At 48.1% G+C, this 288,358-nt stretch overlaps 2 protein-coding genes, 1 long non-coding RNA gene and 1 other non-coding gene across 4 annotated transcripts; 1 reads left to right on the top strand and 3 right to left on the bottom strand.

Annotated features, from left to right (window-relative positions):
- Window positions 1-46,195: 46,195 nt before the first annotated feature.
- On the bottom strand, window positions 46,196-205,710 carry LOC144165211 (uncharacterized). The gene is made up of 6 exons (XM_077695330.1): window positions 205,463-205,710; window positions 187,072-187,354; window positions 141,829-141,972; window positions 112,306-112,586; window positions 95,436-96,423; window positions 46,196-46,423 (listed from the first exon to the last, which is right to left on the bottom strand). The coding sequence occupies exons 1-6, from the start codon at window positions 205,484-205,486 to the stop codon at window positions 46,227-46,229; spliced, it is 1,917 nt and encodes a 638-aa protein (XP_077551456.1). The 5' UTR covers window positions 205,487-205,710; the 3' UTR covers window positions 46,196-46,226.
- On the top strand, window positions 65,119-71,830 carry LOC144165212 (uncharacterized). The gene is made up of 3 exons (XR_013321410.1): window positions 65,119-65,362; window positions 65,982-66,068; window positions 70,813-71,830. It is a non-coding gene; the product is annotated as an uncharacterized LOC144165212 (long non-coding RNA).
- On the bottom strand, window positions 197,042-197,113 carry Trnat-agu (transfer RNA threonine (anticodon AGU)). The gene has a single exon. It is a non-coding gene; the product is annotated as a tRNA-Thr (tRNA).
- A 35,481-nt stretch (window positions 205,711-241,191) lies between the features above and the next one.
- LOC144165209 (monocarboxylate transporter 9-like) lies at window positions 241,192-287,363 on the bottom strand. Its single transcript, XM_077695328.1, has 3 exons — window positions 287,225-287,363; window positions 260,081-261,370; window positions 241,192-241,609 (listed from the first exon to the last, which is right to left on the bottom strand). The coding sequence occupies exons 1-3, from the start codon at window positions 287,349-287,351 to the stop codon at window positions 241,368-241,370; spliced, it is 1,659 nt and encodes a 552-aa protein (XP_077551454.1). The 5' UTR covers window positions 287,352-287,363; the 3' UTR covers window positions 241,192-241,367.
- Window positions 287,364-288,358: the final 995 nt, after the last annotated feature.

Genomic DNA, 288,358 nt, shown 5'->3' with positions numbered 1-288,358 from the left:
GGAGTCCTCGCTGGTCCCTGTTGACGACGTCGATCCATGTTGGATCCGTCTGGGAGGCCGATGTAAGCTCCCCATGATCTCCCTTACTTGAGTCGTCGGCCATAATATCATCTTCAGGTTCACTTGCGTTCAGGCTCGCTGAGTCCGCACTGCTGTCCCCAGCGGCCACGGTCGAGTCTCACATTGGGTGCGCTCCAGCTGGTCATAGTGCCTGAAGTAGGCTTAGCACACCCGGTAGAGGAAAGTATCCGATTTTCGGCGAAACGAGCACTCACACAGGCCAAACTGGTGTCATCTGGTGCTCATGATGAGTTTCAACAGGGCCTAGTATTAAAATCACTCCCTGAGTCGAAGTTCAGTAGAGGTAGGTGAAAATCTGCAGAACCCATGCAAAGTGTGTTCGCTGGCTCCGTCTTCTTCTTCTGGTCTTCTGCGGTACAGCCTCCCAGCCATGATTGGTTTGCTTAAGACAAACTTTAGAGTACTAGAGCGTGCACCTTCTCGAGTTCTACGCATCTGCCTAGGCCTTCCAAGGTGCACTCTAGGAATGGAAGTCTCTGCAAAGGAAGGTACATGACAGCTCAGACACTCCAAGCTCAAGAATGACTTCGCTCCAGCCTCCGCCACGTAACCCGGCATGCTGACCATCCTCTAGCACAGGTGTCTTCCTTTCATGTGAGGAGCCTGCACCGGTCAACTTTGAATGACCAAGCAAGCCTGCCTTCCCGCCATTGAATTTTGCCCCGTGGGATATATTCGTCACCATACCAGGGCCCGCTTGCAAGAACAAACGTGCTTATTGGCAGTCTTATTCGCAGTGCCGTCTGTTTCACGGACTTCAGCGGGTCCGCGAATAAGATTCGGACTAGTGCGCTTGCTGGGAAACACTCAGGTCAGGCTACAGAGTGGTCTTATTGAAGACTATAAGGAGAGCCGGTACCTAGACGAGCACGAGAGAGGCCCCATGGGAAAGCGGGGAATACATCTCAAAGCAGCTTGTTGCCTGCGCCCAGTGTTGTACGGAACGGCGTTACAAGGAACGGCGTTCCTGGAACTAGTTCCTTTTTGGAGGAACGGAGGAACGCCACCGTTCCATTAAGGGCCGGTGGAACTGTAACGGTAACTCGTTACGTTTTTGAAGGAACCGCAGGAACGGCGTTCCTGCCGTTACATCACTAGGATTTGGCTGTTTTTGATGCCAAGGCTCGAGTACAAAAATCCACAAAGCGCTACTGCGTTTCTCTTCCTAGAAGATGGTCAGTTTGCCCGCCCTTCAGACGTACGTGCTTCCGCGAAGGTCAAAGGCAGAAGAATAACCACGCAGCAGGACGCAGCTTGTGCTTGCTTTCATGCTGGTTGCTTACGCGGCGTTCGACGGGTGAATAGCGTAGCCGCGTGAATGCTTTTCACCCTTCATCGTTTGTCTGGGGAGGCCAGAATGGGCGTCTGGCCGATAGAATTGTTCCCTGGCTGGGAAAGAATGGAGAGTTTCAGCAGTCCATCTGTTCTGTCGTATGCGTTGTTACTGGGTTGACCGGGGCCCGGCTGGGCACTTGGGAATTCATCGCGGTAGGGGGATCAGTTCCGCGGGCCTGCCTTCGCCATGTCCGTGCCTCCACACCTTCCTACACTCTTAGCCAAAATGGGAGAAAATAAGACTAACTGCAGAAATTACGCCTCTCGAGGAACATTTAGTCCCCAAAAGACCAAACGCGCCAAGATTAGGGCCGTGTGCAAAATGAAGGGACCAAACGTTGGTCCCTCGACGCGAATGGGACCAACGGAAAGACTAACAGCGCCCTTTCCTCCCGCAACGTTGCTGTTGCTCCCCCTGCCGCATAACTAACCGTCCCAGCAGGAGCAGCGTACAAAAAGGAAGCTAACCGCTAACTTCTTTTCTTTTGAAATTGCACTTTTAATACATTTATAGCCAGAAATGTCAAAGCGTGGTTAACACGTGGCCGAGAATCTTGAGGGGCTCTAACTTTTTAGGCAAACATATGAACACTAAAATAACAACATGGTGCTGTTAGGACACAAGAATTACTCGCAGACATGTTAAATTTTAAATGAAGACGTGATATTTTAAGCAGGAAAATTACAAGAAGTCTGCCAGAACGCCGGAACTGCAACGGACGCGTACACTCTGAGGCTGAGTAGGGCAAAAATAGTTGCACCCTCGTAATCGCAACTACGTCCAGAATAAAACTAGACAAAAACGGTTAAAATCTGATGTAAATTGGCTGAGTAAGGCATTTTTCTCCATATTTTGCGGAACTCGAACTTGTAATCTGCCGCACCACAGCAGAACGGCAAAATAAAGTGAAGGCGTGGTCTGACCGCCGTAATAAAAATCCTCTAAAAAAATCGTAGTATCTTTATGTAGCTCACGGCAAGTTTTTTTTTTTTTTGAGAATAGAGTGTCATCTAATGGCCCCTTTTCCAGTACCGGCCCTCCTTGTGGCCGCCACGGGGAACCTAACTGGCCTTAACGCCCCCCCCCCCCCCCCCCCCCAAATTGTTTGGCTTTCGGGGAACTCGTTCACGAAACATTCTCGTCCTGCAGTCCTTCCCGCACCCACCCGTCACCCGTGCCTTTCACATGAATTTCACAGTAGCAGGCGCACGCTTGCGTGACTCATCTAACGTGGCCGAAAGCTTCCTTCACTTTTTTTCATTTTCGTTGCTCCCTCACTGGTAGCCAAGCGCTCGCAGCGTGGTCAGCCTCAAACATTTTTGCCCCTTTCCTTTGAAAGCCTTTTTTGTGTGCACTGTCCGCAAAGAGGAAATAAAAACGTGCAGCCATAGCCACTCCCCATGCAGAAAGCTGAGAGGACGCCGTTTTGTTTGTTTCGCCCGAGGCTATTTCTTAAACATTGTTAAATTTATTAAACATTGAGAAACATTGGCTCTTAACACATTTTTGAAATAAAAACGCATTCTTCGACACCGCCATCACAGCCAGAAATCAATAATGACCTTGTTCTATACAAAACCGCACCATCAGCTCAAGAAAGCAGGTTTTCTTCCACTAATTAAATATTTCTTCTTGTTTTCTATTTATTTTTGATTGCAGTCAAACCATTTTGATTTAGAGCTGGTGCTGACAGGAAGCGTCTCTGTCCCTACATGTCTTGTGAAAGAGAGGGAAGAGGCCCTTGTTTCATGCTACGTAAGCCTCTGAGAATGATAGCGAACCTGCATGCGAGAAATGAGCAATCTTTCCATTTTCTGTTGCCCTTATACAGTGGTTCAATGCGTTGAGTGAGGGAGCATGAGTCCCCAGGTGGCGTCTTTTCTGCTGGAGTCGGAACAACAACAATGTCTGAGTTTCGCTTGTTAACTACCGTGGCCATGGTCTTAATTAATCCGTAGTCTTATACTCAGTGCAATTCACAGGCCACATTTGGCTGCACTACATAAAGCGTTGATTTTGCTTCTTTTTGCTTTTTGAGGTATTTTTTAAGGATGCTTGTTAGGGCTGCTGGAAAGTGCGTTTTTCTCAATTTTGCGTCCTACCACGAAACACACTTGTTTTGTTGCCCTATTTATTTCCTGCAGGAGCGTGACGACATACGCCCATTGCCGACAGCGTCACGGAGGATGGCTGTCTCCTCTCAATGGACAAGTACCTCAAGACAAGTGGAGCACGCTTGCGCCAAGGATAGCAGCCATGTATACCCGGAATAGCCCAATACTGGGCGCATCGCCTCAACAAGGTGTGCCGTACAGGCCTTCGAAATAGAGACTCCAACGTCAAGAGTAGAGAACGGTTTACTTTTGTTGTGTATGTTGCTTACACAGTGTTGCAATAAAAAGCTTGAAAGTAACATTTTCTTTTTCGTGAGTACTTTGTCGTGAACAAGTGGCCAAGAAATACTGCTTCTGGTCTCTTGTGTTTACTCCTGTCTTCTGAATTGTCGGTCTAATGGAACGACAGTCACTCATGGAGTACTTGCACGAGTCAGCCCATCGTCTTTTAGTATGCACGGTTAATCCAGAGGGGAGCATTTGCAGGGATGAATATTTAGTCTTGAAAGCATCAATTGGTCTAGGGGGAGTAATGGGAAAGATTAACGATTGATACTCAGAGGACCAACGGTTGGTCTCCAGTCGACTAACAGGGGTGACTAACAGTTGATCTGCAAGGGACCAACAGTTAGTCTTTATGGCGGACCAACAGTTGAACCATCAAGGGACTAAGTGTAGAGGGACTAACAGTTGCTACCCTTGCCGTTAGTCCCAAAAAGGACTAATTCTAGTGGCAGCGCAGTTAGTCCCCAAAAGGACTAACGCCGATGCTCCGTTAGTCCTTTTTGGCTAAGAGTGTACTCGCCGTTCCGCGCGCTCAGGAGCAGACCAGTCCCGGTCAACCCAGTAACAACGTAGCCAACGAAACGGACGGACTGCTAAACGGGATCCCGACATTTGGGTATCGGACATTTCGGTCCAAGACGTTTTGGTGTGGACATTTCCGTGCACGGGCATTTTGGTGCACGACGTCTTGGCCCACACGTTTTGAGTGAGGGGGTGTCCCAGGCATTCTTTGAACATTTTACCTTTACTATTGTAATTTCGTGACTTGATATGATTTTACGTTCGAGACTTGTGCTTGCGCCGCCGTTCGTGGAAACGAACGCTAAACCCTGGCGGAGCATTGCCACGTGAAACCCAATTTCTGTACCAGATGGTGAAAATTAACGTTGTTAATTTTGATCCGTTCAACCATTTTTTTGTTATTTTAACATTCATGTGAACAACCCTAATACCAGAGTACGGACTCTGCTAATACTTTAGGTGTTACCAAAGCGCTTTCCTTTCACTTCACCCAACGGTGCAAGACGCTGCTGTTTTAGTCTATTCTCCCCCCTCCCAACCAGCAAAACTTCCGCGAAAAAATAACAACAGAAAAACGAGGTCGATTAGGCACGTGTGCATTTAGTTTTAATTATTCTCTCAATCAATCTCGCCTTCGTCGTATTCGGTGTCAGTTCTACTTAAAACTAACAAACCAACGATCTCACTTACGGTGGCGTTACTTAGGGGAGGGGAAAGCTGAGCCCCGCCGGCAATCATCCCCTAAGTAGAGAGAGAGAGGTGTCAATTGTGCTTCACCATTGCGTCGACTGGACTTCGAAAACTTGAAGACGACTGTTGCCGCTCTCGTCACACTTGCCTATTCATTTTTTTTGCTCCTTATAACGGGAGGAAGCGATGTACACCTGGTGCGTCCATGATATGCACATCTTGATTAGTTAATTCCCAAGGGGGCTACTGAAGGCACAGAAAGAGCGATTCCTGGAGTAGGGGCGCCGTTGATATGAACGCGACGCGCGGAAGGGCATAGCCAGCAAACGATAGTGGCCATTGTGTTCTCAGCGGCTTTTTGGGTGGCTTTTTGTGTCACATTATAGAGGTTTCGTGCGCCCATGGTGAATGTAAAGCTTTTTCTCTCTTTTAAACGCGAAGTGTGCAATGTCATTGTTCTGAATGTATTACCCAATTCCTGCGAAAGCCTCCACTAAGAGGCTAGCAGTATGTTCTAAATAAAAAAATAAAAAAAGTCACTGGGGTGACGCTTCGGAGACCGTGAACTCTACCACGCCAGTAGGATTTTCAGGGGAAACCGAAAATAATATGGCTGAAAAAGAAATCTGGTCGAGATTTGAGCGTACAGGCGGGAGGTGGGAGGGGGGGGGGGCGCTAGAACAAATAAATAAAATGTGGTAAATGTAGGCTTGAAAACATTAAACGAAGGTTGGTTGTCCTGAACACAATAGGTGGAATTTGTATGAGCAAACGGTACGCGCTTAATCAGCATTTAGGACATTAGAACCTGCGGTTGTTTTCCAAAAGGCCCGTTTTTCCTCCCCGACAATGTCCTTGACCAGTGTTCGCGAATTCATTTTAGCAAGGCAGCCCAGCCTACGTAATACTCGTCATAAGGTTTTCTTCATTCTGGGGGGCTAGCTAATGTTTGTTACTTTTTGGATATTGAGAGTGTGCATGTAATTTATGTAATTTGAGGGTGTGTAATTAAGAAAAATACAAAAGAGACGGTAGACCATCGTAAACACGGGTAATTGTCCTAGCTAAAAAAGAGTGAATATAAATTAACAACCTGTCATAAATGATAAAAAAAGTGCTAAAGAATTCAATCGGCTGCATAAGAGGTGTCCCCAGGAAGAGGTAATAAACAAAAATATATAACTGTAGAATTTCTAAAAATACCTTGCAAAGATCGAACATGGCATCAATCAAAAAAATAAATTCACTGCTCCAGATTGTTGTCCATAACCCACGTTAAGCGGAAATAAATATATAATGGCTGTCGCAAACAGGCAAGCACCGGATAATTTGGTCGCCGAAATGTCCGTACACCGAAATGTCCTTACACGGAAATTTCCTCACCGAAATATCCTGCACCGAAATGTCCTTGAGCCGTCTGGAGTTTGTCCGGTGCTCCCTAAAAAAATTCGCCTAGGAGCGTTTCTTTTGATTATCTTTATATCCAGATAATCTCCTGCCGGTGGTGGTAATATTCGTATGATATACGTTGTTCGATGTGAGTTTTAAATGTCTCACCTAATTCCGACCCAGGATTATCCGACACTATATTTTAATTTAAAAACCTAATTGTAACGTTAATGTAGTTCCAATTTTCGAAGTGGAGCTGGAACGCGTTCCTTTCGCAATAAAGGAACTTGTAACGGGAACTCGTTTCAAAATTGGCAAGGAATGAGGAACGAGCTTTCGCTCCTATTTTGGAGGAACGTGTACAACGCTGCCTGCGCCGGCGTTGGCCAAGTGTTTATTTCGAACCATAACTGGGCAAATTTAAAACGTGCTGACCATCAGGCCTTGTCACAGATACGTTACAATGATCCGCCATCGTTTGCAGGCCAACTCACGCGGCTGGGCCTCGGTCCTCCGGCCGGGTAAACGAAGTCGTAAACAAAGATCGTCTGCTACGAAGCGCGGGCCCGAGAAACCCACTGGGCTTACGCGAAAAGCATCCAAGTTGTCTCAAGTTGTCGCAACACGACTCATACTTTTCATCTCACTCTGGATTAAACAGTTGCGAATTGGCTGCCGGTTCATCGCCATACACTCGGATGCAACGAGCACTCCAGTGGCTCACGGCGCCGGAAATGGCGACACGATCGCAATAGCCCTCTTCTAGCCGGCAGCTCGCTTACCGAGGGCTGCAGCTGTAAACAATCGCGCGGTACAATATAGCCGCTTGCTGATATCATGCATGCTTTTACGCGCAAAAGATCCCAATTACCCAAGCAGAATGCGCGATCAGAGTACAAACCCAAATAATGGAGCTTCCTGACCTCCACTTTCGAAGGGACTGGTAGGAAAGACGCGATGTCTGCGCAGGCTTTTTCGAAAACGGGATTTTATTTAACGCTCACGGGCAGAGGGATTACAGGCTGTTAACATTTTGCTGTTGTGGATAGTTTAGTTGTCACATTGCAGTTTTATTGGATGGCTATTTGTTGTTTCTGAGTCAATGGGCATGATTTTATAAAAAATACATTTGTTCGGCCATTTCCATGACACCTTATCGTAGCCACTGCGGAGGAAGCCAACATAGCAGATCACACATTCACACCGCGCGTTCGGCCGCCGATGTCTGCAGAGTAACTTGATATAGCTTACATCGAAGGGCTGTGGATGTCTTTTCGGGACACATATCGGGCCGCTGACGATTATTCCTGTGCATCTTTGAAGTGAGGGTGAAAAAAAGCCGCCCAACCCGGGGTAAACAAGTACAAGCCCATAGCGCACAGCGAAAGTGGAGAACGGTGGTTGACTGCAGCAGTCGCGCCACATCAAAGTAACGGCTTCCAGCACCGGTGTTGTCTGGCTCTTTCCACCCTGTCTCCCGATGGCATTTCCGACGGTGTCGATCTCGGTAGAACAGGCATTTATTTGTTCGAAGCATATGGTCAAGCGGCCGCCGCTCGGCATTCTTCGGCACTTCTACGGCCTCTGGGATCGTTTTTCACGGTATGGATGACTATCTTTATGATGAAATGACCGACCACGTCAGCATAAGAGTGTGAATAAGACTGCTCAGAGCAGGTTTATTTACGATCTTATCCCAACCTCATTGTGAGTCTCATTCGCTCTTTTACGTTCCCGGAAAGCGTCTTATAGTCTAGGAAACATAAGGCCCAGAGTAAGACTGCCAGTAAGATATCATAGCGAATGAGACTGTCCTATTGGGCTTCGAGCAAGCGCGCCCTGGCAAGTATAGACAAAAAATCATCTCTGCCTGAGCCAACTTTACAGTACTTCACGCTGGGGCACACAAGCTCACGTTATCTTGGACACGTTATACAGACGGCTCCGTGAAGTGTCGCTCTTCAGCTATTGGAGTGTGGATTCCTTCGGCGGGGCGAACTGTAAAAGTGAAAGTCAGCTACAAGACGTCGCCTACCGCCACTGAGGTAGCTGTTATTAGGGCGGCAGTCCTTTATATCACAAATATTGCCACGCGGCAAAGGGTGAGTTTTGTCGACTCACAGGCTGCCTTACGAGCACTGATGAAGCCATCCCACGCTAGAGCAAACTTGTGCGCAAGTTAAACGCATTGCACACACTTGGTTTACAAGATGGGCACCGAATCTCGCTTCAGTGGCGGCCAGGTCATTCCGGCATCCAGGGAAACGTCTTCTCCAACGCAGCAGCGAAAGAGGCCCGCACTCTCCTTGTGTCTGTTGGAATCCCGTACTCCAGACAAGGCGGAACAACGGCCGTCTCTGCACTGCGATGGAAACTGCCGGTATCAGCTTGGAGCTACCCGCTTCAGATACCCTTGCGTCTGCATGCGATTAACCCTCAGTGCAATTTTCAGTTTACGCGAGGCCTGAAGGTGTCCTGCACCGACTACGCCTGAACGCTGCCTTAACTCGCAGTTTTCTGTTTAAGGTAGGTTGAGCGGACTCGCCACTGTGTTCTGTGTGCTCTGTGAAAGAAGACATACGGCATGCCTTGTGCTACTCGACGCAGCATGAAACTCGACAAGAAACATCTAAAAGAACTCTTGTGCGACTGCTATTCGGAAACTCTTTAGAAGTTGAAGAAGAAAGAGATTCTTCATCGCATTCTGGTTCAGATGGAGCACCCCTAGCAAAGAACCGACTAGACCTAGCTCTGAAACCCACCTCAAGTCCTCATATTCACCTGTGTGCACACCCAACTACAGAAATAACCTACGTACGTTGCAGTACTTGAAAATGTTCGTTTTGTTACAAAGTAATCCTTCTAAACTTGGTTTCCTAGGATATTTCAACTGTTTTACAGGTATAACTATCGCCGAACTCTGCCCTATGTTAATACTGGTGCCTTTATACGTTTTGTTCTTGAGTCCAAAATCAATTCCATGCAACAAGTAAGCAAGGGCGTGCGAATTTCTAGCTAAGCATCTGATTCCACAAACTGGTATGACAAGCTGAAAAGAAACCGGTAATTATTATGACACTAGGAGTTTCAATGCAGAATTTTCAAACCATAACTCGTTTTCTTGTATGCACATCAATATGAGAAGTCTTAGAAATAAGATAGATGAACTGGATGTGTTACTACACTCAATTACTTGTGAATTAGACATCTTATTTATTACTGAAACTTAGTTGAATGGGAGTGACCCGATACCACTGCTAGACGGGTACAGTTCAATGCACCTGAGAAGGGAAAAGAAAAGAGGCGGAGGCGTCAGTGTATACATAAGAAACATCATTAGTTTAATGGGTATTGAAGAATGTACGAAAATTACCGACTATTTTGATTGCTTAGCTTTTCACGTACGGGAAATGACTATGTGTGCAATCTATAGATCTCCTACGGGTAACAAATGAACATTTTACACCTTCTTGGAGCGATAATTGACATATGCTTGTTCACGCAATGAATCGTGCACTATAATGGGTGATTTGAACATCGATATTACTTTGGAAGAAAGAGCGTCTCTTGAACTGAAAACCTTGTTATCTTGTCATGGTTGTGTCAATCCCATAATGCTACCAACTAGAATTGACATTAACAGTGCCACACTTTTGGATGTTGCATATCAAATTTTCGTGATTTTGATATATTGACAGGAGTTCTGGCTGTGGCTATCAGTGATCATTTTCTAGTTTTCTTCTTTATCGAGACTCTTTCTGTTAGAGATGATCTATCCCCTCAACCGCGCTTTTTGCGTAAGGTCAACAACCGCACAATCGAACATTTTCGAGGACTAGTGGAATCGTTAAATGGCGAAATCGCCTATCGGGTGAGCGATGCGACTTTCGCTTGTAATGTTTTCCGGCAATCCATAGGAGAATGCTACGATGCAGCGTTTACTCTACAACCTGCTGGTAAAAGAACCAAGAAGGCGCGAAAACCCTGGGTGGATTCAGATCTGTATAAAGATATAAAAAGAAAAATGCTGTTGAACAATTTTATAAAAACGAAGGATCCCGAAATACGCAAGGCATACAAAAAGTTTAGAAACAAGCTACAGAGCGATTTAAGAGAGCGAAGAGAAAATATTACGAACGGCTATTTTTCCACATGCGAGACCAGCCTAAAAACAATATGGGACAGTGTTAAGAAAATAACAAGTAAAAAACAATAACACAGCCACAATTCACGCATTTAAATGGAGAGCCGGTAGAGAGACTTCAGCTAGCTAACTGTAAGAATACTCATTTTATTGATGCTGGTGCGCACCCAACACACACTGATAACGGCGGCCGCGGCGCGGCTGGCGTTCCACTATTGTCCAGCTCTATCTTTTTCGAACCTTCGAACGATACCGGAGTACGAGGCCTCACCGGAAAAATAAATAATTATGCTGCGGCAGGAGTGGACGGATTTTTATCGAGTGTGATTAAGCGCGTGGCACTAGAAGTAAGTGACGTGTTAGCGTACATTATTAATCTTTGTCTGTCTCTTTTTCCTGGTGTTTTTCCGGTGTTTTTCCTGGGCATCTTAAAATTGCTAGAGTGTCGCCGATTCATAAAGGGGAGCACACGACAATGTATCAAATTACAGGCCAATGCCTGTCGTTACAGTTTTTTCCAAGTTATTTGAGGGAGTAATCTATAATAGACTATCGACTTTCTTTCTTAAACACAATCTAATTTCGAAGTATCAATATGGTTTCAAAAAATCTAAATCAACAGAGGAAGCATTACTGTACATAAAGATGAAACAATTGCAAACAATGAAAACAGGTAGTTCACAATTGGGCTGTTTTTAGACCTTAAAAAAACATTTGGTTCGATAGATCATAATGTTTTGCTAAATAAATTGGAGAGATATGGAATACGTGGCATGGCAGGTAACCTTTTAAAAAGCTATTTGACTCAAAGAAGGCAGTTTGTTCAACTAAACTCCATTGCATCAGACATATTAGAGCTAAAATAAAGTGGCCCGCAAGGCTCCAAGTTAGCCCGTTACTGTTTATAGATTGTGTAAATGATATCATAAATATAGAAGGTCCGCAAGAACTTGCAATGTATGCGGGTGACACTAACGTTTTCTTCACATCTGATAATATAATTAAGCTTCACTTAATGTTAAATATTGACTTGGAACAAATATCAAATTGGTTATTAGATAATAAATTGCAACTTAACGCTACAAAGACAACTTACATGATATTTAGGCCGTACGATAAAAATGTTCAGAAAGAAATCCCTATTGTATTCAACGAAACCAAGGTAAACCGAGTGACAGAATTTCTTAGGTGTTTGGCTTCAAGAACAACTTTCGTGGAATACGCGTATTGCTCACCTGTCCACCAAACTCTCTAAAAGTATAGGTCTCATACATAAAATCGGGCATTTGGTTCCACTATGGTTGATACAAAACTTATACAATGCTCTCATTTATTCGAAACTATGCTACGGAATTTTCGTGTGGGGGACCACAACTAAAACTAATTATAACAGGCTCATTGTATTGCAAAAAAAGAATTTTGCGCATATATTTCGATTATCATAGCTGTTACGCAGATTTGAGGACAAGTCCTGAATATTCAATGCATCGAGCTGACCAAGTCTATTACATGAAGGTTATGCACACCATTTATAAGCAAAAGACCAAAAATCAAGTTAACAATAAATCTTCTGGCTACCATCTCAGGCATACAATACGGCACACTCCAAAGTAAGAATGAACTATGGTGAGCAATCTTTCCTGTACCAGTCAACTGAACTATTAACTAAATTGGGAGAAAAATAAACTTCGACGCCAATGAACTTACGTTTAAAAAACAGGTCAAAGAAATGTTACTCAAGCAAAACGCTTGCAATACTGATATAAAATTAAGGGTTTGAAATACATATCTACCTGTTCCCCAAAGGTATAAGCTAAAAACAATTACAAACAAAAAATTATTAATACGTAATTGTGACATAGTAGTGCAACTGATGAATGTTCATGCGCACGAATTACTGCGTTTATGTGTACACTGTGATTATTCCGTGAATTTTAGGCCTACGCTTTGCATATTACATAAGAAATGTAGTAATGACTTTACTTTGTACTATTTCTCTATTACAATTGTGCTATCATGCTTAAATTTATGAACAGACGTGTTATTATGTACGCTGTAAATCGGGTGGCGGAAGCCTCTGTCAGGTCACGTTCGCCTTTAGTGTCTGCCTCGCCTTTGTTTTTGCCAAGAAATAAAAATCAAATATTCTAAGTGCATCACTTTCTTGGTTAGTGGCAGATTTACGCTGATGCGGCGCAAGGGACAAAGGCCCTTCTGACTATTTTTGTCTGACTCGGTATTAGCCGATGTTCTTTAAGCTTTAGATCCTCAGATTTTTTTCTACTAATGCTGTAGATTTTTTCTCCGTTCCGAACTGATTTCATTTTCTTCTCGCTCTTATTCATTGTTACGACGTATTCATTTCCCTTTTCTTTTCTTTTCTTTTCTCGCCATCTGAACTAGCAAGCCCCGCCGTTTGTGGCGCCAACCTCCTCAGTATTCATTAAATCTCTGTCTCTTTCCCTCTCTGTCTCCCTCTCTCTCGTTCTCTCTGGGTTCGACCGGAAGCACCGAAATGTCTTTTTCCGTGGCTCGTGTTCTTTTATTGTTAAATTTTCTTAACTCTCTGCGCATTCTTTTCGAAAATAAATGTTGTTTGGTATCGTTTTAGGCCATTTAGATATAAGGCACGGCATATTGACACGTTTGATTGTGTTTTCGCGTTTGACCGGAAGTGACGGGCTTTTAGCTAGTATTTTTAAACAGTACATCGCACCGAAGAAATACAAATAGGGAGAGTGCATACAAACATATTCGGAAGTTTCTATCCGACGCAACAACAACAATTGGCATAGGCGACACTCGATCCAACCCTTTAAGGCACCAAAGAAAGGCTCGCCCCTGGGATCAATTATTTCGCCTCTTTTGTACAACATAACAGTCATCAAAATTGACAGGAGACTAGAAAAATATGAAGGACAATATATACCATCTGCACCAAAAGCGGAACATTACATTCGAAATTATATCTGCTACAGGATATTATCAGCAACCTTCAAGAACCGATTATAACAAGTAGCTTCAAATGTGCTCTTCAGAAGGCCGAACTCAGCGGATTAAGACCTACACAAAACAACATCACCCTAGGTAGCACAGTACTGGATGGACAGGACATCCCTTCCCTCCCGCAATAAGAATACTAGGCATAATGAGACAATAAATAAAGCCACATATACCCTGAGCAAGCGCGGCAAGACAGCTGAACAGCTGGCCAGAGAATAGATTACAATGGCTAAGGAGCGCTTAAGAGAGGAAAAGACCCTCCGCGTCGCTCAAGCCGTCATAATGACGCACATTACATATAACCCCTTTGTGACCCGGCCCTTTCAACGGCTGCGTCAGAAACACGAGGATACTCATAAGACCGCTCTAGGCTTACCAATCAACACATGTAGCGAAAAATTCCCGAAATTCGGCTAACAAACATTCAGCAAAATAAAGAGCACACTATCAGAGACGCACAATGAACGCCTCTTCGAAGCCGGTACAGGCGGTGAAATTCTTACATCTGGAAAGCAGGTTCACACAGCCTTCATTAACAGAATGATTCAGTTAAAGGAGCCATAAAGAGAAAATACAACATGGTGTAATTTGAAAGAACTAGGATTCAGGATCTCACTCAGCTCCATTACAGCCCCAAAACATGTTTTTTAACGAAAAGAAAACAAGAAGTATTTAAAACTTTCAAATTTCGCGCCACAGTGACGTATTATGAGCAAGAATGACGTCATACGGGCCAATAATAAAACATAATTTTCAGTGCGTTAACTGCACGTTAGCATTCGAGTGATGCGGTAAAATGGAACTAGAGGCCCCATTACAGATGTCCAGTCGTGTGTGGTTTCGACAGGTCAATTTGGCGGCCGGCAATAGCACAAACAAGGTTCCGTGACGCCATAGAAAAGTTGCGGGAAATTAGCCAGGGGGTCGCGACTGCTTCACACGTTTTCTTCAATATCTCCGTTATTTGTTCGATGATTGCGATGATATTGATATCATTGTTATCGGGACTAAACAGTCGTTTTAATAAACCCAACTTGTATTTTGTCTTCATGGCTCATTTAAAACCCTATCAGAGAAGTTGTACCAACACGTTTCCCATTCCCAAGAAAATTGACTTCACTCACAATGAGGGCAGAAGATTGGCAAGAACTCGATACGTTAGAAGAACATACCAGGATAACCCAGACGCTCTCTACAAGATCAGCAACACAGCGGCCGCAGGTACAAACCGACAACGTGAGAAAAAAAGCAGGCTATTCAAGAAGCAGTACCTACTGCCTTAATTCTAGCAATCAGATGGACTAAAAAAAATAACAAAACAAGAACACACACTTCTCTAGACTCCCACCCATCAGGGGCTAGAGGGAAACGAGTACGCCGGCTGTCTTGCGAGGCCTACATACCATACACCGCAGACAGCCGGAACGGTCGTACGCCCTCCCGTCTTATTGTGAGAAAACAAACAAACATATAAACTCAAAAGAAGACAGATGCCTACTCTGGGTCCTGCAGGCTAAGCGCCGAAGAAGCAAGAAATGTTAGAAAAAAAAGGTGAACACCTACATACTAAAACTCCGGACTCTCACTTACGTTTTCTAACAAGTATAGTGAAGACTGCAAACAACTTCACCAGCAGGCCGATTTATTCCATAAAGTTTGGAAGTGCTTAATTACTTTGTATGGAAATACCACAAATTCATTACGTAGCCTTCTAAATTGCACTAAATTATAATTATTATGTTTATGCTCTTTCCATTTCTTGCACCAGAATTGTTTTTTCAAGGCAGGAGAGGCAACAGAAGAAACGCAGTGGAGGAAACACCTCCAACAAACACCAGGGGCGCCCAAGTACTCAAGGCCATGGAGGAATCCTCAAGAACTGCAGGGATCGTTCCGAGTCCTTTTCTCGTCTCCCGTCGCAAAATGACGTAGAGAACCAGCGCCAGGGCGGCCACGAGCCTCGGAGTGCGTCCCGTTCGAGCCACCGACGTTCCGAGAGTTCCACATCGTCTCGCACCGGCAACTCTAGCAGAAAATCCAAATCCAGGTCTGCCAGCAGACGCAGAGGAGGGCGACGGGCCTCCAGATCGCCGTCGAGACCGAGACGACAACAAAGCGCCTCCACCTCGAGAGGAGGACTGGGAAGAAAAGGCAGCAGCGAGGGGAAACCGGCGCTGCAAGACAAGGGACAGAACTCGAACAAGACCAGGGAAGCGCTGACAGTGGCGGCATCCTCGGTCGAAACCAGGGTAAGCTGGGCGAGCGCGGTCTCCCAACCTAAGGGGCAGGGTAGAACCAACTCGCAGGAAAACAAAGATAAATATGCACGAGCCGCAACAGAGCAGTCCGAGCTAACCAAGGTTAGACAGATGCTAGAGATTCTCATTGCAGAAAATCGCTTCTTAAAGGAGAAAATAGCGAAGTTAGAATCCGCTGGAGAAAAGACCGCCGCGCCGAGCGCAGGGGGGATCAGGCTTCCGCTAATGAAAGCGAGGAGATGCTCGTGATGGCAGCCGATGACAAAGGTGAAGGGGTGGGGACGAAGCCGAGTGTCCACCTGCAGCCGACATCGGGGCCATCGGTTTCTCCCGTGACGACGGAGATAGAGGAAAAGCCGCCAGCGGTAGAGGCACCCGATTTCGAGGGAGACTTAGACCTGGAGATTGAGTCCCCTCCGCAAAAGCGAAGGGTAGGCCGCAACACCGGCAGATCAGGAGTCAAGCGCAAGGCCAAGAAACAAACGAGGATACAGGAAAACACAGAAATGAAATTTGAGGAATTCAATAACGCTTTGGAGGCGAAAATGAACGCGAAACTCGAAGAGATAAGGGCTATGTTCAACTCGTTTGCGGAAAACGTAACCAAGCAGCTTGACCCTTTCAACATGAGAGTGTCCGCACTAGAAAGTGCACAGACCGCAGCCAGACAGCAGCAGCAGGGTAGGGGAGTAGGTCCAATCAAATCCACAAAGCCGTACTCGAGACCGGCAGCAGACGGTTTGAGATCTGCCTTGGTTGATACAACGGTAGCAAATCGAAACTCAACCGAATAATCATGGCTAGGGACGATCGCAAAAACAGCAACAGGTACACCATTTGGCAGTGGAATTGTCGTGGGTATCGACGCAAGCGTGGTAACCTCCAACAATTCATAGACTCTAAAAGCGCTGGGGGAGTGCCTGACGTCATTGCCCTACAGGAAACGGGAGGGCAGGCAAAATAATCGGGATACACGTCTTATTTTGACGAGGAGCACTCGGACGACAAGCGGACCCCGGTCACGACCCTGGTTAGGCGCAACGTTCCGGCGATGCGACGCGAAACGGGCATAGGGACCGTAGACCACGTACTCGTGGACATTATCTCCGCTCAAAAACGAGGGCAGGGAAGTGTCTTCGTACTGAACGTCTACAGTAGTCCTCAGAAGAGGCATAGATTCAAGAAACGTTTCCGCAAAGTCCTAGATATTGCGGGTAAGCAGCCGCTTGTAATAGTGGGAGACTTTAATGCACCGAACCCGCGTGGGGGTACAAGAAGGATTTGATCAAAGGGAGAAATCTTCGGCTGGACTGTCAACAAGAGGCCCTCACTCTCGTGACGGATCCCGGGTGCCCCACGTGCACGGGAAACAGCGTGAGCGTAGACACCACTCCGGACCTTACATTTGTAAAAAATGTCGGGGAAAGCACCGTACGGTGGACGAACCTTAAGGAAAATTTGGGCAGCGACCACTTTATCGTGGCCACCGATTTTGTGGCTGGCCCAACGAAGGCTGGGTGTGGTACTCAACTGAGGCTAGTGGACTGGGATTCCTTTAGGCTCCGGAGGCGTTGCGAAACTGCTGATGGCAACGAAGAGTCGGTAGGAGCTACCCGCGACATAACAGACTTGCGAGCGTGGGTCACGCAGCTGCACGGTGACGTTAAAGCGTCGACTAAGACAATCCCGGAGGAAGCGGGACTCGAGCAGACCGACGCCAGGCTCCTGCATATGTGGGAAGCAAAAGAGGGTCTGCAAAGACGACTGGCCAAGCAAAAATACAATCGCAGCCTCCGCAGGCGGCTAGCCAGACTCAACAAAGAAATTCAAGACTACGCTAATCACTTGGCACAACAGACGTGGCACAACAGATGTGACGAGATGGACAGGCAAATGGGGCTACCAAAGACCTGGAATACACTCAGATATCTGCTAGACCCCCAAATGAGCAAAACAACTCAGAAGCAGAATCTAAGCAAAATCATTCACAAATTCGAAGGCTCAGACGAGGAGCTCGTAAGAGAGATCCGAAACAGATACGTGGGCAATGACCCCCGCGTGAAACTGAAAGATTACGAGGGACCTTCGAACCCTAAGTTAGACGAACCCATAACGCTCACCGAGGTGGCGGAGCCATTCAGGCGCTGCGTACAAAGTCGGCTCCGGGTCCCGACGGAGTGACAAACAAGATGCTCCGGAACCTGGACGACGACTCGATAGAAGCGCTGACTCGGTACTTGAACTGGTGTTGGGAACGCGGCGAGATACCCGCACAGTGGAAAGACGCAAAGATTGTAATGATTCCGAAGCCTGGAAAAAAACTTCACCTAGAGAATCTAAGACCCATTTCACTAACGTCGTGTATGGGCAAATTGTTAGAATACGTAGTCCTAAACAGACTTCACGCGCTCATGGACCAAAGAGATCTATTCCCCCATACCATGATCGGCTTTAGACCGGGCTTGTCCACTCAAGACGTGATGTTGAGACTCAAGCATAAAATCCTTGACGGAGAAGGGTGCTCGCCGTTAGACACCAGAGCCATTCTTGGCCTGGACCTGACGAAGGCATTTGATAGTGTCAAGCACGAGGCAATTTTGGAGAGTCTCGAGGGCCTGGGGGTCGGCACCAGGACTTACAAATACGTTAGGGACCTTCTGTCCAACAGAACGGCACGCCTGGTCGTGGGCGGAGTAGAATCGGATGTCATAGAGATAGGGAGCAGGGGCACGCCTCAGGGCTCCGTCCTGTCCCCGTTTCTCTTCAATGCAGTTATGATCGGGCTCCCGAGAATTTTAGATTCCATAGAGGGGCTGGAACACAGCCTGTATGCAGACGACATTACCATCTGGTCGTCCGGAGGCGGTAGCGATGGAGAGATCCAGGAGCGACTGCAGAGAGCCGTGGTCGCGGTGGTAGAATACGCTGCCCCCAAGGATCTGCGCTGCTCGCCGCACAAGTCCGAGCTTCTATTATATAATCCTAGGAGGCAAACAAAGAGCGCGATGGAAGCAGCTAAGCGAAGTCCTCCGATTGAGCTCTGGGCCGAGGGACTAAGGATTCCCGTGGTCCACACCATCAGGGTTCTGGGGCTCAGGATCCAAGCGAACGGGCACAACATGGAGGCTATCAAAGCGCTGGAGGGTAGCGTGCACCAGACGACCCGACTCATCTCTCGCATAGCCAATCGGCATCGGGGAATGAAGGAGGAGAATCTCCTTAGGCTCGTACAAGCCTTCGTCGTGAGTCGCGTGGTGTACGTGGTGCCATTCCTCAATATGCTCACAAGTGAGAAAGAGAAAGTAGATAGGGTGATGAGAAGAGCCTACAAACAGGCCTTGGGCATACCAATCACGACATCGACCGAAAGTTTCGCGGCCATGGGGCTGCACAACTCGGTTGACGAATTGATAGAAGCGCAACGCTTAGCGCAAGCGGAGAGGCTCTCGAGGAGCCGGACGGGCAGACACATTTTGGCTTCTCTCGGTATCTGCTACGAGTCGCAGCTTGGAGAGAAACACTCTCTCCCCATTGCTACGAGAGGCGTGCTGAAGATTCCCCCTCTCCCTGCAAACATGCACCCGCAGAGGGACGTGGCGGGGAGAGCGGCCAGAGCGGCAGCTGTTAAGAGGCAGCTCGAGCCCAACGCGGGCACGACAAATGTAAACAGAATTTACTACGTGGATGCTGCGGACTATCAAATCACGCGAAGATCGCCGATCAGATACGGCGCAATGGCTGCTGCGGTGGCGGATCATGAGGGAAACCTGGTCGCTTCCGGCTCGGTCTGGACGACGAGCCCCGAGGTGGGGGAGGAGGTGGCAATCGCCCTGGCAATCGGAGCTGCAGTCGCCGACGGGCATCTCGAGGACGACACACCAGTGCAACTCACCCTCGAGACGGCCACCACCAGTGCTCCAGCATTGTCAATAGCTCGCATAGACAGGGTCGTGATTGTCAGTGACTCGAAAGCGGCGATTAGAAACTTCGCCAAAAGCCGCGTGTCGCTTGAGGCTACAAAGGTACTCGTCTCTTTATCGGAGAGCACAATCAGTAGACTGAACAAGAATCCCATTACTTTGCTATGGGCGCCGGCACACTCTGGCCTCCCGGGCAACGAACGCGCTCACGAAGCAGCTCGAGCATTAACAATCCGAGCTCGCGTCTGTGAGTCCGCGTGTATCGGTGCACACGGAGACGGCAGAACAAAGGCGCCTTCGTCGCCGACTGGGTCGGAGGGAACCGGACAGGCTGACGGCGGAGTCAATCTGCCCTCGAACCCCTGGCCTTCCGCGAGCGGTCGATTGGTAACGTATAGGGAAATCTTGGACCATTACAGAAGCTCCCGGCTCAAATACCCGCCGGCGGACAAAATACTAGAAAGGGGGCAGGCGGTGGCATGGCGACTCCTTCAGGCGAACAGGTATCCAAATCCGGCTTTGTACAACCGGTGCTACCCCGGAATGTATGATGCACATTGTAAATGGTGTAAAGAAGCCAAGGCGGATCTCGCACATATGCTCTGGGCCTGCTCGGGCCCAACCGAGAATAACAGGGTGTCAAATGACATAGCACAAGCTGATCCCCCACACTCAGGGAAAGACGACGCGAATACAATGGTAGAACAATATAAGGAGCGACAAAAGATCCTATCATCGCTAGGCATAACGGGACCGCTGAGTTGGGAGACCGCGCTGCTCAGTACGGACCCCCAGATCCAGAAGAAAATGATCCAGCTGGCCGAGGGTGCCGCTGGGGCCCACGGGCACTCGGCCGCCACCTGAGGAAGAGGAGAAGTTGTACATCCTCCTTTCGAAGTGGATTCAAATTAAAGTTATTCTCTCTCTCTCTCTTCAAAATAGCAAGAATGTCGTTGGCCGTCCAAGGGCACATTGGAACTTTAGAGGAACGAGAAGATATGGTACTGCTATCATTACAGATCAGTTTACTGATCAGATTACTGATCCTTACTGATCAGATCTATAGAGTTTCAATCAGATTGGAGTCCTCAGTATTTACATCATCATGGTACAGGCTGCTTGGTATGTGAGATAAAAGTTCATTCCTTGGTAGCGTATAAATGATGTTTCTTATGGCAGAGTTATTTTTAGGTACAGTCTTGGAAAGATTCATAATTGAAACAAAAATAGGTAGGTGATCAGAGGTCGGTTCGTCATACACACGGCGTTGATTGCTGTGGATATGTTTATCAACACGTGATCTATGATCGTCGCTGAGGTGCTAGTTAAACGTGTGGGCATGAATTCAAGTTCCGAAGATGGACAGAAACAAGTAAAAACTTGTAATCGGAAGACGTCAGACTGCGCGTACCAATATTGTTCCCTCGTAATGATATTGAGGCTCGACACCGCCACAAGCAGGGTGTCGAACCGGAACTTTTTCGGGTTCGGTTCGGGTTCGGGTTCAAGCCTTTCGGGTTCGGTTCGGGTTCAGTTCCGGCGCACCATTCCGTTCCGGTTCGAACCGGTTCGAACGGGTTCAAACGGGTTCGAACGGGTTCGGAGAAAAAAAAAGCAAGCGTGTTTTTTTCTGGTAATTTTTTTGTGCTCGGTTTTCGTTTCCTTGTCAGGTTTCCTTGTCAAAAACGAAGCCATAATGTAGGCTTTTTTGTGCAAATGTTTTGTTTTGGCCAAAAATAAACTTTCCTTCACAATAAGCAACCCTGCAACACTTTTTTCAACTTCGTTCGAAATCTTGAATGCTTGCAAAAAGTAGTCAACGAACACATCCAGTACATAGATCAGGGAGTCGGGAAGTCCCTCAGACAAAAAGTACTGCTTTGTCCCCATCAGATGACTTACAAACTTGCTTGATATATTTTTCTCTCTTCCCCAGTCTTGGCGTTCTTCTACCGCTGGAATGACGTCATTACAGCGATGTAGCGGCTATTTGCCAGCTTTCCTTAAGTTGCGACATTAAAATGAAACCACAACAGCGAAGCAGAAACGGAAGGCGTATCTGCTGGGACGAGCAAATCCCTCACTGCTCCTCTGTGCTGGCAATAGCTATAACTTTTGCAGTGCTTCCAGATGCGAAGATAAGAGTGAGAGCGTTGATCTAAAGTGTTGAAGAGTTCTTTTAACTGTAAAATGTACTGCAAAATGTTTTCTATAGTAGGTCCACGATTACAACATCAACTGAAGCGAATTGAAAAATTCGCTCGGACACATAAGACTGCGTATTTGTATGAATTTGAAAGCCCTGCTTTTTATGGCCGCAAGTTTATTTTTATCGATTTATTTTCTTTCATTTTTATAATTTAATTTAATTTATTCTTGGATCATAACACTGCAGTTTTATACCCCGCAGTTGTTTTCTTCAGGAAGAAAATGACAGACGATCACGACACTCGCTAATGCGAAATTTGAGTGCAGCGCGAACTGTAGTCTTCTCGGCGACGGCGCATAGATGCTGTGCCTCAGGAAGTGATCGCGTCATCAGCTAATGCACGATGGCGCGCGGCATACTCTGTCGTTATCTCGTAAGGGGTCTCCACTGTGAAGCACGTCTCGCACGGTCACGGAATTACGCCCTCCCCCTTACACTTTCGTCATACTTGCAACCTCCGTTTTCCTGCCAGCTCTATCTTCGGTGGCGTCTTCGTTCTCTCGGTTACAACGAGTCCAACGCTGAGGGACTACGCGAAACCACAGGAGCGGTTGCTTAAGGGCTGCGCTCTAACGCATGGTTCTACGTAGCCGATGTGCAGCCATGTGATCCACTCCCTTCGCCGACAAGTGACGGGCCGCACATCGTCTCCAAATAATGTGCTCTCGCCACAGTCTTCTGGAAGGCAAACAGGTAGCCTCCTGACTAGTGGGCAGCACACGGGTTCCTCTGACGCCTTCCCCTCGGTGCATCTTCTCCAGAATCTTCTGGTAATGGGCAGCCTCCCTGCAGACTGCCTATTGCCCCGTCCTACTAAGCAGACGACCCGTCCGTCCACAATCGTTTTAATGCGTACCATTCTTTGCCCACAGCAAGGACCGTGTAACCCCTTTCATTTCAACAAAAATACCTATTTCGCGGGAGTTCCACCTGTAATCGCTATAATAGCGTAAATAGAGATAACTGGTCGCACAAAATTTCTGAAAAACTAAAAACTAAAAATGTAATCACCGAAACTGGCAAACCCTGTGACACCCTGCATTTCCGCAATAATGAGGATTTCGGGAAATTTCCATCTGTAATCATTATATAGGGTAAATGGAGATAATTAGTCGAACAAAATTTATAAATGTAAAAAATAAAAATATGTAAAATAATTGCGGAAACTGGCGAACCGTGTAACACCCTGCATTTCCACAATAAGGCAGATTTCGCGAGTTACAAATGTAATCGTTATAATAGCGCAAATGGAAATAATTGGTCGAACGAAATTTTGAAAAACTATAAAATAAGAAAAATAATAAGCAATTAAGGAAAATGGGAACCCGTATAACTGCCTGCATTTCCACAATAATGGAGATTTCGCGAATATTCCATTTGTAATTATAGCAGCGTCAATTGAGATAATTGGTCGGACAGGATTTATGAAAACCAAAAAATTGGCTGTAGAAACTCACACTGAGGACAAGCGGCATAGAAATGCTACGCATTAGTGATAATTGTTTGAATTTCTGCAAAAATGTTTTAGTACCCTGGAGTGCCGCCATGGCACAGTATTTTGCGTCTCCGCCGCCTCTCCCCTCCGCCCGGGCTTCTCGTGGCGGGCCGCCCCTCGTCCCGAAATCACGCATCCTCGCAGGAATCGCCTGCCTGGCAGGCAGCCAGGCAGGCAGGTAGTTTACAGGCGAGCGGGAAGTCTTTTTGGCGCGCAAGAGAGCCTGAGCGCCCAACATCTTTTTTGGTTCCACCAAATGTCTAGGCACGCACGCGCGCGCATGCACCCCTGTTTTCGCACAATGAGGCAAATAATTTTGCATTGAAATGAATTGATTGGTCTGCTACGCTTTTTATGTACCCCTTGTTTCAACGGCGCTTTAGCTTTAACACGAAATCATTAGCACTGCTAGAAGTCGAAAACAGTCCCGCGTCGGCGTCAACCTCCGATTGTCAAGCGTGGCTGGTGGCGTTTAAAGCGATTTCCTTCTGCTCATCTTTCACATGCTAACGTACCAGTTAGAAAGAAAGAACGGCTTTAATGACTCATTGGACGCCGTGTACAGGACGGCATTGGATAGGGAACAACCGGAGATAGGAACTTGCTAAATGGCACTTCAGCGACAGGTGAGAGCAGTTGGGCTCTACGAAAGATAATAGCTGAGTGAAGTCACAAGCAGCAGTAATTATCCCTCGCAGAGAGAGGGAAAATGAACGTTAAATAAATCGAGGGAAAGTTTCAGAGAGGCGTCCTCATTCAAGGGGTGGAGTCGACAGTCGTTTCCTTCAAGAGAAACTGGTCTTCCAGGCCGGAGCTGGCCAAGGCTTTCTCCCAAATCTCTATGGAAACGTGTAGGCTGGGTGGATCTAGGGTGGACTTGTCGCAGCCGCCTACTGTGTGTATGAGGTTCCCAGGCTCCCCACAGAAGCGACGAAATGGAGAGAATTGTGTCCCGTCAAAGAGGTGAAGACTGGTGATGTGTGGGAAGGTGTTGATCCGCATTGCACGGAATAATCTTTCCTGGTTATTCGCTAGCGATTAGTGCGGGAAGGAATACGTTCTACGGGAGAGCCTATAGTGCTAATTAATTTCCTGGTCAGTGTACAGGATGCATACGCTCGGGCTCGGCTTCATCAGCGCTGGCTAAGCAGGTCAAATATCCAGCCACGAGGTTGGTGATCTTGTCTGCCGGCGATGCCAGTATGAGCTGGTGCCCATACAATCCTGGCTGGTCTCGTTGGTGGTCTCTGCTTGTTCATTAGAAGTGTTGTAACATGCTATAGACTGTTGGCAAAGTGGCGCCACGCCTGATAAGAGTCTGTTATTAGACTTTTGGCGGCCCTTTGGCTAAGCGCACGTGCTATCGCCTCTTCCTCAGCTTGGAAGGGGCTGTGTTCGGGGGTTGACATGCTACACCTGTGGAAGGCTGCAGAATGGTAGCACGAAGAAAGAGAAGGTATCGGAGAATGCTGTCGGGTGTCTTTCGCATCAAACCAGTTGATGGTTCCTTTTTTTCTTTCAGTTTAGTTGCTTCCTAGTCTTACCTGATATATATACACATTTTGAGAACCTTTTGGTGAATATAAGACATGCATTAGGCAATTAATTTTTAACTTCATTGCGAGATCTAAATAATACGCGAGAAATAACATAAGAGCGCAACACGTGCATAAAAAAAGGCATCTTATAGCATTCAGGTGGTTGACACAACTTTCCGCCATTTTTGTGCGCAACTAAATTTCCTTATTGGTCGAGTAAGAGAACGCTGCAAAATTTACAAATGCCAAGGACCCCAAATCTATCATGTTTGGTCCAACCCTCTAATCTGACTTAACTGACCCGCTAATTCCTTTAATCCATATTAATCAACACCACAGTCCCACTAATTCACATTAGTTCATTCACTCATCTCACTAAACCACCCTAGTCTACCCGCTAATCCGCGTTAATCGACTTAAATCCATGCATCGAAATGCTATCGCATTAACTTTAAAAGTGAAAATGAGAAGGCCCCAATTTTTGCTTCAATTCTCATGTTCTCCTAGGGCAGTAACCAAAGGAAACAACGGCACTGTACAAGAAAAAGTGATGGTGACGTAGAGAACTGTGAGTGTTTGTGTCTCAGTGCTGTTTTTATATAAGTGCCCACTCAAACTAAAATAAGTGGAAGATACGGATTTATTGTTGATGGTGTCCCTGAAGGCCTTCACAAGCGGACATGGATGCATTCGAATTAACAATATGAAAACTTCACACGATTTTAAACACACTGCAGATAGAAACCATAAAGAATACCCCATGATATGTTGCCACGGAATATGCGTTCTAACTTACGTTATTGTAAATGCAAAAAGATAATTTGGGGAGATGGGCAATACCTAAAGCAAAGTAATAGTGTATGCGGACTTTACATTAAATTTAGGGTAATAATAAGATGAGAACCTTATGGGCCTTGGGAACTGCAGAACTGCAGACTATACAAAATATTGCGTGGTGCCGTCTGGCGAATGGTAAAAATATGTTCGGATGCAAGGTAGGGTACCGGGATGGAAAACTAGAAATCACAGTTTTGAGGCCCCGGAACCGGTTCGGAACGGTTCCTTCAATTCGTTCCGGTTCGGGTTCAGTTCCAAAATGGCGGAAAAAATACGGTTCCGGTTCAGTTCCGGTTCCGGGCAAAAATTCGGGTTCGGTTCCGGTTTTCGGTTCGGTTCCGGTTCCGGTTCGACACCCTGGCCACAAGCACAATGTACAAGCTTCTGCTTTGCTTCCAGGAAATCGTGTCATGGCTACCTGCCACCACCCTTCCCTCCTTGGATACACCGCCTGTGGTCGGACCCCTCTCTCCGTCCACAACAATGCTCTGCATCCCCTGCGCGCCACCGTGCTGTCACAGCTGCCCCGGAAATCCGTTCTTGGTCGACCCAAGCGCCTTCGCCTGGACACAACCCACATCATCAATGTCACCAATCACGGAATCCCAGCAAATCGCATTTAACCCACCCGACAACACCGCCTGCGTGGGGCTGGACACCACCACAAGCCCAATGTACAAGCCTCTGCTTTGCTTCCAGGTTAGTTATCTCGACTGTGCCGAAGAGTATCGTAGCAGTAACCGTTTCCTTTTCGCTGTGTCTGGCCCCAGTGCTCTGCATTGTATTGCTGTTGTGCGATTGATTTCTGATGCCGGCGCTTGTCTTGTACTGTCAGACTTGCTCTTATTGCTACCGGACGATGTAGAACTTAACCCAGGCCCACCCAAATCTACCCCTAACCCTATTCTGACCGGTATTCAAAAGCTAGCAGCTGGGCAAGCCATCCTACGCACTGAAAGAGAGAAGCTCAAGCTAACCAACGAAACTCATTCCAACCAGTTGTCCACTCTAACCAATAGACTGCTAGCGCTCGAAGCCCAACTAAGCAACCGTAACACGAATGCCGAAATGACCACTGATGACAAGTTAATGCAGGAAAAGCAACGCTAAAAACCGAAAGCACCGAGTTAAGCAACCGCCTCCGAAAAAATAACCTGCTGTTCCTGCGACTAGACGACACAGGCAAAGAGTCATGGAAGGAACTGGAAGAAAACGTTGTGGCCTTCTGCCAAACAAAGCTATACTTCCAACCTAACGCATGTAACATTGAAAGGGCTCATCATACCGGAACTCCTTCTCTCAACAAAACACGGCTTATCATTGTCAAGTTTACTAATTTCCAAACGAAAGAGAGCATATTATCATGTGGGCCAAACCTAAAAAATACTGACTACGTGATTAGGGACTTCGCGTCGGCCACATGCCTAGCCCGGTCCAAGTCAATAAAATTTATAAAAGCTAAGAAACGTGCATTCAAACTAAGATTAGACAAGCTGCTCGCGGGCAATAAATGCTACATCTACAACCCTGCCACCGATAGCATTAGCGAATGCACAAAGTTTTCGATTAGCTCTGCGGGGCATGACGAAGCACCTCTTGGCACTAACAATGGCACCTAATGACGTAGAGCAGATCGTTCCACAAGCTTCCCATCTAAACGGCGACCATTATCATTCCTACAGCTTAACGTCATGCTCACCAACATGCGAAGGTAATTCCAAAACGCATCTAACTTAACAGCTTCATTGAAGACGCTGAAGCCGATCTCGTAGTAGTAACCGAAGCTTGGCTGCACAGCAACATCAGTGGTAACTGGGTCCTCCCTTGTAAGCAAAACTTTAGTGTGTTTCGCCGGGGTCGTATCGATCGCAGAGTAGGTGGCGTCCTCATCGCTACCAAAAACACACTGTCATCACAGCCCGCCCCCTTTCGTGGGGACACGATGCACCACGTCGATATCATGATCCGAAAGCTCAACACGGTACTCCTTTGGGTTCAAGATTATTCCGCCCGGAGTTTTGTTTCAGGTCGACAATTTCTTTCTTTGCATCTCTGAGTTCCTTGATAGGTTGCTGACCTTCCTTTTCTGCTTCAAGACTGCGCTTTTCAACTTCACTAAACTGCTGCCGGACAGCCTTTAGCTCAGCTCTAAACTCATAAAAGCCCTGGCTATGGAACTTGAGAAACTCTTTGAAACCACTAACGGTGGTTTTAAGCTCTGCCATTGGCACCCTGATGGGGCTGAACATTTCGATTAACACCATTGGGAGTGCCTTAATAGAAGTGGGCGTTTTGTCTTCCACCGCTTTGGTGACGAAAGCAAGGGCATCCATCGAGGCAAGCCAATGATAACACAGAATCGTATCTACATCCCCAGGAGCAAGAGAATAATGCCAGCTTAGGGCGAATATGCACAAACGTGTACGCACTCAGAGCATACAGACAGCCATTTCCAAAGCAAGCAGAAAACGGAACAAGCTTCCATAACACACCTGCATTGCGTAAATGCATGAATTAGCAGTCGTGCCGCGACGGCTTCCAGTCTGCTCTGAATGCTGACAGTGCAGTTAGGGCTGTATTTCTTTTATGAAGCTATCTCTCACTTGAAACAAGAACAGATTTTTCACTTCAGGCCTTCAAAAACACAATTCAAGACGTTATAAACCACTAAGCACAAACTGCCCGAAAACCTGTATGAATTACTTCTGTGACGCTTTTTTTGTAAAGACGATAGCCTTTCTTGGTATACACAAACATTTTGGTCCGTCTGTATGACTACCTGTCTGCCGGTCTGTTCCCCGATTCAGCCACCCGGCCAAGAGTTATGAATATTGAAAAAAGTTTATACAGGCAAAATATTTCCAAGACGCTAAACCTGAAAACATTCCTCAAGCTTGACAACCTTTTTGAACAAAAATAAAACATTAGGCACATTTCAGACGATACATGAATACAAGAGTGGTACTTGCCGTGTTTATGTTATTTAAAGTAGATGGACGTTTTTCATTGGACATCGTACATAAAGAAATACCGGTTGAAAACACAATGTCCTGACCCAAAATTACAAAAAGAGCTAATGGTCGAGCCTGGAACTCGTGGCTGCATTCTAAATCTAATGTAACACAAAAGGGCAGTGTACTTCGGCAGAATTGAATTGAATTGAGGGAATCTCTACCATGTTTATGGTGGAGGAAAGAGACAGGGCAGGAACTTTGTGAGTGGAGGGCGGAAAAGAGAAGAGCGCTATTTACGCGGCAGAGCCGGTAGACGACTTCCGTCTTTAGACGACATTTGCCACGAAGGGAGCAGATACGGGGCCCTTTTTCTCTTGTCCTTTCTGTCATTGAAATATTGTTGCCTTATACCACGCTGTAGCTTTTTATTTGTGATATGTATTTGGAAATGATTTTAAAAGTAGATAGTATTGCAATAACTGCGATAATTGCAATTATATTGCGATAATTTTGTAGATAACATCGTCTGTATAATTAGGTTTTATTGGGGGGACTTTTTGTTTTTTCTAACACAACCTATATTAACTTTAAATGTCATCATCGTTGATGCCCCGACAACACCACCATCGTTGCAGATCATCACGCGAGCGGCCATCTCGAGCTGCTTCACCCTTCTTCAAAAAGTCGCCATTAAAAGTCGCTCCAATCCGCAAGGTCGATGTTCGTTTCGTGAGTTCTTCGTTCCTTGGGCTCATTTTCCCACAACTTGGTGCCGTAACCCGGCAATCGACATCGGAGAGGACGAGCAGCGGGACCGCTACATGATTACTATGACTCCTGCTCCTGCGGACCAGAGCCTTGGGACCCCCGATGACCTCCATTGAAAGGAAGCTATGGCAACGAAACACGCTGCGGGAGAGTCTGGATGGAATCGTTCGGAACGTCGAAGAAGGCCTCCGCAATGGACGCGTTACTACACAAATAGACATGGCTATTTCTCTGGAGCGAATCGAATTCCTCTTTCGACAGATCGAAAAGCTCGACGAGAATATTTATCTCGACACTATCGGCGACCTCGTTCCAGCGGAGACATCCGAAGAAGCAGCCTTCAACGACAGAATCGTACACATTAAGGCGGAGCTTCGCTTTCGGTCCCAAGACGATCCGAGCGGTGAGTCTGGTATTACACGTTCTCAGACAAGCTCACTGCCCTACGGGACCGTAGCCACGCGAGCGAAGCTGCCAACCCTGGAATTGACCAAATTCGATGGCGATCGACGAAAATGGCTCCAATTCTAGAACCAGTTTGAGAGTATGGTTCATACGAACCCCGAACTTAAACCTAAGGAGAAATTACAATACTTAATCAACCTTTTAACGGGGAAAGCTGCTTCCGCAACATCAGGAATGCCTCCGACAGAGGAATGCTACAAGAACGCGATAGCGCTGTTGAAGCAACAGTTCGGAGATGAGGCAATCCTTGTACGAAATCATATGCAAGCCGTCACCGAATAAAAACCGGCCGCTTCATCCTCAGACGTGGAGAGATTGCGCAAACTCTTTGACGAGGTTCAAATTCATTTCCGAAGCCTAAAAGCCCTCTGAACGAGGCCTACAACGTGCTGCTCCTTGGTACGAGAAATTCTACTCCGGACGCTACCAAGAGATATGGTACTTCAATTTCATCAGTGGTCGAGGATTCCTACGACAAACAATCCGAATGATGGTTCTCCGATAATTACCGTCCACGAGACAAACTTCGAAAAACTTATTCCATTTTTTTGGGCAAGAATTTGAATGTAGGGAAGCGGTGGTGCCAAATACGTCAAGCTACGGGCTCAACGATGTGAATTCGAAGCAGAAGCATGCAATGCCCAGTGCCTTCCGTAGCATCCCTCCATGGCGCTACAAGTGGGACTAAGAAGTGCATCTTCTGTTCTTCCTTGTATGATGCAGAGTCTTGGTCCTCACAATCTATAACCTTGGAGGAGAAGAAGGCCCTTCTTTCTCGAGTGGGACGCTGCTTCGGATGCTTTACCTAGGGACATCATGCTAGACAATACAAGAGGAACATTGTATGCCAGAACTGCTCCCGGCGACATGCTTCTTCCATGTGTGGCAAAGACAAGAGGAATGAAGTCCACGAGCAAGTAACTACGGCTCCAGTCCAACTGATGTCCAGACAAGAGCGTTTTATTATACTGCTTCAAACGCTGAATGCCAAAGTGGTCGGATCAACAAGAGCATTGAACTGCAGGGTTCTTTTAGACGGAGGCAGTCAACGCAGTTTCATTACGACGGAAGTGTCCAGGAGACAAGGCTGCGAGTTGGCTTAAGAGGAAACCCTTACAGTGGGAGTACTCGGAGGAAAAGAAACAGCACAGACCCTGAATAGAGTGCGCGTACAGCTGAATAGCCAGACAACCAACTCAGCGGTCTTCGTAGAAGCGCTTGAAGTCGAGCCGATTTGCAAGCAGGCGATTCCATTCCCAGATGAAACTGTGACTGCTGCTCTGCGAGATAAGCTTATCGACACAAGGGGCGTGATGTGCCAACATGCAGATCACGATGGCATCGCTACCCTGATTGGATCGGACTTTTACTGGAACGTCGTGACTGGAACTATTCAAACTTTCTCAAACTATTCATAACTATTATTCACTAACTATTCACCTAATCTCAAAGCCATCGAGACCCGGCTGGGATAGACAGTACAAGGTCCAACAAAGGAACCTGCACGCATAGTTCACTGCACAAACGTCGTTTCACTTCATGCCTACATAGAGCCTTGAGACGTAGCATCCACCCTAAAGCAAGTTTGGGAACTGGAAAGTATCGCCATCAAAGACCAACGTACAGACGACTTCGTAATGCTGGAGTTTGAGAAGCACATCGCCATCAAAAATGGTCGCTACGAAATAGCTCTTCCCTGGAGAGAGGAAGTGGATCCTCTGGACAACCTTCAAATTGCTGAGAAACGTCTGGACCACCTCATGAAAAAACTGAAGCTTAGCAATTCGGTGTTGAACGCGTACGACAAGGCCATCCGTCAGTACATTCATGATGGTACAGCAGAACGAGTGCCTTGGACGACGCCAAGTGAGGGGTGGTATATTTACTATCTTCCTCACAGAGCCGTCATTCACGAAGAAAGAATAACCACGAAGATGAGGATTGTGTTTGACGCGTCATCGCATGCCAAAGGCGCGAAGTGGTTATATGACAACTTGGAGGCCGGTCCGAATCTTAATTCAGACATCGTAGCCTTGCTTCTGTGATTTCGTCAATACAAGATTGGTAAGTCTTCTGATGTTGGGAAGGCCTTTTTACAGATACGTCTACGGGAGCCAGACCAAGACTCCGTACGTTTTTTTTTGGTTTGAGAGTTGCCCTCAACGTGGTCAGCCATTTCTGCCCAAAGAGGTGCGGAGAAGGTCTCGAGTCCCTGTCGAAGTAACTTCAAGCCCCTTTCAGCTAATGGCAACACTTCAGCATCACTTCAGGAGCCATATGGATTCTTATCCGCGCACCGCGGGACTTCTTCTCAACTCCATGTACATGGATCACCTGGTAATCGGTGCACATACAGAATAAGAAGCGATTGCGTTATACAATGACACCATCAATATTGTCACGGGACACCTAGGCGGCCAATGCCCCATCGTGGCTCATCACAGAAGACGACGAGGACGACGAAGAAGTGGTTGGCTCGCAGCGCGCGCTGTTTTGGCCGCATTGGAGGAGGAGGAATAAAGATTTAATTGAGCAGTCAATGTTGTTGGGTTGACCGCCAGGTGGGGGACCTCCTTAGTCCAGGAAGCCCTGGGTCTTGGCGGCCTGTCTCGCCCGGTCTACCAGATGTTGGTGATCCGGGTTGGAGCTGGTCAACCGACCCTCCCACTGCTGAAGTGAGGGATTTGAGTTTGGGGCAAGGGATGGTGTGTGGCGGCACTCCCATACCATGTGGTAGAGAGTGCATGGCTCCACGCAGAATGTACAAGTGTAAGTGTGCAGTGTCGGATGCATTGAGTGTAGTAATGTACCATGTGGAAATGTGTTAGTCTGTAGCTGTCTGTAGATGACCGTGTCTTCGCGAGACATGATGAGATGTGGAGGCGGAAAGGTTCTTCGTCCCAAGCGGTAGTGGACCAGGATGTCACTGTACCTTCTGGGGATTATTTCTCTCGTTGGGCTAATGGAAGGACTGGCTGACATCCCAGAAGGAGGCGCCCGGTGAGTGTGGGCTCGGGCTGCGGCATGAGCCGCCTCATTCCCTACCAGTGATGAATGAGCCGGTGTCCATATGATGAAAATTTCGGGTAAATCAGGGTGGGCCGATAAACTTTTTGCTGCTGTTGATGAAATGCATCCAATTTCAAAGTTTCGACACGCCGTCTGGGAGTCTGATAGGATGATGACATGTTCTTTGCCAGTGGTAGCTGCAAGGGCAATGGCTGCTTCTTCGGCGGTGTCGATGTCCTTGGTAGGTATAGAAGCTGAAGCTAGCTCCAGTCCCTGGTTATTGACTATGCTGATGGCGTGGGCTGATCTACTGGGGTATAGTGATGCGTCCGCGTACCTAACGTCAGGCCGTTTCCCGTATGCAGTTCGAAGAGCTTGAACTCTTGCCTTGCGTCGTGCTTTGTTGTGGATCGGATGCATATTTCTTGGTATTGGGGCGACAGTGATTTTCACTCTAACATGTAGAGGAATGCATTGTTTAGCGTTATTTTTTTTCGGGACTTTGTAACCCAGTTTTCGTAGGGTGTGCCTTCCCGTCTTGGTGAGTTTTAGGCGTTCCAATTGGCTAGTTTTGTGGGCTTCAGCCAATTCCTCCCAAGTGTTGTGCAGGCCTAATTGCAATAATTTGTCTGTAGAAGCAGTGAGGGGTAAACCGAGAGAAAATTTGTAGGCTTTTCGGATCAAGATATTGAGTTTTTCTTTTTCGTTATTTTTCAGGACTAGATACGGCGTTCCATACGTAATTCTGCTCGTTATTAATGCTTGCACAATTTTAATTGTGTCCTATTCTTTGAGGCCATGTCGGGGATTTGTGATACGGCGTATGAGATGTAGAACTTGATGAATTGTAGTTTGCAGTTTATGGAGCGTTGCCATGCCGGCTCCGTCTTGCTGTAGCGTAAGTCCTAGCAGGCGGAGAGTTTTGACCAGGGGGATTGGAGCGTTGTTGACTCGAAGTTCGATATCAGGAATTGGCGCCGGGGGTCGACCTCTGTTTCGCTTTTTAAGGAGCAGTAATTCGGATTTATCTGGAGAGCAGTACAGGCCACGTCGGCGAAGGTACTGTTCGGTGGTTTGGATTGCTTCTTGCAAGGCGTCTTGCTGTGTGCCGGCAGAGCCCGTGCATGTCCATATTGTAATATCATCGGCGTAGATACCGTGACTGATGCCTGGGATATTATCCAATTGTGCTGGAAGGTCTTTCATTGCCAAATTGAAAAGTCGAGGGGATATGACAGAGCCCTGGGGTTTCCCTTTCGGTGGTGCCGGTAGTTTGTCTGTTCTAAGGTTCCCGATGCCAATTGTGGCTGTGCGGTCTGTCAAGAAATTTTGTACAAAGTTGTATGCCCGCTCGCCGCAGTGGGTTGACTGTAGGCCTTCTAATATAGCATGGTGTGTGACATTGTCGAAGGCCCCTTTGACGTCAAGGGCCAAGATGGCGCTTTTGTGTTGGCTGCTTAGATTGTCCAGGATGTCTTCTTTGATTTGCAGGAGTATATCTTGTGTAGAAAGGTGCGAGTGGAAGCCGTACATGCTGTGCGGCCAGTGATCCTTGTCTTCGAGGTAAGGGGCAAGCCTATTATGCACCATATGTTCATATAACTTGCCTATGCACGATGTCAGGGAAATTGGACGTAGGTTTGCGAAGTGTATGGGTTTTCCAGGTTTGGGAATTAAGCTGATGTCAGCATGTTTCCAAAAAAGCAGGTACTTCACCCTTTTCCCATTGCTTGTTGATGTAGTGTAGTGCAGCAACCATTCTATGGCATGATAGTCCAGGTTCCTAAGTGTCTTGTTGTTGACTTTGTCGTGACCTGGCGTTGTGTTTCTTGTCAGGGTCTGAAGAGCTGCGGTTATTTCCGCCTCCGTAAAGGGTCTGTCAAGGTCTGGGTTGGGGTTACCGGCGTAAGCGGGCAGCCGACGATGGGTGGCGGGGATGGGACCTATGTAACGGTCAGCCAGGTCTCTGAGTAATTGTTGGTCGTCCCCTTGGTATTGGTGAATGAGAAGGCGTATATGGTGTGTTGTGGCTGCCCTCGTTTCAGTATTGCCGATAAGCTTTTTCAGAATGTGCCATGTTCGGTTGCTCAGCGTGCCTTGTAGTTGGTCGCAAAACTGGTCCCAGTTCTGTCTACTGAGATGATGTGCATATTCCGTGGCCTCTGCAGTAATTTGAGCTATGCGTAGTTTGAGGGCACGGTTGGTTTTCCTTTTTTTCCACCGCTTGATCATGCTTCTGCGAGCCTCCCATGGGTGTAGGAGGTGCGGATCAGTGTCAGGGGTATCGGTGGTAAGCTGAATTGTTTTGGTGTATATTCTGTAAATAGATCGTTCCTCATCCTTCAACCATCGTTCGAGTCACTGGCTCTGCCGCCACGTTACATTTGGTGGAGAGTGCGGGTCGTCATCCCCGTCCTGAGCCCAGCTTGGCTCCTCATCGGCATCACTGGAATCATCGAGGGTGCGTGAACCGCGTCGGGCAGCCCCAGCCCCACCGCTATAAGAACTCGACAACGTCCCCCCGCCCCGTGTCCCCAGCCCGTGACGAGCCGATCCGACGACGTCGTTTGACCTGACGACGACGACGACGTGTCCCCAGCCCTGTGGTCCGACGTGGTAGCAAGCCATTATTTTATTTTTATTTATGTATCACATACTGCGGACCAAGTATGGTCTATGCAGGAGAGGCCGATACAGTTCAAAATTCTTCTGCATACATACACTTCTGCGAAGTATACATACACTGCAGAACAAAATTCATGTTATACTGGAAATTCGTGAAAAACAAGGGACAAATACAGTATTTTCACCGGTTCGTCATTCCTTTGTTGGTGCGTCGCTGCTGTGGGCCGGAGCTCGCCAAACCCATCCCTTACATGCGTGGTGGCAAGAGCTTCACTGAATATTCTCGTCACATCGTTCCCCTTCACCGAGCTCATCATGCTACTGCGGCCGCGACCGGGACGGTCGCCTTCGAGGAAAGGGGCATTTTACGCCATCAAAGACGATGAAGACAGCAGCCGCATGTGGCGTCACGAACAAGCATCTGCGACGACAACGAAGCTTTGTGGGGCATGCTGCCTGGCATGCGTGTTCCCTCATTGCTCACCTGCGTCGTCACCGCGGTGCACCTTCGACCAGGACGGTCGCCCTCGACCGGGGGGGTAATGTCACGGGACACCTAGGCGGCCAATGCACCATCGTGGCTCATCAAAGAAGACGACGAGGACGACGAAGAAGTGGCTGGCTCGCAGCGCGCGCTGTTTTGGCCGCATTGTAAATTATGTAAATAGATCGTTCCTCATCCTTCAACCATCGTTCGAGTCACTGGCTCTGCCGCCACGTTACAATATTAAGTGCGAATGCACTTCATAAGCGACCCCGAACCTTCCGCCGTCCGCATAGCAACAGCTGCGGGTGCGCGCGCTTTTCGTCTTCCTTAGCAACGGGGGGAGATGGGCGCGCGCTGCCTGGCCGCTGACATGGCACATACCCACGTGGGAGATTGGCCAGGAATAAGTGCGAATGCACTTCTTAAGCGAGCCTGAATCGTCCGCCGGGGAGGTGGGGGCAAGTGCGAATGCACTTTATAAGCGACCCCGAACCTACCGCCGTCCGCATTGCTCCTCCTCCTCTCCCCTAGCAACGGCGCGAGGAGCGGAGAGGAGCGTCCGTAGCAACGGCGCAGCGACGTCACACCCCACGTGACTGCGCGCGCTCCGCCACCTCACCGCGGTTTGCGCGGGCGCGCGCCACTCCCCGCACCGCTCTCCGAATGCAACCGAATGCGCGCAACCGAATGGAAGCAACAACGCAACCGAATGCGAGCACTGCACGCGTCGTTGAAGATACCGCAGCGGTTGAGGACAAGGCAGTGCGGCGAAGGGCCCGTGAAGCCGAGCGCAAGCGGGCGAAGCGGGCTGCGGATCCCGAACTCCGCGCTCGGGAGGCCGAAGGGAGACGTAAGCGGCGCATCGCCTGCGGTGATGAAGGCCGGCAGCGAGACGCCGAACGAAAGCGTGCGAAGCGAGCCGAGGACCCCGAAGGCGTTCTGGCCCGGGAGCGCGCGGCGCGTGAGCGTGTGCGGGCCCTCGAATTCTCGGCGCAAGAAATGCATTCGCACTTCCTCACGATTCCCTTCGGGGAGGTGGGGGCAATTTTTTTCAAATCTGCTTCTATGAATATAAGAAAATGGGTTACCAACAACAGGACCGTGGCCTCTGTTTTTCTCGACAACCAAACAGACTCACCCTCCACCGTATGCTTGCAGCATTCAGAGACTTCGAAAGTTCTTGGACTGAAATGGGAGGCATTGCAAGACGTGTTTGTTTTTCGGCCGCTCGTCCCGACGAATGAACGACCGGCTACAAACAGATTGACACTAAAAGCTATTCGCAACGTATTCGACCCTCTCGGATTCACTAGCCCTGTTATTATGACAGCTGATACTCCGTCAAGATTTGTGGAAGAGACATCTTGATTGGGACGAGGAACTACCAGAAGAATTGGTGTATATCTGGCAGTGCTGGTGTGAAGAAGTGGACGCCCTTGAAGGGATTCCTATTCCACGGTTTTTTGGTTAAGGGCACAATCAAGATATCCCGAAGGCTACGTTGCACGTATTCAGTGACGCCAGTATTAGAGCTCATGGTGTCGCTGCATATCTCTCTTTGGAAGATACGACACAAACTCATAAGACACGTCTGCTTATGGCAAAAAGTGGAGTGGCCCCTGTGAAGACAATCATTATAACCAAGCTGGAATTAAGGTCTGCTTCTTTAGCTGCACGTATGAGTCAATACATTCGCGAAAACCTGAACCTTGACATCATAGAGACGCATCTATGGTCGGATTCTTTGATTACTCTATGTTAGATTGGGAATGAGACCACTATTTGGAAGCCCTTTGTGCAGAATAGAGTAAACGAAATACGAAGAATTACCTTAATCAGGCAGTGGCACTACTGCCCAGGAAAGGATAATCCATCGGACCTCCTCACTAGAGGAATTTCACCCTGCGAATTGCAACAGTCCACATCGTGGTGGCAAGGCCCTGTCTGGATCGCTACACCTGGGTTTTGGCCTACAGAACCAACGTCTTCAGATGCACAAGGTAAACAAGTTACGTAGAAGACCCGAAACCCGATCCTGACGTAAAATGTCTCGACTTGTGCAGTCGTCGAATTTACCCGATTTCCCTCTTACGCCTGCATTGAGCGGTAGCTTGGATACACTGGTTCATACATAACGTTCGGAACAAGAACAAGATTACGGGACACGTGACGGCTCAGGAAGTTGGAAAGGCCAAGCTTTACTGCATTCAGAGCACGCAATCAGCTGGTTTTCCTGAAGAACTATATTGTTGTGAAGAAGGGGCTTCCTCCACCATCAACCTCATCTCGAAAAGCAGTGAACCTATTTCTTGATGATCAACGACTCTTGCGGGTACAACAAAGACTGCATGCCAGCCCTGAAGACTACTGCCAGAAACACCCTATTAATATTCCTCACAAGTGTTTTTACGCTGAACTGCTCATACGATCAAACCACACGAAGTTAGGTCACGCTGGTCTCCGTGACACTCTGGTTCAGCTGCGAGAAAGATACTGGATCATGAAAGGACAACTCGTCAAGAAATTGCTTCCTTCCTCCGACGAAACGATTTCATTAAAGAGCATGTATTCAAGATGAAGCACCCTTACCCAAGGATCGAGTCCATTCGAAACCTGTGGAGTAGAGTTTGGTGGTCCACTCTACGTAAAGACAACATCGTCAGACAACCGGACGTACGTCGTTCTGTTTTCGTGCGCAGTTACTACAGTGATTCATCTCGAGCTGATACCAGACATGACATCAGAGAGTTTCATTTGCGCACTGCGCCATTTCGTTTCATGACGCGGACAAGGTCATGAATGCGCGTACATTTAAATGCGCGTACATTTAAACACAGCGCTTGAGAACTCTCTGCTATGTGGAAAACACTCAAGCACCCCGATGTGCAAGAATATTTCACGTCCTCGTCAATTGCTTGGAAGTTTATCGTGGAAGCAGCACCCTGGTGGGGTGGCTTTATGAACGACTTGTGCGCTCGGTAAAAACATCTTTGCGAATGGTGTTAACACGACGGCTGGTCAGACGTAGCCGAAATGGCAAACATCATCACGGAAGTGGAAGCCATAATTAATTCCCGGCCACTCACGTTTGTTTACAACGATGTTACAGAACCTTCTCCCCTATCCCCGGCATGCTTTCTTGTTTGAAGAAGGCTGACCTCGTTACCACCTTGGCTGATGCATCTTAAGGATCCCTCTAAAAGGGAGTCAACGTCAACGGTGCTGGAAACGATGTGGCGACAGCGAGAAAAAACATTACACGAAATTTGGTCACGGTGGAAGAGGGAATACCTCTACGAACGTCGACCTCAAAGCAAGACACGTTCAAAGGCATCCAATAAACTACAAAAAGGATCGGTCATGCTCGCCAAGGATGGCTCTAAACCACGCGCATCACATTATTGAGTCTGGCTTGTATAGAGAGGCTACATCTAGGTCGTGACAACAAAGTTCGCTACGGCACCTTGCGGTTTCGAAGTGGACTAATCCCAAAGTGACCAGTGCAACGTTTGTACGTGCTAGAAGCGGACTGAACAGAGCTTCTTCATGGTTGGGGAAGATATAAAAACTTTACGTGTCACCATCTCTGATGTCCCGACATCAACATCATCGCTGCAGATCATCACGCGAGCGGCCATCTCGAGCTGTTTCATGCTTCCCCGGGACCCGATGGCATCTCGACTACAGCGATAAAGCTTCTCTCTGAGGAATCTCCTCACGACCTATTAAACATTATCAACACGTCATTGGAGAAAGCATGGGTGCCCGAAGATTGGAAAATTGCAAAAATTGTACCCCTACTAAAAAATCCCAGTCTTGGCCTTCTCCCGGGCAACATTCGCCCAATTGCTTTGACCAGTAACTTAGTCAAATTGATCGAAAGAATTGTATACGGCCGTTTACTTCGATTCCTATCTAGGGAAAATTTACTGAGTGCACATCAGATTGGCTTCCGTCCAGGCTGCTCCATTTGGTCCGCCCATGTGGACCTGGAGAGTCGTATCCAGTTTGCCCGTAGAAACAAACTAATCTGCACGCTTGTCACACTGGACATTGCGAAAGCATACGACAGTGTAGAATACAGCGTCCTTATAGCTAAACTTAAAGAATGCGGGATACCCAATTACATTATTTCATGGATTTAGCAGTTTCTATCTGGCCGCAAGTTCTTTTGCTCGAAAAATGGTTTTAAGACTTCCACACTACATCAGACAAGGGGCGTTCCACAAGGGTCAGTGCTTTCTCCGGTTCTGTTTAACATACTGATGAGATCCATTCCTACCAGCAATGAAGTCTGCGGTTACGTTTATGCGGACGATATAGCCTTTTTCGCAGCAGCACGGGACATACATGAGCTTTATCAGGCGTCACAAAATTATTTGGATTCTCTCGAAAGGTGGCTGTCAAATCTAAATTTGTCGATGAACGTTGCCAAGTGCGCGGTCCTGGTATTCCCCGTATCAGTGCCTGTTACCCTCTGCCTTAGATACCGGTAGGATTTTATTCCGCAAGTGACAACTCTAAAATACTTGGGTGTTATTTATGAGAGTAAGCTTGATTGGCGGCATCATATAAAGCACATTACGACGAAGGGGGAACGGGCACTTGGCCTGTTGCGAAGAATTAGCAACCGGAATTTTGGGATGAGAAGAGACACCTTAATATTCATTTACCGCGGGTACGTGCGCCCTATCTTAGAATTTGGCTGTGCTCTCTTTTCAGGATCTCCAATGTACAAACTCAATCCGCTTATACTGCTAGAGCGACGTGCCCTGAGATTGTGTCTCGGCCTTCCGAAATACCCAGCTAATAACATCCTGTACTTAGAGTCCCGGCTGCCTGCACTAGAATCTCGGTTTAAGCTTTTAACTGCTCTGACGATGCTTAGGATTTTTGAATCGCCCCTCATCAGAGATTTGTCGCTGATGGTGGCTCGACCGGCTTTATTTTTTAACTCGTGGTGGCCCAACCAATACCGCCCTCAATGTGTGTATGCCCAGACTTTACTTTCACCTCTTAATATTAACATTCCGTCCGTTATGCAGATGTCCTGGGAAGCTCTCCCTGTTCCCCTAACCTTTAATAACATTTTTCCTAACAATGCGAAAAGGCTACCTACACGTCTACTAACCGGTTTGTTGAACGACTATCTGTCTAGCTTGGATACATACGTGGTTGTAGCGACTGATGCGTCTCAACTTGAGGAGAGAGCGGGTGTGGGGATTTTCAGTCCACAACTCAACTGGTCGTTTTCGATTCGCCTACCGGACTTCACCCCAATATTCTATGCTGAGTTTATGGCAATAGTCATAGCATTAAAAAAATTACCTCCCCAGATATTAAATGTCGTAATTCTGTCTGATTCATTAGCTGTTTGCTCCTCTTTGATATCCCCCAAAAATTCTGCTCTTCTTCGCACATTTGGTTATTTAGTTCCTTCCCACTTAAGAGAAATCCGCGTGATATGGGTGCCTGGGCATAAGGGTTTATATCTGAATGAAGAAGCAGACTCTTTAGCGAGGTCAGCACTAGACGGCCCTCCGTTCGACGTCTGTCCATTTCCCTCCATACTGGCCGGAGCACGGATCCGACGGCATCAACATCTGGCGAGGAGGCAGGAGGATGCCATCACCTCCCTCGATGATTACGCCCATTTGGCATATGCGTGGGACTCCCGATGTTGCGAATCTCGCCAATGCGAGGTTACTTTAACTAGCTTACGGTGTAGAGTTCCGCAGCTCAACTTCTACATGCACCGCGCTGGGCTCACCTCCTCTCGTCATTGTGCTCGTGACGTTAACCTTGTGACGTTAAATTCCGAAATATCTGATTATAAGGCAGTTAAATTAGCAGTCCTCCAGCTGGGCTACAGTGAACTAGAATAGCTTGATCCAGTGGCGCGAACGGGAGCCGCTCTGCAGCGCTCGGCTGAAGCAAAACGCGTCTACCGCCGCCAGGGGCGCCACTGCGCCTTCTTCGAACGGTGCCGCCGTTGAACGGGCGCTCGCCAGGTATTGCCGCTGCCGTTTTTTTTAGTGTGTCACAGTAATTAACCTTTATGGAAGAAATACACTCGCTTTTGCACTGTCTGTACCTTTCTAGGGACGCTTTGTCGCTTATCAGACCCGTTGGAGCCATCGGGTAACGGCTACAAACAAAATTGTGGTCAACCGTCTGCTAGCGGCGCAGACGATCAGCGGATGTGCGATGCGTTGGCGGCGCGCGGTCAGACAGACTGTCCGTCTGTTTATGGTCGAGGCCTTGCATTTTCTGCGTGTTTTGCGTTTCCGTGATGCTCCTCTACAGCAGCAAGGGATATGCAATCGTCAGAAAAATAGTTATGGCGAGTGCTGTCTAGCTCCTATACCCCTCTGCGCAGCTATGCCATTTGTGGCTGATTTAGAAAATGCCTTCACTACGTGTCTAAGCCTTGATATTGTGGAGGTGGTAAAGGCAAAAAGGGAGCTCCAGCTTGGTGGCCCTGAAACTGCAAAAATGTGGCAGCCGAGCTCACTGCTTTTAAAATAACGACATGCTTTTTTTAGTAAGAGCATTATCAGCAGCAACACTCGAAGGCGCCAGGCTTCGAAATACTTGAAACTGAGATGCAGAACTTAAACTCGCAGGTGTGTTGCTTTGTTTTAAACACTTTTATGCGATATAACTTCCGCCTCGCTAAACCATTGTCGTGACTCCCGCCTAGGGAAAATGCGTTTTCATTTTTATTTTCCAAACTTTCTTGAACTTCAAAAAAAAAATCAACAAAAAGCTCGCCTTTCTTGTATTACTTATCGGCCTGGCAATGGCATGCACATTCTGCAAGTGAGGCTCAAAAACATTTGGGGTGCAAAATATAGGAAACAGAATAGGCCTCCTAAATTAAAAATTCCTTCACTCACGGATGCTACTGGACGCGTGAATGCTCGGTATAATTTGCTTCCGTAGAGGCAAAGCCACCAGTAGGCTCACGCCGGGACTTTATTACAGTAAATAAAAAAAGTAAATCCATTCGTAAAGAATTAAACACTGCAGTTGTCCGCCTGCAGCACATCGAACGCGTACACTCGTATCGATCGTCTGCGCAGGCAGCAGACGACACCAAAAAACTCGATTTATAGCGGTTTCCCTACACTTCAAACGGGCGGTTTTGCAACAAAAGTTCCTATGGTACGGGGATGCCAGATGAGAGCAGCCTTTTTTTTTTGTAAAGGTTAATTACTGCCAAACATTGAAACAACGACAGCCATAACCACTGCCGATCGCCTGAAGTACAGCGACTGCCGCGGCGGCGCCTCTCGAAGAGGGCGTGGCAGCGCCACCTGGTGCTTTCTACACAGAAGAGCACGCCCCTTCCTCGCCGTTCGCGCCACTAGATCATTCTAGTTCACTATAAGGTGGGCATTCCCGAGCCATTGTTATTCTTACTTTATATATTACTTGGTTAATATTGACGACTCTTACAGATTTGTTATTTATGCAGACGACGCACCTTGTTTTTTCTGGCAAAAATAGTACGAAATTACTGCATGATGCAAACAATGTGCTAAAGAAACTGGATAATTGAAGCACAGCTTATTCATTAGGATAAAGAATTCTAAAAGAAAAGCAGTGCTCTTAGATCCAATACATCTTAAAGCAAGTATTTGCAACAGCCTATGCAACGGTTCTTCCAGGCTTGAAATTATTACTTATGGGAAAAGCCTTACCGTTTTTTAGAGGGATACCTACCATGAAAGAAACACGTCGAGAATATGTCGAGCAAACTTGCTGGCGTCGTTGGTGTCCCAAAAGGTTACGGTTCTTTCAACCGCACAAAACATTCATTTATCATTCTCTATTTTGTTTCACCATAATTACTACTCCTTAGTTTTGATGACGTACCCCCACAATCAATAATACTAAAGTACATCTACTACAAAAGAAATCATTGCAAACTGTCGCTCATTCTGCGTACGATGCTCGCACAGCCTATTTTCTAAAGGCTCGTCCCGTTTTAGTACTCAAAGATGACCAACTTATTCAGAGCTGTAACACAGAAACAAAAAGAAATTGAAATTTTATTAGAAAACTGCGGAACCTGATTCCCCGTCATAAAATTTATAAAAGATGTCATAGAGATGCATGGTTTGTGCCTTAGCCACGTACCAAGTAGGGAAAACAATTGTGCTACATGTTTTCATGTCTAATAAATTCACTTATTCTGTGAGCAATGTTGGGTTTGTATTATATTGTTGATTTTCGCATTTATGATCAATGTTGTGTTTGTATGTTATTACTGATTTTCGCATTTTTGGGGTTGACCTTCCTGGTTCTGTGCAAGCCTCTTGTTGCATTGTGTTATTAAGTTTGGTTTTTACATCAATTGGTTATGTTGCTGCCGAGGACTGTGAATTCTTGTTCAACACATTGAATCAAGTATATATTTGTTTTTCCTATTGTATTAGCGTACACATTTATTTTATAAACACATTAGGGGGCAACGACCCCGTTAAGCCACTTCTGTGGTCTTTTTTCCGCCCTCCTCATAACTGTATTTCGATGTTGAATAAACTTGACTTGGCTTGATTTGAGTTGACCTCCGCCGGTATATTGTACTCAATGTACGCATATTTTTTGTATTTTTCCTCAATAAATTTAAAAAAATTACGCCCATCTTCCCGCGAGGGAACCTGACTGACGCTGGTATTGGATTGCCTCAGTCCACTCGCTGAAGGGACTGTCGCTTCCATCATGTCTTCATCGGAAGAATCAAGCCAAGCACGAAGTCATCAATCGAAGTCACGCGGAGTCGAACGAGAGCGAGCGCTGACTGAACTGCCGCAGTGCGCTACCCGCTTTATATTCACTGCGCCTGAAGGAGAGGAGACAGCGGAGGAGATTCGCGCATGCGCGCACTTGCGCGACAGGAGCGGAGCGAAGCGAGTGAAGCGCGCGCACGCAGATGTTGTTTATGATAATGAGACGGAGTGAGAGTGTTGCGCACAGCGGTCGGAGAGAAGAGCGGAGGAGAGTCCCGCATGCGTAGGTGGCGTGCGGACGCCGCCGACGCCGACGCAGGAGGGACATGCCTCAGAGCAAGATATGCGTCGCATCTAAAAAGTAAATTTGAAAGTTCTGTAGGCTTTACCGTGTTATACGAATGAATAACTCGGACGTCATTTTTGTTGCATCCGCCGCGGTGGCTCAGTGGCTAAGGCGTTGTGTGCTGCTGAGCCAAAGGATGGGGATTCGGTTCCGGGCAGAGGCCGTCGCTTTTTTGTTGCAGGCACAACGCAAAAACACCCACGTGTTAAAGATGTCGGCGCATGTTAAAGATCCCCAGATGGTGAAAATTCATCTCAAGCAGCGCATTATGGCGCGCCTCGTAACCTGTGTAGTTTCGGCGCGTTAAGCCCCATATTCAATCAACCATTTGTATTGCAATATAAAGATTAAGATGTCCGGATATTAGCGTGTTCTGTAGTAGCGTTCTCGTATACCATGACAATATGACACATGAAGCGTTAGAGGCTGAAGGCGTGTTCCCTCGTGCAGTTCACGAAGACATGCCTAGGAATTTAAAAGTGGAGATTGTATACATGCCTAGGTTTTCTTAATGGCTGTTACACAACAGTTTGGCGATTATTTTGCAACTGCCAGAAGTGGGCTGGTATGTACACGGATTGAATCTTCACAAAACAATGAGAGACAATGTAACCGCAATGTAATGCCTACCTGCCTCATCCTCATGCGTCAGCACGCCAGAGTGTCTTGTGCCGCCTTCTGCAGTTGTTGTTAACCAGATGGCACAGTGGAAGCCCGGGCGCCAATTTGTTTCCCAGGTGTGAATTGCGCGAGGTCCGACATTGTGGTCAACTCGCGTACGGAAAGCATTCGGAAAGCATTCGCCACGTGTGTTTGATATAAGAACGCAGAAACATATTTCTTAATTCATAAGGAAGGCCTTGTGATAGGCGCACCACTTGATTCTCCTCTTACACGCTGTCATAATTCAGCTCATATTGAAAACTCAATGATCCCCTAAACTCCAGGGAACAGAGTTTGCAAAAAATAAAGCATGCAAACGTTTGTCAGCATTTACGCTGGAGGAGTTCATTTTATTTGTTCACTGGCTGCACAGTTTCATTATAACAATCGTGCACGCTGTCCTGGGCATGATGGTCGTCATTACTTTTGTTTTGGGAAGATCGAAATCTCGCCCAGAGTCCAACATTTATCGCAAAAGAAAGCAACAGAAGTCCACCTTGGAGCTTGAACAGGCCATTGTATGACCCAAAGGTATCCCGAAAAACACCTGGAAGAAATGAAAGCGAAATGGCATTTTTATTTACCTGCTAAGAAGCCGGGTAAGAAACAAGTTTGCAAGTGGCGTAGCAACTGAAACGACAAAGACGCGGAACTCACTGAGCAAACGTGTACTCGAGAACACCTTTATAAAGTATTTGCTTTTTTATAATATAGCGAGAACAAAAATATTTAAAGTTGTACTACTGCGAAGACTGAAGGCGAGCGAAGCTGTTTTGGCTGATATGTGCATTAGCTATCTATGGGGACCTACTATATTGATCTAATGAAGAATACTCATATAACTTTTCTAAACTATTTCTAGAATAACTAATATATGTTCTTTCCGGATAGGTTCTGTAACACAAGAAATACAGCCATTTTCTGTAACCATACTTGCTGCGTAGACAACCACTGTTTGACAGCAGGCGAGAATTTTTAACACTTATAAGTAAAATAAAAATTGTGACCAGTAAACAAAACTGGGCGCAATGATAGGGACTGCTCAGCGGGTAAATTTGGTATAATTTCTAAGGTGATGCTTATATCAGTTTAATATTGATTGGCTGTGGGGTTTAACGCGCCGACGCAACGCAGGTAATGAGGCGTGGTGGCGTAGGGGAGGGCTCCGGAATAGTTTTGACCACCTGGGGATCTTTAACGTGCGCCGAAATCTACCAGATACTAGCTCTGAAGACGGCACGTGTAATTCGTTGTCCTCGCGACCAGATGGACACACTCAATTTTGTTTAGAACCTAAAGCGAGACGGCTTCACCGTTAAAATACCACATATTAAAATACCGCCATGGGTGTAGAGTGGTTTTTGGTGGTTGGAATTCCGTCTCTACTTTTCCCAGACGAATCGCCGGGCATATGCAGTTGGCGGTGTTTATGGACCATGTTAAACCGAAAGCTTTGCTACCCCTTGTCCGGCCTTTTAACGAGCTCAAACTATCCAAGCGCAAGTGCCGCAAGCATGACGTCACGCCACTCGATCCACTTCAGACAGGAGTCGCATCTTTGCTCACTGGGAGCCTCGCCAGTGGTATCGGGGTAATTCTGGTTAATTAATTCATCTTCCGCCTGGCATCCTGATTTACGGCATCGAGGCGATCCCAGTCCCTCAGTGCGAGTTGCTAGAGTTGAGCCTCGTACGCAAGTCAGTCAGGGCTGCAGCACTGACCGCACAAGGAGGCGGTCAATGCTTCTGTGCAACTCCCCAGTGTTCGTCGTAATTCGACGATTCAGGTGCATTGTCTGTGCGGAACGCATCTTTGCACTCTTCGACCATGGAGGGAGAGACCCAGACGAGGAAGTGTCATGGCCCAGCACACGAATACAGTAAAGCGCGCTTATATCAAACAGCGCGAGGATTGTAAAATAGTTCAATATAACAAAAATTTGACAAAGAAAGTGAAGTGAAAAAAAAAACGTATATGAGAGCAATCCTGCCGACGGAGTCACGAGCTAACGCTGAGCTCTTACCACCCTGCAGTTCACTATGGATGCGACACTTTCTCGGAAAGAAAACAATAATTTATTGGGGCGGAAGAACTGCGTGAGTGTAGCCTGCTTCTTGGAGCGCAACGCGTTGCTGGTGACTGCTTGCTCCAGGGTAACTAAACAGTCGACAAGCACAAGACCACTGCATTCAATGGCACTGCAGTGTCGCCGTAGGAGGGCCACGGCCGCGACGGCTTCACTGGTGCTAGGAAGCGGTACGGAGTCCTCAACGTCTTCGTCAGAGCGGAGACAAGCATGGATACAAGCGAATAACGGCGAACCCAGCGAACCGAGCAAGTGCGCGCAGCGAGTGGCGTGGACTTGAAGTTCGGTGACACCGCAGACCGCAGCACCCAATGTGGCACTTTCAGCTCCAACTGCATGCATGCGTGGAGCTGGTCCGCTCTGCCGCGGCCGGTTTGGACCATGGAGGAAGAAAAATTTTCCCCGCATTTCCCAGAGGGGAAGAATGTGAAAGTGCGAATGCAGGAGTTGAATTTGCGCGGTTCGGTAATGTTCGCGAAAGAGAGATCACACACACACACACAACTACAAAGAAAGAAAGATGCATTTATTCACAGACACCTATTTGTGTTGTCGTTGTACTTGATTGCTAGAGCGGATCTCAGCTTTGAAATTTCGTGTCAGTACTCCTTTAAGCGGGTGCATTAGCCCTTCTCACGCCCGATTCCTGACCAATCCCCCACGTGGGTATGTGCCATGCACAGACACCTATTTGTGTTGTCGTTGTACTTGATTGCTAGAGCGGATCTCAGCTTTGAAATTTCGTGTCAGTACTCCTTTAAGCGGAGAGAGAGAGAGAGAACGCAGTTTAATGGTACTGACGAGGTCTGTCCAGCAGATAGCCTAACATGCTACGTCAGGTGAATAATGACACAAATGAAAAAAAAAAGAAAGAAAGAAAAAACGACAAGCGGTCGTTTCCCCGAGGGGAAGAATGTGAAAGTGCGAATACAGGAGTTGAATTTGCGCGGTTCGGTAATGTTCGCGAAAGAGAGATCACACACACACACACAACTACAAAGAAAGAAAGATGCATTTATTCACAGACACCTATTTGTGTTGTCGTTGTACTTGATTGCTAGAGCGGATCTCAGCTTTGAAATTTCGTGTCAGTACTCCTTTAAGCGGGTGCATTAGCCCTTCTCACGCCCGATTCCTGGCCAATCCCCCACGTGGGTATGTGCCATGTCAGCGGCCAGGCAGCGCGCGCCCATCTCCCCCCGTTGCCAAGGAAGACGAGGAGATTCCTGGCCAATCCCCCACGTGGGTATGTGCCATGTCAGCGGCCAGGCAGCGCGCGCCCATCTCCCCCCGTTGCCAAGGAAGACGAGGAGCGCGCGCACCCGCAGCTGTTGCTATGTGGACGGACGGCGGTCACCGGAATTCAGGGTCGCTTATAAAGTGCATTCGCACTTAAAAAAGGTCGCGCGGGAGTCGCAAGCGACACCCGCGCCACCGCTGCGCGCCGATGTATTGCGGGAAGGCCTGCCGCATGCCTAAGGAGAGCGAAAAATCGCGCGCAGGAGAGTTCGATATACCCATTCAACGGTGAGCCAAATTGCGTTCGATATAAAAAGTTTTAAATGCATGTAATTTTTGCCAGAATTATACAAGGGCAATAATTATATAGGCAATAAATTCGATGTACCCGTGTTCCATATTAGCGGGCTTTACTGTAGTTGGTACTTTCTGTAGAGGTTGTTGGTAAATAAAAAACCGGACATGCCGTTTTCTGCTTCGCCGTCGCCCATAGTTGTTAGCCAGTGACATGTATGACGTTTTCCTTCCGAAAGTTGAAGCCACACTTGGGCGTACCAGGAATCGGTCATGTTTGACGCCTTCTGTAGGGCGTTTCTTCGATAGAACTCTCTAGATGCACGGACCAGACAGTAATGTCGTCAGCATACATGATGTCACACGTGTCGGGTAGCCCTGCCAACCGCCAATCTAGAGTACCGGGAATATTGCTCAAGCCACCAAATAAGACGTGTAGCTAGCATGCACTCCATCAGCTTAGCATTTGTTTGAAGTAAAAGCTATTGGCTGAAGGTGAGAAATACGGTCTGGGCATCGGAATATTTGAAGATGTAATACATAATAGACTAACAAACTTTTTCAACACACACAAGGTCATTTCACCATATCAGTACGGCTTTCAAAAAAACAAGTCAACGCAGGAAGCTCTGCTTAATATTAAGGACAGTATAATAGAAAATATAGAGGGAAAGAAAGTTACACTCGGGTTATTCGTTGACCTACAAAAAGCATTTGACTCTATCAATCATGAAATATTGCTAATAAAACTAAAAAAATTAGGAATACGCGGAATAGCGGTTGACCTATTAAGGAGCTATTTAAGTAATAGGGAGCAATTTGTTGAATTTACCGGTATTTCATCGGAGTTATTGGCAATAGAACACGGTGTTCCGCAAGGGTCAAAGCTGGGACCTTTGTTATACTTAATATATGTGAATGATATTCCAAACATACCTTGTACACCCCAGATAGCCATGTATGCAGATGACACGAACATATTTTTCTCCGGTAGCAGTATAAGAGAACTCCAGTATGAAGTAAATAGATATTTAGAAATGTTGTCAAAGTGGTTACACGAAAATAACTTACGGCTAAACGCATCGAAGACTACCTACATCATTTTTAGACCAATTAATAAGAAGATAGATCAAGGCATTCATATTGAATATAGGGGCAATATGATCAACCAAGTCAAAGAACAGAAGTTCTTAGGAGTGTGGTTTCATGAAAAATTATCTTGGCATCCTCATATAGAACACTTAGGCAATAAAATTTCAAAAAATATTGGCGTTCTCTATAGATTGAGAGACTTAATACCGCTTTGGTTGAAAACACAGCTTTATAACACTCTTGTCTATTCTAGGCTTTGCTACGGGATATTAGCGTGGGGAACAACAAACAAAACAAATTACAAACGGCTGATCGTCTTACAGAAAAGAGTTCTCCGTCTATTTGCCAATTTTCACGGGCACTATGCCGACTTGAGAACGGGTCCACTATTTGTTCAGTATAGTATGCCAAAGGCTGACCAAATTTATTATATGAAGCTTTTACAAGCTATACACAAAGAAAATCATAACGGCAATAGCAGTATATACCCTCTTAGGTGTGCCAAAATACATACACCGAAACTTCGAACAAACTACGGCAGGCAGTCTTCTCTGTTTCAACGCACCGACATACTCAACAAAGTTGGAGACCACATTGACTTCAAATGCAGTAGAAAGATATTTAAAACACAGGCGAAAGAATACCTCTTAAATCAGAATATCTGCTTCAATTGCTAGAGCTGTGGATGTCGTCTCGACCTGTTTAATGCGCAGGTTTTGTAGTTGTGTCTATCTTTAAAACTCTATCACAGTTCTACTCTGATTGTATTTGTATTACTGTATTTTGTATTACTTTACTCTTTTGTACTCTAATGCACGTTACTGTACCTCTCCCATATTGTTCTATAATATCTTGTGCTCTACATGTTGTTTGTATTTTTGTAACTCACATTAGAATTTCTAGCTTGTTTGATTCTGCCTCATCATTGTACTGTACCAAAGGGGGCTGGGGCCTCTGTCAGGCTTTATAGCCTTTAGTCCCCGCCTGCCTCCTCGTACTTCTGAGGAAATAAAATCTTTTGTTTGTTTGTTTGTTTGGAATAGCAACGAGTTCCGCGTGTTACCAGGCTACCAGAATCGCGGCTGAAGTCCATGCTCCATTTATGGCTTCATGTATCACGTGAAGTGTGGGACCTTCTGTGCTCCCGAATAGCTCATAAAGAATGCCATCCGGTTCCGGAGCAATGCTCAATGCTCAGCCTGGCATGGCCGATGGTTGTCAAGTCTGAAGGGGGCCTCACTGAAGAGTCAAGGTGGCCTTGTGAAGGGGGCCTCACTCCCTTCAATATCGCTGCATGTGGGAGCGAACTGGAGCATGTCAGTAGGCAGTTTGGAATCGCAAAGACAGCTGGTAGGGTGTCAACGGCGGGAAAGAAGTACTTGCAGCAAAATATGGAAAAGCAGATGGTGTCTGGCCAGATGCTAGTAGCGCACTAGCTGCTGAATCTGGAGGACGCTGACCCCGTTAGGTTGCTGACAATGTTCGCCAGAGTGAAGCATTAGAGGACGAAGGCCTGAGCGAATCGCTCCAGTCTAGCCAGCGGCCTTTTGATAGCCATCGTTGATGTCGGCGGGCTGCTGCTGTTAGCTATTGAAGCTTCATACATGCGTCTATTGATCCGGGATTCCGCACTGACGCGAGTTCAACTTGACGGCGGGCGACCCACAGACGACAACGTTGCAGGTCAGGGGCAGGCCGCGATTGCTCAACCCACATCGAACGAGTCGGTCATTCCAAATCAGCGCGGAGACTTAGGAAAGGGTCAGATATGTTTCTGGACACAATGATAGCTGATTTCGATCGATAGAAGTCCCAGTTCAAACGGGACACTGTTTTCGAAGTCGTTTTGCCCGGCCGGGAAAAAAGGTCGAGATGAAGAGGGTGGTGGTCACTACCTGTCATGCGAAGGAATCGTATGACAGCTAAGGCCAACACCACAAGAAACGCCCAAATAAGACGACAACAAAGAAGACGCAAGGCACGCGGCGCGAAGGTCATCGACACCGGCTACGGCGCCGAAGGCTCGCGACCACGGCACGAGCTTGCGCCGGCGACCAGCCAATGGGAAGCGGCCAGCGACAGCAGCTGGCGGGAGAAGAAGTGGAAAAAGAACACCCAGAGTGTGAGAAGAGTGGAGCGTGACCGGGATGCGCGGCGGTCGGGCGACCGGACCCGTGCCGTGCCCCAAGAAGTCCTCCACCAGCACAAAATCCAAGACATCTCCTCTACAAGGAAGTCAGCTCGCCGTGCGTCGGTGATAGACAGTGACGCCCAAGACAGCTGCGCTGGCCTCTCTGCAACGGGAGCTGGGAGCGCGCTCGACCACCACGGCCACGACCTTCAATCATAGACCTTCAATCACCGTAACACTACGACTGTGCCTCTGGGACGTGAGGTAGGACAACCCCGTTCCCGCAGTGAACCCTTACTGTGTCCCCGCCGTTCTTTCCCGGACTTTGACTGCTTATCGGTTGTAGAACTTGTTAGTGTTTTCTATACCGCGTTATCGCAGTGTCCGTCTATACTTCGGTTCCCCAGTGCACTTTAGCTCCTTTGCCCATAGTGTGTGTATTTATTTGGGTTTTGGATACAACATAAACGTAGTCTCGTTAATAGGTTATACTTGTATTTATTATTGTTGTCACCGAACCTGACACTACCCCAGCCGTCTGGCTAACCCATCCTGAGCCTCACCCTGAGCACGGGACAAGCACGGGAACAATTCCAACAGTGGAAGTGCTCTGCCCAACCCATGTGCAAATAAAGGACGCGGCCCACTACGCATCCCACCCGTCCACAGCAGTAAGCCTTGTCGACGGCTTAGGCGATGTCGTTCGCACTGCGACCGTTAAAACCAGAAACGTCGTTGAAGCCAAAGAAACGGCCATCGCACTGGCGGTGACGTCTCCAACTTCGAAAAAACCACTTTACATAATCACAGACTGCCAACAGTTATGCAGAAACTACGGTAACTGTGGCATCTCAATATCCGCCTTTAGACTCCTCCGTCGCTTCGTGACCCAGAGCCTATCCAGCAGCAGTACCGCGCACTTCTAGAACACCACCGCCTTGCCAGATGTGCCTACCCACCACCGCACCAAAAGCTAAACCGAGAGGATGCTGTAGCCTGCCGGCAACTACAGACTAACGCATACCTCCACTTTTGCTTCCTACATATTGTAATTATCCGAGGCTGTTCACTTCGAAACCATCATTTTATTCTGTTCCTCAACCTTCTCTTCTTCTCCTGCCCCCTTGTCCTGCCTTTGCCGTCTTCGGCTCTCCAGACTCTCCGGGGCCGTGTTTTCGTCCTCCCTCTGTGTGTAGAGAACCACGTTGCTGGTGGCTGCGACTTCCATAGTCCCGTTACCCGTCATGTACCACACGCTTTTCAAAACGCCATTGGTAGGTGCTGTCTTTATGACTTCGAAGGGCCCGATAGGTGTGGTTTTTAAGTTGGCACATCCTTTTCGCACCAAGACCAAATCGCCTGGAGAAATAGCCGGAATACTCGTGTTGTGACGCCTGTCGAAGAAACGTTTCATCGTCTCCCAATACTTCATTTCACCTTCAACTGTCCTTTTTGTTTCTTGAAGTTTAAGCCTTGTAGTCAGACCAAGGATCTCATCATCGGGCAGGTATGATGGCTTACCAAAGGCTGTATACTGCGGGCTGCACCCCAGCGCACTTGTGTGCGACCGGTTGTGATGCGTGACCGCCGTCTCCAGACAGCACTTCCAACCCACGGGAAAGTTAGGATAGAAGCGGGTGTACTGTTTAATATCTCTTATAGCCCGTTCTGCAAGACCGTTAGCCGCCGGGTGATATGGGGCTTCAAACTTTAGTGTGATGCGTCTGCTTTCCACCCAGCGTGTCATTGCTCGGCTCCTGATAGCAGGTCCATTGTCAGACACAACGTATTTTACACCATTAAACATCTCTCTGTTCAAAAGCGCTATTACAGTATTTGCTGCAATAAGGTAGGCATTTGGGCTGGTTGGTTCATGATTACGAGTGAAAAAACAGCGTTAAAAAGACAGGACAAGAAAGATCACAGGACCACGGCGCTGACTAACAACCAAATGTGTTTTATTTCTTCAGTCAGCATATATACTTCACCATTATCACAAAGCAAAGACAAACAAATTGATTGGAATACTCAGCCTGCGCAGAGGCTAAGAGGCGATCAATCAGACATGAATTTTATCCCTTTTGGAAGGAGGGAAATCGAGGGGAGCCTAACACATGCCTCGCCACTGTTGTGGATGTGATAGGCTTCTGAAATGAGACGCGCGCATTCATCATGTTATTTTGACAAGAAAGTGGTATCTTCAAAAATTGGGTGGCACTTGCATGTCTTACAGTTCTTACAATGAATGGCTGACTGACTATCAACAGCGTGTTTTTTAACCTTATTCGAATGTTCCCGCAAGCGGTCATTCGCGCACCGCCCCGTTTGACCGATATAATAATTCCCGCAAGAAAGAGGAATTTTGTAAACTACACCTTGGCGACATTCAACAAACTTCTACTTATGTTTCTTAGTACATCCTCTTGTTTTCCTCCTCCCCTCTCGATTCACTTTCTGGCACAGACTACCGAGCTTATTTTGGGCAGAAAACAATAGCTTAACACCTGCCCTGCCTACAACCTTCTTGAGATTGTGCGCCACCTTGTGCACGTATGGGATGACGGCTATTTTTTGCTGCCAGTTTGTCTCCGATTGTATGGCAACTGAGCGTTTTTTCTTAAGGCCTGGTAAGAGGCTTTCAGCAATGTTAGCCAAAAGCGTTGCTGGAAAACCTGCAAGCTTCAGGCGTGCTACTTGCGACAGAAAACTTTCATCAACTTGGTGGTCACAAGACCTACTTAGCACCGCCTTCATGCACGCTGTTGCAATGCCGCGTTTTACAATTTTCGAGTGGGCAGATGAAAAAGGAAGAAGGCTCTTTTGAGACCTTGGCGCATACCGCCAACAGACATGGCTATCTGAGAATGCGAGCTCGAAGTCTAAGAAGCGTAGTTTGTTATCTGAAGGGTGCTCAGTCGTCAGTTCAAAACAGCTTAATTCTGCGACAAACACGTCAAAGACAGCCTTAGCAGCAGACTGCTCGTCAGAAGGGTTAGTGGTGTAAAATATTAAAAAGTCATCCACATATCGCATCACCTTAACCGCGCTCGTCTGACTTAGCTTGCTCTCAAGCTTACGGTCGTAGCTGGCTAATAAAATGTCACTAACAACAGGGGCGATGCAACATCCTATGCACACACCTTCCCGCTGTATAAAAAGCTTATCATCCAGGCAGATGAAGGTGGATTGCATATAGAACGTTAAAAATTCTAAAAACCTGTCTACAGTGGTTCCACATGCGTTCTGAAACTTAATAGCCCAGTATCTGTCAATGTATTTGCTCACTTCGGTACATACTTCTTCCTGGGGCAGCGAATAATATAAGTCCTTAATGTCCACGGAAAACGCACTCACACCCACTGGACACTCCTCCGGGAGATAGTCAGAGAGAGTACCTGGCGTCCTAATGAGGTAGGGGTCGTCGACTTCAAGAAGACACAAGCTTCTTTGCACAAACCTACCAAGTTCTCACTGCCAGGTTCCCCGCTCAGAAACAATGGCTCGGAACGGGCATAGTCCCTTGTGGGTCTTGGCACTGAAGAAGACCGAAAGACTGGTCTCTTTGCAGGCCTTCACAGGGGATGCAAGTTTTGAAAGTCCGGCTCTCTTGCACAGCTGAACAGCCCTTGCTTTCTGAACAGCCCTTGTCTTCTTGAAGTCGACGAACCCTACCTCATTAGGACTCCAGGTACTGTCTCTGACTATCTCCGGGAGGAGTGTCCAGTGGGTGTGAGTGCGTTTTCCGTGGACATTAAGGACTTATATTATTCGCTGCCTCAGGAAGAAGTATGTACCGAAGTGAGCAATTGCATTGACAGATACGGGGCTATTAAGTTTCAGAACGCATGTGGAACCACTGTAGACAGGTTTTTAGAATTTTTAAAGTTCTATATGCAATCCACCTTCATCTGCCTGGATGATAAGCTTTTTATACAGCGGGAAGCTGTGTGCATAGGATGTTGCATCGCCCCTGTTGGTAGTGACATTTTATTAGCCAGCTACGACCGTAAGCTTGAGAGCAAGCTAAGTCAGACGAGCGCGGTTAAGGTGATGCGATATGTGGATGACTTTTTATATTTTGCAGCACTAACCGTTCTGACGAGCAGCCTGCTGCTAAGGCTGTCTTTGACGTGTTTGTCGCAGAATTAAGCTGTTTTGAACTGACGACTGAGCACCCTTCAGACAACAAACTACGCTTCTTAGACTTGGAGCTCACGTTCTCAGATAGCCATGTCTGTTGGCGTGATGCGCCAAGGTCTCAAAAGGGCCTTCTTCCTTTTTCATCTGCCCACTCGAAGATTGTAAAACGCGGTATTGCAACAGCGTGCATGAAGGCGGCGCTAAGTAGGTCTTGTGATCACCAAGTTGATGAAAGTTTTCTGTCGCAAGTAGCACGCCTGAAGCTTGCAGGTTTTCCAGCAACGCTTTTGGCTAACATTACTGAAAGCCTCTTAGCAGGCCTTAAGAAAAAACACTCAGTTGCCATACAATCGGAGACAAACTGGCAGCAAAAAATAGCCGTCATCCCAAATGTGCACAAGGTGGCGCACAATCTCAAGAAGGTTGTCGGCAGGGCAGGCGTTAAGCTATTGTTTTCTGCCCAAAATAAGTTCGGTAGTCTGTGCCAGAAAGTGAATCGAGAGGGGAGGAGGAAAACAAGAGGATGTACTAAGAAACATAAGTAGAAGTTTGTTGAATGTCGCCAAGGTGTAGTTTACAAAATTCTTCTTTCTTGCGGGAATTATTATATCGGTCAAACGGGGCGGTGCGCGAATGACCGCTTGCGGGAACATTCGAATAAGGTTAAAAAACAAGCTGCTGATAGTCAGTTATCCATTCATTGTAAGAACTGTAAGAAATGCAAGTGCAACCCAATTTTTTAAGATACCACTTTCTTGTCAAAATAACATGATGAATGCGGGCGTCTCATTTCAGAAGCCTATCACATCCACAACAGTGGCAAGGCATGTGTTAGCCTCCCCTCGATTTCCCTCCTTCAAAAGAGATAAAATTCATGTCTGATTGATCGCCTCTTAGCCTCTGCGCAGGCTGAGTATTCCAATCAATTTGTTTGTCATTGCTTTGTGATAATGGTGAAGTATATATGCTGACCGAAGAAATGAAACACATTTGGTTGTTAGTCAGCACCGTGGTCCTGTGTCCTTTCTTGTCCTGTCTTTTTAGCGCTGTTTTTTCACTCGTAAACAGTATTTGCGTCCTCCTTTGCTGGTTTTGCAGCCACTATCCTGGAGCATTCATAGGTACACAATAAGAAAGACTGTGTGCTTCTTACCCCTTCACCCTTCTTTTTGAGTCCGCAAAGTCGACAAGTACTGTCTGAAATGATATTTTTGAATGGGCTGGCAAAGCCATAGCATGCATTTTCTGTTTGTATTTGGCCTTGTTGATTTCGCATGAGTGGCAAGAGCGGACGTATGCGCTTACATCTCTTTTCATGTGTGGCCACGTGAACCTCTTCCTGATCGTGTATTAGGTTCGCCAGAAGCTGTCGTGACCTCCTGACTCTGGACTGTCGTGGTAGAGCTCCAGAACTTTTCTGACCTGTGTAGGTGGAACGTGAAACCGCCCATCTACGCACTGTAGTTCTGTTCCTTCCCACAACCTCAGAGCAATCAGTGCATATACTTCTTCACCAGTCTTGCAGCTTACGTCAATAGAAACACGGGAAAGGGCATCAGCTTCTGAAAGCAATTGTCCAGATCGGTGCATTACGTCAAAATCGAACTGCTGTAATTCGCTGATCTAACGAGATACTCGTCCTTTAGGTTGACTGTCATGCAGGAGATATGTAAGGGCCTGGTGGTCAGTAAAAAGCTTCAACTTCTTGCCCTCGAGGTACGATCGAAAGTGCCTCACCGCTAGCGCAACAGCCAGAGCCTTTTCTTCAGACTTGTTGAACGTATACGAGTAGTATCCAACCACGTGTAGTTTTCGATCGTTTGTAGCCGAATGTCCTCGTTGGTATAGAACGGCACCTGCACCACAGTGAGAAGCGACCGTGGTGAGCTTATACGGAAGTGAGAAGTCTGGCAGCGTGCGCACGGGATCAGATGAAATGGCTGACACTAAGTCGTGGTACGCTTTGTCGCACTCTTCTGTCAACTGGAAAGTTGTACCCTTTTGAAGCAGGCTTTTTACTGGCTTGGCACGAGCAGCGAAACCCGGAATAAAGCTCCGGAAGTGTCCTGGCAGACCGAGAAAAACTCGCAGTGCGTGTACGTTTCCAGGTTGTTTCATTTTCAGTACCCGTTCTACGCACTCCTCTTTCGTGTTTTTAGTGAATCCATCCAGCATGCGCTCGAGAAATGTGATTTCCGGCTTAAAGAACTCACTTTTTTAAAAGTTGACTTTCAGCTTGGCTGCACTCAGGGCGGTCAAGACAGCGGTCAAATGTTGCGCATGTGAGCTATCATCTTTCGAGTACACGATAATATCATCAACATAAACGTTTCAAAATAGGCCCAAAAATGGTTTTAACACACCATTCATCATCTCCGGAATCCAGCCTGGGCTGTTCTTCCACCCCTGAATTCTAGGGGGAGCATCCATGCACAAGCCTTGAAAACACTCCAAAAGTTCCTCGCTTGTCTTTGGGAACTTAAACTGCACCTGCTTCTGAAGATCCTTAGGCAACCCGTGAATGAAGACTCTGGGAGATTAGAATCAGCCATTTGCAGTAGGTGCCTTTTCTCGTAAAAATACTTCAAGGGTTTTCCGCATCGCTATTTATACAAAATTGCATGATCCCACCTTTCCACAGGGTCTGCTTTGAACGCTGCGAGAAAGCTTGCCTTCCAGCGGTCCAAGCTGTCGGACGCGTGTGTGGAGAAGTGCAGCTCATACCACTTCTTTGCAAGTCCCGTCAAAAACAGCCGCATTTTTTCCACTCGGTCGGTAGCTCTGTGCCAGAAGTTCTCGGAGGCATATTCATTGGAACGAATCCAATCCTCAGGACTTGGAACTCTTTCCGTCAAACGGATCCGGCTTCACCATTTCTGTGCGCGGTCTTTGTTCAGCTTGGACCGTAGTGATGAGGGTCTCCATGAGATGTTGTTTCCTCTCTGCCTGCCACTGTTGCTCTTGCAGAATGACAAGAAGGCTTGAGTCTACGGTGGTAACGTTAACGCTCGGTGTCGTGTTCGTGTTCTCTGACGCCCTCATGGTTGGCTTCATGAAGTATTCCTGGAACTCGGACAGCTTCGCCCTGAGCTTGAGAGAAGACTGGGTAGTCAGGTCCTCTGTTGTCTGGCCGGACTTCTTAGCAACCCAGTCACACAGTTTTGGTGTTGTGATGAACTCGGGCACGTCGTCCGGCCCTTCGTCGTCGACTTGGCATGACGAGAATTAAAACTCGCCTCGTGAGTTCAGCGTGGGATGTAGAGTAATCCACGTAGTGTCCGTCTCTGGAATCCTGTCGGCTGCGCCAATGTAATGTTCCGAGGCTGTTTACTTAAGAATCATAATTTTATTCTGTTCCTCAACGTTCTCTTCTTCCCCTGCCCCCTAGTCCTGCCTCGTCTTCGGCTCTCCACACATATCATACACCACACAGTATATCCACCAACATGCCGACACTGCAGCGAACATCCCACACTGCACCGCGCCACGTGGGCTTGCCAAAACACACCAGCAGCCTCCATTACTCGCCCCCCTGCACTGAGCCGTTCGGACCCTGATGACCGGGTGGACCGGGCACACAGGATCGCAGCCGCCGCAGGGGACCTGGACTGAGGGATCCTCCCGCCTTGTTGGGCGAACCTCTTTTTCTTGAAATAAATGTTTTCCCACCCCCAGAACCACACCGAAGCATTTCTAATCACAAAGATGAGTGAGGCGAGAGTGGAAGTGTCGGTAGATGTTGACGCCGGCGAGTAGACACTGACATGTGATTTAAGAGCACAAGCTGAGCGTCCGTAAACGGCTCTTACGCCCATATACCACGTGCACTGTCTATGAAGTATCCCCATTTAGTATGAAGAACGTTGCAACTTCTCGTAACCAAAACTGGAAAGCCGGGGTGCCATCGAGATACATGGGAAATCCAGTCGAGGCAGTTTGGTTGCCCGGGCGATGTAGGGGCGAGGATAGTATGACATTATGATGACGTGCAAACAAGGGAGGCAAACGAGTACCACGACGACTTCCTGCCACAATGTGCACCATTATGCCAGGTCTGTGCGGGTCTGAGAAAACAATGATCGGGCATTTACGATGGCCTTTTATGGAGAAACATCAGGCGTAATGGTTCGATGATCCAGAACGGACGGAGACGAATAAGCCATCGATCGAGGAAGGGAATGCGGGCCATTTCGTTTCTGAAGTAGTAGTGCTTATACATGTCCGTTCCCACGCAGAATCCGCTGTCGACGTTCTCCGACCTTGCCCGATATACACGGCAGTTCTATGGCAGAACGCCTTGAGACGAGCGCAGAGACGCAGGTAGCACCACACGTTGAGGTTAGCCAATAATACCAATGTGAGAGTCTAGAGTTATTTCGCGACGAAACACGAGTTCACGGTGGGACATGCTATTCGACGTAGCAATACTAGAGTGATGGCTTAAATGGCCAAGGGTCAAAAAATAACAATGTATGTGGTCCGGAGGAGTAGGCAAGCCATGCAGTGTGACAAGACAGGCGCGGAGTTTGTCCATGTATCGGACGGCGACTACTTCGTTGGTGGAGCAGTTGTTCAGGAGCCTTCACGGAACCTACGCCAGACCCAGCACAGCGTCTTATGTTCCAGCTACCAAGAATGCTTAGACCTGTATACAGTGTTACTGGGAGACTGGTATGCTGTTTAACGCCTGGAGCATGGTGGCTTGTTCCAAAAAGGGCGCAGCAGGTTTTTGCACAGCTTTTTGCACAGCAAAACGGCGGAAGTCTGGGACGTTCAGACATGTGGTCGCGCTGCGTGTTTCCAAACCCCCTGGCTGCACAGAGCACCCACCTGACCTGCTAAAACGAAGTTACCGTTCTGGCTCTGTAGCCTCGACGTGGAGCACAGACCACTGGCGCTGTCGCTTGCGCTCGAGCACAAGCAGGTCTATCTCTTAGATTTTTTTATTATCTATTTTTTTCTAAATTTAATTGTTTTCATAACTCAAATCTACGGGCCGTTTCCGTTATTAATGAAGATTTCGTATGTTTTAGGTCGTTTTAGGTTTGGGGCACAGCCAATGACCACGTTGAATTACCGCTCTCCATCGCGCGAGCAGATATGCCACGTCGGTGCTCTATGAAGCGAAGGGTTTGGAAATACGCGTCCCTGCTGCTTGAATCAGCCGACTGTGACAACCTGACACGATAATGCCTCAGGTGACATCTAAGCTGTAGTTGAAATAAGCGGCGGCGGGATCGTTATGACTCGGCCTGCGTTACGTTTTCTGCTGCGCCTTTGCACTCGATTGGAATGTTAGCCGTGCTTGATCGCGGAATCGGAGAAATAATTTGCGGTTATCATTTATCCTTTTTCCCGTCGTTGCGATGACCGGGCTCGTGACGCGGTGGTAAAGGAACCCGCGACACAACGACGGAGCTGCCTTGTCTGTTCCACTGACTCCACGTGCGCGGCAGCAGCGCAGCGGCAGTGCGCTGCCGCCGAAGTTCTTGCTGGCGTGCTAAGCCTACCTGCTGTACCGAAGAAGACGAGCGGCTGGGCGACGAGGCAGGAATATTCAGGGGACGACGGACTTTTTGAGTCCCCGACAGGGTGGTTGGTTACCGACTGCAACAGTCTCTAACAGGCAGGATTCCTGCTGTAGAAACATACGGCGTGAAGGACAAAGTGCTGTTAAACATGTCCGACTGCAGCGAACGCTACCTATAGCATCCCCGACGCAGGGTTAGTGAAACACAAATTGAAAAGAAAATGGCGGGTCCCACGCAGAGGTCGAAAGCGACGTAGGACAAAACTTCTATCCTTGCATACCTAGTTTACAGTGCAGTTAGGTGTGACCTTTGTTTTAGTGTAATTGTGCTGACGTAGCTGCGGATAACTCAAAATGGTGAGGCGTGGTGATTTCGCCGAGTAGTGCGAGTCGTAAGGAGAAGCGTTCAAAGTTTCAAACTGCCTCGCAAAGTCGGCGCCAGCTTCAAGCTCAGACAACGTGATATATGTAGGCGCCCCCCTGAAATTCACTGCCCCAGCCGACCGTTTCGTCGCTGGCCGCGGAAGCGAGCGTATCTTCTTTGACTTCGGCACGCTCATCCGGCTCCCCGCAACTAGCTTACCGAGCCCCGTGGGCGAAATCAGCAGAGGCTTGCTGGCATTGTACAGTATAACTTAAACGCCCTCGGCGTTCGACCTTGATTGTTATTACTGCAAAGCAGTATATGTTTCACTCCCCAGTTTTCATTCCGGTGTCATCGATTTACTCGGCACCGCTCCGGGGCTCCTCCTCACCACCGCTGACACCCCTTTCCCAAACATTTTCCCCCTCGCCTCCACCGATGCCCGTTTGGTAAGTCGCGCAATCGGCAGGTAGCGGGGGTACTGCGGTTATCAGATGATTGCGAAAAACAAACAGAAGCACGAATTGGTGTGAATAAATGCACTGACGATTACTACACTCCTAATACAAAATTTGTGAGCAGCGCGAGCTGCAGTCTTTTCTGTCCCGGCGCATTTCTGCTGCGTCCCAGAAAGTGTTCGCGTGATCAGCGAACGTACGGCGACGTGCGCACTCAGCAGCTACCTCGCAATGCGCCGCCGCCGCCGGCCCGCATGTTGGAAATCGTGTTTCAACCTAGCGGGCAAATGTCACGTGGTTCGAATTAAGACCGCACAAGGGAAAAGCGAGCATATTATTGCATATCGTGTCTGAACCTCCCGCGCAGACGTCACTTGGTTTGGATTAGCGGAAAATGGAACAGCGTCTGGTGAAAGTGTCAGGTGGAGGGCGCTCCTTGGTGGCGACGCATGAGACATGTGTGAGGGAAAGGCAGTGAGAGAGATGAGGCCGTAGCCGCACATGTCGTACTCCACTTCACCCTTCTCAAGAAGCTCCTCTCCGTTTTCATTCTTCCGTCACTGCGACGTTCGCTCACTCGCTTACATGGACATAAAGAGACGCCGCTCCCGCGAACCCCAGCTAATGGCTGCCAAAGGGCTTGCCCCTAAAACGACCGGAACCCGCCGTCGCCGTTTCGCTCGAAGTCCACTTCTCCAAGTAGCTCCGAATCCCTCCCGGTAGAAGAGAATCTCCCCCTTCCCAGCGACGTTCTTGCCGGTGCCGTTCACGCGTAAATGTGCACCACCACCGGTTGCCATTTTATGCGTGCACAGTTCGCGGGTAGAAAAGGGGGGCGTGGACCCACCGCTAGGCTTTATCACACTAAACTTTTTTACGCCCTTTTGGCCAAAAAAGGTGTAAAATAATTGAAAAAAGGGTGTTGGGAGGCCCTTACACCCTTTTTCTTGAATCTCCACACCCTTTTTCGTAGCTCTCCACCCTTTTCGCGTGAAAAAAAGGGTGTTGACCAACCTCAACACCCTTTTTTTTGGAAGGGTGTTGAAAGGGTGAGGAAAAGGTGTTCAGCTCTTCATTGATTGAGGCCATGCATGCAATATAATTTCAAAAAGACACCCCATTGCACCATCCTCCCAACCTCGTCAAAAATGTTCAGAAGCAAAAAAAACAAGCTGCCAAATTCAATAAAAAGCAGCGGCAGCACCGACGTTGAAACAGGAAAAAATATCAGCCCTTGCTTATTACGACATCGACAGAATAACACTACCCCTCCCACTTTTTGTTTTCTACAGCCTTCCACGGAGCACAGCACAACCTTGAACTGTGACATCTGTATCATCATTCCGTCGTTCCCTGTTCTTCTCCTGTCCCACCAGCACAATCATAGCCCCCTCTGACAACAGTCATTCTCGTCGCTCAGTGGAGTTATAACGTACTAGCAATTACAATTTTATTCCATTCTTATTGTTAGCGACCGTAAATATTGTGTACAAATGCAATAAACAGACCACCTAGTTTCTCCTGCAGAAACAACTTTGGAGAACAAGGCAGATATCAAAAGAAAACAAAAGTTGGGGAGGGAGGGGCATGAAATCGGGCGCTAAATAAACAGGCGCCAAATAATAATACGATTACTTACACTAGAACACTGCCAAATTTTATTGCGCAGTGTTATCTTACTATCTGCTGCTTTTTTTAACGTTCAAATCGAGCGCCAAAAGCTTCAGTTCGCGTTTTGTGTTTGTAAACTTTAAATATCTAAGTTTCTTTATTATAATACACACAATAAATAATAAACTTAAAGATTATGTTATATTCAGTAAAAGATGCAATTATTTATTGTTGTCGTTTTAATTTGTTTACGCAACTCCCTGCCAACGGCCGATACCCTGAGTACGGCGCGCGGCGGCGTGGCCGGATTCCGGAACAGATACCCCGTGACCCGTCTTTCATAGATTGTTTACTGTGCGACCGTGCGGTTAAACAAGCGCAGTTATTATGATTAATTGGACACCTCGTCGTCTTCGGTGATGCCTGTCGGGTTCGACTTCGCGATGAAGTATTTGAGAACAACTTTGCCACCTGAAGACGGCTAATTAAGTTTGGCGCTTGCCCCTGAACGTCGCTCGCTCCTCTGCGTGGTCTCTGTCAGGTAAGCTGTCTCGTCACATTTGCCGCCTTTCTTGTCACTGGATGTCGTTTGTAGCTGTCATCGCCGCTTTAAGGATTCGTTAACAGGAGCCCGCGTGTGTGAATTGTTTAACTGAACTGGCTAGGTTGAACCTAGAGGGCTTGTCTCTAGAAAGGCGATGTGCGAAAGAACATTGTGGTGCTTGCATTGAGCGCTGAACGCACTGGCGCTCTGTAACGCAGTGGCGCTCAGTAACGCAGTGGCGCTCAGTAACTCAGTAACGTTTCCCATTCCGCAGCACTATATTGAACAGCTTCAGAGTTCACCACTGCGAACCACGTCTTACGCGTAGTTTATCAGAACACGGGCGGCTACTTGTGCGGCGCAGCGTTTACGGCTTCGTTAATCACCGCTGTCGTTTGTGCCGTGTTGTAAATGGCGAGGGAAAATCGTTTGCGAGCGAATGTGCGCGCCTCGCAAGCTTCGTTGCGTTTGCGGCGAGCCACCTCACCATGTGTACGGGGCCGCTGTACGCGGGTATTGATTTTGGCTGAATGTTGTGTTGCCCGAGTTGTAACATTCGTGCACCCAATAATTTCCATTCTTGCCTGAGTGGTAATCATGTGTCATCCTGTTTTAGACCTCTGGACGGTCTGAGCACATCACGTCCCTCCATTCAACCGGACAAGAGCCACAACCATTGTCAACAGTGTTTGGCCGCCAGAACGTAAGTTTTCAAACAGTTTTGGTAGCACAGTGGGCTACCATACTTGAATAATGTTCGATCACTTGAATGTACAAGTTCTCGCCCCCGTAACAATTATTGGTGTTTCATGCATAACCTAATATGTAGCTGCTAAATGGCAACCTTTATTGTTAATTTCGGAAAACTCAGTTTCACCCAAAATCATAATGTGGGCATAGCAGTTAATCACCATGTATACGAATTTCCTGGTGTTAGTCATGTTTACGATGAAGCCATATTTCTTAGGTGGTGACACAAAAATGTTATTACCTTTGTAGTTTAGTCTTCGATAAAGCCTTACCAGTTCTGTTTTCAGCTATTTTCTGGATGTTTATCATGTGAATTGACAGTCCTTGCAGTCCACTTTTTCAAATAGTTAATGTAACTGCCTGTACCATTTAAACAGGCCTGATTGGGGTTCTGAAGGCTGCGATTTACGCACGCTAGTGCTGTACCGCCAATAAACATCCTTCCACAAAGAAAAAGATTTGAAAGTGTAAAGTATCAGCTGCATTATTCTTAACTGGAACATGCTAATTGCAAGGCCTGGGGCTTTTCCTGAAAGCACTGTGGATGTTATGAGAGAGGAAAACCACTCAAACACATCTGCTAAGGCCGTTGCTGCTCCAAGATGCGTGCAAGCATTGAGTCTTCTGAGCAATACATTACACCCTTTTTTTAAACAACCGACGTGCATGCTGAACGTACTCCTGATTGGGCATGTGCCAGGCGCGTAGCCAGGAATTTTTTTCGGGGGGGAGGGGGTGCAGGGGGGCCGTGGTCGACGAAAAGATGGGACGGGGAAATATGTAGGCAAGGCATCTTGCGCGTTGTTTTGGAAACGAAGCTTGAAATAACTGACTTTAACATGCGATTTGTGTATGCTCAATGCTAACTGTAAAGCCCACCTTAAGGAGCTTAGATGGTGATGATCATGGCGATCACCGAAATTGCCGTTCGCTGGTCTGTGGGCACACCACGGGCGATTCATTCGTCCGCAGAGCAGGTGGTTAGGCGGACCCACGCTCGTGAGCGTGATCATGAGTGCGCTCGTGAGTGACGCGCGGTCCCTGAAGTTCGTCGGGCGGAAGTGCAGGCCAACACTGGGTGTTTACTATCAAGATTCTCGTGTTTTAGATTTTCCTTTAGAAAAGGGACTATTAAGTTTTCTTGTCAGCTATGAAGTACAGTCGAGCACGATTTGAAGGTTATCGCGCCAGCATCGAGCGGCCAAGCGGGCCACCAGCCCATGGTTTCGTTTCGGAACCATGAAAATCGAGATTTCGCACTCTTTGCTCCCTTGTTGGCTGTTCCATGATACAACAATGGCCCGCACGACTGACTTGCCACCCTTTGGGTTTCAAGCTGTACATTCGTTGTTATCAAGCACAGACTTGGACTTGGTTGCCCTTTATCTACGGCGACGATAACGAAACTTGCATGGAATATTTGCTAAAGCTGGTGTTCTTTCTGCTTCGTTTGAAAGAGTAGCTTTTCCGCGACAACCTTCGAATCGCAGTGGACTGTACATGCGGCGCATTCGTATATTATGGCGGTGAAGCTAGCAAACGTGCGTCTTCGTCCTTAAAGGAGCCATGAAGAGAAAACACAAGTTTGGTTCATTCGAAAGATTGCCTCGTTAGAACCATAACGACACCACTTATAACGCAAACTTTGCTCAAATAAGCTACATAATTAGGAAAAAAGGAAATGATCACGCGACCCACCAGCTCATTTTCCGCAACAGAACCTATGATGTCACTCGAGAATGCTCTGCGATTTGCGGAGGCCGGCAAAAGCAAACGCATGTTAGGCAGGGCTTACAGTTTGCATAGCGAGCTAAATGCCCGTGAAACATACTGCACATTCTTTTTATGACAAAGAACGGTGGAGTAAATGGTTGAAGTTCCGAACGAACACGCAAGCGTGTATGCCAATCCGTACGAAACTACCGCCAGCCGAACTCGACATCTCGCCGTCGCCACCATCCCGCAGACGAATTTTCGGGTTCAAGGCTCTTCGGGGCCAACGAACCGTCCCAGCACGCACAGCCGTGACCTTGCTTGGTATCGTAATCCCTTCACAGGAGGTTGACCGTCATATCGCCAACCAGGAAAGGTAAAAATAGAAACAAGGGGAGTAAGGAACACAGAGCAGCAACGAGATAGTGCCACTCGTCGCACAGGTTTCGGTATGGAGGTCGTGTTGGCTTGCTGCTGTCGTTACGAGCTCGTTTACAGTTTACAACCACTGAAAACTTCAGTTTGTTCGAGCACTTTACAATGAAATTTCGTTGCTGTGTTTTGAAATGCCCATGTAGTACGGGCAAATCGTCGAGGGAGTGCGACATCCCCGCCGGTGAGATCTCCTTTCATGTGCTGCCCAACGACGAATCTCGGCGAAGCAAGTGGCTATGTTTTGTGAACTTTGCAAACGGATGAGAAAGAGAGCTAAAGGAAGTACGAGTGTGCTCGCTTCATTTCCGAGGAAGTGATTACGGCAGGGACCCGGACATGCTGGCGCTCGTCGCCGACTTCGTCAAATCGCCGCCAAAGCGCTCTGACCTTGGGGGAAAAAATTGCCGTACACACCGCGCATTTCGCTCAAATCTTTCTGGTCGGAGCAGAGAGCTCGAGCGAACGGCTTTCCATATACACGATACCGGCCAACTGGCATAAGCGATACTGCTACTAAAATTGAAAATACGGCACATACGTACCAGTCTGTATTCATCCGTCGCGACGGGGCTGACGAGGCAGCGGTGCCGACGGCTGGGCGTTCGTCTGTTGTGGCTATCGCGGAATGGTCGCTTTCCCGTCCACCGCGTATCCCACAACTCTTGCCGCTCGTGCACTTAGAAGCATTGAGCGTTCAAGTGGTGTAAGGTTTTTAAATGCAAGCCCGAGCTCCTCGGCTAGAGTTTTGTTCTCCGGATCAGGCGATTCCATGACTAGGGCTGCGGGTGCACTAGGTTTTACTAGTATTTTTAAAATGGCCGCCGTCTCGGTCGACTCCCGCGTGTGGGTGCTATATGGAGTCTACATACTAAGTATATGTTTCATGGACCGGCTCGTATGACGCCATTGTTCACATGACGAAATGTGCAATTTTAGCGGGAGATTTAAAATTTTGGCTTAAATTGCCTTATTTCTCAGTGAATAAAGCATCATTTGCTTCCGGAAAAGCGCTTGGGGTACTAGGAAACACCTAATCTTTCGAATAAAACAAACTTTTGTTTTCTCTTCATGGCTCCTTTAAGTAATCGCCTTTTGTTATTTTTTGTGCTAGTAACGTGAGTAGTGAACTTGCGCTAAGCGGAACACCTTATTGCACTGCTGTTGAATGTTGAGCTTGTTGCACGTTTCTTATTAAATTTCGTTATTTCTATCTGTTAAATTGAAACAGACATGGCTTCAGTAAAATTCCGGTTAAGCAAATACAGAATGCTGATTCTAAAGGGAGGTCAAGGAAAGAGTGGAATAGTGCCAAAAAAACAAAGCTCCGCAATAAGGAGAATTGTGTAGTTTTGTTGATGTGGAGGAAATACAAGATGGGCAGAGCAATGCTTTTTATGCAGCAGAAATTATGGAACTGCAATAGTCAATGAAATGCGATGTCGGTAGAAAAATAAACATATCAAGGATTGATAGTTGACTGAACAAAATACAGCGACATGCTCTGTCATGTGATTATACTTTGTATCAGTGTAAAGACAAGGAATGACACGCTCCCGACCACATGTAAGCCTATATGAGGCTTTTCCTGCTGTTTTGCCATTCCCCGGCCGTGCTGTTCCGCCAGTGAAACAGTGGGGCTGTTTCGATCGGCTCGCGGCAGGTTCCCGGCGCTTGTCGGTGTATCCGGCGCGAAATGCAGCCGGGCTGTATATACTGACAGGTACAGCATCTGGAGCGGGCGCATGGATCAGACGTTGACATTGCCCTTGTTGTCAGCTTTATATGAGCAAGAATGTCCTTAAAACTGCAGGTTCCGCGCCTGCAGGTGACTTTACGCGGTTTTTTCAGGCTGCTTAAACTGCACCCCAGCCTTGGCATAAAACATTATGGGAGGGGCACCGCCCCCCCCCCCCTCCCCTTACCCTACCTTCGGCTGCGCCCTTGGCGTGTGCTTATTCTTTCTTGCATCCACCACATTCGGGTCGTAACGTTGATTTGGGAATGCTGGAATCCAGCATATGCTGGCAAGATACGAGAGCTTGAACACAACCCACTGGCTCGCAATGAGTTTTCAAAGATCTCCACCACCTGAAGGTACTGAAGTGAGATGTAAGCATTGCCTGAAAACCATACCAGATGAGGGTACCAAATCATAGTTATGGGTCCTTCTCGCCCATTTACGTGTTTTGAACGAAAAAAGTGCCATTTAAAGGTGACACGTCGTTCTCTGCCGATTTCTGATGCCTGATTAAGTTTGTGGGCATTAATTTAGCAGCTTGCTCACATGTCTAACGTGTATGTGTGCTTGTTAGGAGTGAAGTAGGTAAAAATTGAAAGGTTTGATTGCAGTTGTGCATAGATTACCTACATTGTTTTCATTCCTAGAAAAGAAAAATTGAGGTAACCCTGCCAGTTGTTCGGCATTGCTGCATTTTATTATGCTTGTATGATTCGTAGAACCTGCAGGAGTTCAGCTGCTTGTTAAAGGAGAAATAAACAGTGGTACAAAAAGAAGAGCATCTACTAAATAAAAATCTTCACAATCGCAGGATGCCAACGGTCCACCTACCAACTTGCGTCCTGCATTGTTTCTGCTGGCTGGAGCGGCGCATGGAGCATTTTTCAGCTTCTCGAAGTTTGTGATCAAGCGCTGCCCCAAGTGAAGGATGCCGCAGAGGGATCTTCTGTTTTAATTTTAATGCCACAATTTCATGTGCTGAGCACTTACTCGTAAGGCATTTTAAATATTCATCATCCCAGAGGGTATGTTACCTTCGTCTTGGGTGGAATGTGGCTGCAATCAGGTTATTTGTGACAGAAACAAGTGAACCATGTGGTGAGAGTCATTGAGGCCTTGTTGATTGCGCGTGCTTCTGAAATAACATTTTCATTCAGCTGAATACTTTCTAAATATTACAATATGTGTTCAAAATATAATAAAAGTCATGATTAGTTGTACTACAGTGCAGGAAAGAAATGCCAGCATATGTTTTAAGAGCCTCTGATATTTCAGGTCATTGGCTGGTGAGCAATAAAACAGAACTGAAAATTGTTTAAAGTGAAATCAATTATTTCTTCTCACCAGTGCATGACCCGTAGTAAAAGCTATCTGGTCTCCCAATTTCAAATGAGACAGGAAATGCCAAAAAAATAAGGAAATAAACAAGACAGCTTGCTACAATAAACCAATTCAAAGAATTGCTCAATGTCTATAAAGTGGTGATTCAGGCGGGTTAGTTCGGTGTTGATGAAATACAAGCAGGCACTCGCCTGGTCAAAAACAAATAAACAAATAAAGACGTTTTGGGGCCCCTACTGGTCCCTTGATCACAATGAAAGGGGGGTGAAAGGTCGCGATTATTTATAGGTTCGGTGTCGCAGAGTGCGCATGTATATCTTGGGGAGATTACCCCGCGACCGGTTAATCGTGTTTTTAGTTGGTTGAATATGCACTGATTCTAAAAGTAGTCGTGTCGACAGGCGCTTCTCTGATGCGATTATGCATGCGGAATCCCAATCGATGACATGGTCAGTAGCCAGGTGATGATCCGCCAAGGCATTTCAGCTTGCATTGCCTTTTTTGACATCGTTCTGGTGCTATTGAATTCTTTTAAAAATTTCCAGTTTCACCTATGTAGGATGCGTTGCAATCCTTGCATGGAATTTTGTAGGCAACTCCGGGGAATCTTGATTTTTCTAAAGGGTCCTTCACGCATACCAGCTTCGGCTTAAGCCTGTTCGTTGGCACGTGTGCAATTTTAATGCCATATGTGCCAAACACCCTTGCAAGAGCTTCACTGATGCCTTGCGTGTAGGGGACGGCAGTGCGTTTTTGCCTGTCTTCTTGAGGAACCCTTTCGGAGGAGCAACTGAAGCCCGCAATTGTTGCGTCCTCACAAGCTTTGAAAGGTAGCCGTTGCTGCGAAGGTCCTTCCTTACCACGGCTAGCTCTTGCTTGCGTAGACCAGGCTCAGAGCAGACTCGTGATGCGCGTGAGAAGAGTGCAGCGGTGGCGGAGCGTTTTTGACCTATAGTCGAACCCCAGGTATCTACCCGTGTGGGTCGGCTTTCGATAGACACTGGTTGTAAATCCTTTGGCCGACCGTTTCAGAAGTACGTCGAGGAAGGTGATCTGTCCATTATTTTCCTGTTCCATGGTAAACTGGATGCTTGGAACACAAGAGTTTAGATGCTCAATTAAAGGCATTAAGTCTCGGCGGTGGATGACACAAAAACAGTCGTCTACGTAGCAGACAAAAATCTTGGGGCCGTCTTGTACAAGCATAGCGCAGAATTTTCTAGAGCCTCTAAGGCAATATTCGCACAGACTGCTGAAACGGAAGCTCCCATCACTGTTCCAAACCGCTGCTTGTAACATTGTACATTGAAAACAAAACGTGTTCTGCAGGCCAAATTCCAGGCAAAATTACGCGGTCCGGAGTTGCAAGGATCTACTCGAGAACGATGTATCTCGGCCTTCATGGTCGACAATTGAGACGCAAGACTTATATCGTCTCCTGGAATTTGGCCTGCAGAACACATATTTTGTTTTCAGCGGACACTATTACAAGCAGCGGTTTCGAACAGCGATGTGAGCTTCCATTTCAGTAGTCTGTGCGAATATTGCCTTAGAGGCTATAGAAAATTCTGCGCTATGCTCGTACAAGACGGCCCCAAGATCTTTGTCTGCTACGTAGACGACTGTTTTTGTGTGATCCACCGCCGAGACGTAATGCCTTTATTTGAGCATCGGAACTCTTGTGTTCCAAGCATCCAGTTCACCACGGAACAAGAAAATAATGGACAGATCGCCTTCCTCGACATACTTGTGAGATGGTCGGCCAAAGGATTTACAACCAGTGTGTATCGAAAGCCGACCCACACGGGTATACCTGGGGTTCGACTCTGCGCATCCTATAGGCCAAAAACGCTCTGTCGCCGCTGCACTCTTCTCACGCGCATCACGAATCTGCTCTGAGCCTGGTCTGTGCAAGCAAGAGCTAGCCGTGGTAAGGAAGGACCTTCGCAGCAACGGCTACCCTTCAAAGCTTGTGAGGACGCAACAATTGCGGGCTTCAGTTGCCTCCCCCGAAAGGGTTCCTGAAGAATACAGGCAAAACCGCGCTGCCGTCCCCTACACGCAAGGCATCAGTGAAGCTCTTGCAAGGATGTTTGGCACATATGGCGTTAAAATTGCACATGTGCCAACGAACAGGCTTAATCAGAAGCTGGTATGCCTGAAAGACCCTTTAGAAAAATCAAGATTCCCAGAGTTGCCTACAAAATTCCATGCAAGGATTGCAACGCATCCTACATAGGTAAAATCGAGATCATGACGGAATCCTGTCTGGCCGGAAGGGTACATTAGGAACGAAAAAGAGACGCCGACCAGTCCAAACAAAACGTACTGACGTTTCGGCTTCCAGCACGGAAGCCTTGTTCACAATAAATGCATCACCAGAAGTGGGTCGTTTAAGTGGGCTTGAGTAATGGCTGCAAAGAGCGTGCGTAGATCGGGTTTAGATTTCAGTCGTTACGATTGACCGTGTTAGATGTGGTCTGAATGATTAGCGATTCCAGATGTAGCCGTGATGCGGTGACTTTTTCTGTAGCGACGATTCTTGCATTGTCCCAATCAATTTTGTGGTCATTCACGACGGCGTGTTCGGCTAAAGCATTGTTGCGGATGCTTTTATTCTTTACGTGACGTGCATGCTGCTGCAGACGATTCTTATAATTTCCTGATTCCCTGATATACACGCCGCTGCAGTCTGCACAAGGTATCTCGTATACCACACCGGGGAAGCGCTCCTTGGGCAAGCGGTCCTTGACTCTCACGAGCTCATGGCGCATCTTTTTGGCTGGAACGTGGGCCACCTGTCGAAGTTCCTGCACCAAGTTATGGCTCCGCTTGTCGGTAAAGGGACCACTCACGTTCGTAATTCTTTCGATTTTGTCGAGAAGACTCGCAACACCGTGATCGAGAAAGACGACTTGATGGTGTCCTTCGACGTGAAGTCCCTTTTCACGAGCATTCCGATTGACCTGGCTGTCAACGTATGCACCGCTGCTCTCGAGGCTGATGAGACGTTGCCCGGGAGATCACCGATAGATGTGCCAGAACTACGCAGGCTTCTAGATTTTTGCCTGAACAATATGTACTTCTTCTTTATGGGCCATTTTTACAAGCAAAGGCAGGGGACTCCAATGGGTGCCGCTATTTCGGTCACGGCGGCGAACCTGACCATGGAAGCGCTGGAAGCACGTGTGCTAGCCTCCTTTGCCCCTCAACCAAAAGTGTTCTTGCGTTATGTCGACGATTGTTTCTGCGTCGTTCAGAAAAACGCGGCGAACAGCTTGCTGGCCCACCTCAACAGTATGGAAAGTGCCATTCAGTTCAAGTCAGAAGAGGAGGCCGATGGCAAACTTCCCTTCCTGGACGTCCTCGTGTCTCGGCAGGGCCAGAGGCTACGTTTCAGCGTATACCACAAGGAAACGCACACAGGCCGCTACCTGAACTTCAACTCCGTGCACCCCGCTTCCCACAAGAGGGCTGTTGTTAGCACGCTACTGCAGCGTGCGAAAAGATTGTGCTCGAAGCCCGAGGATGCGGCGATGGACACGGCAAAGGGGTGGGACGACCTGGCTAGCTGCGGTTACCCGAGGCACTTTATAAATGCAACGGAAAGCCAACTGACCCGACGGGGACTACTGGACGTGCCTCCTGCCCCGATGAAGCGAGCTCCTGTGCCCTACTTTCAAGGAACAAGTGAATGTTTGGCACGTGTCCTACGGGAATATGACGTGCAGGTGGCCCACGTTCCAGCCAAAAAGATGCGCCATGAGCTCGTGAGAGTCAAGGACCGCTTGCCCAAGGAGCGCTTCCCCGGTGTGGTATACGAGATACCTTGTGCAGACTGCAGCGGCGTGTATATCGGGGAATCAGGAAATTATAAGAATCGTCTGCAGCAGCATGCACGTCACGCAAAGAATAAAAGCATCCGCAACAATGCTTTAGCCAAACACGCCGTCGTGAGTGACCACAAGATTGATTGGGACAATGCAAGAATCGTCGCTACAGAAAAAGTGACCGCATCACGGCTACATCTGGAATCACTAATCATTCAGACCACATCTAACACAGTCCATCGTAACGACTGAAATCTAAACCCGGTCTACGCACGCTCTTTGCAGCCATTATTCAAGCCCACTTAAACGACCCACTTCTGGTGATGCATTTATTGTGAACAAGGCTTCCGTGCTGGAAGCCGAAACGTCAGTACGTTTTGTTTGGACTGGTCGGCGTCTCTATTTCGTTCCTAATCCTACGTAGGTGAAACTGGAAATTTTTAAAAGAATTCAATAGCACCAGAACGATGTCAAAAAAAGGCAATGCAAGCTGAAATGCCTTGGTGGATCATCACCTGGCTACTGACCACGTCATCGATTTGGATTCCGCAACTATAATCACATCAGAGAAGCGCCTGTCGACATGACTACTTTTAGAATCAGTGCATATTCAACCAACTAAAAGCGTGATTAACCGGTCGCGGGGTAATCTCCCCGAGATATACATGCACACTCTGCGCCACCGAACCTATAAATAATCGCGACCTTTCACCCCGTTTCATTGTGATGAAGGGACCAGTAGGGGCCCCAAACGTCTTTATTTGTTTATTTGTTTTTGACCAGGCGAGTGCCTGCTTGTATTTCATCAATAACTCACCCTCCCCTGACGAGTTTTCGTCGAACCTTGGACTCTGTTAGGTGTCAGTGGGTTTACACAGCCAACTTGTGGGGACGCACATAAGCTCTTAACAAATGAGCTGCGTGGTGGCTATGCACTAGCCATGGTTTTTATTAGTTGCCTTGATGAATATGATCTTCTGTCGCAGTGTTTTAGGTAGCTCACTCGCACATTATTCCTTTGTTTTTAGGACATTGTGGAGTGTCCAATGATTTTTCGTTCCATTTCTGATTTTTATTGCAACTGTTAATATATCAGGAGTCCCGTAATGAGTTTCTGGCAGTAATAGAGCACTAATGTGTGCATGAAGGCAGCCTAAATAAAAAAATTGGCTGCCTTGCTTTTGCTTAGAGGGGCCATGCAGACAACAAACAAGTTTCGTTCATTCGACAGATTCCCTCGTTAGAATCATACTGACACCATTTTTAACTCGCACTTCACTCGAATAAGCTATATAATTAGGAAAAAGGGAATGGCCATGCGACCCACTAGCTCATTTCCCACAGCAGTATCTATGATGTCATATGTCCCCAGCTGTACGATTGGCTGAGGCCAGCAAAAGCAAACGCAAATGGGGCAGGCCTTTTTAAACATGCCGAATGAGCTATTTGCGCTTAAATGTAATGCATATTCATTTTACAGCCATAAAAATGGTGCAGTAAACAATGAAAGTTACGAAAATACGCGTAAACATACAAGTATCGATGTGCACTGTTGTTGGTACGGCGTGCACTATGCTTGTTTTAGCTGGACAGCACTACGCCGCTTTGGAGTTGGCTTGCACGGCACTGGCCGATTGGCATAGGCGATGTTGTCTTACGTGACCCTGTTTGTCGAGGATACCCCATGTTTCACAAAACCATTACTTTCTACAGTAACGAAAACAAGCCAGGTGCAGACGCAATCAAAAACAAAGCAATGGCAAACAACGGTTCGTGGATGAGTATGGTAGCTCCACCTGGGAGGACTGATGGCTAGCAAGGCTGCAGACCCGAGTGACGCAGTAGTTTGTTTGATTACACGCACTTATGGCTTCATTGCTGACATCCCAAAAACACGATATGGTGGCAGAATCAGACTTTTAACCTAAATTAATTTCTCAGTGAATGCAGCATCATTTGCTGCCAGTCAAGTGGTGGGGGCACTTATAAAACAGGAAATATGTCGAACGAAACGATATTCTATGTTGTCCCAATGGCCCCTTTAATGCACTGTATTGTATTTTTGGTTGCTGTAGTGATGTCACCATGAAGGAACCGCAGTAGACAAAGTTAATGTCAGCGCTTTACCATGCATTTTTTTGTGTTTGATGGAAACAAATATAATACTCTAACCAAGGACTTTATCCAAAGCGTTCCCCGTTTCGGAACCTACTTGGCTCCGTCATTAGAACTGTCTATGTTTGACCAAGAGTAATACAGTCTACGCCAGTTACAACGGACCCTCTGAATCCAGAAAAAAACGTCCGCTGTAGCCGAAGTATGCAGTATCCGACGTGGGGGGGGGGGGGGGGGGGGGCTATGAGCCCTACAATGGGTACTTTGACCGATATTGCATGCATAGTACATACACTTTGTTTTTTCTACATGCCTGCAGCACCTCTGCACAGTGTTCGCGCGAGGGCAAAGAATCGCGTAAACACCGTTTCCAAAACTTAGCACCGGCACTTCGAAAAGGCCTAGCGCATGTGGTCAAGCGTGTAAAGACGCAAGATGAGCTGAGCAAATAACGCAAGAATATAACTAGGCGCAATTAAAAACCAGCTATAAAACATCAGTCGTGCCCATCAGCATTGGCGAGGCTCTTTTAAATCCCCTCACGACGAGGCAGGTTTTCCCGAAACCGTTCGTCAAACAAATCGGATCGCTGCCTGACGTTCCCTCAAGGCAGATTCCACATTTTTAGCGATTTTATTCTGGTCATTGAAACAGATGTAATGAAATAATCTGATGACGGTCAGCTGTAAAATCGAAAGTTAGACCAGTTGGACTGCGCACGGTTACCGGCAGATTGCACACAATGGATGGGGAACAACCCCTACTTGAGGCATTTCTTACCTTTTTCACCGAACGGAATGGGAACGGTGCATGCGTGGGAATAATAAAAGCCGAAATTCACTGAACCCGAGTTTTTTATTACATAAAAAAACTGACGAGGGCAGACTTGCCTCCGAGTGCACCACTTCGAGTATTCGATTGCCCTGTGTTCAATCTCACCGGAGTCGCGTTTATCCGCAGCGGCCTTGTTCTTGACGGTACAGCGGACACTGTGCTTAGACAGGCCTGTACTTCTGGCGATGTCACCCTGTTTTTCCTCGTGTTCAACAGCGTTAATTACGATTAATTTACCCGACAGTGAAATCAGCTACCCTGCCGCTCATGCCACTGGTCGCACAAAAAAAAAACCACTGGCTTGGCTTGGCTGCGCCAACGACCCGGCTGCCAGCAATGTTGCCAGACATAATAGTTTTCTTGCGAAAATAAATGAAAAAGCACACCGGGCGCCGTCCCCGCGGAAGTCCGCTATAAACGTTCAGTCGAAACAATTTTCGCCTAAAATTTAGTCTGTTGTAGCCGATAGTCTGCTCTAGCCGGGTCCATTGTGAGCGGAGTGGACTCCATTTAAAATGCATGGGTACCAGACAAACCAACAGAAATGGTCTGTTGTAACCGAAAGTCCGTTGTTGCCGGATCCGCTGTAACGAGCGCAGACCGTAGTTCTACATATAAACAATTTTTTTGTTTGCTGCAGCGGATCAGAGGCTAGGGCACAAATAGGGGGTAGGACAGCTAGATATCTGTTCATCTTTCGCCGGCTTGCTTGGGTGTGACAACTGTATCTAGTTGTCAATTCCAATTTGTTGTGGTCAGTTTTTCTCAACTAAATTGTAGCTTTTTTAAAGTATATGGTATGTTTTTGTGGGCCTAAAGGGTTGCCTCATTGCATGTTTGGCCTATGTAGCGTTGAAAGCGGATATTTTGCTTCAAAGTGGAATGTCGGCCTAGCATCATGGTCCTTTGGTTGCTGCTCACTTTCATTCATGCCATTATTTTTTATATTATCACTTAAAATTAAAAGTTAACCAATCTGCTGTCATTTTAATTTTGTCACCTGCTTTATACTTTCTTTTTTTTCAACTGTCTGTAAGGAGTGACAATTCGTCTTTTTATGATACCAAGGCATCGGACTGTGCTAGTTGGTACATGTTTGAATGGATGAAAAACCAGCGGAAAACACAGGGTACGGAAGAGAACGACGGGATAAGCTTGTCCCGTTGTTCTCTTTTAACTGTGTCCTGTGTTTACCGCTGGTTTTTCATCCATTCAATTTTCATGAATTTGTTGAACAGTGATCAGTTTAAGTGCTCAAGCAATTTTCGGCTTGAAGGTTCCCTGTAGCATTTATATAAGTGCTCTCTGCTCTTTTTTTACCCAAGACTTAATGAGATTGTCTTTTGTAGACATGAAGTTGAAATAAATATTTGTTTGCATTGCTTTGCATATTTTGAAAGAATTGCTTGCTCACTTTCTTTCAACCCTGTTTCTTAATCCTGCTTAAAGCATTTTTCCATGTTTATTTTTTTTCAGAACCAGGAAGGGTGCTCATCCTCGGTTCTTGCTGAAGCACCAGTATCTGTACTTCACACGTGAGCTTTGAACACGCAGTAATTATGGTATCAAACATTTTACCAGTATTAGCTTGCTTTGTAGATGTCAAAGCTCTCGACAGTGTAGTACATTGTCTGGTGTAGTGCACAATCTCTCTATAACAGCACCCGCTGGGTGCTGTTGTAGAGAATAATTTTGTGGCTATAATACTTGAGATTATTTTAAAATGTACATCAAATACTAGTAAGAATAGCTCTCTAAATTGGTGGCCATTTTCCTGGTGGAGGCAGAAAGTGAAAATGCCCATGTGTGGAGATTTAAGTCCACAATAAATATCCCAAAGTTGCCAAAGCTAATCCAGAGCCCTCCTCGTGGTGCACTTAATATCCCATGTGCAGCTTTGTGTAAAAACAGCCAGAAATGTATGATCAATTTAAATTGATTTTAATGTTTCTAAATGCAAGTATTCTAAGTTTAAGCTGCCTTATTTAGTAAAATATTTTCTAACAATTGCATAGCTACCAAAGGTTTACAGAAAAGCTTTCATTGGTTATGCACCTTCTCAGCGAAACAAAAATGTCATTAAGAAAAGCAGAAAAAACCTAACTATGGAAAGTAGCAACACTAAAGCTACTAATAAAAAGATGCTAAACGTTTTATCGATAATATTGCTGATTTTACTTCTAGTCAACTCTAAAAAGGGCTATAGACGGGTTTGATGGTTCCCATGACGCACCTCGTAATACTAGACGAAACTAATGGGCACTGGCTGTGGGCTTTTCATTTGCAGCATCGAAAAATGACCCCACATCCACCAGCAAGGACATAATGCAAGGCACCATGCACAAGCTAGACTCATGATAAAATACTGCTAGAACAACAATGTCATCACATTTCAACCAGGGAACTCATATGCATTGTTCTGTGATGTTTACAGTTCTTGGTATTGCTATGTGGGGTCATTTTTCATGAAGCAAAAAGAATAATGTAAAATAAAATAAGTGGCAGTGGGGACCCAACTTTTATGGGTAGAATAAAGCCACAGTAAGTAGGGAAGTATACATATTGTATTTGGTCTGCCTTAATATTGAGCTTTTCTGTTCAGCTCAAGAATAAGGCACTAAACATTGCGAGTAGCTACCGTGATTGGAAGTTTGATGCAATGCTGAGAAGCCAAGGGTTTTAAGGTTCGAAGAACTTTTGTGCAGTTGATCTGTTGCACGCCTACTTGCTTTCACTGCATAACACGTTTATGCTGTGCAGTGAAGCTCGAAGGATGTGCGCTGCAGTTTAGCAAAATGAACATAAAATTGAATTTTTAACACCGTTTCGAATAATCAACATCCTCAATGATACAACTTCTGTACTGCGATTTGGCTGTAATATTAGACTTTATAAATGGATGTTTCAAAAATCGGTGGGTCAAAAAGTTCAAGTAAATTATCAGCTGACATTGAGCTTTAATGGAATGTCTCATAGAACGGAGCTTGGAAAGCACGAATGTTTCATACCGTAATTGTGTGTCATACTGTGCCATATGTGGCTGCACACCTGCAGCGCCATTTGTGAACCGAGGATGATGCACCCTTTTTGTACCCCTTTAGGTGGGTGCTTTTGCAGGAAAAGCTCCTACCTATGATATTTTGGGGAGAAAAGGGTGCTCCTGCGGCGAAAGAATCCAAGCACCCTAAAGGGTGTGCTTGGATTCTGGCGGTACTTGTCCGTGCTAAGCGCATGATATGGTTTGGACATTCCAAGCTCTAGCCCGCCGAACGCAAAGTAATGCCTTGACTCCAACGCGAGTGCTTTTAGTAACAACTTTGATGACACCACTGTTGAGAATCAGTTGAAACGGAGCAGGCGACGCACGTCGGTGTTATATTTTTCTTCGGCGTGCGGCCGCAGTGGCACGAGCCGCGCGATCAGCCATGTTGTGGCTATTTCAGTGTTGCCAAACGAAGAAATTGACAGCTAAACTTTTCAATGAATACCGGCTATAGGATGGGTCAAAGATAAATGTTCTTTATAATTCAGACTGCTGTGTCCACCTCATTGCATTCGGAGGGAAGGAAGTTCATAATTGCTTGTATCTTAATATTTGGTATGTGCTTGGCTGTAAAGTTTTAAGGGAAGTTGCCAAAATGTTTATTAATAGACACCTCAATCATAGTTTATGGTTGTGAATTAGTTTTAGTCTCAGGATTCATGCACAGAATTTTGCAAACATTCTTGTTTCTTTTTTTGTGTTGCAACATTTACTGTCGATTGTAAAAGTTTGTTCGGAAAACGTGGTTTCATTCGGCTTGAGTCTCAAGATTTTTGACACAAAAGAAATTTTGCAATTTATGGTCAATAGAACTTATGTGATTGTCTGCCTTTTAAAAAAGTTGTGACGACAAATAGCAATACAAGTTCTCTACGGGTGCACATCACACGGGATATTGTTTTTGGAAGCTACCACCAGAAAACATGATTGCAATTGTAGTGGGGGTCCAGTTCTGTCTAGTTGTATCACTTGAATGCTAATGTGTAGTGAGCACACTGATAACGGTTTTCAGTGGTACCTCTAGTGCACCAATGTTGTGATCGTCACGTGCATGAAATTGTGAAGTTCTATTATTTCTTCTTTTTTGGTTCAGACTACTACGTTTTTTTTGTGTGTGTCATGTCAAGTTAACCGATATTTCAAGATATCCGAGTTTGATGCCACGAGGGATCACTGTATATATAACTTAAAATTGTGCCATTAGTCATAAATTGCTGCATTTCATTTACTTACAGAGCCTCCAGACATACACCTGTCGCCATGAATTGCATTAGGACACCATGGTGATAGGTCGCAAGCCTCCAAGGCTATGGTGATGACATGCGCAACACCATGGTACTGCGCATGCCATCACCTTTAAATAACGGTTTGAGCATGCTCAACACCCTTTATTTAGGGTGTTGAGCGTCCTCACCACCCTTTAAGGGTGTTGAGCGTCCTCACCACCCTTTAAGGGTGTTGAGCATCCTCAACACCTTTTTTTTGTTCTTACACCCTTTTTTCGTCCGTACACCCTTTTTTTGCGAAAACACCTTTTAAAGGTGTTAGCCATGGGACAAGGTTTTTACACCCTTTTCGGCCAAAAAGGGTGTAAAAAAGTTTAGTGTGTACCAATGAAATGCCAGTTGTGCTGGTGGGAGATTTAGATGTCGAAATTACATGACTCAGTGCAGTTAGTCGGCTACCCTCCTTAATAGAGTGGTTCAGGTGTGGATTGATATGTTACACAGACATCTTACACAAACAGTAAGATGCATACGAGGGGGAAAGAAAACGGACAGCCACTTGTTTGTACGCGAGAATAGAGTTCAAGGGCATCAAGGTGCTATATCGTTATCGGAAGGATACATAACATTCCTTTGAAGGAACTCTGGCAAGGATTGAAGCGTTGGCCCGAACACAAGCGATGGGCGCAAAAACAACGAAAAACTGCTGGCGCCTCTGTTGCCGCCTCAAGTTCAGCTCGTCGAGTAGAGACGAATCCCTCCCGGATGAATTCCAAATTGCCCGTTGAGAACGCCGGCTTCAGCCAATATCACTTCTTCAGAGGGGTTTCAGGGGGTATTTTGGACGGCGTCTATCATTTCTAAGCCGGGGCACATGACCAGTTTCCGGTTTATGCGTGTGCAGCTTTGTAGAGGAGAATAGTAAGAGGGAGGAGGGGGTCGTGCAAGCGCAGCTCTAGGTTTTATGCCCTTAGTGATTAATGTCATGTCTGTTGTGCTGGCGCGAGGTTTAAACGCGGACGTTGTACAGCCCAATGGGACCTGTCCGGAGTCCTTAGTGGAAGAGCGGATTGGGTTTATGTGTAGTTTGTGTTCAGACTACCGATGCAAAAGCAGTATCGTGATCTATGGACGTAAAAAAAATGGCATATCACGTAGTTCGGTTGGCTGAAACGTGAAATGACGTCATTCTATAAAGTTATTATGAGTATTGCTGCAAGAGTCTGAACCACGCCTTACACAACAATGAGATGCTTACGAGGTGGTAGGGACACAGCTAGTTCAATGTTTATCTGCAAGAACAAAGCGTGGATCCTTCACAGGTTCATTCAGCTAGTTGGCTAGGAAGTGTGCTTTGTCGGAAATTACGAAAAATGTGTTTTGTTTGGTGCCCTCCGTGGACGGCGTCCAGCTTAGCAGGTCATCCTTCACAGAGTGGAAGGGCACTATTTTTTGTTGATGCGAATGTGCGATTCAAACATGAAGTAGGTAGTCCTTCCACGAAGTTTTTATGTCTCCTGAGGGTGTACCTAGAGTCGTTGTACAGTTGTCACCAGGGGTCACTGTCGAGGTCTCGCCTGCCAGGACGCCATGGCGACAGGGGGGGCGGCGTAGGAGTGGCCCCGGAGACGGGGAATGCAATAACTCAGAGGCTTCCGGCCGGCCTTGGCCCGCGGGTGAAGGTCGAGGCACCACCGAAATTCTTAGAAACAGTCTCGCTCGGGGTTGCCACCGCTCATGGGCTTGTTGTGTTTGTTTTGTTCTAAGGGGGTGGGGAAGACGCAACGGGCTGGGGGCGCCGGAGCGAGGGGTTCAGAGCCGGACGCCGACGAGTGAGGTGGTCCGGCGTTTTGAGACAGAAAACCGGGCATGTGGCCGAAAGCGTTTGCAAGTGAAGTGTGCAACCTTTGCGGTGTGTCGTAGAGGAAGCCAGCGTGTGGTGAATAAACAGCGAGACAGCCTTCCGTCCTGCAAGGAGTCCCAGTGTCCCCTCACGGGTTGTCACGAACCCGAGCAAAAACGTGACTGGCGCAGCCTCGACAGGAGTTCGACGGAGGGACATCTGGGACACGCAGCGACTGCGGGACGACGACCACGAACGACGTCGCAGCAGACGGTGGAGCTGGACCCCAATCGTGAACGAAAAGGCAAGTGGTGAAGAATCAGAGCTCGCGGTGTTTTGAGCGGGCTGAGGAAGTTTTCCCGCAAGGGCAGGAAGAAAATGTTGATGCAAAAGACGAATCTGGAAGAAGAGGAGTAGCCGAATTTCGAAAGAAATCTAAGAAGAGGAGGAAATGTTGGAGAAGGGGATCGCCGATGCCGCATGAAGCTTTGAAAAGTGAGCGCGGAAGATGTGTTTTGGCGTCCACCGGGAAGAAACGAAGACGGAGCGCTGACGAGGGTGGACGGGAACGGGGGAGGACGTTGGAGACATTGCCAGTGTAGGCTGACTTGGAGTTGGTGTTGGGAGGGGTGCGTGTGAACTAAACAAGGTACCGCATTGTGTTGCGAACGGTTGAACATTTGGAGGACCAATATGTGTGCTACAAGTGTACAGTAGGAATTCCTCACTGTGTCCTTTGCTACGGGAGCGGTCGGCAACAAATGGGTGAGTGAACGACGACTTTGCTTTGCCCATTGCCCTGTATGCTTACGAGGTCGAAAACACAGTGCTTGCGCGAATCTAAAATTCCCGACATGAGTACACCCCCTGCGAGCGCCACTCCGTTAGGAGCAGATGCGGGGACGATCAGCGAAGGTGTGACGGCAGGAAAGTCAGATGCAAAAATGTTGCTCGAAATCGAGCAAACGAAACTGGAACGGGCCAAGGTGGAGCTGGAGATGCTCAAATTACGATCTCAGGGCGTGGCGCTGGACTCCGACAGGGAGACCCAGTCTGGTGTCGCGGGCGTCTCCAAATTGTTAAGCAATGTCTTGCCACACATGCCCAAGGATGAAGGGTTGGTACCGGGATGGTTCGACGCAGTTGAAATGCTGTTCAGCTCGCTCAAGGTTCCCGACGAGGTCAGGTCCGTAACACTGATGCTGTACTTGACTGATAGAGTCAGGGCGTTGATAATGGCAAGCGGCATGAAGGAGATGTTGCCTTATAGCCAGTTAAAGTCATTGGTGCTAAGGGAACTGCGTTTGTGCCCCGCCGAGTATAGAAAGAGGTTTGAGACAGCAAAAAAGGGCTGTAACGAGTCTTGGCGTCAGTTTGGACGGCGGCTCCACAACTACTTTTCCTATTATATTAATAGTAGAGGTATCCAGAAGTTAGACGATCTGAAGGAGCTGGTTGTGGCCGACAAATTGAAAGCTGCACTCCCCCAAGACGCTCAGCGGCAGGTTGCACTTCAAGAGAGCAAAGAATGGTTGCGTCTCGAGGATCTTGCACAGGTCGCGGAGGCGGTAGAAGGAAGTCGACGGGAGCCACGTACACCGTTTCTGCCGCCGAATTCTAATGCTCCGAAGGGATGGCGAGGAACAGGACAGGGACCTGGCGGGACACCACAAAGCAGTGTTGAAGCAGGTGATAGAAAGTATGGTGCCCCTGACAGTAAACTTCCGCCCCGCGAGGTGGACACCACTTCGCGTGAGTGTTTTGTTTGCGGACGAGTGGGTCACCTCGCCCGAGACTGCATGGGTCCCGATGGTGCCCATGCGGACGATAAGGCCCGAGACCCACGCCAATGCTTTCGCTGCGGCCGACGCGGTCACCTGATAAGAGAGTGCCCTGACACAGATCCAAAAATGGCCTTTAGAGTAGTAGAGAGCCCGGTCCCCCCGGTGGACCTCGCGACGCGCGTTGATAACCTTAAGTCTGAGGTGCGGCAGGCGGCTCCAGCCCCAACTGGAGATGTGTGGCTAACATCAGAAAGGTCGCACATTTGGGCCCGCCTAGACTCAGGCGCGGACATAACGGTGGTCGGGAGATCCTTGCTTCCGATGCAACGCATCGAGCCCCGGGGGAAAGTGATCTTAAAGGGAGCTTTTGGGCACAGCATCGAGGCAGAGCTCGCGTATGTGCCATTCATGCTAGACAGGCAAGGGTCACATGTTTCCTTACTTTGTGCGGTGACCGATAAATTGACCGGTGAGGTGGAGTGCTTGCTAACAGTCAGTGACCACGACCTGCTGGTTAAGCAGAGGGAGAAGGAAGCTGAGGAAGAAGGGCGGCTCGTTACTGAGAAGCCAGTGATGAGTGTAGCAGCGGAGAAGCCAGCGATGAGTGTAGCAGCTGTGGTTGAGGAAGAGAGTGATGGCGAGGAAGAAACAAATCGAGGTGATACTCGCATAAGCTTTCGAACAGAGCAGTTGGGAGATGAGAGTCTGGCGGTCTCCTGGCAGCATGCGAAAACGGGGAGTCATGGAATGAAGAGTAGAGATGGCCTGTTGTTCCACAGTGACAAAATTAATGGGAAAATGGTCACCCAGTTGGTACTTCCGAGGGAAAGAAGGGGCACCGTTCTGCAGGTGGCACATGACAGAGAGGTTGGCGGCCACTTGGGAACAAAGAAGACACGACAGCGCATTAAGAACTCATTTTATTGGCCGGGGATGGATGCGGACATCCGAAAATACTGTCGAGAGTGCGACAGGTGTCAAAGAAATGCGATCCCAAGGAAATTGGACCGCGTGCCGATAAAACCCCTGACAAGGCCGGCGGAGCCTTTCCAAGTCGTCGTCATGGATTGCGTTGGCCCAATAGAACCCCCATCGTCAAGAGGGCACAAATACGCTCTTTGCTTGATGGATGTGTGCACTAGGTGGCCAGAGGTGGTGTGCCTTAGGTCTCTAACAGCAAAAGCTGTGTGTGATGCCCTCGTAGAAATATTTTCTAGGGTGGGTGTTCCAGAGACAATTTCGTCTGACCAGGGCACGAACTTTACGGCCAAGTTAACTCAGGAACTTGTCTCTCGGCTGGGCGCGTCGCCCAGGTTCTCTACTCCGGGTCATCCAGAGAGCAACGGACTCGTGGAAAGATGGAATGGCACCTTTAAACAAATGTTGAGACACGTAATAGACGAACACAAGCGGGGCTGGGATAAGATGGTGCCGTGTCTTCTTTTGGCTTATCGCGAGGTGCCTAACGAGACAACGGGAGTGGCACCTTTCGAACTGTTGTACGGACGCCAACCCACGGGGCCGCTGGCCATACTGGAGAAGAGTTGGACGGGAGAGTGGTCGCTTCCCATTGCGCTTAACCGGCCAGCGGAGAATTATCTGCTCGAACTGCGCAAACGCCTGGCTGCAGTGGAGGAGATAGCAAAAGGAGCATCCGAGGCAAACCAACGGGCGTATGCCACTCTGTACAACTTGAGAGCGAGGCCAAAAAGCTTCCGCTGTGGTGACCTTGTGCTAATGCGGAATGAGGACCGAGCTAAGGGCCAATACCCATGGAAAGGGCCACTCAAAATACTGGAGAGGAAACGAAAAGATAGCTACGTGGTTGAGATGGAAGATGGATCAAAAAGGTGGCTCCACGCCAACAGCCTGAAACCGTACGTCGTTGGCGTGAACCTTGTTGGTGTCGTTTTCGACGACAAAGAGTTTGGGGACGTAGAGGAGATGCCTGACATGGGCCCTGCCACCAGCACGGAAAGAAAGGATGTTTCTGGGGTTCACGAATGTGTCCAGCAGTTCAGAGAGGTTTTTTCGGAGAGGCCGGGATTGAGCAAAGTTGGAAGGCATAAGATCAGAATGGTTCCGGGAAGTCGGCCAGCACCTCGTTACCAGTACGGGGTTCCTATCAAAATGAGAGCTGAGGTAGAGAGGCAGATACGGGAGTTGTTGTGTCAGGGCCTGATTTACCCTGTAGAATCACCGTGTTCCCATCCAGTGGTGTGTGTAGTTAAGAGCGATGGAAGCATCAGGCTCTGTGTTGATTACAGGTTTCTCAACTCCGTAACAGAGGTAGACGCGTTCCCAATGAATAAAATCCATGATTTGCTCGCAACCGTGGCCAAGGCTGAGTGTATAACGGTTCTGGACCTTACTCGAGGCTACTGGCAAATACCGTTGGATGAAGAGAGCCAGAGATTGACCGCTTTTGTAACCGACAGTGGACAATACGCATGGAGAGTCATGCCTTATGGATTGAGGAACTCAGCCGCGACCTTCCAAAGGACCATGAACGAGGTTTTGTATGAGCACCGCGAGTATGCATGCGCGTATATTGACGATATTGCCGTGTTCTCTCGGAATGTGGCCGAGCATAAGCGACACTTAACGTTGGTGCTCGAAACACTGCGCTCTGTTGGGCTGACGGTGAACCCCACAAAGTGCCGTTTTGCCGAACCTAGTATAAAGTACTTGGGGCATGTCGTGGGCTCAGGGCGGCACTTTCCCGACCCTGAGAGAATAAGCGCGATCGAAGGAATGAAACGGCCACAAACAAAGTCCGAACTGAAAAGTGTGTTGGGTGTGCTCAACTACTACCGAAACTACGTGCAGGACTACGCCAAGACTATGTTACCTCTGACTAGCCTAACGAAAGGGAGCCATGGGGAAAGGCCACTGCAATGGGGGGAAGACCAGGAGAGAGCATTTCTAGAGATGAAGCGGGCGCTCAAGACAGCTGCAGTTCTCTATGCTCCAGATTTTTCACGGTCTTTCATTTTGTCGACCGATGCATCGCAGGAAGCGGTGGGGGCCTGTCTGGCTCAGGAGATGGACGGAACTGAACACCCTCTGGCATTTCTCAGTAAAAAGCTTACTGAATCTCAGATTAGGTGGTCCACCATTGAGAAAGAGGCTTTCGCTGTGATTTGGGCGCTTGACCAAATCAGCACATGGGTCTTTGGAGCTCAGGTAATTGTGAGAACGGACCACAACCCACTTCAGTATGTTGCAACGGCTGCCTCGAGCAGCGCACGGCTAACCAGATGGGCTTTGTCCCTGCAAAAATACAATATTACCGTGCAGCATGTGAAGGGGGCCCAAAACATACTTGCCGACGCTTTATCCCGCATAGCGACCTGAGTGAGCGGGGCAATGGGCCGCTCCAACGGAGCAGCGTCGTTCACTTGCTCTGTATAGTATTTTTGTTCTTCGCGTTATTTGTTGTGTCGTGCATGTATGTAACCCTTGTTTTTCGTCGGCCAGTGCTTTGGCAGTTTTTGGATGCTATGATTACTAGGGTCATTTGTTTTCAATGTGCATTTTTCTCTTTTCAAGTGTTGTAACTGTGTACGCGTCTTACCTCAAGAAACTCAAGGAAAGGAAAGGGGAGTGATTCCAAAAAAGAAAAAAAAGGAGAAAAAAGGATGAAAGGGGAAGGTGTCGAGGTCTCGCCTGCCAGGACGCCATGGCGACAGGGGGGCGGCGTAGGAGTGGCCCCGGAGACGGGGAATGCAATAACTCAGAGGCTTCCGGCCGGCCTTGGCCCGCGGGTGAAGGTCGAGGCACCACCGAAATTCTTAGAAACAGTCTCGCTCGGGGTTGCCACCGCTCATGGGCTTGTTGTGTTTGTTTTGTTCTAAGGGGGTGGGGAAGACGCAACGGGCTGGGGGCGCCGGAGCGAGGGGTTCAGAGCCGGACGCCGACGAGTGAGGTGGTCCGGCGTTTTGAGACAGAAAACCGGGCATGTGGCCGAAAGCGTTTGCAAGTGAAGTGTGCAACCTTTGCGGTGTGTCGTAGAGGAAGCCAGCGTGTGGTGAATAAACAGCGAGACAGCCTTCCGTCCTGCAAGGAGTCCCAGTGTCCCCTCACGGGTTGTCACGAACCCGAGCAAAAACGTGACTGTCACTTTTCTCTGCAAAAGATGGTGTCCCGATTCGCTCTTGCATGGCTACAGTGCTCGGTGGTCTATACTTTTCCCGTGGCGACAAAGAGCTGCACGATTCTTTGAAGGCATACTAGGTGTTTAAGAGTTTTCGGTATGCTGATGAAATTTTAGTGTGCCTACCGTGAAGTAGTAACGTTCATAACGTTTCTGAAAGTATTTTAAAGATGTTTAAGACTGCCTACTTTGGAGTATAGTTTACAACTGAACTTCCTGACTATGACTGTTTGAAATATTTACATTTTACCATCAAAAAAACTCTGAACATAATTGCTGGTCCTATCGCACCCGGTCTAAAAAGGGCGTACTCCCTTTCGACTCTGCCCATACAAGTTAATCAAGCGTGGAATTGGGTTTCCGTATCTTTCGAATATGGGCGCAAAATCTTTGTCCCACCGTATAACGGCAAGCTTTAGCTTCCAAGTCAAAGGTACAAACAAGAATGGTTACCGCGACTTGTTGTTAGTATCGGTTGAAGAAAACGTCCTGAGCACTGTTGCCAAAGGAAAAGGTGTAGAAGTTGGAGCTGTGAAAGAACGCAGGCGACCTGCCGTCTTGCAATACGTTCACGGCGTTTCTCACAGGGTAAAGAGAGTCAGGGGCAAGTGCCTGTTGATTTTACTGCACCTTTAAAGCTCGCTGGCACTTGCAAGGCGTTACAGACCAAAAAGCAAATGGAGGCATCTAAGGCAAACTGCAAGGATCGGCACGTGCGCGAATTTGTCAATAGCGCTAGGGAGCTGATTATAAGACACCTTAGTCTTGTGGTCGTTTCTACATAGACAATCAGGCCAGTGTATCAACGAAAGACCGCGTTAACACAGATATGCGTGCCAACAGGTAAGCACAGTGGGAAACCTTGTGACACAATGGGCAAGGTGTAAGTGTGAGGTGGCGTTCGACAAAACCACGATTTTGTTCCGCGCTAAAGATGAAATGTCCCGGGAGATTTATGTAGCGGTTTTTATGATATCAGGTCATTAGGGAGAGTGCGTGAGCTCCCCGTCTATTACGCTCACCCAGCATGAGATTCAGTTTTTATAATCGTCTTTTTAACGACACTACGTGAACCAGCTTCAACCCCCGCTATCTTTTAGCTTCATATTTTACCCTTGTGACATCCCTTCCCCATATCCCCTGAATTTTTTTTTCATTCTGTGTTTTTATATATATATATATATATATATATATGTTTTCGTCTTGTTTAAAATAAATCAGTTGTTAGTGGGAAGTTTTCTCGTGAAAGTGAACGTTTTTTCCCTGTGTTCGTCTCTGTGATCATAACAAGCGCAACTTACTTTCGAGAGCTTGTTACACCAACTAGCGGGCATCAAGCTTTACTGAACTTCAATCAAGGGCACTGTGGAGAGCAGTGCAGTTGGTGCAAAAACATTTTAGGTGCTTCTGCGGCAAGCTTCAGGTCTTATTTACCGGCTAAAATAGAGAGGAGCAGAACAGCCACCAACTGGGGGATAGGTGTTCCGGCTAGGGGCCCCACAACCCTTGTGCACGGACCGCGAGGTCCTTGCATAAAGTTCCTTCTGTGGCCCTCGGTTTTTGCCAGTGGCCTTATCATCTCCATGGAGTGGAGCCGTTCTTAGCCGGTACTAAATGTGGTTTTGTAGATCTTCCTTCACTGATAGCACAAGGCAGAACAATGAAGGGAAGTTTGACAGCCACCTGAGTGCTTCCATACGGCTAGAAAGGAAAGCTATATAGCTTTCTCAGCAACTTCGCAGTTGAAGAAATATTTGTCATGGTCCAGGATTCGAACACGGGACCACCGCTTAACCGGAGCAGTCGCTCTACCCAACTGAGCTAACCAGGAGGCTAGCAGCTTGTAGTGCGAGAGCGAATTTATCAACAGCTCAGTTGGGTAGAGTGACTGCTCCGGTTGAGCGGTGGTCCCGGGTTCGAATACTGGACCAGGACGAATTTTTCTTCAACTGCGAAGTTCCTGAGAAAGGTATATAGCTTTCCTTTGTAGCCGTATGGCTGCACTCAGGTGGATGCCAAACTTTCCTTCATAGTAACTTACTGCACCTTCGGGATTTCCCCTAAATCTGGTAGATTAACGCAGAACTGTTGCAAACACTATGGGCCGTACCTGCCGCTTAGTGTTTTGAATTGATGGCGTGTGACAACGGGGCATATTTTCTTGTCTTTCCCCATTCCAACTAACGAATTGGCAATAATATGCCCTGAAATAAACAGAAAAAGAAATTCTCGATTTCGGATTTGATTTTATGAATTTCCACTCCGCTGCTGCCGACGGGCTCTTTTTTGTATCCCTTAAGGCCGAACGACACTGGGATATTTCTGAGATTATGAACTCTCATGAAAGCATTCGTATACCGCACCGAATAAATAGGTCGAAAAAAGTATGTTGCTGAAAACTGTACACTCTTTCCACAGAAATCGTACCTGTAAATAGGGTCCCATGAATTTGTGTTATGCGTCTTCCAACACCAACTCCTCCCCAAGTGGAACAGGGGTGCGGGCGAAGCTTGTCACCAGTCAGTATAAACAAACGAAAACTCAAAACCCCGAACCAACCTTACCTAAACCCCAACCAAGCCCCTGCCACAACGCAAAGCAAACCTCACCCAGCCCACTGGATGAGCTTGGCCCCATCTCAATGGACAACCATACCACACACACCACATAACGAATCACTTCTAATAACGTAAAGAATCACCTCATCACAGATTCACTTCTACTGGCGTGTCTACTGTCACGCCATAGTTCTCTGCAACTTTCGAATCAGCCGCTCATCTTCAAGCGTGAAGCGCGGCTTATCAATAGCAGTGTCTATGCTAACGGCATTGCGGCAAACAGGGACATGAGTCTGCAGGACGTCCATTTCAAATTAGCCGCTCAACACTACGGCCTGCAGGACGGTCTAGGAATTGCGGCGCCAGTGGCAACGCGACAGCGCAGGGGTCAGATCCAACGCGAGGGAGCCAGGTTCAGTTTCCGGCACGGGAAGCGTTCTTTCTTGGGGCTCTTGATTTTTCGGAACACCATCACGATCTCCAATGATACACGTAAGTCAATACAAGGTTCACTTGAAAACGTGTCTTATGGCAAAGCGCACTTTTTTGAAGTGTCTTTGAAGCACTAGGCATTTTATTCGTGTGTGGGCGTTCGTTAGTTTGGCTGTTTCTTTCTTTCTTTTCTTGCGTGCTTATAATTGGCAGGTGCTGAATGAGGCATCCACCGGTGCGTAGACAAGCTGTCCCAGCCGAGCACGCGACACGGAAAGAGGAAACTCCCCATTTGGAATTTTACTTCATTTGTCTAGCCGTGACGGACTCCCATTAGCCGCGGACGTCAAAAATTTCCATTTTCGCGAGACGTGCTGACTCTGGGCTCAGAAGGTGCCGTGCACCGAATCTTTTTTCCGAGAAAATGCATCTACCCGCCAAATCCAGAGCTCCGGGCGAGATTGAAGGATCCAGAGGATCCGCTATTCGCAGCACGACTGCCATCAAGAGGTCGTGCAATTATTCAAAACCATGTCACTTCAAAATTATTTCTTGTCCACCCTTACGGAGTACAACTGCTGGTGATTTTTCTAATGGTTTTTTGCAGAGGTATTTCTTGCCCATCTCGTTTCCTTTCCTAGCTCTAACTCTTTAAGCCCTGATTTTTTTAGTTCAAGCAAAACAATGTTTTTGGTTTGTTTTACTAAAATTTATGATCCCATAAGACCACAAACAAAAAATAGAGATGGAAGTGCAAATGTTAACAAATAGCACAATAATTAAAACATCTCACAATTATTAATGTTATGGACAGCAGAAACATCACTTTTGCAAATTTTTTTCAACCTTATCACTACATGAACCTACAAATAAAAAATGAGCTTAGTAGTGCACGTATTTATAGATATACAAGCTTGGGAATAAAACTGGGACCGCCATGTTTTTCAGCCTCAATGTCGTAATTTCCAATTCACCAAAGCTTCTTCTTTGTGGCGTCCAGCTCCATTAAAATGAAAGAACAGTGATATATATCGCAGTAAGCATTATCCGAGAACAATTCCCCGGAAAAGTAGCAGTACTGGTTTCATTCTGTATGTACTAGAGGAACTTTTAGGTAATTGCATAAACTGAAACCGCCAGCTTTGAAAGGGTTAAAACGCATTTCGTGCAGTTGATACCAAGCGCATGAAAAAAGGATGGGTTCAGACTCGTGCTCGGGATCAACTGCTGTTTAAAGCAACGCAGCGTCGGCGACCGTCACAGAAGAATGACATACGCACCACATAGGCATAAAAGCACGCATTGAAGCATAGACACACGTGCGTGCACTCGCTCCCGCACACAAATCGCTTCTGCCGTTAGCAAACAAAGGGCGCTACTTATGGTTGCTTACACATGTATTTTGCTTTCCTGGGCACATTGAAAGCGAAAACGTTTGTCTGTCTGTCTGCTTTCCTGTCCCTCGATTAACCATTCCGTACTTTATTGTTTTTTACCTGTTTATGACATAGCGCTTAACATCACACAAACATACAATGTTGGGCTGATGGCATAAAAACATATTTCTTATATCAGTCTTCCGAACGAAATTTAAAATTACTTGTCGTAGAGAAGTATATGTAGGCAGAACCGTTCCAAAGCAATAAAACTGTTCTAGAAATTCCTACATGTGCCCATTTGGGAACGCAAATTTGCGCTAACAAATGCGGACATCTGTGATCAAATTGAGGCAGGTTTGGAACAAATATGCACTAACGTAACTTTACGCAGATCTGAGGCGAAATGTAAGTACACAACCCTGATATCCCTCGTTCTTATAGTTAAGAATACACGCTGGGTCGGCCTTTACACTATCGAGGGAAAAATGATGGGTTGAAAATCATGGAGGTAGCTTTGAGTTCAGAAGAGACAGAACGGAGCTCGCGTGCTCGTGTTGTTCCAAGTAGAACTAGAAACAAAATATAAAGCAAAAGATGAGTGTTGTTCCCACTTATAGCGCGCGAGCAATGCGAAGGTGGTAAAATTGAATTTAATGGAGCAAAACTTCATTCATCTCACTACGAGATGAGCGAAGGGTGGAGGGCACAGTGCGAAAGCTGCTAGCGAAAACCATACGAGTGACGTGCCAGGAGTGGCAGGAAAGTGTCGTCTTTCGGCCATGCTTGCTGCGAACCAGCAGGTGTGCGGACAATTTGTCACCTAGCCCCGTGGGGCAGGATAAGGGTAGCGCGCTCAATTACGCTCAAAGAGTGAATGGTAAATGTGCACTTACCTATTATAGGAGGCCGTACGAAGTATCCAATGGCTGTCACTAAAGTCATGAACCCGTACGCCATCGGTAGGTTCTTGGCCCCATGATCTTTGGAAAGAAGCTCTGATGTGCCAACATATATGTAGCCTCCAGGAATTCCAAGCAGCGCCGCAAGTGACATAAAGGCAAACTTTCCGGAGAGAAAGGGGGCCACCTCTGCGATCACAGCGAGCACAAGGTAAGACAGGGTGAGCAGTAGCTCCGTCGACATCACCTTGTAGTCTGACAGAAACGGAAGGCCAAAGCGCCCGACGGTGTCCAAAGCTGAAAACAGGGCCAGAGCGTGAACAGATTCACTCGGAGGCAGCCCAATGTCTTTGGCAAAGTCCAGAATCACCGACAAGTAGGTGTCCACAAAGAAGGCGTATGTGAGAAAGCTGAGCGAGTGAAGATATATCCGTGGATGTTTTAGCACGTCTTTCACGTTGCTGATAGAGAAGACTGGTGGATTTTCTGGGGTTTCGACAAAAGAGGTGACCGGAAGGTTACTAGGTACAGGCGGTAAGTTACACGAGCTGCGGGCACTTATTAGGGTGCTTCGTCTTGAGCCTGCATTCACTTCGCTCAGAGTGTGCAATTTAACCGCGAACATGGAACCAGCGACGCTCATCACGGTTCCTCTCCTTTCCATAGAAACACGTCTACGCTGACTTGCCATGCAAAGAGGAGGTGCGTCGCTTTCTTCTGCCTGCCCATTTTTACTCGCGATGCTGTTCTCTCTCGACCGACTCAGTGACCTGTGGCATGATTGCATAGTTTCTCTTCTTGAAGAAGCGGTCTTCTCAGCTGCCCCTGGGCCCTCTATCACGAGGGACGGCAGCCTGTTCACAACAGCAGGCGTTCTGCTGAATACCATGGGTTTCCCATTCTCAGTCTGCGAGCAAATCGTGTCTCCGGGGTTGTCTTGACTGTCACAGGCCACGGAGTGTCGTTGAAAGCTCTGGCCCACCTGAAAAGTATTAAGGGAGTATCTGTGAAATGCAGCGTGATTAACTCAGAACAAGAATGCTATGTTGTTTCTATAGCCACGGCATCTGGCTGGAAATTGTGCAGAAAACTGGGCATTCAATGCTGGCAGTATAACGACGACCAACGCGATCGTTGTAGTGTACAGACTATTAGTGCCAGTCCAGTTTCTCCATCCCTTTGTTTGTTAGCGGTTGTTGGTTATTATACATGCCCATCCATATAGTTCACAAGCGCCCCTTTATAGAAAATTACACCGGTTACCTGGTGACGTGCAAATAGCCCCAATTTCATACAACCACACATAATAAAGGAGCGGTGGTGCGCTGTTGCTAGTCATACTTTATTCTTCGCTGAACATTTATGAATTGGGTGGATTTGTTTCTGAAATAACAGTGGTGAAAAATGTTTAAGCAAACTATAAGGTCTACTGCAAGACATTTGAAATTTTCTGAACAACCGAAATTGCAAGGCTATATAAATAGGCTGGTTCACTGTAAGATGACACGGAAATGCATGTTGCTCACTTTTGTACGTAGTGTGCCACGCTATTTTTTGTATTTTGCTTAATTAGGTAATCAGTCAAGATTTATTAGCCAACTTCTAAAGCAAGAAAGGTAAAAAAAATTCCAATTAGAAAGTTGCAGAGTGTTTAGGAAAATGTCCGAATAAACATTGTCTGTATTTCTATCTATTTAGCACGCATGTACGTAACACGTTACAAGGAACGAGTTACCTAGTTACTAGTTACCTAGTTACGAGTTACCTAGTTACTATTTTCGGTAACTACGAGCGTATTTATTTACATTTTAAAAAAGGAACGGGTAACGTATTTATTTCCTTTCAACGCCAAGTAACGAGAAACGGTACCTCGTTACTTCTGAGGAGTAACACGGCCTTGTTTCTATTAAAACCTGTGCATTGCCCATTGGGCACGTTGCGCCCATTGCGCTGATGTTTGCCTCGACAGCAGCAGTGCGGCTTTCTACATTCTGGTATTCCGGGGTGCCATTTGTATTATGAAAGATGCCACGCTCATCACTGCCTCTTGCCGTATCATTCAAAATCGGCGCACCACCCGAGATACCAACAGCCGGGATTGTCACGAGTAGAGCCCGGGCGCCCACAGAAAGAACGCATGCGGGTATCGTCATCATAACAAAGGCCGAGGCGAGCCAATAGTTTAGGTGGCGGAGATGAAAAGACGTAACTCCTTTATATTGATGCCGACCAATCAAACAGCAGGTAATACAAAATACAGGAAGAAACCGATGCATTCATCGGTGAATAAACACGGGCTTTGCGCGAAAAAGACACCACACACAGGACGGACGGTACGAGCGCAGATGCATTCATCCCGGTGCATTCATCAACCGATAAATGCACCCCGTGATTCGATGAAGACATTTGTTCTCCCCCCTTGCTTTCCCTTTCATACACATCTACACCCATGCTTTTCATCCACCAACAACATAATGTTCTGCGCATGGCTTCGGACTCATAGTAGGCCATGTCGACTTTGCACCGTCTTACAGTTCATCCCCCCCTCCCCCATCGCCCAGCGACTCGTTCAGTGCTTCCCATTTCCGCTGTTTTTAATGCCAAGCGCTGTCCGAAAGCAGCCGCCTATGCTATGAGCAACAGAGCACGGCTCAGCAGCGCCGATACACACGACGAAGTTTGTAGGAAGAAAAGAAAACCCCCGAAATCTGTGCAACAACCTCAGTGCTTATTAATTGCTTGTCCACAGCAGTTTTGAGCTGTTCCTGGGCAGTCCGGAACTGCATCCACATAAAACGAATGAAATATGTGCAAATGGGCAAATGAAATACGGAGCTGATTTCGGGCAGTTCTTGAAAGTCTAAAGTGACAAATTAAGAGACTTGTTTCGCGGGCGGACATCGCTGCGCGGTAATCTGCGCATCAGAATCTTGCTACAAGAGCACTGAAAACCCCCCAAAGACTACACGTTTCCCGTTTCTTTTCATAACAAACATAAAAAAGGCGTCCGACTTCATGCCACCTGGGATAATTTTCGGCACACCACCACCAGCATTTGGAGAATCTTGAGTGGCTTGTCTCCTTGGATATTCACAAAGGGTCAAGTATCTCTCTCTTTCAGGGCGCAGCCCTTTGGCGGCCGTTTCTGGGCCGAGCCGGTTGTCGGCGTTACCGAGGGAACGATGGCCTGGACCGACGAGTGAAAGAAAAAGCGGAAGATGAAAGGAAGCAAAGGAGGAGAGTGTCGCTAAATTAGGAGTGGAGGGCGTTTCGCCGTGGCGGCGAAACTCTCCAAAAGTATGTGGTGGGGGACGGGAGGGGCAGTATGCTGTACCCGCACCAGGCGCTCGATGGCGCGACGCTGGGGCGAAAACGTGAGTGGGGCAGCGCGTGACTATGCTGTGCGTTCGGTTAAGAGCCATGAAGATAGAATAAAAGTTTGTTTTATTCGAAAGATTTCGCGTTTTATAGCGCCCCCAGCGCTTGCCCTGCAGCAAATGATGCCGTATTCACTGAGAAATTGATCAATTTTGGTAAAAATTTTGATTCTCCCGCCAAATCGTAGGTTTTCCTAGTCACAAATGACGTCAGAAGCGGGTGTATTCAAGCGAAATTCCACTGCGTCATTCGGGTTTGCGGCCTTGCTGTCCGTCAGCCCTCCCAGATGGCGCTGCTATAGTCATCCACGAACCGTTATCTGCCATTGCTTTGTTTTGAGCGTATTTGCACCAGGCTTGTTTTTGTTACTGTGAAAAGTGATCGTCTCATGAAACCTGGGGTATCCTCGACAAACAGGGTCACGTAAGACAATGCCGCTTACGCCAACCGGCCAGTGTCCTATAAAAACTTGAAAGCGGCGGAGTGTTGTGCACATACACCGATCTCCACTAGAGTTGCTGCATGGCGCTTCGAGCTCTCCGGCTCGCGGCCGCCGGAAGTTCGAGCCATGGAGGAAGAAAAATGTTAGGAGGGAGCATGACGTCAGGCGGCACAGCTTTGGCAAGCCAACCTCCTCTGACGCCGCATTCTCCTCTCCTCGGGCTCCTCCCGCGCAATGCATTATGGAAGATGCACCACTCTCAGGCCCGCGGTAGCATTTAGTGGCTCCGGCTGGCTGCCGGTGGAGGAGGAGGCGAGTGGAGTTGCCGAAGGCGCCGTACGCGATTTTTCGCCAGCGTTGCGCTCCCACCCTCATATCCCTCGTATCGTGGAAGTACTGTCGCTGTTCAAAGCGACACGATACGTAGATCCCATGCTCACGGAGCACCTTCACGAGCTGCGAGCAGAATTTGACGCTTACCGCTGGAACCACGACCGGCTTTGCTCGAACGCGCCGCTGTAAACATTCACAAGCACGGAGCGGCGTACGGGTGCGGGGTGTGTGCCAGGTGTGCTTTGACGATTGCGTTTCCAATTTTGCTGGGAGTTATCGCGCCACCTTCCCTTTACATCATAGCGCCGTAACGAGTGTCCCATCAGCTGAGAGGTTGTGCGAGAAGCTTTGGTTTCGCTCGCGTGCGCATTTGCATACATTCGCCTTATCGGTGCTCCGGCATGGTGGCACGTTGTACATGCCACAATTGTCGTGACGATGTCTGTTTTGCGTTGCTGTCTCCTTCAGTGCATTAGAAAAGAAAAGGTGCAGAACCACTGACGTTGGGTGCGGGCGCGGGAAGAACAAATCATTTTCCGCCTCGCGTCGCAGGCAGAACGCGGGCTGGTTGTCCGAGTACTGCTCAATCCGTGCGATAGGTATATGGGTAACGAACGCTAAATTACGCCTGGGAGGTGAAAATATAAAATTACCAGAATCAAGGAAGTGAGGTGTGTTTGTGAAATAAAATGTGAGGCACGGATGTCGTACTCTGACATCTCCGCTTTTGCTCTGCGGCGGAACACGACACTTCGACTGCGGCGCTCTTCGACGGATCCCAGAGCTCAATAAATAAAGATGTTTTCTGCCTCTCCCGTCCGAACACTTTGCCTGCACGATCAGCCCGCTGCGCGTTTAGGGTTGCAGGCAGCGCTGCGCGCAACGCCCGGACGGGGACTCGTCGCCGAAACCCGAATACCCGGACGGCCCGGCAACCAAACGGAACGACGCAGCATAGCGCGGGCAGGCGGACGGCCGCGTGAGGCGCAAAGAACTACCGCTTGCCTATCACGTGAGGCAGGGCATCTCCCATCAGTCTTTCCTTTTTATTTTTTATGACTAGGCTTCACGATACTAACGTGACGCTCCCTCCTAAACTTTTCTTTCCTCCATGGTTCGAGCGCTCGTCCCGGAGGTCGGGCAATTGGCCGCCGTTCCACCATAGCGCATGCTACGTATGGGCTCGTTTCGCGCACATTCCGCCAAAAATGCCTGCTTGTTGCGCCGTCAACTGCACAAGCAGACCAGAGAAGTCGTCTGGGAAGACGTTCCACTTAGAAGTATTACAATATTCTGTACGACGTGCGTGATACGCAGCGAAACGCAAATGTCAAATCAGTGTCGTTAGGCTGTGGCTCTTGTTACGCAGATTCCCTCGCTCTAAGCCGGATTTATACCGGCGTTCGGTGGCAAACTTATACCCTAGTTACACGGCAAAAGTAACCGCAGTTAAGTTTACCTGGGGTTACTAAACGTGAACCGCGGTTATCGCAAACTGTGGTTTTGGCTGTTACACGCGAAATTGCAAGTTTGGTGACCGCGGTAACTTTATTGCGATCGTAACAAAAATAAATTACCACACTTTTAACTTGAAGACAAAAAACAAAAGACAAGCAGTGTAGACAACAAAATATCATAAAGCAGTCTCTTCTCGCGCACTCGCGCGCAAACCAAGCTCGCAACCGGCTTGGTTTGCTTTCGGTGTTGGGAACTTTCGCCTTAACATCGCGGTAGATATTTGACCGCCGCTATCTCTACAACTGTGAATTACAATCCATAGCACAATTTTCACCGCACTAACATCAATTATCTCGCAGGCGGAAGTTCGTTTCCGCGATCAGATTGATTTTGAAGAGCGGCGATGCGATAAGCTGTTGCTGCCGTGGTATGGGCCAGTTCGGGCCGCTAGCAGTGCCGTGCGGGCAGGCGCCCCGGCATGTATGCAGGCACGGCCGACGCAGCGCCGATCGTTTCCGAGGGCTGAAAACGCTTCAGAATTGCTTGCTATATCCATTTTTGGCGGACGACGCGCGGAATTTACAAATTTAGCACAGCTTTTGTCGTAGTTGATCGGGCGGATCGGGAAACGAGCCGTTGCTGACGGGCAGTCGCGCTGATTGCGAGAGCCATGCAAAGAACGCAAGCGCGTCTTGGGGAGAGCTTTGGGGCGTCCGCTATTTGAGAACCTTCGTCTCTTCCGAACGCAGGTGATTTTTTTTTTCGCCTCCGCTGATGCGCCGCCACTTGCGTCCGAACTGACTTGTGCGATTTTGAGCACTGCAGCGGCGGAAACTGCGGTTAGCGTGACCGAACTGAGGTGGCCAAGCTGAAGTTTGCGTTAACCATGGTTGGCGACGTAACCGCCGTTTTGTCTGTCGTGTAACGCAGCAAACTGCGGTTTTGTCTAACCCCGGTTCGCTTAAGCTGGGTAACTGTGCCCGTGTAACCAGGGTATGAGGAAGGGACAAATGGGCCCCATCCCCATGCAGCAGGCTCTGCAGTGACTACTTTACTAACAACTGTTTTGACAGAACGGGCGCATGAACTCGGCTACAGCCTGACGCCGTACCCACGTTGTTTTCTTTCTAGCATAAATCCCTAGCGTAAATTTCTAACATAAATCCCGTTCTAGCTGCGTCGTCTGCTCTCAAAGACTGAAGTGACATTTTCGTTCTCCTTCGCAATTAAATTCTGCTTCATATTAACGTCGCATGTTTCGGTATAGCATAAGTTGCGATCTGAACGCGATGTGTATAGTCAAAATGCAATAAAGTGAGAAAGAAATGGCAAAATGTGCCAATCGGGACGCTTATCAGCGGCTGAAAAGCGTAGCAGACGCCCGACTTCCGGGACGAGCCGTTGAACTTCCGGTGGCCGTGCGCGCGCCCGGCCGCGAAAGCGGCGAAGCGCCATCCAGCAACTAAGTGGAGAGCAGTGTGCACATATGTTGTAACACCGTGGTTGTGAAGCTAAAACAAGCATAGTGCGCCCAGTACCAACAGCACTGCGCATCGGTACTTCTATGCTTACGTGCGTTTTTGTAACTTTCATTGTTTCCCGCACCATTCTTACTGCTGTCAAATTAATATGCATTACACTGAGCGCAAATAGTTCGTTCGGAAATCCTATGAGCCGTGCCTAATTTGCGTTTACTTTTCCGTCCTCAGCCAATCGCACAGCTGAGCTCATGTGACATCATAGGATCTGTTGCGGGAAATGAGCTAGTGGATGGCATGGCCATTCCGTTTTTTCCTAGTTATGTTGCTTATTTGAGCGAAGTGTGCGTTAACGGTGGTGTCAGTATGATTCTATGGAGGCAATCTTTCGAATGAACCGAACTTGTGTTTTGTCCTCATGGCTCCTTTAAGACGCAGTTCGCGGTCCCTTCCTGGGACGCACTTCGCGCCGCCGACGAAAAGGCTCACCATAGCTGCCGTCGAGAGAACCCACGAGTTAGTGCTGCCTCAGGGCATTGCTGCTGCGCCCAAATATCGCGTTCGGAAGTATCGTAATCGTCAGTTCCTTTTTTTTTGTGCAGGGAAGCGAAATGTGGCAAGAAAAAAACGGAGCCTCTTCGGAGGCTCGTTTTGCAGCCAGTAACGCGGTTCAAGAAATTGCTGGGGAAAGACAGTAGCCTGACTATAATAGTTAAAAAAGGCATCCCTTGGCTGCTATGAGATATGGGAAAGAGCTTTTCCACCTCATTTCCGCACCTGAGAGTGGCGCATAAAAAAACAGTTCAACGCCCATCGGTAGGCTCAGGTCAAAAAAATCTACGATAGCTGGTGACAGTCATCAACACTATAATTTTTCTTGGTGGACAAAATATTTATTTGAGGGCACGCAGAGATCATGGGGCGCTCTTGAAAGGTGGTGAAATGAACTTTTTCTTTCGCGGGCGAAGGAAATTTTAGGGAACTTTACGTTGCTGGAAATGTCCACGAGCCAACTATTATAGGGTGAAGATCTGGGGCGCACTGTTTTCTCCATCTCGCAAAGGCATGAAATTAATCTAAACAACTACGTCACAGCTGGGACAAATGGTTATAGCACTATGGTGTCGGAAACTAAGAGAGCGGTAGCAGAGATTTAAAGTGCGCCACATGCTTTAAAATATCCAGGCTACATTCATGCGCTTAATTGATAAATTTCGAGATAAATTAGAGTGCAAGATATCCGAAATGCCATCGGTGTAACAAAATAAGTAACTGTATTCTTCGCAGCTTCGTCTCAAAAAGAATGGAGTTCTCAAACAGATCTTTGGAGGGCAACTCACAGGATCCTGCGAAACCCAATGGTTCGAGCGCCATGAAAGTGTGCTGCAGTGTTGCCGCTCTCTCTCGAAAATTGCCAAAACGTTATATAACAGTGCCCATTGGAGGGAACGCCAGAGTGCCTCCAGAGCGGCGACACTGCCGCTGCAATATCTGACAGCCACTTCGTTAATGCTTTGGTGGTCCTAATGATCTTTTAGCACACACGTATCAGATCAGTACGGCGTTTCAAAAGCCACCGATAGACGTTAACAGGGCTCAAGATGGTGTACAGGACACGCTTACAGTACTGCGGGAAAAGCGGTGTTTGACAAAAGCGGATTTTTTAACATTTTTAACGAGGCCACTGCGCTCGCTGGGCAGATCGGGAAAGATCTTCGCCGGAAGCAGGAACCTAAAAAACAGGCTTGCTCCCGACATATGCCCACGAGTGACGTTGGCACTTACTTTAAACAAATTGTCTACGTGCCTGTGTTGGACAATGTGATCGTGGACAACATCCCCAGATTTCCATCTGAGACACTGGATATACTCCAGCTCTTTTCTGTGTTGCCGTCGACTTTAGTACTGGTTAATTGTACTTCCGGATTTAGCCTGATTTGTAGCAGCCTTGCAGTGAAGTACGGGTCATTTACCCGCATACCCAGACAAATCATCAACAGGCGTTCCGCGTTGAGTACGACTCGCGGACAGCGAAGTGGCGCGGACAGGTGGTGCGTGCATTCCATCGACAGCCACTGAGGCCTTCAGCGCTTGCGACAAGGACATTTTTGCGACCGTTCACACACTCCTACAGGTCCTGGTGACACTGCAGATCCGCGCTGCGACAGCAGGAAGGTGCTTTTCAACTCTTTGCAGACTAAGGACGTGGATTCGGTCCACCATGTGCGAAGATAGATTGTTAGGACTTGCATTACTCACTGCGCACCGGGAAGTGTTTGGCGGCCTATATAGTGTAATTGACCAATTTTCCCATGGTGGGAACCGCAGATTGCTGCTATCTCTGTAATCCGTCTTTAGTGGAAAAACGAATGGCTGTATATGGACTGCTGTTACATTTTTTTCCGTCTATGAGGGGAAACCGAATAGCCGTAGATTTATTTTCTTCGTCGATGTGTTAGTTCATGCCTCATTTCGTGTCACTCATATCCATCCGTTGTGTGGGGAGGCTGAGAAATGTATTTGAAATGTCTGTTTAGGCACAGTATACACCCTAGTGTTATGCTACATGGTGCTGGAGGGATTCTCTGTCTGCATCAAGGTATGTCATTTACCTTGCTGGAATTTTTGTTTGCTCTTTTTTCGTGTTGTGGATCAGTCGGCATCGCTCCTTTGGCATTACATAAAAGATCTAAAAAAATAAATTATCAGCCTATATACTGACTTTTTTTGCTCTCTGCATGACGTTTCCCTCCGATACATAGCAACGTACAGTAAATCCTTCCTTATTCAATGTGTGCCCGAAGATTGCACTTTTAACTATGACTGGAACTTAACGTACGAAATTATGATGGCCGTGCTAGTACTTGTCTTACAAACATATTAGGCCTAACTCTACTGTCGCATGTAGACACTGCATGCGTGCTTCGTTTCTCTGGATTCTTCAGCACAAAAAAATAGCTCAGCGCATTCTCAAAACCATTATGCAGTGCCGCATGGTCTGTTTTCTTCTGCACCTTTACAATAATCATGCTTGCGGTGTACAGGTTTAGGACACAAACCAGCAAGAAATAAATTGAGTATTTGCGTGGATTTCTTCAGGGGGCACCTTTCAAATCGCTCTCCGCGCTTCCCGTTCTCTCCTACGCAAGTGTACTGAGGCCCCCACCCCATTGATGCGAACCTGGATCCACCCCTGCACCAAGCAGCGGCCCCTGTCGGTTGCAGGGTGCCTGTTGCGAGAATGGGGGTTGGGCAACCCAAAATACAAACACTACGACAGCACAGCAACGTATATTGCTGAACGCGTGAGTCGAACAGTTGACTTACGTGCACAGGAAGAACAAAAGATAACGGACAAAATATAACGAAACCCGCCGCGGTGGCTCAGTGGCTAAGGCGTTGCGCTGCTGAGCACGAGGTCGCGGGTTCCATTCCCGGCCGCGGCGGCCGCTTTTCTGATGGAGGCGAAAAGCAAAAACGCCCGTGTGTACGAGATTTCGGCGCACGATAAAGATCCCCAGGTGGTCAAAATTAATCCGGAGCCCTCCACTACGGCGCGCCTCATCGCCTGCGTTGCGTCGGCGCGTTAAACCTTACAATCAATCAAAATATAACGAAACAAAACAGTTGTGCATTTGGTCATCAAAGTAACGCGACAAGTAACTCGTCACTGTTCGTGTAAATCACGCCTTTTTTAAAATCAATAATAAATAACGTATTTCGTTACTGTTTGAGCGAGTAACGGGTAACGGTATTTATACTTTTATTGGGTAACGTGTACATGTCTGATATTAAGTATAAGTGTTTTTCAATTAGTGATAACGCCCGAGAAATACTTAAAAACTGTATGTGAAAAATTGCTTGCGCGTCGTGCTTGCAGTGCTCTCAAGCGTTCTGCGTACAATCAATCATAGGCGCGCTGCCGCTTAAAGGGAACATGCAGATAAAATACAAGTTGGTTTATTTCGAAAGATGTAGTGTTTCATAGTGCCATCAGATCTTGCCCGCAGCAAACGATGCTTTATTCCGAAAACGTAAACATTTTAGGCCAAAATTTCAAATTTAGCACTAAACAATGTGGTTTTGTGACGTCCACAATGACGTATCAAGAGGAGGGCCTTAAAATTAAAGGCATCCGCTGACCAGGGCTGCTACCATCTCCCAGACGGCCGCTTGGCTATCTAGTTGATGGTCCACATTCATAGAAGCGCTGCAGTACCGTGGCGTAGCGAATTTGCGAAAGCAGTATTCTGCTTAAAATCTGACGCTTTTTCATGCCTTGAATCGACCTAGAAAACGGTAGCCCGTTTGGCTTTAGGAGCACAAGGTAAAACAACTTACAAAGCAGTTCATGGAGACAGGGGATGGGTGTCGTTTGAGGAGCGGAAGCTCAAAGTAAATTTTGTTTCGAGTGGAGGGGGAGAGCAATGGATCAACGTTGGTAGATAGCTTAAGGTTTTACGTACAAATACATGAAAAGCGTGGACACGTGATGGTTGAGCACAACTAGATGAGGAAAAGAAAACGTCGCAGTGGCATTGTAGCTTGCAGCGTCGACGTCCACCGTATTGTCGTGCTTGTTAAATTTCCGCCCGATGATTCCCGTCCTAGCCTTACTCCTCTCTTTGTGAATCGCTGGGTGCATATTTTTAGGGGAGCGGGGTAAGGTCTTTATATGTTTCCGCTTCTGTGGCGCTAAACCGTGCTACTGCTCTAGGATTTACCTTTTCGATGGGTCTCTGATCGCCTACTGCAAGGCTCGTCCTGCCTTTATTTTTCCAGACATTGTTTCTGAGCTGAGAGGGAGGCTTTTCTTATTTCCGCAATGGTGTTCTAAAGGCCCAATTTATCTTTTTGCTCGGTTGCGGTGGAGCGGGGAAGGTTCAGGACTGCCTTGTAGGCACTTGGTGTGATGATGTTAACTTGTTCCTCGTCGGAGTTGATGAGGTTGTGGTATGGTAGGCTGTAGGTGATTCTGCTCATGGCCAGTGCCTGAACCACGCGTATAGAGTCCTCTTTTCTCATGCCGTTCCTTTTCTGCGAGAGCCTGCGAACGATTTCGGTTAGTTGTAGTGTCTTTTTCTTTATTCTGGGGAGTCTCGTAAGCTCTTGCGTGAGCCCAGAACTATCATTCCGAGGGTTCGTATTTGTCGCTTTTCAATGATTGCTCCTCTGCCAACGGTGAGCTTTATTGGGGTTTCACGGGCTGCGTTGTCGTAGCAACGTACTTTTATTACTTCCGCTTTTTCCGGTGTGCATTTCAGACCGTCGTTTGCTGTTAGCCTGACTACCCAAATGATGGCGTTTTGTAAGTTTTAGGTTTTGTTTGGTGGGATCCAGCTGTTCCCCATATCTTGATGACATCTCCACAGATCACACGCCGGACGGCTTGGAGTTCTCGGAGCTTGTGTGCTATTTGGACCATTGTGATGTTGGAAAGCAGCGGCGAAAGGATGGAACCCTGTGAGGTTCCTTTGTTTGTTTATTGATTGATTGTAGGGTTTAACGCGCCGACGCAACGCAGGCGATGAGGCGCGCCGTAGTGGAGGGCTCCGGATTAATTTTGACCACCTGGGGATCTTTAACGTGCGCCGAAATCTCGTACACACGGGCGTTTTTGCTTTTCGCCTCCATCAGAAAAGCGGCCGCCGCGGCCGGGAATCGAACCCGCGACCTCGTGCTCCTTTGTTTGTTTAGGTAAATGCTATGATCTCAAGTCTTCGATGCCAACGCTAGCGGTTCGGTTTATGCGGAAGGCCAGCGCGAAATTGTATATGCGTTTCCCGCACCGTAGTCGATTTAGGGCTTCCAGTATGGCTTGTGGGAGACGTTGTAGAAAGCTTCCTTGAGGTCGAGTGTCAGAATAATGTTTTTTCCGTGAATTTTGCGACCTAGGACTGCTTTCTTTATTTGTGTGAAGGAATCTTGTGTTGAAAGATTGCTTCTGAAACCAATCACGCTTTTTCGAAACATATCGCTGTCCTTCGTGTAGTTGATTAGGCGATTCTTTGTCATGAGCTCGGACCCTTTCCCTAGGCAAGATGTCAGGAATCGGTGTCAGGTTGTCCACGTTGGTAGGTTTCCCAGGTTTCGGGAGAGGAATCGCACAGGAGTGTTTCTATTTCGGTGAAACAGTTCCTTTGAGCCATAACTTGTCGTTGAAGTGTATACTTTTTTAAGGCTGCAATTTAGGTTTCTGCTCGCCACAACTTGCGCCACCTGTGCAGCGGCACAGGAGAACACCCGCCACCTCGCCCTCGAATGCCCGGCGATTACACCTGCCCCCCAGACACACACCCTGTCAGCAGCTCTCGGTTTCGAAGAGGCTGGGGATGCTGAGGGCGCGGACAAAGCGAAACGACGGCAAGAGGTCTGACGGCGACATGAAGCGTTGCGGCCGTTGCGGCGGAGAGAAGGATGGAACGTTGGCAGCACAGAGCAGTACGGAGCGGGCTGCGACGTTGGGGCTGAGTAGTGTTGACTTGTTGACTCATTTGGATGGGGAAAAGATTTTTACTTCGTTTTTTTGGCTGCGCCGAGAGTTTTCATGCAGAAGCGAGCCGCTACAAATAGCCCCATTACCATCACCGTCAGGAGACAGAGTTTCTTAGTAAGTAAAGTAGAGAGGAAACTGCGGCTGGGAATCCATGTCGGCGTGACGGAAGCGCGAGGCTTTACGAGAAGTCGGCTTGGCATGACTATTGGATCCTTTCCTGTCTTCTTGGGTTTGTTTTCTTTGCTATGCAGTGCAGTTTATACGAGGTGGCCGCTCCCGTCGAAATGGCCCATACTCGTTTCGCTTCTTTCGCTTCCTTTGGAAACTCAAATCTGCTTCATTAGTTCATGCTAAGACAGCTGTGCTTCATTATAAGCAAGTGGGAGGACTAATGCTGGCGACCGATGGTAGTGAAATAATTGCGTCTTGTGGCCCGCTGGGAGTGGTTGCTTATTCACTGGAGTCCATATGACGTCATGGCCGAGAGCGCCCGGTCGACCAGCGCAAGCTGGGTCGCCAGTGAGGAGCTTCACATCAAAATCTCCCATCGCTCTCTAAAAGAGGGGGTGAAGGGATGGAGGACGGATAGATTTCCTGAGCTAAAGTCGCACTCCCCAATTATGTGGTGGAGTGATGGTGATTTTTTTTTTACAAAATTTACAGTCGGCCGAGTATTGCACCAGGAACATGAGCGTGGGGGAGCCTTGTTGGGTGGGGGAGGATCCAGGTTGAATGAGGCGAAATAAAACTATCTGCGGCTCCTTAAAACGGCTATGATGAGGTGGGGGAGTGTCTGTTTTTGTAGCCGATAGTGCTGAGTGATTACTCTGAAAGTGACGAGCGGGCAGTACTCCACGCCTTCCTCCGCATCCTGGGGTGCGAGTGCGCAGGTTTGTTGGTGAGCAAACTCGTTACCCCCCATGAAGGCGTGAACAGGCGTCGACATCAATTTGATTTTTCTATTTGCTATTTCCTTATGCAGCAATCTTAGGGTCGCTGGATACACTCATCCCGATTGGTCGTTCAGATATGCTTGCTGCGAGTCGGTGACCATCGTTTGTACCGGCGTTTGTGTGAGGGCCAGAGCAATTGCTATCTCCTCCGCTTCAGTGATGTCCGTGGTCTTGACTGTTGCGCTTACAAGGAGACTGTTCTTGATGTATACACACTATCGTTGCGTATAGCTTGTCTGTTGAGTGGGAGGCGTCCGTGTATACGACTTCGGGGTCTGTTCCATAGTTCGTGTTTAGCGTTCGGGCTCTGGCTGCTCTTGCGTCCTCGTGATGGGTGGCGTGCATGTTTATGGCCAGTGGATGAATAAATAAAGACTAGTGCCAGGCGGTTAGTATCTGCATCTGCGGGATCGCATTGAGGGCCGCCCACCCTATCTTGAGGAGACTTTTTCGTCCATGTTTAGTTTCGCTGAGTCTGGCCTTTTGGCTGTATAGGTGCCCTCGATCAATTCTTCGGTGTTGTGCAGGCCCATCCTGAGTAGCTTGTCTGTGGACGCGCTCATGAGTAGTCTGATGTAAGGTTGACCGACTTCCATATGGGTATATTGAGGAGATTTATGACACTCTTGTTCAATAGGAGTTACGGCGTGAATTAAGTCATCCTTGAAATGACGAATGCCTCGACCAAAAGCAGGGTATCCACCTCTTTCATTCCTCTCGTCTTGGCTGACGCCCTCCTAATCATGTAAAACTTGGAATCGTCACGTTGAAGCAGCGTCTCTCAAAGCTGCATCCCCTCTTAACTTTAGTCGCACAACTTTTAGACACGCACCTCGGGAAGTAAAGAAACGTTTATGTTTATCGAACATTGGTCCATCCTCGATTACGCATGCAATGCGTTTGATGCCCACGCTCAAAATGTTATCTACCGCTATCCGTAGCCCTCCACTACGGCGTGCCTCATTGCATGCGTTGCGTCGGTGTGCTAAACTCTAAAATCAATCGGAATCCGTTACGAATCGTGCTGCTCGATTTTTGACCCAAAAGTACGAGTTTCCAACGCTTGGCTGGCCTAACCTTTCTTTGCGACGGTCACATTTTCGCATTTGTTTCCTCCAAGGCGTATACCTTAAACGCGCTGCTGTTACCAGGGGTTTATATTTGCACCCACCTACCTACGTATCTACTCGGCATTACCACCAATTTAAGATAAAAGAAATAGCTGCGTGCACCTCAATTTTCGTGAATTCTTACTTTCCTCGTTGCATAAAGCATTAAAGTCGCTCTCGCAAAACGGCTTGGGGATGATAACCGACGACCAAGTTTTTGAATTATTAACCCGAAATTTTCTCGGTGAGTAGTAACGTGTTTTTGAGTTTTCACTTCGCGAATATTGTATGCAATTTGTCTTTACCGCGTTTTAAGCCCAGTTTTGTGACTTCGTTTATTCCCTGTTTCATGCCTTTCTTGCTGTCTTTACACATAACGTTCCAAATGTTAGCACGTGGTGGTCATGCTTATTTGTTATCATATTGTTGTTTGTTGTACAATGTAATCCTTTCTCTGTTCAGAGTTTTCTCGGGCTGAAGCTTTGGAAACTGTTACGCGCAATTCTTTATGCTTTGTATTATCTTGCCCTCTATTGTAATGCCCTCGGGTGAACGTAAGCACTGAAATAAATAAATATCAACCCAGCCAAGAGAAAAAACAAAATTGGGAAACACATTCTCCCTACTGCGTTTCCGCAGCTGGCTGTGTTTATACAAAGAAACGTAAGCCACGCTGTTGATCTCAAGTATATTGATTGATTGTAGGGTTTAACGGACCGACGCAATGCAGGCATGAGGCGCGCCGTAGTAGAGGCCTCCGGAATAATTTTGACCACCCGGGGATCTTTAACACGCGCCAAAATCTCGTACACGCGGGCGTTTTTGCTTTTCGCCTTTTCGCCGCAGCTGCGAATAGAACCCGCGACCTCGTGCTCAGTAGCGCAACGCCTTAGCCACTGAGCCGCCGCGGCGGGTTGATCTCAAGTGTATTGGACAATGTGGTTGGTTTAGAAAACAAGGCAGTGAAATGAAGCTGAAGTAGTGAGACTCGTTGAAGCGCCCGGTCGCACAATGACAGTTGGGGACAATAGAGAAATAAACGTTTTCGAGTAATGAAAGAAAGCCAAAGGCGTTGTTATTCCCACGCAACCTTCCACGAACAGGGCAATGTTTAATGTTGTCTTGCGAGAAACGCGATGCAGATGCTGTGGGAGGGCTGTGGGGGATGCCCGCACAGCACGAAGTGTCTCGGTTATTACAGGAACTCGCGAATATACCTTGGATTGAGCTTCCGGGGAAGTTTCAGGCTTTCTTTTTTCCCATGGGGGCTTGTGCAGCAGGGTGCCCAGAGCCGCGACGTTGGCGAAGCAGGCGCCCACGAGAAGGAAAGTGCCGCGCAGTCCGTACTCGTCCAGCATCCACTGCACAAGCTTGGGCACGACCAACGAGGTGACGGGGGGTCCCGCGAGGTTCAGACCCAGGGCGATGCCCCGCCACTTGTCGAAGTACGTCGTCACCGCCACGATGCTGCAGCTCATGACGATGCCCTGGCCCGCTCCTTCACGAGAGAAACAGGGGAAAAAGGCACCACCTTACTCTGTGAAGACGGATGACCCGCGAAGCGCATGACATGAACTTGAAACTAGAATTTAGGGGGAAGGTGTGAGAAAGAAATCTTTTTCTTGAAGGCTCACGGCAGTCATCCCAACAAAGACGCATACATACTAACATACACGCACAAACTTTTATTTTCACTCTACTGATCAAAAAGGGGGCCTACTGATAACTATACTTACTAATGTACGGACTTGCGGACGCCAGGGGCAGCAGTGCGCAGGATCACTGTAATATTCACGTCTTATCACTGAAGGTTCCACGACGAAGTGGCACGCATCTCCAGTATGCTGATTGAAATTTGTTTTCGCAATAGAAATTTTTTATTTCAGTTTTTATACAAACAGAAAGAAGTCGAAAAAACTGAGGGCAACAAGAACAAAATGCGCGTCGATCCAGTTTATGAAGGTGGTTGGAAAGCGAAGCTGTAAACGACACCCACAACGATCACCCATGCGACGTCACTTCAATTCACACACGTGGCTCTACAAAGAGTGAAACCAGAGACTTTGCAACAGCGATGCTGTTTAAGCTGAGCTGATGGTTGGGCGGGCAAACATGCGCAGGAGAACCTCCCCGAGTGATGACGCCATCGCGAGCGCACAGCCGCAGCTTCACCAGCAGCTTTTCCTCGGCGCGATAGGGCCCAGAGTTTCTGTATATAGCTCCCCCAGGGGATCAGAGTCGCGCGTCCGTCCGTCATCTTGAGTTCTAATGCCGTGCGGGAAAGCCACCCGTCAAGCGTGTAGGAGCTGCCGCCGTGCAACCGCGCCAGGGGCGACGGCGGGGAGGAGTCGGCGCATGCGTGTGCCAGGAGCGGCGGGACAGCGCGACTGAGGGGTTGGTCGGCTGCTTGTGAGCTGAGCGGCCGCCGCCACCACAACCTTCGCCGGTCGCTTGAACAGAACTGGCGGGAAACGGTGTCTTGTGCGCAGCAGAGCAAGCCCGCTGCGCTTGTCGTAAGGACGAACCTGTGGCATGTGGCAATCAGACGCGCAACTCTAGCGCTACGCGATATACACGAACTCTACTCGGGCCGGACCCATCTCGCCACCTGTAGGTGGCGCGATAAACTTGTACAAGCACGGTTTTTAAAACGCGGATTGGAAAACTGCGAATAAACCGAGGGCACAGGAGAAGACGACAAGACACAGAGGGCGCATGCTAGCAACTGATTTTTATTTGAGTAGAGCTACATATCATGAACAAACACACATTCCGTTTAGATCAGCACATACCAAGCAGTTAAAAAGAGGAATCGCTACGTCAGCTCTGAGGAATCCGTTCCGACCCTCGCGCCAACACCAGGCTGAGGAGAGGTTCCATTCACAGGTTGAGCGGCTGAAGGGAGCCGATTTTCCTCGCGACCTTCTCTTGGCAGTTGGCGAGAAGCTTCTTGTCGAGTCACGCACCAAGAACAACTCGTCCGAACGGGGCAAGGCTGAGAAGATGGGAGTGTTACCTTACGTCCGCAGTATCGCCCACAGTATCAAAAAAACCTAGTCAAAGGGCGGGGGTTATAATGATGATGAAGGCTTTATTTGGCATCAAGGATACATGATGCAGGAGACCTGCAAAAGAAGCTGGCGTGATGCCGCCTTGACAAGGCCCCCCTCCCCGAACACATGGCAGCAGCCGTCACACTTCTGTAAAAATATTCCGGATGAAACGCGTGAAATAAACAGGTCTACGACAAGAAAGAATCATCCCTGTACATGGGTGATTACATGGAACGTGTTATGCTTGAACAATAAATCAATTTCAGAAAATGCGAAAAATGTAGGCGCAGATTTTTTCAAAAAAAAAGAAAAAAAGGAAGCGTACGCGTGATACATAGAAGTAAAGTATACGAGAAGGTCTACGAGAAAAAAGGAGCAACCAACACTGTACAGGTGTAATGAATTGGTACGTATAATGCAAGGAACAGATAATCAATTAGGCAATGCAAAATACAGGCGCATTTGCCTTGGAAACACAAAAACAGCATCATAAAAAAGAAAAATGCCAAATGTATTGCTTTGGCAACATCACAAATACATTTTCTAAAACAGAAAAAAAAACAAGACACAAAGAAACATATCGCGAAAAAACGCAAAGCAGTATACAAAAATAGACGAAAAAACAGGATACAATAATACATTCTTTAGATAATTGCAAGTAACCGAACAAGTGATCATGACGCCAGAAGAAAATGATTCCGCACTTGTTTAAAGGTGACTTTTTCTAAGTGAATTTCTTTATCCCTGAGTTCATTTTTTTTCTTTTTTTTCCTCAGCGATGTGTAAACGTTTTTCTCCGAGTACATTTTCTTTTCTTTTTAAGTTATTCATTGTATAGCAATTTTTGCCATAGTGCCGTGGTTTTCTAATTGCAAATAGTTGTTATCGGCTCACTCTTCTGCAGTGGCGCGTTAAGTGTCATGCGCGTAAAATTCTGGGCAGGTATGCGCTTTCTCTGTTGTGTTTTCTTTTGTTCTTTGACAAATGTTGTCAATGTGTGTCGTGCAATTTTTCTGTGTTGTATTAATATGTACCCAGTTAACTATTGCGTCCTTGGGAATGTAAATATGTAATCCCACCCTACCCAAGGCCTGGCTCTCAGGCTGGCAGTATTCAATAAATAAATAAATTTAACCCTCTTGAGAGTTTTTTTCCCAGCGATTGAACACCGTATGAGGTTCTAAAGGTTCGAACATTCCACACTTCATTTTTTGCGGTATTATACTTAGGATGGTTAAGTACTAAATCTGCCAACTTCTCTAGAAACTGGTTGCAGTTTTTCATGTCTGGTTTATATTTTGCTACTAATATTGTTATATTATACTTGCTTATATTATTCGTGTTGTTATTTCGGCACTTAACAAGCTACATCAGTTGCGTAAGCGTTTAAATTCCGAAGAAATTAGACATGTGAGGTGCCGGAAAAGACACGAGAAGCGCGCTTTGTTGACTGTCAAGCATGCGTCGTTTAAAAATTCTCCTTGTCCTGTGGGCGATCGTACATTGACCAGACGGGCCGATGCCGTAATGATCAACTGAGGAACACGCCAAACGCCTCAGCACCTTTGCCGGCAGCAACCTGGCCACCCACTGCAAAGACTTCAAAGGCGGGTTCCGCGCGCGTCTCCGTTCCCTCATCACCTATCTATCCCGTGGCGCCTATCTTTCTCCTCCATCAGGACAGCTGCTACGTGCCGAGCGCTCCGTCGGGTGGCGACACGGGTCTCGCGCACGTCGCCGTTCCCTCCTCCAGTATCTCTAGCCATAAGTGTTGGAAGCTGGGCTAGCTCGAAAGACGTTTTCTTGGTGAAACCAGAGGGTTAAGCAGTTCGGCGCCAACTCAGATTCGCACTTTTTCGCTTCATAGATGGCATCACGTACCGCCCCCAAAAAGCTGCGTCAGGTAGTTGCAATCTAGCAGTGTAAAAACAACCAGGACACCGAAGCACGCTTTATTCCGCCGCACGAAAGGAAATATAGCTCCGATGACGGCATGCATCGGTCGTGCGATGACACGAGCGTTCCTTGATACGACCGAAGAACTTGGCCAACAATGTCAGATATCAGTACGGAATGAATACCGGCATGACTTGGCCCAGATGTTTCTTGTCGCGTTTTTGCATGCTGTTGTTTTTTCTGGAGAACACGAAGTCGGCGACTTGCAAAGAGGGCGAGGAGGGCGCTTCTCGTGATGCGAATGAAAAGATACATTCATTTCCTGCGACCCCCAGATAAGGCCACTGCGTCTAAGAAGGCGACAGAAAATGTATTTAGAGGTTTTCTAAGCCTTTGGTATCAATCTACGCGCACAGGTAAGAACACAGAAATACGACAGCGCGTATGCACAATTCACTTTCGCGCCAGCATAGACGGCGGCGGTTACATTGCTCCGACCGACAGAAGAGCATTGCGGCGAACTACAAAAGCGGCAAGGAGTGCGTGTGGACCTACTGGGCTGCAGGCTTTCCTCAGCATTCGTTGTCAATTCTGCCGTTTGCGGGATAGAAGCTTTGTTCGCTGTGCTTCTGTGGAAGCCAGGAAACGTGACTTCTTCAAGGAGAATTCTATCCCACTTATGGGTGTTAAATTACTGCAAGGACGATTGCGAGTGTTACGCATGAAGAAAATAACACCAATGTCAGAGCAGGAACTGAAAACATATTTCTTGCGGGCGAGCAAATCACGCTGTGCCGCGCTGTGCCGGCAATAACCACAGCTTTATCAGCCCTTCTAGGTGAAGAAGGGTGCCTAAAGTTGTCACCCGCTTCGCTTTTAACATGCAAACATGTTTGTACTCTGATCAAATTTCTTCCTTAATATTATCCGCAGTCGATATAACATCATTTATAACATTTCTCGAATAGTGAAACAGCTTAGTTGGAATGTATTACCGCTGTATTGCTTTTGAAAAGTTTCGTACAGTGCGACATGGGATTTGAATTAAAAGTACACGATTGTACGTAGTATCGACGAGCTAACATTTCTTCATAAAAATCACCAAACAAGAACTATCACTTTCCCGATCACACTATTATGCAAGCGGTTAAGCCCAATCTAAGCTACGCGCATAGTGGTTCGAACGGTAGTAATTGTGGTCATTGCTGCGACGCCTTGCGGGTTCTTGGACAATTCAATTTGCCTAGCTACCCGGTGTTTTTAGCATGAGAAGGGAAACGGGAAACGGGGTGTTGCGGATGGGATCCAGCCATGGCTCTGCTTAGAACGCTCTTTTATGACCGGTTCTTCCTCTACGTAACAATGGTGATTTCTCTCTTAGCTCGTTCTTTTTGTTATTTTCCACGAAATGTGTTTGGTGTACCAAGACATTCTATTTAGACGGCTTTAAATCCTACGCAGCGCACTTATTTGAGGCGTTTTGTTGTATTGTTTATTTTTGTAAAGAAATATAACAAATTATTGTGACCACAAATATTACGGAACTACGAAAGCGCATGTAACAAGTGCAATGCGTAGGTCACAGCTTACGTAAACGCTACCGTAAAGCTAAAGTCATGTTATACATTGAGCTAAATGTGACTAACGAAATTTGATGCCGGTTTACTTAAATTATCGCACGTTTCTCCTCAATTTTTCATAATACGTCCACACTGCGTAAATTGAGTAGTGTACGTACGTACGTGCATACGTACGTATGTGCATACGCAGGTGTGTATGTATGTATGTATGTATGTATGTATGTATGTATGTATGTGTGTATGTATGTATGTACGTGTATGTATGCAGATATGTATGTATGAATGAATGAATGAATGATCTGCCTATCAAGGGCGTTGCCCGTGGAAGTCCAACTGCTTTTATATTGCTCTGTCCGAATAACTCATTTACGCTTAATTTCTTTATTTCATTCTTTCATAGCGCTAGCGGCCTTCTGCTCTTTCTATTCTCATTTCAGTGTAGTCATTCCGTTACCACGATGGTCCAACGGTTATCCGTTTGGGTCAAAACATGCCCTCCCTTATTCACTTTCAGTGGTATATCCACCCCCCCACCCCCAGTAACACAGTAACCCGAGACGCTCATTCCAAATGTCGGAGCGCTTTTTTTGTCATTATTGTTTCGGTGGCCACATGGGCCGACCGAAGATTGTTTAGACGTAATAACTCCCTGATTGGGAACTTTGTAACCTATAAATCCGGCTATCAGATGCTTTTCGGCAGTTCAGGTGCCCCTTGCTTCTGTTCGGGCCGAAGATAAAGCCAGGCGTGCGTGTGGCATGTACAGCTCCGAGTGACAGGAGCCTGAGGGCGCAGCTTCGCGGCGCTCAGCTTCCGCCCGGAGCCCTTTATCCACATCTGGTGAGCTTAGGTTCTGAGCGCTGTACCTCTGCACGCAGTTACAATTTCGGAAATGCAATAATCGATACGAGATGGACTCATGATCATCTACTAGTTAATCATTACAATCAAGCATCTAACTTGGGATAATTGAAACGGTGATTAATCAAGTCAAGTTACTTATTTCCATAAATAGCACTTGGCACCTGCCACGGCCCCTGATCCCTTAGCGCAAGAAAAACAGCTTTACTTCCAAAATCCAATTTTTTTTAAATAATTAGTCTCGATGAAACACCCCGTATACCCACACATTTCTTTTACCCATTTTTAATTTACTACCCTTGCTTATGTGTTGCCTCTGTATGCCTTATATTCCTCATTTACCCAGTGGCTCACCCGAGAAGGCACACCACTGTTGGTGACCGCTTCAACTAAATAAATAAAATAGTGCGTGGTTGCACGCCTTGGCGGCCGTGGACGTATAGCCGTCTTCCTCAATAAACCAAACATTCCAGAAAACGAAAAAATGCAGCTAACACAGAAGATTTTGCACGTATGTATGATCATTCATGAACATTTTTGGACTTTTTGGAAGCGAAGCTTCAATGTTAATATGTACAGACAACGTAAAGAACAATGAATACTCAAGTGTGCACTATTCGAAGTCGACACGTCCGAAAAACATTTAAAGCAATTGGTAAAAATTACCCTCCAGCACTGACCCAGTAATTACCAGAAAATAACGCCAAAAACAAGAGTGAAAAGTTGGGGTGATCAATACATAAGTTTGAAAGAAACCAGCGCATCAGGCGGAACACGAAGAGAACTTGACAAACACTTGCGCAAGTGTTTTTTATACTTCTCTTTCCGTCCTGTCTGATGCGCTCTTGCTTTCTTTCGAACCATGGAAAGACCCATGCAGATTAATTGAATGCCTGCAACGAACGCAACATTTCTGTCACTTCCTGAAACTACCTTTCAACGTTCCGTTAACAACGTTTAAAGAAAAAAATAGACCGTTTACTGCAACAGATAACGCGAACTGGGCAGTTTCACGCATTGTCCAAGACTACATGACCCAGCGTTATCAATAGTCGCAGCGTTCACGTGGCTGAGACAGACGCGCGTCGCAGCCAGCTGAGGCGGCGGGGAGATAACGAATATGCGCCTGCTGACGCTGTGTCTACAAGGCGACTTCCGAACGTGGTGTACCATGTACGGGCATGAGGTCAACTCGGCCTGGACTGCGCTTGGTGCGCTTTGAAAAAATTGAAAATTTGGGACTGTAACACGCTGCAGCCACATCTGGGATATAAGCGCGCGATAGTGGGGGGCTCCGGATGAATTACAACCACCTGCAGATCGTTCTGCGAAATCTCGACACGGGGACGTTGTTCCTTCTCGCCTCCATCTGAAGAGCGGCCGGGATGGCACCCGCATCCTCGCTGCGCTTTTGTCGCAGCCACGCAGTGACGGGTATCTGGACATATTTGTTTAGGCTGCCCGGTTGTGCACGGGTACTGCAGGGTGGCTATGGGAACATTCCCGAGTGCTTGTTTTTCGCTTTTTTAAATCGCTAAATTTTGATTGATTGCACGGTTTTATCGCGCCGACGCAACGCAGGCGATGAGGCGCGCCGCAGTGGAGGGCTTCGGGTTAATTTTGATCGCCTGGGGATCTTTAACGTGCGCCGAAATCTCGTACAAACGGGCGTTTTTGCTTTTCGCCTCCATCAGAAAAGCGGCCGCCGCGGCCGCGAATCGAACCCGCGACCTCGTGCTCAGCAGCGCAACGCCTTAGCCTGAGCCACGGCGGAGGGTAAATTGTTAAATTTTGCGTTGCCGTTGTGTGATGACTGTAGCCTGGGTAGTTGTGTTTTTGCTTCCCGCAACCCTGAAATCACGGCAGTGTTCCACTGAGCAAGGGACGTCGCTATTCCTGTACACACGGGTCGTTAGCTTTAGCCACACTGTATTCGTATAGCTCCCCGACGTGGGACGGGCGTGCTGCGTATCTTTCTATGAAGTATTTCAAGGTACAGGCAAGGTACGGAAGTTGCTATCGAATTCATCAAGAATCTTTGAGTAGCACTCTGATTTATTCCGGACAGCAACGGTTATTCGTGAGTTATATGGACGTGGTAAACTGATTTCGCAATTCTAGAAGACAGGTGTGAAGAATCTGCAGGAAATACAATGCAAGATAATTATTTGCATGAAATCGCGGTGCTACTTTGGCGTCAAATTTTCCTGGCATGCTTGCACCCCGAGTTACTTTGTATCAAAGTAACTCAGAGAACATCAAGTAACATCAAAGAGCTCTGGCTTGCACCTACGTGTGCCTTCGTGTTCATGTGCTTGCGTGTGAGCGAGTGTATGTGTACGTGTGTGCATGTCCGTGGCTGCGTGTGTTTGTGGGTGCGTCTGTGTATGTGCGCGGGTGCGTGCATGCGTGCGTGTGTGCATGTAGGTGTGTGTGCGTGCGTGCGTGCGCGCGCACACGTGTGTGTGTGTGGGGGGGGGCGTATGCGTGTGCGTGTGCGTGTGCATGTGTGTGTGTGTGTGTGCGCGTACGCACGTGTGTGCGTGCGCGTACGCACGTGTGTGTGTGCGCGCGCCCGCTTTTTGTGCGTTCGCGTGCTTGCGTGGATGCGTGTGCGCGTATGTGCGTGTGTGCGCGTTTCTGTGCGCGTGCGTGTGCGCATGCGTGTGTGTGTGTGTGCGTGTGTGTGCTTGCGTGCGTGCGTGCGTGTGTGCGTGCGTGCTTGCATGCGTGCGCGCGCGCGCTTCTGTGCGTTCGCGTGCGTGCGTGCGTGCGTGCATGCGTGTGCGCGTATGTGCGTGGGTGCGCGTTTCTGTGCGTGTGCGCGTGCGTGTGTGTGTGTCTGTGTGTGTGCGTGTGTGTGAAAGGTATAATTGGGAGAGCGTGAGGGCGATAATTGTGAAGCGTGCCGCCGGAATCTGGATACGTCATCGTAGCATTATTAGGTACAGGCTCGCCCTGTAAGCTGGATGTTGTCAGATTCGCGTGTGTGGTACAAATGTATTTACAAATGTATTTACTGTGGGCGGAGTTATTGAAATGGGCTAAAAAATCTGAATGATTACGGGCACTGAATCTCGCGGCCTTAAGTGCGGATGAAATGCGGACAGTAAGCGATAAAAAAAAAAACATCAACGAGCTGTGCATAGGGGCATACACAAAATAAGAATCAATGTGTGATATCTCGAAAAGAAACAAACAAGTCCACTTATTTTACGTGAAGGCGAAATCATCTCTCTGAGCAGGACATGCCTGGCTTCCCAAATCCCTGGGTTAACATACAGCGTAAATTACACATCCATGTGTGGGACCAGAAATAGATTGAAAAAAAGGGAAAGAGGGAAATATAATTTGGAAGAGCTCCAACCTGTTTCATCCAAAATACAATTTAAGGATTTTTCTGATAAAAGTGTTAAGACTACGATGGTATCATTTATGTAGCTGCAAAAGGACAGAACCTCGCTCAGTTATTACAAGCCATGGCGCCAGCATGATGGAGGGGACAAGATCAAGCAAGTCACCGTCGTGGCCTGCCGGTGGTTGGTCTACATCGGTCGTCGGTAACAAAAATGCGCCGAGCATGCTCCAATAGAATATAAATGAGAGCAAATGAACCAAGTACCCGCAAAAGAGCATTTTAACAAATACGAATCACTGAAATATTTACTTCAGCATTACCAACAGCAATAATGGATGTTGGGTGGGTGGGGGGCTGTTTGACGGCAAAAGTGCCGCATAAACAAGGCAAGTGCTGCTGTAGCTAACGTACTAGACACATGAATGCATGCCAGTTACAGCAGAGTAGTGGTTTTGGCGAGTTGGTACATAAGCAGAAGACACACAGTGCGATGCGTGTCTACTGCGTTTTTGTCCCTCGTCTTGTGCTGCGCTGCAACACGTTGATACAAGCTACAATTACATACATGTGGCACTTTCGCTTACAAAATACGTATTATGCGCAGATACTACAAAACGCATTGTAACATTCGTGTTTCATTTGTACACGAACTGAACAGTCTGCGAAAATAAATAAAAGATGTATGTGCGTGGACTGGCACAAAAAATTTTAAATAATAATAAAAGAAGGCAAACACTGGTGAACGGTCATTGACGACCAATCGTTTATCCATGCTTTAAAGAGTTCAAAATGAGCGATGAACCCTAAACGTAATAAAAAGTATTAAACAAAGACCGCGCTAGCAGGGATGGAAAATAGGATGAAAGAAATAAACGAAAAAAAACATAAAAATCAAATTTTCTTCTTTCAAAGACTAAGCTAAACTTCCGAGCGTGGCTTTCTTACCTCTACGCTGTATCAGTGCGTCTTACAGCACACCGTGCATTTCTTTGCCTTGGGGACTGAAAATCGAACGGTGTGAAGGAGGATTTTGGAAGCAATTTTGGAAGGGCACATTTAAACTGCAGAAAAATTAACCTTCATACCGACAGTAAAAGTAACTCATTGGTCAGCCTGAAGAATTTCCATTAATTGCAGAACAAGGAGAGTGATACTTTTGATTTAATATACTTAATTTCAAGTAAGGTGAACACTCTGTGCGCTCGCACATTTGCCTCCGTCAGCAACTTTCAGCAATTTCAGCCTTGAATGGATATAAACAAGGAATCAAGTAATAAAAACGTTGCATTTTACGATTTCTATAAAGGCGCCCTGACATTTAGGAAGATTGCTACGCTAATTGAACAATACAATCATGTGGTACACCTGCTTCATATTAGCGCACGATTCAGCGGGTTTACGCATTACTCCGCTAACGCACGCGTACGCAGATGCAAGTGGCTGCATAAGCTAGGTCTCCGTTCGCGGGAATGCCGAAGTTGAAGATAAAGAAAAAGCTGTCCCTGTAATCTGAAAAACGGGTGCTCCTAAGTGTCTAATGATCATACTATGTGAAGGAGAGAGAGAGAGATAGAGAGAAGGAGGAGCAGAAAGAGGAGGCAAAATGTTTTAAGGAGCAAACAGAAAAATAAAGAAGTGAGGTGGCGTTTTCCGTTCAGGAAGCCCCACTAAAGTTTTTTTAGCCGCTCAAGTGCGAAACCACCCCCTTGCCCTCTTCCCCCATTGTACAACCCCATCGTACAAGAAAAATATTGTTCCTGCATTTTCGCACCGTGACACCGCCAGTATGCAATGGGGTCATTCCATGCCAAACTTCCCAGCCGTAAAATCGACCATCACGGATTTGCTCAGTAAAAATTGTGGGTCATCCTCGCATGGCCCACAATGCTCCCTGGAAGTGTTTTTGTCCAAAAAAATTTTGTTCTGTTTCTAGCGGCACTTTTATCTCCAGGGTTTCAAGCAAACTTACGTCTGTGAAAAAATTCATGAAAAAGTAAATTCTCTTACAATGGCCACCATTTTTTTGTGAACAGCATGTCGAGGCCCTGGGCTGCTGTATGCCGAATTTTTAAAATATTTTTCCTTTTCTTTGCTGTGATTACGCCATTCAGAAAATACACGATGTCGAGCATTTTCAAACATTGTTAGCAAACACAAGCACATTCTCTCAGCCAATGAAGCATTTGTACCTGTATCTCAGCATTGTGGAAAATTGATAAAAACTATATTTACACTGAAAAAAGATTAAATGTGCGAGAAAACGTTTGTCAAACTTGGGAAAATCTCCCTTATGGCCCATGTTCACCTTCAAATTGCGCATTGTTGTGCTCGTAGTAAAAATATCAAATGCGAGCCATTCACGAGTACCAATGATCACAGTTTATTTCAGAAAGTTTAATCAATACAGTTTTTGTTTTAGCAGAGAAAAAACATTTTCAATTTGTAAAGCGACACTACCTCACCCCGTTGTTCCACAGAGCGTCTTCTCTGCACGGCATACACCTGCTGCATGAAAGAGCCGCTAGCCAGCGGGTTTGCGCTACAAGAATACCTTTCGCCGCAATGGTAGTTCGTAGCGTCAGTACAGGAAAAAGGAATAATTCGCGTGTTAGTGGGAGAAGTACAACGTGGAGCTAGCGGTGGTGCGCCCATTCTATGAGCGCGGGTAACTCAACGGCTAGCTGGACATGGACGTGCATTTAAAGAAGCAGGGTATGTTATACGCGGTATCTTTTAAGTATGCCGAAAATTACGAAATAGACAGCGGTTGAGTCATCGAGTTAAGCGGATTTATTTTTATGCGTGAGTGGGAATTGCATAACCCGATGCTTTAAATGCACATCTGATGTGCAGCCGCTGAGTTACCCGCGCTCATAGAATGGGCGCACCACCGCTAGCTCCACGTTGTACTTTTCCCACTAACACGCGAATTATTCCTTTTTCCTGTACTGACGCTACGAACTACCATTGCGGCGAAAGGTATTCTTGCAGCGCAAACCCGCTGGCTAGCGGCTCTTTCATGCAGCAGGTGTAGTCCGTGCAGAGAAGACGCTCTGTGGAACGGGGTGAGGTAGTGTCGCTTTACAAATTGAAAATTTTTTTTCTCTGCTAAAACAAAAACTGTTCTGATTAAACTTTCAGAAATAAACTGTGATCATTGATACCCGTGAATGGCTCGCATTTGATATTTTTACTACGAGCACAGCAATGCGCAATTTCAAGGGGAACATGGGCCATAAGGGAGATTTTCCCAAGTTTGACAAACGTTTTCTCGCACATTTAATCTTTTTTCAGTGTAAATATAGTTTTTATCAATTTTCCACAATGCTGAGATACCGGTACAAATGCTTCATTGGCTGAGAGAATGTGCTTGTGTTTGCTAAAAATGTTTGAAAATGCTCGACATCGTGTATTTTCTGAATGGCGTAATCACAGCAAAGAAAAGGAAAAATATTTTAAAAATTCGGCATACAGCAGCCCAGGGCCTCGACATGCTGTTCACAAAAAAATGGTGGCCATTGTAAGAGAATTTACTTTTTCATGAATTTTTTCACAGACGTAAGTTTGCTTGAAACCCTGGAGATAAAAGTGCCGCTAGAAACAGAACAAAATTTTTTTGGACAAAAACACTTTCAGGGAGCATTGTGGGCCATGCGAGGATGACCCACAATTTTTACTGAGCAAATCCGTGATGGTCGATTTTACGGCTGGGACGTTTGGCATGGAATGACCCAATGGACACAAGCAACAGCTTTACCGGCTAGATTTGAGGTCGCGTCACTTCGAGCAAGCGCTTCGTCTTGGCTCAGAGTTCAATAATAAAAAAACTAAACAGCATTACTGCGGAATCAAGCGGTCGTTCGGTGAAAAAGCAAAATATTCACCGCTTCGACCAACGCCATCGGTCTAACCGTGCTCTTCCCCGCGCGCTGATAACCGTGGAACCCGGCTCGCAAGAGATGACGCTGCAATGCATAGTTGCAATCAAAGCGGTGGTGCCACTCGCAAGAGTGACGGCAAATTTTTCTTCGCTCTTTCGCGCGCATGCCGCATTAGCCCAAAAGTCCGGTTATCCGCGCAGTAACAAAGCAAGACCGCAGCGTGTACGCGGTGAGTGGTAGAGCCTAATAATGTTTCCTCCTGATTACGAAAGACGGAGCCACCAACAAGAGTGGGAAATTTGATTGCGAGCGTTCTCGAGCTGCGGAACTTTCAGAAACCCTAGCGCTAAAACTATTGGCCTCAGAAGAATTCTACCGGCATGTATGCAATAAGAAGAGCCAAAGGGAGGGAATGTTGCGAACAGAATTTCGATATTGGCCGATTGTTTTTAATGCGGCGCACAGAAACACAGGCACCCCGAAAACCCATCTTTTCGCTCATATTTCTTACTCGTTTGTAAAAAAACGAGATCCCAGTTTAAAAATCTGTCCGCAACATTCCCCCCGTTTTTGAAAGCGGCAAAAGTTGATACTAACCCCATAGGGTTAGGCCAAATATTAGGCGCGCTATGGCTTCTGAAAGTGTCCATGTATTGTCTACGGGAGGCCGGCACTGCTGAACCCTCTTAAACAAAGACAAATGAAGTGGATTTTTCGTTTGAGAGAACATTAATTGTCATTAAAGGCCCCCCTCATCCTCCTATCTTTCTTAACATTGCATTAGGTGGGCGAATACAAACGTAATTTTCCTGCCAATGACATTTTATTTAGGCATCGCGAACAAACGCCCCGCAAAGTTATGGAAGAATTCCACATAGCACAAATAGTAGAAAAGTGTGTCAGCCAAGCAAGCGTATGTTTTTGTACAAAAGAAATTGCATATCTGCGTGGGCCTTTACTGTAGCCTGTGTCGATCCAGTTGCCCTATAACCATGGCTTTTGCAAACTTCGTTTGCTCATGAGCAGTGTTTTTAGTATTTGTGCGAGTCTTTATATTCATTATTCTTAATAATAACCTTTAGATTTTAGACCTGTGGCTGTGCTTGCGTACCACTTCCTCTGTCTTTGTTTAAGTTCCCGCTGATTTCATTCAAGAATAAGCCCTTCTCTGTCTTGCCGCCTATCTGTCCCCGCCATCGGACCGCTGCTCCGTCTCTGGCGCTTGCGGAAGGAGGTGTGGTTTGACGTCCAGTTCTCAAGGTCAAAACTGGTCTTTCCGCGAAGAGCGCCCGAGGTAGCGTAGTGTAGCTTTCACTACAAAAAAACGTGAAGGGTGTGTCAGTTCACCGTCTGTGTCTGTACGGCGCACCGAGATCGCGTGTCTTTCCAGGACTATAGAAGGTGATAGTCAGCGGCGAACCAATTCCCGGCTCTGAACACATTGTTTTCGCTAGGCAGGATTCCCAGGCAAGCCACGGGCACCCAGGATCAACTGGATGTACTTTGGATGCAGCTTTCAAGAACGCCCTTCTGCGCATGCGGACCTTCTGTAGGCGCTTGCCTAGAGTTTGGCCATGCATCGCCGTCATTCCCGGGTGCCACCAGTAGCAGCCACGTGATACCTGTCAGCGCCTACATAAACGCCATCGGAGCTACGCTTCTCTGCAGTCAGCGGCGAACCGATTCCCGGTTCTGAACACATTGTATTCGCTCGGCAGGCGAGCCCGTCTGACCAATGCCTGTACCTTTATGATTGTTGCCGCTGACTGCATCTCAGTGCATTTCAATGTCTTCCCTGTGCGTTGTCTGCTCCAAGTGTTTAAATGACAAGTTCCTGACTTGTTCAGTGTGTAAGGAACGTTATCATGTTGGTAAAAACTGCTCGAGTGTCACCGATGCCGTTTATAATAAGATGTCCGCAGCCAAACGCGATGCCTGGATTTGCCAAGCTTGTCGGTCTAATACAGGCGATCCATCAAACCCAGATGAGCCATCTTGTACGCAACTATCGAGTGTCATTGCTAAGTTGGATCAACTGACAGCCACTGTCGCGACATTGGTGGAGAAAATGGAAGTAATGCTTGCCTTTAAGGTGACTAGTGAAAAGCTTGTAGAATCAGCAAGCTTTATCTCGAAAAAGTACGACAGCGTCCTTGAAACCGCATCCACCAACAAGGTGGAATTGACGCAGCTAAAGGGAGAAGTTGCGTCCCTTTCTTTGACCGTAGCGCAGCAAAGCGACACGATTGATAAGATGAGCCCAGAAATAGATGACTTAGAGAAATACACTAGGCGAGCCAACTTCGAAGCACATGGTTTTCCGGCAACTCGGGGTGAAGACCTTGTTGCATTTATGACTGACCTTGCCGTCAAACTCAACATTGCCGACTTCCAGAAAACCGATATAACAACAGTACATCGCTTACCAGGGAGACAGGATGTCATTCCTTCCATTATTGTCCAGATGAAAACTGCAGCCAAGAAGCAAGTTTGGATGAACGCCCGAAAGGGTCTTGCAGCTCTCGAGTCTGATACCTTCCCACGGCTCTGCTTCAATGAGAACCTGACACGGACTAACCGCGAGCTATCTCGATTTGCTCGATTTCGAGGAAAAGAAAAGGGCTTCAAGTTCGTCTGGATTGGAAACGGGAAGGTTCTGGCTTTCACCTGTCATTCGCATCAACAAGTTATCTGACCTTGAAAAGATAGTTTAATAATGGGAGTCTTCGACACTACAGCGACGACCTTTTCAGGAGTTAAACAGTCGTTTTCGGCAACTTCCGGCAATGCTTTCCGGGCTTGTCACGTAAACATCCGAAGTCTGCGCAAAAATTGGGATCACTTTTGAGTACTTACCTCGCCGTTTCCTTTTTTCTACGGCTGTTTTATATTGACAGAGATTAATGTTAACTCAGACTGCGTGCCACAATATGGCATCCCAGGTTACCAAATGTTCTCCTACACGCGTCCAATAGGGAGAGGAGGAATTGCCGTGTTCGTTAAAAACACTTGGGCTGTAACAGAGCAAGCGCTGTCATTTACTCAGGCCGAAGTAGTTGCGTTGCGATTAAGAACTTCCACGTTTTCTTTGACTATGTTTTCTATCTATCGACCACCCTGCTGCAATGGACGCATTTTTTTTTGTCGGAGCTTGATTCAGCTCTATCTGCGCAGTCCCTTGAAGAAAATGTAGTTATGATAGGTCCAACTCTTCGTCCAACTCTCGGTTTGGTTTCCGATTACCTTGACGTCATTTCTAAATGTGGGATGCAGGAAACTGTTCAAAAAGTAACTCGTTCTGAATTCCTATCTGGTCGCCTCGTGGAATCATGCCTTGATCATATAAACGTTCGAACTCAAAGGTGTACTGTCCAATCTGCAGTCTTAGAATCGCAACTCGCTGACCATTACTTTGTTTGTTGTTCATTGACTATTCCACCGATTGCGCAGGGGCAGTCAAACCATAGCAAAGAAGTTTCGATCACTGACTACAAAATGTTTGATCATTTAATTGCGCAGCACGACTGGGATACATTTCTTGTCAATACGGCACCCGCTGAAATCTATGATAATCTTGTTACAGTGCTTGATCGCTTTAGGGGGACAACTACGCGCAAAGTTAAAATCAAACAAAGGAATTCAGAAAATAAATGGATGACTTCGGCAATTTTGGCGGCAATAAAGGAGAAATATTATCTAGGTGCAGTCCAGACGAGCACCTTCGAGTGCCTTTTTGCGTTCCAAGTTTAAGGAATCTCGAAACAGAGATAATGACATGATTCGTTCGGCAAAGCGGGTTCATTTTCGGAAAAAATTCGACGAGGCACGCTCAGACAGCAGAAAAACGTGGTGTTTGATTAATGACTTGAGAAAAGGTTACAGTCGCAGCGACAGTAGTAATCATTTCCCTTCTAATGTTTCGAGTAATGATGAAAGCATTGCTAATGAATTCAATACCCTTTTTTTACGAGTGTCTGGTAGTTTGCCTTTCAGTACAAGAGTGTGCACTCTGCGTTCTAATGTTTCGGAGTCAGCCTTTCTTCCATTTTTGGATGAAAACAATTTAAGAATGATAATTTATAGCCTTAAAGCCAATAAATTGCCTGGTGTTGACAATAATGCGATTGATGAATTACGCAAAAATTTTGAATCCTTAAAAAAATCCCGCCAATCGACCCCGTGAATGTGGTTGGAAAGCAAATCTGTAAACGGCACCCATAACGATGACCCATGCGACGTCACTTAAATTCACTCACACCGCTCTACAAATAGTAAAACCAGAGAGACGTGAAATCACTTAACCACACCATTTATTACTTCAAAGAGATATTCTTGGTAAGGTTAAATCAATGCATGATGCATGAACGGTGTTTGGTTGAGTTGTATTGGTGTAGCACAGAATGGGAAGTTGTTTTATAAAATTAAAGTAAGCTCCAACCCGGTGTTAGACGATCTGACTTCTCCGTCTCTGCTCCGCGGACGGAGGCGACGAGATTTGCGGCAGAGAAGGAGCAGGAGGAGGAAGATATACTTCTGTTCAGATTTCTGAACGGAGTGATTCCTTCTTCTGTGGGGCCCATATGCAGTCCGCGCGGCCTGTGTTCTGTCCACCCGCTGAAGCTGGGTTGGTAGAGAGGGCCTGGGCAGCAGCATCTCCTATTGCTCTTGTTGGGTAGTTGACGGAAAGAGAGCAGGGTGCTCAGGGCTAAAGTCGCACACCCCGAATACGGGGCGGAGTGTTCCTTCTTCTGAGCAAAATTTACATTCAGCGTCGTAGCGATTCGGATACATTAGGTGAAGATGCGTAGGCTGTGGGAAGGAGCCCGGATTGTATGAGTCGTACGGAAGTTTGTTTTTCTCTGTAAAGGTCAGGGTAAGGCGAAGGTACGGTCTGTTTTAAAAGGCGATAATGCTGGGTTATCTCCCTGAACGTGACAAGCGGGTGACTGTCCTCGTGCAGCTCCATAGCACGGGAGGTGAAAGCGCAGGCTTGTTGGGTGGGCGTATTTGTTGCCCTCCTTTGAAGGGTGAGGGGGTGTCCAGATGAGCTGAATGGAACCGTTTGGGGAGTGGTTTTTTAGCACGCGCAGTGCAGGTCAGGACACCCAACCCTACTGGTAATTCAAGTAGGCTTGCTGGGAATCGATGACTACCATCCGAACCCCTGGTTGAGTGAGAGCCAAGGTGATGGCTGCCTCTTCTGGTGGCGTCATTTCTTGGGTCATAAGCGCGGTACACGCAAGGAGGTTGGTTCTTGAGGTAACCACGATGATGGCGTATTGCTGCCCTCGATGTTTGGAGGCGTCTGTGTAGGAAGCATCTGTGGAGGCGTCTGTGCATGATCCCCACCAAGGGTGGTGTTTAGCGCTTGAGCCCGTGCTTTTCGGTGACCCTCATCATGTGAGGGGTTCATATTTCCTAAGTAAAGGGAGCATCTTTAGTGTTAGTCGCCAAGAGTCTGGAAGTACGTCAAGCGGATTGACATTCTGGGCTGCCCAGCCAATCTTGTGAAGCATGCGGTTACCCACCACAGTTCTGAGTCGGACCATCTGGTTAGAAAGATGGCCTTCGATCAGCTCTTCCACCGTGTTGCGGAGCCCCATGCTAAGCAGCCTCTGTGTGGACGCACTCATGAGAAGACCAGTGGCCTGCTCGACCGCCTTTATAATCATTATATAAAGCATCTCTATGTCTTCCTCGTCGAGAAGACAGGGGGTTGACGTAAGTGACTCTCGAGAGGACAAAACCATCAATTAATCGAAAGGTACCGGATTCCTTTAGGCCTCCCTTCTTGGTGGACACTCGCCTGATCATGTGTATGATTTGATTAAGACTGTTTTTGAGGCGCTGCAAGGAGACGCCAGTCTTCATGTTAGCCTCGAGATGTAGGCCCAGGATCTTAATCCTGGGGCTTGGAGTGATGGCCTGGTCATCAAGGAGTATTTGAATGTATTCCTTGGGTTGGCGTGAGGGCGGACGACAAGGAGCTGTGATTTTTTACGTGAACACTGGAGGCCACATGCTTTAGCACATTGGCGTGCTAAAAGTGAGATGCCATGCATTGGTGTGACCTTCCTTTAATTTTTGTAACTCTTAGCACATGAGCAAGATGCGCACAGGGCTGCTACACGGGCGTGAGTGGTCGCGTGGCGCTTTCCCGTGGCATTCAGCGAGACCGCAGGGGGTAAACAAGTAGATGTGCTTGGTGAGTACACCACCTGTCTTCCCTGTTTTCGCATGGGCTCGTAGCGAAATCGGTAAGACAACGGACTCTCGCTTTGTTAGTGTATTATTTCCAGGTTCGATTCCCGGTGGTGCCAGGAAATTCTTTTATTTGTTCGCTGGAGTTTTCTGGTGACACCAACGGTCGCGAAAGAACCCTTGGGGGGTAGAGGTAAAAAGTTTTGCTTGAAAAACGTTCTCTTGCGTATCTTGAACAACATCATTGCAACGGGTGACATACCTGTGCAATTGAAAACGTCAACTGTCTTTCCACTCTATCAATCCGGCTCCCGTCTTAACTAAGAAAATTACCGGCCCATTTCCATTTTATCGAGCACAGCCCAGATACTAGAAAAACCCTTGCTCTTAACTATGCGATGTTTCCCAGACAAACATGAGATATTATCGCCTACACAGTATGGTTTTCTTGAAGGTAGGGGAAAGCAGTCGTTACTGGAAGATTTTTCTGATCTTACTCTTGTTTCGAACGTAATAATGTGACTTGCGGCCTGTTCCTTGACGTCAGCTAGGCTTCCGACAGTGTTTGTCATGACCTGTTGTTAGAAAAACCTTCCTTACTTGGCTTCCGTGGTGTCTTCCTTTTGTTGCTTAAGAATTTCCTTCAGGGCCGATACCAGTCAGTTAAAATAGGAGATGGTCGAAGTGTTGCTTTATTAAAAAGAGCTGGAGTGCCTCAAGGTTCTATTTTGAGCCCGTTGCTGTTTAATATTTATGTGAACGATGTTGTCAACGCTGTGCCGGTTTCTTTGTTTCAGTATGGTGACGATAATGTTCTGGTAGCTTCCGCTAAAGAGTATAAGGCAGCGGTGGTGTTACTACAAAAGGCAGCAATGGACATAATGGATTTGTTTAGAGATAACTCAATTAAAGTCAACGCTGCAAAGACACAGTTAATTTGCTTTCATAATGCATTTAAAAAAGTGAATCTTGGTTATTCGTTCGGGCTACATACAACTGATTGCTCCCGTTGCACGTGTAAACCTATCAAATATGTACCCACTGTAAAGTATCTCGGCCGACATATCGATAATGACCTCTCCTGGGATTCGCACCTTTCGTATTTGTGCAAAAAACTTAGGGCTGTATCTGCTCTGCTTTATAATATTAAATACTACATGCCTATATCTGTACGGAAAGCTGTCACGCATGCCTTAGCTTAGAGCAACCTACGCTTCGGTTTAACAGTGTACGGTCACTGTTCACTTCGTTGGAAAGCTAGAATTGACGGAATTCTCAGATGTATTAAATGCACAGCATTTCAGTAACTCACGATGTCACCCGCGTTGACGTCCGTAGTCCGCACCGCACCCCTCCCTACTATATAAAAAAATACTATCCGGCGCCCGGTTTCGATCCCTCGACCCTGCGGGCGGAACGCAATGTACATGGTGCTCTACCCACTGCGCCACAAAGCCGACACAGAATGGGGCGCTACGAATGCGCTTTATATCGTTGACTCATTCAAATTACTGCTGACGAGCGCTCTCTCGTCAGCAGTTGCCACAAGTGCAACAACATTAACGTAACGCAAACTACTTAACGTCGTGCGCCCCCGGAAATGCTCTGCATTTGATCGTGCCCCTCGCGAGGGGGATGTTTCACTGCGTCTTCTCTCGGTCGCGGACCCGTGGCGCCATCTGGCGGAGGCGCGGCACAACTCATAGCACTTTCTTTGAAAAAGCGCCTCGAAAGCGCGGCAAATATGAAAAAGCGATGACGCGCTTTCGAGGCAATCCGCCGACGCGGCTGCTTTGTGTACAGACTCGGCGGCGAGCGTCCCGGGATTCTGGTGCCGACCGAACTTTACAAGCTTCGCATACCCTTTTTTAAAGAGGGTAGCGTACGATATACTCTGCTATGAAAATAAGGCCGACGTCTTTAAAGTATTGTCTTTACCGAATTTTGATCAATTAATAATGAAAACTGTCATAATAAAACATTTCTGGACTAGCAAATTCAAGCAGCCATATACACCGGTTCGTTGTTTACGACTGAAAGACTTATACTGCATTCCTCATTGCTCAACTAGGTACGGTAGAAGAATGCGTCATTACTATGTCCCTTTGTACTTTAACAGATTGCCGCCCAGTATTTTTTCTGTAAAAAGGAAACGCTCATTGAAAAATGTATTACGTCGTGTAAACATATAATTTGCATTTTGAGGGCCTAGTATTGCCGAAATTGTGTTTATGGGTTTCAAGCGCCTTCAGCCTTGAAAGCAATGCTATATACTTTTCTGTCCAGTTACTACTGACCTTGTGCAATTCCATTTTTTTTATTCCACACTTCAAGTTCTATCAAACCATATCACGTGGTGCATGCTAAACGCGGTTTGTGAGTTGTATGACGTTAGAGCTCTTGTAGACAAATTTCTGATAAGCTGTGGCCAGTTTAGGAAACAAGCTGATATTTTAAGTCTCGAGTGCTGTTATTCTGTCGGGTGTAATCTATTTGTCGTAAGTGAACTTGTTCTCACTTTTTTTCTTTGTATGTATACTTGAGCGTTCTGCTATACTATGCTTTGTACTTGTGTCAGTGTTTATTTAATATCTGCGGTTTCCGTTGCCTGCCAGGCGATGCCGCTAAAGCCCAACGCGGGTTTGGCAGGCCTGCCTCCGTGTATTTGTTTAGTATTTTGCGCAATAAAGCATTATTATTATTATTATTATTATTATTATTATTATTCGGCGGCGAAAGCAGCGGCCGCACACTCACGCACTGTTTTGACAGGTTTCTTCGGGGGTCATGGCGTGGTTTCAAGGACTTCGGTGACTCAAGTGGGTCCCTTCGGTTGCTGTCTACCTGCTGCCAAGTGCTGCGGACCCGGTGTTCAGCAAGACCAGGCCATTGCTTCTCAGCTGCCTTGTGCGGCTGAATTTGGCCTGAGTTCGGCGGAGTATCTGGCAACCTCGTACCTTCGGCTCGTCGGCGCGCCCAGATAAACCGCCCACTTCTCCGGAACGCTCTGCAGTCGGCGGCGAAAGCAGCGGCCGCACACTCACGCACTGTTTTGACAGGTTTCTTCGGGGGTCATGGCGTGGTTGCAAGGACTTCGGTGACTCAAGTGGGTCCCTTCGGTTGCTGTCTACCTGCTGCCAAGTGCTGCGGACCCGGTGTTCAGCAAGACCAGGCCATTGCTTCTCAGCTGCCTTGTGCGGCTGAATTTGGCCTGAGTTCGGCGGAGTATCTGGCAACCTCGTACCTTCGGCTCGTCGGCGCGCCCAGATAAACCGCCCACTTCTCCGGAACGCTCTGCAGTCGGCGGCGAAAGCAGCGGCCGCACACTCACGCACTGTTTTGACAGGTATAGTCGATAATTCTCTGTTTGAATGCGAACTGCCAATTGCCGCTGACTGCCAATTTATCTGAGTGCCATTTGTTGGTCATCGTTTGTTCATTATGGCGGGTGACGACAACAAGTGCATTGCATGTATGAATGATTTGCCTGCAGATGGCCGCATTATGACGTGTGCTGAATGCAGACTCTCCTATCATGTCGGGCAGAACTGTTCAGGCATAGCGGCTAACACTTTCACAACTATGGGTCAAGCGAAGCGCGATAACTGGGTCTGCAAAACATGTCGCACGGCAAAAAAAAGGGGTGGCGCCGGCGCACAAGACACAGGTCCTGCGTCCGATAGTGGTGAAGTGTTATCCGGGTTAATGGCAGAAGTAAAGAGCATTCACACTAAGCTCGATGCGCTACTTTTGCTAAAGACAGAACTCTCGAAATTGGCAACAACAGTTCGCGAGATGGAGGAGTCTGTATCTTTCCTGTCAAAACGGTACGACACTGTACTCGTGGAACTCAAGTCAACTCAAGAAAAGGCGGCCTCGCGGGAAGCTGAACTGCAGTCTCTGAAAGAGGTGGTTCAGACGCAAGCGCATCAACTGGACCAGATTTTGCGTGAGCAGAACGAAGCAGAGCAGTACAGTAGGAAGGCCAATATGGAAATTCATGGTTTGACGATGGCTGTTAAGGAAAACTTGTCAGAATGGATAGCGAAGCTTGCCGAGACGCTTGAGGTGCCGAACTTTTCAACGGACGACATAGTAGCAATACATCGCCTTCCGGCAAAACAGGGTACGATTCCTACGATTCTGGTTCGCTTTGCTTCAGTGGCTCTCAAGGAAACATGGTTTGGTTTGCGCGGAAAGCTTCGCGAGCTGCACGACTCTGACGTCATTCCAAAGTTATTCTTCAATGAAAACTTGACGCGAGCAAATCGACGGCTATTTTGGCTGGCTAGGGTAACTGCTAAGGCAAATGGCTACAAGTTTGCTTGGGTGAGAGGCGGCAGAATCTTCGTTAAGAAGTTCGAAGACGCTCCACTTATCCGAGTGATCAGCGAGGCAGACATCTGCAGGATAACTAGGGACGCAAGCCCTCCTTCTGTATCGGAAAGCGAGGCTAATGTCTAAAAATCCAAGAATGAAAACGCCTTCAGAAACCTCATTCCCTAACTTTGAAAGTTTCAATGTTAATTTTGGACCAAGCCAAAATAACAGCTTCACAATTGTAAACCTGAATATTCGAAGCCTCCGGAAATACTGGGACGAGTTTAAGTTGTTGGCTGAATCGGCGAGAAAGTTTGTTGATGCATTTATTTTAACCGAGATAAATGTGCCTCAACATTGGCTGTCTTCTGTTGCACTACGAGGTTACCACTGCCATTTCATTACGCGTCCTAGGCGGAGTGGAGGCGGCATTGCAGTTTTTGTGTTAGATAAATATGAAGTGACGCGTTTGGAAAACAGTTTTTCCCACGCAGAAAGCCTATCACTAAATCTAAGCTGCACGCATAGTTCCTTAACCCTGCTGGGTGTGTACCGCCCTCCGTGCAACAGCAAAAGTCGTTTCGTGATTGAATTAGATGATGTTTTACGGCGACATGGCTCGAAAGAACAATTTATCTTGGCAGGTGACTTAAACATTGATACTTTATCTACTACAAACAAAACGGCGTCAGACTATTTATCTGCTCTTTCTTGTTATGGCATAGATTGCACCATAAACGCCCCTACGCGTGAAAGCTACCTTAACGGTAAATTAGTCAGCTCTTGCCTGGATCACATAAATGTTCGAGCTCCCAACCACAAAGTAGTTTCTTGCATTATTTCACAACAGATAGCGGACCACTATTTCACTGCCTGTCGAATCACTGGCAGTTCTGTTTCGCTCCTTTCCAATTCTCGTGTCCAGGCTGATCACATGAAACTTGTGGTTAAGGTAACTAACGAAATAAAATTAGACAAGATGATCAGGGATCATAATTGGTCGCTTCTAATCAACTCTAATCCGCCACAAGTAGTTTACGAAGATTTCGTAAAACAATTAGACATCTTCCGTACACAATGTCAGCGCCTCGTCGTCTCGAAGCGAAGAAAAGAGCATAATTGGCTCACTTCTGAAGTTATGCAGGCTATTTCACACAGGGACTGGTTATGGCATCGTTCAAAGCATGCTCCAAAAAATGTTTCCCTCAGACTGGAGTACAGATCAGCTAGAAATCGAACTGTAGCTCTTATTCGTGCAGCCAAAAGGAGATACTTCGAACAACAATTCAAGCAATCGGCAAAAAACCCGAGGAAAACCTGGTCCCTCATTAACACCCTTCGATGTAAAAATAATGAACGCCCTCCCCTCTCCCAGAATTTTTCTGATGATCCGGTAGAAACAGCAAACTTATTCAATGAGTATTTTACGCGTGCATCAGCAACCACTTCTAATAGAAATCTTGTTAATTGTACACTAACCAATGCAACGCCTGCGTCGGCTTTTCTCCCATCTATATCTTTGGATGACCTTACGGGGCTCATTTTTAGCTTTCGGAAAAACAAGCCCCCGGGAATAGATGGACTATCAATAGCGTTACTTCAACGTAACTTCCAGGCCCTTTCCGGTATCTTACTTTACCTGTTGAATGGCTTCCTCGAAACAGCCATAATACCTCAGACCCTAAAGACGGCGGTAGTAAAGCCTCTGTATAAAAAAGGAAAGAAAGACATGTTCGAAAACTACCGACCTATATCTATACTACCCATTCTTTCGCAAATTTTGGAGAAGTTTTTACTCCAGTGCATGATGTCATTTTTGCTTAAATTTAAGGTGATTTCTGATAGACAGTTCGGGTTTATGGCTGGCAGAGGGACTGTGGCATTACTGGAAGAGTTTGCTGATGAGATCAATTCTGCATTTGAAAAAAACCTAGTTAGCTGTGCACTGTTTTTTGACCTTTCAAAGGCATTTGACACGCTAGACCATAATATTCTGCTCCAAAAGTTGTATCTTGTGGGTTTTCGTGGACCGTTCCATGCTATACTTCATAATTTTTTATGTGAGCGTTTTCAAGTTGTCTCTGTCGATGGTCCAGGTATATTCAGCGGCAAACTTCCCATAAAAGCTGGTGTTCCGCAAGGATCGACACTGTCTCCGTTATTATTTAATATTTATATGAACGAACTTCCTGCAGTTACCTCAAAATGTTCCGTTTTCCAATATGCAGACGACACAGTTTTACTGACTTCACATTTGTCACTCACGACAGCAGCATGTTTATTGCAAAGCAATGTTTGCAGGTCAATGAAGTGGTTCGCGGAAAATGGTTTGTTAGTTAACATGAAAAAAACTGAACTGTTATGCTTCCGTAATCCGTTGAAAAGGGTAAACCTAAACGTGCCAATTTTTTTGCATGAGCAGAACTGCTTCCAGTGTCAATGTGTTCCGTTGGATTACGTAAATTCGATAAAATACTTGGGTGTCTATTTTGACAGTGACTTATCGTGGAACAGTCACTTAGCTTTTGTTTGCGGTAGACTGCGCGGGGCTGCGTGCGCACTGTTTAACATGAAATCTTTGGTGCCACTACCGGTGAAAAAAATGGTTATGCATGCCCTGGCGTAAAGTGTCCTTAGATATGGTATCACAGTTTATGCACATTGTTCTTCCAACTGGAAGGATCGAATTGATAGCCTACTGAAGAACATGTTAAAAAGTATCGTTTACAATTCTTCCGTATCTGTTTCTGATAATTTGTTCACAGCTGTTAAACTGCCGTCGTTTCATTCTTTGTTTCTTGAGACTGTCATTCTCAAGCATTTCTGGAGCTGTGATTTCAAGATTCAACCCAATGTTTCAAGAGTGTTAAGAAACGAGTTTCGTTTTTCAGTACCCCGGTGCTCTACCAGATACGGTAAAGCAACAAGAAATGTATATGTGCCTGTTTGTTTTAATCAATTATCTGAAGATTTTTTTACTGCGACCTCAAGACGACAACTGCAGAAACTGTTACAATCCCTTCGTTAAAGTTTTTTTTTTTTTAAAGAGTGCTAAAAAGCAGCATTCACAGTGTTCGTTGATGTTCCTTAGTCTGTGTCTCTGTTGTTTTTTTTTTTCTTCGGCCATTGTTTGACTCGCCGATTGCCGGGCCCAGTCCCTCAAGCCTCCCTTTGGCTTTGACGGGCCCGAACACTATGTATTTTCTCATGTGAATGGCAATAAACAGATTATTATTATTATTATTATTATTATTATTATTATTATTATTATTATTATTATTATTATTATTATTATTATTATTATTATTACCGTTGTACGCTGATGATATAAAAATCTTTAGAGAAGTGCGTAGTGTTCAGGACTGTAATTCTCTTCAGGTTGATATTGTGTCATTCCATCGTTGGTGCACCAAAAACGACCTTATTTTGAACCCTTCAAAAACTAAAGTTGTCTCCTATAGTAGAAAAACTCAACAACTGCAATACCCTTATGAAATTGCAGGCACCACACTGCCGAGGGTGACCGAAATTCGGGACTTGGGAGTACTGTTTGATTCTTCTCTGACTTTCTCTTCCCACATTGCACAAATTACCCGTCGGTCTCTTCGTTGTCTGGGTGCTGTTTGCAGGTATTCTAGAGAGTTTAAAGGTCCGCTTCCTTTCTTAAAGTTGTATTCGGCTCTCTGCTTACCTCTTCTTGAATACGGGTCTGTTGTCTGGAATGGAACTTGCAAGTCCAATAGTGACCGTATCGAAAGGGTTCAAAATAAGTTCCTTTCTATCTTTAAGCACCGCTTCCGTCATGTGCAAGACGACGCAAACGGCATCATGTCTCTTCTGAAAAGCATTCCTTCCCTTCGGTGTCGACGAATGCGAGCTGATATTATCTTTCTCTATAAACTTCTTCATGGTAATATTTTGTGTGACGATTTGGTTACACTTATCAATGTCAATTTGCCAAATAAACTTTTCAGAAAATTTCCAGCTTTCAGACCAGTTGCTTTAAATAGCCGACGCTCGTCCATCTGCCGAATACAATGTGCATATAATGAATATTCCGTTCGGCTTGATATATTCCAGAGCTCCTTTACTTTGTTCTCTAATGAGTTGAAAACTGTTGTAGCTTAAGTCCTTTATGTCATTCCAAATTTATGTACCCTATGTATTATGTGCAAACTGTTCTTGCTTGCTTTTCACTTTTTCTTGTTTTGTGTTGCTTGAATATTTGTACGTTTTTAGTGTCAGTGTTGGTAATGCTGAAGCTTTTCCCCCCTTTTTTTTTGGAACTTCCTAATATGTTGTTAGAAAACCTTGGCTATATACGTATACTCTATGTCATGTTGATTCAATATTTGCTTGTATAGTTCCTATTTTTCACATCTACTGAACGTTTTGCTGGCCGAGTGGCATGGCTTGCAACACTAAGCCTGCCTTTTCTTTTTTGACTGTCTGTTCTTTTTTTTTTTCTTCCTTTTTTGCTTTCTAAGATTTCTGTAACTATTTTTACTTTATTGTTTATGTCATACATATAGTTTGTGTATGTTGTCTTGTCTTAATTGTAGTGTTTTTTTTTTTTTTTTTGTATGGTGTACCAGTACCAAGACCCTAGGGTTGTTCCTGGGCACCGAAAATAAAGGTTGATTGATTGATTGATTGATTGATTGATTATTATTATTATTATTATTATTATTATTATTATTATTATTATTATTATTATTATTATTATTATTATTATTATTATTATTATTATTATTATTATTATTATTATTATTATTATTATTATTATTATTATTATTATTATTATTATTATTATTTGGAGCCCTTGAACTGCCCCGGCCCTTGCCTTGTTTTGTTTGCGTACGAAGGGATTGCGCATGCCTAATGTCAAGTTGCTTGCTCCCCGTGTTTAGCATTCTTTTTCTGGTGTGCTTTCTTGTTAATCTTCGTTCTGTGCCGCAGGTTATCGCAAATGCGTAGACCGGTTTCCTTCATAATGTACTTTTTTACTCAAATAAAAATCAGTTGCAAGTCTGCACCCTGTGTGTCTAGTCGTCTTCTCTTGTCTTCTATACGAACTAGCCAAAATTTGTATTCTATGCCGAAAGCGCGTCGCGGGGTGACTCGCTCTATTTCTTGTAGCGATGAGTCATGCATTTTTGACGGCGCCAAGAGAAGAATAAATGTCCAAAGGAAAGATGTCGAAGGCCGATAAGCGATAACGTAAATACACTTATAAATTAGCGTGTGACACACTAGATCTTACAAACCGAACGGTGGCCAAAGAACGAGGTCAAACAGGTTGAGCGAACGCTCGTTATACGGCGCTTTCAGCTACTTTTAGAGCTTCACCGCAAAGCCGGTGGGCAAGCGTACATTGTTAAACTTTACTGACCGAGTGTTTCAATGGCCGAGGGCTAACGTCCAAACCACGCAGAAAACATGGCAGAGTCTCCAAGCATAACCACGCATAAAGAAGCCGAACCTAGAATAAGCTAGGTGGGGCCGCCATTTTCGCCGTTTTCCCAGTCTCCACACCACCAGTGCGAAGCTGCCCCAGTTTTTCATTGAAAGAAAAACTTATTAAACTTACCGGTCGCCAGTCCCACAGCGAAGACCAGAAATGTTGGGGAGTCCGCAAACACGGAAATGCAGAACCCCATAGTCATCATAACACCCCCGAGAACCATAGTTCTTCGGACACCGAATGCTTGTATCAAAGCACCTGCCAGAAGGCCTGAACAAAAAAAAAGAACAACAAAGCCTATTATTTCACGCTGTAATTGAAAATACACAATAACGCCATTTGACGAGTCAAAATATCAGTATCACCGTGATTAGGTAAAACTGGCGTGCATGTTTCAGTGGGCACGGCGGCATCGCCACCATGTGCGTCGCATCTAACCCCTTCCTGTGTTTCGTACAGATATTTGGCTTAGTGCACATCGGCAACAAAGCGTGCGAAGACGAGAGATACCCCTGAAATCATTTACTTAGCAGCTGACCGACTGCATTCTGCGTTACCAGTAGTAAGAGTTAACTGCGCGACGGCTGAGTTGCGCTTCGTTTATCACCCTCGGCTACTACACATTTTTGTACCTTCTTTGCATTCTCAATATTTGTTTCGCTGTTACCTGTTGTTTATTGAAATCTATGGAGGTTTTTCTTCTGTTTGCTAGGTGTGACGTATTGCTGAATTACGCAGAAAATTCGCTAGCTGAATAATGTTTTGGGACTAGCAAGTTTACAAGAATAAAAAAAAGAAGCGGTTGTTAATGGTGTGGGAAATGTACTGGTCATCGGCACTTCATAATCATTTTGTTACTCACGAACGGGTCATTATGAAACATAGTCTCTAGAGAAATTGTATCGTGTACAGCAATGAACATGATGGGCTCTGGAGCAATTTTCTATATACGATGAATTGTACGAAGATTTCTCTTATGTTTGTGTAACCGAAACAGAATACGAACATTTGCACATACTATAAGAGACCGACAGCTCTGTGCTATTGTGGCATGTATTGAATTCCTTCGCTTGCAATAGGTTGCTAATAGAATGAGTGAATAAACCCCATTTCCCGCCAACTGATTTTCTTGCCCAAACAAATTGTCACGGCTATGGGCGTGTTGGCCCAAGAAAGACTTCAAAACTGAGAAAGATTTCCAAACAAACATTTTGTGTAATGTGATTGGACTCTCAGCCGAGAGTCCAATCACATTAGCAACTGAAAGCTGTCGATAACAAGATGTTCAGCAGTAACAGAATCTGATAAGACAAATGCAAGGAGTGTTGGTTCCCGCTTGGGGCACACAAAGACAGCCGTGCTAGTTGAGCCCATAGCAGACGACAAGCGGCACGGCGTTTCCTCCTCCCGCATCAACGAAAGCGTTACCATAGCAGCATCAGTGATTTTTTGCTGTTTCGTAACTTGAGAGTTAGGCCTACCATGCACCAGGGGGTAAATTGGCGCTAGTGACGCAATTCTCTCTTACCTGGTGACCTACACAGACTGTAGGCGGGCCAGTTGGTACATAACTGAGTCACAAACAGCGCAGGAACGAGACGATAGCAAGATCACACAAACATGGCGCTGTTGAAGAATCTTGGAGATGGAGCGGAAAGGAAACCGAAGGAAAGCCCGATGTAGAAGAAATTGACTGCAACACAGATTGTAGGCGGATCCGTTGGTACATAACTGAGTCACAAACAGTGCAGGAACGAGACTATAGGAAGATCACACAAACACGGCGCTGAGTTAGCGCCGTGTTTGTGTGATCTTCCTATCGCCTCGTTCCTGCGCTGTTTGTGACTGGTGACCTAGTCATGTGTGTATACAAAGCAGTCGTGGACGTCGTTACGGAGCAATCAAGAGTGTGGTTAAGTAAATTTCACTTGCTTCAGGTTCCCTCTTTGTAGGTGCACGAAGTCGGGGCATGTAAAATTCAAGCGACGCCGCAAGGCGTAATCGTTCTGGGTATCGTTTACAGCTTCGCTGTCCTACCACCTTCACAGCGTATATACTTTTAAAGACGATAGTCTTTCTTAGGCTACTTAAACCCAGAAATTTGGGTCTGTCTGTATGTCTGTCTGTCTGTCTGTCTGTGACTCGATTCAGCCACCCGGCCAAAGTGCATCAAGGCCTGCGAAATAGTCTTATATAGTCACAGCTAAATCTACCCTTCTTGGTCCGGTGTAATGTTCATACTTGTAGACATTGTTGAAGAAGAACAAGGCATTACGCAAATATAAGACAACAAATAATACACGAGTGATATTTGCAGTGTTCTTTTATGAAAAATAATAGATGCATGACTTTTGCGAAATGAAGTGCTACATCCACGGCAGAAACAAAAATTCGCTCCGCCGTCGCCTGCTGTCGCCCACGCCACTATAGCTTCTTGCGGCATTTTAAGAAATCAAGCGGCAACAGTTACGAAAGGGTCAACTAGATAGGCTCCAAGTTCTGCTTGGAACGCACGTGCACTAGGGAAACGCGGTACTATAAGCATCGAAGTAGGGCGCCTCAATTCACGCGCGTCTCCACCGTGCGGCAGCGCTGGCATCGAGGCACCCGGCCTGAGGAGTGGAACGCGGTAAATTTAAATCGACTTGAGCAAAACTTTAGCGAGTTTACCTTGAGAGGAGCGCGACAGAAAGGAACAGCACGAGAGGTGAGCTGGAAAGCGAAGGGAGGCGTTTACTTGGAAAATGTCGGAAAATAATATCGTCTTTTGTCGACATTTGCAACGAAAGGAGCAGATACGCGGCCAATTTTTTTCTGCTTTGAAACGAAGGTTAGGGCAGCGCTTAAAGCCGCTCTGAGTTCATTCGACGAAATCGCGAAGAAGTTTTCGATGATACGGCTAGTCAGTACCGAATCTGTTGCGCCCGTCTCATTTTAGGTGGGCCCCGGGACGATGGTGGTGGAAGCTTTCACCTCGCAGTTCGTCCCATGCTTGGCACATTACGTAGTGCTTAAAATGTTCACAAATTATTGCAGCCGGCGTGCATTATGGATGCGACTAACCAGGCTGGGCGCACAGCTTCAACATCGACTACTTCAAGTGTTTTCAAGCGAACGCGCATACATGTATTGCTGCTTCTCATGTTATTCTGGGCATCGAACTCTGCTCTCGGGTTCGCGCCTTCTCTAATGACCAAGCGTGTACCGAGCTAAAACATACTAAAGCTTAACATACTAAAGCATACTAAAGCTTTACTTCAAAAACAGCGCAGAGACAAAGACATATGGAGTGACAAACTAGAGCGCGTATTGTTTTTCACTTCTCTCTGCGCTGTTTTTTAAGCACTCAAAGAGTATCCCGTGCTATTATTATGCCTACAATTCCCGCTTCGTCTACACAAAAAGCAAAACACTTGAAAATCATCAGTGGAATCTTTGTCGTCACCCCCGCATATAATTTTATCGCGTACTTCCCTGGCGATCGTTTCCACTCTGAGCCTGTGCGTAATTCCTCAGTTTTATTGGGAATTCAGCTGAAGGACGGCCATGCGTTTAACGCATCAGATCACTGTCGCCATAGTCCCCCACCGTCTCCCATACCCCTCAAGAAGCGCGTAGTATGCCTGCGTGACTGGGTAAAACGAGCGCCTCGTTTCACACGCGCAACCACAGAAAATCTCGTCGGCGCCGTCAGTGACTCGAGCTAAAATGGTATAAAACAATGCCAGAAATGGGGAAATCAGCGCACAGAGATGATAGCGAGATAGCGCGTTCTCTGTGCCGCTGTCCGCGCCTGCCAACCATCCGACGGTTACATTCGTCGAGCGGAGCCAGACGGTATTTAAAAACTGCCCTAGCCGTCGTTTCGAAACAGCAAAAAAAAAAAAAAAAAAAAAAAAAAAAACGGAACGGTGCGCCTGCTTTCGTCGTCCGACCTGCTCCGGGTCTGCGGTTGTACAAGGCGTGAACAGCGCAGTCCGGAACTTCGAAGCGAAAACAATGCTCGCGACTCCTTACTACTAGGCAAACCCACCAAACACAGATTACAATCGACCGCATCTTTCCGCGGGGGGAAACCATGGGGTGATGTGACGCATCTGGGCGGTGCTTGTTACGGTTGCGCCGACCATCGCGGTAGCAGACCTGTTAGTCTCCATTCAAATCATCGGTGGTCATCGGATGTCATCGGAGCGGCGGCGGTGGAGCGACTGAGCGGAGCGGCGCAGTTATCGCGTTTATATGTACCGCGCGTTAACGGTGAGGGGAATGAGAGAGAGAGTAGCGCATGCGCATGTGTTAACCGAGCGCTAACGCGCACTGACGCACAGCCGGCATGGCGAGGGGAGCGAGCGCTAACGCAATATGGCGCTGTGGTGAGAGCGGCGTTACCGCGCAGGTGACGTTGCGAGGAGAATGAGGGAGAGGCGTGCGGACTACGGATGAGTAGAGGGACAAGGCGAGTCAAAGAGATGCGTCGCATCTAAAAAACACAGTTCACACGACCGTTTTTACAAAACGCCACGCCGCACACCACTTTTCGGAGCACACGGCCGCGGCGGCCGCTATTTCTGATGAAGGCGAAAAGCAGAAACGCCCGTGTGTACGAGATTCCCCAGGTGGTCAAAATCAACCCGGAGCCCTCTACTACGGCGCGCCTTATCACCTGCGTTGTGTCGGCGCGTTAAACCCTACAATGAAGTGATCAGGAGCAGGAAACAGGGTGCTCGCGCGGAAGAGTGTGCACGCAAGGTAAATATAACTGGTAGCGAAGCTTCCATAGAAGCCCATACGTTCAGAAAATGGCGGCTCTTAAGCTGCTCATGGGGCTTAGCGCCATCTGTGTGAGGAGGGAACACTTCCGGCGGAACAAAAAATAAACAGGATGTGACGCAAGATCCGGTCAGAAAGTGACGTCATTTTGGTGGCATTAGCGGGAAAATTTGACTTCAAAATAGCCTTAGCAGGACTCTGATCGCTGAGGGCTCATGTCATTGCCATCTGACGCAAGTTGGCGAGCCCTTGGCGTGTGTGCTTCAAGTCAACGCCAGCTTATACTCGTGACTAGAGAAACGCACTTTAGCATACTGTCGTATGATTCGCCTCGGGGTTTATAAAAGCATCTTGCATCTTCTCTGAACCTTTATTCTGTATTCATGCCTTCCACTGCTGTATAAAAGCAATCAGTTGTTTATTTTGATTGCAGCGGGTGGCAAACGGACCCCCCCCCCCCCCGACCAGAATTTTTTTTCTGCCTTGGGATACAGAGCCCAAAATGACACTTGACCACTCTCCCCGGCCCCCCTTTTATATAAAAAACGTGCCCACTCCTTTCCCCGATACCAATTTCGACCAACGCCACTGCTAAGTTTAATTGCGTCGCACATACGCAGATCAAGGTTATATAATGCTTGCAGTTTGTGTACTTCTGTTCTAAGAGAAGAAATAACGCATAGTCATGCTATAATCAAGACATTTGAATTTTATTCCAGAATGAACATAAAACAAATTTACCACACTGCACGAAATGAGCACGTATACAATAAGTACAAAATGTTCGTGGGCACTACATGCATTATGATTTTCCTTACGCGCCGAAAAATTGACTTTACCCGTAACACATAGCATTATGAGCAATGAAAGCGTCAACAGCAGAACTACTTCGAAACAAGAGATAAGAACTAGGCACTGCATCTTGACGTAGAAAACCGGGCCGCAGGAATGCCGATTCACGAAAGTGCAGCGAGCACACTGCAGCTGTCCCGGCGTCTTATCAAGTAGACAAGGGTTTCTACAGAAGTTCACTCAGCATTCACGCCTGCAATTTCCTGGTTGCATTATTAGGCAAGTGTCGCAACAGATAAGTAAAAAGAGGAAAAATGGATCAATGCAAAAGAAAGCGACGGCAGTATGTAAAAGCACATAGCAGGAAAGATCTGGCAGCAGCGCAGCACGGAGCAGCACAACACAGTACTGCGATGGAAATACTGCTTGCGCATACAAGTGCGGGAAGCAACGAGCACTACAAGCGTTGTAATGCAATAGAGAAGACACTGAGATAGACAATTAAAGCGACTCGTTTAAATTCGAGTGGTACTACGCCGAGAAGTCCTAGAGTAATTGACACAAGTTTCTCTGAGCCAGCCTGAGGTGAAATCAAGAGATAACTGTGACATAACAAAGCTGTAGACCCATTTTTTTCGAAGCACCACCACGTCCCCTTACACAACCCCCGTGCACATATTAACAGTACAATAGTTTCGCGTTACCTGTGGAAATGAGAAGAAAATGGTGCAGTAAAACGCCAGGTGTACGGGAGTTGCTGTTGCAACTTGTACAGCACATCGTTTCTGTAGGTACCGACGCGAGCGCTCCTCTCCAACCGTTGGCAGCATCGTCCCGTAGTTCACCGTGCCTGCCGGGCACGGTACTACACGTGTTCACCGACGTTACAACGCACCTCGCAACTCCACGCACAGCAAAAATTAAGTGCACACCAAATTAACAAGGAAAAACGAATGCAAATGCGCACCACCAAAACACGCGAGGGGCGTTTCCTAGCAGACGAACTTTAGGAGCGCCTTTCCGATCACTACAAGGACTGCATCACAAAGCAATGACATGTGCCATTCTTCAGAGGGCGCTACAAAAAAAAGGTTTCTGAGAATGAACGGCATTTTCATAAATTATTTATATACTGTGCCTAAATAATGTGATTCAGAAATAAATATAGTTCGTAAAATATAATTGTTGTTTTATTGTTGAACAAAACTTGGTTTTTTGTTACTAGTGTTTGTTCCCTCCTCACCTAGTCGCGCTTCAATCGCCACTCCCATAAGCCCCCATGCTGATGTCGCTGGCAGTAGGTTCTGAACCGCTTTTTGCCCGAACCTTCGCTACCATTTATATTTACCTTGGTGCACGCGCATATCGTTCCGGCGCCGCCGCGCATGTACCGCGTCCGTGCGGCCGAAAGCCCAGTGCATACACCCTATGTCACGTAATTCTCTAACGCACACATCCTGGTCAATTTGTAACACCGCGCAGTCGGCGTGCCGTGCCATAGACGCTAGTTGTGTGCTTGTATGACTCTATGAGATCTCGTTTCCAGGCCGCTACTTGCCGCCTTACGGGATTGGAGTGGGGATGTCACTTCGAATCAACCTGTGGGAAGCATGACGGGCGAAACGTAAATTCTGCTTACCAGCAGATTTTTCTTTAACCACGCCACATCAGATGCTGTTTGCAGGTCACGTAATTTTGTGTATGGTCGCATTGATCCTTGCACTTTGAGAAACCTTTGAAACGTGATTGCCACGAATGACTGGCCATATATCTTATTTATGAGCGACGCCGACAGAGCTTACTATACGTTTTTATCTACAGTGAAAGCCACGTATGATTCTTCCTTTCCTTTGAGGCAAGCGAGAAAATGCAAAATTGGAAAACCATGGGAAGCAGAAACAATAACCCGCAAACTCAAATAAAGAAACAAGCTATTCGCACAGTTCATTAAAACACTAAATCCTGCAAAACTACGCACGTATAAAAATACCGCAACTGAGAATTAGAGAGAGCGAAACTGAAATATTTAAGCAATCTTTTCGATCGCTCTTTGAGCAGCAGCGCATGAGATCAATTAGGCAAACTAAATCGTTTGTTTAACTTCAGGCAACACAGTGTTATGGCTTCCATTGAAAAAAGAAAAGATGGTCCTCTGTACAAAGGATCTTTCCAACCAGTTTAGTAGGTTTTTATCACAATCACAGAATGGTTGTGTCCAGCCCAAAATATTCCTTATGCCTGCATGGCACCAAGCGTCCAAGAAACTTTATTTATGTTTCCAACTACTGAACCAGAAGTAATATCCGGGTTCTCAAATCTTCGATCGAGTAAATATAAGGATAAAGATGGTTTTCATATTCAACCGTTTAGATTCTGGCCCCGACACAGACCCCCCAGACACTGACCCCCGACACTGACATATATATTTACAGCCTCTGTTAACGAAAGAACGAACGAAGCGAGACAGAAGCCATGGCTGCCCGTTACGGGGATCATTACTTCACTGACAAGGAAATCTACACGGTGATGGTGATTGAGTGGCGAATACCCACCGGGAGATTCTACATCCTCCCGCGCCGCAACGTTCGTTTTGGCCTCACGGAAACGCGCTGTCCCAAACACCGAACCTTCTGGCTATTCAATAGCTTCACCAGCTGGCGCTGTGTATCGCACACGTCCGTGCGATGCAGTTTCTCGTAGCGCTGCTTGAGTGCGTTCGCCTCGGGATGATTTTTGCGCAGTGATTCTCGCAGTCCATCCAAAATGCAGTAGCAGTAGGCAAGGAAGCACCGCTTTGACGCATCTGGGACACCTCTGCGCTGCGGCTCATGTTACACGTACAGATTCGGTACACGTCTTCTTCAAGTAGAAATAGCTTTTGTTCTTTGGCGCTTGACGACACTGCAAGGTTTGCGCTGCGGCGCGAGGCCGCTGCTGCCTAATAGGGCTCCGCTGAATGGTGGCCAAGTATGTGACAGGCTTCTGAAGCTTCAGCGTATCTCGCAGCTTGCCCTGACCCCTCGCTGTGTATGACGGTGGTTTCTTCAGTGGCGGCTCAGCAGCTGGAAACAACGAATGCTTCTCGTGTCTGTGCGCACGAACGTGCGGCTATGACTCTCTGTGGCTCTACAGGTCGCTAAATTTCATCAGGTCGATCCAGCTCGTCTTATTCCCCACACCCACCCGCGAGAAAATTGTTCTGGGGTTGAACAATTAGTCTGCAATCTTAGTATGTTGGGTTTCATTGCATAAGTTCATTTCTTCTAAAGCTGCCCTGAAATGGTGTCACCTATTTTGCTTCCAGCGGTGAATCCGCCGCCTCGCCGCTTTCACGACAGCCGAGCGGCGCCAAGCTGAAACTGTCGACGACCGAACTGTGCTCCAGGCTCGATGAAACGTTGCCAGTAGAAATCGCCAGTTATAGAAATTGTAGTGACGGAGTTGCTGGCCAATTCTGAGGTTCTCGCTGCTACGGTAGACCTGGTAAAGCCAGTCTACCGTTGTTTCCAAATCAATGTTGCGCCTTCCTTAGGTTTCATTTTCTCTAATTGCTGTTTCAGATTCTGGCGAGATTTCTTTTGTGCAAAGTGTCAGCTCAATATGCGTTACTGCTGTTTCTTGACAAGGCTTCGGTGTTTCGTTACATTGACCAGAAATGGTTAGCAATAGCGGTTCAGTCTTCCTAACCTCAGGAAGGCAGAACGAACCAGACTCGAACCCGGGAGCAGCGTCCCGTTCTAACTTGACGATTGGTGATAGCCGGATTTTAGGACGCTGCGGTAAGGCTTTATCATTAATGGAGTCGGGAACGAAGATATGCTCGAACGTGTACAGTGGCGGCTCTACGCTTTCTTTCACGTCATTTACCTTGCCTTTTTTGTTGTCTGGTTGGGCGAAAGCCGCTGAGTGGTCCTTGTCTGCGGCAGGCGTACCCTCGTGTTCCGGACCCCCTTCTTCCACTGGGACGCTCCACGCAACCTTGTAGCTGGCTCCCACGTTGACCATATCTTGAACGTTCGGGTAGCTATGGTCCGTCGTCTTGACACGGCACCGAAGCCCCTTGCGCCCACGTAGCTCACCATTGAACGTTGAAACCTGCAACTTCGGCAGGACAACTGCCGAGGTTGATGGGTGGGAGCCGCATTGAGGAGGGTGGTCTGCATGGGTGGCTGGGCGAGCACTGTTGTACACGACGGTCAAGGGTAGAGGGTAATTTGGCTTGCCTGTAGTGCCGTTGGTAGTGACTCTCCTGTCGGGCGCCTTTCGAGAGTTTAAGGCCGAGCGCAGGCTGTCGATGGCACAAATGTATGGTTCCTCGGTAAGCCAAAGCGTTAATGTAATCTCGCTCAACTTCATCATGGTCCAGAAGCGCGATTATGTTCTGGTCTGTCGCGTACAACCCCGTCTTGACGATGACCCCCCTCCCTTCTCGTGGCCTTGTTGTGTCTCCCCATCCGGTGGCGGAATGTTGGGGCGGCCTCCGCCGACGCCAGCGAGCCGCAACCCTTTTGTATGCGCCTCGCCGGCGGCTTTTACGCGGCGTCGGGCAAGGCTTTCCTTTCATCCTGACCTTCGGGGACGGCCAGGGGGGGGGTGGAGGTCAAAACCCTTTTTGGCATGTGCGCTACTGTGGGGGAGACGGCATTGCTCGTGCCCTGCTCGCGCATGCTTTGATGAGTTTGTTCGGAGCTGCGGCCCAGAGCGGTCGCACCAAGACTTGCTCCCGTGGTGGTTGCTGGGCGCCAGAGCCCCACGAATTTCTCGCCAACCGTGTGGCGGTTCGGCACCTTTTTTGGCCTCCGGGCCCCATCAGGGATCGCGCCGCGATACCCCCCTTTGTGCGCTGCGGCGCCTTTTAATTGTAATTCAGTTTTCGTTTTGTCTTGTGCTATGTTTCGTCGTCTCTTGTAAATACGTGTAAATAGACTTCTTTTTCTTCGTCACCTACTGGCCTCGTCTCGTCATCGGGTCCTTCACCACCCTCCACGACGACACCACTCACCGTCTACGAACCTTACTCCATGAATTCAGCCTGGCCCAATTAGTAGTGCTATGCCCAACAAGAATGCCTACGTATTCTTCTAATATTTGTGACATGATCCTAACGAACAATCCAGATATAGCCTCCGAAATATTTCATATTGGTGGTTCATCCGATCATGACGTTTGAGCCTATCGCTTCATTCTGTCCCCTATAAAAGGGAAATGATCAACAAACAGATTAGTTGCTACAAAAGAGCTACCTTGAATCGCTTTTCCGAGTACAAATTCTGAGTGGGAACGTGTTGCGGACAGTGGGACAAAACTGGTTTTTACTTAAAAACGCACTTATGAATCTCATAGATAAATGCATTCCTGTCATCTCTATAAAATCCGATAGCACTGCTCTATGGTATTTGAAGAAACTTCGTCGCCTTAATAAAAAGAAAACAAGATTGTTCAGCCAAGCTGACAAAAATAAATCATCTGAATCCTTGCAACGGTAGAAAGCATGCGAATACGAATACCAAAGGTTACTCAAAACCATCCGAAGACAATTCTATAAACATGACCTATCATCGATGTTAACAACAAACTCTCGGCACTTTTGGCGTCTCATTAATTCCAAGCATATTCCTAACATCGATCTTAGCTGAATAGATTGTTCCCAACTACTCAACAAAACATTTTCATCGGTGTTCACGCCCTAATGTTTAGAACAATTGGCCAACATGACAACTCGCATAGTCTCTTCTATGTCGGAAAAAATAATTACTTATTCTGGAAATTATTCTCCCCTTACTAATCTCAAGATTCCATCTTCAGCGGACAAAACTGAATCAAGTAAAAAAATCTATGCAATCGAGCACCAAGCGCTTATTAGTACTGTCGGCCTTCTTTTCGCAGTCACTATCAACAGGCGTAATACCCTGGGACTGGAAAGTGGCCAAGGTGGTACCATTCTTCAAGTCAGGTGATCGTTGCTCTCCTCTCAACTATCTTCCCATTTCTTTAAGAAGTACCGTTTTTAAGTTGTTCGGGCATATAATGTATTCACAAGACATTAAATGTCTTGAAGAACATAACCACATAATTCAGATAATTCAGCATCACCAGCACAAATATCGCAGAGGCTAATAATGTGACACACAACTCCTTTGCTTCATTCACGACACATTCGTCTATAGATACCAGAGTACGAGTAGATGCCATCCTCCTGGATTTTTTAAAAGCATTTGACCGCGTCCCTCATCGCCGACTCATTCACAAGCTTACTAACCTCAACATTGACCATACGGCTGTCAAAAGAATGAAAGATTGTCTTTCGAATAGGATGCAATTTACATTCCTTAACAATCACAACTTATCTCTAGTCTCCGTTCCACAGCAGAGCGCGCTCTACTACAGGGGAGCGCGCTTTGGCCTCTACTTTTTCTAATTTGTATTAATGATCTTCCTGACGGCGTTAAATATGATATCAGGCTATTCACCCGGACGACTGCGTAACACATAGTACTGTTCATTTTAACGGTGTTGATGACATTCTTAAATCCGACCTAAACGCTGTAAATGCAAGGTGTTCCACCTGGATAATGCGTCTATACCTTTCTAAAACAAAATTATTTGGTTTCAGTAAGCAGGCACCCAAACAACAATCGTGTGTAACAGGTGTTTACCTACAAATACTTTGGCATTCACCTAACCACTAACCTTTTTTTTGCGAGAGTTTGCCTTACGGCATAACAGTTATATATACAACATCACATTTGTTTCACGCAGAAACGTCAGCAGAGACCTCTACTGAGGGCCCCATATCCACCGCTGTAGATCAGGGGGTCTCCCAGGATGGAGCCCTGTGCTCCAGAGGTGATGCAGGCGAGAGGTTTGAAGGGCAGGGCAAGTCCGTAGAACGTGGCTCATGTCGGCTTCGGACATAGGGACCGTACAAAAGGGACAGGTGTCCGCAAATGGTGCGTGATCGCGAGCAGGCCAAGCGTGGGTCACTGCTGGGGATAAGGCCATCCCAACTCGACGCCTCCGCAGCAGGTCCTCCTCCCAGAGAGCGAGCCCACTGGGGAGGTCGGTTTCACACGGTGGAAGTAAAGCACGCGTGGCGGGGCGGAGGTTCTCCTTTTCCACCAGCAGTTCTTCTAGGGTGGACACCAGAAGAAGTGGTAGCGGCCGTGGAAGGTCTCTACGGCCACAAGTGGGATCCGCCGCTATGTGGGCAGAAAGCATGTCGCGGCGAACCCACAAAACAGGCACAAGGCATGGGTATGTGTCCAGGATCGCGTGAATACGTGCTGACATGCTGGTGCTATGCGCAACGCGACGTAGATGACGTATTGCTGTCATTGAGTCCGTGTAAATTTCCGGTTTCACGCTGGTAGTTACTGTCGATGCAAGCGCTTGGAGACCATCCAGAATGGCAGTAAGTTCTGCCAACAGGCTTGGTAGAGGGCGGAGGGCCTCGTAAGCGCAGCACTGGCCTAAGGTTGGGTGAGACGGACAAGCCAAGGCTGTGGATACGAGGCAGTCGTGTGCCCCGGCGTTCACGAAAGCCTGCATGACTCGTGGCCGCGTCGCAAGCGCCCAGTGACGGGCATGAAGGAGGGCTGCATCCGGAGGTTGATAAAGGCCAAAGGATCGGACATGGAGCCTTGCCACAGGCTTGTTGTTCGTCACCTGATGGTACAGCCAGGGTGGTCTAGCCGCAGAAAAGGCTGGCATCGTATCAGGAACCTGGCCCATATATGCAGCGAGAGCTGCTGCCTCTGGTACATATCCACGCTTTAGAAGCCGAGCGGAACGACGCTGATGGATCATCTCATCTAGCGTGTTTAGCTGGGCTTCGGCTTGTGGCGGTGGGATTGGTGTTATGCGAGAAAGGTCAGTAATGATGCGCATGGAGGCCCTGTTGATGGCCTCAAGCCGAACCCAGTCCGCTTTCGTCATGTGCTCGAACTGTCCCTGATACACAAGCCGTGGCTGTAGTACGGAGTGCACTAGGAGATGGACAATCATCCAGCAGGCCCCGCCCGACTTCTGAGCGATGCAGCCAATGAGGTGGAGCATCTGTGCGGCTTGCTGTCGAGCAGATCGGGGCCACTGAGCTGCTGACCCAGATGCCGATATGTCTAGTCCCAGTACCCGAAGACGGTCAACAGTGGGTATGTCGTTCCCATTGAGTTGCAGCGAAATGGGAGACACTGGAAGGAGGCGGCGGCCCCAAGCGTTGGCCACGGGAAGTAAAGCAGTCTTCTCTTGCGAGAGAGTGAAACCCGCATACTCGCACCATCAGTCTGTTAGTGCTTGCTGGAGTCACTCGGCTTGTCGTGACAGGTCTGGATGCACTGACGTGACCACACCGTGACGTCATCCGCGTACATGAGGAAATATAGATTTCGGATTGAAGCAAGCTGCCAAGCTAGCGGCAACAAGACGATGTTGAAAAGAAGTGGAGACAGAACAGACCCTAACCACTAACTTTAAGTGAAATGACCCCATCAACCACATTGTCACCTCTGCAAACCGTTCTCTTGGCGGTCTGAAACGTAAGCTCAAACATGCTCTTGCACACTTGCGCAAATTGGCATATACATCGCCCATACGTCCTAAATTAGAGTACGCTTCAGCAATATGGGAGCCTCATCACGCATACGTAATAATTGATTTAGAAGCCCTGAAACACCGTGCTGCTGGCTACATCTATTCGGATTATTCACGTCACACAGTGTAACACCATTGAAAAATCGTGCAGAGCATGAAGCCTTATCCCATCGTTGTGATGTATCTCGTTTAATACTTCTGCACAAACTTCACTATTATTTGTCTCTTCGTAATGATTTCATGAGGGAAGATTCAGCCATCTTCCTGTGTCGTGATCATCCCCACAGTCAAATGCATCACGTGTCGTTCCTTCGAATTTTCTCAATCATTCATACCTCGAACCGCAATAGAACGGAATAATCTGCCATTGCACATTGTGATCGAAAAAAACTGCCTCGAAAGTTACAGGTGCTCCACAGAGAAACATGCAGACCTAATACTATTGCACTGGCTCACTTGTAAAGTTATATTTTCTTTTTTTTTGCTATTGCTTCTTCTCCTTGCTTGTAAACGTCCCTGTGACGTTGTATTAATTTGTACTTGGTGTTCCGAGAACTAATTTTGTGTGTGTATTCGCTGCGACTGTTTTTCACGCGATGCATTGTGATTTATTTTAGGGTTTTTGTGTTTTGTTTTAATTACATTGCCCGGCCCTGCATTTTACCATTGTTATGTGATGTACACCCTACATAATACCTCCTGCGAAAGGCCTCTAGGGTTATTGGGAAATAAAAATAGAAATAAAATGGCTTTCTCCACGTCATGGTAAGTGTTGTGTTAGAAGTGCAGCCGTGTGTGGGCGTCTGCTGTGCATCATACACCTATTTTTATGAGTTGCAAAGCTGTGGAGCTGTTGTTATTTTTTGACAACTTCTTCGCTTTTTACCAACAATTTCTTGGGGAGCTGACCCTGTTATTTTATTTTGATTGGCTGAAATATGCCGGTGGGAAGCTGAAGCACGCGTTGTTTCCAATGTATTTATTTTTATTTTTTTAGGATCCTGGATCTCAGATAACCGTAATAAGTAATAAGTATAAGTGAAAAGTGGGGTCGTTGGTCGTGCAGTTGGAACATCTTCATGGTAGCGCTCTAAAACACGGACCCTAGGAAAAGAGACGACATACCACGACAAACCACCGTGGTACTTTAGCGTGCCTTCGATTCGTTCACATGAAAGTAAGGTTGAATTTTTAAATCTCTCTCTAGCGCAAAAGATAAAACGCGCTGTCATCCACACAGTTTGTTCATGTCCGTCACGTGTTGGAAATAACACCATGGATTGTGACGTACGTACGATGTGCGGTCACATTTGCTTTAGGTTGTAGTATTTAAATATGTATGTTCTCATAGGAAAATAAGTTGCGAGTTAGCGCTGTGCTTTGCGGTCTCCTTCCTTCGTGTCCGTGTTTGAGTGCGCTACCGTCAAGATGTTCCAAAATATTACGGTTAATTTCATCGTCATATTGCACATGATGACAGAGGCCGCTGTAAAAGATGTTAAACAGCTTGGCTAAGACTGTTTGACTAAAACAGCGCGATGACACTGCAAGGATCGTAAAGACAGAAATATAAGAAAATATACACACCACCAGTACGGAGAGCAACATCGGGATATAACTTGCAACCGTTGTCGAAAACTCATACAAAAAGCGTAAGAAAAGATAAAAATGTAGAGTTGCACGTAATTAGAAATAAAAATTTGTTTCTTAGGCGGAAGAACACATGTTTCTAGGGAACTCTACGCGTGTTTTGTTAATGTTGTGCCTTCTGTAAACGCTTGTGTAGCTGTTCGTAATGCTCTTCGAAGACTTCGAAGAGTTGAGTTTTCAAGTGCGCATATTTATTGTTTAGTAAATATCAAGCACTGTCACTAAGGCTATGTTCAAGCTGCCGACGGAAAAGCCCTATCCTGATCTATGGGCGTAAGAAAAGTTGCGTGTCACCCCGTTCGGTTTGCTGAGACGTGAAATGGCGTCATTTCTAAAGTTATTACGACAGTTGCTGCAACAGTCTGAACCCGGGCAGTTGTTATTAGATTCAATAATGTTAAGGGAACAAAAATAAATTTGTAGGTTTTTCCACTCGCTTTCTGGAGCAAAGTTCTGGTAGTTGCTGCGCCGTCTTGCTGGTCTAGTTTATATTATGCTTTTGTTTTAGTTCCGCCGCTGTACTGACACATTAGCGTGGAAGCGTTGTCGTTCCCTTGCTTACCCAAATGAGCCCTTAACTTTAACCGCGGAGATGGTTAGGGGCGCTGAATGTCCGGCGATGATGCTTTTCGAGCCAAAGGTACTCCACTGGACCGACAGATGGTGCTACCACATCGACGGTGGTGCAGAGCAAGATTTCGGCAGGCGGCGCACGTCCACCCCCCGCCCCAATCAAGTACCAGACCTCCGTGGGTGAGCTTTGAGTAGGTGCACAACGCGGCGAATGGTGTTGTGAGCGGGCCCCGACTCTGTGCCGACCAGTGTGCCGAATTCGCCAAATACCGCTGCCGTAGTCAAACGAAAGGTAGCCGTATACGAGAAACCATGCTCCTACAGCCGCACGCGCCCACCGCCGGCCCGCCACTTTCCGACCGGTGGCCCAGAAGACCATATGACAACGGTCAGGAGTACGACCTTGGCTTAGGGGCCGGTGCACGCGGGGCATACCACGCCACATACATGCAGCGATAAAAACCAGCCCTCTCTGGGCCAGCTTCGAGAACGCAGTACACACTGCGGTGAGGGGCGTTGTGAGCAATCCCCGCCTTTGCGGGAGGTGGACGCCCGAAAGCCAAAATTCCGCCGTTTTCAGAAAATTTCGCATCCGTGGAAGTGACTTCAGTTTATTCCACGGCCGTTTCTCTGAGGCCGCCGTTGCTATGGGGCTTTTGCGCCTGGCGTGGTGTCTGGGCAACGGAAGGGAGTACTGGAAAACGCGCGTGCGGCGATTTTTGGCGTTGTTTGCGTGTCCAATATGTATTTGGCGCCCGAGCACTACATTTTGTGTGTGTTTTATTTGGTGTGCGCTGTGAGTGAACTTATATTTCATGCATCTTCTGGCTCCCTTCTTCGCCAGCCGTCATGGTGATAAGGGTTCCGCGCGTAAATCCGCCGGGGGCGTTGTCTGCCGTTTTAAAGCACACCTTTCTACCTCTACCAGCCAAAGGCTTCGTCGTGGCGTGCGACACTAGAAATTAGAAACTAGAAACTAGAAACTAGAGTGCTTTTTGGGGGTGACCACGGAGCATTGACCTCGCTCTCTCCAACGGGCCCTTAACGTCCCTCATTCGCGGATCACAGTATAGACGATGAGTGAAATGGGCGCTATTACCTAGCGTTCTCCGCCTGCCGGAGCCTGTTCAATCCGGCGGGCGCGTCGGCGGACCATTCCGTCGTCGGCTTTGTACGCGTCCACCGACACTGTTTTAGCGACGGTTGGTTCGAGCCTGTTTTGGCGTAGCTTCGCGTCACTGCGTCCTTCCTTCGCATGGATTGATACAACTTGTTCGACAGCATCTCGTGGGTAACCCGGACCACACGGAACTAACTGGTCGTACTTCAAAGATACGTTAAGGGTTCGTTTGCAGCGCGGGAAAACAAAATGAAGAGACCACATACAGATATCTGGCTCCTAGAGAAACGCTACATTCTGCGCACTGCTTGCCATGAATGGTACCAATTCGATTCTGTTTTAACAGGCATTACAAAAGGAGAAAGGAGCAGCTAGTTCTGATAAATATCGATTATAAAAGTTCCCTCAGCGTTCTCGCAATTCTCCAATTTTGTAACTGTTTTAAATAGGTATAGGAATCACTAAGGAATCACTAAGATATAGGAATCACTAAGCTCACATTTCAAATTGTTTCGGTGAGTGCGCTTGTGTTGTGTGGTGGTGTAGGCCCGAGCTAGCACATCAGGATGGCTAGGTTCCGCTGTCTCACCTTTCGAAACACGTTTCTCTCCGCTTTCGTTCTCCCGACTCGCGGCTGGGCTAGAGCGGCGGCGTCCGACGCTCTAGCCTGGCCGTGCCCGACGCTGCTGCTGCGTTCGGGACGCCGGCCCAGCAAATTCCAGTAAAAGGATGGCAGAATCTCTGGTTTCACTCTTTGTAGAGCCAGGAGGGGTGAATTCAAGTGACGTCACATGGGCAATTGTTGTGGGTGTCGTTCACAGCTTTGCTTTCCAACCACTTTCACAGCGTGAATTGGAGGTACTTTTTTTCTTCTGGGTGTCCATTGGCCCGACTGTGCCCGACGAGTCCGTCGTGAGTGAGTGCGCGGGATCCTCGGGGCGATAATTGGCGATTCGCGTGGGTGCATCGGTTTCGCCGCCCCCTCTCGCGGTACAACAGCGCGTCCGCGCGTGTACGTATGTGCTAACATTCCCCAAGTGCTGAGCGTGCCTGTGGTGATAGTGTCCGATCCCTCGTCAACAATAGCGCCCTCTGCAGCAAGGCAGGGGCCTTGAGCTGTTGTGCTGACTGGGAGTAAAAAAAAACGCTTCTCAACGGGCCGGCTCCAAATTCCGCAAGCAGCCCGGCCACCAAGACTGTCACGGCCAGGGTGGCAAGCGAGTGCGAACTTCGGATGAAGCACCTTCATTGCAGCCTCGCAACGAGTGGGGTCATGGACATTGCAACCTACCTCATTCGCATTCAGCCGTCGCCTTCATCACACTGAGTGACAGCGACCAGGAAAGCCGCTCCTTTCACCCGAGAAGGGTACTTGTCGATGCCAGGAAAGGTCTGCGGCGATGATTTTGTCCAACGTATGCGGTGCATCCAGTTTTGGTTTAGGGCTGGAGCAGAGGCTGGTGAATGAAAGCTTTTGAGGCTAGCGAATGAAATGCGATGAAGAGTGTTCTGTTTTGAAAAGTATCGCTCGACCTCCTTTGTGGCCGACCTTTGTGGCCTCCTTTGTGTCCTCCTTTGTGGCCTGCTTTGTGGCACTGACGCCCGGCCTCGGCGCTGCTGGCCACTCCTTTGGGTGGTCCTCACCGGCCGGCGGGGGCCCTGGCTGCGCGGAAGCACTGCTGGCCATCCTTGGCTATTTTCACAAAAGGCCTTGCTTTCGGGCTTCGAATAAAAGCTTCCGCTCATTTTTACCCTGTTTTCCTACAGTACAATTTTCTACAAAATTTACTACAATGCCTATTGTCCTGCCCGTAATTAAATGTTACATTTCATACAAACGTACACGCTGCATACGCATGCGCAGCTTACAAGTCCAGTATAGCAGAGACAAGGAAGCACCGTAAATTAACCCATAGGCGCCATTACGTATTTACTGCGACTTTATGCATTGTACTGCGCTTAATACCATCTACAAATCGACATTAAGGTAAAAAATTGGGCTAGTTGATTTTGCGTGATGAATGGACTGCGTTCTGCGTTACTAGGAACTCAACATCACGACAACCGAACCAAGTTTACAGCACGAGCGCAAACTAACAAGTACGATATTTGCTTGGGCTGCAAAACACGTTAAGTGGGAAACAAGATGCAAATGGCAAGGGGCGTATGTGAAAAAAGCTTTTCACTGATACACACAGGTGCAAAACGGCAGTATCTGGTGAATTGCTGTTTTAGTTGTTTCTTTTTGTTTGACATTGCATTTCTTGCGCTGCGATTTATTTTTCCCTCATTGCGTTCAGTTGCTTTTTATGCGTCTATTTCAGGCGGAGTCAGCACGACTAAGCACGAGCTCACGCGTTAGCTCTGCTTGGTTGCTGTGTGGAACGCGTGCCAGATTTTGCGAGTGCTCTTGTGTGATTTTGCCAAAACGGAAGTTTTACCGAACGATGGGTTGCACTCACAATTTTTTGTAGTGCATCGCTAGATTGTACGGGGAGGCCGTTTGGTGACATGCGTAGCGGTGTTCTGTAAGCCGCTCATTGAGGCATCTCTTTCTCTGGACTACTAATGCTTTTCCGCGGCCAACAGGAAGGGTGTACGCGACACCTACCTCACATTTGCCATACTGATTTCAATGTCGTGTTTTGCAGACATCTTTTGTGGCTCGGAATTCACTTTTTGGCGCATTCATTTTATTTTACTGGTGCGTAAAATTAAAATTTAGCCGGGCGCCTATCTTCTGGGTCCTGGTGAATCGTGGGTTCTCGCTGTTTCTTTCTTTGTATGTTGTTTAAGTGCTTTTCGTCAACTGAGACTAGCGTGCTGCTGGGGAGCCGCTTTCTTTTAGATGTTCTACCTGAAGTTAAAAGCTTTCCTCGCGCCTGCGCGGACACGACCGTCTGACTGCTTATGTCATGCACGCATTCTGATGGCCCTCTTCACTAGCTTCGTGTGTGGAGAATCCTAACGAAGTCTCCTCTGATTCAGTACTTGTAACCAATATGGCTTTCTTTCTACCTGTATGGTGAGGTCAAAGTACTGTGGAGTACTTTTGTTAAGAAATTCGTATGGGAATTCTGGGCCTTTGCCCGCCTCCCCAAACATATTTTGTATCTGCTCTGCTTCAGCAATGCCGTGCTGCTGGCCTTAACATACCAGGTAGTCGTCTACATACCTAAACATTCCACCCCGGAGGTCCGTCAAAACTGCTGATCAAGGATCATATTTCCTACTGCCAACAAAACACCTCAGCGTACAGGCGCCAACCATGCCTGAATGCATTACCCGTCGACTTGTTTCTATACCGCGCTTTTGTTTTCTAGTTACAGCGATATCAGGCACACTGCAAGAAGAATCATGGAGTTCACCATGTTTATTTCACACTGATTTTAAAATTTTACGTTTCCATAGCCATCAGTGAAGCCTCAACCGCTCTCAGAGTCACTTTCTGTGGCATATGGCAATAAAGGTTACGCATATTCACCGAAAAAATGGGAGGCATCATTCTTTTGAAGTAATTCACCACAACCATCAAACATTTTGGGGATGAACATATGACTGATAGTAAGAGATTTGGGTAGGCCTGTATAGGGCACGCCAAACTATTCTGCCACGTGCAACGTATTTCCACAATAAGCCTGTACATGGCTACTTTCTCGTGGGTGTTTACCGCGAAAAGCAGTCGCAAACAGTCTCTGTCACTATACTTGACACTCGCCGCTAATCTCACTAGTCCTGTGTTGTTGCACAGATGTTCCACATCTTGGCGATGCTTTTTCACAACCTTTCAGCTCCGCTGCTTAGGTTGCACAAAATGTTTGTTGACGTCTTCAATTGCTTTTTCTTGTCCATGTGACTACCGGTGATTACGAATACCCCCTGTCGCGACTACAACGCCTCCGGTAAGGCAAAAGAACTTTATTTACATGAGATTACACAAAGAAAATGCCCGACCGGCGCCATCGTTTGTCCTAGTCCTCTTCTACAACCATCTGCGATCACTTCTTTGTCCTCGCGGGAAAAAAGTGCCAACAACCTCCCCCGCAGCGAAAAAAAACAACAGTGATGCGTAGGTGATAGTCCTACCACCTGGTTTTGCGTCTGTACTTCTACCAGCGCTGTGGTTTCCTGTATGGTTTGTTTCTAGTCGTTCCGAGCAAATGGTAGCACGGCTGACGGTTCTTGTGCCTGTATTCCCAGGTATGCCGAACAGCAGGAGAAGCCTTCACTCGGTTGCCGTTGCCCTGCTCTTTCCTTCGCGAGTGGAAGCTGACATGGTCGCGGTGATGACTCCGACGTCTGCCATGCAAGCCATGAGCGACGAAAATCGTTTGTTCCACGTTCGTGTATTGGTGCAGAGAGAGCTTCAAAGCATATCTTCTGATGGCATCAATGTCAATGTCAATGTCAATGTCAATGTTCATTCACCCACGTTCTGTTTGGCAATGCTTCCCTTGATGCGCCTACTTTTAGGTCAGATGGACGCCACAACTGCGTTGGGGACACGAGGTTAGCTCCAATGGCTCCAGTTCCTACCGGGGTGTCGCTTGTTGATGATTTCTGTTCACTGTTGATTTGTCCATCGTGGTCAAGTACGACGTCGGTATATGCACCCTTTTTGAGCAGGCATTCCTTGTGGTTTCGGATCAAGTTGAACGGTAGCTGTCGGCGTAGTTTCAGGCATCACGGCTTCGTTGCTAGAGTCCTTGACACGAGCGGACGTAGTCAGAGTGCTGCTTGAGTCTGTAAGAGGTATCCCGACACCTGATGCGTCACCTGGGAAGTTGTGTGTGTTTGCGCGGACAAGAAGCTGCGACGCGACTTCGCCGTATCTAAGACAACCATCATGAAGTTCACTTCGTGGAAACTGCATCGCTTGCTTCAAGATCGATTGCCATATGACGATGATGTCATGAAACTGAAAAGTCTGCATAAACTCTTGCTCAGCGCAGTTGCCAGTCAGAAAGGGTTCGATGTCACGATCCGTGTTCCGTAGTTGTCCGGACTCGTAATCAAAGCGTTGGCTTATGGCGCAAATTTCTTCATCCGTTGTCTCCGCTTTGAAAATGGCAGCCTTCGATAGGGAGATCAGTCTCGTTATAGTAGAGCGTTGAACACTTCGTTTTCGGCAGAGCTGGTCTCCGGTAGGCTTCGTGATTCGGTCATGATGAGAGCGGTATAAATTCTTTTCAGGCATTCGTCTCAACCGTTGAGGTACATACCATCGTTCGTTGATCCCGCGGGATTTCGGCACCACTATGTCGCGACTACAACACCTCCGGTAAAGAAAAAGAACTGTATTTACTTGAGATCACACACAGAAAATGCCCGATCGCCGCCATCGCCGTTGGTTGGTTGGCTCCGAAAAAATGGCTCGTACCCACTCAGGAGGATTGGCCAGGAAATGGGCGCAAACGGAGAGAAGAGGAAAAACTAGAATTTGGATTCTCGTCGTCCTCTTCTACAACCATCTGTGATCACTTCTTTGTCCTCGCGGGAAAGAAGTTCCAACACCCCCGTTTTATACGAGAGAAGTAAGTTAGGCCGTGTTTCCTAAAGCACTTCACCACTGTTTTGATTTCTGCTGTTCTATCTTTTCTCGGTAACCTTCTTTTCCCGCCAATTCGTTTCATGGCGTCCCATGATGCTTGCCAACCTTACCTTACCCAAAATTCTATCGATGACGGGGCGCACCTGAACAACGCACTCCGCTGCATTCACACTTTGTTGCAACTCACCCTTAGGTCACTTGTATAGAGTCGCATCAATTCCTGGTGGTGTCCTATGCTCAGAAGAGTTACGGTTGCTTCAGTTGTCCTCGCTTCGGTGTACGAGGCTTAAGCTCTCTTGTGCTTAAAGGGACACTGAATGAATTTGTCAACCTCCCGTTTTTGCTGGCACTGCGTAGACTGCCTCAAATGATCACACTTTTCATCGTTTATCTGAGCGATACGGCGGCATGTAATTTCTAAGTCATGAAAGAAGAAAAACTACCATGTGCAGTTAGCGCTGGCCGCACCAACAGCAGTGACGTCAGTAAAATGTTCTGCGTGATTGGGCGATGTCCAAAATAAGCATTCAAACAAGTTTTGGTTTTGATTCAGTGGACCGACATACTTGGCATCCTACGTTATCGTTGGATGAGCATTGTCGATATACCGCTCTTCTGCCATGTTGTCGGCTGTAAAATCCGTCAGATAAGCCTACCAGCACCGCTTAGAATTGCTAAAATCACTAGCCAAGGCGTACGCAGTGGATTAACGCCTTCTGCATCACCGCAGACGCTGAAATGTTATGCATGTTTCCCCATATTTGAAGCTTGCTTGTATCATTAAGACCGTGTTCGCACCAGGCCAAGGGTCGGCTGATTCGGAATGTGCCCACTGCCCGCAAGCAGTTGGTGCTTATGGCCACAGCACACCAACGACAACCCGCTTGCGCTTCAGTGTCAGCCTGCGTGCATTCTGCAAACTCTCTCGTGGAGCAATGAATGTTACAGCGTAAAATGGCGCATTAAGTATAGAAAATATCGTCCAAAAGCAGAGAAATCAACTAAAGAAAAAGCATGCACTCTCGGGGATTCGAACAAGCGATTTGCAAAAACAACCGACCTAGCCCTCCCTGCCACTAGGCCACTAGCCAGCGCCGCTATCTTCAGAAACACAAAGTGCATAATGTCTAGCCAGTTTGAATTATTATTTCGTTTTGGCATTTCAAGCAGCTTATATGACTTATTCTTGTGTAGCGCTCGTGTAGTGATCGTCGCTCAAATTCCCACAATGTCTCATGTCCATCGATTGCATTTCCTACGCGGAAAAAACGTTCGCAGACGTATGGTCGTATTGGAGACCGCTGTGCTTTTTCACTAAGCGGAGAAAGTGCTTCCTGCGCCCTGTTCTTACGCTGTGCGGCAAACATTTGCTGTTGATTGGATTTATTAACTTCGAGTACTGTTCTCCCTTAGATTTTTGTACTGGCGTACCATCGATGCGTGACATTTGCGCTTGTGTGGAGCTACTTGGACTTGGAGCTTCATACATCTTACAAACAAAAAGTAGATTCCTCCAGGCGGAAATTGTATCCTGGCTTAGTTTCAACGCAGCGAACGAATTGCGACGAACCGCTGGCGTCCGCCCGAGTAAACGTTTGGCCGACTGTTACTGTCGAAGGCTCCGAGAGCCGGCCGCAGCAGCGCAGTCAAGCCAAGCTATCTCTTTGTGACGTCATGTGAAATGTCATTAAAATCAACAAGGAGGATGCAGAGAGGAGGACAGTGTTTTAAATATATTTTTTCTACTGAATACAGTCGCGTAAACGCAGCTAGAATGGGCAAAACATGGCCTAGAGGCTCCCGACTACAATTTTCGCTAGTAACCCCGCAATGTTGACAAATAACTTCAGTATCACTTTAACCTGCAAACGGGCAAAAGCTGTCTTCACTATATAGCGTGTTTCCACTGTTGTGTAGCATGTTAAGTAGCGTGTTTCCACTGGTTTTCCCCTGAGCATCGGAACCAACAGGCCCAGACTTTATTCCCTATGTGGTTGCTATGCCGATGCTATGCCTATTGCGGATGTAGTTACTCTTCAGCTGGCTCAGCAGAATACTTGGCCATGCAGCTTCACGCCCCGCCCAGCAGGTGAGCATGCACCTGGCTTGGCCAGCTCGCTCACGTAGCAATTATGGGGTCTTTAAAAAGGCGCTAGTCTTAGCTGCCGAAAAATTCTGAACAACCACAAAAAAAAAAAAAACAGCTAGCACCCAGGAGCCACGACACTAAACACGTTGTAGTCCCGTACGTACATAAGGCCTCACTAAAAAAGAGAGGTGACCGGCATGATATTAATGTTTTGTTTTCCGAACCCGTAAAACTAAAACCAATGTACCGAAAAGTTAACGCTGAGCCAGAAGCCACGAAAGACGTCTGCATAACACAGTATGCAAATCAGTGCGTTAAATGTTAAGTACTTGTCGTGTAGACTGTCCGTCTGGACTGCGGCAAATCATTAGTAGGCAAAACAAAAAGATGTCTCAATTTGAAATATAGAAATAACCACTAGGCATGTCAGTGAATGGCCCCCCCAGCCAATCTGGCGACGCACAATAAAATTGTGAGTGCAACACATCGTTTGATAACACTTCAGTTTCGCCAGAATAACAAAACAAGACCACACACAGAAACTGAGAATCCTTGCAAACATCTAACAATATGAGAAACAGCCACTGGCCTGTCAGCAAACCCTTTCGCAAACATATATCCTGCATATGAAATGTGTGAGCTCATTAGCAGTCTTCTGACCCCGCCTCAAGCAACTTTATAGAAAACAACTGAATGCTAACTAAAAAAAAAAAACGACGTCACGCAATGAATAAACTGCTACCAAAAAAGATACCAAGAAAAGAGCCTTTCGACAGATGTTGGGGTTACGCGTCTGTGTGTATCGGAAAAAAATGTTTAGTCCCCCCTTTCAGTTTGTATCTTTTAACCCTGTTCACGTGTTATGAGCCCAAAGCAAATATTCTACTTTTAATAAAACAGTTGTTAGTTTGCGCTCCTGCTGTCCACTTCCTTCGTTGGTCTTATTTAATTGTGCACTTTGTAACCCAAACCACTGTGAATCATTGCGATTGCAAACACAGAAAACTGAGTCAAATTTTTTAGACCCCAATTCTAGTCGAGGCTCTGTTTTCATTGTCGGCGTACAGTTTGGTCACGGTCAAACTGCGTTATAACGGTGGTTTGGACATACCGAGTTCAAAACAGCGCCAAAAGACGGGACGAGGCACTAGCGATGTGTGTTGTCGTTCTTCGTCCCGTCTTTTGGCGCTGTTTTAAAGTCAGTTAGCATAATCAGACGATTCATTTTATCGGTGGTCCGGCAAGCAGCGCTTCCGCGAAATGAAGACAGCCCAGGAAAAGGTAGCGCACTATAGAAAACCTCTAATGGGGAAGGAGGATGCAGAAACGGGAACGGTAATTTAGAATGCACCTTTCGGCTTAATAACGTTGCCTTACTCACTGATACATGTAAAAGCGTTACCCGCGAATTGCAGAATTTACTCTCCAAAGCTAACAAATCATTTCAGTGTCCCTTTAATATCCCTGCCACCTTGAGCACGGCCAGAAACCCCTGTCTTTATCATAAACAAGCAAGGCAAAGACAATATTTGAAGGAAACAAGTGCTATTGACGTTGCGGGTGTGCTACGGCCCGATCTCTGTTGCCACCTTCCGAACGAGCAAGGGTAGTTCAACGGGAGTCCGCGCTGGTCGTTTTGACGTAATGCTGGCGCAAAGGGTAACGCAATGTTTTTTGACAGCTTGAGGCACCCGGCACTTCCGAGTCCCCACTTCAGGTTGCGTTCTCGTGCCTTGTGTTTGCCACGCAAGTTGCCGAACCAATCGCTTTTTCCACAGGAATTCCGCCCTTTTGGCCGCTTCACATGGAGGAGAAAACCAGCAGCTTCATTATTGCTAGCCAATGAAGGCAGGCAAGCTCCCGAGTTGGTGGACCGCATGAAGTGGAAACGGTGATTTTGGTTCGGAAGTTGAAAGCAAGGAATTTTTGGTTATTCTTGCTGGAGGTAATCAGGGAATTTAGATTACTTTTAGCTTTATTAATACAAGTTGGTGATTCAATTATATTGTGCCACTTGTTACAAGGCGTCAGTTTTTACTTTTACGCAAGTAATGGTAATTACGATAACCAGTGAACTATGTGATTTTACGAATAAAAACAACGGACGGTCAAAGTCTAGTATACTAGGATGTTTGTTGTGATTGCCTCAGTTTGGGTTAGTGGGTCAACAAAAATTAGAAAGCATGCCCGTGTGGCTAAAATAAATGTTAATAAATCGAAAGTAAGAATGAATAACCATGCCGAAAGTGTTCTGTTAAGCATATGTAACGAAGGGCTAGAACGCAAGTACAAAGATCCTGGACCAGGCGACATTTTTCTTCAACTGCGAAGTTTCTGAGAAAGCTTTAGGACTTTATTTTGCAGCCTAGCCGTACGGATGCATTGAGGTGGATGACAAATTTGCTTTCACAGAAACTTGCTCTGGCTTGGGCATTTGCCGTAAAGTGGTCAATCAGAAGAAGGAGATGATTATAACTACCGCTCGCAGGTTGGATCGAAGGTTGCCCAACCAGCAGATCTGGCGGAGAATAAGTATGGGCTTGGATTACTCGGCAAGCATTTTGAAAAGATGCATATATCACCAAAAAGAAGCATATCCAACCAAAGCATCCTTCCAGTGATGACATATAGAGCGAAACCTTGGCGTCTTAGTAAACAACTTGGAAGAAGGTAACTTTAGGTCGGTTCGACGGGCCATAGAGTGAGAAATGATAGAAGTAATCCTTAGGGACCGGAAACGAGCTTCCTGTCTTCATGGAGCTTCATAGAGCTTTATGGAGCAAACTGGAGTCGATGATATCACAGCTGAAATACAAAAAAATAACTGGACTCGGGCTGGCCACGTAGTTAGGCGAAATGACAACCGGCAGGCAACCAGGTTAACAGGGTGGTTACCGAAGGACGCGTCCAGAAGAAGCGGAAAGGCAATTTTTCGATGGAGAGAAGAAGTACGGAAATTCGGAGGCAAAGAATGCACTCGGGCAGCGCAGAACAGGAGCCGTTCGAGAACGATGGGAGACGCCTTCGTCTTTCTGGCTGTTGATAATGGTGATGATGGCGCTTTACAGTTGCACAAGATCCCTAGCGCAGTAGAAAACGAAACAGAAAAGCACAAAGGACGTCAACCAAGGTATCGAATTATTCACACACCTTATATTGCACCGAACAAGCGCTGCACGTCACGTTTATTCGTCACTACAAAACAAGCAACACAGGTCCAAGTCAAAAACAAATTGACGTTTCGGGAGCGCTACGGCTCCCTTGTCCACAATGAAAACGACCGCTGGAAGACGCCGAATTATGTAGCCCCCAGTAATCTTTTAAGAGATTTGGTGTAGTCAGGATTCATGCAGCCGTCCGTCCTGTTGATTGCGTGTGGAGTTGTCTGAATAATCAAGGACTCCAGATTCAGGCGTGCAGATATGTTGCGTTCCGTCGTCAGTATCTTGGAATGTTCCCAGTTTATCGCATGTTGAGTATTCGCCACGTGTTCCGCAAAATTTATGCGTTTGCAAAAATTACCGGATTCGCCTATGTATACTGCTGGGCATTCGGCGCAAGCGATCCGATAAACAACACCAGGAAATTTCCAACGCGGAAGCCTGTCTTTCACATTCACCAGCTCATTGCGCAGCTTGCTTGTTGGTGCGGGCGCCAGTTGCAAATTGTGCTTTCGGAAAACACGTGCCAGGGCCTCACTGATCCCAGGTACATATGGCACCACGGCGCGTTTTGGCTTCTCTGTGTTCTGGCTTGTTACATTTTCCTCGAGTAGAGGGCGCTCCGGAGCCATTCTTCTCTGCGTGTTTCTCACGAACGAAAGCGGGTAGCCGTTCTTTTTTGGGTCCTTTTCAATTGTTGCCAATTCCTTCTGGAGCACAACTTCATCGAAGCAGGTTCGTCTGGCCCGATTTGTTAATGCCATGACAACTGACCGCTTGTGACTAATAGGATGCGCTGACTTGAAGTCCAGGTACCTTCCAGAATGGGTCGGTGTCCGGTAAACACGGAAAATAAGACCTTCAGCCCTAGGAGAAACGATGGCGTCCAAAAAAGGAAGTCAGCCACTGGCCTCCTCTTCAACAGTAAATTGAATTGAAGGCTCCACGCCGTTAAGGTGCTCCAGGAATCGTTGAACGTGCCTCCGGTCCAGGACGCAGAAGCAGTCATCCACATACCTGAGAAACAGTTTTGGCCGTGGCTGTAAATTATCCAATGCCTTGGATTCGATGGCCTCCATTGCGAGGTTTGCCGTCGTCACGGATATTGAGGCCCACATCGCTGTCCCGAAAGTCTGCTTGTAGAATTCACCATTGTAGCTAAGGTAAGTGTTTCCCAGAGAGAAACACAGCAGCTGGCATAGTTCCGTCACGTCAAAAGGGGTCCGTTTTTCTAGCGATGGATCCTCGCTTAGACGTTGCCTGCAAGTTTCAATTGCCAGTTCAACCGGAACGCTTGTGCAAAGGGAGCAAACGTCAAAAGAAACGAGGATATCATTGTCCTCCAGAGTGACAGGCTTCGTTTTCGTAATAAAGTCGGATGTGTTCTTTATGTAGGTCCCCGTCTTCCCGACCAGTGGCGCTACGATTTCGTGCAGGTACTTCGACAGAGAACAAAGAGGAGACCTCGTAAAGTCGACTATTGCGCGGAGCGGCACGTCTGGTTTGTGCACTTTCGGCAACCCGTATATGGCTGGGGCTGATCCGTTGGTACAAGGCAGCCTGAAGTACAGGCGCTTGTATGATGGCGGTAATTCCTTGAAAATGTCCGCCAGCAATTTTTGCAAGTGCGTCTGCACTCTAGACGTGAGGTCCTTCGCAAGCCGGCTATAAGTTTCTTCATCGTGCAAGAGACTCACCATTTTCTTGTGGTACGTTGACCGGTCAAGGATAACGGTCCCGTTGCCTTTGTCGGCGGGCAGGACAGCAATGTCGTCGATGGAACGTAGGCTACGGATGGCTTTGCGCTCATCTTCTGAGAGGGGGTTGCGAAAAGTGCTCCTTTTTATGTGAGAGAGCACACCTATGGCTCTCGTCCTAACCTTATCTTCAACGTCCTGATCCAGCAAACGTACAGCTCCTTCCACAGCGCACGCGACCTTGCGTATGTCAGGTGGCTTCCCCTGGTTAAAATTAAGACCGCGGCTGAGCAGTTTCTCTTTGGCTGAAGACACGGCGTAGGAAGAAAGGTTTCGGGTTTCGAACAATGGAGTTGCCCGGGCATTCTCTTTCGTGGCTAGTAGCGCCTGCAGCTTCCTTTCTTGGGTCTTCGTATGTGTTTTCTGAAAGCACGTGTTTTCACCTGGCACGTGTTTTCCGAAAGCACGTGTTTTCCTGGCACGTGTTTTCCGAAAGCACAATTTGCAACTGGCGCATGCACCAACAAGCAAGCTGCGCAATGAGCTGGTGAATGTGAGACAGGCTTCCGCGTTGCAAATTTCCTGGTGTTTTTTATCGGATCGCTTGCGCCGAATGCCCAGCAGTATACATAGGCGAATCCAGTAATTTTTGCAAACGCATAAAGCAACACCAGTACGACGTGCGAAAGAAATAGTAGTAGTAGTAGTAGACTTTATTGGAGCCCGAAAGGACGGCGGCACCTTTAAGTGCCGGACGGGGCGGTTCCCTGTTCACGGGACCCGTATGTGGCCAGCAGCTCCTGGCCCCTGGCCGCTAGCACAAGTTGAGTCTGCAGGGCGGGGCTGGCCAGCAAGGTCTCCCATCGCTCGTGGAGTGGGGGTGGGGGGTTGGGGAGGGGGGTGGGGGGGTAGGGGTGCCTGGGGTTTAGTGCACTCTGCGATTATGTGTGCAAGAGTGCCAGTGCTGTTGTTGCAGAATGGACACGTGTCCTCTTCTTTCTCGGGATACATTCTATGTAACAGGACGGGCTGCGTGAGCGACCCTGCCTGTAGTCTCCTGAGTATTGTTTGCTGGTCCCTCGTCAGGGTGCGGTGTGGCTCAGGTAGGGTGCACCGCTCTTCTCGATATGATCTCGTTATATCTCTGTACGTGAGCACTGGGGTTGGGGTGTCTGCGTCGTGCCCTGCCCGGAGGGTCATTGCTCGGGCGTGGTAGTCGGCGATGGTGTTGCCGGCTACCTTTGAGTGGGCGGGCACCCACGTGAGCTCTATGGCTCTCCCCGGTGCTCGTTTCTTGGAGATGATTGCAGCCGCCACTGAGGAGATCGTCCCCCTCCGGTAGTTGCCGTACGCTCTTTTGGAGTCTGTGACCACTACCTCTGCCCCCGGTTGAACGAGTGCTAGGGCTATGGCCACTTCCTCCACCGTCGTTGGGTCTTTGGTCTTAATTGCGGCGCTGGTAACAAGCCGCTCCATGTCAGTCACGACTGCTGCCGCGCGGTCGCTGCCTTTCTGTAGTGAGGCGTCGGTGTAGAGGACTCCTGGGTGTCCGTCTAGTTGGTTGGAAACGGTTAGTGATCTTTCTTCCCTCCTGCCATCGTCCTTCCCAGGGGTCATGTTACGGGGAAGGGGCTTTGTGTGTATGACCTCTTTCCATTTCTCGGTCAGGGGCGTTCTTGTAGGCATTGGCTCTATGCGCCATCCTATTTTGGTGAGTATTACGCGTCCGTGGGCCGTTTGGCTTAGTCGGACGCGCTGACTAGAGAGATGGGCCTCTGTCAACTCATCGACCGTGTTATGTAATCCCATGGCTTGCAACCGGTTGGTTGACGAATAAATAGGTATGCCTAGGGCCTGTTTCGTTGCCTTGCGGATAATCGTGTCTATAGTATTCTTCTGCGTTTTGGTGAGACTGAGGTAGGGGACCGAATATGTAATTCTCGAGATTATGAAGGCTTGTATTAGTCGGATGGCGTCGTCCTCCTTCAGGCCTCTGTTCCTGTTAGCCACCCGACGGAGCATGGATAGAATTTTGTCTGCGCTGTTCTTAATTTTGCCTACTGCAGCATGCGCCTTGCCGTTGTTTTGCAGGAGGAGACCGAGGATCCGGCATTGCTCTGCTGGTTTGATCACCGTACCATCTATTGTGACTGAAATGGTTGGTGGCGGGGTCTTTTTGGGTTTTCCTGGCAGGACCACCAGGAGCTCAGACTTCTGTGGTGCACAGCTCAGACCGCATGACTTGGCATAGTCGTGGACTGTGGACGCTGCCAGCTGGAGGGTTTCTTCAATCCACCCATCCGATCCGGCTCGCTCAGTCCATATCGTGATGTCGTCTGCATAGAAGGCATGTCCTATGCCTTCTATCTGCTCGAGCATGCGGGGCAACGGTAGGAGCGCCAAATTAAAGAGCAGGGGTGATAGAACTGCCCCCTGCGGGGTGCCCCACTCCCCAAGCTTAATAGGGTCCGACCTTTCGCTGCCAACCGCGATGCTAGCCGTTCTTGCGGCGAGAAAGTTCTTGACATAACCGTAGGCCCGTTGTCCGCACCTCGTCTTGTTCAGGTTTGTAAGTATGCTGGCGTGGGTGACGTTGTCGAATGCCCCTTTCAGGTCGAGGGCTAGGATTGCCCTTGGGCTGTTTCGGGTAGCCTTCTTGATGACCAATTTCTGTAGTTGGAGCATGACATCTTGCGTGGAAAAGTGCTTCCGAAAGCCGAACATGGTTCCAGGCATTTGTCCCGTTTCCTCCAAGTGGGCTTGTAGTCTGCGCAGGACCATCCTCTCCATCACTTTTCAAACGCAAGAGGTGAGCGAGATTGGGCGCATGTTTTCTATGGAAGGGGCCTTGCCGGGCTTGGGGATAAAGCGGACTTCCGCCTCCTTCCATTCCGGCGGTAGCTGCGAGCTCCCCCATGCGTTGTTAATATGCTCTAGGAGAGTCTGCGCCGTCTTACCGCTCATGTTGGTCAGGAGTTTGTATGTTATAGCGTCCTTTCCTGGGGCGCTCTTCTTATTGCTCTCGTCGATAGCTAGCCAGAGCTCCGAGATGGTGAATGGCCTGTCCAGGACTTCATTTTCGGGTCCTTCATATCCCTCCGGGGTTGGGTACTGTACTTTTCCCGTTTGGAGATATTTGTCTGCTAAAGCCTTGAGTAGTCTGCTGCCATCACCATCGTACGTGTTTAGCACCTTCGTCAACGTACGGTTGGTTGCTGTTTTATTTCCTGTAGGGTTGATGAGGAATCTTAACAGCCTCCATGTCTTCCCCACTGATAGTTGGCCTTGAAGACTGTCGCATAGTTTCAGCCAATTTTCTTTGCTAAGCTTTGCTGCATATTCGGATATTTGCGTGTTTAGTAGGGCTATGCGGCGGGCTAGCTTTCTGTTGCGCTTCTGCCGCTTCCACCTTTTGGTTAACGAGTGTCGGGCTGCCCACATGCGATTGAGTGTGGTGTCGACAAAATGCGTCTGCGTTGTCGTCGTGATTGTTTGCGTGAACTTCTCAAGTGCCTGCTTCTGTTTGTAGGCCCACTCCTTGTATGACTGTCCTTCTGCTATTCCGTCGTCGGGTTCCCCCTCGATATCCTCTTGCTGGGTGTATTTTCGCATCTTGTCCCAATCAGTGATTCGTACTTTTCCTAACTTGGCTTGGAAGTTGGGTCCCCGTATAGTGATGGTGATGATGCTGTGGTCTGATCCCAGGTCTTCGTCCTCGCACTTCCATGTGACGTCGAGCGACCCACTCAACCACGACAGGTCGGTGTAGTATTCGGGGTTTTCAGTTTCGGTTTTGGTTTGACGTCGACCGATTCTACCACCAGGGGGCTAGCCCTGGGTATATATTTCACGTGACTAAATAAACTGCTCTCTTTTGGCTTGACTCTTTCACCGGGCGTTTGTCTCCTGCTTCACCCTTCGGGGCCGTCGCCGACGCGACACTACAATGGCGCAGCCGACTCTTCAACCTGCAAAAATGTAAGCACCCCACATCTCTTGAGTAATATATAAGCCGCCGTACTGGCCGCAAGTTTTTCATGTCCTTATTTCGGCTGAACTGTTCAGTCAAGTCCGGTAGAGCGTTAGGCCTACGCGGTCGACTGCATCGGGAAGAAGACGGCGGCCGGCGGCATCGGTTCGAAATCGACCTTCATCAAGCGCTACACAGCAAATCCATCCAATAATATGTAAGCAGCAGATAATATTTCAAGATATCGCCAAGGGGCACGAGGTAGTTATTACACCAGGATTATATCAACATCAAGAAGAGAAGTAAAGCGGTACCAATTCGTTCACTATCTTGACAACATGGCTGACATAGCCGCAAAGCCACCTCCATTTCTGCCGGACCCGGGGAGGCCGGCCATCCCATGGCGCGACTGGCATCGCTCGTTTGAGACATATCTTCTCGCAGCAGGCTGCGACGAATTCACGCCGAAGCGCAAGGCAGCACTCTTAAAGACCTTTTTGGGGTCGGAAGCAGACCGCATCGCCCACATCATCGAGTCAGCAAAGCCGGCGGGCGCCAGCGATGAAGACGAGTACAAGTACCTTGTGCAGGGCCTCGCGGCTCATTTCGACGGCTCTACCTCGCGACGAGCCAACCGTATACAGTTCCGAAACATACGTCAAGCAGAAGCAGAATCCGCACTCGACTTCACGCGCCGGGTGCAATATGTGGGTCGGCAGTGCAATTTTGGCGCAGACGAGACATCCTCATTAGTCGACCAACTCATCGTCGGACTGGCGTCCGAACGCACCAGGGAACGTTTGCTAGTAGAAGGCCCGGCTCTGACGTTTGATAAAGCCATTCAAATTATACAAAGCATAGCAGAAGTTCAAGACCTACTCCAACAATATCGGGAAACCAAGGAAGACGTCGTTCAAGCCACCGATGGGACGCAACAGCGCCCCACCCGGTTCCCACGTCGGGAGGTCCGCCCCACAATCGTCAGAAACCGAAGTTCATCACCGTCCCGTTCGGGGCTTGCTTTCGCCCGGACCAGTGATGGACGCTCTCCTCCTCCAACGTGCGGCCGCTGTGGTAGGACTTGGCATCCCCTTCGACAGTGTCCCGCTCTGGGAAAAATGTGTTTCCGGTGCGGCAAAAGCGGCCACTTCGGAAATGTCTGCCGCACCTCACATCCTGCACCTACCAATCCGCCATCAACTCGCGCCACACGCCTCTCCCGTCCACCAGTATGAAACATCCAGGCCCCACCCGACGACGAGGAGGATATAGTAGTCGTTAACCAGCTGGGGCAACACGCGACTCCAACACGTCAAGATTTTTACGCCGATATCAAGGTGAATGGCACCTTACTTTCCCTGCTCGTAGACACGGGCTCAGCTGTCTCGATTTTATCAGAGGAAATTTTTCAACGTCATTTTGCATCGCCAATAGCACTCGAAACTCCACCTCGAATTCTTAAAGATTATTCAGGCGGTATCATACCTGTGTCAGGATGTTTCACAGCGACTGCTCAGTTCAAAAATATTCAGCAACCTCTATTATTTTATGTTGTTCCGAGAGGTAGGTCTTTACTAGGCATAGACGCCACTTATGCTCTTCGTTTAATTCTCGCAGGGGATCAGCTCGGATGCTGGCGAACCACTGCAACTCCTCTGAGTCACGCCATACCCCCACCTTCATGTAATCTTCCAGACCGCTTCAAAGAATTCCAACAGCTGTTCACACCAGGACTGGGCCACGTTAAGAACTATATACATAAAGTCAAGGTACGCTCTTCTATTATGCCCAAGCAACTCAAGTTGCGTCGTTTACCACTAGCGTTACGAGAACCAGTGTCCAAATAAATTGACCAACTTCTTCAGGATGACGTTATTGAGCGCATTTCTGCTTCAGAGTGGGTATCCCCCATAGTAGTCGTTCGAAAGCCGGATGGTTCAATCAGGATGTGCATCGATTTGCGAGAACTAAACCAAGCAGTTGTCATTGACAGTTTTCCTTTACCGCACATAGAAGAAATTCTGCAGTCGCTCCAGGGAGCCACACACTTCTCTAAACTGGATTTAGCATCCGCCTATCATCAAGTTCCTTTACATGTCGACAGTCGAGATCTCACGGCGTTCATAACCCATGAAGGTCTATTTCGTTTTAAACGAGTTTGTTTTGGCTTAGCGTCCGCACCAGCGGCCTTTCAACAAATGATGCACAGCATCCTTCAAGGTTGCACCGGAGTGCAATGTTATATTGATGATATCATAGTATATGGCAGCTCTCAGGAAGAGCATGATCACAATCTGAGTCAAGTGCTGCAGCGCATTTCACAAGCAGCCATGAAGCTTAATGACAAGTGTCTTTTTGATGTTCATGAACTTTCATTTCTTGGTCATGTAGTATCTGCAAACGGCATCCAGCCTATTAGCAAAAATCTCAAGCAGATTGACTCATTCGCACAACCGTCCAATGTCTCTCAGCTCCGCTCGTTCCTGGGACTCGTCGAGTATTACTCCAAGTTCATACCTCACTTAGCAGAAATTGTTGAACCCATGCGGAAACTTCTCAGAAAAAATCATCCATTTGTGTGGGATAAGGAAATAGAGGATAGTTTTCAGAGGGTCAAAGCGCTCCTCCATACGGCACCAGTCTTGTCTCTTTTCGACCCGAACCTTCCAGTTATAGTAGCTACAGATGCATCTGATTATGGCATTGGAGCTGTCCTTCAACAACAAGATGAACATATTACCCGTACAATTCAATATGCCTCTCGAACACTTACGCCAGCTGAACGTAAATATTCAGCTGGCGAAAAACAAGCGCTTGCATGTCTGTGGGCCTGCGAAAAATGGCACTCGTATCTGTGGGGTCGACGCTTCACATTAACTACCGATCACCAGGCCCTCGTCACACTCTTGTCATCCAAAGGGTCAGGACGCCGCCCGTTACGTATCCGGCGTTGGTCAGCGAGGCTCTTAAACTATATATTTGATGTCCAGTACCGGAAAGGAGACAACAATAAGGTTGCCGATGCGCTCTCGCGAAATCCCCAAACTACTCAGATAGAAGAAACATCTTTCGAAGAACAGGTCATAGCGACAGTCGATTCGTTTATCTCGAAAGAAGAAGTCCAAGAGGGTACAGCCTAAGATCCAGTATTATCAGAGGTTACATCGTATTTGACTCACCAGTGGCCCCCCAAAAGGCAACTTTCGCAAAGTCTTCGCCCGTACTTCAAAGTCAGGCATGAGCTCTCCTTAGTGGAGAATATCATTTGTCGGGGTGAACAAGTCGTGCCCCCGTCCAGTCTGCGCAAACGCATCTTGACGCTCGCCCCCCAGGGACACCCAGGCATTACTCGGATGCAAGCATCCCTTAAGACGGAATACTGGTGGCCGGGCCTTTGCCATGATGTCGAGTTACCCAGTGTACTACATGTCACTCCGTTGACAAGTTGGCAAAAATACAACAAGGTCCATTACAACCTGTTCAATATCCTGATAAACCATGGTCAAAGCTAGGAATTGACATCATAGGCCCTTTCGTGACAGCGCCAGCAAACTGCCGCTACATTATAGTGCTCGTCGATTATTTCTCCAAGTGGCCAGAAATATGTTTCACAACATCCATTTCCTCCTCCACCATCCTAAAATGTTTGGCCGACGTTTTCGCCCGAGAAGGTCTTCCGGACGAGCTGGTATCTGATAACGGAACCCAATTCACTTCTTCCGAATTTGAAGCGTACTTGCGCCTTAATTGCATCAAACATATCAAGTCGTCCCTTTACTACCCACAGGCTAACGGTCAGGTAGAAAGGTTCAATCGAGTGCTTAAGGGCTTCATTCAGTGTGCCATTGCCGAAAAGAAACCTCTCCAAACAACAGTCAATGAATACATTTCCATATATAGAACTACACCCCACACAACCACCAAGCAGTCTCCTTTTTTCCTCCTTAGAGGTCGTATTCCCCGAACCAGGCTGTCGATTGTAGGGTTCCATGCACAGCGCTTTCATGAAAATCCATATAAGGAATGGTCAGAACTGCGTCGAAATGCTGAGCTCTAACATGCTCGTATGAAAAGAGACTATGATCGTCGACATGCCGCTTCGGACAAAGTGTTCCAACCTCAGGATATGGTACGCATAAGACTTCCGATTGCCTCCAAAGCAAACTCCAGGTACTCATTACCCAGGCGCATTCGCCGTAAAGTCGCTGAGAACACGTACGAAATGGAAGACGGAACTCGTTGGAACGCGTCCAAATTAACCAGGACACGCATGCAAGCAGTCCCGCACCTCTTCGAGGAACGATATCCTTTCCCTATCGTAGACCTTCAACAAAATGCAAATGAAACAAATAATTCAGGCACATTCGAGCCACAAGAGTTACACTCCTCGCCACAACCTTCAACTACCTACGACACCAACGAGTCGACCACATCACCGAGGTCACCATCACCACCCGCAGCCACAAGACAAGCAACGGCTTCACACCACCTGTCGCAATCATCACATAGTGAGGCAACGACTTCCAACCGTCCACAAAGGACTAGGAAACTTCCCTCGCATCTTCTAGACTACGTTGTGTCTACGTCTAAGAAAACGTCTAAACAGCCAAAACAAATGTAACCGGTGGTTCAGCAACAGTGGTTCTTCTGCGTCTATCGTCAAAGTGAAAGTGCAAGTGAAAGTGAAAGTGACTGTTTTCTTTCCCCTCTTCCTTTCCCTGGACACATGTCCTCGGTGTTAAACAATTTTTTTTCATGTGAACTCTTAGTAGAACATCGCCATCAACCTGGCATCTCTACGTCTGGTCTCAAATGCGAACAAGACGTTTGCAATGTGACACTATTTCCAGGACCACTCCCTCAATGTCGACTTTCCGTGAATTTGTAGGTGAAGTCACTGCACTGCGCTTAGAGGTACTTATTATATGTGCATTGTGGCTCCCGTATAGGTGGTGCTATTTTACAAACATGTCCTGACACAACATTCGTAGATACACGTAATATCATGTTTACAGAGGGTCGTCATAAATGGGTAAACGCAGACATTCAACTGCTTCTCCTTCATTCCCAGCACAGCTTCTACGAACAGTAAGTGGATTCCATGTGTCAAAACGGCCACATGTTGTTGGTGATGAACTCCCGTGGCTGGCTCTAAATGTAACAGTGTCGGCCCGCAACATGGCTATTCCCCAACACCCTTGATGTTGATGAATCTCGGGTGACTCATGGAACTGGAACCAATTTTGTGCATTTGGTGTCTACGTGTATAAGGTACTAGAGTAAGAGTGACATATTGCCACATTTCTTCAGTGTTTTCTGGTTGTATCTGGGGAGGTCATAAGCTACTCGAAACAATCATTTTTTTCCCCCGAAGATGTGTCGGGTACCATGTCGCTTTACCCTGTCTCCGACTGTGTACATGTCTTCCCTCATGGCACTTTGGGGGTAAGTTACTGGGCGTACGTTTGGGCGTAAGCTCACCTTCAGCCAACGCTGTATTGTTTGCTGAGCTGCTGGGCGAAGTTGTGCGACCGTGACTTGGTCAATGCGAGTGCCTGTTGTGTTTTGTCGATGTTTTGCGGTGTGCATCTGCCCTGCCACTTGTCTTGCTACGTTCGTTGCCATGCGCAGGGTCCCCAGGTTTCTCATTACTTTCGTCACTGTATCTGGGGTCATAGAGATTCATTGGTAGTAGTGTGTTCTGATCGTGGATGTTATGTAAAGGTCTTTGTTTCTTCTTTTTTTTTCTTAAGGGAGGAAAAATGTAGTATTCGGGGTTTTCAGTTTCGGTTTTGGTTTGACGTCGACCGATTCTACCACCAGGGGGCTAGCCCTGGGTATATATTTCACGTGACTAAATAAACTGCTCTCTTTTGGCTTGACTCTTTCACCGGGCGTTTGTCTCCTGCTTCGCCCTTCGGGGCCGTCGCCGACGCGACACTACAGTCGGGTGTAGTGTCTCTTGCTACGCTGTTCCCTCTTCGCGTTGGAATCCCTGGTTCGTTCAATAGGGCCACATCTTGGTCCTCCATTGTTTTGACGAGAGCTTTGCCTCTCTTTGATTGAAATTTATACCCCCATAGCGTGTGCGGGGCGTTGAAGTCGCCGAGGATCAGGAGTGACCTGGTCCCCGCCATCCTTTTCGCCTCTTGCACAACGCGGTCGAAATCATATTGCTTCTGAGACGGTCTGCAGTAAACGCTCATTATGAATACGTTACTCTTGCTTCCAATTTCTCTTGCATGTACTTCGATGAGTGTGTGCTCACATCCTGCCTGAGCCGTGACGTGTTGGGTTGCCGCCACGTGATTCTCTACGAGGATTGCAGTGCCCATTTCTGTGGGGTCGGTGTATGTAACATACCCCGCGATTTTCGGTCTTCCGTTTGTTTCCTGTAGTGCTATGATGGCAGGTTGATTTTCTAGTGTGTTCATATATAACATAAGCTCCGTATCTCTGTTTCGGATGCCTCTGCAATTCGATTGAAATATCGCTGTGGGCTCCCTGGTTCCCCCTCGCTTACTGTTCCTGTTTATTTTCTGCTTCATCCTTGTTGATCATATCGAGCCGGCCACGTCGTTTTGCTATGGCCTATTTAATCCTTTCCGTCCGGTCGCGTTTCAGCGATGCGGATTTCATCCTAACTTCAATCGCGGCAACTCGCGATACTTGTCTTTCGTGTTTCGCTTCTAGTATGTTAAGGCGGTCTTCTATCCGTCCTAACGCCGTCAGGATCGCAGACACCCCTTGGGTAAGTTGCGTTTGTTCCGCGGCTTTTGGCGGTTGCGCAATTTGCTTGTTGGCTGGGGCTTCTTCGGCCTCCATTGCCTCCTGCTTCTGGTCTGGCTGCTCTGGCGTCTTGTCGTTAGTCGGAGGGGGTGACCTCCGGCGCGGTATTTTGCGTGGTCCTTCAGCTACAGCTGCTGTCCCTTCCTGACCATTTGTAGTAGCCTGCCCTGACTTGGCGACCAGCTGCTCTATCTTGTTCATAAGATTTCTGATTTGAGCGTTCTGCTCTTGTATTTGGGCATTTTGGCGAGTAATAATTTGCTTTAGTTCTACGATTTCTGCATTTTCCTTGGGGGTTGTCTGGGTGGGGGTGGTTGGGGAAGTGAGGGGGGGAAACTCATTATCGAAAGTGCGAGTTTTGGGAGACCCGCTAGCCCGGCCCACCTTCGTGTCGGATGGTCCGCGTTGGTCTCCGGGTCCTCCTCGGGATCTCGACCGCTCCGTCCTGCTCGGCACCTCCTCGTTCCCGGGCCCGTTCCGCCGTCTCGAGACGCTCAGCGTGATTGGCTCCGCTCGTTCCGCCGTCTCCCATCGGCGGCTGCTGCCCTTCGTTGACTTCGACCGGGAGCGTCCTTGACGGCCACCTGCGCCGCCCCGCAGCCGATACTTTGACCAGGAGCGGCTGCGCTGGCGACCGTCAGCGCTCCTAGCGGGGGTCTTGGAAGTTGATCTGCCGCTGCGTTGGGGTCCGCCTGCAGGACCTCTACAGTCCCGGCTGTGTCCTCGTTGTTGCTGGTCCTGATGTCTTCGTTGCCATCTTCTCTGGCGGACGATGTAAGGAGTCTTGTATTTAGCTTTACACACTCGGTCGGCTGTGAGATGGTTTCCGCCGCACAGTCCGCACTTGGGTTCGCAGGTGTGGTCTTCCGCCGGCCTGGCTACTCCACATCCCCTACAGATCTTGTTTTTGGGGTCGGGGCACACATCCATACGGTGCCCCAGTCTGCCGCACGCATGGCAGGCCTCGATTTGTTTGCGGTATAATGTGCACTCCATCAAAACGCGGTCTCCAACGCCATTGCGGAACACGTGGCGAATACTCAACATGCGATAAACTTGGAACATTCTAAGATACTGACGACGGAACGCCACATATCTGCACGCCTGAATCTGGAGTCCTTGATTATTCAGACAACTCCGCACACAATCAACAGGACGGATGGCTGCATGAATCCTGACTCCACCAAATCTCTTAAAAGATTACTGGGGGCTATATAATTCGGCGTCTTCCAGTGGCCGTTTTCATTGTGAACAAGAGAGCCGTAGCGTTCCCGAAACGTCAATTCGTTTTTGACTTGGTCAGTGACCTGTGTTGCTTGTTTTGTAGTATGCTACCTGACCAGACGGTATGCCGTCCAACCATCGACTTCTTTTATTCGTCACGTTTACTCGTGCTCAAACCAAAGGTACTTCACTATCATCCTACGCAACAAAGGTTTACAGCCGGAGAAAAAAATTACACCATCTCCCTGAAGGGCACTATGTGGTCATGCAAAGCGTGCCGAAGCGGCTTCGCTTTGTCGCAGTGTGGAATCCGCTGCTCGACGCTGGCGTTTCGAAGCGGCTTCACTTTCTCGAACTTTGGCATCCGCTGCTCGACGTCGACGTTTCGCAGCGGCGTCGCGTTGCCGAACGCCATGTGGTTCCGCTGCGCGGCATCGACGTTTGCGTTCTGCATTTGGAGCTCTCCTCTGCGCAGCCTTGTCTTCAGAGGTGCTCGCGGTTCTGGGAAATGAGCGAGTTCGCGGACTTCCATTCAGTTCATCCGGCTGTATCATGAAATATAAGCACAGTTTAAAATGTAAAAATGAACTTTTCTTAAAATTATGTAATCTCAGGACGCTTCATGAATACCAATATAATGTTAGGAACAGACACCCATGGTTAATACCTTTTTCTCGCACAAACCACGGTTTCGATAGACTAGAGCACTGCATGCCCACTTACTTAGAACACCTTCAACGCCAGGAAATCGATTTGTGCACTATTACAAAAAAAGAGTTAAAATGATATTTTACACTGCAAAATAAATAATTACGCCTTTTTTTGCATGTTTGCGCAGTATCTCTTGTTCAATCTTTCATGTCTTAAAGTATGTCTATTAAATCTATGTTAGTGAAAGAATTTCGTTGATGCCTTGTTGTTAATACGTGTACATTTAGTGAAAAAAATTTTATTTCTCGTTCCCAGTATGTTTCTCGTTTCCCAGTATGTACACCTTCTTGGTATATGTGAAATGTAAACCAGGTAAGATTGTTCTATCATACGTGTGCTCCTATACATTTTTAAAATGAATGTTTTTGGTGTTTATGAATTTTATTGACAATGCAACATGTCGCCCACGTGTATTTTATGCTCTTTTTTTTAAATCTTTGCTTGCTTTCCTCGATGCCAAGAAATGGGCAGGAACCCCGTCAAGCTACTTTGCTGTAGCTTTTTGTTCCTGTCCAACATTTTTTTCTACTTTGTTCTGTAACAGGAAAAAATGTGAAAAATAAAGTTAAAGACAAGCAGCAACTGAGAGAGCGGTGCGCTGAGAGGAGGAGAGAAGGAGCAGCGCGCGCGCCATTGCACAGCTGGTGGGGTGAGGGGGAGAGGGGAAGAAGCGCGCGCGCTATCGCACAGCTGGCGTGTAGAGAGGGATTTATCGACCTCATTTTAAGATCGTGGAACATTGTAAATGGTAAAACTCCGCAAAAGGGAAGGAGGCTACATGACGACTGGAAGAACGAAGGCTTGCAGACAGGCACACTAACATGAGACGCACACTCGGATCTGAGGCTTTCCACGTATGCATTGAAAGAAGTGTCGCACTACTGCCTGGATGAACTACGTTTCAAGTGTGTGCTTCTTGGAAAGTTCCAAACTGATGCCCTTGAGGCAAGGTTTGGAAAGTACAGATGACTGTGAGGTTCTAATTCAACGTCTCAATAACACAGGTGTTTGTAGCGGGAACAAAAATCCCTATTCAAAGCACATTGCACTTGACAGATTTTCCTGAGTTCTAAACAAGAGAAGGAAGCATGCGCGGAATTTCTGATTAAGAAGTACAAGGTTCCTTTTTCTAAGACCGAAATAAAGAAACCACGAGAGGACACGCCAGCTCTAGTGTATATAGCCGGTTTCTGCGCACATGCTGCGCTGCGGCGTCACCCTTGTGATGACTGTTCATCGCAGCTCACAATCAAAGAGAGAGAGCTCAAGCCGAGTGATCATGTTGTCATTAACGATATGAGCAGGGGAGGTCTGAAGTTTCCTGAGCCATGCGTCATGCATGCAGTATTGTGCGCAAAATTGTTTTGGAGCAACTAGCTACCACGGCATGTGAGCACCTGTTTCACGCTGAAAGTAACCAGAGGCTGGTACCGCTACGTACTATGAAGTTCCTTCTGGCTGATAGTGAAGACATTGATGTTTGTGCAAGCGGCCACTCTCCAGATTTCGTGCGGGAAAATATAGTGAAGCCCGTCATCAACACATTGTTGAAAAACTATACAGCTAAGAAATGATGCCATCACTAGAAAGTGGGGGCATGCTAAGCATGGAAAACTTTAGACGTAGAAATGAAGCTGTAAAATGAATCCCTGTAATGCAAGACTACAGGTTTTCACACTGTTTTTAAGCTTTGATGAATGTGGAAGTTGTAAATGGCAAGTGTAAGACATGTATGACTGTCAGGTTGACTGTATATGTGTGAAATGTGTTTGTAAATATCTCAAAAACCTGTTTTAAATTCCGTGCGTGTTTTGTGAATGAGTGTTAAGTTCAATCCCCAACTGTGCCTGGAGGCGAGTGTCAAAGGCGAATAAATGTTCACCAGAACACGCCAAACTGCCCTTTTATGTGATCTTTTGTTTCACTGCCATATTTCTCCAATAGCCAGAAACATCTGCTTTCAACTTCCCCCCATACTCAGACCTAACTCAATGGTTTACGAGTCGCACACTACTGGATAACTGTAATGAGCGCCCTCAGAAGTAACTTAAGTAGCTTTAAAGAAAAAGCGTACCACGTCGACTCGCGCGTTCTCGCTGCGCCAGCGTCGGAGCGGAGGGGCTTGGTGCGGTGACGTCATGGGGTGACTGCGGAGGCCTTCTCCAAATGTAGGTGGCTCTGGTTAAACTCTACAATAAAATGTGCATACCGGCTTCTCTGGGCAGGCGATGAAAGGGCGTCCCCTATGACCGTGAAAAGCGTGTGTATGTCTGCGCCGCGTTGATTCTCTTCATTCGTTTTCGTCTGTCTGTCTGTGCTCCTGGCAGTCGATCCAGCCTCCTGATTAGAGAAGAAGATGCGGCACCAGGGAGCGGATGTACGGAGGAACGCCGCAAACTTTCACAACAGCTCGTATGGCTCGTGAGGCGGAACTTGCGATGGCACATGGCGTGTGAAGCTATGCAAGGTTCTCAGTGACCCAAAAGCACGTTATAACAACGCACATGCAATTCACGGTACAATGAACGGTACAATACACAGCCTTCTGGGGCATGGATTGGCCTTTCTTCAGTAATTTCACCGAGTCATTTATAAAACAGCAAGAATGACTACTACAGACGGCGTAAATAAAACTAACACTTGAACTTGACTTGCCGCAGCTGGGCAGCGCAGAGAAGCTTACCTGCGAGATTGTAAAATCCACCGTAGAGAGAGACCGGCACAGCCACTTGGCCGCGACTTGCTTCAAACGTAGACATCATGGAATTAAAGAACAATCCAGCGCAGCGATTAAACACCGAAGACAGAAAGTTTATCACGAAGCAGATGACGGCTACAGCCCAGCTCAGAATTCCGTCGGGGCTTGGGGTTGATGGTTTTGGTCTGCCCTTCTCCACAGGCGAAGCGTGGCTCTCTCTCCTTGGGCTTGCAACAACTGCCCGGTCAGAAGCCACGTCCGGCCGGTTCTAAATAGTGAAAAAAGACGCAAAAAAGAAGAATCAACTCGCCTGTGTAGAATCTTTGGAAAGGACAGCTAAAGAGATGGCACTAATTATGGTGTGTCATTCGGACCTGCAATCACAGTTAGAGACAGAGACGTGTGTGTGTTGCGTCGGAACGCATGTGTTACGATGAAAAAATTTACGAGCACCGGCGTAAATAGCAAGTGCTAGTTTAGAGTAGGCAAAAGCACGACCTCGTTGCCAAGGCCTTGCGCATACAAGTAGGTTTTTGGCTATATGCAAGCGTTTACAGTGCACAACAAACACGACAAAAGCAAGAAGCATTGAACAGGAGCGCTGTATTTCATCGGGGAAACACGCTGGGTTTACACATTGGTCAAGTTTGATTAAAAGATGAGAAAAAACAAACACAGACGACGCTTTAAATACCAACACGTGGCACTTGGCTTGTAAAAATGACAGGAATATTCACACCAAATATTCACGTTCTTTATACAATAGGGCCTCGGAAGGCACACTGACGCATAGTTCGTGTAGCCTATTTCACCAGGTTCAGTGATGTCCCGTACCTCGCTGTTGTGGTACCTTGCTTGGATACTGGTAAGCGTAAGTTCTGGACTACAGACGTAGTCACAGCTCGGTTTAAAGGTACACTGAAGTGATTTGTAAACATTGCGGGATTACTAGTGCCAATTGTAGTGCAGAGTCCATAGGCCTTGTTTCGACCAATCTGAGCGCGTTTAGGCGAATTTATTTAGTGGAAAAAGCAATTCGAAAATGCTGTCCTCCTCTCTGCACCCTCGCCCATTTTTTGTGGCGTTTTCGTGTGACGCCACGAGGAGACGAGCTGGCAATTGGCTGCGCTACTGCACGGTTCGCCGACCTTCCGATCGAGTCAGTCGGCACAGCGTTTAGACCGCTGGCCGCCGACGGGTAGTCGCAATTGGCTCGCTCAATACAAACTAAGCCACCACACGTTTGTGAATGAAAGAATGTGCCTTCCTCTAGTTTGTTAGTTTGTACACTGTATCTAGCTCCAAGTCGAGTCAAGGTCGCCTCACACAAGCGCTGCACAAGGGCACATGCGACGCTTCGCTGACTTTACGCTACTAGGAAAATCTAAGGCCACTTTAAGGCGGGAGAAGAGTCAGCGAAGTCAATATTGGTACTAAGAAAATAAAATCAACTGAAACTTTTACTGTACAGCGCAAAACTAGGGAGCAGGAAGCACTTTTTTGCACTGGGTGAACACGCACAGCGGTCAGCAGCACGACCGCTCATCTGCGAACGCTTTTCCGTCCAAGAAATGCAATTGCTAGACGTGAGATATTGTGAAAGTTTGGGGGACGCTTACTGCACGGGCGCTATACGACAAATAGTCCCCTAAAGAAAGTACTTCAAATTAAAAGGCTAAATAAAAGTGCAAAGTGGTTATACATTATATACCTTACATATCCAGCATCGGCAGAGATGGCCTGTGGCCGAGTGGTCTGAGGCGCTAGGTTATCGTTTTGCAAACCGGAAGTTCGGATCCCCGAGGGTGCATCGTTTTTTTTTTTGCCATCTGATTTTTTCGTTTTCGGCCGATGTTTTCTAAATTGAGTTCGCCATTTTTAGGCCGTAGCGTTCACTGTTCCACGAGTGAGTTTCCAGAACGCGCGCAGACTGCCACTGACCCTCTAGCGAGTTCTCGTTAGCGTGCTGCTGCTTGCGGGCAGTGGGCACAGGCCTGAATCAGCACACCGTTGGCCTGGTGTGAACACTCTTTTTACGTTACAGGCATGAGTGAGGCAAGCTCCGAATATGAGGGAAAAGCGCCTGGCATTTGAGCGTCAGCGGTGACGAGGAGGGCGTCATCCACTGCGTAGGCCTCGGCTAGTGATTTCTACGATTCCAAGCCGTCATGGGAGGCTTGTCTCAGGCATTTTACAGGCGACAATATGGCAGAAGGGCGGTACGGCGATTGCTGAGATATCGAGATGGCCCATCCAACGATGCCGTCGGATGTCAAACATGTTGTTTTACAGAACCGAAACCGAAACTTGTTTGAATGATAACCTCGGACCTAGTCCAATCAAGGTGCATCTCCTCCTGTCGTCACAGCCTTTAGTTGGTGCGGCCGCCGTAACCGCGCATGACAGTTTTTCTTCTTTCGCGCTTTATGAAATAATGACCGACTTATCAACCGGAAAAAAAGATGAAAAGTGTGTTAATTTGAGCCGGTCTACGCCGTGCAAGCAAAACCGCGAGCTTGATAAATTCACTTCAGTGTCCCTTTAAGTTAGTCATGCTAGCGGGCAGCGGCCTGTTTCGGCCACATACTCTTTATCGCAGTTCGGAGGTATCGAATAAAATATGCCCTTATTACAATCAAGAAACTGCTTGTTGTGCTTTTTCAAGAAAGTGTGAGGTTCTTTCGCGCCTCCATTGCGAGTGCCTGTAGGCGGCGGGACACGGTGTAAATGTAAGGCATGACGACTGCCTCTTTACAGTGAAACTGCTCGCGTCTCGTTGGTGGGAAAATTTCGTGTCGCTGTGAGCGAACAACAAAGGCAAACAATTGAAGGCATGCGGCGTCTGTTCTTTTCAAATCGGGCATACAGTAGGAGCTCAGTATTGGTTTAAAAAACGCAGAAACAGCTCCAAAACCGCACCATGGATGATAAGGCGCCCGTGGACAATGTCAATCTCCACCCCCCCCTTTGTTCCTGGGAAGAGAATATTTGCAGCTTGTCTCAAAGAGGAGGGTTGACGTCATTATGCCTTAGGTAACGTGCCGCAGAGCCCCTCATAAACACGGAGCAAAAATATATGAGAAGAGAAACCGCCCAATGGTGCAAGCTGGGGCGATTGACCAGATAATGTCACTATGAAAACCAACGCAGACTACAAGCCTCTCGCTGCAACGGTGAGAGATAGAGTAGGGGCATCTGATGGATCAAATGATAGCGGCCGCAATTTATTTCAGGGATGTGCGGTGAAATAGGGATGGTGGCGGGACCCCGCAGTTTCTTCTCTAGTGACAAATCTTGTCCAAGCGATTGTGACGTTATTGGGCAGCATCGCTCCCACCAGACGTGATTGCCACCACAGCCGCTGCTGGCTCAGCGAGCGGTACGTAGGCAGCTTGGGCTGCCTGAGGCTACCCGGTGGGGGGTGGGGACGAGCCCAAGTCCGACTCGTGGTAATGCCCCCCCCCCCCCCAAGCTGCGTCGGCGTACCTCCCCAGAAGGGAAAAGGCGAACCTCTTCCGCGCCTCCGGGAAGATGTTCTCGGTTACTTTCACATTGATAATCTTCTTTTCCTGTTGAAATTTTGCACAGCTGCGGGACCATGCCGCGTGCGGCCCCTGACAGTTTGCACAGGTGAAGGGGTAGAGCCACAGTTTTCGGTGGGGTGGTCATGTGCGGCGCATTTCGCGCAGGTCGTTTTGCCGCGGCAAGAAGTTGTAGCGTGCCCGAACCGCTGGCACTTGTAGCAGCAGCGCGGGTTAGGTACATACGGACGAACACCGCACCTAATGAAACCAGTATTGATGTGATCGGGTAGTTTTCATCTGTTGAATGTCAAGAATATGTGCTTTGTTGGTACTTCAACATTGTCACGACGAATGGTGATTCTTCTGATAGCTGTAACGCCCTGATCATTCAAGCCTCCCAGGAAGTCGGCCTCTGTTTCACTTAGCAGATCTGGCTCAGATATCACACCCTGCGAGCTGTTGAGTCTGCGGTGGGGTATGACAGTGATGTCCAGATCTGCCATGCGGGTTTTGGTCAGGAGATTTGAGGCTTGCTGCTTCGTCTTGACTTCAACCAACACTTCCCCTATTTACAGGATGGCAAGTTGGGCGAGTTGGTGCTGATTCATCTCAAAAACAGGCGCGGAAAGACGTAGACTAAGAAAAGAATTACATGCGTCGTCCTGTAGCGCGTCGTCCTGTGTATTTCTCTTCTTAGTCTACGTCTTTCCGCTCCTGTTTTCGAGACTTCGCCTATTCGCAGTTTTTTTGCCTAGAAAGATTTTCCAATGATTCCTTCAAAAAACTTGAAGAAGAGGAATACAGACTGGGAGGAGACGGGTTTGGATTTATCTAATGATTCAAGAACCAAAAAACGGGGATAGTTGTCACGTTTCGGAATGTTGATGGTTGGTAGAGATGGGAAGAAAACTTCAGTGTGGCCCCTTTTCAGGGACCGGTCACGTTGATTTATTCATACGACTTAGGGAAAAGCAGGGGACGGGGTTACTTTCTTCGTCAGCCTTACCCTGATAGCTGAAGAGGTCCCGGAGCTCCATGCCTGGTAAGCAGACAGGGAGCCCATCCGCCGGAGCTTGACCTGGGCTCCGACGGCTACCGTTCGTGGTTTCTCACCCTCCACCTATAAACACGTCGCCACCGTTGGATACAGCTGGTGTTTGGGGGCTCGGTGTCCGCGGTGTCGCCAATACCGTCAACAAGATTACTCAAGGTGCCCCGTGCGGGGCGCAGTGTTCGCTACTCCACATTCGGTGACGGTGTCTCCTAAAACCGAGCTTATGTATACTCGGTCAAGCCTGCTCCATGTACGACCCCTCGTCACGTGTGCTGGACTGCCGATCCGTAAAGGAGTGCATATGCGTCAATTGAGTTTATGTAAAGGATTAGCTCCCTCGGTAATCCTCACGTTGCGAGGGTCCTGTTCTTTCTACCTGACTGTTCAAACAGAGTTGAAATCTCCTCGGCATATGATATATCGGCTCTTCCGAAAAAGCTGTTTTATTTCTTTGAAGAAACATTTTTCAGTGGATTGGTGTGGGGGAGCATAAAGGTTGGTTAGACGGAATCGGCCGCCATTTCAGTTTAAATCTAAGACTACTGTTTTGCCTTCTATGTCAAATGTAAAATGGCTACGTTCCAGAAGAGATAGGTCTAAGACAGGCAAAGTATTTCCCATCGTTCCCCATGTCTGACTTTTTTTGTTGGTGCTTGGTATGCGGTCTAGAGCCACGTAAATTCCATGTCCAGATGTTTAACATTGTTTTATAAAAGAATTAATGAGGTCGTGCACAAGTTCACGCTTTGACAGCGGCACCAATGACATTTGAAAGGTACAAACAGAACAATGACACACCGAACTATAACCAGAACGAAGCACACGCCGTCAGCAAAGTCAGCGCGCTCGTTAAGCAAACAACAAACATCGCAAAAAGAGAATAAAAGAAAACATTAAGGACATGCTGAGGCACAAGGGCCGAATCCAACTTATAGGGGGAGGAAAGAAGATGGCATTCGTTAGTTTGACAGTTGCACCCCGCGCCAGGCACATTGTATCCCACTCAACATTGGCGGGCACTCTTTCCAATCGGCTCTCTTCCAGGCACGGCGCTTCTTTGAAGCAGTCCCGTCACGGCAAAGAAAGTTTCTTGTTGCAATCGACAACAGTGCAAAACAAAACAACGAAGCGCTACCAGGAGGCGGGGAGACTTATACACGTGCTTATATGGGCCAGTCCTCTCTCCTGGGTGAGCTTTGTATCCCGTGTTGCTGATAAGTTCGGGTGTGGGCTCACATCAGGAAACAAAAAAATTGTGCCATTCCACTCTTTGAATAAGGATCAGCTGCGAAGCTGGACACAGACCACTGAGTGCACGAAAGAAAACACTTGTGTTCGCAATTTGCGATTGACCATATACTTCTTAGCCAATTAGGTGAACGACATGTGGAAGGACCCGAGGTTCAGTCTCGCGGACAAACTAATAGCTGTATGTATTACTTCCGCTTCGTAGGCATCTTACTGTTTCTGCAACAGAAAAATGCAGTCCGCTTGACCACTCAGGGGACACCGGAGAAGTCGCATTGGGCCATTTGACGTCCATGTTAGAACTCCCCGCCGGCACAACGGACATATGAATAAGTGCATGAAACCTGTAGCTTCGCGTTCACGCCTTTTCCCCCAACCCCACATCTCATTCACGCGGGTAAACGGGTATGTGTAAACAGAAAACGGCTTAGAAATGACAGAAACCACCGAACATATCGCTCTAAAAGCCCTTTAAGCTGAACAAGCAAAACTGCCTAACGTCGGCTTTCCAAGGTGGCAAGTTGAGTTCATCCGGAGGGCTTCGCAGCTACTCGATGAGGTAGAACTGCAGGGCGCAGCTGTAGCGGAAGCGGTTTTCTATTGTTTTTCCGCCTATTCGCGCTTCTGTTCGGGCCTACGCTTCGTCAATTCCCCCTCTTCCTCCAAGTGAACGACGTGCGTCCGTTCCATAGTGAGTTAAAGATGCAAATTCTCCAGATTTATTCTAGCGGACAAACATGCGACTTTCCGTTTCTCTCCCCCGTCGTATACCACTTACTGTCTGTGTAACACACCAACCCAGACCAAAACAGCTCGATTACAGAGGACAGCTGACAGGACGCATTGAGCCATGATATTGCCAGTACCGAACAGGTACTCGCCAAAGAGGTACAAACAATAGGTAAAAACAAATGACGTTTCGGGGCCCGTAGGGGTCCTTTGTTCACATATGAAACGAAAAGTGGCGCGGCCGTATTCATACATGCGTGCAACGTTGCAAAGCGCGTACGTATAACTTAGGCTTTGGCCCAAGTGTCCAATTAAGAGCGTGCGGCGTTGTTTGAATGTGGAATGATTCTCGGAGTAGGCGCGGTGATAATATTTTCTCGGTGGCAATGATCCTGGCCGAGTCCCAAGCGATGACATGACCGGTTACGTTGCGGCGTTCTCCAAGCCGGGTGATGCCGTTAGCAGCGCTATTTTTGCGCTCCTTTAGTCGCCTCTTGAAGTTTACCGTTGCACCAATGTAGGCTGCGCCGCAAGTCGCACGGGATTTTATAGATCACGCCGGGGTATTTTTCACGGTGGAGCGCATCTTTGGCGTGTGCAAGTTTCTGTCGGGTCTTGTTTGTAGGCACGGGGCAAAATTGGACGTCGCAGTCATTGAGTATTCCTGATAGCATTTCGCTTACACCGACAGCGTAAGGAATGGCGGCGCGCTTCCGCTCCTTTCTCGGGGATGTGGGTGGATTTGCAGATCTGCGTTGCTGAGCGCCTACAATTTTTCTGGGGTATCGACTGCTTGCGAGGTCCTTTCCCATCTTCTTTTCCTATGACTTCCGCGCCTTGGTACAAGAGCACAGGAGCTGCACGCGTGAGAAGAGTACCGAGGCCACAGAGCGCTAGTGTCCGACCGGGTGCGCCGAAGCGAAATCCAGGTTTCGACCGATATGCGTGGGCTTCCGGCAGACCGTCGTCACGAAGCCTGTAGTCTTGCGCCGTACTTCAACATCAAGAAAATCGCTGCGGCCGTCAACCTCCTCTTCCATCGTGAAATGTATCGTTGGCTGGACGGTGTTCAGGTGTTGCAAAAGTGCTGGCGAGTCTTTCCGCTTTATATAACACAGAAACAGTCATCCACGTAGCGTGCGAATATTTGGGGACGATGAGTAAACAAGCTTAGAATGGTCCTCTTGATGGCTTCCAAAGCGAGGATTGCGTACGTCACCAATATTCAAGCACCAATCGCAGTACCAAACACATGCCTGTAAAATTCGTCGTTAAAAACGAAATACGTGCTCCGTATGTAGAAGCTCAAGAGGCGGCAGAGGTCGGCAACTTTAATCGGAGTGCGGTTGGCGAGTGTCTCGTCGTTTTCGAGCACCTTCTCACACCACTGGACCGCGAAGTCCACAGGAACAGAAGTAAACATACATGTAACGTCGAATGACAGCATTACGTCATCGTCCTGGGTGTTGATGTCGTGTAGCATCATTACAAATATTTATATAGATATGTATATATATATATATATATATATATATATATATATATGCAAGAAAAGAAAACTTCGAACAAGGTAGAAGAACGAGTGTTGCCAACGTTTCAGCAAAGAGACAAAGGGGCAAGTTTCTTTGCTGAAACGTTGGTAACAATCGTGCTTCTACCTTGTTCGAAGTTTTCTTGTGTTTTCTCTATAGTTGCAAGAAACAGTTTCTTAGACACGGGTCAAATTTATGAAAAAAAAAGTGGACACACGTCGAAAAGGAAATGATTTTTAACGTTTTGGCCGGGGGACTGGGCATATACAGATATATATATATATATACACACAGAAAGATAGGTCAGCAGTCTACACCGCCAAAGGAGGCATAGGGGTGTGGTTAGGCTCTTTTCTTTTTCACTACAGTTAATTAAGTAAACATTTTTTTTATTACACAGAAGAAAGAAAGAAAGAAAAACACGCGCCCAGAGTGGGGACCGAACTCACGCATTTCGATTACATGTCGAATGCCTTACAAATTCGGCTATCTGGGCGACTGTGTTCTCCTTCACTTTTTGGGCTACGTATTTATATTTACTAGAAGTGTATCTGACGCTTGAGGGTGGTAGCCAGCGCCACTCTGACTACACGGGGAGAAGGAGACCTTCTTTTCAACCCCCGGGGCGTGACTCGAACGTCTACAGCCTGTCATGAGCGGGTTACTGGCGGGAAGCCCTCTTATGCTACCTAGGCAGCAAGGCTGCCGGAACCCAGACCCTCGCTAGGCTTTCGCAGAATAATATAGTAAGGAAATGAGGGGCTCGTTGAGGAAATACAGAAAGATAGGTCAGCAGTCTACAACGCCAAAGGAGGCATAGGGGTGTGGTTAGGGTCTTTTCTTTTTCACTACAGTTAATTAAGTAAACATTTTTTTATTACACACAAGAAAGAAAGAAAGAAAAACACGCGCCCAGAGTGGGGACCGAACCCACGCCTTTCGATTACATGTCGAATGCCTTACCAATTCGGCTATCTTGGCGACTGTGTTCTCCTTCACTTTCTGGGCTATTTATATTTACTAGAAGTGTATCTGACGCTTGAGGGTGGTAGCCAGCGCCACTCTGACTACACGGGGAGAAGGGGACCTTCTTTTCAACCCCCGGGGCGTGACTCGAACGTCTACAGCCTGTCATGAGCGGGTTACTGGTGGGAAGCCCTCTTATGCTACCTAGGCATCAAGGCTGCGGAACCGAGACCCTCGCTAGGCTGTCGCAGAATAATATAGTAAGGAAATGAGGGGCTCGTTGAGGAAATACAGAAAGATAGGTCAGCAGTCTACAACGCCAAAGGAGGCATAGGGGTGTGGTTAGGCTCTTTTCTTTTTCACTACAGTTACTTAAGTAAACATTGTTTTATTACACAGAAGAAAGAAAGAAAGAAAAACACGCGCCCAGAGTGGGGACCGAACCCACGCCTTTCGATTACATGTCGAATGCCTTACCAATTCGGCTATCTGGGCGACTGTGTTGTCCTTCACTTTCTGGGCTATTTATATTTACTAGAAGTGTATCTGACGCTTGAGGGTGTAGCCAGCGCCACTCTGACTACACGGGGAGAAGGGGACCTTCTTTTCAACCCCCGGGGCGTGACTCGAACGTCTACAGCCTGTCATGAGCGGGTTACTGGCGGGAAGCCCTCTTATGCTACCTAGGCATCAAGGCTGCTGGAACCGAGACCCTCGCTAGGCTTTCGCAGAATAATATAGTAAGGAAATGAGGGGCTCGTTGAGGAAATACAGAAAGATAGGTCAGCAGTCTACAACGCCAAAGGAGGCATAGGGGTGTGGTTAGGCTCTTTTCTTTTTCACTACAGTTAATTAAGTAAACATTTTTTATTACACAGAAGAAAGAAAGAAAGAAAAACACGCGCCCAGAGTGGGGACCGAACCCACGCCTTTCGATTACTTGTCGAATGCCTTACCAATTCGGCTATCTGGGCGACTCAAGCGTCAGATACACTTCTAGTAAATATAAATAGCCCAGAAAGTGAAGGAGAACACAGTCGCCCAGATAGCCGAATTGGTAAGGCATTCGACATGTAATCGAAAGGCGTGGGTTCGGTCCCCACTCTGGGTGCGTGTTTTTCTTTCTTTCTTCTGTGTAATAAAAAAATGTTTACTTAATTAACTGTAGTGAAAAAGAAAAGAGCCTACCACACCCCTATGCCTCCTTTGGCGTTGTAGACTGCTGACCTATCTTTCGGTATTTCCTCAACCAGCCCCTCATTTCCTTACTATATTATTCTGCGAAAGCCTTGATGCCTTGATTCCTCCGAAAGCCTTGATTCCGGCAGCCTTGATGCCTAGGTAGCATAAGAGGGCTTCCCGCCAGTAACCCGCTCATGACAGGCTGTAGACGTTCGAGTCACGCCCCGGGGGTTGAAAAGAAGGTCCCCTTCTCCACGTGTAGTCAGAGTGGCGCTGGCTACCACCCTCAAGCGTCAGATACACTTCTAGTAAATATAAATAGCCCAGAAAGTGAAGGAGAACACAGTCGCCCAGATAGCTGAATTGGTAAGGCATTCGACATGTAATCGAAAGGCGTGGGTTCGGTCCCACTCTTGGCGCGGGTTTTTCTTTCTTTCTTTCTTCTATGTAATAAAAAAATGTTTACTTAATTAACTGTAGTGAAAAAGAAAAGAGCCTAACCACACCCCTATGCCTCCTTTGGCGTTGTAGACTGCTGACCTATCTGTCTGTATTACCTCAACGAGCCCCTCATTTCCTTACTATATTATTCTGCGAAAGCCTAGCGAGGGTCTCGGTTCCGGCAGCCTTGATACCTAGGTAGCATAAGAGGGCTTCCCGCCAGTAACCCGCTCATGACAGGCTGTAGACGTTCGAGTCACGCCCCGGTGGTTGAAACGAAGGTCCCCTTCTCCCCGTGTAGTCAGAGTGGCGCTGGCTACCACCCTCAAGCGTCAGATACACTTCTAGTAAATATAAATAGCCCAGAAAGTGAAGGAGAACACAGTCGCCCAGATAGCCGAATTGGTAAGGCATTCGACATGTAATCGAAAGGCGTGGGTTCCGTCCCCACTCTGGGCGCGTGTTTTTCTTTCTTTCTTCTGTGTAATAAAAAAATGTTTACTTAATTAACTGTAGTGAAAAAGAAAAGAGCCTACCACACCCCTATGCCTCCTTTGGCGTTGTAGACTGCTGACCTATCTTTCTGTATTTCCTCAACCAGCCCCTCATTTCCTTACTATATTATTCTGCGAAAGCCTAGCGAGGATCTCGGTTCCGGCAGCCTTGATGCCTAGGTAGCATAAGAGGGCTTCCCGCCAGTAACCCGCTCATGACAGGCTGTAGACGTTCGAGTCACGCCCCGGGGGTTGAAAAGAAGGTCCCCTTCTCCCCGTGTAGTGAGAGTGGCGCTGGCTACCACCCTCAAGCGTCAGATACACTTCTAGTAAATATAAATAGCCCAGAAAGTGAAGGAGAACACAGTCGCCCAGATAGCCGAATTGGTAAGGCATTCGGCATGTAATCGAAAGGCGTGGGTTCGGTCCCCACTCTGGGCGCGTGTTTTTCTTTCTTTCTTTCTTCTGTGTAATAAAAAAATGTTTACTTAATTAACTGTAGTGAAAAAGAAAAGAGCCTAACCACACCCCTATGCCTCCTTTGGCGTTGTAGACTGCTGACCTATCTTTCTGTATTTCCTCAACGAGCCCCTCATTTCCTTACTATATTATTCTGCGAAAGCCTAGCGAGGGTCTCGGTTCCGGCAGCCTTGATGCCTAGGTAGCATAAGAGGGCTTCCCGCCAGTAACCCGCTCATGACAGGCTGTAGACGTTCGAGTCACGCCCCGGGGGTTGAAAAGAAGGTCCCCTTCTCCCCGTGTAGTCAGAGTGGCGCTGGCTACCACCCTCAAGCGTCAGATACACTTCTAGTAAATATAAATAGCCCAGAAAGTGAAGGAGAACACAGTCGCCCAGATAGCCGAATTGGTAAGGCATTCGACATGTAATCGAAAGGCGTGGGTTCGGTCCCCACTCTGGGCGCGTGTTTTTCTTTCTTTCTTTCTTCTGTGTAATAAAAAAATGTTTACTTAATTAACTGTAGTGAAAAAGAAAAGAGCCTAACCACACCCCTATGCCTCCTTTGGCGTTGTAGACTGCTGACCTATCCTTCTGTATTTCCTCAACGAGCCCCTCATTTCCTTACTATATTATTCTGCGAAAACCTAGCGAGGGTCTCGGTTCCGGCAGCCTTGATGCCTAGGTAGCATAAGAGGGCTTCCCGCCAGTAACCCGCTCATGACAGGCTGTAGACGTTCGAGTCACGCCCCGGGGGTTGAAAAGAAGGTCCCCTTCTCCCCGTGTAGTCAGAGTGGCGCTGGCTACCACCCTCAAGCGTCAGATACACTTCTAGTAAATATAAATAGCCCAGAAAGTGAAGGAGAACACAGTCGCCCAGATAGCCGAATTAATAAGGCATTCGACATGTAATCGAAAGGCGTGGGTTCGGTCCCCACTCTGGGCGCGTGTTTTTCTTTCTTTCTGTCTTTCTTATATATATATATATATATATATATATATATATAGAGAGAGAGAGAGAGAGAGAGAGATAGAGAGAGAGAGATTGATTGATTGATTGTGGGGTTTAACGCGTCGATGCAACGCAGGCGATGAAGCGCGCTGTAGTGGAGGGCTCCGAATTAATTTTGACCACCTGGGGATCTTTATCGTGCGCCGAAATCTCGTACACACGGGCGTTTTTGCTTTTCGCCTCCATCAGAAAAGCGGCCGCCGCGGCCGGGAATCGAACCCGCGACCTCGTGCTCGAGAGAGAGAGAAATTTATGTGTGTGTATATATATGTTCATATGTGTGTACATGCGTGTATCTAGTAAAGTTGATGACGGCTGATCTTATTGAGAGGGCTTAATATTTAGAAGTGCGTAGATACAAATCTCGCGAGCTAGAAGTTACTTCTAGGGTCCCCCGGGGGTTAGTCTTGGGTACTGTTTTTTTTCTGGTGTAGATGACATTGCTTATGACGCCAAACCAACTCATATTCTAACTGAGCCATCCCCAAACATCTCAAACTCATTCCCAATCAACGCCACCCCAACGCGTAACCCAACCGAAACCAAATCCCAGTCAAGCCATTGGCTGAGCGTACCCAATGGTAAAACACAACCATACTACGCACACACCACATAAAGAATCACCTTTCATCAGGTAAACACCTCATGACATACATATTCAATACCGCGGGTGTATCTGCTGTCACGCTATAGTTCTCATGAACTTTCAAATCAGTCGCTCATCTCCGGCATGCAGCACGGCCTAAAGGCAGAGTCTGTGACAACAGCACTGCAGTAAACAGGGACATGAGTCTGCAGCGTGCCTATTTCAAATTAGGCGATCATCTCGCGTCGTGCTGTGCGGCCTAGTAACGGCGGCGTCCGTTCCAACAATACAGCGCACCGATCACCTCCACCGCTTAGCATATGAATGCTGTGTCCGAATAGCTGCACTGTTGGGAAGGTGTCTTTTTCTGGGACTTTCTTCAGAGGAGTTTGCGCAAAGAGCTCCCTCTGATCCCACACGGAATTCGTTACCTGGCAGTCGATGACGATGAAGGTATGCCGTTTTACATGATAATGTTGTTGGGCCTCCACAGTATTTGGTGAGAACGCTAGGCTTATGTTTACAGCGATGTAGGCGCTCGGTTGACGCGGGTGTATTTCGGTAGATATTTGATGGTATATAAAAAGAGCATAAATTGCAGGAATACGTGCTGGAATGGCTTTCACGTTTCGATTCACGGGTGGTGTTAAAACCTTTTAAAGTGACAACGCCTGCCGTGGTCGGGTTGTTAGCGTTTTTTCAGTTTGGTGTCATACATGTGTTGAACCCTGCATGTGTTTTGTTGTAAAGTTGAAGCCTGGAAAACACAAAAATGAAGAAGAGAATGGCGCGATCGGATACACGTCGGCTTCATAACACGGTGGACTCAGGTTCGATTCCCATCACTGGAATTGTTTTTTTGGGGGGCGCTTGCGATTTTGGAACACCATCACGAGCTTCCATGACACAGGTGAGTCAACACTAGTTTTACTTGACCGCCAATATAACACGGTTAAGTACATCCCCGAGTGCACGATCGGTTTTATATTTTTTTCGGGAGGTTTGTTTCCCCACTGCATCTTGGGGTGCTTCCCGCTCAGTTGCATCATTCGGAAAGCTCACAACGTGGTGGAGCAACTACGACTACACAGATCTACTGTCAGATTCAAACATCTTGGAGCGCACAACACTGCAGTAGAGCTAGTACAAGCGCATCTTTCTGCTCAAGCATCCCGTCTAGCGACTACCGCTACAGCATTCCGAATTCTTGACAGACATCTCCTTAATATCCTTGCAGGTTTAGACCGGACACTTTCCATTTCGCATGCCATCCACGCGCAACTCATAGCTTGGCCACTGCCCTGTAATTTTCATGAAACATAACGCGGGCCGAGCAGCAGAGGGCACGAGCACTGTAGAGGCGTCTTCTAATCCGCCCAGGTGTCCACTAAGTGGAAATAGCCGAATACCGCCGCCATGGCTGTGATTAATAGGCCAGACACCCCTCCCATCAACTCCCTCGCGCTGACCACCCGTCATCGCGGAAAAGGGGGGGAAACAGCAATAGCGCTAGACCTGTCCCAAAGGCCGACCCCGCGATTATCATCTCAAATTCTGAAATGGCTATTTTGCTCGTGGCCTTATCCCTCACTCGCCCTCAAAATTCTGGATCAAAATACCCCAACCACCCCAGTAGAACTAATTGGGACAGTGGCTCATGCCGGCCCCGTGGGAAACCAGGCAACCCACGTTGACGCTCGAGGACTTACAATGCGAGCGGGCCCCATCATTGTTTCCCACCAGGTCTATCAGGGACCGATTGATCACTTACCACGCCACTGTCAGTCGATACCACCCGACCCGTCACAAATATTCTGCTGCCCATTCTCAACTCACCCACGCGCAGCAACGCACATGACGACTCCTCCAGACTCCCACTCTCCCTTGCCGAGCGGTACTTCACCACGTCCACTCCTTCCTTTACCCCTCCCCCAATTGTCCTGCCTGTGGCAACGCTCCACTGTACCCCACTCAATGCGGGGCTGCCCTATTGACCCTTTCCCTCTAATTTCATCTGACGAGAGGTGGGAGGGGGCGCTGGGTAGCTCTGATCTGGGGACCCAACTCTCACTCGTGGACAGGGCTACGGTAATTATTTATTTATTTAAAATTCCTTACAGGCTTCTTTACAGGGCATTGAGTAAGGGGGGTAATTGGTGAAGTGTTACAGATCATAAAAAATAAGTCACGCGGTACAAATCATAGCAGCACAATGAATTGCGACGAGGTTTGCAATATAAGTTGGCGTTAGCAGACAATAACAAGAAAAAAGAAAAAGCGATTGCGTAGTGCACACACGGCGCAGTGAACCGAATGCAATTATTATAGTATATGAGGGCGACATCAATTAAAGATAGCTGACTTTTCCTACCCGACGCGCACTAATGAGAGCTCATAGTTAGCAGAACACACAATAGAAAAAACACCAGAAAAAATGGAGAACCTATGCCAATACGCAGAAAACATTTCCAGTATGCAACATTCATAATCGGGCACAAAATGCGACACTGAAAAAAGAAAAGAAAAAAGACAAGAAAGCACCTGCTGTGTTACAGAGACGACAGGTGCTGTGGTCTTCAAGTACATTTGTTAGAGATACACAGGGGGGATACAGGGCATGACAAAAAAAAGAAAAAAAAATGTGCAGAACAGTGGTAAGACCTTATCGCGAAAAGAGACTAAGCAGCAACTGACGGAAAGAATTATTGTCTGATACAGATGCGATGTTACCTGGAAGACCATTGCACAAATGTATGGCGCGAGGAAGAGCAGATGAGTTGAACGGATCAGTTGCCCCGTATAATCGCGTGAAACTGAAGTGATCATGCAACCTACGTGAAGTAATGGAAGGAACATCAAGGTGAAGTGGGAAGGGTCAGTTGGTGTACACTTATTTGTGAAAGAGGCAAAGAAGGGAAATGTCATGGCGAGTGCTCAGGGGTTGAAGCGAAAGGTTGTGCTCAATTTGCGCTAAGCTGCTGTGATAGTCATGGTTGCGTGAAATGAAGCGGGCCGCCCTATTCTGAATCGCTTCAAGCATGTTAATTAAGTAGTTGTGATAAGGGGACCAGATAGGAGCGGCAAATTTAAGCTGTGGTCGGACAAAGGTTTGATAGGCTAGTTGACGGACGTGGGCGGGACAGCTATGTAAATTACGGCGTCGATATCCTAAAGACTTGGAAGCTTTCGCGCTAATGGTGGTGATGGGGTGAGACCATGAGAGATTGGGTGTGAAATGGACTCCAAGGTACTTAGAGGAAGGTGCCTGTGACAGTGCGGAATTATTGATAGTGTAGCGCAAGGTGTAAACGTTTTGCTTGCGCGTAAAGGAAATTATTTTACATTTTTCCGTGGTCAGTGACAATAACCATTTGTTACACCAGTCATTAATGCGGTAAAGGTCGCTTTGTAGAGTTAAGTGGTCGTCGGGGGATGATATAGGACGATATATTATGCAATGGTCTGCGAAAATTCGCATGCAGGATGAAATGTTAATTAGAAGATCATTTATATAGATTAGGAACAATAGGGTACCGAGGACGCACCCTTGTGGTCCGCCAGAGGTTACGTGGGAAGGAGAGGAAGGGGAATTGTTAATTACAGAAAACTGCTGACGAAGTGAAAGAAAGTTACGAAGCCAAGATAGGGTTAGAGAGTCTATTCATAGGGCAGATAATTTGGAAACCAGACGGCAATGGGCTACAGGATCTAAAGCTTTATAAAAATCGAGAAAGATACAGTCAGTCTGAATGTTACTGTTCATATTGGAATGCAGCTCAGTTGTTAGTTCTAGCAGCTGTGTTTCGCAAAAAAACCCCTTTCGGAATCCGTGTTGGTACTGAAAGAAGAAATTGTTTGATTCTAACTGTTGGAAAACATGTGAAGCGATTATGTGTTCAAGAGGTTTGCAGCATATACATGTAAGAGAAATTGGAGGGTAACTTTGGGGTGAATGCTTATTGCCGGCTTTAAACACAGGCACTATTTTACCAATTTTTCATTCAGAAGGGAGTTGACCTGTCGCTAAAGATTGCATGAAAAGGTGATACAAAATGTTAACAGAAACGGAGGAGGTGTTTTTAAGAATTTTAGAATTGATGTTGTCAATGCCGGCTGAAGTGGATAGCTTGAGGTTATTAACTAGAAGAGCACTACCCTCGGCAGTAATTTCTATTGGTTCCATGTATGCAATGTCAAGTTCGGGAACGTATGGTATGTCGGAATGGTCTTCCAGGGTGAAAACTGATGAAAAACATGCGTTAAGTGCTGATGTGCAATGACTATCTGAAAAGGGCACATGGTCGTCATCTAGCAAGAATATATGTTGGCCATTTTGTTCAGGAGATACAAGCGCCCAGAACTTCTTAGAATTTCATTTCAAGAGGGAAGGTAGATCGACAGAGTAATATTTTGTTTAGCAGATTTTACGGCCGAACAGTAGTTTTTCATAAAGTTTTTTATGCCTGCCACGCAGAGGGCGTGTCATGGCGTTTAGTAGTCGCCGGCAGGATGGATATGCGCCCACCCTGACCCCTTAAACGTACTGCAGCTAATAAAGCTTGCTCTCTCTCCCCAGTCAAGGGGGTGTCAGACATAAATATGTCATAGTGGCGCGTGTAGCCGCGTCGGAAGATAATGGCCTTTTGGCTAAACGAGGTTATAGTTCTTTCGAAGACAGTAATTGTGTCGGACTTTGTCCGCACCTATCACAGGCACAATTTGTGGGCAGCACTGTGGAAGCTAGAGAGGTCTCAGTTGAACACTGTTGAACTCACCGGGACATTCTGTGAACATGGCCGTACCGAGGCGGTTAAGTGGCCACCCGGAAGATTGAAATATCCTTGCAGGACCACACACACGGTTGTGGTACCTCTTCAGCGGGCTTCTATAGAAATTTCCAGCGAGTTAGGCGTGGGGTACCTGAGAGCTGTGTATCCTTGATACTGGGCTCGCTGCCTGTTCAATGTGCTGTGGGGACGACGGTTGTTTGCTTAGAGAGTTTACAAAAAATGGTGTTGAATAAGAAACTGCAACAAAATGTACTTAAACAGTGTCGTTGAAAATGGCGCTACGCTTGGAACAGACCACGGCCACACAACACACGCGCACTTCGAGTTTCCAGCGTAAAGTCAATTCACAGGCGTCACTTACCGGGCTCCAACTTCCGGTGCCCATTTGCTGGCTGTTCCGTTAGCGCGCCAGTAGTCTATGCCGGCCAGTGCTTACAATGAGCCCATCTTCAACCTGAAGTGCTGAACGAGACTCCGAGTGACGCCTTGCTGTCAAGTTTAGATGGTGTGCATGCCAGAAGCTCGTGAGCGAGCACCTGGCGCGCTTGAAAAACACGAGACAATGGCCCCATGCGGGTTTCGCCAATTGTCGGCGGAGCACTTACAGCGAATTCGTTTACAGCTGCACGATAAAATGTTCACGGCATTGTCATCCTGCTCTCCTAGCTGTTGGCGCCGCTGTGAACAAAGACCCCTGAGCGTGTCTTCTGGGCGTGTCTCCTCCAGTCGGGAGCATTCATTGCACTGCAAGGTTTGAGTTGAAATCTATTTTAGTACGCGCAGCAAGACTACCCCTGCCACGGAATAGACTAGCAATCCCGCTTTTTGTGCCTACATGCGCTTATGTATTTTCACTTTATTGGTTAACTCTCAGCGCAGTGACGCGCTACCGATTGCGGAACCTATGCAGACAGCAACAAGCACGTGACATAAGGTTGCTATAAATGGCTGATTCCCACTCCGAGTGAGCAGCTTCAATGATCAAGAAAACAGTTGCTGACAGGCGACTGCACAGCGAACGGTCCTCTCCCTTGCGCGCTGGCTTTACCAGGGCGATCACTGCATGTAGTACACCGCTACGTGGGAACTACAAACAAAGGGTCGTTTTTAGTAGCATTGGCACACAATCTTCCCGAAAAAAAAAAGCCAGCGCAATGTCGTGCGATGTATAAATTGCCGGGCTGATATATAAAGTAACTGCCATACAATACCCGTGTCTTTAAAATGCGAGGCCTGGGAAAACAAACGTCCTGGTGTGGGCTCTATTAGGGCACGGTGGCAATTACAATCGCACGACCTTGAAGAAATTATTTTTACCTTACGCCCATTCGTCTCAATAACTTCGATACGCATTTTGTGTACGTTAGTGAACAATATGCCCAATTTTACAGACCCCCAAAGAATTTACACCTCGAGCTGATATTGCGTCTCTTCAGTTGGATATGGATATGGAGCACGTTAATTATTGGTGTCCTATGAGATGGATAAAAAGGTTTTAAAGCAAAGCTTTCTAGCTCTACCAGCCTATGGTTCTTTTGTAGCGTGCGGGACAACAAACTCCCAACGCGGCCGGGCGGCGGCGGGGGAGGGGGGGGGGGGGAGTTTCACTCATGGAGCACACTGTAGATAGGGTGGCGAATTTACCCAGCGTACCCCGCGCGGAAGTGTCTGCTCGCTGGCGGCGGCGGTGGCATCGGCGGTTCGGCTTTGTCGTCTGCTTTAGCGACGGTTGTTTTGGGCTTTTTTAGGTGCAGCTTCGCGTCCATTGCGCTGTGCCTTCGCATGGCTTGATTAACTTGTTCGACAGCACGTCCAGGGTAAACCGCACCCATCGGAATTAAGTGGTCGAACGGCAAACATACGTTAAGGATTCGTTTGGAGGGCGGGAAAACGAAATGTACAAACCACATACAGACATCTCGTTGCGCACTGCGTGCAACGAATGAGACTCCGTTTTCTAAGTTGGTGAATACTTATTCGGTTTTGTTTTAAGAGGTATTAGAAAAGGCGAAATTAGCAACTGGTTCTGATAAAAAGCGATTATAAAAGTTCTCTCAACTTTCTCGCGAATCGGTATAAATGGGAATCACTAAGCTCACGTGCTGAATTGTTTCGGTGTCTGCGCTTGTGTCGCGTGGTAGTGTAAGCCCAAGCTAGCAGATCGGGATGGCCAGGTTCCGCTGTCTCGCCCTTCGAAAGACTCTCTTTTCCGTTTTCTTTCTGTGGACTCACGGCCAGGCTACAGCAGCGCCGTCCGCCGCTCTAGCCCGGCCGTGGCCGACGCTGCTGCTGCGTTCGGGACTGCACCCCCCGGAATTCCAGGTAACGGCTGGCAGCATTTCTGGTTTCACTCTTTTTAGAGCCAAGTGTGTGTATTCAATTGACGTCGCATGGGCAACTGTTGCGGGAGTCATTTAAAGCTTTGCTTTCCAACCACCTTCACAGCGTGGATTGGAGCAATTTTTTCAATGGCTTAACTCTGTGCGATCTGCAGCAGGCTAGTCTTGTCTGCGTTCCCCTTGTCGGCGTTCGGGAAGTGTACAGTTTTCTCCGGCTCCTTCCGCGTAGCGATCTTGTAGGGAAATAAGTTGCTGCTCTCCATTTCAAATTTGACTTCTCTTCTGTCGTCGCAATGGAGATTCCCGGGTAGTCCACACTCAAGCTTCGATGGTCATCCAGGCTGACAGAGTGGGAAGCTTCATAAATGTTTTAATACCGGGTAACTGGGAAGAATCAGACATAAATTAGCGGCTGGCTTCGTAATTGCTTCGAGAGGGGAGGTAAAGTTAGCTGAAAGCTCATCTCATGTCCGTGACACTTATTCAAGTTTCGGGCATAAAAAAGAAAGCTAGATGTACCTTTTTTTTGAAGGGGGAGACGGAAAAAGTTTAGTGGAGAAAGCCGAGCATTTTTATGAATATAATCTGCCTGCTTGCGCCACAGCACCCCATTTGGAGAAAAAGGAACAGACAGGGGATCCGTTAAGAGTGTGTAGGTATAGTGTTACTTATCGGTGGCGGAAGGAGACTACGAATCAAAAAATAGCACGCGATATGAGAGCACTCGTCGCACCAGCACAACTACAAGACGTCACACAACACACCAAGAAAAAAGTGCACAGCTTCGAGGCAGCTCAGCAGAAAAGCAGGTGCGCTTACGTGGGTCGCGTGAAGGGGAACTTCTTTACCGTTTTAGAAAGTTGTTATTTTGTATCCTTCGGAGCATGGCGCTTTCACCTAAACGCACAATGACATATGTGTATAACAAGGTGTTGGAAGTATATCATGTTCTAGCGTTTCATGTTTTTCTCCTACAGCGGTACCATTTCTACGAATAAATGATTTGTCTTTCTGTTTCTCAGAACAGAAATACATCATATTTATGCTTCTCGTACGACTTTACATCATAACAGCGTATTTCGTGGTATTGTATGTTGTTTATTTGGTTTCATGTACTTACTTTGTTTAGTTGAATATACTGAAGCCCGCAGCCCCTCAGGCGGGACTGATTACAGAAATGTACTCAAATATTCGTGACTAGAAGTTAAAAACGACAGTACCAAAACAGAATATATAAACGAAACGAGGTAGTAAAACATGACGGGCTCAGGTTTCCACTTGAGCGCGTCATCTTTGACTGCGTTATTAGTTTATTAGAAGCCCCGAAATAGTAGTAAACTCGAAGGAAGCCATTAGAACCATAAAAATAGTAATGAAGTCGAAACTGAACAGCTGGTTTTCTTCGTTCCAGAAGTGACTACCACGTACGTGTTTTGCACATCTGCAAACTTCAGTTCATAAATCCGGTCGCTAAAGATTGCGCATTTTCACAGTTGGCGGTTGTTCCGGCGTCCAGCAGCAAGCACGCAGCGTTGTAGCAACAAAAAGAGCCTTTATTGTGGTAGCGTGCCGGTATATATAGCGTGATGCAGCTGCATTATCACAGCCAAGCGGTACAGAAACTGTGATAAGCAAAAGGCAGATACAAAAGGCGCATGCGCCGCTAGCACGATACACCGGCAATCTGGTGCAGAAAGGAAGTGAAGAGGGAAAAACAGCGTGTCTGTGCGCGCTGCTGCGGCAGCCAGGCTATCAAAACTTCATTATCGAAGGGAGTTTCAAAGGCTTGAAAAGGCATTTTACCCCAGAATGTTAAAGCAGCTTTGATGGAAGATGGTATAAAAATGTGGTTGATTCCTCTTTCTTACGACGGGTAAAACACGAAAGTCAAGTATACCTTCACAGGAGCAGTTGAATGTTTATTGTGCGTCGATATGAACTTGCACATCGGTATTTATATTTCGTCGGTATGGCACCGTTATACGTATCAAAGCTAGACACTGGATTGCACGCACCGGAGCACTGCGTAAATCGCGTGAAACCACAGGCGCTCGCAAACCGTCCGCACGAATGAAACCGAACGGGTTGTCAGCGAATCGTTTTGATGAACACACGAGCGCGACAATCGCAAGTAGGCGTCTATCTTACTCCGTGGTCGTTGCCTTACCATGGAGGAAAGAAAAGGTTAGGAGAGGCCCTGACGTCACATTTGTGAAGCCGAGTCCCGCCATGACTTGAGCCCACGGAGCCCAGCACTCTATGCCATCATCCTTTGCTGTCTCCGGTTTGATTTGACTGACATGGCGTCGCCCTGCCCTCCCGCTTCGAAGCGAAAACAGCGTCGTCGCTAATTCCTCAATGCGATATCATGTTCTAAGCTGTTGATTTCGCCTTCAATTTGCTCTTTCTAACCCTCTACCAAAGTTTCAATCGAAAAACGGCCTTTGTTTTTGAGATAGAAGGACGATTTTTAAGCTGTTAAGCCTGGCAAAGTAGCGTTTGTCGTCGTCATAGCAACAGGCTCGCGGGATGGCGAATGCAGACGACGGGAGCATTGTTTGGGGTCGTACAGCACTGCGGTCTTTGCGCGCTACGTCTCAGCAGCGATAAATTTCACTTCACTTCATAACGAAGAAACACAAAGTGAGTAAAGAACGAACTGTGGCTCTCACAAACGCTGAGCGAACGGAATTTTCCCGGTAGGTCGCCGGCGGCGGCCGCGGCTCGCTCCGCCGATCTCGGCGCGACGTAAGCGCCGCTGCGGCCGGGTACGAGTTAAGGCCGCCTCCGACGGCGGATTTTTCAAACTGGCGTAATCTAAAAACATTTGTCGTAGCGACTGCGCTGGTTTGCAAGTGTAGCGAGGCAGCGACATAGTCAGTGCCTTAAAAATTTGTCCGTTCTATTTGCCCAAATCTGGCCGCCGCAGTTGTAAACAAGTAAGCAACATTGTCCATGGGCTCAAGAAAAATGACGTAACTTCCTCCACACTTTTCGCAATGCATTGGGATGCTAGGGGCCTCTCCTGAGTATTCTTTCCTCCATGCCTTACAGCATCCTTACAGGCTTCTCTGCAGGTTACGCTGCGCGTCCCCGTACACGTAGGCGCTGGCATCGAGGCGCCAACTGTTGGCGCTCATTAGCGTCACGAAGCACTACTTCGCTTCACCTCTCCTAGACAGCAGCACCATCTGAAGGGACGGACAGAAGCCGCGTTTGTCGCCCTGTTGACGCGTCTGCTTATAGCGCAGTCGGGAGCGCGTTTCGTACCTCCCGTTGTGGCGAAAGAGTTCAAATGGCGGTGCAGCCGCGTCAATTGAAGTTATTGTGGGGAATCTGTGCCCTATGAGTGATGGATGCTGGCTTTGTTTATTAGATTTGTAACTGTAGTAGGTGTGGACTATTTAAGGCTAACTTTATAACCAGATATGCTTTATGTCGTTACGAAATCATACCTGCGCATTCCATGGCTTATCTTATAGTTTTATGAAAGTTCGTTTTATTGCCGGATGTGCACTACAAAGTTTTCTTGCAAACTTTTGTGCTCAGCTAAGGTCCCACGTGAGCGCTGCAGCGTATTTGTTCTGCTATTACTTTTGCAGGTTTAGTATTTCCAAGAGGGAGGGAATTTATCGGACTTGTTTTTCATGGTAAAAGATATACTGACAGTTGCTTGGCGTTAAGAATAATTGCCCACTTTTTACACTACAGGGAACTTATGTGGAACAAGGGGTCGAACCTTTAGTTCGACCCCTTGTTAGTTCGACCCCTTGTTAGCCGTAATTGAAAACGAACCAGAGCTATTTATTTACAGCCTTAACCCAAACCGGAGTTCAGCCGAAAAGAAGCAAAAACTGTTACAGGTTAGCATCCGCTGTTACTCGTTCGCGGTAATTTTCAGTTCGAACAACTTCGTAACCCGCTTTTCAACCTCCGCTCGTTCACAACACTTCCAACGCCTTATTAGAGGTCGTAACACGACCACTCGATTTGAGTATGACAGAAAACGTATGTTTTTATTCACTCAAGGCCAAGCGACCAAGCCTTGCTGTTGGGTCTTTCAAAGTGGCAAGCCAGCTGTCATGTGAAGGGATGGAGAGGTTGTCTTGACCAGCTAAGAGTCATAGACGCACGAAAGCCGTTGACATTTTTAACAAAACACATATTGAATACACACTCGAAAATCCCAAGCGCAAACCACTTAATACATCAATTGCACAAACCCGATAACAATCAAGCCTCAAACTAAATATTCTGAAATACATTTCGGAGCAAAACTCAGAAGTATCTACAATGAGGTTTCTAGACCATTATTTCAGATACACTAATCAATAAACAATAACACTGTCCTAGGGCAAGTCTCTACCACAACTTCTTTCTAGTCGTGTCCTATGACACATGTCCGTAATGGACTCGCCTACTCCGCTGTCGTCGGCGCTCACGTGTCACACCCGTTTCGTGGCCGCGACTCTATGGTAGCCGTTGTTACGATCGGCGTATTGGCAATTGCCACAACCGCCTGCAATATTATCGGGTTCAATCACCCAACCCCTTCCCTTACTGCTTTTCGCCGGTTCCTGTACCCCTCCCCCCGCCCTTCATCGACGGGGAGCGGCAAGGCTTTGCGCGCAAGGATGCGGGGGCGACTAATTTTGCTACTGGACACAAGCCGCTTTCCGCGGCTTCACGGTAATCTAAGCGCCCGCCGCCGGCAAGGCAAGTCACAATGAGCGAGAATGGTGCAGGGAGGAATGAACAAAGGCGTGCTGCGTTGCTCCTCTGGCGGCAATCTTCAGCTGCGAGCCGAGCATCGTGGGGCCGCATTGTGTTGATTTCGAGACGCCGCTCTTGCACCACCGAAGCCAACCCACTGAACTGTGAGAGGGAAAGTCCCTTCTCTTTATAAATGTGTGGACATGAGTTTCAGTGCCACAGATTGGTGCGTCCTTACGTCAGCCGAGAAAAAGGGAAAAAGGGGGAGGGCCCAACCTGGTTATTTAATCTCGTGCCCGCAGGAGCGCAAAACCCTGTTCACTCAGTCAAACGCCATGTATATAGCTGTACATAAAGTTCTTTCTTCGCCCTACTCGGCCCCAATGTTTGCCCCAACTCGGGATTAACGAACGCAATCGCCGGTCAGGCTACCAGATCCGCAACACTGGTTGGCAGCAAGTGGGATCGTCTGCACCACGGCGAGATCACCTACACTGCGGACGGGATCGTCTCCATGAGGCATGGGTCGACTCCAGAGCATCGGAACCGACTTCACGGAGGCATGAATGCTAAGTTGCGTGGGTGCGAGGCCATTCTGTTTGAGGGATTGCCAGGCTCAGCTTACAAAGTGTACCAAGATAGGTAAAGTGTATTACTCTTTTGACGCGAGGTTTCTTTGGTACGTCGAGGTAAAATTATTTTTTGTAGTAACAGTTGGCAGCACTGGAGACAGACATGAACCTCAAGTCGCTACGAAAGACGCAACTCTTAGATTTGGCAAAAATGTTGGGGTTAAGCTTGGGCGAAGAGAAAAGTAAGCAAGAAATCATCGAGGCTATCGAAGCCGTGGGGGCAGAGGACGATGAGCTCTCAGAGTGCCTGGAGCTTATGAAAGAACGGGAGCAAGATGAGAGAAAGAAAGCAGAAGCGGAAGCGGAAGCACAGCCTCCTGCAGATGAGCTAGAGATGAAGCGGCTCTAACCTAAAATACTGAAAGCCCGAAGCGGTAGTGATGTTGGCGAGGCCTCTAGTGGAGGAGGAGTAAAGCTGTAGTTCAAAATGAAGGACCTCGTGCAACCGTTTAAGGTGAGAGAGGACATGGGTTTATTTTAGGTAAATTTTGAGCGCACATGCGAGAAAGTAGATTTCCCTAGAGACACTTGGCCACAACGCCTACTGACATTGTTACCGTGTGAAGCCGCCGATGTGGTATCCCGCTTGACTAGACAAGAAGCAGAAGATTACAGCAAAGTAAATGCGTGTCTTCTAAAGAAGCACAGGTTGCAGCGGAGGCCTACAGGCAGAGATTTCGGGAAGGCAAAAGAGGGAGAGATGAGTCATACTTGGAGTTCGCGTATAAATTGATAGCGAATTTCCAGGAGTGGCTAAAAGAGGAGGGCGCATTTGGCCACGACGATAAAGTGGTGCAACGCCTAGGTTTGGAGCAGTTCTACCACCGGCTCCCCGCAAGCATGCGTACCTTGGTAATGGACAAATCAGATGTCACAACGGTGACACGAGCCGCCGAGCTCGCTGAAGAGTTCTTGTCGCGTCATGCTAGTGAGATGAGGGAGGGTCCGAAGCGGGAGTTCAAACCCAAATGGCAAAAACACAGTGTTTCCCGAGATGCCGAGGGTGCTAGCGACAAATATTTGAAGCACTGTGACGGTGAGAAAGCGGAGAGAAAAGAGGACCAGGCAAAGCATCAGAAAAAAATTTTCGAAAAGAGCCAACCACTGATTTGATTCAATTGCCAGCAGCCGGGTCACGTGGAAGCCGTGTGTCGGAATCCCAGGGTAGCTTTTCTGGCAGCCGGTGAAGGCGATGTAAATAGGAAGCTGCTGGAACCGTACATTAGGAGATGACAGTGAATGGTAAATGCTGCCGAGAACTCCGTGATTCCGCGTCAACGATGGATGTGGTGCGTCCAGCTTACGCAGCACCAGAGCAGATTTCCGGCGAGTGTGCATGGATCAGGCAGGTGGTTCAGGCAAACAGCGGGCGTCTTCCGATCGCGCGGATAGGTATCGAGGGTCCATTCGGGACACTTGACACGGAGGCTGCTGTGTCGCCTAGTGTGCCGCCCGAATACCCGTACCTATTTTCAAACCGTTCGGATGAAACGTTGCGTCAAAAGGGCTTTACATTTCGTGTAGTCCTTAGAGCAGTGACATGCTCAAAAGCTGAGGAGTTGGCGGCGAGAGTGTCTAGTTCAGACGAGGTGGCACCCCATAGTCAGTGCATGTGACAGAGCAGCACTGCGAGCGTAGAGGCGCCCCCTCTTGCCACGGGAATTGAGGTGACATCGCAAGACTCTAAACTCGAGGAAACCTCCGAGACGAGGAAAAGTTTTCAGACTTCGGTGAGGTGTTTGCCCCACCCACTTCCGAGAGTATGCAGAAGTTGTTAGGAGCAAACAAAGCTGCACTGATAGCTGAACAAAAAAGAGACGCCACGCTTCAGAACTATAAGTTGGACGGAGGCGAGGGAGTTGCAAAGGAAATGCTCCTCGATTTTCGCGAACTAGGGCCCGTGTCAAGCGAAGAGGACCCCTCCCGGGTCATCGAACAAATGGTCGAAAAAGCAGACCTAGAAGCTAACAAGTGTGACCTGAGAGAGAGAGAACTTCTTCAGGAATTTGAGGACCGGTTTTCCGACAAACCCGGAAGAACCGCAATTGTGGTTCAGGATATAGAGCTGACTTCGGCCAAACCCGTTCGCTCTAAGCCTTACCGTGTGTCGCCGCGTCAGCAGAGTATCATTGAAGCAGAAATAAAGCGCATGCTTGAGCTTGACGTAATCGAGGCATGCGAGAGTGATTACACCTTACCGTCGATCTTGGTGGAAGTTCCCGGCAAGGACCCCCGACCTTGAATAGACTACCGGAAACTGAACCTTATCACCAGGGATCAAACGTACCCGGTACCTCACATTGAGGAACGGATCGAGATGGTGAGCGGGGCCCGGATCATTTCAACTTTAAGCTTATTTAGGGGCTATTGGCAGGTGCCTTTGACAGAGCAGGCTAGAAGGTATGACGCATTCATATCTCCTCTTGGAACGTTCCGACCGAAAGTCTTGAGCTTCGGGTTGAAGAATGAACCTTCTTGTTTTTCTGGCCTCAATGACGAGGTGCTTAAGGGAATGAGGAACTTTGCGCTGCCCTATCTAGACGACGTAGCGATATTCTCTCGGTCGTGGACTGAACACGTAGAACATCTTCGCGCCGTCCTATATAGGCTGAGGGAAGCTGGCCTCAAGGTTAAGGCTTCGAAGTGCCAGTTAGTCCAGGCAGAGGTGACCTACCTAGGCCACGTGATTGGTAAGGGGCGCCGATGGCCTTCCGAGGTCAAGGTAGCTGCGATTCGCGATTTTCCGCATCCCCGTACTAAGACCGACATCCACTTCTTTTTGGGCGTAGTAGGCTACTACCAGCGATACATTCACAGGTATTCTAAATTAGCCAGCCCCCTCACTGACGCCCTTCGGAAAACTGAGCCCCTTACGATAAAATGGGATGAGAAGGAGCAGGATTTCAATGATTTGAAAAGAGCGCTGACGAGCCAGCTGTTGCTTGCAGCCCTGACTACAGCAAACCTTTTGTCATTCAGTGCGACTTTAGTGATCCAAGCATGGGGGTGGTATTGTGCCAGAAAGGGGAGACGGGTGACGAGCACCCCCTGCTTTACGCCAGCCGTAAGCTGACAGTACGCGAGGAGGCATACAGCGCCTCCGAAAAGGAATGCGCGTGCCTCGTGTGGGCAGTTAAAAAGCTATATTGCTACATCCCCGGCTGGCATTTGAAAGACGATAGTCTTTCTTGGGCTACTTAAACCCAGAAATTTTGGTCTGTCTGTATGTCTGTCTGTCTGTCTGTCCGTCTGTCTGTTTGTGACTCGATTGAGCCACCCGGCCAAAGTAAAATCGATAACAGTCTTATATACTCACTGCCACATGTAAACGTCTAAGCCCGGTTTATATCTTCATACTTGTACAGTTTGTTGAACAAGAACAAGACATTACGCAAATATAGGGAAGCAAATTAGTACACAAGAGATATTTACAGTGTTCATTTATTAAAATTCATGGATGCTTGGTTTTTCAATAGCAAATGATATTCTACATCTACTGCAGAAAACCGCCGCCTCCTGGCGGCATATGAAAAATCACGCGGTAACAGCAACGAAAGGTTTCACTACATAGGTTCCACGTTCTGCTCGGAACGCACGTGGAGCACGGCCACGCGGCTCTATAAACCTTCTAGTCGGCCGCCTCCATTCACGCGCGTCTCCGCCGTACTGCAGCACTGGCATCGAGGAACCCGGCCTGTAGCACTGGAACGCGGTAAATTCAAATCGCCTTGGGCAAACCTTTGTGTGTTTACCTTGGAATGAGCTCGACGGTAGAGGAACAGCATGAGAGGAAAGCGGGAAAGCAAAGGGGGGTTTTCCTTGGCAAATGTCTACAAAGGCTATCGTCTTTTGACGGTATTTGCAACGAAAGCAGCAGATACGCGGCCAATGTTTTTATTGAAACTGATCACTGTCCCCTCACATGGTAGCAGACAATGTCCGCTAAAGACGGCCGCCTCCTGCGCTGGAGCCTCGTTTGCAGCAGTACTCATTTGAGGTTCGTTACAAAAAGTGTAAGCTCAATGGCAACGCTGACGGCCTAAGGCGCTTCCCTGAGTGTAGGGATGGCCTCGAGGGATATAGTTTCGGTTTTTTTCCTGAATTATGTTTTTATTACCAATATTGAGTTCTGCGGTTGATGGCATTGTGAGTTCCTTTGTTGATGCGTTTTGCATACCACATTTTTTTATTCAGTTCATATTATCGTGTTGAGTGTTGCCACATTAGATGGGTTTTAGTCAGTATGTTTCTTTGACTTTACAGGCAGCCTGGTGGCCTTTCAGGGGATTGTTATTGCACCCGCTTCCTTTGTAGCTGTGTTTTTTTTATGTTTTTTGGGACTTGCGAGTGCACGTGAGATACCCATGAAGCCCTCCGAGACAATGAAAGGCAGGAGTGTTCCCGCAAGTATTTTGGCCGGGATTCTGACCGTTTCGTCATGCTGAAACAATGAGTTACCCTCTGGAAGGACTGATTGAGGTGTTCCTGTGCCGGCCCGAAGTCTCTACCTGCAACAAGACTCCCTCCTACACGGAATGGAAACCAATGTCGTTGGGAGCTTCCCGCCGGCCGGAAATGCTGTTACAATCGGCGTATTGGCGATTGCCACAACCGTCTGCAATATTATCGGGTTCAATCACCCAACCCCTCCCGCCGTCTCCTTTTCGCCGGTTCCTGTACCCCTCCCCCCGCCCTTCATCGACGGGGAGCGACAAGGCTTTGTGCGCAAGGACGCGGGGGCGACTAATTTTGCTACTGGACACAAGCCGCTTACCGCGGCTTCACGGTAATCCAAGCGCCCGCCGCCGGCAAGGCAAGTCACAATGAGCGAGAATGGTGCAGGGAGGGATGAACAAAGGCGTGCTGCGTTGCTCTTCTGGCGGCAATCTTCACTTGCGAGCCGAGCATCGTGGGGCCGCACTGTTGTGGTTCCGAGACGCCGCTGTTGCACCACCGAAGCCAACCGACTGACCTGTGAGAGGGAAAGTTCCTTCTCTTTGTGAGTGTGTGGAGTGGACATGACTTTCAGTGCCACGGATTGGTGCGTCCTCACGTCAGCTGAGAAAAAAAGGAAAAGGGGGCGGACCCAACGTGGTTATTTAATCTCGCGCGCGCAGGAGCGCAAAACCCTGTTCACTCAGTCAAACGCCATGTAAATATCTGTACATAAAGTTCTTTCTTCGCCCTACTCGGCCCCAATGTTCCCCTCAACACCGAATCAACGAACGCCATCACGGGTCACGCTACCAGATCCGTAACACCGTCCTCGTCTTGCTTCGATGCCGGCGTTCGATGCGCTAGGTCGTTACTGGAGCGGCGTTGGCTCCGCGTGTCAATGTCGTTTCCTGCCGTTGGAGGGCCCACATGAGAGTACGTGGGCCCACGCCGCTGCCGCTGGAGGGCCACGTACTCTCAACACGAACGTAGCCTTTCGTGGCCGTCGAAGCGATTGTCGACGGAGCGTAGACGTTGGCCGCAGGTGCCCGACCGCCGCCTCTGGGGCCATGAAGACAAGAGTTTCGTGGTGCGCCTAGTATGCCACAGCCGATACGAAGTCGGTCCGCTCCAGCCCAGGCTTCGTAGGCATCGTCATTGGCTTGGCCGCGTCCGCCTGGCTCGTTCCTTGAAGCTATCGTGCTTTTTCCACCTCCTGGTTTCTTGCCTCCCTTGCTCCCTGTGCGCTGGGATTTTAACCCCTCTGGACTTGAACGCGGCACACTCTATTTGACTCGTTGCCTTTTCATGTCCATATATGGTCATCACGCCACGGGTCTTTTGCGCGGCGTTCCCTTAATGGCTGACCAGTGCCCTGCCATATTTGACCATGATGCCACGGGGTTTCGGCGTGGCGCTCGTTCATTGGTTTGGCCTTGGCACGCCGTCCATATTGCCGTTTATTTGTTTTTGTTTTCTATTTTCAGGGGTTTTTGATGCATCCCCTTTCAGGGGGTGTCCTGACACGTGACACCAGCACCGGGCGTGGTGATCGGTGCTGGCAGTAAAATGATTGCACAAAAGTAAGATCGTAATTCAGGAAGGGCCTAGGCAAGCGCGATATACCAGAGCTCCATAATTTGTGCAATTGCGGTTCGTCTTGGACAGAAAAAGGCTGGCGTACGGAAACACACGGTTTTGTCCGATGCCATTGGGTCAAGTAAGGAAGCGTGGTCAGTGCGTGGGCTTTGTCGGGATCCCACGTAAAGGCGACATTTCTTTGAAAAGAAAAATTCCACTGAGCGGAAGAGAAACGTGGCCAAAGTTTCTTGTGAGGCGCCTGAGGTAGAGTCAGAGTGCCTAACGGAGTCCCATCCACAATCGTAGACGTTCCGCATCCCGTAGGGGACCCTTGCTCCCAATGAGGCGAGGGGAGACGTCCTCTTTGCTTTTATGCTCTCCGGAGGTGTGTCGTAATTATGGCCGTAGATACCGGGCAAATTGCCCTCAGTCCTGTTGATGGTGCCTGGAGTTTTTTGCATGGCAAGCGATTCCAGGAGGAAGCCTGACTGTCGCGTTTCTTCCTTTTGCTACAATTTTGGTGCTGCCCCAGTAAAGTTTATGATTGTGTGCTTCCACATGTGCCCCAGGGCTACTGAATAGCAAAGTTTTTGTTCGGCTGCCTGACCCTCTATTCAGCGGCTCGGCCAACGAAGTAGAGAACAAGAACTTTACATCGCCCAGAATCATGAATTCTGTTTCTATGCATGTGTTTGGTTTACAACGATCCAGCGGCGCCCGTCTGTGTTAGCAGTGTTTAAAGCAAAGTGCATGTATCCTTACCAAAATAAGATAGCTGGTGCGGCATTCAAGAGAATTTGAAGTGCCTGCATCTTTGAAATTCTCTTGAATGCCGCACCGGCTATCTTATTTTGATAGGGTGAGTGTTTGGCCCTGACGTCAGTAGCCTACAAGAATCTTTGATCATCAGTGTTCGGGCTGTATTGCGACGTTTCGAGAAACAAGCGCACCGAAAGATTCATTCTCCGAGGCCAGCAGCCGCAGTATAAGATTTCCCCACACCCGCCAGCGCACCTCACTTCGTTGACTGCTGCTTCGCCGCCTACTTATTCTTTAAATTTTTAAGGGAACACAAGTTCGCTCGTATAAAGTTGTTTTTTCTTCAAGACAACTGCGTCTTTTTTGGCTATGTGAAATTACATACAAAACATTTCTAAAGCTACTAAATTGGCTGGCAATGTTCATAATTGCCAACATTGTTGAGCAAAAACAGAGCACTAAGTATATTCGAGACAAAAATGAATGTTTAATTTATAGTTACGAGGTTCTTTAAAATAAAAGAAAATGGCTGCTTAATTTTTACGTGAGAAAACAGGAAACGTAGCCTTAACAAATGCTTGGACCCAAAACTCAAAACCGCACGCGGCGCCCTCACGTGTCGGCATACCAACAAGTTCAACAAAGTATGGGGAGAGCAGCGGAACACGAGAAAATTGAATTGGCTTTTCTACAAGCATTGTTGGAAATAAATAACGAAATGTGCGCAGGTAGGGTTGACAGCGAACAGTGAGGAAGATGAAGCTGGGCGCACGGCCTCACTCAGAGTGTGTTCCATGGCCACCACGAAAACCGGAAGTCCTGCTTTCCTTGCTTGATACGCCATACACTGGTGCCGAAACCCCGCCCAGGCTGCCCGTTCCTTCCCTGATGGAGCACGAATGCCGACTTTGGGGTGCCTGCGTGCCGCCATCACGAAGACTCGGCGCGCTTGACGCTCTACTCCAAGAAGCCGCTGCCTCCGATCCCCACATTTATAAATACGTCACCCTCCTTACCGAGAAGCAGACAGAGCTGCGCGGCCTGGACGCCAAGGTCTAAGCTGAACTTACGGAGGAGGCCTTTCAAGCCGATTGCACCCCAGCATGGCAATACGACTATAGCATTTCCGAAATTCGGGCCCGCCTGGACCCCGCCCGACCGTCGCCTTCTGCTGTCACCAGTCCGTCGAGCTCCGCCGCTGGCTACCCTAAGGCCCGGATACATGGGCTCGAAAGAAGGGGTTGAGTCGACTGGCGGGTTCAGCTGGCTCGACACTTCCCGCGTTTATCTGAACCCGGTCCCAAGAATCGAGGCGAGGGGAGCGGCGAGGGTCCCGGAAAAGGAGCTACCATATTTTCACGATTCTAACGCGCACCCTATTTTCCTAATACGTAGCCTTAATATTTGTGTGCGCGTTACAATCGGGCTAAAACCGAAGTAGCCTTTAAAGCGGCCAGCAGCATTACCATACGGAACGGACACGAAGTCCCCCAAAAATCAAACTCAATCCAATTAAAACAATCCTCTAATACCACGTGAGTGCATTTCGGCGCACTAATTCCTGAATGGCATGCCGCATGTCTTGGTGAGCTGTTCCACATTTTCAGCCAAGCGTGACTTAAGCTGGGCCATCGGTCTAACGTCTGCCCGTGTGCGGACCCAAATAGGTGCACCACTTCCTGGATGGTAAACCAGGTTGCGTGCCACGTGTGCGTTTCCCGCTGCGCCAATTGTCACGAAGACCACCCGAACACGAATCCCTGCTGCCCAGTCCGCTAACGACGGTCACACAACACGACGCATCTTCTTCAATCCTCGGCATCGAAAAACCACTCGCCACCATTTCTGCATTCTCCTACTACCCAACAGTCACGCATTACTGACTGTACCGATGATACTCCTGTCTATCAACCCAGGGACCACTGCAGAGCTCAGCGACTGGCGAGCTCCCGCTTGCCGATCCGGAGCAACCGCCCACGGAGTATCGTTCTAGAAAAGACGGGACGGATACCGGCAACCATGTACGGCTTCAGACAACACCTAAGCACCCATGACGGGATGATCCAGCACAGCGATCTGGTTGTGAAGCATGCAATGAAGGCAGCACCGCGAGTGATACTGGCCCTAGAACTAAAAAGGGGAGTTCGATAACGTGTCGCACGTGGCTGGTCTGGAAAATCTAGGGAAGACGGGATGCAGCCGGCATACGTTTGGCTACATCAAAGACTTCCAGCCCAAAAGAACGGCAGTGATCAGGATTGGCGAGGAGAATTCAGAAGCCGAGGAGCTCGGGGACAAGGGCAACCCTCAGGGGTCGGTCCTGTCACCTCTGCTGGCGTTCCGTCCCTTGGCGTTCCGTTCCCAACCCTCGCCCTAGAGAAATTAAACGGGGTGAGCCGCGCATTCTACGCCCATGACATCACGGTGTAGACCAACCACGCAGGCTCTTACTCTAGAATTGAAGGAGTGCTACAGAAAGCGGCGGAAACCATCCACGGGTACGCCAAGTCCTGCGGCCTGAGCTGCTCCCCGGAGAAGTCGGAAGTGCTCATCGTCTAACCGGACAGGTCAAAGAAGCAAGCACCGCCAAGCGCACCCGGAACCATCGACGGCACGCAAATCATACTAACAGAACACTTCCGGTTCCAGGGCCTGTTGCTCCGGGGAGACGGAAAGCCCTCAGCCACCGTCAAAAAGATCAAGCACTCCACGGAATAAATCGCAAGCATGATACCTAGAATTGCGAACCGCGACCGCCGAGTGAAAGAAAAAGACGCCCTTCGGATAGTGCCGGCATTCGTCGTGTCCCGCGTAGCCCACTCCTCTCCGTACCTCCGGCTAACGAAGGCGGACAGGACAGCGCTGGACACGGCGATGCGTAAGATAGCCATGATAGCCACCAGGCTATCCACCAGGATAGCCACCAGGGTAAGATAGCCACCAAGATAGCCATGACTCTGCCGATGTACTCCTCAACGAAAAGACTAATGGACATGGGCACCCTCAACCACACGGACTAACTCGTCGACGCACACCTGTCCAACCAGACAGTTCGTCTGAGCAGGACAGAAAACGAAAGAGCCGTCCTACATAAGGTTGGATGGCAGGTTTAAACACAGACGAAAGAGGCCGCACTCCCTAACGGTGGCGTGAATCCATCACAACCAAACCGTTACTGCGTAACACGGCAGCGGAACGGCACGAAGGGAGGCGGACAGCGCGGGCCAACGCCCTGGCTCGGAAGCTGGAGGAGGACGTCCGGGTCTGGTACGTGGACGCCTCACTCCCAAAACACGAAACAAATGTCGTGGTGGCTGTAACGGACATTAACGAGCTCAAGACCTGCGCGTCAATGAAGACTACGGACCAGAACGTGACAGAAGAGATAGCCATAGCGCTCGCACTAGCCATGCCGGAGGACAGCACGGTGGTTACCGTCTCCAAGAAAGCGTACGCAAGCTTTCGGCAGGCTATCGTCACCGCCGCAGCAGAAACTATACCCAAGAAACATCCCCGAACACCGGGACGACTCACCAAGCTCGTGGGGGTCCAGGCTCACTGGCTCGTGGAAGGCAACGTCACCGCCGACCACTATGCCGAAGAACTAGCCATCCGAGCTGAACAAGGGTGACCGCACCCCGTCGCAAATTATAAGGAGATCGTCCGCCTATACAAAGCAATTATAACGAGGCTTCTGAAGCCGCACAAGCAACTGAGCAGACGGCAACAGGCGCTAGTGCGTCGCTTACAGGCAGAGTCGCTCGCACTCACAGCACTTCTGCACAAAATTGAACCAGCAAAATATGAAAACACAAGTCCGTTACACAAGGGAAACGGCACTCTCGCGCACATAATTGGGGAGTGAAAAAAGCAGAAGACGCCACCCTACACCCTTCCCCCCTCCCCCAACTTCAACCCGCTCGAGCGATTGGAGACCATACTGTCAAGCTCTGACCACACCATTCCGCGACAGCTGGAGGCTCGAGGAGAATTACTGGATACATATGGGTCCCGCGAATAGGGAACCACCCTATCTGGTGCCTGCGGGCACCATTGTTTATTTGAAGCTCGGTAAATGTTTTTCACTCACAATGGCCTCAGTCAAAAAGTGGCCAAATCGCGGTGTTTGATGGTAACGGCCTTCGCAGAGACCCAGCAATCGAAACAGTTTATGTGTATGGCGAGCGTTTCATGCATCTTGGTTTTCTTTCAGCAAACTCACAGCGACAAGAAGCGCTTCGAAGCCAAGCTAACTTTATGTAGGATACTCAGCAGAATATGGCGACAACCATTCTTTATTGAACCTTCCCCCTTTCTCAAAAATGACGTGACAATAGGTCACTAAGGCGAGTCCCTCATTTCTGCCAATTTCATTCACTTGTACAGTTTTGTTTGTTCACAGCGGATTTGTTAACGGTAATACTTGGTCCATCAGTCATGCGAGTCAAACTGCTGTAACTCTTGTTTTATGAAAACTACTCCTCCCACTACATTGTTACGTGGCTGTAGGACAAGGATGAGGCGAACGATTGGATGGGGTGAAGCGATCTATTTACATTATTTACAGGACGTGATGGCAGTGTCCGCACAGTCTGTACGCCCGCCTTTTCCTCGTCGTCTTCAACGCCGGGCTATGGTGCAATGGGGCATTGTCCAGATGTTCTGTGACACTATCCCCCAGACACAGAGGACCGCCCCGGTCGAGGCCACGGTGACACGGCTGGAAGTCTGTGTTGTTGTTTACTTTCGCCTCCGAAGGTCTCTGATTGGCTGCTTGACCTCGTCATAGGAGCGGTCGAGTGCGGGCCGCAATGGTTGACGCGGCTGTTGGGGGTCATGGCAGAAGATAGACCCAGCGCGGTTGGTGATAGCGATGTGACGTTTGCTTTGCGATTGGGTACTCTAAATATAGCAGCTAAGAGAAGCTTCTTGTCCACAAGTTTTTTCACGAGAGTCTCCACTCCATCGCGCACAATCCGTCGAAAGTAGCCAGCACAGAGCTCGGTGACTCCAAAGCGCAGCCGGAAAACTGGAAGTCGACACCTCGGGTGAACATGAGATCGGATGAGTATACTCAGTGAAGCCCTTGCCGCCACGGATGACGATGATGGGGTTGGTTCAGGCTGGTCCCTGAACATCGACCCCTACAAGGCCACGACGAAGGGATGAGAGCACTGGGAACCGCGTTGCACAAAGGGGGGGGGGGACACGGCATGGTAGGCTGGTCTCGGCTGGGCATGATCGGCTGGCCTCACGTGGACATCATCCTCACTGACGGGCTGGGGACATGGAGCGGGGGAACTTCGTCTAGAGCTGGTCGAGGCGCGGCTGGTGGTTGCAGACGCGGCCAGCGTATCCTCGAAGATTGCGTCGCTACCGTGACGATGCGAAGCCGGGGCCAGGACGGGGGTGACGACGCCGCACCATCCACCTCTCCGTCATGAGTGCACAGCTGCGCTCTCGTCTCCACAAAGTTCTCACCCCTACCTTTTCGCATCTTCACGTTGCTCACGTAGGAACTTCGGCTGTCGCCGGCATGTTCACCGCCCGAGTGCGCGTCGCTGACCACCCCGTCACTGTTATGTTCTTTATCCTGGACAAATGGCCTCATGACGTCATTCTCGGCGGTGTTTTCCTCTCAGAGCATTGCGCATTATTCGACAGTTCGACGGGTCTGCTTCGACTTGAGCTCCACTCTCCTCCGACGACCACGCCCCTCCTTTTTTCCACTTACGCTCTGATGAGCACATTCGCCTGCCACCTCAAGCCGCTACTTATGTCCCTCTGTCTTCAAGCATGCCCGTACCCGACGGAGACGACGTCGTTGCGCCCGTCCTTGACGTTTTACTTACACGCGACGGCACCCTTTCCCATTCTATTGGCTCCATACAGCAGAACCACATCTCCTTACCTTTCCTGAACTTTGCATTCCAAACCCAGGTTCTTCATCAAGGAATGACTGTCGCTACTCTTTGTCCGGCCTCAGATTTCTATATTTATGCTTTTACCGTAGACGCCATATCCCAATCGCCTCCTTCGCCTGCTACAACTCCGTCCACCGATAAATTCTACACTACGATTAGCACTGACATTTCCCGAGTTCAGGTACAACTTATTCGTGAGCTCTTGACTTCGTACGATGACATCTTCGACTTGAAAAATCCAGTGTTAGGTCGAACTAGACTCCTGACTCATCGAATCGATACTAATGACGCCATCCTCATCCACAGGCGCCAATATCTGGTATCTCGCCCTGAACGGGACGTCATCCAAGCCGAAGTTGACAAGATGCTCTCCAAGGATATTATCGGGCCTTCGTGCAGCTCCTGGGCCTCACCTGTGGTGCTGGTAAAAAAGGAAGACGGCACCTGGCGATTCTGTGTTAATTATCCCGCATCTTAATCATATTACAAAAACGGCATGTCTACCCCCTACCCACGATTGACGATGATCTCGACTCTTTACACGGTGCTAAATATTTCTCTTCCATTGACCCTCGATCTGGCTACTGGCCAATAGCTGTTGATGAGATGGACCGAGAGAAACCCGCTTTCGTCACACCAGATGGCCTTTACCAGTTGCCGTTCGACTATGCAATGCTCCCGCAACCTGGAGCGAATGATGGACTGTCTTCTCCGCGGTTTCGAATGCTCAACATGCTTGAGATACCTGGACGATGTAATAGTATTTTCACCCTCATTTGAAATGCGTCTTGAGCACCTTTCAGACATCCTCATAATATTTCGACGTGCGGGCCTCCAGTTGAACTTAAAGAAATGTCGCTTTTGCCGCCGCCAGATAACCATCCTTGGCCATCTTGTTGGCAATAATGGAGTTACACAACCCTGACAAAGTGCGCTAAGCCAAGCAATTCCCTGTGCGTCGCTCAACCAAGGACGTCCGCAGTTTTCTTGGCCTATATTCTTACTTCCGGCGTTTTATACTGGGGTTTGCTGACATTGCGCGCCCTCTGACATACCTTCTTAAAAAGGATGCTGAGTTCAATTGGGGCGCATCTCAAGCAGAAGCGTTTGCTAAATTGATATTCGCTCTCACCACTTCACCTATCTTGGCCCACGTCGATCCCACTGTCGCCACCGAAGTACAGACTGACGCTAGCGGACATGGCATTGGCGCTATCCTCGCTCAGCGACAGGACGGTAGAGACCGTGTTATTGCATACGCCAGCCGCCTCCTGACGTCCGCTGAACAGAACTACTAAATCACGTAGGGGGAGTGCCTGGCACTGGTGTGGGCCATAGAAAAATTTCGCCCTTATCTGTATGGACGCCCTTTTTCGGTGATAACCGACCACCTCGCGCTCTGTGGATTTCTTCTCTGGAAGATCCAACCGGACTCCTAGGTCGCTGGGCTCGGCGTCTGCAGGAGTATTCATGCACCATAAATCATAAGTCCGGCCGCATTCATCAAGACGCCGATTGCCTGTCCCGTTACCCGGTTGAGAACTCCGACCCTGATATTTTCGAGACACTCAGGTAGTGTGCTCGCTATAACGGATTTGTGACGCCTTGGGGACGAGCAGACCCGCGATCCTTCTCTGAGCGGAATTATGAACCGTCTGAACTCTGGCTCCCATGACCTTTCACTGCGCCTCTTTAAGTTACGCAATGGGGTCCTCTATCGCTACAGCATCCGCCCCGAGGGTCCAAAGTTGCTTCCGGTCCTGCCTGAACATCTGCGCTTGGACGTTATCCAGCAACTGCATGACTTACGCACTGCAGGCCACCTCGGAGTTTCCCGCACCTACGACCATGTACGTCGTCGCTACTTCTGGCCAGGCCTTTATGGCTGTGTACGGCGTTATTTGACTTCTTGCAACCTCTGCCAATGCCGTAAAAAGCATGCGACATCTCCAGCAGGCCTTCTACAACTATTGGAAATACCCACCGAACCATTTTTTTGTGTAGGCGTCAATATCCTTGGTCTTTTCCCGGTATCCGCTTCGGGCAAGAAGTGGATCGCGGTCGCCACTGATTACGCCACACGTTACGCCATTACATGAGCTATTTCAACTAGATGTGCCTCAGACGTCACTGATTTCTTTCTCCAAGACGTCATACTTCATCATGGCGTTCCTCGCCATCTCCTTACTATTCGGGGCCGCTATTTCGTGTCTCGCGCTGTCGCCGATATTCTGTGTGCTTCCTCAACGCAACACAAGATCGCGACTTCTTACCACTCTCACACGAACCGTCTCACTGAGAGACTCAATAGAACACTTACCGAGATGCTCTCAATGTATGTCGCGGACGACTATCGTGATTGGGATGTGGCGTTACCATACGTCACATTAGCGTACAATTCGTCTCGTCACGACACCACTGGATATTCTCCCTTTTACCTGATCTATGGTCACGAGCCCGCTTTGCCATTGGACACTCTCTTCAGTTCCAACTTCCGAATAAGACCGTGCCACAGTTGACCGTGCCGACCATGCTCGACAAGTTGCCAACTCTCGCCTCTGTTGATCGCAGTTTTCCTAAAAGGCGCTTTACGATTCCCGGCACCGAGACCTACCGTTCTCACCTGGAACCCTGGTTCTTCTGTGGTCGCCATCCCGCGGTGTGGGGCTCTCTGAAAAAACTGCTATTCCTTACTTGGGACCCTACCATGTGATCCGTCAAGTGACCCCAGTCACATACGAAATCTCTCCAGCCGCCCCTTCGTCAAGTTACCACCTTGGCACCAGAAAAACAGACATTGTCCACGTTTCCCGCCTCGCGCCGAACCATCGCCCTCGCAAAACAAAAAAATTCCCCGCATTTCCCCGAGGGGAAGAATGTGAAAGTGCGAATGCATGAGTTCAATTTGCGCGGTTCGGTAATGTTCGCGAAAGAGAGATCACACACACACACACAACTACAAAGAAAGAAAGATGCATTTATTCACAGACACCTATTTGTGTTGTCGTTGTACGTGATTGCTAGAGCGGATCTCAGCTTTGAAATTTCGTGTCAGTACTCCTTTAAGCGGGTGCATTAGCCCTTCTCACGCCCGATTCCTGGCCAATCCCCCACGGGGGTATGTGCCATGTCAGCGGCCCGGCGTATTTCCAAACGCTTCGCTGCACAGAGCACCCACGTGACATGTCTGTTCTCGCGATGGAAAACGGTAATTCAACGTGGTCATTGGCTGCGCCCAAGCCTAAAGCGGCCTAAAACATACCAAATCACCATTATTAACAAAAACAAAGCGTAGATTTGAGTTTTAAAAAATTATATTTAGGAAAATATACGCAATTTAAAAAAAAAACAACCCACGAGATAGACCTGCTGGGGCTCGAACCCAAGCCGTCAGCGCCAGCACTCAGTGCTCTACGTCAAGGCTACATAGCCAGAACGGTGGGTTTGTTTTAGCAGGAGCCTAAAAGAATAGCGGGCGCAGTGACATCACTAGAGGTGTGCGCCGTGTCGGTTTTGACCGGCGGCGGCGTGGTGGTCGTTTTTTGTCGGCTGCGGCGGCGTCGGCGGCGCGGCGCTGGGTATTCATCGGCGGCGGCGCACGGCCAATTTTTGTTGGCGGCGGCGGCGCCGGCGGCGCCGAAACCGGAACCGCAAATTAAAAAAAGGCCAGCCATTAAAAAAATCGTTCCGCTACATCCAACGCGATTTGGACAACATTCAGCTGTGGTGTCACAAGCGGCACATGTCATTAAACCTGAAAAAAACCTGTACACATGTGTTTTACGAAGAAAAGAAATGCCTCGAAAAATTTTTACGCTATAGACGGGTACTCGTTGCAAACTGTTGGTGAAAACTGACCAACGACTGTACTGCAGCATTCAGTTCCGAGTCCGCGAGCTCCTCCAGGTCGGAGACCCGGTAGTGCACAGTCTTCACAATGTCACGGCAGTTGGCCAGCAAATCGTGGAGTCTTGGGACGCTTCCGAATCCGTCCTTGATGACCAAGTTGTGTAGGCCGTGCCCAACACACAGGAACCACAGGAACCATTCGGAAATAATCTTTGACTGTCGCCGCCTTCTTGCAGTCGTCTTGCAGTTTATGGACATCCATCAAGTGTCTCTGCATGTTCGACGTGCTTACGGTGCTCGCGTAGCGTTTCACGTTGCAGCTGCGGAGGAAACAGGCGATTATTTAAACTCTCACAACTAAACGATTAGGCTGCTCACAACAAACGGTTTGGCAGGCGCCTTGGTAGGCGTTATGAAATTCCGCCCCCCCCACCCCCGGCCCCCTCACCCGAACCCGAAACTATGCTAATTCCTGCGAGGTGATATGCGCGCATTTCACCGTCAATTTCAACGTATGTGAACTCTGAACTCTAGACGGGCGTCCTGATGTACGGTCGCGAAAACGGCAGCCGGTCTCGCGAGCACAACAGCTGAGGAGCGCACTGCACGGTATTAAGTCTCACAAATTTCACAATTCCTACGAGGCGCCAGCCAACGGTTCAGTTACTTAGAGAAACAAAGGAGCGCTACTTACGATTCGAAAGGCTTTGAGTCTTCCTTCTTTGAGGAGTTGGTCAAGCAGCTCTTGCAGTAGTAGTCCGTTCCAACTGTCTTCTGCTTTCCCCCCGTGATGTATGCTAGGCGTCCAAAATGTTTCCAAACAAAACTAGACTTCCCCTTCGAATGCAAAGGAACAATCCGAAAACTTCCAATCGGCATCTTAAACACATCGGGGCCAGGAATTTCTTCCTCGCAACAAGTTGCAGATATGTCGCCGATTCCATCCGCAACCTTAGTACACGCGACCGTCAAGCCGTCATTCCGGCGTTTCGAGGCCGTGGCTACCGTAGCAGAGGCCGCTGCTTCTCGTTGCGCCATTTGGCGCGCGAAAGAGTAGTTAGGCAATCCCACGTTGCTCTGGCTAGAGACGACACGTATGCGCAGATGAGCGGAGAGCAGGGTTGCTTTTGTTTTCTGTTGCTTCATTATTCTCCTACGTGACATTGAAAAATGCCCGAGGCATGAAAAAAATTTGAACAAAACACGAAATCTCAAACAAAGCTGGATTAATTTTTAAAAGTCATTTTTATTCTATATACGTAAATGCCGCGCCGATCACGCCGAAACAATACGTCGGCGGCGGCGGCGGCGGCGCGCCGATCAGTTAGTGTCGGCGGCGGCGGCGCGGCCAGAACAGTCGGCGGCGGCGCGCCGACGTCTCGGCGCACACCTCTAGACATCACACATGTCACGTGCGTGCTCTGTGCAGCGAGGCGTTTGGAAACACGCGGCCAGGCAGCGCGCGCCCATCTCCCCCCGTTGACAAGGAAGACGAGGAGATTCCTGGCCAATCCCCCACGTGGGTATGTGATGCGGACATCGCCGGTGGACGCAGGTTCAGGGTCGCTTAAGAAGTGCATTGCACTTAATATAGCCCTAGAAAGTACTGAGATGGCGGTTTTAGCCGCGGGGGTTAAGTTACCGTGTATCAGCCGCAAAGAATAAAATATAAGTACATAGCCCCAAGCATTGCGGACATGTGCTGGGGCTCAGCTTGGCCGAAGAAGAGGTTCGTGCTAGGTCCAACGCGATGGTCGCTTCCCTGTGCATACGTGTGTGAAATACACCTTCATTTTTCACGTATTCTTCCCCGTAACATCTTCGTGGAGCTGCTGGGTACCAGTTTCGATTAGGGCATTAACCGGTACACCATCAATTTCAGCTGCTAGCAAATTGTCTAAGAAGGGTAACGACAAAAGAGGGTTTGCGTGGTCGGTCGTTTATGCAGCGTCAGCTCCGGAAGCTGCATCAGTTAGTTTATGCAGCGTCAGCTCCGGAAGCTGCATCAGTTAGTTTCACGAAGATGAAAGGCGAGAGTGGTGCGGCGAAAGTCGACGACATTCCAGGGAGTGAGGCGGGCGACAGCATTGGGAGCTTGAACTCTCCGGTGGAGCATCTGCTGGTAATTGGGTCTCAAGTTGGGGCGGCGAGCGATAGTAGGTTGGGCGGTGTCTATCGTTGCGGCGGAAGTCGTCCCAAAAGGTACTCCTGGAGGTCCAGCGGTTACGGCAGTAGCGAGCGACATGCCCAACACGCCTGCACGTGAAACAAACCGGCCTTTCATCCGGCGTTCTCCATTCCGCGGGGTTCCAATAGCGCGTAGGGCCTTACACATTGCGTGGTGCCGGTGGAGCGTAATGGCGGAGGAGAGCAGGAGGAGTTACGGCGCATACTGGCTGGAGGCCTATGTTGGTAATTTCATCACGAACAACAGTTTCAATGAGCGAAATGGCTGGAACAGGGCTGCTGACGGCATGGGGCATAGTTTGCGTCAGCGAAGAAATAGAAACATCTGTCTTCAAGTGGCTCGATGACACCGGAACGCCGATTGCGACAGATGGACAGACGATGCTCCCACCACACGACTCCGTCCCCACGCCAAACAATGAGTTTGAAGTGTAACCCCACGAACGCAGAAGGCCGGAGGAAGGCTCGAGGACTGTAAGTTCATCCGGTTCAGTACGGAGAAGTAACTTGGACAGCGTACTACCGGAAGGCAGAGGCAATCTTGAAAGGGAATCCAGATATCTTGAAAGAGAATCCACCGTCAGCGCAGTACCACGTGCGTTATGAGACGGGATTTGGAAGTAGAACCTCGAGGAGCATGAAGATTATTACTAAACCAAAAATCAAACCCATTACACGCCCTTTGAATTCAAAGAAACCTAGGTAAAATCAGCCGATCACCTCTATCTACAAGCGCAAAACTAGAGATGTCGAACCCCCAGTTGTAGATAGGCGACTGTGCGACCACGCTCGGTGACAATGAACCGGGGACGGTATAGGGACTTTGACAAGTCTCACGGCTGTTTGACAAGGTCATGTGCAAAATTCCAGCGTAAAACTATTATTGTATTTGCCGCCTGACCATCTTGTGCCCGCGGGAAGATTTTGAAAAGGCTGACGGGTAAGTAGGCAGGGGTACGTGGCGCATTATCATCATTAGTTATTTATTCATGCAATCGGAGCAAATAAAGCACGAGTGTGCTTTCTACGGCTCCTGGTCCTTAACTCGTTGTTGCTTCCGCAAGACCTGCACACCTAGAAATTCGGACCTGGATCTTACGAAAGCCTTTGACTGCGTCCTTTACGAATCCCTGGCCACCATTCTCATTGACCTGCAGCTGAGCCACTGATCCCACAATTACACCAAGGAATTCACCGCAGACTTCACCCCGCGTATTCCTGTGGCGAAAGCATATCGGGCATCATCCCTGTTAAGAAAGGGGCGGGCGAAGAGAAGCAGAGAGGCAGGAGGCCACCGTTCCGAGCAGTTTCTTCTTCTTCTCTTTATTCCTCTACCTTTTTTCTACATTCTCCCCCCACCAGAAGATGGAGGTCCCATTTCTAGGAAATGAAGTGTCTGCACCGGTCTCTTAATTATCTTCCCATCCTGCGTCTTCAAGCTACAGGCCCGAGTGAGCCCGTCTCGTCCAGGAAAAACTTCTGTAACACGGCCCAGCAACCAAAGGCTCCTGGGGGTGCCAGTTGCCTCCACCGAGACCACGTCCCCAACTTGTAAACTTCGGTTGGACGCACTTGGATGATGATGAAAGGACCTCAGCTCAAGGATATACTCTCTTCTCCAGCGATTCCACAAGTGGTCCAAAAGCTTCTGCCGGTACCGAAGCTTGCTAATTGTGGTTTCACGTGTCACCTGGTTGATGTAGGAGTCGTCCTCATTGCCTGGGCCAGGTATGCTCAGCAAGGAAGTTCCAATGAGAAAGTGCGCAGGGCATATAGGCGAGGGCTCCTCCGCACTGGTGTACGTATAAGTAAGAGGCCTTGAATTGATGACAGCTTCTACTTCTGTAAGAAGCGTGGTCAGCTCCTCTGCGCTCAGGCTCGTCTTTCCAAGCACCTTCCGCAAGGCTGACTTTACGGAGCGAATCAGCCTCTCCCACCAACCTCCCCACCACGGCGCTGCTGGGACTATGAATTTCCACTTAATCCGGTTGGTGGCGAGAAATGAGGATAATGGAGAGGTGCCCATTATCCTCCGTGCCTCTTTGATATCTCTTGAAGCTCTTCTGAATGCGAGCGCGTTGTCGGAGTACAAAGTGCACGGTACCCCTCGGCGCGCCAGGAACCGACGAAAAGCGAGAAGGAAAGCGTCCGAAGAGAGTCCGGTTGTTAACTCCAGGTGCACAGCTCTTGTGGTAGAGCACGTGAACAGCAATACATAAGTCTTTGAAGTAGTTTCGCCCGGGGTGTTTTTCACGTAAAGTGGACCGGCGAAGTCGAGTCCAGTTACCTCAAATGGTTTGGAAGCCAGTAGTCTGTCCTCAGGCAGCGGAGCATGTTGTACGTTAACAGGTCTGCTGCTGAATCGTTTACAGAGGAAGCAAGCACGAATAACTTTCTTCGCCTCCTGCCGAGCATGAATAACCCAAAAACGTTGACGTAACTGGGCCATAGTGCTCGCTAAGCCACCATGAAATACACGACAGTGGGCTTCAACAACCATTAACCTTGTGAAGGCATGCCGCTTGGGTAGTACGACCGGATGCTTTTCCTCGTAGGCAGCTTTCATTTCCTGAAGACGACCACTTAGAGGAAGAACTCGGTTGTTGTCGAAAAATGGGTGGAGGTTATGCAGGACAGATTGTTTGTCGACACAATGGCCACATCGAAGTTGCCTGATCTCTCGGTCGAAAACTTCATTTTGGGTATGCCGTATCCAGAAAATCTCGGCCCTGTCCATCTCCTCGGCGGTGATCGACGCAGGAAACGACCTTTGCGTACGTCGACAACGTTCCATGAACCTGAAGACCTGTGCTGTGATACGCAGCAGCTTTTGCAGACTGCTAAATCTCTCGAGGCATAAAATGGGCTCTGAATTTCCCTGTGTCTGAAGAAGCACCCCTGCAAACTGAGAGACCTTATCACCCGGCTGTGGGGGCACCATCTGCTCCCCGCAAGCGTCTTTCAATCTGCTTGGGTCAGTAGGCCAGTCAGAACGCGGTTTAGGCAGCCATTCTGGGCCTCTCCACCATATTCGACTCTCACGTAGAGTAGTCGCCGACACACCTCTCGTCAACAAATCTGCAGGGTTATCTTCACCTGGGCAATATATCCAGTCCTCTGGTTTGGTTACAGTTGTAATTTCAAGTATTCGGTTCCGGACAAACTGGTTTTGTTTGTTCAGATGCCCTCGGATCCAGTTGAGTACGGTTGTAGAATCCGTCCACATGACAACGCTCAGCGACAACGTATCCCACGATGTTCGCAGGTATTTCACCATTCTCGTTCCTACCACTGCGCCCACCAGTTCCAGTTTCGGAAGAGTCAAGGCTTTCATCGGTGCCACTCGAGATTTGGCCATAATCAAGGAAGTGACAACATGATCATTGGTGTCTGAAGCCTTGAGGTATGCACACGCTCCATATGCTTTCAAGCTGGCGTCTACGAAAACATGAATGTCAGCAGCTTTCACTACTGTGTCAAGCCCATGTCTCACGCACCGTGGGATCCTAATCGAAACCAGCTGGAGTAAATCGGCGCACCAGGCTTTCCACAACATAGCTACATTGGTAGGTAGCTCAGCATCCCATGACACCTGCCTCATCCACAATTGTTGAAACAGGATCTTAGCTGTGACAGTAAATGGCGCGAGAACTCCAAGTGGATCGAAGATCCTGGCCGCCGTCTTCAGCAAAGAACGCTTCGAGTTAGATGTGACCGAAGCCAAGTAATGGGTTACTGCTTTGGGCGATAAGTCAAAACAATCATGCTCTGTATTCCAAAGCATTCCCAGCACGGTCCCAGAAGTTGATGCTCCGTCAACGTTTTCCTCTTTCTGGTCAGAAACCTTTTGAAGCTGCTTGTTATTAGTTTTCCATTTACGAAGATTCATAGCAGCTTTACTCATTATAGATTTCGATCTCTCGTAAACGTCCAATCCTTCGTTGTATGTGTCCGCTCCTATGAGTAAGTCATCCACGTAAAACGACTTCTTCAGTTTTCTGGCGAAGTCATGGTCGTCCTCGCTCACCGTATCCAGATGATGGTGGATAGTGGGCATGAGCAGAACGGGACTTGAGGTTGAGCCGAATGGCACTCTCGTCATTCTCCATTCGACCATCTTTTCCGTGGAACTGGTGGGAACGTTCTCAAACCAGAGAAATCTGAAAGCGTCCCGATCCGTTTCTTGCACTTCGATTTGAAGGAATGCCTTTTCTATGTCCGAGTTTATAGCTATGGGATACCACCTGAACCGCAGCAGAACCTGAAGTAACTCTGGGTTGAGGTTCGTTCCTTTGTCGAGACAGTCATTGAGGGATGGTACACCTTGTGAATGCCAGGACGCGTCAAAAACAACTCGCAGCTTGGTTGTCAGTGACTCCTCGCGCACGACCTCGCGATGCGGCATGTAGTAAACCACCCGATCGTCAGGAACTACTTTGGGTACGACTTCAGCATGGTTGAGCAACAAGTACTGCCTGATCACTGTGTCGTACCTCTGTAGCAGCCCTTCTTGGTGAGAAAGTCGCTTTACTAATCTCTGCAGCCGGTTCAGTGCGATGTCACGATTGTCCGTCAAGGAATTCTTCCAGCCTTCTTTCCAGGGGAGTGCAACAGTGTACCTTCCGTTGTTCTTCTGAATTGTTTGTTTAAACTGTACCAGGCAATCAGTAGATTGTTCGCTCGAGTCCGCTATGCCCATTGATTCCAGTTGCCAGAAAGCCTGCAAGAGCTCTGACGCGGATTCGTCCTCCGTGACGCTGCTCACCCTCAGAACGCAGACCATGAGGTGAGTTCCCCCATCTAGGAATGCCTTCTGCCGAGACGGACCTTGAAGCGTCCACCCAAAAATAGTGTTTATCGCCGCCAGGCCTTCGATATCCGGGCTCCGAATAACTTCTCCCGTTAGCAAACGCCAAAAGTAGTCTGATCCAATGAGCAGACCGAGGCCGGGCTCTGAATCTACTCCTATGAACATCTGCTGGTCAGCAAAGACCTTGCCCTGCCTTCGCAGATCTTCTACGAAAGAGATATCAGCTGATGGTGCTGATACATCTTGGCAGATGACAGGTACCACTATCGCTTCGATGGAGTGGACATCTGTAGCGTGTTGGCTCCGAAGGGGAACTTGAACGACTTTTCGCTTCTGCGCACACGGAGTAGAAGCATTGCCGAACGTGTTGAATGCGACCGTCGTCTCGTTCACAACCTTCAAACGCAGCTTGGTTGCGAGGTCTTCGGTGATGAACGACCTCTGGCTTCCGCCGTCGAGTATACCTCGCACGAGTCGGCTCCTCCCGTCGTGGCTCAACCATGCTCGGAACGTCTGAAGGTACACCCCATTGTCTTTAGAACGATCGTTCGACTGTTCGTTGCTGCTCTCTCCAGACGCTTGAACCGGGGCCGATACGCAGACCGTTTTTCCCGGTGCACCCTCGGTTGCATTATTGCCTTTGAACGAAGGGTCGCACATGGTGGTTGCATGCCTCCCGTGGCACGACGCGCAACTCAATCTGGCCCTGCAGTTTCTCGCTTGGTGACCCTTGGTCGTGCACCTAAAACATCTTCTGTCCCTTGCGAGATGCTCTTTCTTAGTAGCCAGCGAGAGGTCGGCGGTGCATGAACGCGTGCTGTGCTTCTGGGAATGGCAAAAGAAGCACTCCTCCTTTTGGTCTTTGCGGGCAGTGACGTGTAATGCCGACGCCGTGAAGGGGCAACTTCGCTGCTTCTCTGGTCGGTTGCCAGCAACTTGTCGCTGGGGCAACTCGCAGCACTGCTCGCGGCTCTCTAGCTCCATCCTCACAAAGGTGAGCAGCTCTTTCAATCCATCGTCCGCTTCAGCTGTCACTGCCAATGAGCGGGCTGGGAGTGCCTCGTCTGCTGGGGAAGGGTTCAGCTCTCCCGATGAATTGGCTGGAGGAGGGCCGCACCCTGGGGAGGAGGTCAGCTCTCGATGCCGCTTCTCTTTAGTAAAATTCAGCACAATATCGTGTGGGAGCGCGTGCTGCAATATATCTACGAGCATGGCAGAGAAGCTGCAGGTGGGCACCTTCAGAGAGTTCAAGCAGCGGCTATGCAGCTGCACCGCATCGTAGAGCTGCCTGAGCCCCCGTATGTCAGCAGACGATTTTACAGGCGACAGATTCCTCAGTGCGGAAAGATGATGCTGCTGAATCCTTCGCTCGTTCCCGTATCGCTGCTTGAGGATTTCTATAGCATCCGCATAACAGGCGTCTGTGGTCGGTAAGCCTGCGATTGCTGCAGCCGCCTCCCCCATCACGTAACGGCGAAGATAATAAAACTTCGACGTGGGCGTCAGAGCGTTGTTGTTGTGGATGGTTTGCTCGAACTGCTCCCAGAAACCCGTCCAAAGCTGAAGCTCACCTCGAAAGACCGGTACGTCCAGCGGCGGCAGCCGAGGTCCCGAGGTCGTGGCCGCACTTTCCTGTCTGAACGGGACCATTTCGTTAACAGCCGGCGAATGTGGGGCGTTCTGAGCGGCTCGTTCAAGAAAGTCGATCTTGCATCGAATCTCCGCCAACATGTCGAGGGTCCTATCATTGTATTCCTCGGCCGCTTGATACTCGATGTCTTGTTCCTCCGCCGTAAGGAAGGCCTCGAGCTCCTCGCTGATCTTCAAGAGCTCGGCGTGGTTGGCCATGAGTCGATCTTGCAAGCCCGTGAGCTTGGCGATGTCTTGACATCCAGCGTCGAGCAACGAGCGAGCTTCCTTTATAAGCCTCGTATTCTTGGCTCTTCGCGGAGAAATCTTGCTCTTCAGTCGCTCCATTACGCGGTAGGCTGCACCTAATCGTCCCCCCAGCCGTGACGTTCCAGGACCACTTCGTTAAACGATTCCTCCCCCACTCGCAGCGCGAAGGGGCGGAGCAGATGAAAGACGGGCCCTTTAGGTCGTGCGTTGAAGTCAATCTTTGCCGCACGGGGTTTTCGGCACCAAATGTTAAGAAAGGGGCGGGCGAAGAGAAGCAGAGAGGCAGGAGGCCACCGTTCCGAGCAGTTTCTTCTTCTTCTCTTTATTCCTCTACCTTTTTTCTACAATCCCTATGGGGAGCCACGGTACACCGCAACGCTGTTGTTTCCCCTCCCGTTCAACATCACCATGATATATTGGGCACAATACCTGGCCTCCATGCACAGTTAAAATGACAGCACCTGTGCCGATTGCCTCAACCTTACAAGTGCTGTTTGCGTGTTTGCAATCTGCATGACATGTCTCTGCGTTCCGTATAGATCGTTTACAAGTACGTTACTTCTATATGCTTGCCGTGCTGGCAGTCAATGTCGGCAGTGACGTTCGAGACGCTATAATATTATGCATAAAAGGTCACCCCATCAGTTTACGTGCTCTGCGCTCGGGTACAAGGCCTTCACGTTCGAGCCGATGGGCCAAATTAGAATCCGTTCAGGTAGTATAGTTTTGAATAAGCAACCTCCTGCATCCTATACATGCCTGTGTTGTTCAGCATGGTGTTTGCAATACCTTTCCTACACTCAAATAAGACGGAACAAGATGAGCTTAATCTTCATCCTACGAAAAGCCACCGAACAGGCTTTGAACATTCCAATAAACATCTCCACGGGGGTAACAAAATCCCCGAGGAGCTTAGTGAAGCGCAGCAGGTTGCAAAGCCCCAGCGATGGTCCAGTAGCGTCACCTGTTGACACATTCTGTGACTCTCCGCATCTCTACCTATTCCCTCATAGAGACGAGTGATTCGGAGCGAGTGCGTATTTCTGGCTATTAGTACTCGTTCCGGTATTTATACCTCCCAGGTTTCTAGAAAAAATGCACTTTGAGTTCAATGTTTACAGAGAAAAATCCAGAGCATCCCCCCTGCAAGACGCCTAGTATGCTACACCACAGCACTATGTTGACGCTCAAGACCACCCCACAAAGTCAGAATCTAAATCTGCAGATTCTGGTTCGGTACTCTCCCCACTGCGAAATTTGCGAGGAATCGGCTTTAGGCATAAAGTACGTTGCCCCACATTACAAATTCTCAGTTGCACATTCGTAACTCACACGGTGGCAGTGTGGAATGTGGTGATTTAGGCCGCCAAATACTTTTTCTAAACCCGTAATGTGCAGCCGCAACTACCCCGACGTGCATAGGACCGATGTACTTAGGGCTGCGAGCGAGCTAAACTGCTACGCACAACGTGATCATGCGTTCAGTACTTCCGAGAATACAGAAATTAGTCATTAGGGCACAGAAGCAATCGGGAGTCTGTTTGCTGAGCTTTAATGAAGACGTCACAAATACTCTCGTCAAGCTGGCTGAAGACACCACTAGAGCATGTGGCGCCACGCGGTGTCTGAAGGAGGGAGACCAACGAGAACACCCCTTCGCCCTATTCTATACGTTGTTTTTGTGCAGAATACAACTTGCCCGCCACCAATGCCATCACCACCACCAACCCGTAGTGAGAGTGAGGAATGTGTGTAATTTGTGAATTTATGCGTGCTCCTTTCAAGGTTGCGTGAGTAAAGAAGCATGGCAAGTTAGGTGAGACAAATCAGTTAGAAAAAATAATTGGCCGCGTTTCTGCTGCTTTTGTTGCAGATGTCGTCAAAAGACGATAGTCTTTGTAGATATTTGCGAAGGAAAAGCCCTAACCTCTCATGCTGTTCCTGTTCCTTCGCGCTCATACCAAGGTAAACACACTAATGGTTTGCTCAAGGCGATTTGAATTTACCGCGTTCCACTGCTACAGGTGGGGTTCCTCGATACCCGCGCTGCAGTACGGCGGAGACGCGCGTGAATCGAGGCCGCCGTCTTCAAAATTTATTGAACAGCGTTGCCGTGCTCCACGTGCGTTCCAAGCAGAACGTGAAACCTCGCTAGTGGAACCTTTCTTTGCTGTTGCCGCGTGATTTCTCATATGCCGCCAGGAGGTGGCGCGGGCAACAGCAAGCGGTTAGCGTTGTTCTGCAGTAGAAGTATACAATATCATTTGCTATCGGAAAACCAAGCATCCAGGAATTTTTAATAAAGGAACACTGTATATATGCGCTTGTGTACAAATTTCTTGTCTTATATTTGCGTAATGACTTGTTCTTGTTCAAAAAAAGTTGACAAGAATGAATATATAAACCGGGCGTAGACGTTTACGTTTGGCTGTGAGTATATATGACTAATAACCGTTTTCTTTGGCCGGGTGGCTGAATCGAGTTACAGACAGACAGACGGACAGGCAGACAGACAGACATACCGACAGACCAAAATTTGTGGGTTTAAGTAGCCCAAGAAAGACTATCGCCTTTAAAAACGCGAAGGAGACAGGACACAAGAAGGGGAGACGCGCTGTCTTGTCGTTCCTCATTCTTGCAGACGGTCTCCCTTGCGCTGTTCTTCGAAATGTTGATTAAAGAAGAGCACGATCGTTAAAATCTCCGCGAATACTCCATCGAATCGCGCATGAATTCAACATGAACGACGCCCATTCGGAACGTCTGCTGATATCCTGAACCTTTCATTTCCCACTAAAAGTTACTCTTGGTTTCTGTCCCTATGCTGGTGTGGCCCTTTATAGTAACGAGCTTCCCGTGGATTCACTCGCCTCATTATAAAAATACTTATCTTTTTTTTTACCCGACAAGTAAATGTTTGAGCTGAAGTAACAAGCAAGCGGAGGCAATAAAATACAAAGGAATGGAATGGATGACTTTATTATAGGAGGAGGCCAATAGGGCCTGGTGTGCGACATGAGAAAAAGGCTAGAGGAATATGGTTCATACAAATTATTTTCACTGCACTGTTAGCGTTCACTTAGTACGATAGGCACAGTTGAAGTTGAATGACACAGTTTAGGTTGAAGGACAGTTATTTCTAGTACACGCGTGTCACAGTACGTGACGGACTCTGCCGACGTACGGTATCTTCCTCTTGTAGTGTTGCTAGCGGCTCGGCGACGATCGCAGTGGTGTCCGGAACTACAACTGTGCTCTTTGTTCGGTTCTTGCAGCGTCCGGTGATCCAAACGCCGAGGGTAAACGTAAAGGAGAGCACCAGTAATCCACCCATTAGGCGAAACACGCCGTCGTACGTGCCGTAGTTGTCCCGGAAGAAACCTGGCAGAAAGGACAGCAAGAAAACCATGGGCAAAATTCACTTAATATGAATTCACTTAATAATACATATAACACGAAAAACATGAAGCAAGCCGGCTCGTACTGGCAAGGTCTAGGAGGCACGAAGCGTGCACACTTCAAGGCATATGAGCTACTATGTTGATTTCGTATGTTATAGCAGAAGCTAGAGAGAGAGAGAAAAAAAAATTATTTGCCCTTGAGGCTAAGGCCTCCTCTTTCCAGGGGGACATAGAAGCTGGAGAAATGGGCCACATCTCACGGGGGAACGAGAAATTGTAATTAACATTGACGTAAGTGTTTGATTCCAGGCGACAGGGCCAATCCACAATGACGTGAAATCAGTCATGATTCCTGGAAACCATGTATATTTTCTGCGCTAATTTCACAGTGGTTCGTTTTAGCTTACAGAAAAACCGTTCCTGGTGAGGTATTCATAATGAAGAAGCCCGGCGTGCTGGAAGCCAACACGTCAATTGCGATTTTTTGCACTAGAGCACTCGGCGTCCTTTTCCACTCAACGATAACCTTAACCATAGCCTCAACAAAAAAAGACGAACAGATGGGCATTTCTGTTTTTTTTTAAATAATTATGCTACCGATTTCTATAGAATCAGCAACGGTATTAACGTTATGAGTCTCATAAGCCAGGTGCAAAGGTTCAGTGAGGTACATAGAGCAAAAAAATTTACACATCTTGGTGAAGTTATCGGGGCAATGCGGGTGTTATTTATGGTCTCTTTTCTAGTAAGAAATAAATGTGTAGCGAAAGAATACCCGCGTCTGCTTGCAATGTAGTGATCGAGTCGATATTGTGTAGCGAAATAAGACCAGCGTCTGCTTGCAATGTGGTGATCGAGTCGATTAGCGAGGCAGTGCGCACCTCCGATCCTCCTCGTCCTCTTCTCCTACTGTCACCCTCTGCCTGCGCTTCTTTATTTCTTAACATACTCCCGCCGCCGCCAAGTTGGTTGGGAGCTAGCTGGCAGCTGCACGGGAAGTGGCGAAGTCCGGGCCTCACTACGACCAGTTCGACTTCCGGTAGCGCATAATTCCACAGAAGCTATGCTTGTAGGCTGGCTGGGGGATTCAGTGGAGCATTTGGTTGGGTGTCTCGGTGCCATCGATCTGGGTACATGTCTATAGCCAGGGTAACGGGCAACGACCGCTTGCTGGGTTGCTGGATCAAAGTCACTTAGGAATTAAATGGGAAGATCGCGAATGTTCAAATGGTCACCCGGGAAGAGAAGCCATGCTCCAGGTTTTCGACCAGAAGGCAGCCGCCGGGATCGAATGGGAACAGCTGATGCGGACGGTCAAATTTGCAGAGATCATGCGGCGAGCGTAGTGGCGTTTTCGTTGCGTCCTTGTTCGATACTGATTCTTTGAAGCAATCGGTGGGTTCCAGCAGCACATCCGGTTTCTCTGCGAACCATGGGACTTCCCTCTCATCGGACCCATAAGCAGTGTTGAAAGGCACGTATAGCGTCGACTTGTGCTTGCTCAAGAAGAAGCGTCACCATCGAAGCACTTGTTCTGCTTCGCCACGAGGATGCCTCCCCACCGAGCTTGGACGACTGCGGCCGAAGCTCGCTCACGGAGCGCCGGAGGAGCAGGCGCTTCGTTATCCCCTGAAGCGAGTCCACCTTCTGCACGAGCCGCGTTTTTGTTGCCGGATGCAACAAAACTTTCTTCCTATCGTAGCAGGGCTGCTGAGATGTTTCAGAAACGAGAGCTGCGTCGCCAACGAAACGGTCGAAACAGGGCCGCAGGGACGCCTCGAAAGCTGGAGTCGAATCGGTGATTCCAAGTTCATGACATGGCCGGTCAGTCGTGTCCGCAGCGGAAGTCGAGTCATCGATGCGAGGGTTGTGAAAGAGCTGCATTGACGTCTCCGAAGTGAGAATTGCGTCTGTGACACCAGCGTCAGTCTGAGGCCACTGAGACGTCTCAAAAGTAGAAGTCTTGACGGCGAAGCTAGGTTCACGGCAGGGCCGCAAGGCCGTCTAAGAAAGGCTAACCGCGTCAGCGATGCCGAGGTCCCTGGAGTGTCCTTGAGACTTCCCCGAAAGGGCAGTCACGGAAGCAGCAGGACTGCGAGTTGCTGGAGCCGCTCTCCGTGGCTGAGCCCATCGTGGTCTTGATTGGTGTCCTGAAAAGCCGCAGCGCCTCCGTCCTCATTGTCCTGTTCTTCTACCCGCGCACCAGTCATTTCCCGGACGTGCTGCACGTCACCCGGGACCATTGGCCGCCGGGCGTCTTCGGGAAGCGAGCAAATAGTCGAGGTTGCGATACGGGTAGTAGACAGGGCCACCTGAGGTTGAAGGACGGGGCTTGCGGAATAGTCTTGGTTCTCCGAGAAGAGCGCGCGTGTTCGCAGGGCCCACATACGCTCGTCGTAATCGATCGCTTCGAAAACGTCGGTATCAAATTCTTCATCCTTCAGGTTCTCCTGAACTTGAGCGTCGAGTTTGGGCAGGCTCACCTGGTCATTAAAGATGAGGTCGAGGACAATTTGTCTGCCAAGGGCCGTTGCTGCATGGCTCCGCAAGCCGTTGAGGACTGTCATGGTCCCGGAGACGGTCGCTCGCAGGACATCTCGGCGAATAAGAAAGAGCGTCCATGGCACCAGTTGATGAAGCAAAACGATGGGGTTTTGAATACCAAGGGGACAAGGGCGGGCTTCGACACGAGCCCAAAGGGGGGGCGGCCGAGGGCAAGGCTTCCAGGATAAAGCAGAACAAAGGTATCCAAGCCTCGCGTGCCTCCTCGGAGCCGCTGCGCCGTCGAACGTAGATCCGTTCGTGTACCGGTTTCCAGGTTTCACTTCACCAGAAAATGTGTAACGAAAGAAGACAAGCGTGGGGCTTCCGAAATGGTGATGGAGTCGATTGGCGAGGCAGTGCGCACCTCCGATCCTCCTCTTCCTCTTCTCCTACTGTCACCCCCTGCCTGCGCTTCTTTATTTCTTAACAGCATGTAAACAGGTGAAGTGATATATCCCAGACACGTTTTTATTCTCAGCCTTCTGTCATACGCAGGCTGGTAAATCATTATCGATTTGTCATCATTAGGAAAATTTATTATGTGGTATGTTACGGAATACGAATGGAAGAACCTTGAATAGAGAGATGACGTTCTGTCACCAGATAAATGCCAGCCCCGCATCTCCCGTAGCACCAACCGCCATCTACGTTTTCGCTTGCAACAGTTCTACGCGACCACCGGCGCACCCACGGCCGTGCATCCGCTTGAACCCGCCGCGGATATTCCTCACCTCTGCTGCTGTGGATCTCATTTAGCTGGCACCGTATATGAGAAAGTTTTTAAATTCCACCTGTCAGCCTAAGGTAAAACAAAACGTATTGCACCTACATAAGGACAGCATTTAAAGGTGGTTAGGAGTGATGGTGAAATGGGTATACTGTCCAAATGCCGTACGTAAGCATTACTTCGCAGCGCTAACAGACCAGTGCGATGATTTTTATTGACACAATTCACTGTTTTCTGTTATTTAGCTTGAAGCACAAAACTAACGGAATAATGAGTGCTCCTGTGGTGAATGTTTGGACACGTGGGGAAGTGTGTAGGGAAGGTAATTTTTAATGTTTCTCCTCTCCGCACTTGCAGTTGCACTTTAGAAGCTCTATTAGGAGCTGTTTTATCCTTCGGCTTTGCCTAACCCCCTGCACAATTTTTCAGATCTGTTAGCAATTTTTTAAGCACAGAAAAGCGTTTTAAAGCTTACAGTGGCTGCTACGCGCGGAGTGAATTGGCGCGTTTGGAATACATCAGTCTAAATTTTACTAGAACAAAAAAAAGTTAAACGTTAGTGGTTTCTCTTATTACCGGTCCTTTCATATCCTGGTTAATTCTTCTAATTTTATGATTTTATTACAACGCCGTCAATGCCTTGATCCATCCGCCGAGATAACTGAATGAAGCTGAATCGTTGTGTGCTCTAAATGCGGGGTTTGAATCGTTCATCTAAGGATTTCTAGTACGTGAATACTTGGGCGAGGTACGCTTGCCATGTCTGGGAGTTGGCTAACTAAGGGCGTTGGTGTCATGGTACGTGAAACGTATACAGAAACAGCACACGACAAGCTGCGCCACAAAAGGGAACAGGTTGGCAGCTGCTTAATAGCAACATCTTCTTATACCGCGCACGAAACGCCGTTAAAACAACATGCCGAACGTGCAACTATAACATGCAGCAGGAATACTGCCTCTTCGTACATCGGAAGGGAAGTGTTACGCATGTTGTAAATTGTGGTTGGAATGAGCCGCGCAGGGAAGACGACCGTGAAGAGGATCTGTACATGCGCCGTTTGACTTTGTCTTTGCAAAAGAACAGGACGCTTGCTGAGATGGATCCCGGGTTTCGGTACCAAAAATTGATGTGGGAAAACCGCGCCTCGCCTCGGCTGTTAGTGACTCCCAAGAAAAGAGACGCAAAACCTGGCATCCATCTCAGCAAGCGTCCTGTTCTTTATCGAAGACGAAGTCAAAAGGCGCAGCACGCGCTGCGTGCTGCTTGTACAGATCCTCTTCATGGTCGTCTTCCCTGCGCGGCTCATTCCAACCACGTGACAGTCCAGCCAGGAGGCGGTCTCTCAGCCTTGAACCCAGCGTCCGGGGTAATTGTTATTCTTGCGCCATATTCTTCCCTGGTGAGCCTGGGGAAACATTAATGCGTTGTTATTGCCCTAGCAACGCCACCGCCTTGTTGGCCTTCAAGGCGTTAAAGGGTTCCTGAAATGCCTGCCGCCGATTAGTGGATGTACGTGTAACCAAATAAAGCAATGTATTAGCAATCTCCTCCCGCAAGAATTTTCTTGAAGCGATGAGTATTAGCTGAGAAATCGGAAATCAAAAACCGCGCATTATCGTCGCGCCAGGTTTCCTCCTCCTTTCAACTTACTCTCCGCTGTTGACGGCGAGCGAGCCTCCTCTCCCATGATGCTGCGCTCCTGCGCGGTGACGTACTTCCGCTATTGCGCTGCTCACACAGCCGTCTGCTACGGGCAAGCTTTGTTGACACCATGAAGCCCGCTCTCCGCTCAAGGCTGGAAAAGCGAACGAAAAATCTGGTCCCATGTGTGCGGCGGTCTGGCCTTGCCCTTTCGCGGTGTACGTTGCTGCAGAACTGCTATCGGCGGCACGCGACTTTTTATTGGCGGCGAACTCGCAGCCGCACGGGGAGGATCCTGCGCTCGCTCCCTTGGATGCACAGCCCACTGTTTATCCAAAAAGCGCCGTATCAGATGTGGCACCGCTGGTTCCGGGTCTTCTTTTGTGGCGGTGGTAATTCCTGCCGGCGGCATGTGAAAAAGACATTTTAAACCGACACAGAACCCGGGGCACAAAACGCCAGTTCAGCTTGGGGTGACGCGTGGTGGAGAGCGGCAACGTTGGCAAAACATGCTCCGCCGCGGCTCTGAGCTTTCTAGCGCTGGAGCGAGCACCATTTCTTTGGCAATATCAAACATCGGTTGCCCTGGCAACAAGGCACAAACCGCTCTGGGAGTCAGTTACGCTTGCGTGATCCCGGTTCAGCTTGGGGCCCCACCTCGCGGCATATGGGCACTGCAGGCATACTACTCACTCCCATTTGGAAGTGCGAGATGCGTTTGGCATTACAGGAGGCGATGGTGTGTAAGTTGTGGACACCTTTGTTTCGCGATGAAATGCGACGTTGTGCTTCTGCGGGTGGATAGTGCTTCCCATGGTCTGGATTATCTTTCTCAAGCGGAGTACGACTCAACCTCGCATGGGGTATGTGCAGTGCGCGTGGCTAAAAGCCATCTCGGCTTGTGCGCCAGAGTTAAGTGACTTGCTGTTCGTCCCCGCAAACCGCGCGCGAGGTGAGTGCCGAATTTACGAGGGGCAGGAGGAGACATCCCATCGTCTGTCAATCGCGGTTCGGACTTGCAACGCATGTTGTGACGTTGTGTTCGTTCGAAACGCATCTCTGGATTGTTTGCAAGTTGAATGAAATGTATGCGTCAAACCCGGGCATTCGGCTCAGGGCGTTCTCTGCGATTGCAAGAAAGAAGTGCCACGGGGCTTCAACTCTTTCTTTGTGGAACGTACTCAAGTAAGAAAATCTACATGTCGTGTTATGGCCCTGTTGCATTCAATACAAACGGTTAAGCGTTTGTTTAAACTTGTTTCGTTTGTCGTAAAATGTCCAAGCACTCCGGCACGCAGCTGGCAGATCAGCCCGCGAGCCGACGCTGAGCAGACGACTCATCTCTTTGCCGGAAGTGCGTGAAAAAGCCGCCCAATAGCAGGATGTCTAGCTCATGACGAACATCTGGGAATCGATGACGTAGACATGTGAAGATGGCGGCGTCCAAAAACACGAAGGAAAGGGTGAGAAAAAAGCGACAAACTTTGCAACAAAAGTGTGAGCTTTCCGCTGCGCGTAAAAGAGTAATACTTCGCACAGATGATGTTGACGACCCAATCTGACGATTGCGCTAGTCAATTTAGTGTGCTTAAAACGCCTTTCAGGGCCCTTTTAAAATTGGTATGGCAACAATGCGACGGCGCGCAGCTTGCGTGGAGGAGAGGTAATGCTCTCCCCTCTAATGCCGCTTTGATTCCTTCCCCCTCCCCGAACCCTCCTCCCCCCCCCCCTCATTCCCACCCGGCAACCGCCGCCGCCGCACCGCTGCCTCCGGCGGCGGCGTACCCAACGTTACTAGAATAAACAACGTTACTTTGGGCGTACCGGCGTCCGGCGTGTACCGGGCAAGCCCCGCTCCGACGTCGCGAAGCCACGCCGCTTGAGCAGTAACGACGCCAGCTCGAACATCACTTGAACACTTTATTCGCGTTATGTGCGCGAACGCGACGTGCGGCAAGAAACACCGATGACCAATGGCAATACAACACAGACAAGTTTGTCATCAAGCACAGCCCACGCACGAGCGCACGACGCAAGTCCTATCCTTCAGCTCAGCTTCACGTACGGCATACGAACGAGGTTATCACCTTTCGCTAACAGCACTCAAACTTCGCGTTACGATTAATCCTGCTGTTCGTGGAGTCCCTTTTGCAGCACCATAATGTCCGAGCGAGCACACACGAGAAATCGCCCACTACATAAGACGCGCGTCGGCCTCGCTGCCATTGCTGCCCCGCATGGCCTCGCCTGGCCTCACAGTGCGGAAGTCTGCGGTGACCGTTTTCGCGCATGCGCGTCCACAGTCGCGCCGGAGAGAAGCGGAAAGAAAACAAAATAAGAGGAGTGTTTCTCCAGCGCCACTGCCTCTAGGAGCGCAATAATTGAACCGAAACTAGAAAAAGTAGCATTGGCCTGGTCCAGCGGGATGTTTGAATACAATTTACAACGCCGCACAGCTGCTACGTACCAAACCTCAAAATCCAACTGTTGGTGTAGGCCGAGTTCAGTCGCCTAGGACTGACGACCAACCCGTACTGCGATAACTGTTCTTCCATAGAAACCGTCGAACATATTTTATTAGAATGTGTGGCCTACTTGGCAGCAAGATCCCGTTTTTTTGAAGATATTGAGCGCCTAGATCAAGGGCCGGTAACTTTGAGGACCATCTTAGGACCATGGACTTGCCCCTCGAAGCAGCGTCAGGCCCTAAAAATTTTGCTTTCATAATTGGAGGACATTGGCCACTGTTCAAAATTGTAAATTATGTGACTCAATCTCAAAAAATAGTCCGCCAAGCCCACCAAACCACGCCAGTGTTTTTTTGTTTGCTTTTGTTTTTTTTTTCTGCCCACCTCTCTCTAGGGCCTGTTCTCCCTACATCCCCGACCCCTAGCAGAGAAGCATGTAGGCGATATCAAACGCCGGCAAAACTCTCTGCTTTTTCAATAAAGAGCCTTCTCTCTCTCAAAATCTAAGACGAGTGACATATTTTTGCATATTTTTGCAGTTAATAACGTGCATGGTAACGTGAGCATCACGTTGCGTGCCTCAGCAAGTCGCTACGGCATCCACCGAGATGCCATTTCTATGTTGATAAGTATCTAGAAATGAATTCTGGCCGTCTATCGTAAAAGTTGGAATGGGCCGTTTTCTCAATGCGAGGAAATGTAAGGAATGGAATGGCGGCAAGTTTTAATTCGCCGGCATGGCGTTGGAGTGAAATCGGGATGCTCATTCCGCCTCACTGTTCCTGGCATAGGCATGACAAGCAGCGAATAGCTGCTCATGCTGCCCGCATTATCGACGGCTGTTATCACGTGACCTTTGTAACAGGGCTCCTTAATCCTAGGCGTTTCTCTACAAGAACAGCCTAAACGCTTGGACAAAGAGCTTAACAGCCGCAAGGCCCAGCATCCGTTTTCAGCGCTGAGGTACACTCGGCAGGCCGAGACGTATCCCACTGGGGCCTGGAGGGGAATGAGGTGGCTCATGAGCTGGCCTGCGAGCTCACCAACCAGGCGTCAGATCATCCGGCCACTACTCTGCTCTCAGCACCCCTCCTTAGCTTTCAAGATGTCCTAGATTACTACAAGGACGCTAGACGCATTTACCCACACCCGCACGCCTCACTCACTCGATACGAAGCGACCACACTACGACAAATCCAGACGAACACCCGTCCTTCCCCAGCACTGTACATCAGAATACACCCTAGCTTATACAGCCCGTTCTGTCCATCCTGCGGAGTCTGGGCCAACATGCAACACATGTTATGGCAGTGCCCCACTATGCAGACCGACAATTTTATTCACAACGAATCAGACTGGGAAGCGGCGCTGCTCAGCCCCAATAAGGACATCCAGAAGGCGCTTGTGGCTCTAGCGATCCGTGCGGGACCTCCAGTGCTTCAGCGAGATCCGCCACAGCAACCACCTCCGTGAACGGCCCGGCCACAGGGGGCCACCGTCGGGTCCAAGCTGGGCTCAACCGCTGACCCTCTGAACACTATCGGGCCACTAAATAAAGTTTTCTCTCTCTCTCTCTCTCTCGGCAGGCCGACGCAACCCGGTGCGCCCGGTGCAGCGGTGCCTGGGCATCACCGGCTGTACCCTACACGTAGCCTTCTTTGCAGAGCATACCCGCCATCCCAACACCTGCATTTGTGCAAAAATATCTGCTATGCACAATTAACGTTTTTTATCGGATACAAGCGGGAATGGACATGTTTGGTTTAAGAGAATTCAGTTAACACATTTCAATATTTGAAGTGTACAAAATTTTTTGAAATTCACTAAAAAAAGTATAAATGGCTACCTTATACAGCGCGCCACCAGTAGGAGACAATATAAATAAAGAAACCCGGAAGGTATGATGGAAACACGAACAAAAATCTGTTAAAGCAGCAAGCGAAGTACCGCACGGTATTGGCTCAAATATGCATAATTTGCGAATGTAATAATAATAATGCTTCATGAATAATAATAATGTCTAAAGTAACGTCAGCCCACATAATTGATCGAAGGCAGTAGCAAAATTAAAAAATTACACCATCTTCCCACGTGGGAACCCTGAGGGGATGCCAAGCCGTCGAGTAGTAGCGTGTTAATGGGTTGTTAGAGTAAAGACACATCAAGTAGCGTATTAAATGTCTTCTGTATTTATCGTGTAGTGGGAAACCTTTTGCGGCTTCTGGTTCTCAAAGCGAGGAATCCGCTGTTCGACGCGGGCGTTTCAAAGCGTTGTCACCTTGTCGAACGCCATGGGATGAGCTACTCGCCGCTGGCGTTTCAAAGCGGCTTCTCGTTCTCCAAGCGAGGAATCGGCTGCTCGACACTGCCGTTTACGTTCGGCGTCGCGTTCTCTCCTCTGTGCAGCCTTGTCTTCGGGGGTGCTCGCGGTTCTGACAGTGTGCTGGCCGGCGCTAGTTGAAGGTGTGCCAGCCAGTTCGCTGACGGAATCGTTGGCGTCCATTTCCAGTCATTGGACGGCGCAGTACCGAAGAAGCAACTGAGCGGAGCGCCGACCGGGTTTATTTGCAGAGCAGAGGAAGTGTAGGGAGGAGCATCGCGCATGCGCGTGATTGGACAGCTGGTGTGGAGAGGGGAGAGGAGGAGCAGCGCGCGTAGCGCACAGGTGGTGTGGAGAGGAGGAGAGGTGCGGACGTTGGACGCTGACGGACGACGGAGGGTGGACTAGGAGATACTTTGCATCTAAAAATACAAACACCACAAAAGTTACAAAAATTCAAACCCCGTTCCCTCTAACGACAAAGATAGTTGAAACAGGCAGGTTTATGGTGTGTTAGATGACTGATGACACGCTTGTTGTGTATGTGTAAGGTTGGCTTTACTGCAGTGTGTTGTGTAGTGCACCGAACCCCGTCAGGAAGGCATAGGAAGGGTTGCTTTAAAAACCGTCAAAGCGGAATAAATATGCACAGTGGGTGGGGGGGGGTAATCGTACCAGCAACACATGACCTTCTAGGGGCACTGATAAGGTAGGCTCCGGATTTATTTTGACCAAAAGGGGAGGGAGGGGACGCTTCCTCCCACCGGAGGTGATTGGAAGACAGGCCTTCTCAGCGGCTGTCAAGTTGAGTCCCAAAGTATTCTGATGGCAAGAATTTCTGAAGGGGCCAGTCATGTGGCATCGCAGACCATGCAAGCTACTACCCAAGCACAGCAGGATCATTTAGATTCTACTGTCTTTTCTCGACAAAACTTTTTCATTGTATGTCCCCTTTCACGCGAGGGCGTTTTCGCAGAAAAGATTGAAATATGCGGATCTTATACAGCACCCTCACAAAACAAAGGCACAGGTATGAAATCCCCGAATACAACACCTGTAACGTGAATGAAAATGGTGAAAGAGTACCAACCGTACACTGCCCGTGCAACTGCACACAAATAGGTACTTAGCACATTTAAGTCCCTTAGTCGCTGTAGTACTTTAAATGTGTAGCATTGACGAAAAGAAACAAGGGAAAACCATAAAACAATAACGCTCACTAACGTATTGTGCGACCCACAGCAAAGCTCAGGCCATACAAAACGCACAATAAAAACAAGTGTCGTAGGAAGGCTTACCGTCTAGTAGATATTTCTTTGAATTTCTTCGCACTTCTTTGCAAACGCGGCCTGCTTAGCTATTTCAAGCATCGTACTAGAGTACCAGAGTGAATGCGCGTGTTGGTAGGCGTCACGTCGCACCTAAAGCAACCTAAATGATGCCAAAGAGTGCCTTTTTAGATGTGACTGCATCTCATTCACTCACCTCGTCCTTGCATCGGGCGTCGGCGTTGTTGTCATTGTCCTCCCCTCCCCTATTCTCCTCGCCGCGCCATCTGCGCTCTCCGCCGCTCACCCCTCTCCTCTCCGATAGCGAACACTCTCTCGCGAGGGGCATTGGATTGGATTGGATTGGCTTGGCTTGGCTTGGCTTGGATTGAATTGGAATTGGATTGGATTGGATTAAACTGGATTGTGTTGGATAGTGTTGCGTCATAGCCGCGGCAGACACACTGGCGCGGGCGCGTCCCCTCACCGTTATGCGCGCTATAAAACGCGGTGCCTGCGCCTCTCCGCTCCATCGTTCCAGCGCCGTTCCTCCGCTGTCCAACTCTGCAACGTGAACCCCCTATGCGTCGCATCTACACAGGGGTTCCCGCGAGGGGAGGTGGTAGTTTTTTGCCAAAGATACCAAAGAGTGCCTGACCACGGACGCAGCATTCAGGGGCCTTGGCGAAACATTTGCCGCCCTTCCACTACTGAGAACGTGGAAAACGAGCCAAGATGAAGTGGCGGACAGCTGTATTGAGGTACGCAGTTGTATATCTACGGTTGAAGCGCTCTTAGCGCCTCGTTCTCGCGTTATCCGTTTCTATATAGCTTCGGTAACACGTGATTGCGATCTGATTTCCTTGACAGCACTCTCTCCGCAGAGGCCACGGATTCCCTGAAGGTGCGAATTCTGTAACGTTTACAAATATACCATGGATTTTTTACAAGTATAATGATACAGTAGTCCGTATTATGATACAGCAGTCCCAGCAGCTAGCATACAACAAAATATTTCTTTTGAGGTAGTTCTTTGCGAGACGCTTAAAGCGCGAAATTCAGAATAATGACTAATCAGGAGGACAGGAACAACTGCTTTTACACGTCTGTAGTGCAATACAACCTTTCCGAAGAATCCACGTTAATCCCGATTACTGTGACAAAACAAGAGTTACAGCCGTTATCTTGCAAAATAGTCGGCTATGTACTGACAGCACACAAGAATTCTGTAATGTTTCCAACTAAAGTTGGAACTAACTATTCCAAGTAAATAAAACTCAGCGTACTGATAGACCCGCCTTCGCGGCCAACTATTAAATAATATTGTGGGAGGGGTAGTTTTGCTGAAACAAGAGTTACAGCAGTTTTGCTCCCATGACGGAAGGACCACGTATTGCCGTTTATATAACTCCGCTGTGAACAAACAAAACTGTACAAGTGAATGAAACTGAGAGAAATGAGAGAATCGCCTTAGTGATCAATTGTCACGTCATTTTGGGGACAGCGGGAAGGTTTATTAAAAGAAGGGATGTCGCCATATTCCGCTGAGCAACCTCAATAAAGCTGGCTTGGCAGCGAGGCGCTTCTTGTCGCGGTGATTTTGCTGAAGGAAAACCAAGATGCATGAAACCCTCGCAGTACACATTTTTGCTGTAAAACGTTTCGATTGCTGTGTCTCTACCAAAGGCCGTTAGCGTCAAACCCCGCGATTTTGCACCTTTTTGACTGATGCCCTTGTGATTGAAAACCTTTCACCGATCTTCGAATAAAGAATGGTGCGCGCTCAGGCACCAGATGGGGTTGTTCCCTATTCGCGGGACCCATATGTGTCGAGTAATTCTCCTCGAGCTTCCAGCTGTTGCTGAATGGCGAGGATGGTCTCCAATCGCTCGAGCGGGTTGAGGTTGGGGGAGGGGACAAGGGTTAAGGGGGGTGTCTTCCGTTTTTTTCAATCCCTAATGAAGTGCGCGAGAGTGCCGTCTCCCTTGGGGAACGAACTTGTGCTCTCATGTTCTGCGTGGTACATTTTGTGCAGAAGCGCTGTGAGTGCGAGCGACCCTGCCTGTAAACGGCGCAGTAGTGCCTGCTGCCGTCTGCTCAGTTGCTTGTGTGGCTTCGGAAACCTCGTTATACTTTCTTTGTATAGCCGGATGATCTCCTTATAACTCGCGACGGGGTGCGGTTGGTCTTCCTCGGCCCGGATGGCTAGTTCTCAGGCATAGTGGTCGGCGGTGACGTTGCCTTCAACGAGCAAGTGAGCCTGGATCGTCACGAGCTTGGTGACTCGTCCCGGTGTTGGGGATGTTTCTTGAGTATAGGTTCTGCCGCGGAGACGATATCTTTCCGAAAGCTTGCGTAGCTTTCTTGGAGTCGGTAACCACCGTGCTGACCTCCGGCATGGCTAGCGCCAGTGGTATGGCTACCTCTTCTGCCACGTTCGGGTCCGTATTCAGGTATTCAGCTCGTCGATGTCTGTTACGCCCACCACGACCTTGGTTTCGTGTTTTGGGATTGAGGCGTCCACGTACCAGACCCGGACATCCTCCCCTAGCTTCCGGGCCAGGGCTTTGGCCTGCGCCGTCCACCTGCCTTCTTGCCATTCCGCTGTCATGTTACCCAGTAACTGTTTGGTTGTGATAGATTCACGCCACCCTGAAGGAGTGGTGCCTCTTCTGTCTGTGTTGCAACCTGCCATCAAACCTTGTATAGGACGGCTCTTCCGTGTTCTGTCCTGCTCAGACGAACTGTCGGGTTGGACAAGTGTGCTTCGATGAGTTCGTCCGTGGGGTTTAGGGTGCCTATGTCCATTACTCTTTTTGTTGACAAGTACATCGGCAGAACTATGGCTATCTTGGTGGCCTTACGCATCGCCGTGTCCAGCGCTTCACTCTCCGCCTTCGTTAGCCGGAGGTACGGAGAGGAGTAGGCTACGCGGGACACGACGAACACCTGCACTATCCGCAGGGCGTCTTTTTATTTCAGTCTGTGGTTTCGTTTCGCAACTCTAGGTATCATGCGTGCGATTTGTTCCGTCGAGTGGTTGATCTCGTTGACGGGAACCAAAGCCTTTCCGTCTCCCCGGAGCAACAGGCCGAGGATCCAGATCTGTTCTGTCGGTATGATTTGCGATCCGTCGATGGTTACGGTTTCGCTTGGGGGTGCTTGTTTCTTTGGCCTGTCCGGTTGGACGATGAGCAGTTCCGACTTCTGTGGGGCGCAGCTCAGGCCGCAGGACTTGGCGTACCCGTGGACGGTTTCCGCCGCTCTCTACAGCACTCCTTCAATCCTGGAGTAAGAGCCTGCGCGGTTAGTCCACACCCTGATGTCATCTGTGTAAAATGCGTGGCTCACCCCGTCTAATTGCTCGAGTGCGTTGGTAGGGAAAGGAACGCCAGGTTGAAGAGCAGAGGCGACAGGACCGACCCCTGAGGGTTGCCCTTGTCCCCGAGCTCAACGGCTTCTCACTTCTCCTCGCCAATCCTGATCACTGCCTTTCTTTTTGGCAGGAAGTCTTTGATGTAGCCGAACGTACGCCGGACGCTTCCCGTCTTTCCTATATTTTCCAGAACAGCCGCGTGCGACACGTTATCGAACGCCTCTTCCAGATCTAGGGTCAGTATCGCTCGCGGTGCTGTCTTCATTGCTTGCTTCAGCACCAGATCGCTGGGCTGGATCATCCCGTCTTGGGTGCTTAGGTGTTTTCTGAAGCCGTACATGGTGGCCGGCATCCGTCCCGTCTTTTCTAGACGAGCTTGCAGCACCTTCAGTACCATGAGCTCGACCACCTTCCCCATGCAGTAGGTCAGCGATATTGAGCGCACGTTTTCGATCTTGAGCGGTTTGCTGGGGTTCTGTATGAACCTGGCCTCAGACGTTTTCCATTGGGGCGGTAGCCACGACTTCTCCCAGTCCTCGTTAATGTGACCCAGCAGTTCTCTCGCTGCCGCATTGCTCATGCTACCGAGCAGTTTGTAGGTAATCGTGTCCGCACCGGGAGCACTACTCTTGTTAGTCTAGTCTATTGCGGAGCAAAGCTCTGCCGTGGTGAAAGGTTCGTCGAGGTCCAGGTTCTCCGGCCTGGCATACTCGTCCAGTATCGGATACTGGCCCTTCTCCGTCTTGAAGTATGTCCGTTCCAGGTTGTTCAGTAGGCGCTGTCCGTCCCTGTTATTGGCGTTCAGATTCGATCAAATTGTGATTGCCGGCTCTCTTGGTGCTCAGCGGGTCGATGAGATGTCTGAGGAGACACCACGTCTTCCGCCCGCACAGCTTGCTTTGGAGACACACACGCTGAGCCAGTTTTCGCAGCATAGCTTGCTTGCGTACTCTGCTATTTCCTTATTCAACTATGGTATTCTTGTTTGCGCATTCGTCGCAACTTCCTGAGTGAACCTGTCGCGCGTTGTCTTTTGCTCGCGGGCCGACTCGGCGTACGTTTGGTTGTTTCTTTCGTCCCTGCTTTCTTCAGTGTCCGAGTGCTCCTCTTCCTTTGTTTTCTCTTCGGGCTGTTCTTTCCAGTACATTGCACTTTTCAGCAGTTCGAACGGACCTTAACACGTGTCCACAATACGTGCATCGGATCGGACGTCACTTTTGATAGGATTTCTAAAGCAAACCTTTTAGATGCGACTGCATCTCATTCACTCGCCTTGTCCCTCCATACGGCGTTGTTGCTGTCCGTCCATACCCCTCCCCCATTCTCCTCGCCGCGCGAGCTGCGCTCTCCGCTGCTCACCCCTCTCCTCTCCGATAGCGAACACTCTCTCGCGAGGGTCATTGGATTGGCTTGGCTTGACTTGGATTGGATTTGGATTTGATTGGATTAAAGTGGATTGTGTTGGATTGTGTTGCGTCATAGCCGCGCCACGTTGCGTCATAGCCGTGGCAGGGGGTTCACGGCACGTTTCACGCGATGGGATAATCAACCTAGCGGAAACAACAACGGAACCCCCTATGCGTCGCATTTACACAGGGGTTCCCGCGAGGGGAGGTACCGGACAACGGTTGTTTCGCGACATTCGGGACAACAAACTCCCAAAGCGGCGGAGGCGACGGCGGGGAGTGGGTGGGGGGGAGGAGAAGTGCGAAGGCAGAGGGAGGCAGAGGGCTTCACTCGCGAAGCACACTGCAGATGGCGCGGCAAATTTACCCAGCGTTCCCCGCGCCGAAGTGTCTGGTCGCCGGTGGCGGCGTCTGGGGTACGGCTTGATCGTCTGCTGTAGCGATGGTAGTTTTGGGCTATTTTGGAGCACCATCACGTCCCCTGCGCGCTGCCTTCGCACGGCTTGATGACTTGTTCGACAGCACCTCCAGGGTAACGCGCAACCAACGGAAGTAAGTGGTCGTACGGCAAACATGCGTTAACGATTGGTTTGAACGGCGGAGAAAAAATGTACCAACCCAATGCAGACATCTGGCGGCTAGAAAAGGCTACGTTTTCCGCACTGCGGGCCACGAATGAGACTCCGTTTTCTAAATTTGTGAATACCAGTTCGGTTGTGTTTTAAGAGAGATTACAAAAGGCGAAAGTAGCAACTGGTTCTGATAAATAGCGATTATCAAAGTTGCCTGAGCTTTATCGCAATTCTCAAACTTACTAAACTAACTAGTTTAAACCCTTACAAATGGTAATCAATGAGCTCACATGCCGAATATTTTGGTGTTCGCGCTTGTGCCGCGCGATGATGTAGCCCCGAGCTAGCACATCAGGATGGCTAGGTTTCGCTGTCTCACGCTTCGAAAGACGCTTCTCTGCGTTTTAATCCTCCTGACTCACGGCCGGGCTACAGAGGCGGTGTCCGGCGCTCTAACTCGCAGTTGTGGCCAAGGCTGCTGCTGCGTTCGGGACGGCGCCCACGCGAATTCCAGGTAACGGCTGGCAGAATCTCTGATTTCACTCCTTGTAGAGCCACATGTGTGAATTCAAGTGACGTCGTATGGGCAATTCTTGTGGGTGTCGTTTAAACCTTTGCATTCCAACCAACCTAACAGTGGGAATTGGGTCCATTTTTTGTTCGCCCATTTCTTTCGTTTTATCAATTCATTTACTACTCTTGCCCAGTTTTTTACCGTACCCCATCTGCAATAAATTCGTTGAAGTAGCCTTGTTCCTGCGCAACATTATCTATGTCGTCGGGCCTAGCAAATAGGACAGTTCATTATGCATCACCAATTACCCGAAGAACACTTGACTAATCAACCTTCTAGCCTTCTCAGAACGTGTTTAACACAGATAAAAGATAGCTGGTTTAATAGCTCACTGCAACCGATGCAATATAGTTCAAACTGGTTCCCACCATTGACTTGTATGCTTTCTTTAAACATTCTTTTTTTTCAAACAGCCCTTAATGCGCTGCGTACCCGAGCCCAAAAACATTTACTCGAAGCACGAGTGTAATGAGATGCCAGGAAGCGGTGGCGAAGACGAAGAAGGTAATGAAAAGACCAGGACAATCACCCGCACGCGGGTATTTGCCAGAAGGGACGAACGTGCCAGAAGTGCGTGCAAGAGGAGGAAGATGTTGGAGACGGAAGGCAATACCGGCTGGAGTTCGGGTGGTCTAAGGAGAGGTGACATCCACCCCATGGCGCCGACTATGCAGCAGCGCTAGGACGTCGCCAGCTCCATCGGCACAGCGGGGCCCCGCCGTAGGGCCGGACACCCGTTCTCCATCTCCAGGCGCTCGAGCTTTGCGCCGGGTAGCATGATCATCGTTACCTCCTGCGGGAGCCGCCACGTCTTCGGGCGGACAACCTGCTCTTCCCACAAATCGAGGCACCGTGCTATGCGCCGGGGACACTCGGCTCGTGCGACCTGTTTGGAGTTCGCGACCTTTTTGGTGTCCCGTTCCTTCCGCGTTATCGGGTCGTATATTCCCCCGGCTAATCAAGGCAGCGGCGAAACGGCACTATTGCACCACGTATGTCTACGACGCCTGCCACGACGTCGCCTTCGGTTCTCGTCACTTCCAGAAAGTCGACGCCTGACCCTGAGCATAAACTGTGAGCTCGTGGGTTTATTTGGCTCATTTGCCTAGCTGGTAACTGACAGTTGCTGGTAGGGGTAGCGTGAGTAATACCTTAGTCCTTAGTTTTATATCTGTAGTTTCTAAGCCCGCCGCCTGTCTATTCATAAATGTTGTCCTTCCGTGTTCTTGAACTTCGTGTTGCTTCTCTCTCTCTCTGGGCCCGTCAAGTGTGCATCGTCTCGTTGTTCATAACACCCGAACCCTGACATCATCACAACGATCGTAGATGGATAGCATTTAAGACTGGTGTAAGTGTTATAAACGCGCGAGAACATATATTTGCTACGGAAATTAAAATTTTTCTAGGGCAGTTTCATTCTTTGTGCATAATACGTGGACACAGATGGGGCGCACTTAATAATATAGCGGCAGGAAACCGAATTTTATTTCTACTTAATGTTGAATGATACTAATTGGTGCCTCTAACATTTGTGGAAGACAAAACAATACTCACTGATAACGGGAGGTCTCACAAAGCCCCCAGTGGCCGCCAGCGTTGTCATGAATCCGAATGCAATGGGTAGGTTAGCAGTTCCAATTTCAGTAGCCAGTATCTCCGGTGCTCCAACCATGATGTAGCCAGATGGCATTCCCATGAAAGCAGCCAGAACCCAGAAGGCCAGGTTGCCACGTATGAATGGCGCCAACTGTTGAAGGAGGCCAAGCAGAAGGTACGCCATTGTTAGCAGACCACAGTTGGAAATTATTCCGTAATCGCTCAAGAACGGCACGAACAATCGCCCCACGGTGTCCATGGCTGAGAAGAACGTGAGCCCGTGCACAGATTCATCGGAGGAGACGCCGATATCTTGGGCGTAATCGAACATAACCGTCAGGAATGAGTCCAGGAAGAAGGACCAGGACGTGTAGCTCATAGCGTGCAAGTAGAAGCTAGGTGTCTTGAGCACTTGCAGCGCACTCTGTAGGGCAGAACTTGAAGCCGACTCGTCCTCTTCTTCAATCGTGGGAAGCGCAATTTTCAGTGACTCTCTTCGCAGCGGCGGGACCTCTAGCTGGTGGCACGAGTTGACGATGCTTACTGCGGATCTCCTGCGGCCAGACCTGCAGTCGTCCGAGCGACCAGATCTCCTGGCCATGAGCGAGCCCGCGATACTCAGCATGGTGCCTCTCCTCGCCCGGCACTCATTCAGGTCTGGGGGCCCGGAGTCTGCGACGCTGCTTGTGAGAGTACCGCGTCTAGATATGACGGAGGGATGCTCGGACACGAGCGTTCCTCGCCGCGAGGGCTTTGCGTCTGGCTCAGTGAAGCTCACAATGGTGCCTCTGCGAGGCCCAAGGGCGCAGGTGCGATCGTGAACGCTGTATATCGTGCTCCTCCTGGTAGAACCCGCATGCTGGGCGACGCTCACCATGGTGGCCTTTCTGCTTTGCGGCGGAACAGACAGCTGGTCAACCTCGTGGTCCCCGCATGTGCTGCTCCACACAAGGGACACGCGCCTGGGCGCTGCTGTCCTGCACTGGTCCTGCGGCAGGCCCGCCTTCTCCCATGGAGGAGTGCGCATAAGCAGCGACAAAACAGGCACGTGCAAAAGGCTGGCCCCGAGAACGAGCAGCGTTCCCCTAAGTCCGTACTCGGAGAGCAGCAGTTCGTACACGTTAGGGAACACCAACGATGCCACCGTAGCCCCGGCCATATTGATGCCCAGGGCGATCCCCCGCCGTCTGTCGAAGTACTGGCTGACGCAAACAATGATGCTGTTCAGTATGATTCCTTGGCCAGACCCTAAACAGGGAGAGAAACAAAGGGCCACAGTCAAGTCAGCCAACCGTTCAGCCTGAAATATCAATAATGGTGCACACATGTGGGAGCCTACCACTTACCACTTGTATAGAAGTTTCTAGGATCATTTACGTATTTGCTGTTCGGGGGCCACACAACACCACCCCTAAGACTATTAAGGAAACTTCACAGCGAGACATTGACATGTTGAAATCCACCTCAAGACAAAAAATGAATACTAAACTGAATGATGTGTGTAACTTTTAATTACCGCTCGGAAGAACTCACGGCACTGGATGGGGCTGACATTATTTCATCGCTTTAAATATAACGCGTGGACTTGTTTTCCCATTTGCTAAATAACCTAAGCGTATAGCCGCGTCATTCACGAAATGAAACGGAAAAGCCCCCTGCTCCGATTCCTTCGGGAATCCGGAGTGTATCTGTACATTTAATTTCCCTTATGCTGAATAGCAAACTTCCGCAATGAAAAAGAAGCAACGTTGAGTATCAGGAAAGCAAATTTCTGCAGAATTACGCTGTCTAATAAAAACTGCATAACAGCACTGCTGCAGAAGTTCACGAGATCCCACCATAACAAACAAAATTTTTGACCACGCTCATTGGCAAAGTTCTCGCACACGTAATAAACATAAGAGTAAGTACAGGTGTTTTTGCTGAAGAATTAAAAGTCGCACGAGTGACGCCGGTTTGTACAGGTGGGAAAGGGGAAGAAAACAAGCTTACAAATTACAGGCTAGATCAGTTGTGCCTTTGCTCTATAAAATATTTGAGGATGTGATGGGAGTTGTGGAAACCCGCGATCCCTACTCGGCACGCGGCAGCGTTACGAGACGCGCGCGGCTCTTCGACGACGACGCGGCTTGCGCTGGATTGCGCAGTAGGATGGCAACAATAGGTTGTTCGCTTGCTCCTCGTGAGATGGCGCGCTTGGAAGCGGGGAGCCAGAGTTCCTGTATATAGCTCCCCTAGGGGAGCAGAGTTGCGCGTCCATCCACCATCCTGATTTCCAGGTCGTGCGGGAAAGCCATCCGTCTTCCATGTAGGAGCTGCCGCCGGGCCGCCGCGCCAGGGGCAGCGGCGAGTAGGAGTGGCGAGGAGGGACAAAAATGCTCACGATAGTCGGCTGCTTATCAGCTGACCAGCCGTCGCGGCCGCCGCTTCCGCAACCGCGGATGCTCAGTGGAGCAGAACTGACTGAATACGCCGTCTTGTGCGCAGCACTGAAAATGGGCTTTCCTGTCGAACTCGAAAGCGCGGCATGTGGCAATCAGACGCGCAACTCTTGCGATAAGCAATATACAGGAACTCTACGGGGAGCTGGAGAGTCGCTTCGTGGGCGAGGAAGCTGCGGCGGACGGGTACTTTTGCTGCGGCGCTTGGCGGCGGTGGCGGCCAGCCGGCCGCTGCGAGCGGGGAGATTAGGGCGTGCGGCGGCGCAGCTACCCGGCTCTTCCCTTCCAGCCTGCTCTGACCATCGTCCACCCGTAGCGGCGGGAGTCGAAAGAATCCGGCCGCTCAAGCAAGGCGGGATTTGCCGACGACGAAGAAAACCGGAGCGCTGGGGTAGTTTAGGGAATTAACCCCCTTGGTGGCCGGCGTCGGTTGCCTTTGCCTCCTACCTGCGGTCCACGCCGGTGCCTTCTACACGGCAGTAGCGTGTCAATGATCGTCCGAGTGAGACCCGTACTCACAATGGCATCTTTGATAAGTTATCCAGTTTATTTGTTCACAATAATATTATCAGCAAAGCCCAATATGGCTTCCAAAAAGGACGGTCAACGGAGCATGCTCTCGTTTATATAAAAGACAAAATAATCGAAAACATTTAAGAGAATTTGACATTGGGATTATTACTAGACCTGAGAAAAACATTTGATTTAATTAACTGCACAATTGTTAAAAAATTAAACAAAAAAGAATCGAAGGCGCAGCCAACAAATTGATAGAACGTTATGTAAACACTCAAAAACAGCTTGTATGGTTTGGAAAGGCTAGGTCAGGTTTTTAAACATTTAGCGCTAAGTACTATAGGGGACCCATTCTCTTTCTGGCCCATGTTAATGACATCAGGTCCATTCCGCATTTTCCTGAGCTAATAAAGTATGGAGATGACACCGATGCCTTTTCAACGTCCAAAATTGGGATAGTCTGATTAAAAAACATTAACCAGTACGTTTTATCACTTCCCTTGTAGCTTCCGCAAAATGACCTGCAACCAAATTCTGTAAAGACAAAATATATAATACTTAAACCAATAAACCAACCCGCGATAGCACAGCCAACGGTATATTTTGAAGGGACCATAATCGACAGGACCAGGGAGCCAACTTTGTAGAAGTATGGTTAAACAAAAATTCAATGGGGAAGACTCACAATACACAATTAAGCAATGAACTGGCCCGAACTTGTGAAATGTTGTATCCAATCATGCACGTTATTTTACTCTGGTTAAAAGACAGCTGTTGGCACTATTTTTTACTTGAAGTTGTGCTATGGTGCACTTGTATAGGGAACTACAACTAGTCAAAATTACAAAAAAAAAATCCCTTGCAGAAATGAATGCTCAGGATCTACTTTAATTACAAACACTACGTAGGTGACATTTGAACGACCCCACTATTCCGGCAATACTGCATGCTTCGAGCGGACGACATTTTTTTAGAATGCTACAACTTATCTATAAAAATAAGGAGATCGTATACAACGAACCCGACCGAACGTACTATCCCTAAAGACATTTAAATCGGCATACCCCGAGGACGACAACCAATTATGGAAAGTGTTGTAATATCCAACCATTATATTCTTAAATTAACTACCTGATCATATCGACTTTAATGACCTAATGAAAAATTACCAGGAAAATAAGAGACCTATGTATAAGGAAAACATTTCTTTTTCTTAAGTTCAAGTTACTGTTTACATGTAGGATGTTGTTTCTCCTCTCTATTTTGTTTTGCTCACCTTTGCTTGTTTTTTAAGAAACCCAAAACTAGAATTCTGCAAATAAAGCAATTGATCAATGACTTGTGCCCGCTTTCTATGTAATTGTTACCTGGATTCCTTCACATGCTTGTGATAGCTTCTAGAATCTATACCACACCTGCTGCTAGTAATCACTTTTGTAGGCCCTGCGTCGCACCTTAATGTTATTTTTCTAGAATTTGCTCGTACAGTTTGTTGCCTGCTATTTCTATATTGTTTTTGTAGTCGTAGTGTTGATGAGTGCATGTCATAGTATGAGTAGCTTGCACATGTTTTCAATGCGGTGTACACCTGCCAAGCCGAAGGCCTGCGGCGTCGTCAAGCTGTGAGTGTATGTTCTAGAATAGGAGTGGCTTGCACACGTATTCTATGCACTGTAGAACCGCCAATGTGGCCACCTACGGCTCCATCAAGCTGTTTATCCTCAACTTTTCGCGCGGGGCTCCAGCACCATATGTCCCTGTGATGCGAAAAGAATAATTTTATTCTACCAACGGCCAATTGTAGCAAAGGTGCACATAAAACATGGTCTGTACCACGGTGTAGATATACTATTCTGTGAGGACACACCTTCCAAAACAAACGTGTACTCGTCGCTAAAATAAAGTCGCCAAACTGACGCCACTTTAACCGTTGACTGCACCGTCCTCCGGGGGCAGACAGAAAAAGCTGCCCGAGCACAGGCTACTCGGAGGTATTCTGATCTTTTTGGCTCTTGTCGAGTCTTCTCGGCAGCTTCCATCGAGTCTTCTCGGCAGCGATCGGTACGTCATCTGCTCGATGTCTGCTTGCCGCCACTTGGCCGGTTCCGCCGGCCGGTGGAGCAGACTATAATTTGAAGCCATGCGAAAACCTTTGCGCTTGCCCGAGCTTCTCAGTACAAGCAGCGGCAAAAAGAAAGCGTCCGCTGCCGAAAGAGCGCCCCGACATACAAGAAAAGTTGCCCTTCTCAAATGGATTAAACTAGCAGCGAGTACGCGGATATTTTTTCGACGTACATTTCGTTGCAAAACTCGGGTAAGCTCACGGTCGAAGCAGCGGACACGAAGCGATGTTGTCGAAGTCACCGCCGGTGTCCAATGTTTGCAGGAGCTGCGCGCGCGTCTCAATGAACTTAGGGCGCCTCAACTATCGCAGCTGCTTTAAAAATCTGTCGTTGATTTACCTCACATAGGAATCAGTAAAACACGAAAGTGAAATGGGCACCGAAATCTGCAGCTAAGCATGGTTTGCGGGTCGGCGGCTGTCTTTTGGGTGTGCTTGACGAGCGGCATCATGCTGGCGGGTGGCTTCGGCAAAGGTGTACTGGGGTCATTTCCGCGACGGATACGACGTCAATAAAATCTTGGTGTATGCCGTCATAAAACACTTTCGTGTTAAAATATAAAACCTGAAAACGAACCACCTTACGTATAACGTACTCTTTATTACTAAAGGTTGCTTCCCCGCATGAACGCCCTGTGTGGAGGGGTGCACCTTTTACAGGCTCTCGCTTCGTTTTACTGGTGGAACTGCCGTAATGGATATGACGTAGGAAAAATGTTCGTGTCTCCTGGAATAAAATACTCGTGTTAAAATGCAATAAATTACCCCTTAAGATCGCGTTGTGTGAGGTCACACAAACAACGCTGTCTTACACGCTTGCTGCTGGTGCTGGCGAACCAACTTTCTTCGGACAGTGGTTGGTCGAGCCTAGGACTCTGCGAAGCTCTGTTAGGAGTTTTACCACCAGACGTTCTTTGGATCAGAAGTGTATGCGCGGCGCCACCAACTTTATTTCACATATTTTTGGGCTGTATCCACACGTAAAAGTGCATCTATCTTACACCGTGGTCTCTATCCAATATGTGTGTCCCCACTCTCTACGTATGCAACGCAATATACCGTTTCCAAACCTTTAGGAAAGTGGCACTTCCTGCCCGGCGCCGTCCACTGCTTTGCTTTAACACCCGCGATGTTGTTTGACCAACTACAACAGAAGACGTACGGGAAGTACAAAAAGACACATACACTTTGTTGACTCGCGTACAGAAGGATATCGTTTGGGCATCCACCCCGCCAGAAGCATCTACAGTCCAAGACGCTTTGGTGCGTGCTGGTTGGCCGTCCGGGCCTTCTCACCAGCAGTCGCTGCTTCGGTGGCTCGGAGATGCTCAGCTGCTCTTCCGAGCGCTCAGATTTGAGTGAGCATTCATTGGCACTGCCATACCAGGCGGGATAGGGTGAAAGTTACGTGGCGGAAGTAGCAGGCAGCGTGGTACATACAGGGACCAGGCAGCTGGACGGGTGGCGGCACCGCTCGTCGCTGCCCTCGTTACACGAATGGGCCGGCACATTGGACTACGCATCCTTCTGTCGTTGTTGGCGTGTTTGCTTTTAATGTTTAGCTGGTGTTTTGGGCGGATTTGTGTGTTGATACCAAATCTAGGCAGATGTGTCGGCTGATGAATGCAGCAACGGCTACGTATACTCGTCGGACGCACCTGAGGTTGGGTATGGGTCCCAATAATATGGCCGCTTTTTGCGGCGCTGCACACCTGACTCCAACCGAAACTCAGCTTCGGCTAGTGGAACGGGAGGAGAAGGTAGCAAGCTCCAACGGGATCCTGAAATGAGGAATCCGACCACGTGCTCCCCCCCCCCTTTTTCTTTGCAAATTAAAGTTTAGTCTCTCTCTCTCTCTCTCGTCTGGTGGAAATAAAATTATTAGTGTTAGCATTAATTTTTACCAGTTTAAATTACTTCCGCTTGCTTAAATGACTATGGTTTCCACATCAGTATTAACTGTGGGACACCTCGATACGTGTGCTTTGAAGAGAAAGGCACCTGTGTACTAGTACTATCGATTACCCTGCGGAAGTGGAAACTTGGCGGCATTGAACTTTTCTCTATCCGCAAATTTTGTGCCTTTTGTTATCATGAGTGACAAAATGGGAGCTTGAGAGGTCAAGGAGAAGTCCCGTATTTGTAGTGGTTATTTTTACTAGAGTAAAAGTATTTCAACCACCCAGCAGCCGAAGCGTCGATCGCTCCCCCTCTCCTCCTAATTTTCCACCTGTGTGACATAAAGGCGGACGCCGATAGACCGCCCAGGTGTTAAAAAATGTTGCAGAGTGTGGACGTCAACCCAGGTTCTTTATGCTTAAGCATTCTTTCCCGAGTACCAAAACGCAAATCACGTAGGTAGCCGTTCTGCGTTTTATTGTTGTTGTCAGTCATGCAAATCATTGAAAAAAAAAAAAAACCAAAAAACGTAACCAAACGGAGTAAAAGCCACCAAATTTGGATAGGGACATTCAGGGCCTCGCCAGGGGAAAGGGGGCGGGGGGTGTTTCGGTGCCAAAGCACCCTTGAGTGGTGGATTTCCCCTCTGTCAATCCGTAGTTCGGCCTTTTTCTGCCCTCCCTGTTCACACTCCGCATTGGTATATAATATGGAAAAGCAAAATAACAAAATGCAGTTCAACGATATCTGTGCGCGCTATCTTGCTTTTAGGCTTGTTTTGGCAGGTGGCGCATAACACGCCCTGACAAATATTTCTGTCTATAGCACTAGTGACAGCCAAATATGCAAAACCCGGCAAACACTGTCCGTTGCGGAAAAAGCGCAAAAAATACACTCCACATAAATTATTAAATGTTATAAATATCAGTCGTACCTAGTCATACGCTGTAAAGCGTGTCTAAAAATAACACCGAGAACTGCCAATGAAATGACGAAATGAACGGGTATTTCGATCGTGCGCAATCACGTGATTAGCTGTCTGCATTTGGGCCCGTAATGCGTTCAAGAAAACGCGAGGGTGATGAAAGACTGCGTAAGAGTGCTTGCAGATTAATAAACAATTCTCGAAATATGTGTAAACCGTGTTTATGTCGTGAGCCCACTTTGGTATTACGACTTGCGACAGGAGTTCCAGTGAAGCGCGATCACTCAGTTTCTGCTTGTTCAATCAAAGGTGGCAGCTTCTAGTAAAACGCGGCCGTAGCATTCAGTTGTGAAACCAAAGACAGGTTTTTGGCCCCTCCCTATCTCTCTCCTTCAGCTACGCAGCAATGTTTGTTTAAAAAAGCGTTAACCGACTAACCAGCAACCAAGTCCAATTACAGGCATAAAGCAATGCTTTTCCGCGTCATGCAATAACGTTCCACTGTTATGCGGTATTTATTCTGGAAACGGTTCTGGGTGGCTCTCGAAAGCGTGTTTCTGTGAAATAACCTCGTTTATAGCGTGAGTAGTGAGGTTACGCAGCGCCGTCCCTCAGCCTCATTCTTCATCTTAGAAGGTACCCCAAATTTCTCTTCAGCTCGTGCACGAAGGCGTTTCTTTGTCATCTGCCAAAGGCCAACGCCGCAGCCTACTTGGATTTGCTTCCCCACGCGGCTTTGCATTAGGCTTTAGCTGCAATGTATTCCTCGATGCGACCCACCGCGGTGGCTCAGTGGCTAAGGCGTTGCGCTGCTGAGCACGAGGGCGCGGGTTCGATTCCCGGCCGCGGTGGCCGCTTTTCTGATGGAGGCGAAAAGCAAAAACGCCCGTGTGTACGAGATTTCGGCGCACGTTAAAGATCCCCAGGTGGTCAAAATTAATCCGGAGCCCTCCACTACGGCGCGCCTCATCGCCTGCGTTGCGTCGGCGCGTTAAACCCTAAAATCAATCAATTCCTCGATGCGCCAGAAGGCACGCAGCCACAATGCTGTTTGAAGCATTTGTACGAAGGAACGGACCTGGAATTTCGGCTCGACTTGCAGTATGGTGTACTGGGCATCGTTATTGATTATTGATGTAAACCATACACAAGGCATGCCTCGTGAAGGTCACCTTCACTTTCCAGATTTTGCGATCTGACAAAGTCCTCGCGGTTATCTACGGTTTGCTAGCAGAACCGGACTAGAACGACAGAAAGCCATGCACGAGGAAGCGGCGCTGACCGCCACCGTCATTCCATTGACGAGCGGGTTGCAAAGGGCGGTGCTGTTCGGTGAAATGACGGTGGTGCCAACCATAGGCCATGCGAAGTCGTCGGTCCTCTGCCAACTGTGGGCATGACTAAGGTGGCATAACGGGAGCTGGAGGCCATGGCTCCAGCTCTTTTACATGAGACAGATGACACTGTTATGCCTAGGCTACCCCTCACACACACAGTCAGGTGTCAAGAGATCGCGAGCATGGGCAGTTCTATAAGGTGCTCCGTGAGCTGCCTGAATGTGCGCTCTCCTTTTATATCTGCTGAGCCGCCGGCTGACTTCGGCATTTAGAGTCTTTGTGCAAGGAAGCTCGCTTAGTCGTGCACATTCTGCTTTAACTGCCAAATGGTTGGCCGTGTCGCCCGTTATAGCCGATCCCGCAGGTTTTCTTCGCGCCCTCTATGGATTCTTATCCTGCGGACGCCAGGCCTCGCCGTTCTATGAATGACAATATGTCACAAACCGCCGAAAGTTCTTCCGACACGTCCGATTCTGCCATTCCTCATGTCCACAGCGTCCCCAGTCCCACATACCACATTGTTGCCGTTTCCAGTCGCCGGCCCATGGCGAACGTTCCTTCTTGGGAAACTCGAAAATGCAGTACCGGAGGTGACCCTGCATTTTCGATCGGCCCAACACACTTTACTTGAAGTTCATGTAGACGAAATGCAGCTTGCTGGGGCAGTTGGTACATTTTGGAGGTTGGGGAAAACCATCAAAAAGGACGTGAAAACAATACTATGGGGCTGCTCGCTGTGGAGACTTCTAGCAGTGAGGATGTTTAGCACAGTGTTATTTGTCGTGTCCGCAGTTAGAAATAACAAAAAACTGCCCAACACACGTAAGTGAGCGTGGGCTTCGCGGCGACCGCCCGGCAGTTAACAAACCAAGAAAATTCCTACCGCTCGTCTGTGCGTGCCTCATGGCGATCGTCCAGCACCCTCGGCGCACGTTTGGCAAGCCCAGTTCAGATGATTTGCCAAGATTGGCCTAAAAAACCTCTAGCCTACATTGTAATCGTGGCAACATTTGATCGAAATGAGAAAGTCTCGCCATCCAAGGTAAGGTCAAATTATAATCTCTTCCAAAAAAATGAAAGAATATCGAACTTATAGCAACAATGATGGAGTAAAGGTGGTTGCGGTAGCAAAGAATAAGTAAACCGGAGGCAATCGTGGACCTAAACCTTCATAATGGTCGTGAAGGCTGCGTGCAGCTTTCCTACCTTCAGGTCTCACCCTTAGGGTGAGCTTCCTTCTTCTTTTCTTGCAATTTGCTCTTGGTTTTGAGCCCCAATCGCTTTATGGTGTCATTTGTAAGATTGCTAGAGCCTTTTTTTACCAACACGCATCCAGTGAGGCCGCTGTTCTTTATCGCAAATGCTGCGTATTCTTTTTAGTTACCTTGAACAGTCTAGTGAGTTTGGCCAGTTGTCGTGCAACGCTATCGAGGGGATGCTGATGCATGCCGTCCATAGTCTTAGCCAAGCTTTCAGTGGCTCTCGCGGACAAAATCGAAGCGCACGCTCAAAATACGCCAAATTGCGAAGACCAGATCCGCATTCAGTCAAGATTTAATTTTATCGTGGTCAGTACTCCTTCGTAAGATCGAGCGCTGAATTATGGAGCAATATCATCTCTCCTACTTGTTGAGTAGCGCTACCCATTAGCAACTGTTGTACCGGCGCCAGGGAACACGGCTCTGTGCATCATCTTTAATAACCCCGAAACGGCCACTCATAATCAAGTGGACCACAGTGTACGCCTCGAGCTTCGCGTTCGCTGCGCCGCCTGACGCCGCTTCTCCGCGGCGTTGACGGGATTTGCGCTGCGTGGCTGATAGGGGCTCGTGCAGTGTTTTGGTTCTGTTTCGCTTCTTTTCGCCTTTCCGCGCCAAAAAAAAAAACTTGTTATGGTGACGTCTATAAGCAAAGAGTACGTTTAGGTCACTTAAAAAGCAGCTGCGTCTTCGTAGAGCCCGCGATCGCCTGCAAGAGCTACCCGGGGACGCGGTTCTGCGCGCATCGCTGCCGCTCTTCCGGGCGTCGGCGACGGTAGCACCATATCACCCCTGTCGCCTCCAAATACGTCAGTCACAAATTAATTCCACTGTCGCCTCGTTTAGACCTGATACTGGCACAGTGAGAGGTTGGCTTCATTTTGCAGCGTGGCCAACGAATGCGGCTTTGTTTCGAATATATACATCGCAGAAAAATATGTTTCGGGGACGTGATTAGCCAATCCCGAAGAATAACTTATGCATTTTATAAGAATATAAGCCATGCGAAAATGTTAAGTATATTTATACAATACAATACAATACGTTTATTTCATCATCATTACATGATGACAGGGGCCCGCAGTAAAAGCTGCAAAAGCTCAAAAGAAAGCTCCAGTAAACGCTCCAAAAAAACAGCTTGACTGAAGCTGCTGACCCCTAACTTGGCCTGTACCTCGTCAAGCCTGTACCTCGTTAAATATGTGCCCACACATGCCTATATATAGCAAGAACCAAGGAATACATGCTGTGCAAGCGCAGAAGAAAAATAATAGCTTTAACGGAAATGAAAAAAAAAATACAGTGCAGCCTCTGACATGCTAAAGACGTCCGTCAAAACTGAAGCCAGGCAGGGCTCATCAGACCAACTATACGCGAAATGCATCGCTATATTGCGATACTTAGATGGGGGGTAGCGGAGGAGGACGCTTTGTACAAATGCGGAGCGGAATCAAGCAAAGAACGTTTTGGTAATAACACACCCAAATCTCGCGTTCACTGTCGTTTTGTTTTTCGTCTTCAAAGAACACCTGATCGTTCGGCGGACGCATTTTTGAAAGTATACAAGGCAGGCAGTTCGCAAGCGATGAAAAAGGGGGTACGTGATACGGCCCCCTGATTTCAGTTTCTCCTTTATTCTTCAGGCTCCCTGTGCCATGTGACGATATTTCGAAGAAGCGTTTAGTCGCGGACGCCGATTATACTCTAAGCCAGTCTGAGCGCTGGTCGGAGAGGATATAAGTAGCAGACGAATGTTTGCGGGCGCTCACCTCACGACAAGACGACTCTTAGTCGTGTGCTGATCCCCGAGTATAATTCTGCATTATCCGTCGTACTTAAGTTGAATATTCCCGAAATTAACACACACTGGCTTGTAAATGGTGGTGACCAATATCTGAGGTATATTATTGGCAGAAGTAACTGGCGTGCTGTCAGGTATGAGTGTACCGCTGAATATGTAAGCGCACAAAACTGATTTACATCGTAGTCGTATACCCGTAGCATGGACATCAGACGAACGGGTGGTTATGGAGACACTGCTGGTACATTCAGGGCAGTGTAACTACGATTAGGTCCATGCATACGCCGGTTCCGCGACGCTGGCCTGTGACACACACCTGGCGCTTATACAGACCGAATATGATCGCGTCAGAAACATACACTCTCGTAAACACACCCCATTTTCGAGCAGAGTGACTGCTTCACATAAACATGGATTTTCAACGTCCGCAAACGCTAAATCTCAGTCGTGAACATGCCGAAAAAGCAGCGGCGACAGTGGGGAGCGGGACGCGGACTCCCGCGCCTGCTTCCGAAACGGGCCGCTAGGGGGATGTCAGTGGCGCCCCTACAGGCCGCGCTCCAGGCGTTTATACAACTACAATCCTCCCCAGAAAACCTTTAGTTTTCACTACCTCAACACGTTGACTATGGCGCAGATTCGTTTCGACGGTCAACACGTGCCGCACTGGATTCTGTACAGTGCGGCTACATACAGATGCAAACTCTACGCCAGAAAACCGAAGCCTGCACCTGGTGCTGTCCACCAGGCCAACGCCAATATGTGCCCAAATACACAAACTGCACCTCGCTGTCCCCTATGTAGCATCAAATACGCCCCCTAAAACCACCCCTGCACTCCGAGGTGCATAAAATGTGGAGGAACCCACCTCGCCGGCTCAGAAGATCGCCCTCGACATTACATACCCAGGCCAGACCACTTTCCTGTGCACAAGTTATGGGACAACAAAGCCCTCTAACAATTACCACTTTCCCATCGCTACAAGCTAAGGACCACAAAACCTCACCACCCAATGCACCCAGCAACGACAGGCACTCAAACAACCGTCAACACCTGATAGATAAGACATCGCCTCGACTACAACGGCAACAGCTGAGCAGCTCATCTGTGCCTCCCACCTCACACAGCTCCAGCCTCCTTCTGTCACTCGTCCAGTGGTCGATCCCCTAGAAGTACAACATAACTACGTGTTGAGTGTATTACAAGAATTGCAAACCACCCTAACAGAAATCACCGTTCTTAAAGAAGAAAATGTAGTTCTCAAACGGAAACACTACATGCTCCCCTCGAGCAAACTCCTGGTCGATTCCTAAGCAAAACGTACCCTCGAATTCATCGTCAGAGGAATCACAGAATGAATCCCCCGACTGCTCCACCCAGCCAACAGAAGCACGTTAGGAAAAACTCGAATGTACTTTATAGAACACAAACACAAATAATAATAATAATATTAATAAGAATAATAATAATGATAATCATCAATAACAAGAGCAACAGCCCACTGCAGGGCGACGGCCTGTCCCGTTGACTTCCAACAGCTCCTGCCCTGCGCAGCTCGGGCCCACTGTTGGCCACCGAATTTCCGTGCTTCATCCCTTCTGTGTTACTGGCCTTCCCCTTCTTCTCGGTCCATCTCTTGGCATCCACTCTGTTACTGTAATTGTCCATTGGCTGTCGGTTCGTCTCAGCAGATGGCTACCCAAGTCCATTTCTTTATCTTTACTTGAACTATGAAAGCATCTATTCGAGTTTGTTGCCTGATCCATGAAGATGGTTTCCTGTTCCAAAGTGTAACTTCTATCAAATTTCGTTCAATTTGTTTAGTAAGGCGAAGAGTTTCAGCTCCGTATGTCATCACCGGCAGTATGCATTGGCTGTACTTTTTTTGGAGTGAGAGAGGTCGCTTACTTTTCATTATTTGGGAGTGCTTTGCGAGTGCTTCTCTGCCCATACCTATTCTTCACCAGATTTCCTTCTCCTGGGTGGGGTCAGCATTAACCCAGGTACTTATCATGTTCACGGTAGTTATGTATTCATTTCCAGGGTAATTATGTTGTTGTACTTCTAGCGCTTCGTCTCCTAAGCTGAAGAGGGTGTTTTTTGGTATGCTTAGTTCTCATTACTTTACATTTATTCATATTTATTTAGAGCCCCACAATCATGATGATCAGCGCCCATCGATTATCAGCGCATCAGAAGAGCGCACCGCATTTCACGCACCACCCATTCTAACGCAGTGTATTCCAGCTTGCCCGCACCACTACTGTCCAGCAATCTTTTTTTCTGCGCCCTGCTTGAGGCTGGAATGACCTGCCTGCTGAAACCGCCCTGATCCTTAATTTCCAGTGTTCTAGGCGAACAATTGAACACGTCCATGATATTTTGCTATGTCACCCTATGCCGTATGTAGGCCCACTTCTCATGTAACGCCCCAAGCCGGAGCCTTTGATGAACCAATAAATAAATGAAAAATAATAAATGATTTGTGATAGTAGATCCTCAAAAACTTTTTTTCTGGTATTCTGCACTCTCAGTTAGCAATATATATCGTCTGAAAACCTCAAATAACTCAAGTGTTCTCCATGTTCCCCTAAACTTGTGTTTTCCCGAGAAAACTGTCAACAGTTTTGGCGAGATCTTGTCTCCTTGTGTCACCACCTTTTGGGTGAGAAATTTATCGCTTTGGAGGTGAAGTTTTATACTGCGCGTAAATCCCATATATATGTCGTTTAAAAGTCGTATGTAGGTCTGTGCTATTCCCTGGTACTTTAGTGCTTGAGCACGGTTGCGGTTTGTACTGCGTGCAACCCTTTCTCATAGTCTACAAATTGCCATGCACAGAGGTTTAGTGTATTGTGAGAATTTTTCTCTCACTTGATTAACAACATGTATGTGATTCATGGTTGAAAACCCTTTCCTAAACCCAGCCTGCTCTCTGGCTTGTTGGAATCCAGGCTGTCTCCTATGCGGTTAACTATATCTTTGGTAAAGAGTTTGTATAACCAAATGAAAGTCTACTGATGGGTCTGTAGTCCTTAGTCCTTTGTATCTCCCATTTGATGATTCAAGATATCTTAGCGGTTTTTCGAGCCTATAGGCATTTTATTCGTTTTTAAACAGTCAGAAAATGGTGCAACAATTCTTCGCAGTACTATATCTCCTCCCTCCTTCAAAAGATCCACGGTTACGCCATCTTCACCTGCAGCTTTTCCTCTTTTCATGTCGATAAAAGCCTTTCCTATTAACTCTTTAGCAACTAGTAGAACACCGCCAGTTCATCTTGTACTCTAAGTGGTTTCCTCTGATCTAGCATCGCTGACATATAGTCTGTTGTAAAATGTTGCAACGTTTTTAATCTGCGTGCATGTTCTGCGTAATGTTACCCTGCTCGTTTCTGAGTGCGGATATTCTGTCTTTGCCCATGTCCAGCTTCTTCATAGTTGCTTTCAAACTTCCTTATATATGCAGCATTTCCTCGATCACTGTCATGTTGTATGCATCAATGTGTGTTTTATTTCAGTTAATCAATTTAGACAGCTCTGCTGACGCCATTTGGTTTACCGCACATGACACCTTCATGTTAGTACGTTTCCAATTAGTTCCTCTGTTTTTTTAGTAAGTTTCCCCGTTCCGTTCCTACATGCCACTTCTAGCACAGCTTCTGCAGATTCAGTGATTGCCGTTCTCAGGTTGTCATTTGACGTGTCTAGATTATCGTCACTCTCCTGCATGACAAGCGAAAAATTCTTTTTACGGTTTTTCAAAGTCCTTTATCCTGGCTCTGACTGACTCTATGTTGGGTTCCTTACACTTCACGACCTTTCTTTCTAAGATTTAGGTACACCTTGCATCTACGCATCCTATGATGGCTGCTTCGAACCATACTTAGAATGATTATGATGATGGTTGGTGTTTAATGGCGCAAAGCCAACTATGACAAAAAGCGCCAGTAAAGTTATTAAATACTTGACGAGAAGTGATTACCACAACAAGGTAGGTGTAAAAACGTGTAAACCGGATATGATAAAATCAATTAAAGATAATGGTGATGGCTTTTTTGATGGCAGATTTGATTACCCATGATACTAAATGAGATTTAAAAACTTTATATATGACAAATACTTAAAAACGCATTTGACAGGGACCATGGCACCGTCACCAAAAAACAACAATGGGTGGAGCGGAACGTGGTGTCTGTAGGGTTGGGGAAAGTGTTTGTGCCGTGCTGTGTCAAATGCCTTGCATTGAATATGTGGACTACGAATAGGGGCTCTCCACACCTGCTGCGCAGGGGTATTGATGAGCCCGTGAGCAGATACGAGTGATTTGCAAGTGTTTTCCCTATCCGTAGTCTAGACAAAGCAACTACTGTGTATCTGTAGCGTGTGTCGGTGGTGTATGGTCTCAAGTGTGGATTAATTACGTGCAGAGGTCGGCGGACGCACTCATGAGTCCACTCACTCAGACCCATTTGGACTCAAACTCACGCGTCAGTTTGAGTTTGAGTGAGCGCGAGGCTACTGTGTCATGGTGAGTTTGAGCTTGAGTGAGTTTGAGCCCGCCTGAGTTTGCGTACGCCTGAGACTGAGGGCATTCCGAGTTCATTTTGAGCTTTGAGTACATTTTGAGTTTGAGTACATTTTGAGTTGGTTATATTTTTAGTTTGAGTACATTTTCAGTAGTGAGTACATTTTGAGTTTGAGCACATTTTTAGTACTGAGTACATTTTGAGCTTCAGTACATTTTGAGTACTGAGTACATTTTGAGTTTGAGTACATTTTGGGTTTTGAGTGTATTTTGAGTTTTGAGTACATTTTGAGTTCTGAATACATTTTGAGTTTGAGTACATTTTGAGTACTGAGTACATTTTGAGTTTGAGTACATTTTGAGTTTTGAGTGTATTTTGAGTTTTGAGTACATTTTTAGTAGTGAGTACATTTTGAGTTTGAGTACATTTTGAGTCTTGGGTACACTCTGAGTTTGAGTACATTTTGAGTTCTGAGTACATAAGAGTTTTCAGTCCATTTTGAGTTGTTAGTACATTTTAGTAGCCTAGGAGGCAGATATGGTTGGCGGTTAAGTTTAAGTTTTATGTGCCGCTTTGGGCTAGCAATTCAGGTTAGCTGCGGGTACGGCAGCATTCGCGATGGGCATCATCGGCTGGTGGGGAGGTGGTGGGGGGGGGAAGGGGGTGTCTTATTCAGCGGCTGGGCGTGTGAAGAATAATCGACTGGTGAGGTCATAAAAAAGGGTTATCGCATTTTTTCCTCTTGATAGATTTTCTAAGAAGATGGGAGAGGGTGGTTGGAAAGCACACGACGGCGCTTTCTTGCTGGTTGTTCGCCTGCTTCTGTTAACGGTTTGATTTGCTAGGGTCAAAATGGAAGAGGTGAGCGGTGGGCGGAAGGGGCAGCGGCTGTCCCCTCCGCTGTTTCAAAAGAGTTGTCAACTGAACTGAGTGGGCGACGCCCGTTTAGATAGAATAATGACCGCATTATGAGATAGATTGTGTAAAATTCAAACAGATGTCGCTACGGCGTGTAAGGTATTAATTTAAAGGTCTGGATTAACGGAATCGTGCAGGGTAAAAAAAATGCTTCCTGTCTATAGTCATCAGACAGTCATAATAAGCCATAGATTAGAATAAAATTCAAAATGATGCCACGAGGGCGTGTGGGGAATCATATTCAAGATCTAAATGAGGGGAATCACGTGGACAAAAATGCGTTATGCTTATATTATGAACTAGTCATGGCTAGTCATAGCTAGTCATAAATTGGGTAAAAGTTAAATTCATAGCGCTAGGCCGTGTTAAAGGTCTCGATGAGGGGAATCACGTCGACCAATACAGAAATGCTTCGTGATTGACATAGTCATAATAGGTCATGAATTGGGTTAAAATTCAAAATGATGCACGTAGGTTGTGCGGGGCATCAAACTGAAAGCTGCGATGAGAAAAATCACAGAGGACAAAAATGCGGTATGGCTATATCATGAGATAGTCATGGTTAGCCATTGTTTGGGTTAACATTCAAATTGATGTCATTACGATGCGTTGGGTATCAAATTAATGGTCTCGATGACAGGAATCACGTAGGGCAAATACAAAAATGCTTCCTTGAGTCGTGAGATAGTCATGGCGAGTCTTATATTGGGTTAAAGTCGAAGTGACGCCGCTCAGGCGTGTAGGGTATCAAATTTGCGATCTTGATCAGGAGAATCACGTGGAACAAATAACTAAAGCCTTCGGGGTTCTAATCATGAGATATTCAAGGTGAGTCATAGATTGGGTTAAAATTCAAGGTGAGGCCGCTAAAGCAAATGGGGTATCAAATTGAAGGTTTCAACACAGATTGTAGGCGGGCCAGTTGGTACATAACTGAGTCACAAACAGCGCAGGAACGAGATGAAAGAAAGATCCGTGTTTGTGTGATCTTCCTTTCGTCTCGTTCCTGCGCTGTTTGTGACTCAACTCTGAAGGTTTAAGTTAGGGGAATCACGCGGGGCATATAAATATTGCGTCCTGCTTATAGTATTGAGGGTCGTGTGTATTCAGATTTGAATAAAATTCCAAATGATCCTGCTAGGGTGTGTGCTGTATCAAATTAATTGTCTCATTGAGAGCAATCACGTGGGACGAATATAGAAATGCTTTGTGGTTATCGTTATGAGACAGTCGTGCTGAATCCTAGATTGAGTGAAAATTTAAAGTGACTCCAATAGGGCTTGCTGGGTGTCAAGTTAAAGGTCTGGATGAGGGAAATCTAATGGAATAAATAATGAAATGCGCCCTCCTTATCATCATGATATAGTCATGGCTAGTCAATGATTGAGTTAAAATTCAAATTGATGCCTATAGGGCGTTTAGGGTATCAAAATATTGTCTTGGTTAAGGAAGGTGGATCGGATGCAACCACCGGAAATCATGGCACTGAATAATAACCACTTAAGTAAAAAAGTCTGGCTCAGTGCCCCATAGATATAATTGTACTCGTAATAGCTGGCATTGCATCTTGATAGCATGGTTGGTTCGATACACAGCAGCACTCAACATCCGTCAACAAGCCTGCGTTCCCATAAAAAGTATACGCTAAGAAGTAAGAGGGTTGGCGCAGTCAGTGAATGCCTCCGATCGCGCGCGAGATAGTGCAAATTTTCAAGCATGGCTTCCTGCTGTCGGTGCGCGAAGGTGTACGCGCTCCCATACCTTATACAGATCTGTTTGATAAACAAGGCTATGAAATACTCCTTTAACTGTGCAGGTCATAGACGTACATTTTCATAAAAGTAAAATATTTGCTACCGCATAGCACTATTTCTTGCTGCCAAATAGGGGCAACTTATTTGATACATCAAGATTTCTGGGCCGTTTGCTTGCTTAGAACTTTAGCATTTCAGCGGTGAGTGGGAACCGCGAACAGCTATTTCCTGGCAAGACCGGGCGTTCTCCGCCACCGCGACGCTTTTATTTCGCTTTCGGCTCAACGTTTACGAATACCGGAGCTGCAGCAAAGGTGTTCAGATGATTCTCGTATGTGATGAACCGAACATACCTCCAGAGAACAAAAACGTGGAATAGGGATTGAACATGACGGTGAATAAGCAGTGCTTCCCGACGCAGCGTACGACCGTGCGTATTCTGGCAAATTCGCTTGGTTCGAAGTCTTTCCGATTCCGCACGGCGACCGATTCGCGGCGGCACTCAAGGGACGCAGGAAATTTGTGCAACGAATAGGTTCCGCACAGGCAGAAACTTCTTTTGTCGTGGTGCACTTCACACGTTTGTTGCATGAGCCCTCTGCCCTAACGCTGATTGTTGGTGCCGCCAACAATGGCGTGAAACGCCCGGACGAGTAGCTCCTGCATATTGCCAAGTAAAGCCAATGACGGCAACCTGCGCTCAATTAAGAAAATTAACTTCAATTCTGGATGAAAAGTCAGGCGTCCTGCTTGCACGGTTAAACGTAGCCTCACAGGCAACCTCCTTCATGACAAAGCGCTTGTGGGGTGGCCCGCCGCCTTAGCGGGTTGGGGACAGAATCTATGGGTGAATCTGACAGCTCTCGGACGGTTTGAACGTTCTCTTTAAAGCCCTGTTTAACTGGGTTCTGCTGATGTACCGAAATATGACACCGATTTTCGATGCCGCGTGGACGTCTGATATCCACGCGCGGCACAGAGCAATAGCGTGGGACATCGTCTGCTCGCACCACAGTCCCCAAGAAATCCTCGCCAGGTGGTGCCTCGATCTTTAGGAAATGGCCCACCCGAAAAAATTCTGGTCTGTATAAGCTATAAAAGCGGGGTACAGTGAGCAGTGGTTGTCTGCGGATGTTGACCCATCCCGACATTTAAAAAAAAGTTTCCCCGAATTCCATTTCCATCTTGCCCCTGCGGCTCTTCACCGGCGTTGTTTTGGTGGCTACGCGGGCTTTTTTTCCAGACATTGTGAGCCGCAGATTGTCGACCAAGCCCCGTTTTAAAGATGGCCTGGTCAAATGCCGCAAGCACGATTGATCCCTCTGAAGCACCATATGAGGGTTTTTAAATATTGCAAGGGCCTTGGTTACTTGGTGAAGTAGGACGTTTATTCTACGACACAGCCGTCTCCGAGCACAGGTCCAGGAACCAACAAAGATGATGATCAAACCAGACGAAGACGAAGTGTTCCTCGAAGTGTTTGATGATGGGGATAATGCAGAAGTGAAATGAATGAGTATTCACGCTTCGGAGTTTCGCGCGTGCAGTATTGCTGTCTTTCAAATCTGAGCTTGCCATTACTAAGCATCATGTGTTCGCTTTAGCTACACGCGAATCCCGACACGGAAACTAATAATTGTACAGCCCCGATTAGCTTACGACACCATTTAAAATTTTTACTTATGAAGTGACTGCACATAATGGTCTTACGATGCGGCCATTGCCCGGTTTAAATTTTCTCCCTCAAACCTTTCCCTTTGACCCCACAATTCCTTTTGAGCTACCGTTATATAATCTGCGATGAATTTGCGCAGTTTACTCCCAGCTAGTACTGATCAGCGGGATGTCCTTTTTATCTATCCCGAATGATTTTATTCATAAAAACTGTTAATTTGATACCCCACACACTCTTCCGGATTTTCTTTGATTTTTAACCTAATTTATGACTTACCATGACTATCGCATGAGGATAACGAGGAAATATTTCTTATTTGTCCCAAGGGATTCCCCTCATCAAGACTTTGAATTTGACACCCCATACCTCGCGGCGGTATCACTTTGATTTTAACCCAATCGATGACTCACCATGACTATGTCATGGTTATGACCAGGAGGAATTTTAAGTGCGAATGCACTTTATAAGCGACCCTGAATTCCGGTGACCGCCGTCCGTCCACATAGCAACAGCTGCGGGTGCGCGCGCTCCGCGTCTTCCTTGGCAACGGGGGGAGATGGGCGCGCACTGCCCGGCCGCTGACATGGCACATACCCACGTGGGGGATTGGCCAGGAAACTCCTCGTCTTCCTTGGCAACGGGGGGATATGGGCGCGCGCTGCCTGGCCGCTGACATGGCACATACCCACGTGGGGGATTGGCCAGGAATCGGGCGTGAGAAGGCCTAATGCACCCGCTTAAAGGAGTACTGACACGAAATTTCAAAGCTGAGATCCGCTCTAGCAATCAAGTACAACGACAACACAAATAGGTGTCTGTGCATGGCACATACCCACGTGGGGGATTGGCCAGGAATCGGGCGTGAGAAGGGCTATTGCACCCGCTTAAAGGAGTACTGACACGAAATTTTAAAGCTGAGATCCGCTCTAGCAATCAAGTACAACGACAACACAAATAGGTGTCTGTGCATGGCACATACCCACGTGGGGGATTGGCCAGGAATCGGGCGTGAGAAGGGCTAATGCACCCGCTTAAAGGAGTACTGACACGAAATTTCAAAGCTGAGATCCGCTCTAGCAATCAAGTACAACGACAACACAAATATGTGTCTGTGAATAAATGCATCTTTCTTTCTTTGTAGTTGTGTGTGTGTGTGTGATCTCTCTTTCGCGAACATTACCGAACCGCGCAAATTCAGCTCATTCATTCGCATTTTCACATTCTTCCCCTCGGGGAAATGCGGGGAAAGTTTATTTTTCTCACGTGATTTCTCTCATTGAGACCTTCTATTTGACAACCCACACGCCCTAGCGCAGATCACTTTGAATGTTAACCATATCTATGACTCACCATGACTGTGACACGATTATTGGCGGTGAGTGCAACCACGGGCGGCGCTGCGAAGCGCACCTCCGTGACGTCTGCTTAGGAACTCTCGCATTTGTGGTCTGCTTCACTCGGACTCGCTCTCCCTGTTGTTTCTTTGCGCTCTGCTGACGTCTGATGCTTGTCCGCACCACATTTTGCGTGTGCGTCATTTTCTATCATAAGAATAGACTTAAAATCGCCTGGCGTGATTTAACAAATAGATTTCGATACCGCTACGGAAGAAACATTGCCGGCGTTGCCCCATTCTTTGCGAAGTTGGTTTTGTACGCAGCGCGAAGAGCCGTAGATAGGTGTCGGCTTCTTTTGTAAGCAATATTTCGACAGGCCAAAACAAATTCCAGGCCTTCGCGGCTGTCGGCTTTGGCTGAAGGCATTACGATTCCCGGTAATCGCATGTAAAGTAAATTAGTTTTTGCAACCTTGACGAGCGCTCGAATGTATTGTATCACATCACTTTACGTTGTCGTGGCATGAAAGTGTTCTGACATGCTCTATGGGCCACACAAACTATAGTCTGAGTTCCAAATAACCCACTGTGTGTATAGGCGCGTGCTGGTTTTATACAGGCTTCTAACTAGTATGGAGGTTTATTGAGCAAAACGAGCCATGACTACGGTAAAAATACAGTAACAGTATGTTTTTTCAGAGCTGGAGGGATATTTCGTTACGTTTCACACAGCCATATCTTCTCAATATTCAGATATGCGCTACAGGAACGCTGCACTCAAGAGGAGGAAGCAAAGCTTTGTGTGCTGCACCGTTCGGCAAGCACAATGCCGAACCCAGGAAAGCTTGGATGCGGGAGATAGGATTAAAATCCTTGAATCCTACAAAATGCAGCAAACTATGCCAGCTGAGTTCACACCTTATTGAAGCTGTCAACTGCTGTTGCCCGGCCTCAGTTGCGCTTGCGCGTGTGTGTGCATGAGATAGCCGTGTTGTCCGCGACTTCCTGGTTTTTGTGTGCAAAAGTTCCCGTTTCCAGCACGCTTGCGTCAGTGCGGATGGTCCTTTGCACAAAGCTTTTACAGATAACCTTCGCAGTCCTCCCTGCTGAGGAAAATTCTTAGAGCAACAACGAAAAGTTGTAAGCGCAATACATTGATCGCCCAATAACTTTTGTTTGGAAATTAACACCGTTATGATATTGATTGTAAGCTGGCCACTTCGTACATGTCTTAGTGATATGTCGGTCTCCTCCTTTGTCGTCTTGTTTTTCGTGCTTTGAATCAGCCAGCAACAAGTGGCGGGCTATAACACATGATGCCTCGGACCCCCCCCAAACCGGCTGAAATGTTGCTTCACTGTACATAAATACAAAAATTCGAAACCATCAAGCGATGTTCTTCGATGTTCCTTCAATTTTGCAGCCAGAAGATGTCATTTGTTGAACGAAGTAGATAAATTGTGTTATACAACATATTCTAATGCATCTTTGTGGGCACAAAGATTTAGAGCTACCGTAGCGTGTCTTGAATTTTGTTCCCGACGTTCACGCGACAAGCTCTTGGGAGTGGTGCAATTTCGGCTCGGAATTTGGGTTTAAGATGAAACCCATTGATTGTGTTAAGCTCCATTCATTGCACTTTACTCGATCATTTCATTTAAAAAAAAAACTTATTCGCTTAAGGAGAATTTAAATTAAACGCACTGTTCATAAAAATATTTTCTGTGTAGTACGGTTTCACTAGCTTTATGAAAGAAATCGCAATACATTAGGTTAACAATTGCCATCACTTGTCGTATATCAAGTACAGTTACGTAAATATGTGTTGCAGAAAAATCTGAAGTACAAGAAACACCAGCACTATTAGGGAGGAACATATTCCATGCAAGAAACCTGCATTTTAAACAGCGAATTATACACAGAGACGAAACAAATCACTGTTAAACTTCCGCTTAGCTTCATTCTTTATAAGGTGGTAGATACATATGCCCTCAGGGGAATATTTTCCTGTTGGGAAATAAATATTAAAAATAAGGAGAATATTCAGCGAAATTCTCCAAGCATTGCTACTTCGTAAAGTAGGGTAGATTTTAGGTTACTTATGGCACGTACATGCAAGATAACTGTGGCATTGGTTGGCACTAGTTTTAGGAGCATCCCTTCGAGAAATAAATCCGCCCCTTTGAAGGGCCTTATATTTCGAAAATGTTTACCTACTTGCCTACTTGGAGAAGCTTATGATACTTTTATTCATTAGAAATGAGAAAATTGAGCAGTAGAGTAATTGCTGCCCTATTATTTTTTACATCAATGCACTACACATACTGATACATTCACTCTTCCTAACGTCTCTTGGCTGCATAGGAAAATATGGCACCACGAGCCTTAACAATCTTTCGGGAGGAACTTCTGTCGACTTGGCTAATGGTGATTAAGGGACTTTAATCCGAGCGAAAGCCGGATGAAACAAAGCGGCGCATGCTGCAGCCGACGGGGAACTGGCTGACTCGCCTTAAGAAAGTAGCCGCGATGCTGCGTGATCCGCCGCCGCCATAGCCTGTGTGCGCGAGCTGCGCCGCGGAGGAATGAAAACGAGCGAGGAGGGAGAGATAGAGAGGAATGCAGAGGGGCGCAGTTTAACCTCGTTAAAGCGATGGCACAAGCCATTATGGCGTGATCTTGCGCGCCAGTTGCGAACGATGAGTGACACCTGCGGCAGTGGAAGAATAGAGAGATGGTTTCAGGCCAACGCCATCGGTGACGGAAATCAGCCAATGCAAGCTTCGCTTAAAAAGACGAGGTCACTCCGGGCGGGGAAGGGTAATGGCCAGCCGAGCTTGTCAGCGCACTCGCAACTGCAAACACTTTCTTGGATGCTGGTCGTTTGGGCCGGATCAGTGGGCATCGCAAGACAAATACCTGCGACACTAAATACGTAAGTGACTCCCTATTTCGTCCCAGCACATCCTCAATCGAATCGCCGACTACGGCCACTGCGTGGTGCCATCACAGCTACCTCACGGCACGAGGCCAGTCCGAGGACACGTGACCGTTTTGAATGCGAAAGCGTTGACGTCCATTTTAAGGCCACTGACGCTTCGCTACCGCTCGTCGTTACGACAGTGTTCGGCCTCTATCCGCCTGACATGATCACCTTTTCGAATTGTTTCAGCCTACTCCATCTAGTTGCGCCACTGGTCGTTTCTTTCTCTTGTTATTGCAAATGCTGAAGACCTTGGGCGATAGCGCTTCCTGCCTGTTAGCTCGCTTGGCTGCGTTATTTCGCGCCCTTCTTCATCTGTTGTGTTGGCTTGGACGGCAACCTTTCGGTTGCGTAATAACATCCTTTATTGGGCAAGTTGGTTCATGTCTTAAAAAAATAAATAGAGCAAATGACGAGGACAAACAAACAGATCTAGAAAGGACGAGTTTCTTGGCGCTGTTTCTATATTTCTAAGCGCTTCGCAATTTCTAGATTGGTATAAAACACATTTGGCTATGAAACTCTTCGCACTTGAGGACATGCAGACGCCCGGGAGGTTGTTTTGGATTTTAAATGCAGAGCATTTCAGTAACTCACGATGTCACCCGCGTTGACGTCCGTAGTCGTAGTCCGCACCCCTCCCCCTACACTATATAAAAAATTCTGTCCGGCGCCTGGTTTCGATCCCTCGACCCTGCGGTCGGAACGCAATGTACATGGTGCTCTACCCACTGCGCCACAAAGCCGACACAGAATGGGAGGCTACGAACGCGCCGTATATCCTTGACTGATTCAAACTACGTCAAGAAGCTGCTTATACAACACATTCACTACCACCAACTCCCTAAACACTAAACGTTAACGCAATACACCCACCCCCTATGCGACGCATTTACTCGAGTCCCCCTCGCGGGGAGATGGGCCCAATTTACGATGGCAGTGCAACGCCGGCACGTGCGGGGAGAAAAGCACAAAGAGAACAGAACTCCCGCTGGCGCAGTTTCAGGCAGGGGGCGCGCGAGCACTGCGAAGGCGGGAAATATGAATTGCATGGGGTGGTAGCAGTAAGCGGATAACGTCGGTATACAGGCCATTATTGCGAATCACTGCTCTGCATTTCCGACAGCTTTCACATTGAGTGGAACGGCATCTAATTTTTGGCTTCTAATAATGAACGGGAGAGGGCTTCTGAAACGGCTTCTAATAATGAACGGGAGAAGAAATGTAGCTCTACACAGCTCCGCTATAAAAGAGACTAACAGCTTTTGATGCCCCTCCTGTGGTCCCTCACTGCTGCTGTGCGCTGTGTGTTTTATGAACCCGTGATGAAGCGGTAAATGACAACCCGTCAAAATAGTTTGTCGACCGATCTTCTAGTGTGCTTGGAGAATTCCAAAGGAACGATGAAGTACAGGCAAATTGTATGCGGATAGGTTTACCCTGTACAGCACAGCCGTGATAGTCACTGATGAACTTGGAGAAAAAGCCAAGTATAGACTTGTTTCACTGCCAGCAGTGTGGTGACCGCAGATTCCATGGCTCGTGTGGCCACCTAGCGCAATATGTTATACAAGCTCATTTAGGCCACTGGGAAGTCCTTCCACTCACCAGTCACGACTCCAATAGAAAAGATAAGGAACAGCGTCCCATCTGCGAAAACAGACATCATGAGGCCAGCAGCCATCATGACACCTCCAATGGCAGCTGACTTGCGCGCACCCATTGCTTGGATCATGGCGCCAGACACGAGACCTGCAAAAATCAGCCGAGAAAAGCATTCAGGCGCAGCTTCTACGTACCTCAATCAACATCACCAAAATTCGTTCATGGAAATCGCATATGCACTAGATAATGGCCATCGCAAAGCCCACTGTAGGTTACGTGCGAGAAGATATTGCCTAGCTTTCACATCCTTCAATTTAGCACAGCACCGGGACAATTGGAGATTAATGGGAGAGTCTTTTGAGCTGCAGTGGGCGTAGATAGGCTGGTGATGATGATGAAGAAGATGAAAGAGAAGACGCACAAATGACAATGACCACCCGTTATCTATGACGAATGGTCGAACCACTATATTCTAAACCGGTAACTGTTCCTTGGTTCAGTCTGGGTCGTTCTGGTATAGCCTGCTCAAAAAATAACGCTTCCGGTTTAGTTCCTACCAAAATACCTGCTCGGGTTCGGTTTTGCATAGCGGTGCCACTCCGACACACACACACACACACACACACACACACACACACACACACACACACACACACACACACACACACACACACACACACACACACACACACACACACACACACACACACACACACACACACACACACACACACACACACACACACACACACACACACACACACACACACACACACACACACACACACACACACACACACACACACACACACACACACACACACACACACACACACACACACACACACACACACACACACACACACACACACACACACACACATGCACACGCACACGCGCACACACACACATGCGTGCACGCACGCATGCACACACACACAGTTTTTTATTTATTTCTTCCTTTAACTCTTCTTTAGGTTGTGTGTCAAATCATGTTTATTCATCATCACAGAGTCGCTCGCCCAGATAGTCCACTTATAAGTCATTAGAGATCTCGGAAGGCATGGATTCGGTCCCCACTCTGGACGCGTGTGTTTCTTTCTTTCTTTCGTGCACAAATTTGAAAATGTTAACTTC

The sequence above is a fragment of the Haemaphysalis longicornis genome, unplaced genomic scaffold (assembly GCF_048455015.1).
Source record: "Haemaphysalis longicornis isolate Haplotype H1 unplaced genomic scaffold, Haemaphysalis longicornis Haplotype H1 scaffold_14, whole genome shotgun sequence".
Lineage (NCBI taxonomy): Eukaryota > Metazoa > Arthropoda > Arachnida > Ixodida > Ixodidae > Haemaphysalis > Haemaphysalis longicornis.
The sequence above is the reverse complement of the archived record's forward strand: the minus strand, read 5'-3'. Positions and strand labels throughout refer to the sequence as shown.

Excerpts from the sequence above, each read along its gene's own strand:
- LOC144165211 (XM_077695330.1), bottom strand. The coding sequence starts at position 205,486 with ATGGGCACCGGAAGTTGGAGCCCG. Across the intron at positions 187,355-205,462 it reads GCACCGGAAGTTGGAGCCCG|AACCGGCCGGACGTGGCTTC; the intron begins GTAAGTGACGCC and ends TTCACTATTTAG. Across the intron at positions 46,424-95,435 it reads CGTACGGCCTCCTATAATAG|GTGTTTTTCGGGATACCTTT; the intron begins GTAAGTGCACAT and ends CATTTCTTCCAG.
- LOC144165209 (XM_077695328.1), bottom strand. The coding sequence starts at position 287,351 with ATGATCCAAGCAATGGGTGCGCGCAAGTCAGCTGCCATTGGAGGTGTC. Across the intron at positions 261,371-287,224 it reads TTCTATTGGAGTCGTGACTG|GGTCTGGCCAAGGAATCATA; the intron begins GTGAGTGGAAGG and ends CTCCCTGTTTAG. Across the intron at positions 241,610-260,080 it reads TGTGAGACCTCCCGTTATCA|GTTTCTTCCGGGACAACTAC; the intron begins GTGAGTATTGTT and ends CCTTTCTGCCAG.